This window comes from Patagioenas fasciata, chromosome 1 (genome assembly GCF_037038585.1).
Source record: "Patagioenas fasciata isolate bPatFas1 chromosome 1, bPatFas1.hap1, whole genome shotgun sequence".
NCBI classification, from domain to species: domain Eukaryota; kingdom Metazoa; phylum Chordata; class Aves; order Columbiformes; family Columbidae; genus Patagioenas; species Patagioenas fasciata.
Genome location: NC_092520.1, coordinates 121,803,205 through 122,091,562, shown reverse-complemented (window position 1 = coordinate 122,091,562; position 288,358 = coordinate 121,803,205). Strand labels below are relative to the sequence as shown.

Genomic DNA, 288,358 nt, shown 5'->3' with positions numbered 1-288,358 from the left:
CTGTGACATGTATGCGTACTATAGTTATATAAGTAGATCTTTAAACACCACTACCTCTTGAGTAAGTTTATCAACACCCAGCACATCGTTTGTTATAAGTTGAGTATCTTTAAACCAAAGTTCTTGGAATTTGTTTAATCAATCCATTGCGATATTTAAACGACAATGGAATACCTCAGGTTTATTGCAAAGTGCACTGTTTACGTTGATTGTTGTTGTTATTTATATGTTATGTATAAGTTGTTTTTTATCACATATCAAAAAAGGATTAGAACACACAGCTAATCAATCCTGGCTTGTCCAAAAAGAAAAAAAAAAAAAAAAGGAGGAATTGTGGAGAGTTACTGGCTGTGTGCTGTGAACAAGCCAGGGCTTGATGCGGCTGTGCTACACGGAAGGATTTCCCTGAGACACCAGAGACAAAAGGAAAGTAAACAGAAGCCGCTTTGCCCTCGACCCAGGCTGCAGGAGGGGCGTTGCCGCTGCGCATGAACAGTCTGTGAACAGTGCCCTGCAGCCAATCACCATAGTGGGGGGGATGAGTGACTGTGAGTGTAACCAATTGTAGCCTGCACTTGCCGCATGGCCTTTTGGTATAGAGTATATAAGGCTTGGAAAAACGTGGTCTCGGGGACATTGATATTCAGTGTTGTTTAAGAGTTCATTAAAGAGTACGGATGGTAAATTCACATTGAATTAGACTCCTTACTCTCGCCCGGCCCGCCCGTTCGATCAAAGAGCTTATGCCGGCGTCTGGATTCGTCGAATTTGCTACCGCCACACTTTCTTTTTAGGTACTGACCTAAGCTGCTATGACTACGCAAAACAAATTCAATGTCAATAATGATTGACGTGACTGCTAAAAAATTTACTATAGACACCAGTGAGACAAAGCACAGCTGTTTTTCATCATGCTTCACACTGTATAAAGACCAGTAGACTCACTGAAATTTTGACTTTTAAAGGCATTTTTAATAAGTATTAAGAAGCTAGTGGTAACCTTGAAACTACAAGATTTAATATCAAGTTAAAGCTGCCAGATACACTTTTTCCTTAAAATCCTTCTTTACAAGAGAACAGGTGGGATAAGGCACCTGTTTTGCTTTATTGTAGGGTTTTGTGTTTGTTTGGGTTTCTGTTTTTGTTTTGTTTTGGGGTTTTGTTTGTTTTGTGTGGTTTTTGTTTGTTTGTGTGTTTCGGGGTTCTTTGTTTGTTTGGGTGTTTTGCATTTTGGTTTAGTTTTGGTGTGTTTGTTTTCGTTTGTTTGTTTGGGGTTGTTTTGTTTTAGTTTTAGTTGGTTTATCTTCTACTGGACTTCCTCAATAACAATTCTACTTTTTTGAGTCTATGCAGGCTGTTAGTTTGACAGGACAGAACAAAGAGTTGATGACTTCCTGCAGTATATGCTTCTATCAGAGGATGAGTAAAATGTCTATTTTAGAATGCTTCTTTCTCTAGCAGTGATAGACGGTGGATGTTGAAATAACATATACTAAAATATTCAAGTAAATCATGAGGACTGCAAACTAGATAAGATGTTTGGAGACCATTAAAGCTTACAAGCAGAAAGTAGGTCAAAATACTGTCATAAAGTGAACTTATTTTTCCTTCATCAGAGGCTTGAAGTAGAACTCTAATATGAAATGAAACATGGAAATTGGTTATTTATATGTAAGTGAAGTTGTTAGTAAGAACAAGCGTGCTGCTCTAAACATTAGCTAAATCAAGAAAGTTTAAGCATTACTTTTCTAAATCTGATTTTGACCTAAAGTGTGGTTTCATCCTGGCATGGTTTAAGACTGCTTTTTCATGTGCCCCTGTGCGGTTTTCCTAGCTGTTCTCTAGTGAGGGAATGAATTTTTATGAACTTGATACAAATATATATATTTTTAAGATTATTTAGGTTTCACCCAATATAATCTAGTGGTTTGGCAGTTACACACCCTTTAACTGGAAGTGTGCCTACAAAAGGCGAACTAAAATCAACATTTAGATGGAGCTCTGCTTCTTTGGAACTTTCTGTTTTGCATGTTTGGATAAAATGTCTTTTGTTTGTTTTGTTTTTGTTGGGTGTTGAGCATGGTGACAAAAACTTATTCCAAAATAAAGAACTTCATTATAGCTTTTATCATAAAACATGTGGGTATATTAAAAAGAATTAAGAAGAACCAAATAATTTTCAAAATTACCACTTCCATAGGATTTTAAAAAAATGTTTGAATTTCTAACAGGAGCTAACAAATCAGAATCAAAACACCAGTTTAAAATGTATACTGCTTCCTATGTTCAGCTGTCTCAGACTTGTGTTCAAATTAAGGAACACTGGAAAAGAGCATTTTCCAGAATGTATTTTCCAGAAGAGGAATAGTGAGAAAAAACAGTAGTAGAAAAAAAGAGTATCTGATACATGTGGTAGCCAACCTCTGAAAGCAGTTACTAATATGTAGAAATGATGCAGAAGATACTATAAGTTTGGAGGAAATGAACTTCACTCTTCCTCATATTATCATAATAATGACTGTCTTATGGGAATAACATGTTTTGATCAGTTAGCTAGTATACAAACACAGGAAAAATAATTTAAACAAAGCAGACAGTCTTATCCTACATAAGAAAAAACTGTCTTTGTTCTCACTGTTTTGTGCTGCTATTTTCATAAATAACAAAACTGTGACTTGTTCTGGTTAAAACAGACATCTCCTATGGGAAAGATTTGTTGGATTTCTTAATTTTATATGTAAATTATTTCTTTTTTGTTACAAGAAAAACTGTATCTTTGTATTATTTCAATATTCTCCTGAGAGTTTGGAAACATGTTTTCAACAATGGGGATCTCTTGTATCATGGGAATACAATTTTTTTACAGTAACAAAAAATAAAATTTGATGAAGGATTTCCCTGTTTGACAGTCTGGCAGGTATTAATTATCAAAGGATTTTTGCTCAAAGGTGATAAGTCCATGGAATTCTAGTTTTTGAGAGGACTATTTAGTCTACTTTCTTGTAAATCCCATACAAAATCTATTAGAAGGTAATAAATAGAAGCAACACTAAAGGACTGAGAATGAAACACATTGATAAGCAACCAGCTGGTCTTAAAATAGACCACAGGTGGAATCTAAACCATGAACAAATAACCCCATTATCCATTGGAATTTATCTTGATTAACACCTGTCTCTCTGAGGACAGAATTTGACCAACAGCACTTGATTTTAAATCTCATCTTACATTATGTTTCTTGCTTCCTGGAACCAGATATGTCAATAATGTTGATGAGACTTTGCTGTCTGCTCAGAATTTCTATAAATTCAGTTATTTGTACTACTTCTACTCTTTGAAATGATAGACATAGAGTGGGTGCATATAAGATCTGGCTTGGAAAATAGAAAACCTCAGATAACTGTATGAAACAACCTTTTAAGTGGCAGATGAGAGAGCCACAATTCAATGCTTTTTTTTCCTGATGCCCTGACAAAGCTTCCTCCCTGCAGTCTTCTTTCTCTGTCGAGCAGATACTGCTCTTGCAGCTTGCAAAGCCCTTCCAGGGGCATTTAAAATCTACTGTCCCACTCCTGTGCTGTGTCGTGTTGGATCTTTATCACTGTAGGAAGGGAACCAGATGCATGCCACCCTCACCTGAGTGTGGTGTCAATAGGCTTGGGGTACTGACCAGCCCTCCTCTGCTCATAGCTGGAGCAGCATCTGTGGGGTTATTCTGAGTGCTATAGAAAGGTAAAGATAGCTGAAGGAGTTGCACAAATAATCTCAAGTTTGATTTCATGATGCTTCAAGATGCAGCTTATCTCTCCCAAGCAGAGGAGAAATAAGGGCAAGAGCCTGCCATCCATGCTACTAGTAGCTTATATAAAGATCCATCCCATTTATTTGATATTATTATATTTAAGCCCTAGATGCAACTTAAAGCAATTTTGCTCCTTGTTGCATCCATCTTTTTTAGAAATTCAAACCATTCAGTTTTTGAAGGGGCTGATATAATGTGAAAGGGCGAGCTGGATTCAGCAAACACAAGCCTTATAGATCAAATTACTGGTAGGTGTTCTGGAAAGGTAACAAAGAACGTGTGGATATTTTGGTGAGGATCAGGACAAAACTAGCCCAAGCTTTGATCTAAATTTAGGTTTATAACCTCTAGTTTGAAGCCCTCATACAATATATAATGCTTTCCACTATCTTAATATTATAAATATTCCCAATTTCAGTAAATATCATTTTCAAGACCATTGTATCTTACTGCAGAACAAAAGATAATGTAAGTGCTTGCTTACTTGCACATATAGCAACAATGGTTGCTATAGTCACATCTGAAGTAACTACTTTGGGATACAGTACACATGACAATTAAAACATAACATTCCACATTAGTTTTACATTTCTACTGTGAAATTGTCTGCTACTTTAGTGTCCTAAGATATTATTTATTTTCTTTGTTCTTGTAGGTTTGGTATGTTCTTTGCATAACTTTTGAATATATTCTTTAAACAGCAGCTACTTTCTGGCAGCTTATCTCAGAACAGTCTTTTTGATGTTAGAGTTAACAAAGAATCACATCTGTTACTAATGACCAAAGATACAACATTGTTTTAATATATTCAAGTAGCCTCTCTTAAAATCAAGACACAGCATATTTTCAATTCAGATGGTTTTCTATGATAACGTGGGCACATGTATCTTAACATGAAAATGAGAGAGGTTTGTACTGTAAAGAAGGGAATCTCAAAATTCATAGAAACTAATTTGTTGACTAAAAAAAAATGAACTTAACTGTATGGAAACTCAGTTCAGGTTTCAAATCATGAAAATAACAAATTGCATGCTTTTGAAGCTATCTTTCTAGACTAGCCTTAACTGAAACCATTTAAAAACATGGTGCTATGCAGAGTAGGATGCCTATGCTCAGGTTTGCTAGGGTAAATCTGTTAAGGTGAATTTTTTCTAAACTGAATGAAAGCCCTTCAAGAAAGGTTTATTTTTGTATATTAGTTTTAACTGTAGAAGTTGAAGCAGAAATCTTTAGACATGAAGATGCTTCAGTATTAGTGTGTGCTTTAACTCAAGTGTGTCAAACTCATTTTCACAGGGGGCCACATCAGCCTTGCCGTTGCCTTCAAAAGGCTGAATGTAGTTTTAGGAGTAGTTACGTTTATACTGTCTTAAAATGACGTTCAACCCTTTGAAGGCAACAGCAAAGCTGATGTGGCCCCCAATGACATCCCTGCTTTAACTGAAAGCATGTAGTGCAGTTAAGTAGGCAGATGGATGAATGCTTAAATCCAGGACCTTTCACTGCACTCACTGCTTTCCCTGTTTTTTAGTAGAATTTAACACCTTTCCAGTTATTTTTCTCTTTCATATGTTTCTTAGTTACTCAATTTTAAAAGGATGTGAGCTGACGTTAGGCAGGCTGAACACATCAATCAACTGGGTATAAATGGAGGACCTCAGTAAAAACAAAACTGAAAAAACCTAGAGCTTGTTTTATCTCATCCTTAAGATTTCTACAAAAGCTCTTTTCAGTTTTGGGTAACGTTAGCCATTACCACACCTCATGCTGAAGACTGTAGTTCATCTAACAGTGCTTCTTTGTTCTTATAAGAGCCTGGCTGAGCGTGTACCTCTTCTAAACAGAAGAGAAGATATCAGCATTCTTCTTTCTTTTTTGACTTTTAGTGCATGTTGAGGCTGGAACAATGATTTAAGATCTCAGGTGCAGTAAGCATTGAGATTCTTGCAGTTAGGTAAGTAAATGATATAGTAAAGCATGTGCACAGTTGGGTTCAGAGCTTAATGCCTGGGCTATTATGCCAGTAATGAATGTCTGAAGTAACATAACAGAAAGAGTTGAAATACAGTATTGCTTTGTAGTTGAGAGTCAGGAGGCTGCTTTTTTTCTGTTTTCTTTTTTTCTTTTTCTCTTTTTTTTTTAGTCAAGGAGTGTTGTCATTCTTCTCCAAGTTTCATAAAGCATTTAATGCTAAGGAATATAATCACAAGTAGCACTCACCTAAATAATATCTTGACTTTTCTGCCACATGTACAGGCAGGGAGCTAGGAGATTAAGTTATGTAAGCTTTCATTTCAAGGTCTGACTGCTTTGTTTGTATATTATTTTCAAAAATTATGAGTAATACATTTCTTAAGCCAGAACAATTGGAATGAGATTTCAGTAGCTTAAATCCTATAAATCGTAGCTGAATAAAATACAGTATGAAGCTGAGGTTCCTCATCAGAGAAGGGCTGAATAGCAAGAGCAGACCAAAAGTTCTGAGTCAGGGAGTTAAGCAAAGTAACTGATGACTATAGGTGATGAGTATAACAGCATGAAAAAAACCTGGAAAACAATTTTCTACTTAGCAAACAAGTTAATCTTCTTGCTGATCAATAAGCAGTAACTTATTATCTTGAAACAACTTGCAGGACTTTTTTACAGACAAAATGGCTAACAATTTTGGGGTTAACATGAAACTTGAAACAAAAACAACCATGACTTTAATGCAGCAGAAGGAGGTGTTTGTGTCACTGCTGTGATGATGGCAAAAAGAGGGAAGTAGTGAGGAAACAACTTACTAAAAAACAGTGCAAGGTTTGTGAGGTGGAATGATGTTGAAAGAATGGGAAGGTATTTTTAGCAACTTCTCTTTAGAGCAACTTGGGAAAAATTTACAATAACAAACACGACATGTCTGTGATGGGGGCAGAGGACATGCCCATGAGAACCAGGAGAGGTCTGGCTCCTAATGTTTCCCGTCTGCATGTGGCACAGTTTCTAGGAAACCAGTTGACATTAGGGTGAGGAGCTGGCCAGAGGCACAAGGGGAATGACCATATCAGCTATTTTGAGAGTTGTCATTTCAATAAAGACCATTTCATCTGGGACCTTTCTCAAGTTCAAGCAGTTACAGAACCTGTCCAGCCTGTCATTCTTCTCTGAAACAGTCCCCTGATAACTGCAAGTCCTTCTAAACTCTAAATTGTACTACAAAACATGCAGATGTAGTTCTGATGTATAAACATGTCTTACTTCTGAGTGCTGATGGACTGTTTTGGATACCAAGAGTATCACAAGGGGAGAAAATAATATTATTAGGTTTGATATGTCAAAGGAAAATCTAGATTTAAATGGCAGGCTCTTTCAAAGGTTTGGTCTGAATTAAGAAATCTTGTCTTACTTTAATTCCTTCCCTGTATTATAGAGGTGGTCCTTAATTTAAGTAGTTGATTTTTCTAAGCTGTGCAAGTAGGTGGATCAAAAAATCTTTATTCAGTATACTTGCAGAATATCTAGATCAAAGTAGTCCCATCCACTCAAGATTTTACTAATACTAATTAGGGATAATGATGAAACTTTTTACTGGACAATGGTTCTTTATATAGCTCTAAGTTATATCAAGAATTTGTATTTCAGTATTAAAAAAGGTATTTTTAAGCTTTTATTTTATAAAGCAATGTGGTTAGTGTTTTGAAATATTAAAAACCGATTAAGTAAATTTTTGATCCAGTTTTTTAAAAAGTCATGAAAGCAGAACATAGTAGACATTTCTTCAAGCTTTTTTCTTTCTTTAAAACACTGCCTATTAATTTGCGTAGCCTGTATTTAGTGATGCCAATGTAGTATTCTGAATAATATATTTTAATTTCAGCTTCTTCAGAAGCTGAAAGAGTTCCACTGTAAGGTCTTCAGCTATCTAAGAAATATGCTATAGGAAGCTGCAGCATGACCTTCTGTTTTCTACTGCATAGATATTTTGCCCTAATAAAAGTGTGTATGCTTCTGGAAGTGGACACGTCCTTCTATTCCTTTTTTTATATTTTCAGATATAGCATGTAAGTAATCCTTTTACATTCAGTATTCAATTAATATACTTTTATTTATCTATTTCAAGCTTGTTCTCATGGCTGTGTGTTCCTCATCACTGAACTGATCCACTATGACTCCTTTTCTTTATTGCTTAGTAAGTATTTTCATGCCTTCTAAGTCTCTGTCAGAATGAGGAAGTTACCGTATAGTATTTGGATTCACCTAGCAATAAATGCTAGTAGATAACAGTTACCTAACAAAGCAATAGTATAAAGCTTTATAAAAATAAAACCATTAAATTGATTGTATTATTTCTTCTCTAAATGAAGTCTTTTCAGGATTCAAATACAGCGTCCAGTAAGTCATGCTGTAAGAAGCCTTGACATCACTTTGCAACATCTGATGGTGAGCCAGGGAGAGACTTAATAGTGTGTTTAGGGTGCAAATACTTTTTGTTTTGTTTTTTAATTCCTAATGATGGCTGGAGGGGAGAGGTAGCACCATAACCATTCCCCACCGGTCAGTCTGTTTGATGTGTGAAGAAACATAACCATCCATATAAACAGCCCACTTAAAGTGCCTCTATTGTTTATCGCATCTCAAGGAATAGTGATGTTGCCTGAACTTTCTAGTCCCATATCACCTTTAAGAGAAATCAAGTAACCTCTTGGACAGGTGAAGGATTACAAAGAAGAGTGGTGTGATATTTTTTGGCTTTATAACTTTGAATTGCAAATTGTTTATACTCAGTAATGATCTGGAGAGAAGTTAAAAGTTGTCATGTTAGTCCAAGCCAAATTCACATGTACCAAGAAACAGGCAAGAACCTCTTTGAAATGTGCGTTTAATATACTTTTTAATACTAGGGGAAAAAAGTTTTGTTTTATTTCTTAGAGCATTAGGAAGGTATTGGATAGGAAGTGATATAGGAAAAATCTGTAAATAACCTTTTCAAGAAATAGAATGTTTCTAGTCGGCATACTTCGTGGAAAGTAAATCATGCCAATCAGATCACTATTATAGTTGTGCTTGTAAGACAAGACTTTTCTCATCTGACTCTTCAGTAAAGAGTAGAACATAGTATTGAAACAGTCCAAGTGACACAATTAAAAATGTTTGCATGATGAAATGCATACATGATTTTTAAGGATGGACTCATCCAGTTTGTGGTTTTATACTAGATCCTGCCATCATGGGTTCTTGAATGCTTCTGCTGAACATGTTTGCTCTTAGATTACTTAATGTTAGAAAAGCTTGTAAATGCTATACAAAGCTAGGGGATCAATAAATAATGGTGCAAACTTGTAGGTGAGACCAATACACAGAAACAGCTGCCATGGTATGACTGTGGATGTGGTTTTAGCTTCTTATAGCAGCTGCACTTACAATTAAAAAACAGAGAGTAACTGGAAGCAGCACCACCCACAACAGCACTGGTAGTCTCAGATTTCTGAAAGGACTGGCTCCCTGTTTTGTGCTACTGCTGAAAAGAAAGGGCAGCTCTCAGTTTTATAACCTTGGGAACATGAAAGAGTCAATTGTGTTAGCTGTACAGGTACAACAACATCAGGAGCCTGGAGAGAAAAAAAAAAAAAAATCCAACAACGCTAAACCTGCAAGGCATTAAAAAAAAAATAAAAGCTTGACATGCCTTTTACTGAGTTTAAGATCTATTATTTGAAAGGATTAAAAGGTGACCTTGTTCTAATCTAAATATTTTGAGGGGAAGAGTCTTTGGAGATTCTGCAGCTGAAAAGTGAACATAGACAAATTGATTCTAGAAATTAAAAATGTATTTAACAGTGAAAGTGGGTAACCATTGAAATATCTTGGCTATGGATACGCTCACTTTAACCTTGTTTGACCTTTGAAAAATTGTTGTCTTGAACATCTCTGAGCTGCAGGGTGGACTTAAAGACTTCAGGCAGAAATACCGAAGCTATTTAGTTTGTACCAAAGAGGTCGGACTCAGAGCTTTGCAATGTTATACCTTTTAGAATGTACGCATCTGAATTACAATATCTGGCTAGATTGCTTGACCCAGCCCACAGCTTATATGTGTCCCAATTATTTTTTTTCTGTACTCATCATTCAGACTAGAAAAGTTGACTTTGGCTGCTGCTCACCTGCACAAGTGTGTTAAGCTTCTTTCCAGTCAAGTGTTCATGTCTTTTGAGATTTTTATGGTTCAGAGAACTGCAAAGGATGTTAGGTTACTCAAATGAAAGTGCTTAAAGAAGTATTGCAATTAGTACCATTATGCAATAAAACATGGAATGCTAAATGAGTCTCTTAAATGTTTGTTTAAAGCTCATTAGGTAAAGCAAAATTCTATCATGACTGAAGACACTTCGAGTCACTGTATTTAAATAAACTTTGTAGAGCAAATAGTGCTGGTAACTGGCATGTTGTTCATAAACTTTCATACTGTCATGCTGCTTTGATGTATGCCATAAATAAAAAAACGATAGCTTGAGGAGTGCGCACAAAAAATGTTACTGATCCAAGGTAAAAATAGATTTAAACCTATTTAAGTCTGCTTACGGTGTCTCATACAACACCATGTCTGTAGCATTGCTAACCTATGGCAGTCTCTTATGCTTATGGATTTCACAAAACTTTCATACCCCCTGGATTGCATTTTCTGTAAAAAGCTTTATAGAAACTTGAATATACAAGCTGAATCCAGTTAATTTTTACTCTGTAATTAAGCCTAAATCTGATATAAAGACTGATTCTTTCTCTGCAACTTGGAACTAACCATCAAAATTACACTTAAAAAGTGATAACACAAGGCTATGAAAACTACGTATGCAGATGATTTAAATTGTCAGCTTTTGTTGCCTTCCCTTGAGAGTATCTGTTTAATCAGGCAAAAGTTTATGTCTGGGTGTGGGGAAAGTCTGTAATCAATCTAGTGTAACTTTGACACTAACCTAACAATATGCATGTTGGTGAGGCTGGCTTAAATAATTTTAATATTTTTCAGCATAGGTAAGAAAGCTGTCTTATGGAACCAGAGTACTAAATAGGTCTCAATCAAATGGTCGACTGTGAGACAGTCAAAAATCTTAGAAGAAAAGGGATATTTAATATGGACTGTAAATGAGTAGTTTTTGATAATCAAGTGGAGTTGGAGCAGCCATTTCTCTTAGAATATGTGTGATGGAGATGTCCCTCTCTAGGACATGGAATCATGAAAATGAGTTTCTATCCCCCCTTGTAGCCTTAAAAGCATTATAACACCATCAAAAAAAACAACAACAACAACAACAAAAAAAACCAAAACAAACAAACACCAAAACAAAGACAAACAAAAAAAAAACCATAACCACAAGCATACTGAGTCAGTGTTAAACTGTCCATCCCTTACAATTTTTCAGTTTTTCCTCTGTTTCTCACAGTTTGGTAGAATATAATCTTTAAAGCAATTATGTAGACACTGGTTGATCTTAAACTCATTTGCTTTAATTCTTGACAGATATTTTCTGACGGTAATCTTTTGCTACTAAACTCAGTTTGGTTTCTCATTGAAAACACTGAACCCAACTTCAGCTGAATAATCAGAGCAGCTTGGTAAAGAAAAAATTGAGTTTTTCACTGGTGATTGATACCATTAGCCTTAGTTCAGTAAGGAATAAGTTTATTTTTTAGAGCAACATAATTTGATCTAAGTTAGGTATATATTATGTAATTGTCATTATAACATGGTTCTAAAGAAAGCTGGAGAAGGTAGAAATTTGAATCTTAATAGAAAGCTCTTAGAAGGGAAGTTGACATGTCTAATAAGAAGCTTAAAGAGAAGGGCTTTTCAGAATATGTTCCCTTCTTGTCAGTGCGGAGTGTGCTCATTTGAATTTCTGGCTTCTACAATATATGGCCTTAATATCCTGGCAATTATTAGTGGATAATGACAAAACAAGTGAAAAAAATGTAAATAGGATCCTATGTATGTTTATAGCCTAAAACTGTAACTCGTTATTCTTCCCTTCCATTCTCTGTTGTTGTTAGCTGGCAAGATTTAGAGAGTGCTCCAGTTTTGTTTCAGAGGATGTAAGAAAATTAAACCTCCACCCACCCCTGCCCACCAACAGTCAGAATTCTTAAATTTGTAGTCTTGTTGCACTTGGACTTCGCTCACTTTTGTTAAGATCTGCTAACATAACTGAATTACCCAGTTTCATAGTATAAACATGCTTTTGAACTCTGTTTGCAAATAAGTTTAGAAGCAAATTGTACTTTTATTTGAGCACAAGACTTCATGTTTCCTCTGTGTAGCTCTTACAAGGCCAGTGTCAAAGTTGGAGGCTCCTCCAGTTTCTTGCTTAGAGCCTGGAGGGCAGCTCTTTAATTTTGGTGAGGTGCTGTACTAGATTCTGTGATAGAGTGAGTGCTGGATCACTTATTAAGAATAGTTTCCTTTAGGTTTTACTTGGAATACATTCTGAAATAGTAAATAAAACTTTGCAACTGTCTTATCATCCTTCTTGCCCTTGCTTAGGTCCTTGTTTCTGTTTCTACATGGCTGTCTTTTCCACCTCCACATGCATTTGTGAAAACACCTGATGAATTCATCTGTGCTAAAACTGATCAAGCAGGATCAGGGCTCAGATACAGACTTATTGTGCATTCACAAAATAGCTCTTCTGGCATAGAAGGGAGCGTATGGTGGAAGCTCATTCTGAAACGAGTAGAAATATTTAGGTTGAATGTGTGACTGCCTCTTCAAATAAATCTGCAGTCTCAAAGTGCTTATTAAACTAGAGACTAAAGTTGTGTTAGTCCTTCAGAGACATAAACCAGTCTAATTTGATAGCTACCCTGTGACTGCTTTTAGCATTTTTACTCAAACTGCATTTCGTATCTAAGAGTGAAGCACTCTAACATGGCGGGCTTTTTGTTATGTGTTGAGTGACTGAGCTTCTGTTCACTGTCACAATCTGCTAAATAAGACCAGGTTTATATGAGTTCAAAATTCTAGTTTTTGTTGAGGAAGAAGGTTCTGGTCATGTATTCTAGAGGTTAGTAATGATTTTTTTTAGAATGGGAAAAGTTATTTTTCTGGTTCAAATGTATTTTTAGTTCTTATTGTGTGGAAACATGACTATGGAAGGATTTTTTGCTGTTCTTCAGAGAAGACAATTGCTAGTATAGCACTGTGGATGTCTACACTTATACACCTATTCTTCTGTGGTCTGTACAGTATGAATTCACATAAGGCATCTTTCAAGTACATGAAATACGGTTTTGGTGTGAGATGTAACTAGCATAGTAATTAATGTGTCCCTGTAGAGCCATTTTCTCATTGTTCTTCCTCATGCTCAACCCTGGAAGGAATTCAATAAGCTGCTCATTTTTTCTTGGGTTACCTGAAAACCTTTTAATTGTTAGAGCACTTCAAAATGCGTATAAGTGTATGCTAGATTCCTGGAGTGATAACAGAAATTTGGCCCCTAATGCTGAAGCTTTCTTAACAAAGAACTTGGAAAAAGTTTGTTTTGAAGGTACTTAGCAAAATCCCCAGGCTTTTTTCAGTCTATGAAGGATAACATTAAAAAACACAAAACAAACAAACAAAACAAACAAACAAAAAAACCCCAAACAAAACAAACAAAAAACAACAACAACAACAAAACAGTACATAGTACTACATAGGCAATATTCAGTGCAAATGCTGCCACTTATTTACAAGAGCACTTTACATCAATGGTCATGATTTTTGGGAACAGGCAGCTGATGACAACCACAGCAGTGATGGCCTGAGATCTGTTGCGTTTTGAGGACAGAGGTGAGCCCCAAGAAAATACTGTAGGGCAGCACTGCAAGCAGGAGAGTCATGAGCTGGACTGGAGGATGTGGTTGTGTGGATACAGGCAGAGGTAGGCGCCAGCATCCCAGTACGGTGTCTGTGTCCCAGAGCTCTGTTCTCAGGATCCAAAACCCAAGACCGGTCCCATATTTTTGAACATAAAGGACTACTCTTTGAAATCCTTTGCAGTAATTTAAAACAAATTCATTCATTTTTTGAGTTGGAAAGAGAGCAACTAAGTGCATCACAAAAGCATAAAACTCCCACAATTTTTTGTTTGTTTGTTTGTTTTCTTGCTACTCACTCTGGGTGTGAAAGGGAGCAGGAGGACCATTATGAAAAATATAATAAGTCTATGTCAAATTCTACCTCCACTATCACCACAAATTTTATGAAACAAATGAATTGCTGAACTTAACATGCTGTCAGCTTTTCCTTCTCACAGTAATGGATATTCTCTTCTAGATGCAAATCCAATGACAGGATGATACATGTACTAGTTGGGACAAGTGAGAGCTCTGAGTTGTGGGGAAAAAAAGGTGTGGTTTTTTTTTTTTTGTTGGGTGGTAAAATAGCTTTTCAGTTTTTGATTAAAAGCTAGTAAGGAAACTGTGGATTTTGTTCTTGTTTCTAAGTAGAAATAGAAAAGCATGGAAGAGAGTAGTCTGAAAATATAAATAGTAAATATGCTGGAATCCCAACACAAAGTAAAATGACCACAGCCTTAGTAAAGTTGTAAGAGATCTGTCTTTACCTTTCAAGCTACCAGTAATTTTCCATTGAAAGAACAGTGTCGTAAAATCTTTTCAGATCTACCATTTCCTATCTTAGTGGGTTTTTTTTCCTTAATAATTTCAATATGGACAGTGTTGAATCACTTCAGCTGGCAGGCATGGCAATACCACAGGGCTTAGAAATGGAAAAAAGTAACAAAAGGATCTCAGCTCATTATTAGCTTTTATCAGCTATGATACAGAACAAAATGTCATTGGCTTCAGCTATGTTTGCACTCAGTCTGATATCACTACCCACAAGACATCTGCTGGGAGATTTAATTTTGTCATGCTGGTAAGTGTTTTTACCAGGGGAATGAGTTGAATGTGTGTAGTTAATGATAGGACACATCTGTTGTTGTGCTGTCAGAAACATCTATCTAGATGTAAATATTTTACATAAACTTAAAAAGACAAAGGCTAACTTGGTTTCTGCAGTTTGTAAGTACATCAGTGCAACAAAGGGTGAAACATCAGTCACATTTCTACAGATAGATTCGCTAGGGATGAGAAAATCTAGACTAGCTTACTACTCACATTGCAAACATGTTTCTGCTGTCCTGTCTTAATAAGAAAGATGTAATCTCCACAGGGGAAAAGAGATAAAAGGCCAGAGAGAGTAGAAGATAACCAGAAATGAAGAGCAACTTTGTATCTCCAACAGGTGAGTACATTATGTGCTGCAAATGATCCTGCTCATCAGATTAAAAATTGAATGGGTGTGTGAGGGTACTGGAAAATAGATACTGACTAAGGAAAAAGACTTTCAATGGGAGATTCATTGGAAAAAAAACATTTAATGGTAACACATTATTTCAACAAAGAAACAACCAAAAGTCCACCAGGAAGTGGCCTATGTTCCTAAGTGACCCCTTCCTGGTGTGGGTGGTTTTTTTTGTTTGTTTTGTTTTGTTTTGTTTTGTTTGGGTTTTTGTGTTTGTTTGTTTTTTGTTGTTTTGTTGGATTTTTTTTTTTTTGTTTTTTTAATACTTACAGATCAGAACATGCTATATCATTGTTAACTCTGTCTTGGCTTTATAACGTAAAATAATTTAAACTTTGGGCACTTGGATCTTTCGTGTACTCGAAAAAGCTTGAAAACTGAAATGATGGAAATAGGAAGAAAAGTTCCATACTCAAGTTAACTTCCCTATTTTCTTTCTGTTGTATCAAACAATTTTTTTTCCCTTTCCCACTTAAGTTGTATCCTGAAAATGCGAAACTTTGCTGCTAAAGTGTGAGTTTCAGGGGTATTATCTGCTTGTTCTGATCACTAGCAATTTGTCATCATCTTGTAAGGGCATCTGCATTGCTAAAATTTGAGTTCAAAGGCCATGTGCTTGGACCATCCAGACTAAATGAGTTATTTTTAGGCAAACCCTTTGTCAGCAGTCTAAAAGGAGATGTGCATCATGAGCTCCGGCAGGCTTTTGGGTGCATAACAGCTGTGCCAGCAGTGATTAAATCTCCCAGTAACATCACTGTGCTGCAGAAGAACACATTCTGGAAGGCACATTAAGTAGGAGGTTCTAGTATCCCTTCCTCTCCCTCCCAGATGAACCACTGCAGCTGATACTTGGCTCTTAGCACTGTCTTCTCCTACTGAATGTTGTTAAGGCAACTTACCTTCACAGTAAACCAGCACTTCCAAGTGGCATTTATTCCTTTTGATGGACTGTTGAAAGTTCTTTCTTTCTAAAAAAGCTATTTTATCTTGAAATAGCAAGTGTTAAGGAGGGCTTCAAAACCAAATCTAAGCTCAAGAGAGCTAGAGGCCTGAAAATCATGTGTATTCATGCTTTTGTGTCTTTCAAGTACGCACACAATGAAAGAGGGAACAAATAGAATTGTTGTACCGGTTCTCTAGACTGGTAAAGATACAACCTGAAATTATTTTTCTTACTTTCCTTTTATCAAACTAAAATTTACAGCTAAATTAAAGGTAGTTTCCCACATCATCTTACTTTCTAGCCAAATTTAGTAACTGATATTAGAACACTGCTTTTAAATACCTGCAATCATCATACTCCTCAAGACTGATCACTTAGTGTGGTGCTTTTCATTGTTATACAAGTCTTATTTCGTATAAAACCATGTTTTTTTTTTTTCTTCTCTTTGCTGTTAGCTGGAAAGACAAACATATACTGTCTGGTAGAGACAACACCAGGGTGCTGAAGAGCGTACATATGTTCCTGAAATCAACCTTATTTCTTTTGGTTTACTGCATGAAGATTTTTGATCCATGCCTTTCATTTGTGAACATCAAAAATGTCTGGTTTTGGCTTTACCTCCCCCTACACCCACCCCTTTCACTCTAATCCTAAGGTACCTTCATGGTTCCCTAGGGCATTACATTTGTAATTACTATTTTCATCCCAGTGACATATTCCCTATGCTCCCCCCCCCCATGTGGTATCATAGGCAAAAGATTTTTTTGTTTTTAATTTAATTAATTAATGATAGGGAAGAATAGCCATCATTGTTCTAAACTTCAAGTTTTACTTGGTTATTTATTATGCCTTTTCCTGTGGGGTTTGGATGGATTAGTGTTTGTACAAGTGACATGACAGGAAGGATCATTATTTCCATTGCTGCCCTCTGGGAGTTCACTAAATCTGATGTGAAGACTCTGATATTTTCAAGCTCAAGTATTTTGTTCTCTTATGGCAGATGCTTATTCTGTTTCTTTTTCAATTTTCACTTTTTTGCTTTTGCAAACGTCTTTCTGGCAGAGCCTGTAGAGGACACAAAGCCCATGTTGTTAGCAGTAACATTATTTTGCAGCATCCGAAAGCGTACTAATTTGGTCACAGAACCCAACCTGGTTCTTACAAGTCTGTTGAAGTTTTTCTAGTTTTAAAAGGGTGCAAGCTTACTTTCACAGCCTCTTAAACTTTCTGGGTTTTATCACAAAATAGTTATGGGGTGATATTTCTTTAGATGACCAGAACATGTTTTCCAGTGTTTGAAGGACAAGGGTTCATATACAACTGTGTGTAATGTATTCTATATTTCTTGTTATTTTTAAGCAGTAGTTTCATTTAGTAATGCCCTTTACTAAAATGAGAGTTGTAATCTCTGCTACACCACACTTCAAACAAGTAAAGCCCAATCAACCCTGTTATCTTGCTTGCCATTTCATTTTGGTCTGTATCACATGGAAAGTAAAGTATATGTCTGTCACAAAAATAGTTCTAACATTTGGTTTAATTTTTGAAAAATAGATTCCCCCCACAATCCCTATATTCTTCTGTTTCCTTCCCTATTACATAGCTGTACATGCGTTCAACTTAATTTTACTAGAAAATACAGAATTAAAAATAATGGCTGTTAATTTGAGTAACTTCCCACGTTGAAATATTTACTGTCTGGGGGAAACTGAAGTGTTCCTGCTGACTGTCATGACTGTCATATGCAGGCATGGACCACTAATAACCATGTGTTTCTTTTCTATTAACAGTAAACTGAAAACACCCTGTTGCTTTTGCATCTTTCTTGACAGTGGAGATGTGGTATGTGCTTCTTGGCTCTAATAAGCAGTCTTGCTGACCTTATGAAATACTTTGCTTTGCATAAAACTTACATCTGAAGTTAAATGCATCACAGATGAATTCTAATATTTTAAAATTTTGTAAAGCTTTATGTGAGTTGTGTTTTCTTTCATAATGATTATTAGTGGGCATCTGTTGTGTTGAGATCAAAGTGCACCTGATAGATACTATTTTATATGTATATATCAAGTCAATAAAATACACCCTATTAGTCAAAAACAGAAGGGGAAAAGGAGGAAAAAAAAAAAAAAAACCACAAAAAAACAAAACCAACCAAAAACCCCAATTAAACAAACAAACAAAAAAACCCAAACACACTAGTAATCCCAAACCCCACCTTCTAATCTTTTTGACACATTGCCACAGATTCTTGTGAAACTAATCATAAATTAACAATCTCATCACTGGGCAATGCCATCATTAACTCAAAAACTGCATCATTTCTTAAATTGAGCTTTCGTTTCAGAAATTCAAATTATTTCTTGTGGCTTCTTAAGCAATGTTATATTGCTACCTTGCCTTAGACAGCCCTGGTCAATCTGAATAAGTCACTCTATGTTCTTCACTTCTTGTTTATTCTGTCTAAAGAATCACTGTATCAACATTAGCATATATTAATACTACTTGTAATAGGTTGTAATATTATTTTGGTTGAAATAATGACACTTGTTAACAAGTTACAGTCCCCGGATAGACCGAGATTTCTATACTGACTTCTCTGTTTACAATATCATTGTTACTTAAAGTCCCAAGGAAGGAGATACTTAGCGTTAAGGGAGAGCTATCTTGCCATTTGAAATTTTTCTCCACTTAATCCTAAAGTGATTGATGAAAACATGTAAATTCATTCCTTCTGAAGGAAAAATGCTGATTTATTTGTCTGTTTAAAGTCAGTGAAGTGTGGTTGCTTTGGGAATCAACTGAGAAGTTTTTAAAATGTTGGCTGTGACTCTACACATGATTGCTGGTAACCTAGTTTCTTGTAATAACTGGACACTGCACCAGCTCAAGGTTCTCTTGTATCTTCTGTGAAAGTTGAAACATTTTCCTGCTTTTCAAGCTCACCAGCAGTATTTCATGACAGTTAAGACTCCCTCATGGCAATGTCAGGTGATATATTTTGGCTTCTAGTGTTACCTTGAAATAAGAGGGCTTAAGTAACATGGGTATCTTTTAAGAAAAGAAGCCCCGACAGGGAACACTTTCTAAGGCTATGTCACTTTCATGTAAAGTCAAAAGTTTTCCTCTGTGCTATAGCCTTCTTCATATCCACATCATTATATACCTACATGTTTGCTGTAATGTCCCTTGCTTTCTCCTAAAGCCCCTGCCAGGCCAAACTCCAATACACAGTGAGGATAAAGGAGTATGTCCTAGCTGAGATGCACTTTATGAAGATGTCCCAGAGAAGCTGCCACAAGATAGCTGCTATTTCAAAGATGGATGAGGAGGCCAGATGCTTGGGTCATCCTGCTATTGCTCACAGGAGGTGGCAGGCACTAAATTCATCTACAAGAAGCACTATTCGCTGCCATCTTTTTTGTCTAGTAAAATTTCTCCTAAGGTGTTAACTTGGCTCTAGGGTAGGGGTGTCAAACTCATTTTCACCGGGGGCCACGTCAGCCTCGCTGTTGCCTTCAAAGGGCTGAATGTAGTTTTAGAATAATTATATTTATACAGTCTTAAAATTACATTCATCCCTTTGAAGGCAACAGCGAGGCTGATGTGGCCCCCAGTGAAAGAGAGTTTCACAGCCCTGCTATAGATGATCTCTTCCTCTTCTTGGTACTGGCAGGATTCCTGACATGGCCTGGAGCAGTGTTGTTGGCTGCTGAATAAGGGCATGCCTCCCCTTTTGAACGATGATATAAAGCAGTACTCATGAAGTATTTCTGTAGAACTGATCTGGCAAATCAACATGGGAAGAGATTGTCTGGATTGAATAACATGTTTGTTCTAAAATTCTCTCTTTTTTAGATTCTCATTGCACCACCTGTAGTTTATCTTATGAATATGAATACAGGTATGATTTTTCTGCTGGAGGTCTTGTAAACAGCACACCAGTGCATCTTCTCTTGCCTGCTGAAAAGATCTTGCTGTGCTTTATCTGCAGTTTTTGTTAAATTCTCTTGACAACAGGCACTAGTTTTCAAGCAGACATTTGCTGCTGCTGCTTGTTGTCTCTGACTGAGGTGTGTGTTTCTGGCTGAGATCTGTACCCTGCTGGAAAAAATGGTAGAGGTTAGGTCAAATACCCAGGCTGGGCCAAACATTATCTTGCTGATTTATAGTAGCACTGAAAGCTAATGTTTGAGATATTATCTGTGATGTAATTGCTGTATAACAAACAAACAAACAAAAAACCAAAACAAACAAACAAAAAAACCCAACACAAATATAAATGTTTGCAAGGTGACCTAAAAGGAACGTTGTATCAGCTGCTGTGATCAAAACAAGAGACAAGTTTGGTAAGAAGCCTAGGACTTTGTAGTTTGAAGCAACCAGTATGTCTTGGAACAGAAAAAATACACTGACAGTTTAAACATTAGGTTATGTACTATTCTGGATGGATGTAGGACTTGGAACAACTTGGACTTAAGCTCTAATTGGTTCAGAGTGTAATTGTCCACCCAGACAATTAGTATTCTCTGCTTTAGCAGAATACTGTGAGCATTCAGCTTGTCGATCTACCCTCTAAGTTCTGGCCTTTCAGCACTCAGAAGATGCGATCTTTGTAATGCAGTGATGTTCTCAAAACAGCAATATTGTTCTGAAATGCAGCCAAGTTAATCCATCATCTACTCTTGGATGCAGCTGGGCTGACTGAGTAGTAAAATGAGACTGGTAAGTCGTGGGGCTCATGTGATTGTATAGGATGTATAGCCTATCTAGTAAGTCAAGATAATATGGTATCATCTCTCTCCATTATTGCTACATTCATCTTGTACAGATGCATCAGTATTGCACCAAGCTTTGACAGGCTTATGTAATTACTGATAGGGCAGTAAGGATGACTGCATAACCTAAAACTTACCAGCATCTATATAATGGATAATGACTAAATTGTACCTTTGATGTCTTCCTTCTGGTTATTTCAAACACAAAAAGTCTTGTGTGGTGACCAAAACTGAATTCCAGAAGCAAGGGAATGCACATTTAGGCAGACCCTGTTGTACTACGCAGACCTGTGGCTTGGCGGGGGCTTCCCCTGCCTGACACTGCCTCTGTGTCAGCTGCTGCTCAAGCAGTGCCTGCAACAACATCAACCACCAAGCAGTCAGCAAATAAACTTGGTCTGTGTCTGCTACAGTGAACTGTGATTCATTGTCTTTACTAGAAAACTTGGCAGACTGTTCCCTGGTATGATTTTGGCACTTAACAACTAGCACTGTCTTGAAAAAATTTGCTGTCACACCTCAGAATTGAACACAGGCAGGACCATTCTCAACAGGCTTTTAGTGAGATTTGGAGCCAAAGGGAATCTTCTAGCATAACTGTAGGCTCTTTTATGCCAGGTAGCATGTTTAATTTATGTCCCCGGGTATGTTTGATTTACTAATATAGGCAGATCCTTTTGTTCTTGTTCAATTTCTAACCCTTCCCTACTAAAAATAGAGACTTAAAGGTCAAAGTATTTTCAGACTACCTGAGAGTCCACTGAGAGATTACATTTATGTTTTTGACAAGTTGGATGATGGGTATGTAAAACTTTCCTGTCAGCTCTGACAGGAAAAGTCTTGAGCTGAGGACTGCACAGTCCCTGTAGGGTTCTGCTTTCTCTAGTCTTCTGAGCACATAGTTTATGTGCTCTTTCACTACACCAAGGTGCAAGAAATAACTGATTCTTGAGGGTGCTTGAGATGATATGACCAGAAACTGGAAAAATATGAATCTTTGGCTCTAATGTTAATTCTAGCTAAATTAACCTAGCTAATTCTAGCTAAGTTAACCTAGTTAAAATTCATTATGCTTTCAAAATCTTGTGGGAATAAGTGTGCTGTTAGCCTCTTTTTTGGCTTTGGAGATTCTGGAATTCCTGTAGTGTTGCCCTGTAGGAAACATCCCTGCTTTGTTGGATCTTGATTTCAGGAAGAGTTGGTTGGAAAACACAGGTGGATACTTGGAAGGTCAGATGAGGCTGCTAGTCTATCCATGGTCAGGTGCTGCTTGATAGTCTGAAGGCATGCATTCTGTCTGATCATGCATGGCTAAGCAAAGAATTATGGTTTTCTCCTCATCTAAAGGGGAGAGTCGAGAAGTGATTTTTCATTTATTTTTTTTATTAGCTTTGTGAAAATAGCAATCAGCAACTCAAAGCATCTTTAGACTGAAAGACATATTTCCACTGGGAATACTTCCATTTTCCCTCCTTTTGTTTGTGACATTTTCTGATATTTTGTTTGTCTCACAATTTATGAAACTTGTGAGGGTTTAGATTGAGTGCATAAATGCATTTCTTTGTGTAGGTGTTCTATTATTTTTGTTATGTTTTTTTATTAACCTGCTGACTGTCCACCTCTAAATTCAGAAATGACCCAACTTTATTTTTTACTTGTAAAGCTGCTATGTCACGTATCCCAACCAGTAGGCTATCCTTCACTAGAGCAATATGTGAAATTTGATAGGAGTTTGAGATAAAACTAAAGATGTTTTGAAGATGGCTTAATTGTATGTGGTCGATTAAGTGTATTTTAACTTGCAAGTGTAACCAGATCTGTGTTATCCAATTAAAAAAGACAATCCTGAGTCAAGCTTTAATTAACACACCTAGAGGTGTTTATGCTGCTTGTTTAAAACCTTGTTTTTTCCAGATAATTGCATGATACAGACAAGAGAGCTATGTAACGAAAATAAGCTTATTAAGATTTTGATAGGAATATGTTTATTTTCTGATTAAATTATTCAGCCAATTATGTGTCATGCTGTAAATGTATTTGTACAGTGTAAATAAGTCAGCATGCTCATAGTAAACATTTGCGGTGCCCCTGTACTGAAGCTGGGTTACATTTGCTGTGAAATTCTTTGCCACCATAGTTCAAGAGCTTTCACACTTCTATTGGATGATGTTTTTCTTTAATTGAACTGTATGAGCTTGTTCTCAGCTGGTATTTATGTTTTAGTTAGCTACGGCTACTATTGCAGACTTGAAGAGCAGGTTTGCTTGCTGAAAGCCTTATCTGCTTTTTCTTCTTGTATTACCTGATTTAATCAAATATATAACCGCTGTCTACAGAACCTGTTTTTCACAAGAAAAAAAAAAATCAACAATCCTATGCAGGTAGAAGCAGTCTCACCCCTGGAAATTCCAAAAGGTGGCCAGTGTTGTGCAGTTCAAGAGTTTCCTTTTCTTTCTTAAGTTGTTTACAAAATAATTCTGCCATTATGAAAATTTTTAATATTTGACATTGTGACACTCACAGAGCTGGTCTTGTAAATGGGTGAGAGTCCCATGAAGGAGACATCGGCCTCCCCATGTCTGAAAATGAGTAACACACATGTTTTTTGAACCCAGAAAAATGCCTGAAAGACAGTCATTTTGATCCTGCATGTAATGTGCAAATTGATAGACCTCCAGGAAGATAGCAGCCAAAGACTCACTAAATCATGATCTTCTCTATGACACAGTTGCCCTTTTCTTCCTCAGCTTCCCTGCTGTGGCTGCTGGTGGCACGAAGGTGTTTTGTCACTTGAGGGCAATAGTGTAGTGAGGGGTCAATATCCTGCCCCTTTTCACAACACAATCTCCTTAAGGTACTGGAGTGGTGATGGTTTTGTATCTTGGATGTAAACATACGGGTGTGCTGCAGAAAGGTAAAAAAAACATGAGCTTGTGAAGTCAAACCTGGTTTGGGGGTGGAGGGTAACACAAACAAAACCAAACCACTGTTTAGAAAAGACATTTGCTTAATGCAGCACATCAGTGAATGCACAGAGAGAGGGAGAGGCAGGCGATGCCCAGAAAGCATCGCAGACAACTGAGAATTCCCTAAGTGTTTCTCGAAGTGATACTTATCCCAAAATGATGGAGTTTTCATTAAAATCAACAAAGTGACAGCACTTGACTTTTGTATCATTTGTGTTGTGGTCTTATAAGTGGGCTGCTCCAAATCTACCCTGTATACTAAAAGATAAAATAAGTTTATCTCTTACTTGAGACTTCCACCTGTTGTCTTGCTTCTTCACTTTTAGGATAAACCCCATTTTTTTCCTTCCCTTGTCCTACAGAATATGGCATTCCTTCCTGATGTAACATTGTCTTTTCTGCCCAGTGTGTCACTGCTGAATTTGAACACAGTGTACATGCTTATTCAGAAATTCAGATAAAGTGTTTTTAAATAGGCAAATGTGCAGTGCTGGCCACGGATAAAAAAAATACCTCTCAAATCTAACTCTGCAAGTTGGTATAAAATATCCTTTTAATATTTTGTTCTCACTACTGTTGAGAATTTGCGATGGTATGCGTAAAATGCTATGTTTATGTAGTGTGCCTTTATTTGGATCTTAGAAACAGGACTTCTCTGCTGTAGATTTCTTAGACTTAATCCATTTGAAATAGACTCTGAATTTCTCACTGTGTTTCGTATATTTTCCTTTTCAAAGGATGCATTGCAGCCCTGTTATTTTAATTCCTGCTTAAAAAAACAAAACAAAACAAAAAAAAACGCAAAAAAACAAGAAACAAAAACATAAAATTCAAGCTTCTAAGGAATGATAAATAAGACATCCAACATCCAATGTATTCAGATTTTGCTATAACAGCTTATAAGTGACCCCTTCTTTGGTATACTCTTTTTCATTCAGATTATCACAGCTCTTGATAAACATGAAATCTGTAGTGAAGGTTATATTTCTCTCTGAGCAAACTCTTTGGAAGTCTTAAATATTGGGATGCAGTTTTATATGTTCTGAAGCTGTATGGATAATTTAGTAAAAATTATTTTAATAGAATTTTTCTATGGGTGATTGAAAGATCTTTATCCAGAATTTGAATGTTTTTTTCTTTTTTCATGTATGCATTTTTTTTTAATTAAATCTGATGAACTTCAGAAATGGCAGCTTTTCAAGGAACTAGCCTGAGGGTTTTAATACAAAATATAAAAGCAATAGTCAAAACTTTGCCTACTTATGTGAACTCATTGGAGTGCCCTATGTGTTATTTAACTATGTTGTGACTACAATGATTTACATCGGTCCAAATATTTATATAATGCACAACTGTGGAAGTATGTGGTGTTAAGTAGAGAATGACAAGAGAGGTGCTCATTTCTTTGAGCAGATGAGGTCTGCATGTTTTCAGGAAAACAGTTTTCAAGTTTTCAGGTTTTTAGGAAAACATGCACAGCACAATATCTCAAGGAAACATTTGTTCCTTCTCTTTTAATTCATGTATCTTATACATGTCAGCTGGTCTTCAGTATAGAGCAGAACCAAAAGCAGCTTTTGTAACTGCTATGTTAATTCTTCCTGTGAAGTGTAGCGAGCTTTCTCATCTTCAGACTAGTCCCAGACACCAGTCTGAAAGGGGAGCTAAATCAGTGTTGTAAACTGTGTAGCCATGGCCCCATCCATGGCTCTGGTAGGATGCCAGCATCACCAGGGTGCAGGACACAAGTCAGAGGCTGCAGGGAGTTCTTTTGTGAAGTGCTAAATTCACACCTGCTTTGAAAGTAGTTTCATTGTAGGGCAAACTTCTCCATTGCAGTGCCTTAAAGTCAGACAAATCAAAACATGTCTTAGAAATTAAAAAAAAAAAAAAGTGCATGTTTCGCATACTAGAGCCTTATGGTTTTAAAACTTCTTCTTTTGCTGCTGTGACCCCAAATTACACTGTTTAGGTAATTATTTCAGCTCTATAATAGACCAGAAAACAAATTCCAGTCCTGGCAAACGGAATACATTAAAATAAAAAAAACAAACACAAAAACAAAAACAAAAAAACACACCCTTTAAGTCAGAAGGGAACAGGAAGCACAAAGAGCAAAGCAAGCTATGTCCTATTGATAGGCCTTGTTTAGGGAGGATAGACCTTCCTTTCCAACACATTTTTTATTATTAGGACTTTGCTTTTGTTTTCTGCATTCCCAAATACAAGGCAAAACGTTGACAAGTAGCCTTAATGTGACTATTTCTATTAACTTGAATTTAAATGTCCATTTGAAAATACAACAATAAAACAGTGATGAATATCAATATTTATGTCAGAAAACTAAGAATTAGATGTCCAAGTGCAAGGTCCTGCACATGTTTTGAGGCAATTCGAAGCACAGGTACAGGCCAGGCAGAGAACAGATTGAGAGCAGCCCTGAGGACAAGGACTTGGGGGTGTTAATGGATGAGAAGCTCAACATGATCCAGCAATGTGCACTTGCAACCCAGAAAGTCAACTGTGTCCTGGGTTGCATCAAAAGAAGAGTGACCAGCAGGTCAAAGGAGGTGATTCTTCTCCTCTGTTCCACTTTGGGAGAGGGACTGCTTGCAGGGACATATAGTGACAGGGGTAATGGCTTTAAACTGAATGAGGGCAGATTTAGATCAGATATAAGGAAGAAATTCTTCACTATGAGGGTGGTGAGGCGCTGGAACAGGTTGCCCAGAGAAGCTGTAGGTGCCCCTTCCCTGGAAGCGTTCATGGCCAGGCTGTACTGGGCTTTGAGCAACCTGGTCTAGTGCAAAGTCTCCATGCCCCTGGCGGAGGGGTTGGAACTAAATGATCTTTAAGATCACTTCCAATTCAGCCAATTTTGTTTTGATATTCTATTATGATGTTGGGCATATGGAGATTGTAGTGTTACCTGGTGGTTCTTGTTCCCAAATATAAGCTTTACATTGAGGAGTGAACTCTCAACTGTGTGTTTCTGGGTTTTTAATGTAGTGTTTAATAGATAACCAGAAGTCTGTGGTTGAGTTCTGTTTTTACCTTCCAGACTCCTGGGCTAGAAATCAGGTTCTACCTGTTATGTGGGCAGGTAATGTTTGTTGTGGGCACTAATTGATTTGATGAACCTATCCTGGAAGATAGGAGGATCTTTTAGGAATTCTGTGACATCATTTTCAAGCAAAATTGATGAAAAGGAATGCACTGTTGTGGGATTTTTGCCATATTGGTAGACATTGTTAGTTTCAATGAAGTTGACTGGGAATTCAAAACAAAACTTGAACAGACCCAGAATAAGTTAGAATAAAATCAAAGACAATACTTGCATGATGCCCGGTGAGGAAAATCTGTAAACTTTTGTACAGTTCTCACCAACAGAGATCCTGTTCTCATGCTAATGTTGCCAATAATGAAGAAATGTGGGAACAAAAATAGAGTGAGTATACGTTATACAAGCAGAATTGTGCTGAGCCAGGCTGAATGATAGTGTTCTCTATGGGACATCAGCCAGCCCTTTAATGCTGACTGCTACTACAAAAACGCTTGCTAATCCTACTCCAGGAATTGTTTTTCTAAATCATGTTGGGACTTTGATTTCATTGTAATAGAGCAAGGGAAGGGAGGCTTAGGTCTGAGACTCGGGACAGACGGCTTGTCTCCTTGGAAGAAGGGCGCTTTGTAACGGTGCGTCACGCTGGAATCGGGGCTGACAAGAGCCCGCATGAGGACCAGCGCCTTCAGAGAGGCACCTTGCTCTCTAATTCCCGGGCTCTCTTCTTATCTGGTAAAGCTGTCTACTGCAGAACTGGGCAGCATTGATATTTGGAACTCTCTTGTATTAACTTCTGAAAGGTACTCTTGAAAGTTTTTTTTAGTTGCAACATAAAAAGGTGGCAGTTGTGTCACTGTTGCATGTGAGGAAAAAGGAAAAAGCAGCTAGTCTGGCCACCAATGCCTTGAATTTCAGGATATGGCAGTGCCATTTTACACTCGGAACAAGTTGCATCAGAAAAACAGCTATTGAATGCTGTAGATAGGAATATGCTACTTTCCTAAGCATTTAGATGGTAAGGAAATGTAGCTGAGGGCATTCATTCAGCATAACTTTTTTTTTCCCTAAAAATGCACACTGGACTGTGCTGTATTTTGCAGATCAGTAGGTAAATACTGAGAGGGTGAGAGAAAGAGTTTAATTTAGCACAAAATAAGAAACTCTATTTGTGATGCTTGTGTAGATGTATCAGAGCATCAGAGTGGGGATTTCACAAGAGCAGCAAAGGAAGAAAAACCCATGTTGTTCCCTGCTTGTTAGGAGACTAGATAATATTGCTGAAGACAACAGAAGAGTTTTGTAGTAATGTTAAGTGCATGTGGAAGTACTTAACTGTGGATGACTGCTGTAGGAAATGATGTCTCTGCTTAACAAAAGACAGAGTGGCTCAGCTCCTGGGTAGCTGGCAGGCTACCCAGGTAAAGGCATCTTGTGACAAAATCCTTTTCTCATTCATATTTTGCCCATTTTGGTGCTTTTTAATGCCAGATATAAGGGTAGGTTATCTTTTCCTAAATCCTGCAACAACAAAGCCCAAGTAAGTTGGGCAGTGATGAGAAAGGAATGGTTTCAATCAATTTCAGTGTCAGTATATGTTTATTTTAAAAATATTAATTCAGCTGAAAAATCCTTCCTAGTCATTATTTTTAAGGTAAATCTCCCTGGAAATATAATAATAGGCTTAAAAATACAAATTAATTGAAAATTATAGAATTTAAACCTCCTAGTTTATAATACATGTTCTGCTTTCACTTTTCATTAATATGTAGTGTTCCTATTGCTTCATTCTTGATCTACTGTGTAACTAAAAGTAATCAATGTAAGAGCATCTGTGAGAGTATACTTAAATACAAAATACAGATTTCAAAATAATAAAACTCCAGGGTTGTAAACTATTAAGAACTAATAATGGGGATGCTACCTCAATTCCTTCTCAGTGCAAGGATGTACACAAAAGCATTAAACAAAATTGTGAGCATAAACCAAACCTAAATACAGTTAACTCATGAATTTTAAAAGGTCCACATAATATTTTTGAATAATAGCGAGCTGCAGTTTTCATTCATTTTAATTATAGGTCATTTCTTAGACCTCTGTTCACTTCTCACCAACTATGAATCCTCAGATAGACTTTTATCTGACTTGGACATCTTTATCTTGTACGCAGGCATAGAATTGTACAGATATCTTCATTATTAATGAAATTCTGCTCTTGCTTTTAATTAAAAGTCTCTACAAAATCAACACTGAAGTGTTTGCCTGTTATGATTATAGGTAACTTAATAAACACTCATTTGCCTTGCTCATTAAGATAATCTAATGTTACTGCTCAGTGTTTTTATAATCTCAGTCTAAAGCCCACAGAACTTCTTCATGAATCAGATTAAAAAAATACTTTCTTATAAAGCTAAATGACCTTATACATCAATGTTTCCAGATAAGATCCAGCATAAGCTACTCCAAAGACAGAAAGCATCAATCTTAGGTGATTCATTTCCTCAGCTACTCCCAATGCAATTTAGTGAATACACAGTCTCTGCAATAAAAACTTTTCCCAAAAGGCTGAATATTTATACTAGCATGTACTTAATAAGTACAAAAATCGCATCATCTCTCACATAAGAGATGTGAAAGTTGCATTTGCAAAATGAAATAATTTTAACAGTATTCATTTTTTAAAATGAACCATTTCTCTCACAAGAACAATGTTTCACTTCAATGCAGAAATCACAAGGGAGCTTTCTCATTATGACATCAACTAGTACATATTTTACTGTCCTTCAGTTTTGTGGGAAATCCTTATTCTCAACTTCACTGCATGCACATTCACAAACACATTTAAGAATGCTGACTTTTATTTGCCCTAGCTGCAGGACAAAGAACTGTGGTTCACATGATAGAACTGGAAATCAGAAGTTATCATTTTTTGTTTGTTTCTGGCACTGATTGCCTCTGTTTCCCAGGTGAAAGGTGGGGAAAAGAGTTATTTAAATTCCAGGAAATAATTTTGGGAGTTTCAGTGCATTTTATTTTGGAAATCTGAACTCAAAAGTGATAGAACTGTGAAATCCCATGTGGTCATTCTTTTCAGATGACAAAAAGACAACCAAGGACAAATTAGAAAAATATTATGTCACTATTCCATTGGGGGAAAAAAACCCAACAACAACAACAACAAAAAAAAAAAAAAAAAAAAAAAAACCCAAAAAACCAAACCAAACCAGAACAAAAAAACCCACCAAAGCAAAACAACAAAGTATGCTGTCTAGAAGAATGTCCGTGGGTGGAACTCACAGCACCTTTCTCAGATTGAGGCTGAAGATGGGTCTTCTCGCAGAGGCGGCAGTGAGTGTGGCCACTGATGGGGACAGGTCAGAGGCAGCTGGACAAAGGTCAGATTTTCTTTGATCTGTATTTCAGGGTGTGCAGGATGAGCAGCTGTGGCAGAATACAAACCCCCCCCTCTCTCCCCTTCCCTTCCTTCGATATGGAAGGCGTAGACGCATCTCCCCCTCTCTCTGCTGCTTGAGCCCTCTGACCAGGGTCATTAAGAGAGAGAAGAAGGGCACGTGGAGGTGCCAAGGAGTGGCTGGGTGCCCACAGCCAGAGTGGGGGATGTCGAGAAGCTTCTGGAATGCCTACAGTCAGATCTGATCAAGCTATATAAAATGGGATTCTCATTGAGGCTCTGCCCCTTGTGTGGACCTCTTGGAGCATGAGCCAGAGGCTGCAGCCGAGAGCTTTCCTGGACAGGGGCGCCATTTTGCCTCATCTCCACGTGTAGGTGATTGCTTACTCTGTGCTTCAATATAAACATGTGTATTTTCTTAAATAATTCCTTGCAGGCCTCATGAGTGCTTACTCCGTGCTTCAGTATAAGCACGTGTATTTTCTTTGATAACTTCTTGCCAGATTCAGGCAAGTATACTTTTCCTGATCTCAGGGATGGCTCTGGCATTGTTTCTGATGTGCCACATGTATGCACACTGTGGATCTCCAGTGTTATTAGTTGCTACACCTCAATAATTACCTCAACTGATACCTGAACCTGTATTTAAGTCATTTTGGAGATCTAAAACCACATTTTCCACCGGTTAATCTGCTGCACTTTCTTTACCAAATAAAAGTTAGTTTTGAACCCTGTTGTCTGCCTAAACTAACTTCAGGGTCCCTCTGCGACAGCAGCCAAAAGTCATCTTGGGGTAGCAAGCAGAGTAGAATGAAAGGAGACAGACATGTTGAACAATTTAGAGACTAAAAAAGTAGTTGTTTAAAAAGAGAAATGCTGGTTTATTTATTTATTTTTTTTTCCTGTAGACCAGTATGTCTGAGCATATCCAATCACTTGCTATTGTGGGAATCAAATGCACAAAGTAGCAGTTGGTATTTACAAAACAGAGGGAAGACTTTGCTTCTGAGAAAAGGGTTATTAGCCACATTAGAAATCATGAACAAAAGCTCGCAAGCTTGAGCTATTAAGAAGACTTTCAAAACATGAACTAGTCAATAGCAGCAATTTTGACTTGAAATGCTAGTAAACATTTACATTGAAACATTTTGTTCCCTGTGTCAACTAAGACAAAAGTTATATCATGATAGACAACTGACTGAGTTAGAGAGCAGTAGAAACTCAAAGGCTTTGCAGTGACTTTACTGTGCAACAAAAAAAGTCTCCTAGATAGCTGGTGTCTTTCAACAGTCGAGAGTCGATGGTTGCCTCTGTCTTGTAAAGGACATAAAACAGATAAACCTCTCTTGTGTACAACAAACTAACAAAATCTGGTAAGTAGTGTTCTCTGTGAGAGCACCTTACTAAATCTGCGCTAAGTATGGGAAAAGATACCAAGAAATGCAGATGTTGGGTTATCTTGTGAGAGTTCTTGGGATTATCTTCTTTGACTGGCAGATTTCTTGTTCTCCAACAGCTTAGTGTTTAGATAGCAAACAGTAAATAGCATACCTATAAATAATAGTGTGCAGCCTTTGCCAACATATTACATGATGCTGAGCTGGTTTAAGATCAGACAAAAGATTTATGCCCTATTTAATGCTCAAAATAGAGACTGATACTCAGCTCCTTAGCACAGCTTTCCTATTCAATTTCATGTGCTCCCAAAGAATGCGTTGCTTGTACCATAATTGTATGGGTTTTTTTGAGAAGGTCATTTGCACTTAGGATCCTAAAATAGATCAGTTCTGCATGTCCTTCTCATAGAAAACCTCACAAACAAAATAGGTGAAATGGCTGAATTGGTGTTTTAAATATAAATTAGGGAATAGCAGAGCTAAATAAACTAAGATGGGAGAAGTCATCCATATTCTCCAACCAGTGCTGAATTGGCTGAGAAAATATTCTTTGCTTTAGGAAGCTGAAATTAAGTGTTTAGGAGGTGGCATGTCTCAAGGAGGGAGAAGAGGCTGCTCTGTGAGCAGATTAACTGATGAATTCAGGTCTTGTGCAGGTTTCTGCTCCTCATCCCTACAGCTGTTAGCCTTTTAATTGCCTTCTCAGCTGTCTCCCTCCCAGGGACAGGGTTTCCCTCCGTTGTGACTCTTCCAGCCCATCCCTCTGTCCTCTGGCTGCACAGAAAACAGCCCCAGATGTGGCTGCTTTGGACTTGTAGGTATGCGGTCTGTTGACTGTAGAAAAATTAACTGAGAAATTGCTGAGACTTGTGGCTTTTCATCCATTAAGACAGTAGTTTGCACCTCTCTTGTTCTTGAGGCTGCTTGTCATCATGTAGTGGGGGGGGCACTTTTGTGCCTTGGAAACTTCTACCACTCTCTTCTACATTGCATTGAAACAGCTCAATAACAGCAATGGTTCTGGATGGTTCCCTCAAGTTCAGTTTCCTTGGGTAGCCAGAGTGAAAATGTTTTTTTGCTTTCTGGAGTTTCATGAATACATTAAATGCATGACAATTAGTGCTTTCTGGCAAACAAAATGAAATAATCCAAGTTGCTACTACTCTCAGCTTTTGATGCCCACTTTCTAAGTTTTTTGCCTTATTTTTATTTTACTGGAATCTGGGTAGAACCCCTTTCCATGTGGAAGTGTTGGTTGGTTGTTGTTTTTTTCCCCCCAGGTAGTCAATATCATTACTGTAAAAAAAACTTTGTTTTTATAGTTCTATTGTTAGCTTACTTATGACAGGAGTAAAAATAGTCAATATTTAGTAGCCATAATTGCTATGAAGATACACCAACAGACAAATATATTGCAAAGCCTCATGTTAACGTGCTGGCTGGCAGTACTGAATACGTCTACTTTGCAGAATTATTGTCATCTTTAGCTGTTCAGAAGGAAAAAAATAACTGTTAGCAGAAGTAATTTTCAAGGACATAATAGTTAAGAGGAGGTGAGAGTCAGTTTATCGTAACACATTTCAACATATGCTATTTTTTAACATTATCTACTTCTAAGGCAAATTAATTCTCTGTAATACAGCTTTTTGTATTGAACATAGCTGTTTTGATGGTTATTTCCTGTGAAGATGATAATAAATTAGAACGCTGCTGAACACGCAGTTTAGGGCTTCCAGTACAGAAGCAGCTGTTAGCATCGAGTGGTTGCGTATACTCTGTCAGTGAGGGTTTATTGCTGCCCCGGGTGAGCCATTTTGGCATTCCAGGATATGCTCCGTCTTAATAGTTGCCCAATATTTAAACTGGGAGAACAACTTGGATTTCAGACCCCGAAAACTCTGACATTCCTTTCTTGCGCGGTCCCCCAGGACCATGTGGTGTCTTTAATTGTGAACAAGTAAACATTAGTCTGGTGGCTCCAGCAATTCAGGAGACGAAATGAGACAGAAGTTGTCTCTGCAGGTGGGTTAACAGCTGCTGCCAAGTGCCTTTCTATCTTACTATCTCAGAGCAAGCCTCAGAGACGAGGCTGAATAGTTTCCAGTGTCATATAAAGACTGGCAAGCAGCAGGAGAGATTTGTTCTGATTCTCATGAAGAAGATTGATGTAGCATTTGTTTCTGAAGACTTGAAATTGAGAGAGAAAATACACTCATTTTGGTTTTTTCTCCAGTTATTTAAAACCTTCATGTAGGCATGCAAACTCTAGCCTTTTTTTTTTTTTTTTTTAAGTGTAGTTGCATGCTGTAAGCAATTAACCCTCTAAATGCAACTACCTGTAATTTAGCTATCAATTAACTTTGTCATAGTGCCTCACAAACTGTTACAAATAAGAAGTGGGACAGTTTGTCTGGAACAAGTAGCTTGGAAATGTAATTACCTGTCTTATTTGCAGATGCATGTTTTTGACAGAAGCTTTAAGGATGAGAGAGAATGATATCATGTGGAAATAGCTCTCACAAAAATAAAGCCACTTTTCCCAGCACAATCTTATTTGAATATGAGGATTCTCCCACTCCCTCTCCTTTTTTGTCTGTAGATTTTACCATGCTGTCACTGCTGATGATATATCCTAAATATGAGATTGCCATAATTAGCAAAAGGAGAGTAAGAAGAGAAATTGTGATATATTGAGTAGGAGATAAAGGAGATTGATTTGGAAAAAAAACCTAACAAACTGTTGAGTATCTAGCTGAACTATCTTCACTCTTCAAATAGTTTCATGGCAAGCTGACTTTTCCAATTCCTTTTTGCCCATCTCAGTAATTGAAAAAGGCATGCATTTTCCCATCAGCTGTACATTGGAGGCTCATGCATCAGCAGCCCATTTCTGTGAGTGCAAACCTGTGACTGTAGAAAAAGGTTTGCTTTCTAAAAATCCATAGAAAGCAGATCAAATGTGTGTCATCTATGCAACTGAATCCCGAGCTGTAATGTAGTTGTGTTTTATGAGCTAATGAGGGTCACTGTGGGTCAGGACTTAAGTGGATCCTTCCAGGAAAAATAAAAGTGTAGCAGGAAGTACTCTTTAGTGCATCTATAAGTGGTGCTTGCCCTTTGACTCAGTGATACAATACAGCCTGGAAGATACTTACAGTAGTTTATGAAGTCTTCTGGGTTGGTGTCCAAACAGATTAATCGCATTTAGAGCGTGGAACAGCGTACAGCTGCAGTCTGGAGGGTCTGACATAACGCAATGACAGGGCATCAAGATATCTGGTACTTCTGATGGACCACAACACAAGCTGGACAAATAATTAAAAAGCCCAATCACTTTAAAATAAATGAAGTAACTAGGTTGCTGAATAGATTTTGTTTCATTTTATAATTGTAGCATTGGTGAATATATTTTTATACAATTAATAAGTAAATAGTAGAATATATTCTTCTAAGAAGTTGTAAAAGCTAGAAGAGTGAATGAATTGGAGAAGAATAAAGCAGCTTCGCAAAGAAATCCATTAGTGGAGGTAATCTGTTAGTTTGCCAAAACCTAGAGAGTACACAAAATCACAGAATGGTTGGGGTTACACCAGAAGGAGGATCACTCTGTGCATGCCTGACTTCCTGATCTGATTTTCCTTGGCACCAACTCTACACCTCAGCCTGAGACTGGATACTAAAGTCGGGGGATGTTTTCCTGATCACATATAGCCATTCTTGTAACAGTATGGGTATATAAGAGAAAGGCTGAGGAAAGGAAGATTTGATTTTTGCTAGTGCATAGCTTTTAATAAAATGAGGAATTAGCAATAGTAGGGAATTTGGGAACTGGCACTAGCACAAGGAAAGTGAAGAAAGCAGAGGGGCAAAGCCAAGTACAGCAGAGAAGACTATAAGGTCTGTCAATATAGTTCTATATCATCACAAATCCATTGATACCAGATAAAACCACACTCAATTAACTTTTCTCATAGAACAGATTGATTTCTTTTAAGCCTTAGTGAATGTCTAGTTTTTAAAGCCCGTTACTGAAGAGTTCAGTAATCCCATTTCAAAACCAGGATATCGTGCAAATGCACCCCATTATCAGGTGGCAAGGACCTGGACTAAGACTCAAGTCTCACCTTGTAAATGCCATTCAATCAAACATGAGCGGTACTCTGCATCTGAAGAAGCAAGACAACTAAGGAATATTATGTCTCATTCGTCCTTGAGAAACATACCCAGACCATTTCAAATTTCCCAGTCCTCTGAGAGAACTGCAGTATAGAGTACAAGACTTTGATCATGTTGCTATGTTTCTAGACCAAAAATATTGCATAGAAGCTGACAAAATCAGTTGAATGAAATTATAGTCCACAGAGATTTAATCTTTGGTTTTTATCCTTTGTGTGCTAGACATAAACTTTCTCTTGATGGATGCATTTTCAAACTTTTAATTTCAAAATTTATTTGTTGTTTTTGCATTCGGAAGTAAAGCATGCTGAAGTCAAAAACTGAGTGTGGTGAAGACACACTGAAATAAAATCCTTGATATTTAGGTTAGCCCAAGAAATTATGCATACATGCAATTGTGTGAAGAGTGCAAGGTCTGAACCATGTACTATCATCAAAAGCTCTGGAATAACTTAATACAATCTTTCTGCAATCTTTCAAAATAGTGTTTTTATCTTTGCTGAAGGTAATGAAAATTTTAGGACTTCTCCCTACCACCTTCAACATGTGAATGACTTAATGAAGAAGCTTCTGGTTTTCATACAAAATACAGTTTTAAGCCCCTCTCATAATCCCTCTGCTAGCCTTGAATTTTATCCATGGCAATATCTTCCTTCTCATCTCTTGCATCTCTTTATGGGTATTAACAAGAATAATTGCACTGAATTGATAAACACAAATAACCTGTGCATTAGTGAAGGTCTTTTGGTCTACACAGCAGACTTACATTTCCTCTGGTGGTATCGGGGGCACACAGAGAGCAGCAGAAGCACTGATCATGTATGTACGGAGCTCTAAGTGTAGAGTGAAATTTTACAGCAAATCAGCAGGAGCACTCCCCATGCAGTCAGTCTGAACTGCTGCGGCTGCAAGATGATACAGTTTATCTCTCGTATGACAGGACTGCGTTTCCTGGCAGTGATGTGCATAGGTGAGCCTGGCGTAACTGCCTGTTCTGTTTCTGCAAATAAACGCAGTGGTTAACAATATGGGCAGAGAGCTGTTTCTGTATACCTTCATTTTAAACACAAGTGCTGGGAAGCAATATTACCTCCAAGGAAAAAGCTTCTGGGGAGTCAATATATGGAAGAAGGATTCTGGTCGCTGAAGTGTTTCATGCTCAATTCTTGTTGCTTCTTCAGAAGATAAATTTAAACTTTACTTATGATCATATGTTGCTGCCCTTCCAGGCTTCCAAGTAGGGGAGTCCAGTAGCTACCAAGGTGAGGTTAAAAATAAAACTTTTGGTTTAAGAGAGGTTTTGTGTTAAATGAGGTATAAAAACTTCGCCAAAGAATCTCTTTCAAACAGAAAAGTTTCACTTAAGTGCTATTGAGAAAACAATGTTGAATAATTATGAGATTTATAGAGCATCGTGCTGTGGAAGGGGGCAGAAGTGAGGGAGATACCTAGCTATAGCTACTCTGCAGAGCTTTTAACATATTTTGTCAACTTACATGTGCACAAGTGTTGACCTGTACCAGTAGGTGAAATGTGCTGACACAGTCTAAATTTTCATAGTCACTCTCTATGTTTTGCTTTGGTTTTTATTTTTTTTTTTTTTGATAGTTCCTCCTTTTGCTATATAATGCTGATAGGAAAAAAAAAAAAGTGTATTTTGAGGAAAATAGCACAATGAACAAAGCACTGGGCAAGGCATGAGAAGAACTGTCTTCCTTTTTAATGCTGGCCACCAAGCTTTTGAATATTTGGTGCTTTACAGGAGAGCAGGCTATCAGGTACACCTGCATTTGTAAAGCTTTAGTGTTGTGTCACACCATGCCTTTCAGCAGCAGTATGTTTACAAAAGAGGCAGTCATCTCTGCCAGTAGTTTAGGAGGTAAAGTCTGTATTGAAAGAGTTAATGAAAATTTGATAACACCTTTGGTCTTATATTCAGATAACTACACTTTAATGGCAGGAGTGCAGGCATTTAATTATGCCCTGAAATGCTTGCATAATACTTGGGTCTCTTTTGAGGAAGTATACTATTTAAGATAAACAAGCTGTATTTTTAAATTCTCCGCCTGGGACAAGGCATATATATATATATATAATTAAGCTTAATAAATATGATTTTCTAACATATGTGTATGTTTGCCTATAGATGTACATACACTGTGTCAGAGGCTACGGAAAAGAGCAAAAGTTAGTTTAGTGCCATCATGTAGGATAGTTGTGCACGTGATTAATCTGTTAAAACTTGTGTGGTTTTTTCTAGCTCTTATTTTATTTTTTATGAAGAATCAAGATGTCTCAGCAACACAGAGAGTACTGTTTTCTGAATAAGTACTGAAGACCTGGAAAAAAAAAAAAAAGAATTTAAACAGAAGTGTTGCCACAGCAGAGCTAGCAGAAGTAGCTAAGAAGTGACACATATAAGATGTTAATTTTCTCAGTGGCAGCCAGATGATAGCAGGCCTATAATGGTATCTCTGGAGGGAAGTTAACAGCTGCCATCTTCTCTTGGTGGACAACCGTATTAAAGCTGATTCCTCAGGCGCTGCTAATTAGTATACGGAGAAGAACAAGGAGCAGAGGATGGTGGTGTTTGTCATTCTTGATGCACAGCAGACAGCACTTAAATCACAGTCTGATGGTGGAATCCCCAAAATCATTTTCTGTGTGTTTGTGTAATGCTGTAAGCTATCAAAACCGCAGTCTGAACTTGGTGCCTTTCACTACTTCTACTGGATATAAACCCAAAATTATTCATTTCTTTGCTGTTAACAGAACCAGTAAGATGTGTACAAAAACATCTTGAAGAAAAAGCTTTCAGATCTAATACTTATGCATTAAGAAAAAAAAAAATTGTATACACTAGAAAGACTTCTTATGTCCTCTGTTAAATTTATGTGTCCACTGGTATCACAAAGAATTACAACTGCAGCATGCATGCTCGATTGTGTATATTACAGTTCATTAACCAGCCCTCAGGCTGACTAATTGTGCCAGATGGTATAATTTCTTTGTATACTTGACTTGCTATGAGTGTTACTATCTTGATTCTGATATTTATTTGCAGTAAGTGGGGGAGAAAGGGTTTCTAATTCTCAGGTGCCTTCCCTGAAAAGACCAGTTGCAGATGGAAACAATTTAATGAGAGTTGTGATTCCAGATATATCGACAGGAATGTGTACAGTCAGCATTCATCAGGGGAGTTATCAAATAAAACAACAAACTTCAAAAAGCTTTTAATCAGCCTTTGAGCATACTAGTTTGGAGTTGTGGGAAAGGTTCATGATCATGTTTTCATGGCTTACTGGAGAAAGAATTAAAGTTTTAATAAGAATTCACTTTAATGATAAACCTCTAAAATACGTAATTGCATTTTATTTTGTGTTCACACGAAGATGATATACTCCTCATTACTTTTGCTCTCTCATCTAAGAAGTGTTGTTCCTTAGCCAAAGACTAGCCCTTGGGAAATTTGTCCCCTCCTGCCCACCCTGAGTTGATGTGTGTGTAAATCTAGCAGGGATGAATGTTAGGTTGCATTCTTCAAGGACTTAACAGAACATTCTGGTTTCCCTCCCAACTCATGGAGGAGAGGTGTTTTATTTATCTGGGTAATTTTTTATAACAGGTAAACAAGTCAAATCAATCCCATTCAAAATTTCACAGGGCAGTGAGTAGAACCGGTTAATCCAGCCTGAATTTAACTGAAGAGGAGACTTGCACAACCTCGTGGGGTACTGCTGTTGGAATTATCCCTCCAGTGATCTTCACTCAATTTAGGGGCTGTGATTTCAGAGGAAAAGAATGATTACTCAAAGGGTTCCTTCTGTAGGTACATTTTGTTCAGAAAAAAAATAATCGGATCCAGGGAAAAGCCCTTCAGTGGAAATAAGGCAATAATACTGGAACGTTGCTCTGTTTCTTCTAGCCTCCTTCACATCCATTTGACTTACAGAGCTTTATACCCTTTTTATGAAGAGGCTGCATTCGTATTACACAGAACATCCTTAACTGTGAAATTTGCAAAAATCCAATGTTTTATACTCTTAGCATTCCTCTGTAGGCTGTCTCTTCAACAGTGTGTTGCAGAGATAAAATATTAGTATGCAAGATTTTGAAGCTGAAGAGGTAGATAAATAATTTTAGAAGCAAAATGCCTCTGAAGACACTGCAAACACTTAGGATATGTATTCAACAATCATGTTGATAAGCATGTGAAAATGGAAGGTAAGAATCCTGAGCTGTAGCAGGATTAATATTTAACACACGCAAATAATCTTTGCCTGTGATACAAACAGAAATTAACAAACCACCCTACAACTACATTTTTTCCACAGAGAAGGGAAACAGGGTTACAAGACAAAGCCAGTCTAAAATAAAACCTAAACTCTTATTTTCCTTTCCATTCCCTAACATAACTACTCACATAGTCAGTAACTGCCAGAAGAATAGTTTTTACAAAAGGCATATCAAAAGGTAGATCTTACTGCAAACTACTTTAATTTTGCCATGGCACAGCACTTATCTTCTAGTTTTAGTGGCAATTAATTAAATCCCTTCTCTTGCGCATCTGAGTAAAAAGAGCACAATCTTAACAGCTTCTTGAAACGCATTACATCGGGGGGGTGGGGCAGGAGTGCAGCAGGCAAGGCTGAATAATTTATTTTAAAACTGTAGCTTGGAGTTGTGTACTTGGGAGGCCTGTGTGCCTGTTGCTAGGTTTGCCTTTCACTGCTATGGCAACTGCTGGGGAGCGGGGCCCAGCGGGAGACGGCTGCCGTGCCACCCCTCCAAAAGGACTCAGTGTCCTTGGGGTTAACAGGCCAAGGCTGATGGTTCTGCACCCAAGGGTTTGAGCAGAGTTGAGGTTTGAGATCCTGCAGCTTCAGACCTACCTGTCAGTTTTATTTCTGCTTTCCTTGGTGACAGAAACCAGCAACAGAGATTGAGTGGGCTCTTGCTGCTTTTTTAGTGGGGAAAACAAACAAACAAACAAAAATAAAAATAATTAAGAAAACAAACCAAAACCAAACAAACCCCACACACAGGTTATGAGAGCCGAGCAGGAGTTTTGAAACTTGTCAGGACTGTGTACAACCTCACCCATCAGCACCTTGAATTATCAAAAAATACGTCTGAATGGAGTTAATGGTATTTGCCTGAGATGGCTCAATAACTTCCAATATTTATTTGGAATATTAATTATCTGACTTTTTGGCCGGTTGAGGTGTTTACTTTTCTGAGTGTAATAGTTTTCTATGAAAAGCTGTGTTTTTGCAGACTGTCACTTGACAAGACTGTTGTCTGAGCCAGAGTGACTTCATGACTAAGCACGCAAGGGACAGGAAGCCTGTGTGCCCGACTGGGGGATGCACCCACTGCTCAAGGAGGTGCCCACCCTGCCGCTTTCTCTGGGCTTAGATGTTTGATTTGGGCATACTTTGATTTGGGTACCCTGCTCCCTTTTCTTGAGTTTGGGGTTGCACCTGAGCACATCCTGTCAGTAAACATTTATACCTATGCTGTTCCCAAAGGCAGTGGTGTTTTCCCCTTTCCATAAAAGTGTGGGCACGGTGGTGCCTGTGCTTACCTCTGCACAGCAGTATAGCCACGGAGGGGGCTTTTCTCTACCAACTGCTGGAGGGTTCAAAACACAGACCCTTTTCTGATGGTTTCCATCAGTCATCCCAAGGTGTAGACTGGCTGGAACGGGGCATGCTGCTGCTAGTGGACAGAACCCAAGGGAAAGGCAGGAAGATGTGCCAGGGGAGGTTTAGGTTGGACATTAGGAAAAGTTTCTTCACCCAGAGAGTGATGAAGCACTGGAACAGGCTTCCCAGGGAGGTGTCATGGCCCCAAGCCTCACAGTGTTCAAGATGAGACTGGACAATGCCCTCAGACACATGGTGTGAACTGTGGGATTGTCATATGCAGGGACAGGAATTGAACTCAATGATCCTTGTGGGTCCCTTCCAACTTGGCATTCTGTGATTCTATACGGGGTAGCGTGTGTTAAAGATCCTTCATAGTCATCCTGCCTAGAAGAGGTTTTTAATTTAGAGGCACTAGCTCTCAGATGAGGATGCCCATTTGCTTTGTTAAATGAAGAATGGTTGTTGCTTCTCGCTTTCCTTTTGTGTGTGATTTTTGGAGGGTGAGGAGCAGAGGAGATCTGTTTAATTTTGTTTTTTAAATAGATGTGTAACTGGGTTTTTCGAAGGGCCAGATACTGCAAGCACTGGCTTTTGTGTTTTTCTTCACTTTGAGGTAAATGTTTTTTTATTTATTTAAGTTATATGTTCCTATGTGGGAGAGCTTTCAAATGGCTGCTGCAGTAATCTGATTTAAAGCTTTCGAGTTACTCAGTGTTACTTATATTCATAGGTTAAAAAAACTCTTATTTGAACAGTAGAAGCGTTAAGTCATGAGGTTGATATTTTTAATACCTTTCTAGATAGTAGTTAGTAGTTGAACTTCATATTCTGAAACACTTGCAAAACAGGAGTGTCTTTTTGTTTTTGATGTTTGGTTTGGTTGTGTGTGTGTAGTTTTGCTTTGGTTTTTTGTTTGTTAGTTTGTTTTATTAACATCTTAAATTGTGGCGTGGTTACCCTCAAAACAGCTTTGATTTTATTTGATTAACTGGATTTGTTTACACATGACCATGACATTTGCAGACCTTTAATATACCCAGCAGGTAACTTACAAGGGATGAAGAGAATAAGTGCCTGCAACTATCACTTTGCATTAAAAAATAACATAAATCATTACTTTTGTACTTGAATATTCATTTTGGCTCTGGTTTTGGACAAATTAGCTGTGTAATGGCCTTGATTTCAGCCTTCTCCTTTCTTGTTTGCCTGCCTTGCTTTTCAAGACTGTTTAGTCATTGTCATAGTCATGACAGGCTACAGGCGTTACCTAAAAGAAAAGTTTTCCTCCCTTTGAGGCCGCTGGCTGTATGAGGAGCAGCACTGGGAGCACAGCACTGCTCCCCACCGCGGGCCCTGCAGAGAAGCTGTCAGTCCACCTAAAATTCTGGTTATTGGGCACTTCTTGACTCTAAGCAAATTAGTACAGCTGAGTTAGTGCTTGATTAAGGAGATGTGTTCTCGCCCCACTACACATCAGTCACTTGCAGGACTTTCCAATCCACTTTTGATATGTGGCCAGGTCAAACCGCGGGAAGCCAACAGCAGCATCGGGGTAACAGCTGCTGTATGCCGGGAGGAGTGTGAGGCCTCTGGGCTGCCCAGGCCCATTCGAGGCCCCAGCACCCAGAGGGACAGGCTGAAGTTGGGTGGCCCTGGTAGCACCACGGCCCCTTCAAACTGGGGGAAACCAGCGCTGGCAGCAGCAATGGCAGCGACAGCATTTGTAACAGCAGCTGTCGTGTGCTGAGGGGAGTGTGAGGCTTGTGAGGAGCCTGGAGGGATCCTGATGGGGTTTCTGGATGTCAATCGCCCTCAGACTGTGTGTGGGAAGGGACTATGCAGGAGCAAGAACAGACAGCTGCTGAAGGACACCAAGACACTGGGGGACTGCAGCTTCACTATCCAGTCTACCTACTACTGATCATAATCCCCCTGTAGGAAGCTCAGGCAATGGTGACCACCTGAGAGACAGCCATGTCTTCTGTCTCCCCTGTGGTGTTCGCACTCACTGGGACTGATGCTGCTACCCAGAGGGAGCTCCCAATGGACCATGCAGCTCTTGAGGTCTCCAGCTGTACGGTGTGCCCGAGGTTTTTACTGGTGTCTGAGGGCAGCTGCAAGAACGTCTGTGGGAGGTTCAGCCAGGTAGAAGAGCTGTTCCACTTGGTGGCTGAGCTTCAGGAGGAAGTGGATGGGTTTGAGGAGCACCTGGGAGTCCAAAGAAGGTGATTGACTGCCTAGTTGACATACTGTCCCACCTGGTACAGAAATGTCAGCTAGGCATAACCCATGATAAGGGGGTTCCTGCACCCTCTCCCTACCAAGCAGAATGCAGTGACTTGAAGGACAGAGGTTAATGGAGGTGAATCTCTGCTCAGGGCTGGGGACAACCTCCTCCTTGTCTGCCTTGCCTTCATAGGTGCCCTTACACAACAGACGTGAGGTTCTGGAGTTGGATAGACAGGGGACGTGATAAAGATGAATATGATACATTCGTGCTTGAGTGATCACCAAAGTCAAGGTAAGCCTATCCCTGGGTCTCAGGTTAAAGACATTACCAGGAGACTTCCTAGCCTGCTACATCCCTCAGATTTTATCTGCTATTGCTTTTTCATGTGGGTATTAATGCAGGTGAAATGAGAAGTCCAAAGGTGATCAAAAGAGACTTCAGGGCTTTGGTGAGTTTGGAAAAGGGATCAGAAGGGCAGGTAATATTCTCCTTCATCCTCCCAGTTTTAAGGAATGATATTGCAAGAAACAGGTAGACCCAGCCTGGCTCCTGAGGGATGGTGTACTAATGAGGGTTTTCATGCTGAACCACAATGTACTGAGTACACTGGAGCACATCTGAAATGTTATTACACAAATGTGCACAGTATGAGGAATAAACAAGAGGATCTAGTAACTTTGGCTCAGTCCCAGAGCTACAGCTTCGCTGTCATAAGTGAGACTTGGTAGGAAGAGTGGAGTGACTGGAGTGCTGCAATGGATGGGTTACGGGCTCTTTAGGAGGGATAGGCATGACAGGCAAGGTGGAGGGGTAATGTTACATATAAAAGAGGGGTTGACCTGTACAATGCTTGCAGTTAGGCATGAGATGGTTGGGAACTTCTGGATAATGACTAGCAGGAAAGCTAATAAGGCAGCACATGTTGTGGGAGTCCACTGTATATAGCCCAGACAGAATGGTGATGTAATGAAATTAATATCCTCTTATAAGAAGGTTATCCACCTAGTAGACTAAAGGAAGGTAGTGGATATTGGGTTTTTTGGATTTTAAGAAAGCTTTTGATACTGTTTCTCAGTATGCTTATGGATGAGCATTCAGCTGCATGCATACAATATGACAGATGAACAGTTTGCTGAAGAAGTTGGTCTCAAGGAGTTGTAGCAAATGGGATAACATCTGGCCAGTCAGTAGTGGGGTTCCCCAGGGCCCAGTTTTAGGGCTAGTTCTCTTCAATGTTTTTTTATCAGTGACCTAGACACAGGAGTTGAGTGCACACTAACTCCGTTTTCTGATGGTGCTGAATAATGAACTGTTGATTCTCTCAGGAGTCAAGATGCCTTATAGAGTGATCTTGGTAGACTGGAGCATTGAGCAATCACCAACCATATGAAATTTAACAAGGACAAATGCCAGATTCTGTACCTGGGGTGGTGTCATTCTGGATGTGCATATAGGTTGGGGGACAACAGGCTGGAGTGCAGCCCTGCAGAAAGGCATCTGAGACTTTTAATTGATGGTAAGCTCAATGTGAGTCAACAGTGTGCCCTGGTGGCCAAAAGGGCCAACCCTACCCTGGGGTGCATTAGGTGCTATATAGCTAAGTGGTCAAAAGAAGCAGTTTTTCCACTCTTGTCATCATTGGTGTGGCCTCACCTTGGAGTACTGTGTGCGGTTTTGGGTTCCATGGTGTGAGAGAGATATAAAACTGTTAGAATGTGTCCAAAGCAGGGCAACAAAGGTGGTGAAAGGAATAGAGGGCATGACTTATGAGAAGCAGTTGAAGGTACTAGGTTTGTTCAGTGCAAAGGAGAGTGAGACATGACCTTGTAGCTGTCTACAACTTCCTCATGAGGTGGAGCACAGAGGGAACTGCTCGTCTCTTTTCTCTGGTGTCTGGTGATAGGATCTGGGGAGGTTCAGATGGGATACTAGGAAAAAGTCCTTCACTGAGAGAGAGTGGTCAAGCACTGGAACAAGCTCCCCAGGAAAATGATCAAGGCCCTAAGTCTGTCAGTTTTCAAGAAGTGTTTAAACAATGCTTTTAAATATATGGTTGAATTTCTAAATTGTCCTATGTGTAGCGGGAATTTGACTTGATGATCCCTGTGGGTCCTTTCCAACTCAGGATATTCTATGCACTTGTTTCCTGCTTTTAGCTGAAAGAAGAAATTAGATATTAGGATGTTTATATAGTAGTGTAAATTGCATTTGCTTGTTTTTTCCACATGCCTATATTTGTGAAGCAAGGAAGCAGTGCTCCATATTCTTAATGTTTGTAATGGTTGGAAATGAAAGACCTGGAGAGAGAATATCCTCTTTCTAAGTTTCCTCACGATAGTTTTCAACGTGTTTGTTCTTTTCTTACCCTCTGTCACTGCTTAAAAGAATAAAATCTGTTAACAACAGGCATATGTGATCAACAGCTCCTCCTACTTCAAATCTGTCTTTAAGCTTCACTTTTTAGATGTCCATCCTACATTAACCTTCTGCTAGGGTTTATATCAAACCAAAAAAGTGGTAACCATGGTGCTATGCATATGTGTGTGTGTGTGAAATTGTAAACTTCTGCATTTGCTAGTCTGTTGATAGGGTATGGTTGAAATCTACTGGCAAAAGTACAAAAGTAGATTCTCTGAAAATTGAGGGACCAGTTACTTGAAGATATGCACAAATAATTGAACTTTCATCCATTTAGGAAATAAAGCCTCTTCGTTTAGCTGATGTTTTAGAATGAAGTGAGATCTTCAAATTCTGATAATTCAATGGGTTTACAATGTAAATCAAATGAAAAGATAGTTCTGAATGAAATCTGTGGCTTAACCAAAGAAACAAATGTACTCTAATTCAGTTCTTTCATTAATACACTGTTTAAATTCACCCCTCTTTTCCTTTAGGTAGGGGTTTAGGGAAGGTTTGGTTTACTTCACTACAGGAAGGTTAACAATGTTTTTTCTGATGCTGGCTTTTAAAATTCAGCTCAGATATGAGGATTTGGGGTTTTTGTGTTGTTGACTACAGACTGCTTCATTCATTCTGGTCCATTTTCAAGGCTGTGCCTCTCTGTCACATATGTCAAATATCTGTGTGTCTGGAGGGATCACTATCACCCTGAGGTTTGGGGTTTTTTTTGTTTATTTTAAGCAGAATATCTGAAAGGGAAAATGATGCTGAAAGCTAACAAAGAAAATGAAAGGTTCGAAAGAAGCAACATGCCCACAGGCCATTTCTGACTGATAGGAATTCAAGTGGCTGTGCTTTTTTTCCAAATGAGCGGCCAAACAAAGCTTTCCGTTTCACATTCTCCCCTGCCTCTCCACCTGTGCCACACAAAGACCTCTAGTCTCCATCCTCTGTCTGAATAAAACTTATTTCTAGGTCAGGCACACCTCACACTGAAAAGGGAGAGATTTGGCAGGGAGGAAAGAAGGTTCAGTGCTCTCTTACTTTTTCTCGCAGATATGATAAGGTTAATGCTGTAGGATCTGTTTACAACAGTCAGGTGTGAAAAATGATAACTATTTTGTATGTAAAGTAAATGCTACTCCTCACCTGGAAGTAATTTCAGAAGTGATTGAATATTCATGAGTTTTTCCTGATAATGGGATAAAAGCTTCTCTATTCTGGTTGTGTTCTTACATGTGTTATTCAGGAGAACAAGGCAGATATCTTGTAAGGTATTGAGCACTCAAACTTATTTTCTGCAGAGGTAGGAAAACCATGCTGTGTGAGCCGACAAACGAAGAATAAACATTGAACAGTTAGCAGACAACCCAAAATATGTGATCCCGGGGTTCAGCTCTGACAGCTGCATAAGACTGTCAGAGTAACTCACTGACATTTAAACTTTTTTTAAAAAAGGATGTAACTAGAAGTTTTTGCAATGTTAAAATTGATTTTTTTTATTATTATTTTTTAAAGTTTTGTACTAGACCCACATAGGAAAGAGAATGGAGAATTCCACATTGAATTGAATGAATTATCTTATTCCAGAGAGGTGTCCAGATAACAGGCAAGCTGCAAAGAAGGCTATGAGCCTCTGCCCTTCTTTTTCTTTCCTATATCTCCACTCTGTTTATTCTCTCCTCACCTCCACCACAACCTAGTGCTGCATTTCATGCCATCCAATAGCATTTAACTCTGATTCCCATTTCCCCTCAGTAATAGATCAGGGTTGCAATTCCTCTAATATATTTTGTAGCCAGATTTTTTTGTCAGGTTTAAAACTGACACACAAACAGTCCCCACAACAGGGAAGTTTAATTCATTTATTTAAGAAATCACACATGTAATAGCTGTTAAAAAAAAGTCATGCACTTTCCTGATTCATCAAGAAAGGGAGATAAGATTCCTGATTTTTGTGTCAAAGGCTGAGAGTCTACTTTTTCAAGAAAATAAAAGGTTGGCTTAATTCGTATTTGGTGTATGGGGTTAAGGGAGTGTAATGAAAGAAGCGAAATGTTGGTTTGGTAACTTTTTTTGTTTGTTTTGGAGTCTCTGTTGCATGCAACTAATACTCTACGACTCAAGTCTGTCTTTTTCTGTCTTTCAGGCTTAATAACAACAACAAAGCAGCTCTGATAATTCACCAAATGGTGAAGCATTATTTTAGAGGATTCTTTTATTCCAGTCTGGATCAAGCAAGGCTTTTTGTTGCAGCAATTTTTGATAGATAGCTGTAGTTATATTATTTCAGTCTGTAGAGGTACATCGATTATAGGATTCTTAATTGTTTGGCAAACTGTATGAAAGACAACTGTTGGAGATACAGTTTGCCTGAAAAATAGGGAGGATGATTGCATTTTGAAAAGGGAATAATGTATTTTGTGAAGCTTCTGAAGTACACAAGAGGGTTTTTCTGCACATATAGAAATTATACTTTAGGATAAGATGCTTTAAATGCATAGGGTTTGAGGCATACTTTTTTCAACAATGAGGACTAGGTGTAGTTGAGACCTATTTAAAATAAACAGTTCAGAACCATATCAGGGACTCACTTAATGCTGCGTTGGCATGAATAACAGTGCTATTTTCAAAGTACTCTTCCTGCCATCCACTCCATAACTCTGCTGGATGCTAGAGGCAGTTACAGTTGAATACTAACAGCAGTTACAGGCAGTGTGCTGTCCTGGCTTCCACATTTCAAGATAGATACAGGAGATTTAATTGCTGCTCTTGTACCTTGTCAAAATGACCAAGGGAATGGAGCAGTTTCCTTATCAAGGAGACTGAAAAGGTTGGGACTCTTTAGTGTGGAGCAGAGATGTCTGTGGAAGGATATGACTGAGGCTTATAAAATTAATGTAGGCAAGACATGAACTGTTATTCACTAAGCCTCACCACAGAAGAGCTAGGATATGGATTTAAATGTATTTGAAATAGATAGAGTGCTTTTATTATAGTGCATAGTGGACTTCTGGAGGTTGTGCAGGCAGACACAATATGAGCAGATGTAAAAAAGGGTGGACAAACTGTGATGGATGACTGGTCCATAAGCAGATTTAGGGTACACTTTTAGCATCCATAATCTAGTTCTTGCAGATGCTAGGGGAGCACAAGAGTAATGGGCTGCAGATAGTGTTGAGTGTCGGTTGTGCTACTTCTACTGGGCATGGTGCACCATGGCCCAGGCTCAGTAAGGTATTTCTTATGCTCTTAACATGAGTGAGAAATTTAATTTACTTAATTTGTAGTCTAGGCTTGGTCCCCAGCTTGCTTAGCTGAGCTGAAGCTGTGAGCAGCTGGTGTGTGGTTCGAAATCCCATGCCAAAGACTGACACTAGTTCTAGTGTAGGGTGCAGACAGAACGGGGAATCACAGCGGTGAGCACAGGCTACATGCCAATAAGGTACCTGGTGCTGTCCTGATGTAGTCAAAGCCAGCCTGCATGACAACTTTGTCTTCTGCCCTTTTACTGGACAGCAAAGGAAACCTTTGCCTTCTCAGCTGAGAGCAGTGCTGTTTGCAGTTCTCCTGCAGCCAAGGAAAGGATGAAGAGAGAGGCCTTGGACTCAGCTGAAAGGTAAAGCTGCTTTTGCCACCTCCCAGACAAGATTTTCTTTTGTTTCTTGGCTATCTGAGTGCACAGCTCAGATTTGCTTTCTTGTTGGTTTTCCTCAAATTGTGGGGAATAAAGCATGATGACAGAGGAGATCTTGGGCAAACACCTGCCTCACCTGATGATGATAAACACCAGTGACTGGAAGTCTCTGCTGCGACTGGTGTTTGCTTGTGTGAGTGCTTTAATCATGTGTTAAATTTGATTGCAGTTGTTGGTTTCAGTGGAGAATTTATTGCTGCCAAGCGTAGCTGTTTCTCAACAGACCTGACCTTGGCAAGTGTCCTAATTTGGAGACAGCGTGGGCAACATCAGTAGACTACCTCATCAAAAACACAATGTCTACCTAGCTACTTGAAAACTTTGAGGTGTCACACTGAAATATGTGCACAATTTATGAGGTTTAAGCAGTCTTAACATTTTTCTTGCTATTTTGGAAGACTGGATATCCGGTGTGAAATAAACCTGTGTGGAACTTAGCTGCCCACAGCATGCTTTCCAGTGTCAGGAGGCATCACTCTGTCTCCAGATCTGTCCTGAAGAAAGAAGTCAGAGTTGCTGTTAGTGTAGATGATCCTTAAAAGTCCTTCATCCTAGTATGCATCTACATGAACATACTATTTATTTATTTTGAAAATATTGAGGTGTTGACAAATAAATATTTATAAAGCCCAGTAGACTTTTTATTACCTGCTGTCATTGTGATTTGTTGACTTGAATATCACCTCCAAATATGATGTGAAAATAATCACCCTGAAGAGTATACCATGTAGGTTACTTAAGTCGAATAACATTATTTGTTCAGGAGCAAAAACATCAGCTAATATTGATGTAATAAAATATTTCTGTTAAAATTGGTTATGAGAAAAGCTTACTGTGGGGTCATGCAATTAAGGTGTAGAAATCAGTGCTGCTGGATCTTAAGTTAGACCTTGATAAAATAAAATAAGGACAACATGTTAATACGGCTAGAGAATATCAACAATGGTATCTAGGATAGTAAATTATGAAAATGTATGAATTTATGTGTGTACAAAATAGCTTGTTTATATATTAGGAAGAAGTTTGATGGGGTTTTTTTGTTGTTTGTTTGTTTGTTTTTTATTTTTCTGAGTAGCTTGTGCTGGTGGTCCCTCTTTTTTGCTAACTTTTTCTGAATCATCTAATTCTGAACTTTTACAAGCAGGAAACCAGTGTAAACAGCCGTTGACATTTCAGTTCTGTTTCTTCATTTTACCAGGCTTGCAGAGCATGCTTTTCCAGATATTGGGATGGTCCATCCACTATAATGCATGACTCGTGTTTTCTGGAAATGCAGGTGTTGTCCAAACAATATTGCACAGAGACAAGTCTCTTTCAGATACAAACACACTCAGCGCTGATCCATTTGTCAAGGGGGTGGGTGAATACAGCATGAAGAGAAACTCAGAAATTTGATACCTGATGGAAGGACTGGAGAGCCCTTTAAGTTGTTAGTACTGTAGAAATACGTTGCTATTCATTTTCAGTTCTGAAAGCACTCTTGTCTGCTACTGCTTGTATTTCGGGCAAGGCTTGGCCATTGTGTGTACTGTGTGCACATGTGCTTTCAGCAGTGACAAGTAAGAGTTGACCAAGGACAAGGATCTGTCCCTAGGCAGCATTGTTATACTCACAACTAAATTTAAAGACAAAAACAATTGTTTTATTAGCCTAAAGACACCTTTGTCTGTATGGATGAATTGTTTGTAACTGAAATGCAGTCTTCCAGTTCAGAATGATCTTGAGAACTGTATGCCATTTATGACACTTCATTTCAGAAATAAGGTGAAGTGAAAATAAACAAAACCACAGACAGTGGCTGAAAGATAGCACTGTGGATTTTACATTAGAGTATTAATCCTTATAGCAGGTTCTCCTTTCAGCTTTGGTTTCACATTTTAACCACGAGTGCTTCGGGGTTACTCAGCTGTCAGATACTGATACGCACAGTCCTAAGTAACTGTTTGTGCTGCTCCTGTATGATGGAGACTTCTGTTCTTTGCCAGCTAGACATCCGGCTGAAATGATTTTGAAATCCTCTTGGGGGTTTTTGAAGTAATATGAAACCTCTTTTCTCTCTAGTACTCAAGTTAGAAATTACTATTGGACTGCCAGAAATTAAGATTCTATTATAGCAAATGGAAGTGTTTTCCATTTTTTTTTATTGTCAGAGAAGACAGCTGTCCGCTTTTCACCAAGGACTGGCTTAACAAAGCAACCCACGTTTTCAGAGGCATTTGTAGTTGTAATTGACAAGTCTAGCTTTTGAGTCAGAAAGCCTAGATAGAGTAGTTTTGACAGTATTGTGTCCACATTTAAGAAAATTAAAGGAACAAGTCTGAGGAGTTTTGGAGATAGAACTCATGTAATCACATACCAAACACAAAGGTTCTACTGTGGAGTCCATATTTCAGGACTGAAGAGGTGTACAGCATTTATATAAAATTTTTATTATAATGTTTTGGCTTGTAACTTTATCATTTGAAGTGCTATGACAATATGGATAAGGAGAAAGGGAAGGACTTTTTCTTTGTCTCCAGTTTTGGGCCAGACATTGTTTTTTGCATATTTCAAACCATTTTTTTTTTTTTTTAAACAACTTGAGAATTGAATATTTGCTGATAACTGCAGCATTCACTTAGCATGGAAGTTCAGTCTGACAACTGTTCTATTCCTCATTTTCCATCTCTTCAGGTGCTGATATTGAGCCACAATATTTGGGATTGACAATAAGTATTTTTAAATTTAAGTGCCTCTGAAAAAGAACTTTACAGAAAACCTCTGAAAATTGGTGATCTTTGGAGGTATGCCATTAGGCATGCTGTCCTCATTTTCAAAGGTGGATATTTAGGAATCCTATTTGCAACATAAGGTTATTATCACAGCCTGAAATATTTCAATACAAAGGACGTATTGCTGGTGTGAGCAAAATTTGAAGAGGGTAATAAGTATGTCCCAGTTATGGCAGCATGTATGCCATCCAAGATCTGTTGGGAATCACATTATTTGCCAGCAGACTACCAATCTGTAGTTCCAAATATCCTACTTGACGTGAAAACTGGTAGGTGCAGTGCAATGAGAGTTGAAATAACTTTGAGGTTTACACACTTTGACCTTAGATTTAGGTTGTATATGCTAGATTCCTAAAATAACTTTAATATCTACATTAGACTAGTTATCAGGCTGTGTTCAGCCTCACAGCCCGCTGTGTTTCAACATGACTTGAATAAGCTTTTAGATCATGGCTTTAATCCTAGAGATTTTGAAGCAGCACCACAGTGTCTTTTAAAATACATGGGTATGAAGCAGCTGTTGAAAATAGAATACCATGGATGAATAGACGCCTCTGTTACAGATATAGGACTTGCTACCATTTTTCCTTGAAAACACATTTCTGCAATGCTCTTGCACAAGAAATCAGGTTTGATTACAAAGGATTTAAATAAACTGCCCTGTGAAGAGCATTAATTGGTCCAGAGTACCTGTAGATTAGCTTCCAATAATCTTCAATATATCCTTATCACCTGCTCTTAAGTGTAGGATTTTTGCATGTGAATGAGAGCCATATATATACAATTGGAGTACAAAACTGAAACTGATCTGGGGAAATTAGTTCAACTGATGCCTACATGGTTTGGATCTCTTGGGCTGAGCCTGCAAGCATGCAGGCTAAGGTCCACATTCCAATAAGATACACAGAGATCATGGTGTTAAAAAATGTGGAGTCTTCTTTGACAGAAAATAAAATAAAGGAACATGAATGTACAAGCATATGTATTTTGTTACAGGGTTCCTTCAAAATAGTTGCTGGTAAAACAGGATTTCCACTTAAGCAAATAATATTGTCTTTAGTCCTTTGTTAATTTAGCAAATCTCAGTTTCATCAAATTGGGGCTAAATCCTCAGGAATTCCTCTGACAACAGGTTCCTTCACAATCTGGAAGATTATCTAATTACAGTTTAAAGACACTTGCAGCATGGATGGATGACTAAAAATTGAAGGCTCTGAGACCATTAGGAAAGGATAAAGAAGGTGTGAGAAAGCACTCAACTTCCTCACAAGAGTAAAGAGGAGGCAATTATTCCTGTCCTTAAGGTTTATGGTGAGTGGAATGAAGGTCCCTGCTGTCAGTTTTGGACTGCTACTTCTTTTGTTATGTGCAGACCCCACCCACTTATCTGATGAAAAATTTGCATTGATTCTTATGGAGTCTTTAGATTTAGGTGTGTTAATAAAAAAGAGCCCTTAACTTAAAAGCTCAGTAGAGAATAACAGGTTGCTGTTGCTGCCGGACTGACTCAAGGGAGAGGTAGGTGGTTGCTGCTTCTGGGAACAAAAGCCTTTCCAGAGAGCATTTTACCTCGGAAGTCCCACCCGCGGCAGGTCCCATGCCCACCCCAGAGCGTTTGAGACTGCCTGCCGATCAAGCCCATCCTGCTGGCTCACCCTCAGGCAGAGCTGGGCAAACGTTACTGTTTAACCCTTGCAGCTTTGGGTCTGACCTGCTTCAGCCAGCACGGCTGTGAGTCGGTGGATTGCTTGGGCACAGACTGCGAGCTCTGCGTTATGCTGCATTGACAGTCTTAAATATTAAGTGAGTAATTCCCCCCTACCCCACCCCCCTCTGACATCCCTGTGTGTGAGTTTGCTCTCATCTCCCTTTCTGTTTCCAGGGACGATGAGCAAGTCGCAGCTTATGCTGTAGCTGTTTTAAAAGCCACTCGCGTGTGCTGGTTGCTCAACTGAGCCAGACACGCTTGGAAACAGAACTCAGAGCTGCAGTATTCCCCTAACTAGAGACAGTGATTTGGGTTTTGTACGCTCTGCACAGTAGCAAATTTTCTCAGAACTTGTAGGACATTACCTCTTGCCTGTTCTCTGTCAAATGAAGCTGAAATTTCTTAACGAGTTCAAAATTGTTGGAGAGATTAGATTAGGGGAGGCAGGGAGGAGAATAGATCAATAGTTCAATCTTCTAAGTAATCTTTCCTTGGGACCCAATCTTTAAATAACCTTTAGTATCTTCACCTCATCTTAGAGAAACTCATTCAAGTCTTCAGTCTTGCAACAAGTGGCAAAGGTGCACTTTGTGCTTTCATGCTGCATGTTGAAGGATTTCCTTAGTAGCATGAGAGTCCCGTGTTTCTCGAAGGAAACACCCGGTTCTGTTTCTAAACTTGAGAAAATGGGGTGGAGTAGAAGAGAGGCGGGGCAGTCTTAGCAAACTTGTGAAGCTAAGTAGCATTCTTGGACACAAAATTCATTACTTGAATGTTGAAATCTGAAAAATTCATGCTTATTTTGCCATAAATTCTTGGGTCCAGTCCAGTATTCAAACTCTTAAAGATTTGATTCTGTTTCTAATTCAAGTTAAATTCTTACAGAAATAAACTGGGTATCAACATGTATTCCCTTGGTAATTCCAAAGTGAAGTAATAAAGAAAAAAAAAAGGGAAAAAAAAAGAAAAAAAAAGTTTAATTCAGTTGAAATCGATACTTTCTGTGCTGGCAGGTACAAGTATACTTGCACTATACTCATTAAAGTTCATATCTTTTTCCTCAGTGATATCTTCCTATATTGCCCAAGGTCATGAGTTAACTTTGAAGTCAGCACTGAAAAAAGTTTTTAAGTAAATGACTCTCCTCTTTATTTGGGTGGTTGGCCTTTGATATATGTTTTCTTCCCATTGAACAGTTGTAAAAACTTCATCTGTTTTAGGAAACATAGTTAGTTAGTTTTGTCATTTCAACAGTATCTTTTAATCCAGCATTTACATATGTTTTAAACCATTTAAAATCATCCAGAAACATTTTTCCTGTTTCATCAGCTCCGGTTTAAAACAACAACAAAAAATAAATAATGAGGCTTTGTTTATTCAGAACAGAGATCCCTGTTTCTTCTGTTAGAGAGAAGAGTTAGACTAGACTTGCAACCATTCCGCAGTATTTGAAAATCAGACAGAAGTCCACTTGGAATGATGAAATAAATTCAGCATGAAACAAAAAAAGCTTGACTACCTGGCTAATAATTCAACAACACATTTTTGTTAGTTACCATTTAACATAACTAAGAAAAGAGTAATGTGGTATAAGATATAAACACAAAGAAGGCCAATCTTGGGAGAAAAGTCCAGATTGTTTGTATAACAACCCATTACATCATATTTGTTAAACGAAACCAAAGGGTTTGCTAACCAAATAATTCCTGTTTCTGTTTAAAGGGAATAAGTAGGGAAATATTTATTGGAAATATTTTCTCATACATTGTCCTCTGTTTAATTCATTTAACTCTTTCACAAACCAGTAGCTGCATATGTGTGGAAAGACTTAATGAGACACATAATATCACATCTTATAGAGAATTCACTGTCATGACTGTACAGTCTTGTACACCTGAACATTCGGCCTTGATCATGAAGACTTTGAAGTGGTATAAGAAAATACCTGAGAAATGTTTTCATTTGATACTTTTTGTGATGAAATCACTTCCTAGACATCGTATTCATTATGATAAACTCTTCATATTAAGCAGTGCTGTGCAAGCGAACCATGCAGCAGGTACTAGAAACATGCTGCAACAGGAAAAAACAGTTTGAAGATGGACCTAGCAGTAAGCCAGAGCCAGCTCGTAGAAATACAAACTAACAAAAAGCCTTCCCGTGAGGGCTTTGTGGCCAGGGATCAATGCTGCTTTGCACGCTGGGCTACTATGGCCAGGTTGAAACTCACGCTGGGCATCCTCGACTGTTATATCTACAAACAGAAGACTGGTGCTTTTCAAGTTGTGCTTCTTGTTCTTTGTGCCTCAGTAGTCCTCATGTGCATGCTGCTGATGCTGTGATGTGAAGGAGGTTAGAGAAAAGTCCCCCAGAAGGCAAGCTATAGCAGTGGTACACCAGGCATCCGTCACCTGCCATCAACATGGTCAGCATGCAGAAATGAACCTTTGAGACAATTTTGCAGGGATAGGAGATAATTTCTTGAGTGGGAGTTGTTGAGGAGAAGTTCACAAAGCCTTCTGAATGTTTGTAAATCATTCATATATTTCCCGGACAATCTTCCCGGATGTGTAAACCATCTATTTGTGGTCGCAATCTTGTGAGTTTGAGAAAAGACAGAACAGATCAAACCAGAATATCTCTAATTAATCTTGTTTAGTCTGAAGTAGGCAGGAGTGCATTTTAAGCAATAAAATATTGAAGTCAAAAGCTACCAAATAATGGTATTACACCACGGTAAACAATTAAAATAGATCTGATTATTTATATGCTGGTAAAAGTAGTGATCTCCCTGCAGAAACTTCCCAAAGAAAAATCACAGGACCTGACAGAGTAGCTGTTGGTCAGCTGTACTGAAGTGACCAAACTTCTTAATGTAAAACATTAAGGATCTATAAAAAGCACATTTTGTTACTGAGAGCACTTTTCTATCCTGGCATGCCAGCTATGAAATACTTGCTACCCACTTGACAGGGATGCTGGAACCTGACCCTGAGCACCAGCTTAACTTTGCATAGTTTGATAGAAGAATCAGATGATGTTTGGGTTTTGTCACCTGGTCTTGACTCAAACTAGCAAATTATTTTAAAATATCAACCTCATACACGTTCTCACTGTAAATACAAATTCTGTAAGATTCTTATCTGCATTAGACTGAGGTCTGCTGTAGTCATTGTTCACTTCAATGGGAATCAACTCATCCCTTAAATGGACATGGGGGTTACACTCACAGCAGGGTTGCAGATATAGGGCAGGTACTAGATACATTTCGCTTTGTCTTTCCTGTTCTTTGTTATGCTTACCTTTAGCAAAGTTCATGCTTTAAGCTAAATTTAGTAACAGAGCTGTTAGAAAAAGAAATTAATGTGTTGTCCAAGTAGTACAGAGTCAAACCCACTGTTTCTTAAATGCTCTTATAATTTTTCTGCTTGGTACCAAATGTTATACTTACTGGCAGAGGCTCTTGTGGAGACAGAAAAGCTAACCCTAGATGCTTAGAAAAAAAAAAGTATCAATGTAACTACCTCAATACAAATAACTTTTCTTAGCTTTAATTCTGTGTGCTTTACAGTTTAGAAGATTCTAATTTTCCACTTGGCAACTCTACTATCCTAATATCAAAAATCAGTCTCAAATACCAAATCAAACCTTTACTGATACCTGTTCAATTCCATTGTTACCTTTGTGGTTGTTACGTTTTTACCATTGTTATGAATCAGAAATTTAGTATCCAAAGTTGCAGATGCATATAGAGACCTAGAATATAAATGGCATCATATGTGGTGATTTTCTCCCACATGCAGACTAGGCAAGTGTAATTTAAGTCGTAAGAAGAGCATAGCTGTTAAGACTGGGATAATGTTGGTTTTTTATGAGGTAGAATATATGGCGAAAGGAGGTACCTTGGAACTACTGTGGTATTGTTGGAACAAGCAGAGAAGTTTTTGAGCATAGCCCTTAGCTGTGGCTGAAGGTCCCATATATGGGTTTGCTTTCTGGAGGCTGAAGAAAGTAATTACAGTATTACTATTGCTATGCAAAAGAGTTTTCCTAGCAAATAAGGAACTATAGGGCAGAAATAGCAATTAGTGACTTCTTCTACCACTCTATAATAGTTCTTAGTAATTAATATTGATATTTTTAATAGTTTTTCTGACTAACATCTGCTGTCATCATTGATGGGGCAAATAAAATGTAAGTGACCACCCCGCTCTAGAGTGTGCATGTATCAACATACATGCACATATTGGTCACTATTTCATTCTTTATGTATTCACAGTACGTCTTACTATATTGGATATCAGTGCTTAAAATACAAAGGTCATTAATATATTGAAATTATTTGAGAGATGGATATAAAAAGTTTCAGTTAACTGATGCTTCCATTTTTTTGGTCTTAAACTTAACTGCAAATGCCTCAGAGGGTGGATCAGCATTAGCTTGCAACAGTGAAGTGGGAAGTGACAACTGACTGGAACCCACAGAAGGAATATATTTGTAAACTGTGGGTTTTTAAAATGAAATTAAGTTGATATCTGAACAAAACTCCACACAACCCATATTCTGTAAAAGAGACATGGGATCTTTGATCAGAACAAGGGCAGAAAACAACAGTGAACAAGTATCTAGATGATGGCTGTGCAGCACTGTGTTTTAGAACAACATTAGAAATCTTGGTTGGAGATTGATCAGAGGTGGAGGAAGAAAAGCACTTTTGCAAAATGCAGAACCTTATGTGGAGAAGGATTATTAGCTACGTGACAGTTAAATAAAGCAACAGGCATGAGACTTGATGAGCTCCTGTGAGAGAAATCCCAAAGTGATGCAGCACCAGTACTTTCACTCAGCTCAATATAGCAAGAAGATTTTTAGATAGATCAGGAAGTTCTAGTTAGTAAGTGAACTATGCATCTTAGTAATATCTCTTCGGAGAAAGATGAGATCACGGATTGAACACCACTCAACATGTAAATGAGGGTACACGTGATAAAAACTGAATTACTAGGCTGCTGTTTTACCTGTTTAAAAAAAAGAATGCTGAAGGTTCATTTAAGAAACAGAGAAGTAGTATAGGGCATTTCCTCACAAGTTCTAAACCAGTGATATTTTGCAATGGAAAAAGGTAAAACCCTGAAGTGTGTTTAGCAATGGATTACCTCAACAAAATAATAAAAGACATTTGCATTTATCCTTTGCCTTTTAAAGGGGGAAATATTTTAATCTTTAGTCTCCGTTTCTGTGAGTTTTCCTGCCTTGAAGGACTTAACATTCATTTTTGTGCGGCTGACTCATAGCACAGTTCTGGTACAAAGAGAAATGCCCTGTTTTGAGTATTAAAGTGATGCATCACTCTTGACCCTTACCCTGTGCACAGAGCACACTGCATCTTAATCAAAACAGATTATCTTATTTATTCTAAGTTTTCAGGGAAAAAAAAAAAAGGGCAAAGAGATATGGGACTCAAGCAAAAAATCTCTTAGCAGCACAATGATTTCCAGCCACTCCCAAATTTGAAACTCAACACACTTATTCTCTGCTTCTTAAAATGTACTATAACTTTGGTGCTGAGAATTGCATCCAAAGTCCATTTTGCAACATTTTCTTAAGGCCCATTTTGCACAAATGCAAAGTAATTTTAAAATGTATTTTAAGATCATGGGTGTTTTGTGAAACCTGGTGGTGAATGGTGGCTTTTTTCCTGCAGACTTCAGATTGCCAACTAGAATGGAAGGAAATGTTAATCACAGAAGCCTGTGGATAGATCAAAACTTGAGAGTTAAATATAGCCTTGCATAGCCTTACTGCTTTTCCTTCTTTGCATGAGGGGAAGATATAAGTCTGTTACAATTTTGCCAATGGAGAGTCAGTCTGAATAGCTCTACTAGTGCAATTGAACAAGTACTTCAGACAGCTAATCTTACAGTGCTTTTTTAGGAATGTGAGTAAGGAACAACTCCAGCCCAGTGCAACTGGTGTTACGAATTGAAATCCTGGGCCTTTAAGAAGGACATAATTCATGAAAGCTTGAAAGCCCAGTATAATGGCAGCAGATGGGCAGATAATACAATTCCTGCCAATTACTTGTGCTACACCACGCTTGGAGAGATGCTCTGTTATGTAAGTGTCCCAAACTGGAGGGTTGAATAAATAAGAACAGATTTGTGCATGATGCTTTTAGCTCCTTTAAACAATAGACTTGAATTAAGATTGCTCTAGCAATTCCCTCTTCCCTTCCCTTTGCTTTTTTGTGCCAGACAGCATTAGCACTGTGTTTTTGTTTAATTTAGATTTAGTGCTTATATAGATCTAGAAACATTTTCTGACTCTGCCTGAAAAATGTACAAGTAAAATTACTGACAATGCAGGGAAAGTCAGCGCAGCATTGCCAGAACTTGCCAGGAGTGGTTATGGCTTGTGGAAACATTGATCTCTTCTAGTTGACTCTGGTTTGAGCAGAGGGTTGAACTTCATGACCTTCAGAGGTCCCTCTATGGTTGGTGGGTTTATTTGGTTGGTTTTTTGTGATTTTTTTTTTTGTTTGTTTGGTTTGGTTTGGTTTTTTTTTTTTTTTTTTGGGTCACAAAGTTTTGATCTGTCACTTTGATGTAAAGACAAGTCTATGCAATGGGCTTCCAGGCCAGATTTGGGTGTCCTACAATCCTGGAATTATGCAGAGGTAAAGTAAACAGTCCTCAGTTGCAGAACTAGTTATGGTTTCCAACACCAATGCACAAAATACAGTCAATACTTCTTCCATTTGGGGTCTTTGCTCCTCAGATCTATACATGAAAGTACCTGATGTGCTTTGCTATCTTCAGTTTTTTGGCCTCAGTTCATTGCTGTGACCACGTTCCTGTGGTTCACTTATGGTCTAGGTAGAGAAAGTTGTTCCTTTTCACTCATTATCTCTGGATGCTTCTAGCATTGTTGTTCCTCTGGAAATGGTTATTACTTTACAGAAGTGAAATGACAGGAAGGATATGTTGAAAAAACATTTCACATAACAGAACACTACAAATATTTTATGTATCTATGCTTTCTGAAATCCAAGATTTACTGGAGTATTTCCTAGGCTGTTCATTAGCGAGTAATGTGAAAACTGTGTTCAAATAAAATATGTGCATTGGCAGTGGAGGCCTTCTGATTTTTTAGGAGCTTCTTATCCTCTCACTTAAAACCTGTTTTGAATCAATTTCAAGTTTATAACACCTTCTGTGCAAAGTACTTAAAGGGTTTGGATCAAGACCTTAATATTTTATGAGAAATTTGTGTGTTGAAGAATTGACTAAAGAACAGTTTATTTATTATTTTCAAGTTAGGTTTTAACATTTTACTTCTATCTTATAGATGGTTAGTACAAAAACAAAAATAGCACCTTTTTTTTTTTTTTTTTTTCCAGATGCAGAGGTCAGGAAGAGTTAATGTTCCAGGTCTTAAGAGATGGGAGTTAGCTATATAAAAAACCCATAGTGTTATGTCCTTTATTCACATTGAGGGGCTTTAATTAGGTTTGGCATAGCAATGAAGTTGATCCTTTGATCTTGTGATTTCCGTATGGGTCTCAAAAGAGAGCTATTTTACAGAGTCCTGCAATCTCAGTCTCTGCCTGTTAGCTTTTAAATGTTTTGACCAATTTTAAATTTAGGTGATTCATGATGTAATATATCATTAAACTGGGTGGACAGGGAAGAGATGGGAAAAAAACATTAAATATGTTAATCTGAAAAACATACACTGCATCATTATCTCACAATATTAGATATCAAAAGGTTTAATGGAGCTGAACAGATTGAAAAATGACTTAACAGAAAACTAAGCTTTCGTATTTAGGTTTGGAGAAGAGAATCAAATTTCTGGAGCAAGAGGATATAAAGCTTTTAGTGAGAGAAACTGTAAAAACAAGTATGTTCAAATGATAAAATGGTGGAATTGAATGGTAGTATTCAAAGTTTTAATTGTACCTACTAATCTGCATTTTATTCCCTTTCTAATTTGATTTAAAAAAAAAAAAAAAACTGCTGGTGCTGAATCTCAATAAGGTTACAGTGTGCTTCCATCAAGTTTGGATAAATGCCTTGTACACAATATGGCTGCATTTGCATTTTATCAAATCTGGATGGTCAGTCACAGGATAATTTCTGTAGAATACACTGAGCCTCACAAAAATGTTGGGGTTGGAAGGCACCTCTGGAGGCCACCTGGTCCAACCCCTACCCTCAATCAGAGCCACCCAGAACCCGGGACCATGTCCAAATCTTGTACAAGATTTAGATCTATTCAGTTTTATATATGTATTAAAACCAAAATATTACCATGAGTTTTGATTGTTTACATTACTTCTGGCAAAGTTGTTGGTTAATTTTAGAAATTACCTCAAACAAATGTTAATAACTCTGTGTCTCACTCTTGTCCTAAGAAAAAAACTTATAGTGGCTTCAGACCTTTTAAAGAAATAATATAAAATCTACTTTTGTCTCTGTTTCTAGCTTCCACTTATAAATACAGCTGAAATATCACATAAAATTGCACAGATGCCTCTAATTTAAAAATAAAAGTTTAGGAAAAAATAGTGGTTTTAGACATCAAGCTATAAATCATAATTTAGTGAAGCAGGAGAGTGTTAATCATTGAGATCCAGTGACCTTTTTCTTCAGTGATGTAAAGTTTCTAGAGTACACTGAGGTACCAGAAGTTAAAACTTTGACTCCAAAGCTTTGAGGTTCTCTGATTTAGGAGTGATTAGGTTTTGGTGGGTTTTTTTGTTTGCTTGGTTTTTTTTTTGTTGGTTGTTTGGTTTTTTTTTAGTTGGAAGGAGTGTGAGCATGCAGAAATTATTCAGTTGCTGAAATAAAATGGTAAATAAAGCAGGCAAAGACCCTTTAAGGCATGTTCATTTGGGCAGGGGGTGGGGAGGATGTCAGTTATGTCTTGGGCTCCTCTTTGTTATTATCTCTTATGGTGCATTTACATTGTAAATGCTTTAAAGATGGGAGGCATATATGCACTTGTTAGTAGCAATTTGAATGCAATGAGCTGTGGGTGGTGACTTGAGCTTCTTGTTTCTGCTATCAAATCAAGAAAGAAACAAATACATAAAAAAATGAACTTTCACAGTTGACTGAAGAACAAGTACAGAGAAAGCAAAAGATAATCACAACATTCCTCTTAGGGACTTGTGCTGTCACTTTCCAAGTCCAGGCTGCTTCTCTAGCAAGCTCCATAAACTTTTTCTGTAGCTCTTTTGCCTCGTTTGAAATAATAAAACAAGCAGAAATTATTAGCAAGTGGACAAACGATAGCCTGACACTTTTTTTTTTTTTTTCCCCAATTCAAATTGCTCTAAAAGGCATGTTAATTCAGATCTGGAGAACACTCACATTTTTTAAGCATTACCAAAGCTGTTATCTTATTTTATAACTTTTTTTTTTTTTCTAAGGAGGGATGTAGAATCTGGCATGCCTTTGTGTTTTAGTAGTAGCGGAGTGTTACTTGTCAGTTTAATATGACAGCAAGTGTAAAGATGGTCTTTGTTGGCTGCTGGATTTGAAGCATGTTGGACCAAAACTTGGCTTTCCCAGAGCAGCTGAAGATGATTACTCACTTTTGAAAATATTTCTCTTTAATTCAATTTATTGATTTTCTTTGTATAGCAAAGCATGGAATTGAAACTTCATTCACACTTTACTTTTTTTTTTCCTTATGTCCAAAATGGGAATTTCTTTGACAAAGACAGAAGTCTCTTTTCCTTTTTTTTTAAAAATATGCCTATAAATGAAATGATGTCCTGCAGGTTTTCTCCAATAAACTTTCTACTGACAGCTGCAAGAGGATGTAGAGCAAATCTCATTGAATGAACTTCAGTGATACTGGTAATTCTGCAGCCACTTATTTATGAGATGTCATGGTCTGCAGGATGAAGAAATGGAAACCTTCCCAAAGCTGGAAGGATCAGCTTATTGAAGTACTGAATCCTCTGCTCTCCTTGTCCTTCCCTCAAATTTTCCCAGTTCTTCTATCTTGATAAAAGCCACGTTAATTTGCCTTGATAACGAAAGAGGCAGCCAGTTGTATATTTCGTAGATTCAGAAACAAAACAGAAGAAATTATGCGTCAGTGTTTTGAATTATTTTGCAAAAGCGATGTTTGCTGTAGTTGCACATATGACCACTTAGAGCAATACAAACCTTCAATCGCTTTTTTTTTTTTGTTCAGAATATCACTCAATCACAGGTATTATGCTTGAAACAGGAAATTGTTATTGCTTAGTGCAATAGTTTTTGTTTATTTCAGTCACAAACAAGCCATGATGAAGCTGTATTTTAAAGAACATGACCACTGAGAGTTAATGAGAGATCTAGTGAGAATACAATATTCCTGAATTTGTAATGCTTTTTTTGGATTTGTTTCATCTCTTAGGTTTCTTACATGTAATTAGAGGTTGGCTAGTAACTGCAGCAGATAGTGTGTAGCTCGGTAAGGAGGAACTGAATTAAATGCATCAGACTTTCTTCCAACTACTTGGATAGATATAAAAACCAGTTACTTCTGTCTATCGTCAAACAGGTGGCATTTGAACTTTCTTAATGGCTGAACTCCAGTAATCCTAATTTTTCATGGGAACTCATGTACTTACACAGCAGCTTTTTCTGAAGAGATTAGCTCTTGGCTTTGGAGTTGTACAAAATGAATCTAGTCCTACATTACATGTGCCAGCCATGATCTGTCCCTGAACTGTGCTGATAACATGCCTGTGGTTATGCCACTATGTATGAACCGACAGGCTCTTGGTTCAACTTTCATATATTGCAAGCATCTAACTGAGATTAGTTTCTAACAAACTCCAGGAATTGTTTATTTGCAGTCAACTTTCACAGTGTCTGTAGGGATGAAAAGCTTAACCAGACATTGATTAACTGATTACATCTATAAAGTCAGCATGACTGATGTGGCAACTTGCAGTGTGACTTTCTTTATACTAACCTACTAAAGACCAGATTGGATCCACAAACTTATAATTGTAGAAGTGACAGCATAGCTATATAAATTGCCTGCAGCTTCAGTAAGAGGTATGTTTGTCGACTGTTACCTTAAATGAACTCAGTGGTAGGCTTATCATGTAAAAACATGATGGCTACATGATTTTTTGATATTAAATTATCCACACCTAAAATTAGGCATGTGTGAAACAGGACTGGGTAAATAATAGTCTTGATAGTGATTGGTCACAGACAAAATTCAGTGTGTTGTGTTGTGTTGGGTTTTTTTTTATTTTAATGGGAATACTTTTTAATATATGTTGGTTTATTATATCTGTATTTAGGTTTTTCAGTTGTTGTGATGGAGTGAAATCTGTCTGTGTAACTTGCATCTAAAATCTCAGTTTCTCAGAAGAAAAAAAAAAATCCCAAAGAAATAGAACTGAAGTCCAAACTGTAAGAATTATCACTTCATGTATGTGCATGCACACATTGCTCAGAATGGTGACATCTAATCCCAGAGCTGATTTCTACTCAAAATCTATCTGTTCCCTCTGTGGCACATTAATCCAGACTAACACCCAAACTCGCAACCACCTGCTCATTCTCCTCCTCAATTCCCCCAGTCGTCAGTAGGATGCAGGGAAGAAAATAGGATGAGAAAGCTGAGGGAGGTTCCTCACCAGTTAGTGTTATGGGCAAAACAGACTCATCTTGGCAAAATAACTTTTTGGCAAGTAAAATAGATTTCAGTAGCGAGAAACAAAAAGGCAAGTGATAAAGCAACACCTTTCCACCCCCCTTTCCCAGGCTCAGCTTCTCTCTTTTGCTTCTGACTCCATTACCCTGACCCATGGGTGTTGGTTGGGAGGGAAAGGGAAATGTGTGGTTATGGTCATTTCATAACTGTTCCTTTGCTCCTTCCTACTCCCATTTCTCCTCTGTTCTGCTGTGGGATCTTCACAGGCTGCAGGGGAATCCCTGCTCCTTGCCTGGAGCTGCTACTTCTCCACTGGGCAGCCACTGGGCCCTCCTGCAGTCGCTGCTGTGCCCATACCTGGGAACCCACCTCCCATCCACCCACAAATGCCAGAGCATTTGTTTTATAAAACCTATATAGGCTTATAAAATGGGGAGAAACGGTTTGCCCAGTGTATTTTAGATTTGTAGGGGGGTATGTTATCATGTACCAGTTCAAGTAATGATCTTGTGTTTTGCTCAAGTTATATATTTTATCATGTCAGTATAACTTTCTGTAGTGGTAAATTTGGGATCACTGTGAACTGCTGATTCATCTAGCAAGGGAGCCATATAAATTTATCTCACTTCAAGACTTAGTTGTTTCACAAAGCTTAACCTTCTTAACTAAATCCTATTTAATATAGGTTTGCAGAGCCTAATATTAATCTTAAAAATAAGTCATAGCTTATCACTTGTGGAACAAAGACATCTTTTAGTAACTCAGAAACTGAATTGTGTAGACCTCAGGACAAAAAGTGTAACAGCTCTTTTTAAAGTCAGAAATACGACAGTTTTTCAGTAGCCACACTATACTTCCTTCCACAACCGTATTATATAATGGTTAACCTTGTTTTCAATAAATTAGTGGCTAAAGCTTGATACTCTTAGTGGGTGTCTTGAATGAAGTTGCATTGTATTTCTGTCCCGTCCAGAGCTGAAACAAAAGATTTTCACTATTAGTAGAACACACTTTATTCTGGTTATCTAAGGACAGTTAACATTTCAGAGGGAGCCCACACAACTTTTGTTGAAGGTGATCTTTTTGAAGAACTTCTAAAGGACAAACTATTTGAAGAGCCCCTGAAAGACATGAACTAATGTGCTGAGAACAGATTAGACAACGAAAGATGTGATAAAAAAAATAATTAATCACTAGGGTGTCTGTCTGCTGATACACAGATAGAGACATGATCATTGCCAGTTTAAGCCAAATACATTATCTCACAGATACGCAGAACTCTCTTTACAAAGTAATGCCACATGCTAAGGACTTTTTGCAAAGATGTTTAGATTACAAAAATCGTTACTACACTTAGTTTCTTTGACATCCTCACTTCTGCTGTGCCTCTATTTGGCGGCCTCATTAATTGTTCAGATGAAGAAGACTGACGCATGGATGCCCTACTAGGCTTCAGTACAGCAACTTTAGGTTTTGCAGACCCTGAGCCCACAGTGAATTGTTTTTTAAGTGTACGCTGCCACTGATGGGTGAAGCACATGAGTTTCTATTGTGGTAATGCAGGTAAGGGGATGATTGTCCACTTAGGGGTCCTTGAATTACATGAAAAGTGCTAAAGAAAAGGAAAGTCGAATGCACTGCAGTGATATAGGAATGCAAAATTCCTTAGGGAGTTTATAATTCAAACAATCAGAAGTGCTTAGGGGTCTACACATTGACAGATTAAAAAAAACTGCTGTAGTTGGCTCAGGGCCCCAGCTTGAAAGCTACAGCCACATCTTATACACTCTTCCTGCTAGTGGATGTGAGCTGGGGCTAAAATGAGACAGCCTGCAGCTGTGGGAGACAAGGAGCCAAATCTCTTTAGTGCCTGATGTTGAGATTGAGGACCAGATTATGCATCCAGTGGGACCACTCGGAAGAGCTGGATGGATGGAAGAGGAAGGAAAACAAATGTATATTAGAAAAATATTTTCGAGGCACAGTATATATTTAATCTTAACAACAAAGATTTTCAGTCACAGCTGGATCTTGACTCCTTTCCAGAGTTGCTGAACCACTTTGCCAGAGAAAGTTTCTGTAAATGTAACTTCTGTGTTAACATTAAAGGCACTTCCAAACTGCAACCGGAGAAATCATTCACTAGGTAACCACCTTTGTAACTCTTAGAATCGCTTGTAAGACACTGTAAGTTGATAGACCACCACTGAAATTACTGGAGTTGCTCTTTGTAGTAGAGTCTTATCAACATCAATCCAGATAGATAATGCAGAAGTTATTCATCTTTGATTTCTAGTGCCAGAACTTATACAGATAAGACCCCATGCAAACCTCTGTTTCTTACATCTCAATTTGTCTTAATTTATCCCCTGTATCCTACTGTGTTTGTATTGTCTTGTAAAAATACTTATGGTTCATAAATCCTTTGAGCAATTGGGAGTTAAATGCCCATGAAAACATACATTTGTCACTGGGCTTATAAAGTGGAAACTACAGATAGTGGTATGGGTGGCAGTAAAGAAACTAAAAACTTAAAGTGATTATTTTAGAGAGATTAGCATTTTTTTTTTCCTGTCTCAGCGGTCTCCATGATAAATGTTTTTCCTCATGTGTCAACCAAGACAGTGCTTTATTTTGCTTGTTAGTATATTCTTATTCTGTGGAGTATTTCATAATGCCAAAAGCTGTAATTCAGAATTTAGTGCTAACTATTAAAGAGCCACCTGAGCGACAGCAGAAGTCTGGTAAGCAAAGCATCCTTCTGGTCTTATGAAGTTAGTTTTTGTACAGTTTCGTGCTATTATTCCTCTGTAAGGATGTGTATAGATATCTGCTAGTGTGAAAAATCTCATTTGAAACAAGCAACTGTAGTGGCTAGAGCAACCCTCCAAAAAGAACTGGGCTTTCTACAAATAAATTGTGGCACACTTTTTCATTGCAGTGGTGAAAACTACAGCTCCTCTCACTTCTACAAATTCTTGAGAAAGTTTCCTCAATATTGCAAGTGTCTAAAATGGAAAAAGATGCCCAGCCTTGAATTCTCTTATTTTATATTCCATTTCTCAATATATGTAGGATCAGTCTGGCTCACAGATCATAGACCTATCATGGGAGCGAAGATTTTTTTTAGCATGAGAAAAATGTCCAGGTCCATATAATTTTAAATTAGATGAATTGTAAACAGTTTGTGTTGCATATTAGAGTTGTTATTCTAGAATATATTTTACTTGAGGTCTAGTGGAGATAGTTTTGCTTTCTTGGAGAGTGGTGTCCCTTTTTTTCCCCTGTATCTTTTTCTCTTCACATTTAACCAGCTTTAATATTTAATGTCTTTTAGAAATTCATAAGAAACACTTGCAGACAGATATATTTTCTTTGACTGGCTATGTCGTAAAAGAAATCTGTGAAAGTGCTTACCACTAATGCACAGCAAAAGAGAAGGCGGACCTGCCTATGAATTCGCTTCCCAGCTAGACTGTGGTAGCTTATTTCCCCTGTGTAGGAAAAATAATTATGGCTTCCCGGTGTGCAGAACTCAACAACACTTCGGCTTTCAGGTTTTTGTATGCTGCAAGTAGATCCACTACTTGTGATGTTACTCCTAAAACAGGCAGCAGGGATAATCTGTCTGTAGTCAAAGACATTAGGAACAGGAGATATGTGATTCTTGTGTATGCCTTTGAAAAGAACAAATTGAAGAAGTGTCTTCTTTGTGAGGCAAATAATAATTTGAATAAGTTGGGGTATTTTTACTGAAGAGTTTCATACCACCTTGATGTGGAAGCACATGCCCTAATTGTTGCATTGTGCTCAGGTTTTGTAGGATGCTACCCTGCTGTAGAAAGTATCGTGCCTGCTGGCATTTGTAACTTTATGTGTTACTGTCAATAATCATTCAGGTTTTAAACAAGCCAAATAGATATACGTTGTTTAGGTACCTTTTTAATTTTATCCTTTGACATAAATTAACGCGGCTGTAGTCAGCTTCTAATTGGACATTTATTCTGGTATTAGTTTTGCTTTTATCAAAAACATTTTTAGGTAGCAGTTTGCTTAGCTAATTTAGGTGTTTTAAACATACTGGATTTAATCATAAAACCCTCTTTATGTTTAAACATAAAATATCACCTGGCTGATGAAACACCACACTTGAAGATAACTCTAATATAATACCTTGCAAACACAGATGGTACATAAGAAACCTGGAAAAAAGGCGAATGGGGCCTGATCTTTTAAAAGTGAAAATGAGGAGCCACCAAATTATTAATCAGTCATAGCACTACTTTGATTTCTAGAAAGAATATGGTAGCAAATGACAAAACAAACTTCGGACATGAATAGGAGCCATTAGATGCTTGTCAGGAGATCTTGTTGGAGCAGCCGAGTCTATTCACAGGGTTGCTGAAGGGCCTTTGCCATAAAGCAGCAGCAGTGATAGGTGTCACTGGGTATAGCAAAGCTTACCATGTTTCACATAATGCTCTCATAAGCAAGGCTGGGGAAAGAGTGGTTAGAGGAATAATAATAACAATACCATGTAGTTGGATACAGCTTTTCAAAGAGTCTGTCCGTCTCCAGAGCACTTTTCAATGTCAAAATGTCCACATTGACAGAGTGGATTTCAACAAGAATCTTACCTGTACCTGTTCTACTAGGGACCTGAGTGACACAACAGTCAACATATTTATTTAAGTATTCAGACAGTACCATTCAAGGAAGGAATGGCAGCGTGTTAGAAGACAGCAGTCAGTGAAAATGATTCTTTGACAAATTGGAGAAAAAAAAATCTAAAAAGGATTTTTATTGACAAGACATTAAACTTTTCCACCAGCTTTTACCCCCTCTTTAGATTGCTGGTGGCAAACTTTTTGAAGTGTTTCTGTTTCACCTGTTTTTTTTTTCTTTGACACAAGTTGCAAGAAAGTAATTTACCTGAAACTGCTATTTTCCTTGCCAGGAACTTCATCAGAGTGTCATTCCATTGTCATTTCAGCAAGCCATTTTAATTTTTTTTCATTTATCTACTTTTTGTTGTTGTTCGTTCTTATTTCTTTCCAAGAAAGAAGAATAGTCTAATCCTTCCTGCCATCCCCAATATGCAAATTCCCTGGCAAAAGGGATGGGATCTGCTAGTACAAGTGCTTGAATCATAGCTCTTTACAGCTTGTTTTATGTGCCAGATTGACCTGACGAGGTATTTAAAGACTGATAGTAGCCAAATCCCATGTAGGGGACGTCTAAATTACTTGGGTTTTTTAACCAGCTAGCTGTGCTGGAAATTGTCAGTGGCTGAATGAATCCTCTACTGCGAAGTTTTTTGGCGCTTTAAGATGATACACAAATTTTGCTGCCAAATTACTTAGGCGGGCCAGTGTTTCCCTTTGGGTTTTGTTTTAAGCTTAGAGCACTACATAAGTAGATGCTTTGAGCATGCTGTGCTTGTGTTTTCTCTCTCATGACTCTCTCCCATTACCAGATCTCTTAAGTTTATGCAGGCTGCAGGCAAAGAGGAGCTGTCTGCCCAGCCAGTGATCTGAGTAACACAGTGGGCTGCAATGATTTAGCCCTTGTAATGTGTTCAGTTTAAGTCTGCAGATAGAAACTGCTGAGTACTCTAGCATCAAAACCAAGTGAAGCATGAGCGATGAGAAATGAAGCAGCCCTCTGCTTCCCACCTCTAAGCCCGAGTTCATATCAGACCACAGGTTTCTCAGAGCTCAGTTCCCTCAGGTTTTAAATGTAACTTTACTGTTTTCACTCTGGCTTTTTTTCCAGAACTAGTAAATCAGCTAGAAAAGGCAAAGCTGGAACTTCATTTACACTCAAATACTTTCCTGACCATTTATTGCTACTTAATTCAATCTATTTGTGATAACAGATGTTTACTGTCTTTATACTATTTGTCTCCATTAATCGCCATTTCTATTAAGGACAGGTTTTGGGGAATGAGAATTCACTGCCCATCAGGAGACACATACAGGGAGAGCATCTTTCTGATTTTGCTGGTGCTACTTGTATTTTGCAGATGGAGCCAAGGGCATAAGAGTTACCTACCCCTTGGTACCGACCCAGTGGTATCCTTGACCCTGTCTGTGGCAAGGGGAACATAGAAAATTAGCAGTTGTATTCATTCAAGATAGCTGCTGTTGCATGTCTACTCAGCAGAACTTCCAACTGCCTGAATTCTTCAGAAGTTTGTGCTGTTTTCAGAGAACTAATAAATTCTTACTGTAAGGACCACTTCTGTCAGACAGATCATAGTGATTGGAAAGGAACCTACATCTGGAAATTGCTCCACGTGCATGAGTTGCAGTTGCTTTGGCGGTATCTTTGGTTGACCCATGGGGCTCCCAGGATATCCAGTATGTCTTGGTGCTTGCCTGCCAGTTTGCAAGTTGACCAAGCAAATGCTGGGATGACAGAATTTTGTGTGAAGTTTCTTGGATCTAACGTACTGCTCATTTGTGTACAGGGATGAAAGCTGAGAAGGAAGCAGAAGACCTCTTTCTGTGACATTATTTAAAGTAGGTTTACCTAATATGCTTTCCAAGGTACTGTAGGGATCATCTCAAATGCATAACTGAAGTTATTTAGCTATTCATATCCTCTGCTATTTACAGTTCATCTATCTACCTTAAAGATTGAAACTTTTGCTCTTGAGCTGAGTTTTTAAGCTTGTAGACTTCCAGCACAAACATAGAAAATGAAAATTAGCCTGATATTTCTAAGGTTTGCTCAATAGGTCTGTTGTGGATATATTTGACCTAATTTAAGCACACTGAAAAATCTGTCAGGAGTCCTAAATTCATAATGATTTTCCTGTATTATAAGTTTAGTAAGGATTCTTTCTATGTGTAACACCATACTTTCTGATCCCTTGGATTTATTTGCACAAAGGAATTGACATAATAGAGTAAGATGTCTCAAGTAGTTCCTTTGATACATGGGTTGAAAGTATAGGTATTTGCATGACTTAAACATGGGCTTTCCTATGGGTATTTGTTTTGACTGAAAGACCCAGTAAATTTGAAGGCTTATATCATTTGAAAGCCTATTGTATTAGTATCGGTTCTAATTACACACATTTCAAGGCCTTTCATCATAAGTATTCTGTAGCTATAATTTTCTTCTTTTTTTGTGTTCTGTGCACTTCCACAAGTATGAGAATGAGATGAATATTTTTGATGTTGACCAAGTCATGTGTTTTCTTTATGTAAAGGTAATTATTACTGCTGTTATTTCTTTTTAATGAGGTAGAGCAGATAATCTGATTTTCATATTTTCTCTGCTGAGAAAATTCAATATTTATCATCTATGATTTTTTTGTTGTTTGTTTGTTTGTTTGGTAGATGAAGGTAGTCATGCTTTGTATGTGTGTAGTTTGGTGTAATTTTCTCAAATTTCCCTTCTCTTCTACATTCTCTAGTCTGGAGGTTAGAAAAGAAGTCAGAAATTTTAGTTTTAATGAACTTTGTAAACCCAGAAAACATACAAATTCCATTAGCACTGACAATTCTTCCTAAAGAGGTTAATTGGTGCTCTTAATTTCATCATGGAGGTGGCATGCTTATTATTCTACCCTAGCTGAAAAAGGAATAGCTCTGTTTTTTTTGGAGATTTTTTTGTTTAAAATGGAAAAAAAAAAAAAAATTAGGATCCTTCTGGATTGGTAACAAGTATTTCATTTACTCTTTGCCTGTTCCTGACTTTACAGTAAACTCTTCATTCCAGTGTGAAAATAATTTTTTGAACAGGCACACTTGCTGAAGTAATCTTAGGAGACAGTTTAAAAATCTTTTGTACTTGTAATATTCAGGGATGTGGGGAAAAAAGGGAAAGACTATGAAAACACCTCACTCTCAGAGAGAAGTTTTACCTACTCTTATAAAACCTTGTGAAGAACAATGAAATAATGAGATGTGAAGAACAACCTGAGGGGTTAGAAAGCAGAAGCCAAGCAAAAAAATGCTTGATGTTCTTATTTTTAAGTATACATTTATTTTATGAAGAACAGTACAACCACACAGCCTCAGTGGGTTTTTGGGGGATATGATTTCTCTGCCCCTGCCCCCCATGTTCATGGATTCTTTCATGAAAATGGAGCATTTAATTGAAGGCAGCTTGTGACAGGTCGGTTTTAGCTAGGCACATACATACAAATACACTATAACTAATTTCAATAAATTTAACCCTCTGTAGAAACTAAACATAGAAATGAAAAAAAAGGGACATGAGTTCTGAGCTTTAATAGATTAAGGTTTAATCTAGTTTTGGCTGGGAAGGGCTCTAGGACTGTGAAAGTCAATTAGTTGATCTCTTAAAACTTAACACATGAGTCTTGTAAGAGAAGACTGACCAATTAAATTTAAAAACTACATTTAAAGATGCTGCTTAAAAGGAACTTGCATCACAGAGGTAAAGCAGACAGCTGGTCTCTAAAAATCTATGCTAGAATTGGCTCTTAGCTTCCTTATAACTAACTAACTAACTAAATAAATAAAGGGGCGGGGGGTTAACTTGAAATAGTTTAGTTTAACAGAAAGTAAAATCTTAGTGAAGACACTGTAAAGAGTGGTAACTATATGACTAAAGAGGCTGAGAAAAGTTGTATGACTTTTGTGAAGCTCGACCTGCCACATTTAATGTCATAATGTCAAATTCTATTGCATTCAGAAGAGCTTCACAGAGGTTAATTAAAGTTAACTGAGAGAAGTTCCTCCTCCATCCTCCCTAAGCAAAGATAAGTGCTTGGTTTATAAAAAGAAGAAATGCTAGGGATCACTTGGACTACCCTGAAGATGCTCAGGAGGAACTTTGCAAGAGCAATCAGCAACACTAAGGATTTGAAACTCTTAAAGAAAACATTGCCTTTAAAACTGTACAAGAAGACAGTACCAAAAGGGCTTCAGAATTACCACTGTGCTTGCTATGAAAAAAACCCAAACTCATTGATCTGGGAGTTTAGTCATGTTCACTTTCCTGCTTGATATCAAGGGTTCTCTCACTGTAGTTGATGTCATGCTATTTCTTTTCGGTTTGGAAGTAATTGTTCATAATGGACAAATAGGTCCAAATAAGCACTTTTTTTTCACAAAAGATATCTAACTGTACATTAATACGGTGGGTGAACATTAAGAACAAGGCCTCTTTCCTAATGGGGGTGTATTATAGTTTCAGTGTTTGTAAAACTGCTGGAAGACAGACATGAACTACGTTTATTTCCTCTTGACTTGTTCTTTTCCTGAAACAATGTGGGTAAAGGACAACTGGCCTTCAATGAATTTATTATGTATTCACTTCATTCCCTAAGAGTGTCTGTATTTTTACTTTTTTAGTGCAAATTCTGCATTGTATAATGAGCGGCATGTTCAAATTCTTCTCAGAAGTTTAGCATGAGTCTTCTGAATTTCTGCAGAGTATCTAAAATCAGCTTTTACAAATCTAGGGTTTGAAGAAAGCAAAGAAATAATGCTCAAAATTAGTGTTTATCTGAGTAATTTCGTTTTAAGATAAATTAACAAACTCCCACTTGGTGACCATATGTTAATTAGTGGAAGAGGCCCACAAATATGGATGTCTTTGTATAGCTTTCCTGTACTAGAGAAAAACAGTATTTGGAATCAGCAAATTCACACTTTGAAAGCAGATAGGAAAAATCCATATTAGCTTAAATGGGGATGTTTTCTATCTTGTTTTTGTCTTTTTGAGTGCTTTCTAGGTTCTGATGTGGTTGATTTTTGGCCTATTTCTTTCATGTGATTTTAACTAATACATTGTGTTTAACTAGGCAATTCTATAATTTTTAAAGTGTTCTTCTGTAACCAAGTATTCAAGAGCCTAGACTACTTGAATATAGTGTTGAGTGCTACTTAATGATTTTTTATTTCTTGAGAAGTACATCAGGTGAATAGTCATACTGTAAAAATATTGAAACACTCCTGATAAACTTGAACTGATAAAGGAGTTGTATGTATTTTCCTGTAAATCTTGTATAGGCTGTTAACTTTCAGGAGACCCACAATGAAAATCAGATGAAAATAACATGGGAAAAACAAAAGTTTTTCTCTAATTTACAGTGCTTAATAAAAGAAATTACCATTGAATTTGATCCTAAAGATGTTTTTTTCTGCTGTTGTGATTGAGGTCTCTTGTGTTAATCAAAGTCAATATTCATTATCTCATATTTGTACTCTTTGTTATGTTATCGTCTATTTTTTTGTGAATATGTTGATGCAAAATATGTTTAATGGACAATTTGTCTAATATGGACAATTTTTGGTTTTCTAGGTGTTTGTTAGCTGTATGATGTTAAAAAGCAGCATACTAACTGAAGCTTCCCCAAAAAGTGCTTGATTCATAAAGTCTCACTGGAAAATGTATAAACATCCAAGGTATCTCCCGATTGACATGTCTGACTCTTGACCTATGTTCTCATTCTCAGGGGCCCATGGTATCGTTTGAAGCTATGTCTAGTAGGGGCAGTTTGGCTGAAGCTCAGAGAAAGAACTATGACACTTGCCTACTTCAAATTACTATTATTCATCTGCTTTCACTGTAAATTTACACAAGAGTTTTCCCTGAGTGTCCCTGCCTTTCTTGGTATGATATTGTGGAGGCAGGGAATACAGTCTAAAATATATTAGAACTCAGTATGGTCAGTGGATTACTTGCACTCTACTGTAATCCCATTTATCTGCTGAGAAATATATAAAGAAGCTATAGAAAAAAAATCTGTAGTATACACACTAGGAAAGGTCTTATGTTTAGGGAAGAGCAGAAGTTTGAGGATAAATGAGTCTTTTAAGCTGTGATTGCAGCTGTCTTATGTTTCAAAGTAGGCAGTTCCAAAGGCTTAGGAAAACAGATAAGCTTTAATGATGTCTTAACAAGCTAATAGGCACACACCAGCCTATGAATAGGAAACGAGTGGTAACAGCATCTCTCCAAAACGATCTGTCAGACATTTTTCTTAGTGTCAAATGTTGGAATTTATTCTGATGACAGATCTGTGGTGTCTTTATAGGACTCCATCCTGTGGAATACGTTATTGATACTTAATGTCCTAACTGGAAAACTCCTACAGACACATGTATGGGAGTAATATACCTTCCAATGTCTTTAACATAAAATAAATGGCGGTGCACTCTCATTCTTGCAAAGGGAAATGCTTTATTCTGAAAATAGAGACAAATGATGTTCTTATAACGGTTTGGGACATTGGTTACAGTACCGTGTTTACTACTGAAGGCTAAAAGGATATGGGTGTACTACCCGATTCATTATTAAACATATTGTGATATGGAGTGGGAAATTGTGTGTGGTCTGAGAAGTGAGGCCAAGCAGCTACATGTGATAACTACTTAAGAAATAAGAGTAATGGTGCCTTAACATACAATTTCTTGTAACACAATAATCAGAAGTGAAAAGTGTCATTATCTTCATTATATTCACTGATTTAGTTTATTCCCAAGGTCTGTGGAAAAGATTGCTAAAAGTAAAACATTGACTAGACGAGGATCATTGAGTGTTATGAATGACAATAAAAACAGAAATTAACAGGGCAATAGAGATACAAAGAAATAACTACATGCAGGCTGTGGGGAGACTGGGAAATAAGCAGTTGGAGAAACTATTATAGTAAATGTAACTTTCTCTAGGAAGCCCCAACTTTCAGTCTTGTTGCTCATCTCCAGAGTAGCAGCTTTGCCAGTTGGCTGCACTGATGCCCTTTTCCTTTTGGGAACCTTTAAAACTTGACTTGTCAATCTCCTTTGAAATGGTGTGGTGTTGAATATCAAAGGGAATAACCTTTTGCTACATTGGTCTCTGATCTGCCTTGCTATCGCATTCCCAATCTTTTCCCAGTTCTCTGCTCCTTTGACGATTGTTGGAAATCCTCTATTTTATGGTTTGCAGGGGGTCATATTACTTGTATAGCTGAGTTTGAAAAGCACCATCAAAATATTAGTGAATTGGATCATAAGGAAAACCTTTCTTTGACCAATACGTGAGAACGTCATATGAGGTCAGTAAAGCTGGTCCCATGCTGAAGCGTGACAACTAGTCACAGTGTGTTTAGTAAGAGTTTTGTATACAGGCAGTAAAACACCTTACTCTGAGTCTTGCAGAGGCCACTAAGCAGAATGAGTGTGTGTCAGCAAGTTTTGCTAAAGTTCTGATTATGCTGGCAAGGATTTAAAAAAATATAAAATCAAAACGCCCAAATAAATAAAAACTACCAAGAAAACAAAAAGCCCAACTTGACTTGAAATCCTGTCCAAATTTCTCATCTTTTTGATCAGATTATATAGGCATTGGGTGCCTGTATACTGCTGAGAATTGCTTGTAAATTCTTATCTCTGATGAATAAGGCCGTGCAACCAGGGTTTCAAGTGGTGTGGAAGCAGATTGGTATTCATCATTGCATGTTTTGCAGTTTATGGGGAGGAGACAGGGAGAGGAAGTACTGAAGATTCTGGCCTTTAACCGTTTACTATGGGCTCCTCGTAGTAGATCAATGTGTCATCTATAAATCTAAACCAGCATATAATGACAATATCAGCTGTCTAAATATTAGATCTGACTTTTCTTCAGGTACTGAGCTTCTGTAATAGCTGCTGTAGCTGATGAGTAAAAGCTCAGTATTTTGGACTTTGAAGCCAGTTTGCCCTATGTGTCCACCTTACATCTTAAAGCCTGGAAATACTGTCAGAGAACTGGATATGAAACTTGTATGTTCTGGCTCCAGTAGTCTACACATATTCTACGAGATGTTTAGAATGCAGTTACATTAGAATAGAATTGCAATCTGGTTTTGCTAGTAAATCAGTCAGGTTTTGTCATTTCTATATGTCTCTATTCAATAAATACAGTGTTCTTTGTTCATCAAGTGCTAACATTCCTGCTGAGGATGACACTGTAGAGCTACTAATGCACATTTGCAAAAATGCAATAGTTAATATACTCAAGTATGTTTGGTAGAAGAATGTTCTTTTTCTCAGAAGACAATACATGTCACTGCTGGTGAGTTTTCTAGTGAATCAGGGATGTGTGGAAAACTACAAGTTCACAGGAAAGTAAGGTCTTAAATACCACATGTTTTGGCTTTCCTGCACCTCTGAAATACCTACAGATTTCAGTCTCCAAGACAGCTGTTTGTGAGCTGCAGGTTCCAGGTAACTCTGTGTTCAGGGCTGCCTTAGGGCTCAGAAAACTCCTGGGTTAGATCTCCTGCCTGCCTGGGTTCCCCTTCAAATATGAGTTTCCCTGCTTGTTTGCAGGTGCTCTATTGTGGAAGTTGGAGTTGTATTAACTCCATGATCCAGCATTAGCTTGATGGAACACCCATCCTATGAGATAAAAGGATAAATAAATATCCTTGGACACAGCCAGAGCTGGAGTGGGTATGGCCTGGATCAGCCTGATGTAACATTGCAGGGGACACTTCTTTGAGCAGGCGACTGGACTACATGACCTCTGAAGGTCTTTTCCAACCCAATTTGTTCTCTAATCCTGTGATCCTGTCTTGGATCTAGATTTGCACCAGGAATCATGGGAGCACCAGCAATTCCATATTGAAGCTGGAGTCCTCAACAGGAATATGTGCTGGAGAACATAGGTCTAAAGCTTTGGCAGCTTGAAGCTCATAACTGAGGTTGTGGTCTCAATCATGGCAATCTCACTTAGTGTTATGTTGTCAGGCTTTGTGGAGTTAGACTCCTTATATTTCCTTGCACAGTTGCAATAGTTGGCATAATTTTGTGTTTTGAAGTAACTAATCAGAACAACTTTCTTTCCAGAATTAGAAAGTTTCCACAGACATAATTTCTCTTAAAAAAAAAAAAAAAAATCCATTGGAAATGGAACTAAATTCTTTTATTCTAAATGATTGTATTTCTTATCAAACTTATATCAATCCTGACAAAAGTTGGTGGATCTGTGATATTATAAAGTACTTTATATCTTACAAAGCCAGTCAGGCATCTACTGAAAGACCTACAGTAGATGTTCCTGTACTTTTACTACAGCCTTTGCTATGGTTGAGGCAAAGATTATAGAGGCTAGACAAAGATCTTGATCTTGTAATCACTTCATTTTTGAGTGCTCCTGTTGTCTGGGTGCTCCTCTTAAACTACTTGTGTGGGTTTTTTTCAAACTTTGTTTTTCCTTGTAGAAATTAGTTGAATAAATTATTCACCATTACTATGTAGATAATACTGGTTTTTTTTTCTCTTTAGTGAACTTGGAACTTGAGTATTGTTAGTATTCCAATTTGCAAAATGTCAGCTTCAAAGCTGGAATATTTCTAAAATGTGAAACTCAGGATTATTTATGTTACACAATACTAGAGGGGCATGTATCTGCCACAACATCAGGTTATAGTAACCAGATTACTACAATCATACTACTACTAGCCATCAGGTTTCTATAGCCTTATTTTAAGGCAGATAAAATATTTTTGGGTGTGGGGGAATAAAGAGAAAAAAAAAAAAGGCCTTGGAAAAATGTTTCTACATAAAAACATACTAGTAGTGCAGCATATGCTGTGAAGATCAGTGTGAGTGTTTGAAGCCTGTATTTTGTTTTCTTCTTGGAATGTTACTTAAAATTTGTCTGGATAAAGGATGAGAGGCGCAGATTTCCCATTGATATGTGTACTAACTAACTACAAATTAATGACAGAATGTCTCTCAGAATGCAACTGAACTTGTGCTAGGCAAATGCAGCTGAGTATAACTAATTCCTCCTTGATATTTTATTATTATTATTTCCCTTTCTTATTATCCATACTGTAGTACCAAAACCAATACGGAGATTAGCTTAAGCAATTGAAAGAGGATGTAGTGCTTTGTATAGCTGTGCTCCTCTGCTTGCCAGGTTCCTTTCCCTTGTTGCAGTTTTAGTTTCCAATCCCAGGAAACAGTTACAGACTGAGTAATTGTAAGCTCTCCTTGGCATTCCTTTTCATGTCTGTTTCCTGCAGTAAACCAGCTTTAATTCCATTCATTTATTCAATCTGACAGATGGGTAACATCTTCAGTATAATATGAGAACGGGTAAAACATCATTTTGCTGGAAGCCTTGCAATCTAGGTAATTTTATTTATTTCAGTATAATAAACATCTAATCCATGGTCAGACACTGCCTGGAGCCTCTTTTTATTTGCATTGTTAGAAAACATCTTATTCATACAGTTGCCACATGTCTCAGAACCTTGCAAGTCTTGAAAAAGACTGTGAGCCAGAAACAACTGCAAAATCAATTTTGCCAGAGATCCTGCCCATTTGGAAAGGTTGCCACTTATCTGAGCTCTTTACTTGAATTGGCACATGTAAGTAAATTCTGGTTTTGAGTTTTTAAGCTACCCATAAAAATAAATTAGTCAAAACAGTCATCATAGGAGATCAAGGTAACTGGCAAATTTAAAGTCTTCAAAGTTAAATATTCAATACTGGCAATTTAGGACATGTTGATGTTGGCAAAATTGTGTCTTTTCAGTGATAAATAATAAGACTTACAGTTCCTTAGCTTTTTCAGGCCTTACTGATACATGACCTTAACATTATCTGTCTTTTACAAAAGTTTTCAGATTAATCCCCTTGGAATGAGTAGGAATGAATGTACTTTCTGATGAATTTGGAATTGCTGTGTTGTTTTTATTCCCATGGTGACTCAGATTAACAAAAAGAATCACACAGACCTTGCTTACTTAACTGATTAAACAAAAACTGTGATCATCCCTTTGCTGTGACTCTTCAGTCAGTAGCTGTGCATCACCAACCTATTTTAGCCCATTTGGAGTGAAGACCAGAGACCTAGTCTGCCCAGCCTCAAAAAATCAAATTTCACCATCCTGGATTAAGCTTTACTTACTCTTTTGGTGAGATGGGCTGGCTACTGGCTGTCAGATGTGTTGACGATCAGATCACACCACTTGCCTGGTGGTCATCCTCCAAACTGTGACAGAATAGGGCAGTCACTGCCTGGGAGGGCTTCCTCTGCTGATACTGGGAGGGTGAAACCCTTTTTGGCCCAAGTTAATCCAGTTGCCTAGGAAAGTTGCCTCCCTCTGACTATAATGGGCAGTTATTCTACAATACATTATCCATCTCCTCCCATAATAACACCTGTGGCTGGTGAGTGTTTCAGGAGGGAACTGGGTGGTCTGAAGGTATTTTGAGCAGTACAAACCCATCTCCTTGCTGAATCATGTTTTTACTGAAGCTTTGAGATAGAAAAAGAGGGAGTAAGGGTGCATCTGTACAGATGTGTACTGGCCTTTCTGCATCTCTTACCTGAGTAAGCAAAATCTCCCACCTGGCCACCAGGTGGGGGCATTGCTAAGATATTGATTAAGTGGCAAACACATACCATAGTAAGTGGTTTGAATGTAAAAATCGCCTCCTCTGTTCTTTATCCGACATTTTTCTAAACAATGCACATACTATGACAGATAAAATGCCTAATCATCCATTGATTTGGTATAACAGGAATAACTCTTAAGAAAACACCCAAAAACTTGGTAAGATTTCAAAGGATTGCTGCAAGTATAAAGGCAGATTTTTTTTTTTAAGCTTTCTTGATGTCGTTTCTTGGTTTTGGTTCTTAGTTCCCACCATTGGACATAAAAGGCTGGATAGATGTTTTTTCCCCTTATCAGTTTTATTGCTAGTTTACCAGACATTGCTTTGGCAAGCATTACAAAAGCCTGGTTTTTGTTGCATATGAAAATACAGTGAAGGTTATGTTCTTCATTTGATAGCGACCATCCATTTTCATGAGAGGTTAAATTATCCCATTATGTTACATGAAGAAAAAGCACTTGATATCCTGTTTTGATTCTTTTCTTAATCTTCTAAGGCAGCTGCACAACTAGGAAAGTTCTCCATAAGTTAAAAAAACCACCACCACCACCAACAAAACAACAACAACAACAAAAAGAACAAATGGGGTTTCAAGTTATTTTTATTTAAAAGTTGGTTTAAATATATCATCAGGAATTGATTTTTGCCATGTATAGACCAGAAAAAAAAAAAAAGGATGCAAACCTGTAAAATCCATGGTACTTCATTGATGTAAATGTACATACTGTTCTACTAGACTGAAACTTTGAAGTCAGAAATGATGGATTCCTACATTAAGTAGAGGATTACTTACTGTGTTTTCAAAAGGTTTTTTTCCCTTTATTCAGCAAGACTTTTCTTATAAAATATTATATATGTGAAGATATAAAACTGCATGTTTATAAATAAGTGTAGATTAAATGAATTTCCTTAGTGTAGAAAAATTAAGGAATAAAAGCAAAAGAAAAGAAGAGCTCATTTGAGGAACTATGATGTTTCTTAGAAGTTGGGCAATCTTTAGGCTGACTTTAATTCATATCGTGTCTGTAATCTTTCTCGTGAGAGATAAGATAGAAAATGTCCTGTGGTTTGCTAACCCGATAAAGCAAACGGATTTGATGAGAAGCAGCAGAATGGAAACAGATAAGATCTGCTTTATGGGTCTCTCTGTAGCTCTTCAGTAAGGTAAAAGGAGTACTGAAAGGTGCCTTGAGAATTTTTAGAATTGTTGATTTTTTTAAAATTTTTTTTTTAAACGTCAAGTTCCCTTTTCTGTACTTTTGTAGGCAAAACATGAAATTACCATAGCAGTAATGATAGCAGTAATGTTACCTAGATCTTAGGCAGATACAAAGTTCTTACATATCACCTACTCATTTTATTGCTTTTCAAAAGAGATAAGTGTAATTATCCTTATTTACAGACGAGAAAACTGGAACAAAGGTAGGTCTATTTGCTAAGGTTCATTTTTGAAGGCTACAGATACCTCTTCCAGCTTATTTGAAAATAAACTTGTATTTCTTGTACTAAGCTACTATACATTCTCTTTCAGTGGGAAAAATATACAATAAAACTTCGTAAAAAGCGTGTTTTTATAGGGAGTGGGGATAAGCATGCAAAATCACTTTTCTACATAAAGACTCATAGTCTTTATTTGAAAACTTTCATTTCTTAAGAAACAAGTGGGAAACTGAAGGCACACTTTGGTCTTTATCAATTTGTCTTCCCACTTATTCAGAGTATATAAATTCACCCAGTCAGTCAAGCTGTATTTCTATAACTTGCTCGTATTCCCTTCTCAAGCAGGCTGTCTTTTGCCTTCGAATTTCTGTTGTCCTTTTAAATTTTAGCTAATTCTTCCTTTGTTTTTGATAAAGGGACACTGATATGTGGACTCTGACGTAGACAGTATATATGCATGTATGTGTATTGATAGATTATATGTTCTGTATATATTATCGGTGAAGGTGACCCAGTTGCTATATATATATATCTATTTCTGTTCTCACAAGTTTTTTTCTCATTGTATCATATCTTTTGGCCTAGATGTAGTATCAGTATATATAAGCTTGTGAAATGTGAAATTTGCTAAATCTAAGTCCTCAAAAATATTTCCTCAGTAACCTTTCTATATCTGATAATCCATTTTAAACAAGTGGATAAGGGACATTAAGCAAGGAGATATACATAGCAAATAATGCAAATAGTTATGCTGAGCTCTGTATAACAAAGTTATTAAGATGCAAATTTGTATTTGTTCATATTTCTACTTGTATATCTTATTTCTGCATTACTTTTTCTGTCCTTTCTACTTGATCTTACAGGAGGAAAGATAAAAATCCTTAACATGTAAGACTAAGGTTGCTGATGTGATCTGCAACTCATACCCGTGATATATAACCTGTTTATTCTAATATCAGATCTGGAGATAACATTAAGGCAGTGAGGGAGCTTGAGAATATACCTAAACGAAATACCAGATAAGTAACAAAGAAGACTAAGTGTCACAGACAGTCATGCCTTTCAGGCCAGAACCTCAGGACCTTCTGGGGCTACTCAGTGTTTCAGGTGTTGTGGTGTCCCTCAGGTTCAGCTGACTCGATATTTTTCCTGCCACCTCCAAAATCCAACAGCCTGAAATCTCTGCATCCTGCAACTTGCTTCGTTGTTTCCTGAACTGCAGATCTCTGCAGCAGTTAACTTAGTTTTAAAGAGACTTTTTTGTTTTCATTTGTCTCTCTTCCCTCTCATGGTTTCTAACCAGGGCAGCATCAGCCATCATCTACTACTGGCCTTTCTGGAGAAAGCAGTGGTGCTCAGCCTTGTCCTCTGACTCACTCATGTTTGCTGCACAGGTGCTTCCCTCACCTGCTGTGCTGTTGGGAGAGTGGATGATAAGGGAAAATGCAGGTCTGGAGACAAATGAGAGTGGTAAATCTAAAATGGAATTTGAGTACAATGAAGTACAGTGTGCTTCGAAGTATTTCTACCATTTTGGCTGACAAAGGGATCCAGCTAAAAATTATGTCTACAGAAGGGGTAGGAAAGTAAACTTGTAAAAACAGTCAGTCTTGCTAGAATTTTGAGTTTTATGTCCATGCTTTTTCTATCTGTTCCCAGGCATCAGTAAAAGAGTGACAGGTAATTTTTAGCTGGTATTTTCATTTATTCCTCCAAAATGTGTGCAAGCCGTTATTCCTTGGACAGAAGAGAATATGCTGTGGGCAACACTTTGCAGTGCCAGCTACTTCATCTCAAATGCAAAGAAGAGTTCCAGAGAGGTCTATAAATGCTTTTTTTAATTTCTCCTCATCTTAGAGGACCTTTACCTCTGAATTTTTAAAAATGTATTTATTCTCTTCCTGTGTTTTTCTAGATCCCCTTGTTCTGGAACTCATATTTTAGTTGTATTTTTGTCTCTCAGTTCTGCAAAATATTTGTGATCAGTCTGTGCAGCATAGATGATCTTGAAAAACCCCATTTCTAGAGCAGTATTGCTTGACTTTCCATGCATTTGTGTCTTGTGGATAAGTTTTCTGTTGCCTCAGAAGACATTTTCTGACTGAAGTATTTTCCTGAGCTTTTCAAGAAATATTTCTGGTACCATGGAAAAGTTGAGCTTGTGTTGTAGCCTGTGAAGTCACTTCCCACTGCTTAGGCACCAGTTTTGTGAAACACAGTAGGAGTATAATGGTTTATTACTCAGAATTGCTATTTGGTGAGTTTCAATGAAATTTAGTAATGAGGTTAAAAATGTCTTGGGAGAAAAACACAGAAGGCAGCCTGAGTGCCTAGGCATTAGTTTCTAAGAGGCCAGGCTAAAAAGCTTTGGCTTTTCTTAATTCTCACTTGCAGCTGGCTCTTGCAGTTTGCAATGTCTGGAGCAGTAATAAAAGAGTTTTTGCTCCTTCTCATTCCCACTCCCATAACCTCCACGTCCTGGGCAACTTCTGAATCCTCTTCTGTTCCTTTGAAAGGTCTTGCAGCATCTCAGGGTTCTAGCAGGTTGCTCTAACGATCTCCAGGACAGAGCTGAAGGACAACTGAATAAACGAGCCCTTTGACAGATCCTGAGGACCCCCTTGCAAATCACCTAAATGAAGCTGCAGCAGTCGATAACACTGCAGGAGCACATTTAATTAGCACACAAATTAAACTCAGCAAATGAAGTTCAAACCAAAACAAAGGTGGCCCAGGAGCTTAGGAAACCAGGAGAGAGGCCTTGGTTCCTGAGTCACTTAGTAGTTAAGGATTATGCATAAGAAACAGCATGGGATAGTGTTGTTCTGCTGGTGTGAACAACCCAGGCATTCATTGCAGGCAAAATTTGCACCCAAAGTGCAACAAAACTACTCCTGGCTACAGCATGTTACAAGATGAAGCAAGATGTAATGCAGGGGCTGAATGGGGTTGCTGGGAATCAGGGAAAAAAAACGGTTCCAGTTTTCTTTATCAATTATGGTAAGGTTTCATTTTAAAAGTAGTTCTGAAATTAGCTGAATGTATGTCTGAATTGTTTTGCTAAGACCCGGGAAGTGACTTTTTTGAAGCTGTCACGCAGATGCACAGATGCGGTACAAGAACATTTGGGAGCAGACAAAAAGGAAAAATAATAACCTTTTTTTTTCCCCCCATGGATGTTTCAGATTCCCAGAATAAGTATTTATGACACATGCAACGATTCCTGAAATCAAAGGCTCATTAGAGCTGCAGATGAAATCCACTAATTAAATGCTTAGTTTATTTTCAGTTTTTTAGTTTATTTTTAACAGTCTTTTTATGTTGATGTCCACAAACTGACTCGGTTAGGATCCCTATGTTGCCAGTGCTGTAGAGATCTGAAGCAGCCATCTTTCCCACAAAGAGCTGTACTATAAAACTTGTGTTTGCTGTTTAAGATATATTTTTTTTTATTGTCTAAGCTAAAGGATCTACTGACACTGGACACCACTGTTTTCACTTTTCATGTCTGTACTCTTTTCTCTCTGGAAAAGCTTTGCTTTTCTCTTTCTGTTACTAAGAGAAAAAAGCCCTGTTGCCAGGGAACAAGTGACCAGCACATACTGGTGTGTCCTCTGTCAGATGCCAAAGGCATCTCCTAAATGTTTGCATGAGTGTACAGGGGACAAGAATCACGCATGAGAGAAAGAAAAGGAGGAATTGGATGGCCTTGCTTGCTGGTATTCCAAACCATCCTTAAATAATTCACCTTTTATTCAGCAGCTCTAATTCCAACTCTTTGATTTACTACTTCCATTCTACTCCTCCCAGTTCGGACAAAGGGTGAAACACCAGGCTTAAAACTTAATTCTTTTACTTTACTCATTTAGAAGTCAAGTTTATTCTTCCATTTTAAAATCAGAATGATGCTAGTGTTACATGGTCAGGACACACAGAAAAACTTCAGAAAAATTGCAGCCCAGGGTTTGGTTGAGCCAGCTGTAGCTGCAGTTCCATGTAGAATCACAGAATCACAGAATGTTAGGGATTGGAAGGGACCTCGAAAGATCATCTAGTCCAATCCCCCTGCCGGAGCAGGAACACCTAGATGAGGCTACACAGAAGGTGTCCAGGCGGGTTTTTAATATCTCCAGAGAAGGAGACTCCACAAGCTCCCTGGGCAGCCTGTTCCAGTGCTCTGTCACCCTCACTGTGAAAAAGTTTCTTCTCATATTTAAGTGGAACCTCCTGTGTTCCAGTTTGCATCCATTGCCCCTTCTCTTATCATTGGTTGTCACTGAGAAGAGCCTGGCTCCATCCTCATGACACTCACCCTTTACATATTTATACACATCAATGAGGTCACTCCCCAGTCTCCTCCACACTAAAGAGACTCAACTCCTACAGCCTTTCCTCATAAGGTAGATGCTCCACTCCCTTAATCATCTTCTTTGCCCTGTGCTGGACCCTCTCCAGCAGTTCCCTGTCCTTCTTGAGCTGAGAGGCCCAGAACTGGACACAATATTCCAGATGTGGTCTCACCAGGGCAGAGTAAAGGGGAAGGAGAACCTCTCTCGACCTACTGGACCCATGAATTTAGGAATGTCCAGATTGCCTAATTGCTCCCTAACCCAGTCCTCATCAACCAAGCAAACTCCTCCAGTGTCCTGCCTTCGTCTGGGGCCTCAGGGGTACGGGGCTCCACAGGACAGCCTCCAGCAGTGTAGACAGAGACAAAGAAGGCATTCAGTAACTCTGCCTTCTATGTATCTTCTGTCACCAGGGAACCCACCTTCTTCATCAGTGGGCCTACATTTTCTCTGGTGTTAGTTTTATCTGCCATGTATTTGAAGAAGCTCTTTCTGTTTTCTTTGCAAGGTCTAATTTCAAGGAGACCTTAGCTTTCCTAGTTGCCTCTCTACATCCTCTGACAACAGCCTTATATTCTTCCCAAGTGGCCAGCCGTTCCTTCTATGAGTTTGTTACTCATAGATCTGCTATTGAAACTGTGAGTATCCATCCCATTGCTGAGGGCTACCATGGTCTCTATGGCCCTTGTATGTAGTTAGATGTCCTTAGCTCTGTGCCTGGCTTATCTCTATAGTGTGGAATTAAACCTTACGGTTTGCAACTCAAAGCCTTTTGGAACTAGATGGTTGGCAACACGTTAAGTGAAAATGTCCTGGGGGGGAAGAGGCGGTCTCTATGTGATCCTATAGTCAGACCTGCGTGTGATTGTCAGTTGTCAGCAGTATATTACCAGCATATGGAAATGACACCTCTGGAAAGCAGGATATTTCTCTTGTTCATTGCCATCTTGTCATTATGTGTCCTGTTTTAAGGTTGCTCTGGAATGGATTTTTGCACCTCCCACTGTCTGTGGATGTACTTGCACATGTTTCATCAGCACACCTAACAAAAACTTCAAATGTATCCATTACTGCGTTTCTGCTTAGTTGATCCTGAAATGGTTTATGGCTGCAAGTAACTTGGAGAGAGGTTGGAAATTAAATGTAGATAGATAACAGTTGATTCAAATAGTTTGTAAATGTTTAAGCTTTAAAACACTGAAGAAGTTGAAAGGAAATTGATAAATGTTATAACAGCATTATCACGCTGTTAGCATAAAAGTATACATTTGCTAGACTTTGGTATACTAGTGCTTTGCCGTAGCATAAATGGGTTACTGACCTAAATTAGTATTTCTGTTGTCCTAGAACAAAATAGAAGCAAAATAATAGATTCTGAAATAATGATGTACAGCTGTGTGTTAGTCACAACCTCTGCAAAGTGTCTGAATCGGGTCCTTGTACAGGAGAGTTGTATCCAGTGACTTCTACTGCAAGGAATGCCTCATCTCCCCTGGTCATCCATAGATCCCCATGAGCAGAAGAGGAGAACAGGGTTGTGTTCCTCCCAAGCTACTTAATGTCCAGCCTAAGCTGAGCATAGGTCAGGAAACAACCAGAGAAAGGACTTGTGTTTCTGTCTGCTGATTTCCAGCCACAAGCAGTTTTCCTTGTTCATTTTGTCTCTGAACCAGTTTTAAATGTGTTACTTATGTTTTAGTTTTCTGAGCATCAAGAACTGACTTTTTGGGGATTCTTTTTTTGTTTTGCTTCTCAGAGCTGCACAATGCAGCACCATGCCGGAGATCACTGTCTGTGGTTCAGTCATGATTGTTTGGCTCTGCAGAACAGGGCTGTGGAGAACTAGTTCCAGTTTGAAAGTAGTGATGGCATCTCAGCAGTGGGAAGCAGCTGGGCAGCCCACAGTGATGCTGACCAGCGTCACTTTTGTCTGTGCTAGTGTTAGGACTTCAGAGCCACAGCCCTTGGTTTAAGTCAACTTGGGAAACTTTTTCTGCTTGGAGAAATACGAACAGTAAAAGGCAAAGGTGCTTCTAATGATAAGAAATGCTGATGAACAAATCAAGAGGATTAAGGAGGTTTACTCACGCTCTTCTTTGTGTTGAGGCTTCTCTCTACTGGAGGCTTGTCATAAATCATAAAATTCACTGTCCTGTTTTTGAGTCTTGCAAAACTCAGCTGTGTTATCTCACTTATCTTTCTTGAGGATTAAGATTACAGCCAGGTATTCTCCCCTTTCATTTTAGAAAATAATACAGCTGGTAGAAAAATGTATTCTTCTTTATCTTGTCTTGTTAAAGCTACATACAAACATCTCACATTGTCCTCAGCTGATTAAGCTTATTGAACGGGTGATACTGAAAACAGGCTTTGTATAGGTAGGTTGTTATTCAAATTTTAAAGTATTTGTGATAAACTGAGGTGAGGTTTCTGTACTGTTGTTGCTTTGTGCAATGAAAAAAATTTGTGCAAAATTGTCCTGCAGGGAAGAGTTGCATACACACTGTATTTTAAAAGTGGTAGCTTCCCTCAGGACTCACACAGGGAAAACTGGAATTTGTTTTCATGAACCGTATTCTGGGGGATGCTTGACATCCTTTTACATTTGTGTAAAGCAAACAGAAGTAATGTGGATATGAAACAAGTTCATTTATAGTTTTACATGAATATTCATTGTGTTATTCACCCCTCAGTAGCATTTCACACAGAATCAGAGATTTGCAGCTAGGATAATTCTGATGACTGGTGAACAAGAAATTGTTTCCCACTTGTAAATCAGATTTGCCTGTTAAATAGTTTACTTGTTCTGCCAGGTTGTTGTTTCCTCTGAGCTGTTATTTAGCAGCATGTCACTATCATTGAAACACTAAAAATTGATTGAAATGAATTGTGCTTTGTTTGAGCTCTCTTTTAAAAAGCATTTTTCACAGAGATGCCCTTTATTTCTGTATTAATATAAAAGTTTATTTTGTTATGCCTACACAGACTTTATTAAGGTGATTGAAACTGGTAGTAATGTAGGGAAAAAGAAAGTAAAAAAAAGCCCTGGACACAGTATTTTTCTCATGCAAGCAACCAAACCTACTCTGTCTCAGCAATTTCATCGCTTGAGTATCACAGAAGATACTTACAGAAGATGCATTTAGGAGCTTCCCTCAACAAGCAAGCTCATTTTTATATGACCAAAATTGCTTCAATGATTTTTATTCTACAGCAAAATTGTTAGTGATAGAGTTATGAACGACCCACTGAAATAACATTCTGCAGTGAAGATTTTCACTACAGGGAGCTGTACCTTTTAATAGCAAAGAAGGGTACTTAAAAGCATTTTTTTCGGCACAGAAGAAGTTTTGCTTGCTCTGCGATCGTAATAGAGATGGTGTAAACTTTCATTATTAATAGTGACTGAATATATTAAAGCAAGTCTGCTAATGTTTTCCTGTGGAATATTAACCTTCTATGTGAAGAATACGTGGTAATACATTCTCTTACTGATATATTTCCTCATTAATATAACATATGGTCAGGTTTCTGGTGCAGGCTACTTCTTTATACATTCCCGAGTTAATATTTCTAAATATTCATTGTTCCTTCTGAAGTTAAATACTGTCTAGTGATTATTCAGTATTTTGCTGCTTCTCTTAGCATTACTGCTTGTTAAGTGACATTATTTGTTGATTAGTGGTGTTACTTTCTTAGTGAATGCCTCTTCAGATAGATTTTAAGTTGCAAATTTGAAGAGGCCAGAGGATGGGTAAAATTAAACAAGGTCTATTTCCTCCACAGGAGCTTGGGATTTCGTTATACTGAATCTTCTCAAATTTTCAATTTTCTTTTGATTTAGGAACAAGTCCAGATGAATCTGTATTGATATGTGGTGATTTTTACTTTTTTTTTTTTTCTTTTTCCTAGCCTTTGGAAAGAGAGCTTGATTTGTTGACTTTATTGGAAGTTAATTGTTGCTAATAGATTATTGAGGGACAACTTAACAAAATAAACAAACCAGGAAACCTATAACACTTTTAAGCTCTATATGAAAAAAACCTGTTCTTGATGAAGGTGAAGAAACCTTAGAAGTATTCTGGAAAGGGGTAGAAAAGAGTAAAAAATCACACTTTTCATCAAAGAGAATACTAATTTCCAGTCTTAAAAATATGATCATTTTGAGGTTAATAATTTTTATATTTTTTATTATATGTGGTTAGTATGAAATATGTTAATATTTGTTTACATTATCTCTGAAACACTCTGCATTTTATTATTTTTGAAAGTGATATAATTGACAGGTGGAAGTAGCAGCCAGACACAGGTCTTGTAAGCGTGCTGGTATACTTTCTGAGGACTATTGAAATGACAGATTTCAACATGCCTTGGCACACAACATACTATGGATGATTTGCTTTCCTAGGAACTGGATATAGTTGACCCAAGAACCTGTAAATATCAACATGCAGTTTTGCACAGTGTGTGCTATGAATGACTGACCTAAGCATACACAGTATGTAACCAACCCAGTCATCCATGCATGTCAGCAATATGTTCTTACAGTCAGTACTAGTGTCATATTTGATGCATTACGTGTCCTAAGATGTTGGTTCTCTTGTCAAAATTCCAGAGTCCATCTTAAGCCTCATGGCACTTGTGAAACTTTTTCCTTCTGCTAGTTCTGTGTGTTCATGAGCTAAGTTACTATTTCAGTTTGAGAAACATTGTGATCTTGGGACAAATCTTGGGATGTTGCTGGGCCAAGAGATTGCTGTGTTGTAACTGATGCCTTGCCTTCAGTCACTTCAGAGTTCCTTACAGATATAGTGATTCTGGCAGATTTATTTTTAACATGACATTAGGTTGTGCTATAGGATTTTTTTGTTCTTGTTAGGTTTTACCTCAGTTTACCCATTGTTACACTTTACCCTCAGCTGTTAACAGAAGCTGAATTGTTAATGCATTGAGTTTAACATCAGCACAACTCTTTAAATTGAGGTTTCAGATTTACCTTAGACTTTGACTCATTTGTTTTCTGTAGTGATAAGGCACCACTCGTTCTAGCACAGCTTTGGCTCTTTGCTCAGCGCAGATTCTGGTAGCGTGCTGTGCTGTGCTGTATTACGTGGTTACCAGCAACCAGATTATACCATTGGTTTCTGGTGAGGTCTGTGGGCAAGACATTTAGGTATATAATAGTAAAGCTATAGGGAGGTGCCTCAGTTTCTGCAATGCCAGCAGTCTTCTACTGACTCTGATTTCATGTCCAAGGTTTGCTGATCACAGCAGGGACATTTCTAAGCAGAATGAAGATGGGTTGCATGGGCTTAAGAGAGACTAGGATTTCCCTTTCATCACAGGGAGATAGGGAGGGATATTTGCAGAAACAGAGAAAATGAATGCAAGAAGAAAAGCTGGATCTTTGATGGTTTTTCAGGGTAAAGGGTGCCAAGTTACAACTGTTCCTTTTCCTTAGTTCACTTGGCCAACCAGTTTGTCCATTTTTCCTTTTCAGTTTAAATTTTAAATAAGTCAATAATAGACTTCAGCAAGAAATGAAAATAACTCAAAGAAATTACTATTGTCCTGCTACCCATCTCTGCAAAAGCTTCCATTTAAAATTCAGAGGTTGACTGCTGATCTCAAAAGTCTCTTGCATTAACTGGAGATGTCACTGTACAGGCAGCTCAGGTATTCACAGTGCTCCATTCATGTGACATACCTGCTTTAAAAGGTTTATCATAAACTGATGGATGTATAACCTGCTATGAGTGGGAAGAAGGAATGACACACAAGTAACACAAGGAGGAGATGAAGACAAATTTTTGTCACTCAGTTTCTCCTGTTACTTTGTTCGTCTGTTTAGAAATGCTGAAGCCAGTACACAGCACTTTGTGTATGAACTGAGGACTGGGTTTGGTAAGGGAAAATGACAGTGACTAAGAATATATAGACTTGATTTAGAATAAGACAAATATATTTGAATGCCTGCTCATTAGTGAATGTTGTGACTGTGTGCGTACAAGTGTGCTTGTGTATTCCCCAGCGGCCACTCTTCTTTGCCAACTTTATTACCTGTCTGTATTACTTGAGCCTATACAATCTAAGTCATACAGTTTAATCAGGGTTATTGTGTTTGTAAAGATAATGAAGGAGAGGTAGAGTTGGAGAAGTAAGAAAGCACAACAATAATTTCTTTTGGAGTATTTTCTGCTACATAAAAAAACCCCAAAACCTGGGACAAGAATGCCTGTCACTGATACATTGCAGGTAAAACTGTCCAATATGAGCTGCTTCATGTTGTAATCAAAAGGGTTCTAGCCACTATGTATCTAGTCAAATTTCTATCTGATCGCCCAAGGGTAGGTGTTCTCACTGTAATTTTATTACTAAATTTTTATGCCTAATAAAACCACCCAGATTTTAAAATTTTATTTGCCAGAATTATCCTCTTGGTTCCTGAAGGAAGTGTGTCTGGAATATATGATGGAGTAGCTGTATAAGTAAAAATAAATAAATGTTACAAAATAAAAATAAAATCACCTACTTCAGTTGATGATGTGTAAAACTTACCTCGTTGGAATGACTAGTCATGTTTCAATATTTCTCTTCTTGAATCTGTGCATTTCTGCATTTCTGCTTTTTTTTTTTTTTTTTTTTTTTTTTTTAGGAAAACTGTGCTAAACATTTGGTGAGAAACGGTCAGAAAATACAGTTTGTAACAAACATGGACTATTTTCATTTAAAGCACTGAGTTTGGGGCTGGGTAGTACCTTAATAGAGGACCAAAACAAACTGAAGTGTTTATAAATGACCTGTGAATCTTTGTAGGATGAGCATGTTGGAGAGTGGGATCCTAAATTTGGCTGCAATGACTAAGAGGTTAAATTTGGAGCTATGCTGTCCAATGCCCTATGAAACTGCTAAAAATCACTGTACGAGACAGAGTGGGAGAGCAGATTAGGTTACCAAGAGGGTTCCTTTAACAAACGAAGGACAAGAGAATGGTCCTAAAAGTAAGGAACCAACATGTTAATCTGCTTCAAGTTTTATGTCCCCTGGTCCAGTATATGCCAGCAATTTATATTCTACATGGCAGATAAATAAATTTGAAGACTGAAATGCAATGGTTTCTGTTCTTGGAAAGATGAATCCAGTCTCCAAAATTATTTCCAGGCTTCTATGCAGTGACTTTTACATTTGGGTTTTTGATATTACTGAATGATTAAGTGGGACCTGGATTATACTTGAAACTGAAAAGTCTGTGGATTAAATTATCTGGGGTTGGGCCAGTATTTCATTTAGTTGTATCTCTGTTCTTTCCTTGAACTTCAGTTGTTGAAGTAATGGAAGTTGACTGTGTAGGGCAAATGAAGATCACCATAATTGTGTGGAATTGGATTAAAATAAAACATAACATAATTTTTTTAGGCACTTGACCAATTCCAAACTATAGTCATCAAGTAAACAGGGAAGGGAGGAGGACTGAATTCCTAAATTTTTTATAGAGTTACCATGATACCCTGACAGATATGTTTTGGAGCACATGAGAAGAGGCACAGAAGCAAAACCATCACTGCACTGTTGAGTTTCCTCTGATGATTGGGAAACGGATTTAGCCAAAGCATGAGTTACTAATTGCACTGAGTGAAGACTTACATTCCTGTTCTATTTCCCTTCAATAGCTCTGACATCTTGTGAGAAGCAGGTAGGATCTGCTAAGCAGATATCAGCTACTATTTATCTTCTTAGAGCAAAGCTGCATTTGGATGGTTAGGAGAGGTGAGCAAACCTCAGTATCATCATCTCTATATACCTTAAGGTACCTGTTTGGGCAGATGATTTATGAGGTAATTGAAGGTCTTCCATTTTACATTTTAACTATTTTTAACTGAAGTTTCATTACCACTGCTATAGTAAGGTATGTATGCTGCTCTTTGGTGAGCTTGGCATTGAGTAATGCAGGCAAATCTGCCTTTGGTCTCTTGAAATCTCATAAAAATTTTGAGAGTAAGTTTTTTTAGAACTTGTTCTCCTCCCCAGAAGACAAAAGCTTTTTGTTTATCTAAAATGTTGTTTTTACTAAAAAAGAGTATGTTTCAGATACTAACTCAGGTATGTGTACTGAAGGTGTTATTGTTTTCTGAAATATTTTATTTCCTGTACTTCTGTGTTGAATAAAAGCTACTCAGGTACTTTAGGATTCACCAGCAATGAATCGGTGGTGTTTCCTTATGAATATTACCACTTTTCTTAGTTTTACAGAGAAAAGACTAATGATGAGTTTATGGATTAGTCAGAGCAACAAAATTCAGCACATCTTCCAAAGAAAACAGAAAGGGTGAGCAGGATCTTGAGAGCTGACCACTGGCACTGACCTGCTGTGCTTCAGTGCCCTTGAGTGAGACAAAGTCCAAGAGACCAAGGAGACATCGTCTCTGGAAACCAGGCTACATGGAGAGGTTAGCCTGGAAATTTGTAGGAAAATAGAGAGACAATGGGGGTGGAAATTTCTTACAGACATTGGGGAAACCTAGAGAGCTGGCAGGCATTGAATAATTAAGGTAGAATTCCAGGAAACATTAATTTATTATAATTTATTATAATATTAATTTATAAAAGTAACAGATGTTCTGAGTAATGTTAGATCAACCAGTTCTCTGAGGTTCTGCAAGGCAGAGAAATTTGTATTTCTGCTGCTTTTCCTTATCTAGATGTAACCCTGCGTTTTAGTTAATGCTTGTAGTTTTATCTACTATCTGACCAATAAAAGAGGGATTTGAAATTTCCTCACAGCACTCCAAACAAAGAGATATTTTCAGATATGATGAGTGGAAGAACTAATGTGTCAGAATGGATGGTGGCTCTCAGACTTCACAGGCTAAATATCTGCTTCCAGCCCTATCTTCATTATAAGAGCTGCAAATGTCTAAATGCAAAATAATATGTAAAGAAACTGATTATTTTTGCATAAATTACATAGATGTGAAATGTGTGAGCAATTTTATTTTTCCTTCATTATGTGTTATCTTTTTTTTGAGTTGGCACAGTTGAATATTGTCATTCATCACACGGTTACCCTACTGTTTGCTTTGATTATTCAGGCACTTGCACGGATATGTGGCAGAACATGAGTTTTAAACGGTTTCCTAAGTTACCATCTGCCAGCTGACACCTTAAGTAACTGTGTGCATTCCCATAGCTCAGCACAGTTGTAAACTGAAATATGTTATTTGCTTCAGTGAAAAAGTTAACAGCAAAAACCTTCACACTCAAAAAAACAACCAGACAAAGAATTCCTATGTTATTGTTTCCTACCTTGTGTTTTAAAATTTTATTAAGTACATGTTGTGTATGTATGAAGGTACAAGTGTGAGCAGGCATGGTGACCAAGCTAGTGGTTAGTGACTGTAAAATCAGTAGAATGTAATTGCTTGGTTGTCTCCATACACCTAAATTACAAGGATGTTGTCTAAATTATTGTTTGATATATTGATGTCAAGCATCTTAGGGTCTAATTCTCATATTTGGATACAGCAATAAGTGGTCATAGGGCTGTGGCATTAAGAATGTAAGTCATCAGAGCGGACATGTTTTCCAGCTGTGCTAATGGTTAAAAAAAAAAAACAAAACAAAAAAAAACACCAAACAAACCTGTTCTTATTTCATTATTTGTGTTCTTTTGTTATGACGAGTGCTCTGTTGGTGATAGACTTTTAATATCAGATGAGCTTTCAGCTGCCGCAGGGAGACAATCACCCCAGCACTGCACAAGGTAGGACTATTTGTGGCTATATATTCAGGTCTCCGTGCCTAATTTGCTTTGTGTAGATTTTTTTTTTTTTTTTTTTACACTGAAGATCTCACCATATAAAAAGAATTTAAAAATACCTGTCCCCTTTCTACTTCACAATCAAGGCCCCTCCATACCAGTTGGAAAACACAAGTGCAAAACAGAGTAAATAAACACGCAAGCAGTGCAAAATGGACAAGGGTACAATTGCGCACATCTTGTTTTGTTGTGTTTTCCTTTGTGAGGATTATTACAAGATTTCACTAATAGGACTTCCAGTAAATCTTATGTATTTTTTTTCCTAATTTAATTTCTGGGCTTTCTGATTATTGTTTAGTCTGTTTCTGATACTAGCTTCTGATTTTTTTCTTCATGTCATTAAAATGTTGCTCTAGATATTGTCAGGAAATAACTCATTCATACATTACTCTGTTGTGTGTATTTATTTTACATTGTGCAATTATTTAATTAAAAATAATTATAGGATACCGACCTACCAAAACAAACAGAGGAATGAAAATTTCACTTGAAAGTATGAAATGTTTGGATTCAGCTGCAGAAAAGACTTATTGACTGTAAAAAGAAATGGCTTTTGGGAATGATGCTTATCTGCATTAATACTATAAGTGCATTTCACTTAGAAAAACTCCCTAGAGGGTTGATGAGGTTTGTTTGTTTGCTTTTTACTATAAATCACGTTGAGCTCAAGGGTTCCCATTAAGCCAGTGTTATGAATACACCCTTCTGGTGGAATTACTAAAAAAGCTTTTCAGGTAATATTACAAACATAATTACAATCAAGTTATTAGTTCTTTAAACTAACCCATATGCTGGCAGAGTTTGAAGCTCTGCTTTTATTGTGTTCTTATTGTTTCTTGCATCATTTTGTGTTTGTGCATGCATTTTGAAAATGTTTTTTGATGTATCTAGAAAGGTTGACAGGGTCCACTAAGTTGAGGCAGCTAACAGCTGAGAGATGAGTGAGAATAGTTTTCTCATGATCTTTTTTTCTGAACTACGTAGTAGAGGCTTTTGGTCTGGAGGTGCCGTACCTTTGATTGTAGGGTGCTGGAGTTTCGGCTCATGGTTTTAAAAATACGAATGTGAAGTGAGTTAAAACTCAGTTTGCATGTTCAACTACTAACTAGTTCAGAATAAAACTCATAAAACCGACACCTGGGATAATTCTGTATGCATTTAATAAACAGGAACTATGTTCATTTGAGAAGCCAAATTTACAGAAAGTTCCTAGTGTTTAGCTGAAAATACTTGCCCTGAAGAAATTTGTTGTTCATGTGACAGAACTGCAAAAGTAAAATAAACCAGAACTGAATGAAGAGGTTGGAATTTTTCCAAGAAACTTACAAATGTACAAATGGAATATGCAATGAGAATTAAAGGATTACAAGAATGCATTAAATTCAGCTAGCAGGATAATTTAATAGATTTCTAGTTTAATGAAAGAATGGAATGCTCTCTTTCACCACTTCTATTAACATGACTAATCTTTATTCAGTCATATGATGCTGGGGCCTTTTCTGTTAATGAAATGTCTTTTATGGTACTACAGTGTTGGTAAGATATATTAGCCTGTGACAAAGAACTGAAAGCCTGAGATAAAATTGCAGAAGAGAAATACTAAAAGCAGTGCAAGACTGATGCAGTTTCCTCGGTTCTTCTCCTGCAAGTGTGCATTTCAATCTACACATGTGTATGCAAAGCTCTTGGTCTATTAGCATGAGTTAACTGTACAAATCTGTGAACAAAGCAAGACTAAATTCATCTGTTCTGGCAAGGAAATTTTGCTGTTATGTAGATGTAGCAATGTCACCCATAGAAATTGCTCTTCATGTGCAGAGGTTGGGCAATATGATGTGACATTTAGAGGAGGAGGTGGGCACATCTTAACAACAGCAATATTGGCAATGGACTGCAAGTCTGGGGAAACTGAAGAGACAAGCTGATGAATGGGGACACTTATGCCAAGCTCTTGAGAAATGATTTAAATAGGGATTTTTATCAACACCCTTAAATGCATGTACAAACCAAAGTATTTTAAACTAGAGTGTGTTAGATGAGTAGGAGTACTTATGCCTGTAATTCAGTGCTTTCTGTTTACTTTGGCATGAAAACAGGCAGTATTTCTAGCACTGAATGCCTCAGAGAGCCTTAGGCGCTCTCGTCTGCGTGACAAGTCTCAGCATTTGAGGTCAGTGTTCAAGGTCTGGCATTTTGGGCATGCCAAGTGTAGAGTCCGAGCGCTCCTCAGAGAACCATGCAACCACAGGCTAACCAGGGCTGAGAGCCAAGAAGATGCATCATGCTGTTTGTTTCCTGTTCAAGTAAGTTTAGCAGAGAGCCAGGGCTTTCGTGTTTCCCAAGAGCAGGGAGCTAAACTGCTTTTGAGTACCTCTCCCCCAGCCAGGGACTGGTACAGCCGGACAGTGAAAATAACTAATGAACACAACAGTTTCACAGCAACTGAGTTTGTGTTCTCCATCAGTGTAACAGCCAGGTCAATGGAGGAGTTTGCTTTAGTCGATGAGGACTGGGTTAAGGAGCAATTAAGTAGTCTGAACATCCATAAATCCATGGGTCCAGATGAGATGCACCCACGGGTGCTGAGGGAGCTGGCTGAAGTCATTGTTGGACCACTCTCCATCATCTTTGCCAAATCTTGGGAAATGGCAGAGATGCCTGAGGATTGGAGGAAAGCAAATGTCACTCCAGTCATCAAAAAGGGCAAGAAGGAGGACCCAGGTAATTATAGACCGGTCAGCTTCACCTCTGTCCCTGGAAAAGTAATGAAACGGCTTGTCCTTGGTGCCATCTCAAGGCATATCAAGGATAAGAGGGTTATTAGGGGCAGTCAGCGTGGCTTTACCAAGGGTCAGTCATGCTTGACCAACCTCATAGCCTTTTATGAGAATGTAACAAAGTGGATGGATGATAGCAGAGCAGTGGATGTGGTCTACCTTCACTTCAGCAAAGCGTTTGACACAGTCTCCCATAGCATCCTAGTTGCTAAGTTGAGGAGATGTGGTCTGGACAATAGAGTAGTGAGGTGGATTGCAAACTGGCTTAAGGAGAGAAGCCAGAGAGTGATAGTCAATGGTGCGGAGTCCAGTTGGAGGTCAGTATCTAGTGGAGTGCCTCAGGGGTCAGTATTTGGGCCAATGTTATTCAATATATTCATTAACGATTTGGACGAGGGAATTGAGTGTACTATCAGCAAGTTTGCTGATGACACTAAGCTGGGAGGAGTGGCTGACACGCCAGAAGGCTGTGCTGCCATCCAACGTGATCTGGACAGGCTGGAGAGTTGGGCGGGGAATAACCTGATGAAATTTAACAAGGGAAAGTGTAGAGTCTTGCATTTGGGCAAGAACAACCCCAGGTTCCAGTATAGGCTGGGGAATGACCTTTTAGAGAGCAGTGTAGGGGAAAGGGACCTGGGGATCCTGGTGGACAGCAGGATGACCATGAGCCAACACTGTGCCCTTGTGACTAGGAAAGCCGATGGCATCCCGGGGTGTATTAGAAGGGGGTGGTTAGTAGGTCGAGAGAGGTTCTCCTTCCCCTCTACTCTGCCCTGCTGAGACCCCATCTGGAATATTGTGTCCAGTTCTGGGCCCCTCAGTTCAAGAAGGACAGGGAACTGCTGGAGAGAGTCCAGGGCAGGGCAAAGAAAATGATTAAGGGATGAAAGGCTGAGGCAGTTGAGTCTCTTTAGTTTGGAGAAGAGGAGACTAAGGGGGGACCTTATTAATGTCTATAAGTATATAAAAGGTGAGTGCCATGAGGATGGAGCCAGGCTCTTCTCAGTGGCAAACAATGATAGGACAAGGGGCAATGGATGCAAACTGAAACACAAGAGGTTCCACTTAAATTTGAGAAGAAACTTCTTCTCAGTGAGGGTGACGGAGCACTGGAACAGGCTGCCCAGGGAGGTTGTGGAGTCTCCTTCTCTGGAGATGTTCAAAACCCGCCTGGACATGTTCCTGTGTGACCTCATCTAGGCGTTCCTGTTCTGGCAGGGGGATTGGACTAGATGATCTTCTGAGGTCCCTTCCAATCCCAAACATACTGTGATACTGTGAACAGATGTTAGTATTTTCCAGAGAACCTGTTGTTTTCAAATAGTTTGTGTGTCTTCTCCATTGGATATTCTGATAAGCTATGTAAAGAAAGCAAAAAAAATTAGCTCAAGAACAGGAAAATACACAATGCAGTTAAATCCATTTTAACGAATATGTTGGAAAATATGCTCTAAGTGGAATTTGAAAAGCGACTTTTGAATAATTGTGTCAATTAATGATTGAGACCAAGCACAACCCATTTTCTCCCAGCCACTATTCTCTACTGCTAGTATCAAGTGAAACACCAATTTCTACTGCTTCTAGAAATGACTGCAAGTTCCCCAGTTTTTAACCAAACTGTGTCACTAGAAAGCTTAGTTTGCAAAACAATGTTTTAGGCAGACAAGGAGTGTACAAAAATGAGCAAAAATAATTAAACTGGATTTTTTTAATGTCACTGTTTTTTTAAGTGTGATTTTTGCTTTGAAATGCTTCTCTGATTTATCTTAACATCAGCCCAAGTCAGCAAACAGAGTGGGAAGGGAAATATTATTTTGTTTCATAAAAGCATGAACTTTCCAGAACATTTTGAGTCTTGGCCAGGCAAGATACACCCAGATGTGGAACTTCCTTGGGAACCAGATTCCCCAGTTCACTTGCAAAAGCTAACCAGCAAGTAGCCAAGAACCTGGCTGTTTTCAGTGGGATCTTCCAGCAGCATGCAATGCAGAAACCAGCAGTCAAAACAGCTTCAACCTTTGACCGGCAGATTTTGGGGTCCTTTGTTCTGTGAGTGCCAGCCTGGCAGATGTTCGAGAGCTCTGACTTTCCCTTCTCTGGAAGCTGTAATAAATTATTAGGCAGATGCATGCAAATAATTTGGTAAGATTAACCTGTCTCTAAGATATCATTAATGGGATCAATAAACAGTTTACCACTACATAGATTTATTTTTCTTCTCTGATAGGACCTGAAAACAAATGAAAAGAATATGTTGGATTGCTGCAGCAGAGTAAGCAACTGTGGGACACCGGGCTTGCTGGCTCCTGACAAAATTGCAGTGAGTCGCTGAAATTCTGGGGTTTAATGGCAGTGCTCTCTGCCAGTCCCAGAATGTAACGACAGCCTGTAGCTCTAAAAGGTGAGGTATAAAAGTGATTTTAAAATAGAAAGCTTAGGAGACACCTGCCAGTGACAAGTGGAAAGGTCTTTAAGTGACATTAAGCCTGTTTAAAGGAAAAAGTGAATAAGAAAATCAGTGATATGTGATAATGCTTACATACACTTGATTTTTTAAAATAAATTACTATATAAGTAATTGATTCCCAACAATAACTGTGGTGCTGGTTTTGGAGCAAATAAAATTACATACAGAAGGCTGGAGCAAATAAAGTAAATGTGATTACTGTCTGAAGTCCTCTTCAGAGGCTTTTTATTTGGTAATAGTTTAAGCAAAAGCTAAAGTGGTTTTCTAGCAGAAAATGCAATATTTCTGACCTAACAGTAAGAAATATAACCATTACCAGTCATCCAAAAAATAGTACTAACAGAGGTATTAGACTACTGAAGAATTGTTCTGGGAGGTTTTTCTCTTGAAAGTGCACTTGAATATAATATTTTATATGGTATCTTTCATTTAGAATGTCCAAACAGTTCTCTGAAGCTGATAAAAAAATTGGAAGCATGGAATGGAGGTGTCCTGCTTTCAGATGGCAGAAGGAAACTAATGGAGGGAGCTACCAGAAATGATGATGGGATGGTTTAAACACAACCAGAGGAAAAGCATGATGTAACAAATTGCATTGGACTGACTGCTGATGCATACTGGTGGATGCTGGCATGGAGGAATCTAGCAATTCGAGGGCCACCTTTGAGGGATTCTGTCTCCTCCTCCTAGGACTCCTGCCTCCAATTCTTTTGTCATTGCTTTAGGAGAAACCAAACTGTATCACTAGAAAGAGACTTATTTGGTGCTGTTCCTGGAGCTTCAATAAAATCAAGAGCACTAAAGATTGAGTATTTCTGAAATGAATAAGGTGTCGTTTCAGTAAACAGTAAAGGGAATTTATGTAGAGCTTACATTTACAAATCTACACAAGAGGGATCTTGCATCTAAAACACTGCCTCAATTGTTTCTCCTAGTAAAGAAGAAATTTTCTCAGAAATTTGAAGGAAGGAATTTTAGCAGAGCCATCAAAATTGAAATACACAACAAAAGCTATTTTTGGTATTTCAAAACTTTGTATTTCTTCTGTAAGTAGAGCTCTGAGGGGTTGAGAACTGGGATAAAACACAAGTATGTAAACTGTCTACTAAAATCACCCCATTCACTTGCTCAAATATGGCTGCAAATAGGGTGAGATTTGACTGTGACTTCAAGAATGCAGCACGACCTAGCAAGAGAATGATATGCTTTTATTCCTTCTTTACATCCATTGTTTTTCTCTCATAGCTGTGGTTTTCTTCCCATGAATTTTATCCAGCATCTTATAGGGCTACCATTTTTATTTTGCCAGAAACATATTTTTAAGAAATACAGCATCAGACTCTCTGCCAGAGCCATGAAAGCTTGTCTGTCATGGCTTTGAATTACTATGTTAACAGGACAAGGGCCAGGGAAATATATCCTGACAGCTCTAACACTGCATACTAAGAAATAACACATGATAAGGAAAATTCATGGTAGTAGCACATCAGCTAGTATAAATGTGACTAGCAGTTTTTATTTGTATGTGCTTTCTGGTTTTGAGCCATGGAAATTATGTAGAGGGTAAAGGAAAGTAAAAACCTGAACAGCTGCCTATTGAAACTCATTGCTTGAAATTATGAAATTTGTAGATAGGTTTCATCCTGTGATTTTACTGTTCATCATTGTGACATCTGCTGAAAGCTCTCATGGTAGATATTTCCAACAAGTTTCTCAAAGAGCATCAATGATCCATTGTTTGTCCTTGTTCTTAGGGCTTTTATTTTGTTGCTTGTGTGTGGTGATTTTGTGGGCTTGTTACCAAAGTCCTGGGGCCAAACTGATCCCTAATGTATCTTCTGCAAAGCCAGCTGAGGGTTGGAGGACTGATGGTAGCTAATTGCTAACATTAGGAACAACTTTTAGCTAGAGTCATATTGAGTTGAGTTCAAGCAGAACTACTGGATGTCAATGTGTTCGAAATACTTTAGTTTAGAAACACACTTAGGTACACTTCTCTCTATCTTGCACTACTAAAAAGATCGCATTTGTAAAGGCTGTATTCTAGATTTTTATACAGTTTTTGAATTTTCTGTAGTTTTGTTTGATCCCTACTCATTTATTATTCAATATTAACATTCAGAGTTTGTTGTCAATCATACTTTGTTGTCGACTAGTTCCATGTAAATTTCTCTGAATCCTACCTTTTTGCCTGATTTGCATGAATAAATCAAATAAGAGGAATGGGTTTTAATGGATCAAGGATATTTTTGCCTAGTTTATTGTCTTTGCAGTCTGCATGCTAATTTGTTAGTTCAGAGTCAAATGCATGCAAATGTGATGGCTTATTTAGGACTGGATACTTTAAGGAATATCTGATTTGAGGATGAACAATCAAGCTGTTTGTACCACGAATGGTCTTGACAGACTCAAGGTACATTAGGAATTAAGTGAAGACAAGCCATGCTGGTAGGGTAAGAAGTGACACATGTAATAACTAATCCAACAAAAGTCCTCCAAGGATTAGAGAAAATTACATTGTTCAGAAATCACATATTTTTAGACTCCTCTTAGAGTCTCTAAAGTCTTATATGTGTAAATTAGGGTGTTCCCATGTTACTAGGGATATGAGCTTGATTTCTTCCAATTTATACTTGCTAAAGAGCTTTAGAACTCAGCTTTGTATACCCCTCAATGTACAGCAATGATGATACGTCAATACTGCTGCTGTGCAAACAACTATGTTTTTTGTCACCTGAAAAAAATGGTTTATTTTGGTGGAGAGGGAAACCCCACAAATATGTTTGGTTAGTAACCAACTGCTTTGAGAGATTCATTCATTTTTCTCCTGGACAGCTGGATATCTAGCACTTTGTTTCTTATTCACTGCTCCCACTGTTGTTTCATTTTACCATGAATTCTGTTCTATTTTCTCTCCAGTCCATGATGACTGTTCTCTACATGTTTGTATATTTATTTGTACTAATTTCCTGTCAGTGCAATATTAACGTTAATCTAATCCTTCAACATTTATAGGAAGCTGAGGTACTGTGTGCTAGTTTTACTGAGAAGGATTTACTCCAGTCCACTGATACCTTGACTGTGTGTGTGAGCAGAGCTTTGTGTCTTCATTTCATGAAGTCACATGTCACAATCATTGAAAAATCTGTAACATGAGAAAGAACATTGGGTTTGTAAATTTAAACTCAAATTGCCTGTATCGAAAATGCAATGCAACTGATGCCAACCTTCTCTAACTGGCCTCTATTTATAAATAATTCCTGAGCTATTATATGTCACTTGGAGCATACAAGCCATTTTGTCATTCCATGGTACTCTAGGCCAATTTTTGCAGGGTTTAAGAGTTAATGTGATTTTTTTTTTTTTTCCTGTACCTTTTGATTTTGATGAGATTCTTTCAGGCAGTTCTTTGCATGTCTTTGTGTGTCATTTCATATGTTGCCTTACAGTATTGTTTCCTGCTTGCATCACAATAATTTCCCAGTATTCTGTAGTCTGTTTAAATTTAAGAACTGGTCTTGCGGAGCTTTTTATTCCTTATCTTGAATTCAGGTCAGGGTCACAACTCTTCCTCTCCCTTATCCCATCTGAAGGACAGCTATTTGGCCTTGAAGATAAGCTTGTCTAGGACAGGTGTTATGTTTTGTCAGAAGGTAAGACTCAGAATCAATAGAAAAGGGAAGGTTACAGTGAAGGAAATTCAAAATATAAGGTCCTCAGCAGGAAGAACATATGAGTTCCATGTGATTGTCCAAAGGATAAGAAAATTATCAGAGCACCCAAAGACCAATGTTTTGGAAATCTGTTAACTGTTAGTGTTTTTATCCAAGTGTTTTGTTGCTTGTTAATCAAACCTAGTATGTCTTCCTGGTCATAGTATGGTGATGTAGTAAAGCTTATATGACTAAAAAAATACCCTTTTTGTTCTCAAGGTGACTAAATGGATAGGAGAGCAATTTGCAACAGTAGATATAAATCCATAATTTCAAATGTTTGAATTTAACTACAACAAATTGTTATATCATTTGTCTTTTAGTACTTGAAATTTAACCTTGTATCTGATTTGCTGAATTTACTTTGACTGATTTGAGCCAAATTGCCTTAAATTCTTCTGACCAATCAAAATGAAAAGGCAAGGAAAAAAAAGCAGAAATTATGCAATCCAACCCTACCTAGTAGATCCCTGTCATTCAGCCAGTAATAAGGATCAACTGCTGATAGACACTTTCTCAGCTTACATTTGTCTGGAAGTGGTGCCTTAAAACTGTCCTTTCAAACTTAGTGTAGTTCTGTCATTTGCCCTTGCACTTTATTCCCATGGCTGAAAAATGTCCAGTTTTACAGGGCTCATTTGACAGAGAGGAATCAAGTCTCTCCCACTATGCATTAAAATTTTTGATAGGCAGAAAGGGTCTGATGTTTTTTTCTTCTCGAGATAACCTACTGCTAGTTTTGAATAAGGTCAGAGTAGCTCTGTCAGTGCGAAGACTACTGCTCTCCTTTTATTTTTTACGACCAATTTTTCCTCTGAGCAGTGACAAGTTTAGCTGCTTTGTGGCAGAACTGATGGACAAATCACCATTAAGAACTGGATTCTCTCCTGCTCCAGTGGAAATTTAAGCATCAGTTGAACAGTGCTATAATGGGTGTGATTTCTCTATGCAAGTACTTGAATTGACTTCAGCAGCAAGTGTCATGGCTCAACAGCCAATAAGAGCTTTCTGCATGTTTAAACAAAAAATAAAAATAAAAAAAAATGGAGCCAAGGCAGATGGTTTAATCTTGATGGATTTTCATGGCATTTAGCTTGTGCTTTTCTTCCGGAGTTGCATATGAAAGTTTGAGGTATTTATTTCTCCCTGTCCTATCCCACTCCATTTATTCACCTAGTTTTTTTCACAATCTAACTGGGATTACTACTTGTTAAAAGCATGCTTAATTGTAATTGTTAGTAGCTTAGTTTATTTTTAGTCAACAGCAATGAGTTTTTACTGATTGCATAAGTACTTTAAACCCTGCAAAACCTACTACCTGCTGTGCATAAGATGAAATGCTTTGCATTTCTGAAACCTGAAGAATATCAGTTTACTGGTACCAGTTTAAAGCATTTCTTGGGTTTGGGTTATTTAATATTACTTGTTTCTATATTATGAAGTAATGACCTTGTTTACAGGAACATCAGGAGTAGAAGTAAATTTAAGTTTGAACTTCCAAGGTGGTGTTTAGTGCTTCAGAAATTGTGCTAGTAATCTTTACTTTTTCACCCCTCTGGAAAGAGATGTTATTGCTTTTGCCAAGCTAACTAAACTTATTTAGCTTTGAAAGAAATTCACCCTTTTCAGCTTTCATTGCTCTCCAATGTTCCTTGAATGATTGCCTTGAGCAATGAATATATAGACTGAACGTTATTAAAAGCCAGCTTATCAGCTGAGGTATTTTATTCTGTGGCAGACAAGACAAATCCCATGTCTGTTTGGAAACTTGGCATTTATATTGTGTAATAAATACTTCTGGAATGGCTGAATTAGACTTTGAGTTTAATTTGGTTTAAATGAGAAAGAAGTCCTTCAGTGTGGATAAGTAAAAATTAAATCATTTATTGTCCACATTTCTCTGACAGATTTTCTGAAATAGGCTATACTTGAAAACAGAAAATCTGTAAAGAGACGTTCTGTGCTGTTATTTCATTCCTGTAGGCTTTCTTTTATATACAGTTGAATAACATTTCATATGCTGACTGTGGGATGAAATTTCATGTCCTGATACAGACGGGGGCAAGTATTCTTGTAATTCCTATGTGTAAACCAGGATTGCTTGACAACTGTAATTTCTCTTAAGAGTTTTTGATGTGATACACTACTTCTTTTGAGATGTAATCTCTGGAGACACAAGTAGCATATTGGCTTAGAGACCCTCATCAGACAGTAGTATAGCAAGGAATGGATGCTTATTTAAGGAGATCATTATTTCCAGAAAGAGAACTAAAATTCTTCTTGAAGGTAAGAAAGAGAACTATTTAGTCTGCTCACAATGAGCAGACAGAATGAATAGTGTTCTAGCAGAACTGTGTTTTGTAAATGTGTTAATGCAATTATTAACATGGTGTCTGTGTACCTAATAAGATTAGATATATCTGTCATCTTTGTGAGGCATTTGACTCTTTGCTGCAGTGGTTTTTGTATTTATTTTCCTTTTTGTTATTCTTTTATGAATGAGTAATGTAGTTTTGTATAGGTAGAAATAAAAGTGATTCTTATCTCAATAAATTTCTTAATAATAGTGGCATGCAATTGCTTTTGTTTGTCACCATAAGAGAAAAGAGCATTCATTGCTCTGAATAAAATTGGAAGCTTAATTAGCCTTGCCAACAAAAAAGGAATATTTTTTTCAAAATCATGGTGCTATTTCCCAACAGGAATGACACTAATGCTAATGTTGGAAAGTATTGCCCTAGTGACATTCATATTTCCTCTTGGAATATTGTGTAAACACAAAAGCCAGCCAATTAGATATTAATAATCAAGCAATATTTTGAGGAGTCTTCTTGAGCAACATTTAGATGTTCATCTTATGAAAATAATTATTTTTCTTTGAAGCACCTACCTAGAAAATAACATGGAAGTATAAGAAGTGGGAAAAAAATGCTCTCAAAGCAAACTTCAGAATCTCAGTGACAAGAACTTATTTTCTTTCTAAGCATCCCTGTAGGATTTTTCCTAAATCATAACTTTGATTTTCGTTCAGGTTTCACTTTTGGCCTTTCTTCTACTTGATTAGCAGGGTAAGATGAAATTGATTTATTTAAAATAAACAAACAAAAATGGATCTGGACAAGAATGATCAGGTCTTTCTTCAGTTTTACGAGCGAAGGCCCTTAAGGCAATACTGACTATACTCATTACTCAGAATGAAGGTGGCTTCTGCTTTCTGCAGTGGTACAAAATGAAGACTTGGGATGACAATGATGATCTTATTTCACAGATTTTAACGTGTCAGTAGAAATTATGTCCTGTTTTACCTTCTAGTATTTTTTTTTTTCAATCTATACATTACATGTTCCATTGGAGTACAAGAAGTGAGGTAATAGGTATGTTCATTGAACACTCAGTCTCTCTCAAATGTAAGGAAATTTGCACTTGTTAGTGAAAGAATCACCTGCATTTACCATTACAATATCTATCACATGCCAGTCTTTCAAATGCCAGGAATACCAAAGTATTTTCTAGTTCCCCTACACTAATGCTAGTTTACAACATTCCTGTTTATTCATTAGTATTTACTCTCTAGATCTCACGCAAAACCTGCTAGGTCATGACTTTCATGGAGAAACTATACACAGAGCAATATACTGTGCTTTTCTATTTAGTTTTATTCATTTTAAACAAGCAAGGTAGGTCTTTGAATACTTCATTCCTTAAATATACATTCTTTTGGTTTTTTTTTTAAAGTTTAGTAAGTTGCACTGCTGCATTTTAACCTCAGCATATGTTGCTATATGAATTGAAACTATCATTAAGACTTCATGGAAAAATCAAGCTTGGAAAGAAGAGTACATTCACAAGGAGCAAAACTCTTCATCTTTAAAATCTATTGTCTTAGATACTGATTGTATGTGACATGAAAGATATATGCAAGTAGAAATGTGTATCATTTGTATGTTAATTGTAGTAAAGCTGGAAAATTATCTCAACATGCAATTCACTAGCAAATTGATCAAAATTAACCCACCAACCTGTTTCTATAATTAACTCTTACATTCATTATGAGCATAATGCATTTGTACATAATTTCTAGTGCTTTAACGAAACCGACAAACCAAGAGCGCTTGTCGGGTTGTTGGGAGAACCCACCACGCATTATTACACGAGGTGCTGTGTTAAAGCACTTTAAAAGTAGCTATTGTTGAGACAGATGTTTTCTATAGGTAGGAAATAAATGTCTGATCACTCCATGAAGATTTGGGGCCTGGGGATTAATACTAAAGAGCAACAGTAATGTTTGATCTTGCTGTGGTACTTGACATGGTTAAACAGAAATCTAGAGTTAAACCTGTGGTAAACAGCTGTGAATTTTATCTGCTTAGAATTTCTTCCCTGATGTCTGTACATGGAAATTAGTTTGGGAAATTATATCTTTTCCTGCTCAGGTTCATGCTTAACTGAGAGGATTAAAATGTCAGGTGTATATAAAGTTGTCCTGACCCTGTAGCTGGAGCCTAATCTTTTCTCTGTTTTGTTTTCTGGCTCATTTGTTCCAAAAGAATGTGAAATTTATGTGGGAAAAATAGGTTGCTGAAAACTTGAGTATGAGGAGCTTAAGAGAAGATTGCAGAACTTAAATTCAACTTTTCATCCCGTGGAGAACTATATTGGAAACAAGTTAGGATATTCTGATAATTCAATTATCCGTCATCATTTGAACAAATGAACACCTGCCTGCGTAAGCAGCCTTATTCAGCATTCCTAGCTAATGCTTGCATCCTCTTGGTTTCACCTGGAGAAAGCATACAGAATAGGTGAGACACACCAGGAGAAAGGGAAAGGGTCCATCACCTGCCTGGCATGCTGATGGCTACAGAGAAGGATTCCCCATTTAGTTTCTCCTGCCATCCCTGTTAAGACTCTGGCTATGCTGGGGCTCATAAATGATAAACATCTTTTCTGCTTTCCAAATATGACTAATGTTAAGCTTTCCAGAATTTAAGTTTACCTAGCAAGTACTTTAGGAGCTACACTGCATTTTAAGGAGAGTGATAGGGTGGGAAAGAAAAGCCTGGACACTTGGCATTGCCCCCTTTCACTACCTGGGGAGAGGAGACAACAATGTAGTCTAATCTAAAGGCAGAAAGCAGCTCAGTGCTAGTGGGGAGATGCTGCCCTTTCGTTACAACTATTGCATACGTACATGTTCAAGTATCCTTCAAGTGGCTTTGCAGTGTCTCTTACTCAAGGGCATGGCTATCTTCCATAAGTAATTTTAGAGACAGTTTTATGGGACTGCGGTTTTAGTTAATTGACTACAAGCTACTTTCAAAACCATTAACTTGTATATGTGTATCTGTATATTTCATTCTGTAGGAGCTCTCCAGTTCAATTGTTTCTGACTTAAACATTTTTGTCTTTTATTGGAGTCTCAATAAGGATAATGCTGTTTGGAAAGGGTTAGTCTTCTGTTGTACTTGTGCATGTATTATTCAATAAGAGTGTTCTCAATGTCTTTTAGAAGATAGCAAACATACAAAGTACTTCGCAGTCATCAAGCAAGCTTGTCAAGAGACATCTGACTGCAAGTCCTTTCCTGTGGTGTCTGAGGGTTGCTTGGTGGCTGTCTTTTCTCTTTCTTAGTCTAGTCCTATTGGTTATCATTTTGCGGCTGTGCAAGCCAAATATTCCTGACTCCATCAAGCCAGCCAGAGTGATTAATAGCCATTTATAGCAACTAACTTCAGATACTGTAAAATGGGTTTTTTTGTGTGCTGTAGATAGCACAACTACTTGCTACCTTCAGATTCAGGAAGGCCTCAAGCTGCATGGAGTCAGACTAGACTCTGACTGTCCTGGTGCTGTGGATTTTTAAATTGCAGGAATTTTACTTTAGGCTCATCTTTGCACTGCAGTCATTCATTCTAAATAGACAGCACTTCTGTTAAATATGCAAAAGGAACCTTTGTGGATGGAGGTTTGTTAAAGACTGAAAATTATCCTAAAAGTCAGGGTTTTTATCTGCTAAAATTCTGTATTAGTATGTAGACACCTTCTGTTGGAGAGGGAATCTTTCATTCCTAAATAACCACTGGCAAGCTAATGAAACTAAGGTATGGAGACATTCTGCTTTTTCAATTCTGAGCTCACAAGAATGCTATCCTACTGAGTTATTCATTCATATTTAACCCTTTCATATGTGCCACAGATTTTATTGCGTGAAACTGGGATCTTGTGTGAATGTGGATTTATTGAAGTAGCAGATAAAGCTGAAAATTATTTTTGGCTCTAGGTCTCTAAGAATTTAACCTGTTTATTGAGGAAGATTGTTCTTATAATAGAATGTTTCATTTGTTGTCATTAAACCATATCTAAATCATGGAAAGAGAAGAAATTTTCCTGTAGTTTGATTTGATAGGGGAAACCATGCAGTGAAAGTTTATAACAACAATAAAACAAAAGCTAGTGAGTTACTTTGCACAAAAGTCATTAAAATAAAATGAAAAATTAATTGAACCGTGAATTCCAGATTGGTGTTTTGATGAATCTGAGATCCAATGCAAAAAGTGAAATCTGTGTATTAGAAGAACTTATGCCATGGTTGCTGCTAGCTAAGCCAGTATAAGAGAGATGATTAGCATTAGAACAAACTGTGCAATAAAGAACTTATAACACCACATTAAATATTATCACAATTGTTTAAGAACTGGGATCAAAATAGTTTATGCATGGTAGAAAATTGATGCATTTAAAGGCACTCCTAGATTTGGAAAAAGATTGAACTTTCATATGATGTTTTACCTGGAGAATGATTACACTTGGTTGTTGGTGTTTGCCTTGCTGTTGTGATGCAGTGGAACCATTTTCTAGGCCTATAGTGAATCTACACTAGTGTAGATGGTAAGAGTGATGAGGATGAGGGAAAGATTTGTCATACAGAAATGGGAATTCAACATGATATGTTGACATTTTTAGCATAGAAAGTTATGAAACTTCATAGGGAAACGTTTAGGGGAATTGTTTAATGTGTGCACACAGTTTCTAGCATTTGTTGCCAAGGGCAAGGGCAATCTTTGCCTGATGGGCAAAGAGTGTCCTTCTTCCTGGACCTGGCACAAATCTGCTGAGTGACCTTGGTTTAAAATCACTTTGTATTTCCATATCTATTCTACCTTCCTTTGTCTTAGCCTCTATTCACTAGTCCATCTAAATGTACAATACAGTTGTTTGACGTGTTGCTTTCCAGTTTGTTCGGATAACACATAAGGGAACATTTACATGATTCCATATTAAATTGCTATCCCTCTAATATAGGAAGAAACATGAGTTTTAGTATGAGAACACTTTCTTAAAACTGATGTATATTTTTATTCAGTTATTCCCAGCTTAGAAGTTTCAGGAAGTTACGTATGAGGAAGAAAATTCCTGCATGATTGTGTATTTCTGAAACACTGGAACTATGGAAAAGTTTTAGAAAATCCCATATCTGATAAAATACACAGAAATCACTAGCAGTAACAAAAAGTCCTTTCTCCTTCCTGCAAAAGCTGCCTCATCACCCTAATTAGGTCATCCGAGCAGCAATGAGACACAGAGCCTAGGAATATGGAATCTCTGGAAATGTTTGGCTCCAGAATGAGTTGTGATCGAGAGATACCATCTTAGCAGAGTCAATAACATTGAAGCTTCAGCAGAGACATCTGTGGCAGCTCTCCCCTGAATATCCTGGCACACTTGCAAAACACCAGCTGAAATACTGCTGTGGCAGATAAAGAAGCTGTTTGTATGCCATTATTAAGGTCTAATTGCTAAACACACACCCACAGTACAGTTCTCACCAGACTTTGCTGTAACCTCAAACCAGAGTTCCAGAGCTAGTAAAGAGGAAAAGGAAAGAGGTGATTGAACTGACTGGAGGTTCTTTCTAGAAGTCATTCTTGGAAAAATAACTCAAGCAACATACCTGGATTTGGTATGTGCAAACTGCCAATATCCAAAATGAAAGAAGCCAAACCATTTTAATAGTGATTGATTGCTTCACTTGACTTATGAATTGTCTAAAAGAAACCTTGCAAGTTACTACTGAGACTTACATATTTTTTTTTCTAACCAAAAAAATAATACAACAGAGGTTTAGAGGCTAAAATACCTACTGAAGGTCAGATGGGAAGTCCCTGTGTCTTACTAAATAGTGAATACCAGTAGAACATAAAGTTCCCAAAGGGCTTTGTGAACCTCATTAAATCTTTATAACACCAGCAAGAGTAACAGCACAAAGGTCAGCCAAGATTTTATATTCATTCTTATACATGAACCAAAAGAAGATGTCATCTATGTCAATAAAGTGAAATGAATTAATAACCAAAGAATAACTTGATACGTTCGATTTACAATGTGCTTGGGTATCCTGTTGCTAACAGGGAGTTTTATGGTACCCAGCTAACAGCAGGGTCTTAAAAGCATTTAAATGTACAGAGTGAACATAGTTACAGTTTGAGTTTAAAGGTTTTTTAAAACAAACAAACAAAACCAAACAAACAAAAAAACCATACCCCCACCCCCCAAAAAAATCAAACCAAACAAAACCCAAGCAAATATAACCAACCAAAAACCAAAACAAAACAAGAACAAAAAAAAAACCAAACCCAAACAATGGATACTTGGATACTTGGATCTCTTGTACTCTGGACTCCGTGTTTGACTTAGGAGTTTGGGGCTGGAAAGGGACTGTCCCAAAGTAGAAACCATCATGTATATTTTTTATGGGGGCAGTTGCAAAGCATCCTTCTAAAACAGCTGGTTCTACATGAAGTGGAGACAAGTGAATGGGAATAGGGGGTGAGTTTTGACACCAGGAGTTTGATCTAGCTTGTAGCTTTTGTTCCATGCATGGGTACTGGAATGTGGAGTCTCCTGCACTACTCCATCTGATTGCAGTTGACACTGCCTTTGTGGAAGAAGCAGTAGAGATGTAGCATTTTTGTGCACCAGATGAATTTCCCTCCCTTTCCCTGAACTGTAGCTTCTTCTCTTCTCCCACCCAAGAAAACCATAACAACTCTCAGCATGTTTCTCTCAAGGCCAAATATTTCTGCTCTTCACACTATGTCAAACTGTCTTTCTCTGTCAATGATCTGAGTTCCTTCCAGCCTGACATCTCCCTTGGCTACAGGTATAACCTTTTCCAAAGAGCAAATACTGTGCCAAAGCCTTTCTGCACAACAAGTTCCAGTTTCTGAATGCCTTGCGGCCACTGCCATGCAGTGAACACAGTGAAACTCAGCACAGATTTCCTAGAGAGGTGGTAGAAGTCCCATCCCTGGAGACATTCCAGGCCAGGCTGGACAAGGCTCTGAAAAACCTGATCTAGTTGAAGATGTCCCTGCTCGTGGCAGGGGGTTGGACTAGATGACCTTTGGAGCTCCCTTCCAACCCAAACTATTATATGATTCTATTGGATGTTGAAAAATTGACCTGTAATTAGTTTCTAAGATCCCAAAGTTACTTGTCAGTACATGTAGGTGAAATATATAAGCTCTTATCAGATATTTTAAGACCATTATTAGTCTTCAAATTAAAGTCGTTAAGAAAAATCAAGCAAAGTGATGTCTCTGTGAGGAGAAGATGCATTAGTCTGCAAAGTGTGTAGCAGCATCTGTATGTTAACAAGAATTCGGTAGAGCTGAACTGTACTAGCGTTACCTCGCTCCTCAAGAGGTTTTCTTGGTGCCTGCTGAGCTCCACAGAGTTCAGCACAGACTGCTGCTGATTTCTGAAGTCCTTACTTGAGAGCTGAGCTGAGGCTGCATACACCATGGTAGAGGTGTAAGCTTACACTCAGAGGAGATGGTATCAGTGTACACAGGTCATCTTTTTGGAACTTAAAGATGCTCTGTAAGGCAAATGCAATCAAAGCTGCATGGAATATAGCCGGCTCTGGGAAAATAATGTTGTGATGTGTACTTGCAGTGGGACACCGTTTCCACAGCTGTGGTGTATCTGGTTTCATGGCTGCCACATCTTTACTCTCTCGCATTTTTTCTTTCTTATGTGATATCCCCTTTAGGCTTCTTCAAAATATTCAACAAATTCTGAAACAACACAAACACCTCGGTTTAGGAAAAACATGGAAAACTTCAGGGTCTTTTTTGTAGGGAAATCAAGCTTTCCTGAGAAGTCTGTGTGCATGAGAACTATTTAATATTCTTTTTAACATACAATAGGGTATATTTTGTTGGTTTGTGAGGAATGAGGTCGCAAGTGCTTTATTTCTTATTGGTTTTCATTTCTTTCTTAAGTCTCTGAATCTTTCCCTCTGGAAAAAAATAGGCATGTGTCTTCTGCTAAAAATGAGCCTGGCAGCATACAAGACATCCAAGTAGGTGAGAGATGGGAGAACATCACTAGGCAGTACCATGTGCTATTGTTATGTCAAAGCTTGAGTAGGGTGGAGTGAGTGCTTGTATTCACAGGATGTTTACATATCACCTTTTTTAAGCTTTTCCTTTCCACTGAAAGGCTTTTGTATAATTTTTCTATTCCAGAGATTATTCTGTGGCAAAGAGCAGTGTTAAATTTTAACTAACTTTTTTTCAGCTTTTCACTTTACGTAGTGACTTAAATGCCCAGGTAAAACATGCAAGCTAGTAAAAGAGGCATCTGAATTTCTCAGTAAGCCCAAATATTCACGTTAGAACATGAGTTTTGTTTTTAATTTTCAACTTAACCATTGAGTGTGAGCCAATGTTATTCAATAAGGTATTGAGTTTGGGTTTTTTTTCCTTTTTTTTTTTTTTTTTTTGAGCAAGAGAATGAGTCACATGCATTAAAGCTTCACCAGTAGAGCATTGCTTTATGGTCATGAATATAGCAATATCAAGTATACTTAAGATGAAATTAATATTTCTACCTATACATTCCTGTTTTGGTCATGCGCTGTGGTAAGGGAAAAATATTTCTGGGGGAAATAAATTGCATTTTGTCCTCACTGGACACATCATAAGACACTTTTTATTCTTGGTACTTTATTTTTTTCAGACTTTCATTTCTGTGCCTGGATACACATGTAATGAGAGTAGGGGGTATGGCATCTTGGTAGGACTGTTTTTTTATCCAGAAAATCGTCAGGACCAGACAATACAAGTCGTGACACTGTTTTCAATTTAATTTTATTAAATCATCTGAAATGCAGTGTTTAACTGCCTTGTGTTTGAGAGTTTGTTTTGGTTTTTTTTTTTTAATTATCCTCTGCATTGTACATAAAGAGGTCAAAATAATATATTTTTTTTTAAAAAGGGAGTTTAAATTTGACTGTCAGGTAGCCATGACTTAAAGATACTTAGTCCCAGAACCTTTTAATGAAATGTTTTTTCAAGTTATTGTCAGTTACCCTTAAGCTAATTGTTTTTTGAGGTATCCAGCTTGAAACTTAAAGCTAATGAAATGAACTGGCTGTGAAATGGCATCTGTTGGCAATAAAAGAGACTCAAACTTCTCTTACCTGCATCACTAATGTCTATGTAGATGTCACCATTAGGATGTCCACTACTGCAGAGGAAAGGCAAGGACTTCATCGTGCACCACTCAGAAGTAGCGTGAAAATCAAACGTACACATTTTGGTCTGTCTCTAACATGAATGAGGCAGTTGAGCCTTTGCCACTTTCTTAACACAGGCATCAGATCTACACTTTCCACTAGAGGAGCTTTTAAATGCCTTTTTTTTCTGTGCTTACACGTAAAGTCTACAAGAGAAGAGAGACAAACAATGAATTCTGTGATCACAGCGATAAAAATCTGTAGCCAGATTTCACATCTTTGGTTAATACCTTCTCAACATTCTTCTTGATGCCTCAAATATTCCCTGGATAAGTGCCTCTTTGGTTGAAATGCTAAGATTTTTGGTGCAACAAGACAGCCGAAAATATACATGAGAATGGGAAAACAACACAAAGCCCTGCCTTCATTTTAAGTTTCAATCAGTTCAGCACTAAACATGTTCTCTACTTTAAGCCTCATTAATTTCTCTGAAGATATAATTGGATTTTTCATCTATTCACTAAAAATTAATCTTCCCTGGCTCGTTGATAGTTTCTCCATGACCACAGAAATTCCATGACGTTATCCATATATGTGACTCCCACGATTCACTATACTGTCCCTTTCACTGGAGCTGCGACCTGGCCAAAGAAGCCAGCTCTAAAAAAGAACTGGAAAGAATCCTTTCTCTAATTCTTATGTTTCATTATACCAAAATGTCATGTAGTGATCAAGAGACAAAAACCAAAAATTTTTATAAGAGATTACTTACCTGAAGTACTTTGATTCTGGTTTAACTAAGTAGAAAGAGACCCTTTGATAGAAGAGCTTTCTAGGAAAATTTTAAGTGTTTTCTTACATGAAATTTTCCATTTTTTAGAAAATTATCTTATCTTGGCAAAGGGGGAAGAAAAACTTCTTTTGAAGACCAAAGAGCTCTAATTGTGTCTTTAGTTCTTAATTATTTTAAATGCTTTAGTTAATTCAACTTATTAAGTATTGTGTTGAAAGAACAAAATAGAAGCATCTGCAATTCTTTCTCAAGCTAATTATGGGCTCAGTTTTCTACACATGAAATGACATAATGGCAAAACTTAAAGCATACTGTGCCATATTAAGGAGAAGACAGTATTATGGCATGCTGCCATCCCATGTCCACAGCTGTCAAAATTCTTGATGCAGTCAGTGTTCATCAAGCTACGTCCCTGTACCTTGCATCAATGTCCTCTTAGGTACTATTAGTATGTAGAAATGGGGAGGAAAAATCCGTATTTATTGTTTTCTATAAGGGTCTATTAATCAACCATTTGCTGAATGCTCAGTGTTGTGGCTCTTGTCTTGAGAATCAATTGCAGGCTTCAGATGCTGTGAACTGGGTATTTTCTTTCAGGTACAAAGTGTCCACATCGGTAGTGAGCTTAATACGCTCAACAGCTTAGAAATTAATCTAAGAAAACACTACATCAAAAACATGGACCTTCAAGTGATCTTAACTGAAATGAAAGCAGGTAATGTCTCCCGTTTAATGCGTGTTGTGCCTTCAATTAAAGCAGATGTATAAACAGTTTGTGACCTTGGCTGATATAGCAGCAAGAATAACTGCAAGAGAGGAAAGAATTAATAAAGCCAAGGACAATCTAAACTGCTTTTCAGCAGGCAGTGCTGACAGCAACAGAAAAAAAACATTCCCTCCTGGACAAAATCGATGATCTTGAAAATCATCAAAGAAGATCTAATCTTAAGTCCTTTTGGTATACCTACAATTGGGAGACTGCTGATGCACTGGGGTTTCTGCCCAAAACTCTTCACTCGACAACCTGGTTATTCACCCTGTGCATAAACATTCCGTGGAAAAAGCCAGGCTACATAAGACGTCATATTTTCCGACCTTGTTTTCTTAAACAAAAGGATGAAAAAAAATATGTGTTTTTACTTATCCTTTCCCTATAGTTAGTGCAGTTTTGTTCTGCCCCCCACCTCTGCAAGAATTCAGCTGAGTTAATTTGGACTAGATGGCCTTTGAAGGTCCCTTCCAACCCAAGCTATTCTATGATAATTTGAGGATAGATAAAAATATGCTGGGATGGAAAAAACAAAATCCAGAAAGCTAGATTTTTGTTTGCACTTTGTTTGCATAGTGGTTTTGATAGGCTGGATTTAAAGAACAAATCAATAATTTACATTTTGCACTGCTAAAGATGAAGAATTTTTTTTTCATTTAGAAACAGGTGGTAATTATACAAGAACAGAATAAACAGTTTCAAAAGGTAGGTGTCTGAAGACTGTAAATAATTTTTATAAATATCCCTCAGAGGGCGTGTTATTACTCTCATATTTTCCAATAACGTTAGCCAGATTGCTTTATTTTAAATGATAATAGTGTTTAAGAATTTGATATTTACACTTAAAAATACTGCACATCTGTTCTCAAACTTTAACTGCTTACATTTAAGGAAAAAACATTTTAAGTTCTATGATTTCAACTTAGGTTTCTTTCATATCAAAGCCAGGTTTCAAACACCTGTATTCTGAGAGTTACAGTATTCAGTCTGGTGTTTCAACTTGAATGTGAAGGCTACAACCTCTTTGACAGAGAAATGGTTATTGCAGTATGAGTACGTAAATAATGAAGAAAGGAAGATAAGAAAAGAAGCTCCTTCTAACATCTTCCATGGCCATAATCACATTGTACTGATATTCTATTTGTCACTTTTCCCCCCCCCCCCACTTTACACCTTCAGGAATTAATGAGTAAATTTTAGAGAAGGTTAAGCTTCAGGCTGACAAAGGTACCCTCTAGAACTGACGGAGAAAACATGATCCTCTTAATGTGTTTTTATGTGATTTATTTTTTTTTCTCTTCTTTAGGAAAAAAGACCAAAAAAAAGTTCTTTTTGTGATGTTTAACACAATAAAATATAAAAATCTACTCAACCTCTTTCTCCCTTCATGATAAAGATGTCCCTGTATTAACTCCTGTCATCTGACTGTAGAAGACCTCAATGTGTCCCCCTTGGCATGCACTGACAGGCATCTTTGTATCATAGAAAAAGAGGAATAATTGGCAATCCTTTGATGATACTTGATTTTTCCTAATGGAATAGTTGTAGAATTCTTCAAGATATCATTAGTAATTGTCAGTATGGGAACTGTTGCTGCCTGAAAAGCCCAGGAGCATTCAGAGATGTAATGGCAGCATGGGCAGCCCTTTTAGCACATCTTTCTCATGCCAAGAACACTGCTGAATTAGCTGGAAAGGCATAGGGACGTTTTCTCTTTTCTTTTCTTTTTTTTTCTTTTTTTTTTTTTTTTTTTAGCATAAGCAATTGTTGTAATGAAATCTCAAACTGTGAAAAATTGCCATTGAAGTTAATCGAAATATCTTACAGCAGTAAGACCTGAAGGATTTGACTTGGGACCAATTTACGGTTTCAATCCATCTGCACGAGACGACCTTGTAGTTTTGTAAAGGTTGTCTTTATAATCCAAATTGGCTGCTGCATTTTAAAAACACAGAAATAACTTTTCAAGCAGGTTGTAGATAGATATCCAGGGTATCTTATCAACAAATTTGTATTACAAAACATTTTGTTTAATTATAAAATTAAAGACTAAGGAGGGCAGAGATTTGACATATATTCAAAGCCATTTTTTCTGTATATAGTCACAGTGACCTAGGGTAAAGAGCCGTCTTCTTGGGACACCAAGGATAATTCTCAATCAAGTAGGAGGCATTTTTGCAAAGTAAACTTTCTTTGGCTTTGATTGAAAACAAGAGTAATTTACATGATACTTCTCAAATCCATGTTCACATGGTGATGTGAGCATATAGTTGAACTTATATTTTATTTATGAATTGCAGGATAGTAAAATTTCTTTGGTGCAGATGCTGTTCTCATTTAGAATGTAATTTCTAAGTGGTAATATTTATTGCTTTCGAACAGTGTAAATGCTCTGCACATAAAAGAAGCACTGATAATCTTGAAATGACATTTAGTGACAATTTGAGTCATGAAAAGACAAGTATTTGAGGCCAACTATTAGACTAATAAAAGAAATATCATTGTGACTAATTGGAACTTAACATCTAGTAGAATTTGGTGATATTGCAATGCGTACATATTTTGTATGGAAACATTTCATATTTTATTTTCTACACTGTAAGCATGAGTGTAGCTGAAAGGAAGTTAGCAAGGGTATTTTAGTGAGACGTGGGACTTCCTCCAGGAATGAGAGTACCTTGGGAGCAATGGGAGCTGAATGGAGTGTCAGCTCTTTCGTGCATCTGTTTGTCAGTCAGAAAAAAAGCCATGACCATATGATGAGGAGTATGATGAGTACTTACCCTGAGGCAATGAGTAAAGTAGCTTTCTTTTCAATGTCAGAATAAGTATTGAAAATTTTCTTAAAAAAAAGAAAAGAGAAGAGGTATGGATTTTCTTTTCTTATTACCTAATCCATCTAATACACGATACAGCAGCTTGAGATTTTAAGATGAAAAACATTATTCAGAGAGATTTTTGCACTAAACATCCATCTTCAGCTCTGCCATGTATGTGTAATGTAGCTTTTGAGCGATGACTGAAGACCGTAAACAGTGGACAGTGTCATCAGAGAGTGCAAAACTGGAGAAACTGAAAGCTGTGTCTTTGTTACATGTAAGTCAATATACATTTAAGCAGCATTGCTGTTACTGCCTGAGAGTCAATATGAAAGTATTACTGGAGTCTGGACATGACAAGTGATGTTCTTCAGCATTGAGCTCAAAAACTTTATGTGTGAATAGAGATGAAAGAAGGAAAAAAGGAAACGCTGCTGTTCATCAGAAACTAGAGAGCACATAAAACTGTCAGTGGTAGGAAAGAAAAAAATTACCTTTTGCCTTCCTTTTCAGTTATTGCTGCTTAAGAGCCAGCGGATTAAATATGATCAACAGTTCGTGGCAAAGCTGGTGGAGTTGTATTATTGACACCACCTGATATTGGTAGCTGGGACTGGACTGTGCACTTCACATGCTAAAATTCTTGGCTTGTACGGAATCATTCCTACGGGTCTGCATTGCTGACCATTTTAAAAGCCTTTTTCTAGTGAGATCTCAACTGCACAATCCATTTATTCTTGATATAAGACCATACGTGTCTAAGAGAATATTATTTTTTTTCAGTTCATCTTATCTCACTATATCAACTGAATTCAGAGATGTTTAAGAGTCATTGAATATAAAAAAGAGCAGTAGATGTTAGGGAAAAGAATGCACTGGTGTGGGGAGTTGACCCTGGCTGGGTGCCCGGTGCTCACCAAACCGCTCTATCACTCCCCATCTTCAGCTGAACAGGGGAGAGAAAAAACATGATGAAAGGCTCATGACTGAGATAAGGATAGGGGCATCACTCACTAATTACTATCACAGGCAAAACTATTTATTACTAATCAAATCAAAGTAGGATAATAAGAAATAAAAGCCTAAAGCTTAAAACACAACCTAAATCTTAAAGCACTTTCTTCCCACCCCTCCCTTCTTCATGGGCTCAACTTCATTCCTGATTCCTCTACCTCCTCCCCCAGAGCAGCGCAAGGGTATGGGGGATGGGGTTTGCAGTCAGGTCACCACACATCTTTATTTCTCCTTCCTCCTCTTACTGCTATTCCCCTGCTCCAGTGTGGGGTCCCTCTCATGGGAGATAATCCTTCATAAACATCTCCCACATGGGTCCTTCCCATGGGCTGTAGTTCTTCACAAACTGCTCTGACGTGGTTCCCTTCCACAAGGTGACTTCAGGAACAGACTGCTCCAGCCTGGGTCTCCCACAGGGTCACAATTCCTGCCAACAAACTTGCTCCAGCCTGGGATCCTCTCTCCGTGGGTCCACAAGTTCTGCCAGGAGTCTGTTCCAGCGTGAACTTTCCACAGGGTCACAGCCTCCTTTGGGCATCCACCTGCTCTGGCATGGGGTCCTCCCCATGCTGCAGTTTGGTATCTGCTCCACCATGGACCTGCATGTGCTGCAGGGAGGCAGCCGACTTCACCATGGTCTGCACAACAGGCTGCAGGGCAATCTCTGCTCCGATGCCTGGAGTACCTCCTCCCTCTCCTTCTTCACTGACCTTGGTGTCTGCAGAATCATTTCTCTCACATATTCTCACGCCTATCTCCTGAGTGCTGTTGTGCAACAGTTTTTTTTTGCTCTGCTTAAACATTATCCCAGAGGTGCTACCACTGTTGTTGATGAGCTCAGCTCCTGTCAATGGCAGTTCTGTCTTAGGACCAGGTGGCTCTGACTCTGCCAGACGTGAGGGAAGATCCTAACAGCTTCTCACAGAAGTCACCCCTGTAGCCCCTCCGCAACCAAAATCTTGCTATGCAAACCCAACACAAGTGGTGAAAGCTAATGCAGCAGTGCAAATGAACTTTACCTTCAGCAATACAACTGGACAGAACTGATCATCAACAGCTGCAATTGTCAGCCAAGTGCTGAAACTGATTCCTTTTTGACAGAAAACAAAAAGAGGATGGATGAGAAAGACTTTTTAATGAGCCGTCTGTTTCAAATACACTACCCCAATAAGACCTGAAAACTGTTCAACCATTGTCTGTGTAGTTGTGTAACGTCTAACACATGAGAGTTTCTGATGAACAGTTATCCACATGACAATAAGCACTGATGTTCAGAGGTCTTCGCAAAACTTAATAAACATACACAAAGTTGTACATTCTCCTGTGCACAATTGTTCTTGCTGTTTAAAATGGCAAGAAAATACAGGACCAGCTCACGGTATTAAGGAAGCTTATTTTGTCACTTTGTAAGCAAAGCTGCTTCTGCGAAGGAATACAACTTCAGCTGATGAGCCTGTCAGTCCATATCTTACCTGAAGTTCTCAGAGATTTGTAGCTTAACTCAAAAGTGAATTTTCTAATGACAAGCACTGTGCAAATTCTAGTGGGTTTTAGAACATTATTGTTCTTAAAAATCTTCCTACTATATAAAAAAACTGATAAATCAGAATAGGGGGGCGGGGGGGAACAAACAACCAACCAACAACACTAACAACAACAACAAACACTAACAACAACAACAAACACTAACAACAACAACAACAAAAATAAAACCACCACCGAGTTTTTTCCTGAACTCATAATGTTGAAATACTCATTAGGGACAACACACACATTCTTGCAAGACTCCCAGCATGGCAGTTCACTGACCTGGCCAACAACCTGTACTTGAAACGATAATCCCATTCACTTTACAATTCTTGTCTCAGTGAAAGTCATAACTTGGTATTTCACAGAAACATGTTTGTTAGGACTAACACATGCCTTAAACTTTAAAGGAAGTCAGGGCTTGACATTCATTAAAAAGGAAAGTTAGGACTTGAGCACTGAGTTTCTGCAATAGATTCTGTTCCAAGGATTATAAACACAGTGATTAGGCATTTTTCATATGATTAAAGCTTTATATTGCCAGGGATTAATTGCCTTCCATTAGACTCCACAGACAAAAGACCTAGCTTTGGACCATAATTTGGAACAAAATGGTTGATTTCATGTGACTCATTACACACAGAAGCAAAAAAAGAGAGATGTCTCAGGAAAGGAATCTGCACTGTAGATCTGCTATCACATAAAAGAGACAGCAGTGTGTAGCCACAGTATAAAAAGCTCTGAACTTTGACATCTGACTCTGATGTTATAAAGTCCCATTCACTTTATTGATTGCTGTACAATGCTAGTCACACTCGAGAACACTTTCCTGCTGGTGTCAGGTGTTTCTGTCTAGTTGTTCCTTTGTTTTTTCTTTATTTTCCAATGATCAAAATGGCAAGTGCCTTGGTATTTAGCTTTATGTTATCTGTCATAGGTAAACATCATTTGATTGCTTCAGTCATTAATGAGGAAAAACTAGTAAGATGGAAAAAATGCTAAGGAAACCAAACACAAGTTGCAGTGAACCCCCTCAAAGGGGTATGATGCAGACTGTGTTTTGATTGAGTTGTTTTTCCCTTCCTTCTGTTATTGCTATGAACCTCTTATGTCTGACTTGAAAAATATCATACCGAATTTGCTTTTTGTTGACATGACTAACACATTGTGACACACAAGCAAGGTTTATTACACTTAGAAATAACTGTTTTGTTTGAAGGGAGCTCAGAACTTTCACATTTCAGCCATGCTTGTGAACGCATACGGAGTGAATTCCTTTATGGCAGCAACAGGCATTAAGCTTGGCAGCAGAGGGTGTGTAGTCAGAGATGTCACCATTTGCACACTTTTGTAGTTCGTGAACGTAACATGCGTTTGTCATCTCATTAACACCATTACTTTGCTAAGCTGGAATTTTGTGGTTTTTTCATAGACCTTGGCTTAATACAGAATTAACTCTCTTTCTATATTAACGATCATCATATGACTGAGAACATATTCTGATCCCCTATTTCTCTTTTCTTCTTTGATTTACTTTGACATTTCTGTTGACCTTGCATAAAATAACCAGCCTGTCTGTTTGCTCTAGTCTTGCAGTCTGAGAGGTTAAGAGAAGAAATGAATACATGAATAAGAGATATGGATTAAAAAGTACTCTTATCCACCTAGTAAGAGTTGAAATGAGTGTTTTACATTCTTTATTTGAAAGGCTTGATTACTACCATACTCCCTGACAATTACTGTGTTGCAGGTTTGGCGTTTCTATAACACTAGCATGGTACTCAGTACACGAACACTGCACCGAAATAGCTCTTCTTGTTGTCACGGAAAAGGTAGAAACATTGATTTGGTTCTGTCTGATAATTTCTGTGGTCTGTCTTATGTGATTACTGCCTCTTAGGTAGTCTCTGCCCAGCTCTGCAGAGAGAGTCATGATTGTCAGAGGCAAATATGCATTGCAAGAACTGGGGGAAAACTTCCCCTTGGTTCCTGTTGTGTTTAAGGATGATAGTAGGATGATATCACCTCTAAGTTTCTCACTCATAATCTCTGCCCTCACTTATGCATGTAGCTTTGGAAAAAGGGCTGAACATAGACAAAGGAAACACAACTTGTGACTACCCTTGGATTTTCAGTCTGGAAATATACTCTCTATTTTTGTCATCTTTGGTTGCATATACACCAACAGAGACTACCTGGGCTCACTCTTCTGTGACCAACCAAGATGTTCCTCAGAGCCATCAAGCATTCTTACAGCCTGCTAAATAAGTTAGGTTTCCAACTTCTTTATTAGTTAGAGCAGAAGCCCTGATTTAAGACCAACTGATTTGTGAGATACTGCCTAGACCTGGTGTTTGACTCACTGTTATTGAATGAAAAGCCATGGACAAACTGTACATTAAAGACCGAGTTCTAAATCTAAGTTCACCTTAGGAGGAAATCGCATTTTGTTATGTAAATAGCATCAAGATTACCCTGATGTAATGCCCAGGGAAACTTAGGAAAGTTCACTTTATCTGCACTGGCAAAAGTTTTGCAATAATAGCGATTCTCGCTATAAAACTGATCCTAAGCAAATAGATATTTGCATATTAATCTGGATTGTACTTTTCATGAATAGCAAAAGATAATATTTTTAAAGTTCATCACATTCTGCTTTATGCCAATGAAAACTAATCTTAGTATTTCTTGCCAAATGTACTACCCAAGGAAAACGAAGAAATGTTTCTTATTTGTCTTTTGTTTACTGTATTATTCATTTTTTATTTGGTTTGACTAGATATGTCTTAAAGTATGTGATATTTATGGTCACAGCAAATCTTCTTCTGAAGTAGTTGATTGTCTGGCCACATATATAGGTTTTTAAAGAAATGTGCCCTTTTGTAAACCTAATGCCCTTTACCATGGACAATTAATCTATTAACATTTGCTAATAGCTTAGCTGATATTTCAGTCTAGTGTTTAGACACTGTGTATATGGCCTTTTGGGTTCCTCTAGTGTTCTGTGTTGTTTTTCACATTTCTCAGCCTGAATTAATGCAATGCTCATCTAACTCTTAACAGTTTTGTAACAGTTAACACCAAAGTTACTAATACCATAAGTGCTTAATACTTCATGCCCAAAATTTGCTGTTGAGCATTCGATAAGTGTAAGGCATTAATGAAAAGCATTCTTCTAAATAAATAAGCAAATTGTATTTTCTATTGTGATACTTAAACAATTCACCTGCTTGGAACTAATGATGGAAAATAATATGGCTTTAATCATTTAGATGGAAAGATATCTGCTTTAATGACAATCTGCACTAGGACATTTACCTTGTCTTTAGACTGTTCCAACTGACTTGCATGTGAGCTATCAGAGTTCTGCCTAGGGAGAAAACAACAACAACAAAACCCCACCACTTTCTAAAAAATATTTGGAAACTTATTTCAAAACAGCATCATAGCACTGTTTTGTGACCAAAACCCCATTCATCTCAATAAGTTAATACAAAAGCTTAAGTCAGCACAGCATTTTATAGACGAAATTTTGTTTATTGGAACCAAATTTTCTCTCTAAATATTTTATGAAACACAGACTAAAAGATGGTAGGTGTTCATATTGTGAACAGCCCACTGAAAGAAAAATAATCTATGGTACCTATTAAGTCTGTTGTGGAATCAAATAAAACTGGTTAGAGATAATTGTATGCAGCAGAAAAGACCTTATTCACCCAGAGACTTAGAAAACTAGTCATCAGAAAGTAAAGAGAGATTCACGCTCCTTAATTAACTGTATTGCTGTGACACAGTTAGCAAAGTTTTCTGACAGTCTGGAGCTGTATCACTTACTTTCCTGCAGAAACCAATCTGCAATGTGTACTGGGTTCCCTAAACATTCCATAGAAAAAAAAATGTTAGTTTCTATGATTTTGTGTAAATTGGTCAAAGCGTTCAATTTGTCAAACACTGGGTACTTTTGGAAGCAATTTTCTTGTAGATCAGAGGAGATTTTCTTGTTTCCTAGGGTACTTGCATTTTTTATACAGTTTTTAGCTAGCCAAATGGATCATTCCCCTGAGCCAGGAAACAGAAGAGTTGCACCTCCTTGAGAATCAAAAACAGGAGCTGGAGGGCTGGATATGCTTCTGATCTTGCTGATTATTCTGAAAGCTCTGAAAAGACCTGATGTGAACTAGACAATGAGTGTCAGTAACATTTTAGCCCCAATTAACTACTACTGGAGTTGCAGAAAGGCAAATAAAAGCCAGCCTCTGCTTTTAACTGACAAGGAGCTGTCAGTCACTGGAACTCTGCTGAGAGAGCTCTGTGAGGTCCATCTCAGGCTCTTGGCAGCCCCCAGGACCTGGATGCAGCAGGAGGCCCAGTGTGCATGGCTGCGTGATACCAGCAGCCCCACCGGCTGCAACCCTGCATTCTTTTCCTGTATCTCCCTGGAGCCTGTGAAAGTGCAGTGCCTGACCCTTGTAAAGACAGCTTTCTGTGAGAGAAGGAAAAGTGAAATTAGCAGAGGCCGTGGCTGAAATCTATAGAGCTGTTTTGCAGCCATAAACTGAGATGTTACTTGACTGTTCTCTCAACCGTGTATCCACATACTGAGGAAAAATAAAATGCCTTTTTTCTGAATCTTGGAGCTGATGTCTGATTTTGCACACAGGCAATAACTAACCTGATGGGCCACGTGGAACCCTGATGATACTTCCAGATGCCACAAGCTAGGGCCCAAAATATTGGGAAAAGATTGGTGTGTTACAGCTGTGCTCGGGTACCAGTGGTGGAAGCTGTCTGTATCGTGAGGGTGCAGCTGGCCAGTTTCAGGGGTGCTGGCTGTGCTGCCCAGGCAGATGGGCTAGAGGTTGCAGTCTATGAGGAAGGTCTGGTAAAAAAATGTTCCTGACAACAACAGGCTGATAAAGATGTGTTACAGAGCCTCAATCTGAAGCACTTTTCCTTCATGAATGTTCATAACATTCCTGTTGTAAGTTCTACATTAAATACCTTCTACTTGTATTATTTTGCTGTCTAGCGTGCACGAGATAGTAGTGTCTTCCCCACACTGGTTATATAGTCTCAGTGTAGTGACCTTCTTGTTCACATCCTAAATCCTCACAGTGCTAAACTGGATTGAAAAGGACTGAAAAGTAGGTATCAGGCTCCTAACTGTTATTTTCCAAATACATGGTGCACATCTTGCTTAATAGGCAGCAGCAGACTGTTATTGATCGAGAATAGCATATTTTTCCCCTAGATGCTAGATGGGAATTACATTGTCTGTGTTTGGAGAAAGAACAATTCATAACAGCTCAGTTTCGTTGGTGTTATCTTTGGGGGCAGCCAAAAGATGGGGACACAGAGCTAGACACAATTTCTGTGCTTGTGGTGTGAACTTGTGTTAGTTTTCTGACTCTTTAATTTTGGATATGTAGCCATTAATGACTGTAGAAAAATGAAAGAGTGGGAAATAGGTTTCCCTTGCTAATTTTTGGGTTAGGATCCATTAGCTTTTGGTAATAATAAATCAGAAAAGTATTTTAAAGAGTAGTCCGAGATCTGAACTACTGGTTATTTCTTTTACAATTCCAGGAAAGTCTCTTAACTAGTTTTCCCCTAGCTGAAAGAGGATACTCCTGTGAAATGTCAGTATGGTGTTTCATTTCTCATTCTTTCTCTCCCTCAAGAGTGAAATGTCTACAGTTTCTCATTTATTGAATAAGTCTTCATTAAGCTGTAATGAAAAAGCTCTGAAATAGTTTGTTAGTTTTTCATTTATTCTTTAAGTTAAAGAGCATTTTAAATGGTCTCAACCTTATTTAAGGACCTGCAAACTGTAAACGAATAACTCTTTTCAAGAATCAACTGTATACTAATGGGTGGGCATATCTTAACTTATTAGTTTAAAAATGAGTTTCATGAAGATATACACAAGAAGTCCATCTGAGATCTGTTATGTGCTCCAGTTCATAAAAATGGGCTTGGAAAAAGTGAATTGTCCTTTAAGGCACTGTGTAACTAGCCAAGTCATATTTTGTTGGCATTCTAGTGCTAGGAAAATGCTGTAAACACTCCATACTACTAACTTGCTGAAGTTAAAGTGACTCCAAAGATTTGGATGGATGAATGAAATATGAATGCTAAAGTTAAGCAGATGCTTAGGTAAATAGTGACCTAATTATGCTAGATACTGTTCTGTTCTTAAGCAAACTGTTTTCAGCTTCACAAGCTAAACAGTGAAAGGGATGAGTTGCCTTTTTATCAGTCTAGTGTTTACTAGGCTGTGGGCAAGTGTTTACTTTCTGTGGGCAAGTCTAGATCATATACAGTTAAGCATGTTGTTAGTGCTTTGCCAAATCCAGGCTTTAATGAAAAAAACATTACGTCCTTGGGAACCCTCAGGGAAACCTGAGAAGTCAATAGAAGATACCGGACCTAAGGTGTCGTGGTGTGTTCCTTTAAAAACGTTTGGATAAATCTCATCGCATGGTCTGTTTCATTACAGAAACCTTAAAAAAAAATCCCCTTAAATTATTATTCCTTTAGTTTAGTAGCTTTTCTCAAAAACAGAGTCAGTTCTTAAACCTCATAATTTATTATCCAATCTATAGAAAGTCTATTTTATATTCCTTTCTTTTTTAATATTGGATTACAATCACTGCTTAGTAGTAAAATAAAAGCACACTGGTTTTGTTCAGTTTTCAGTCATATGATGTTCCTCTCCTGATCAGGAAAGTAAACAAAATGAATTCTTGAAAGATCATTTTAAAACCTGATTCCCTTATACTGAATGCTTTGTGAGTGCATGCTGTTTTTCAGTTTGCTGCACTGTCTAGCCTTTCCTGTAGCCGAGAAGTTCTCCGGTCTCTAAAGGGCGAAGAATTCCCTTTTTGAGGCTAAATTCAGCACTGTAGTATGGGATATTTTCTCTTACGGGAGAAAGTTTTTAAAGATCTAAGACCATATAGGGAACTTTGATGGCTCTATGTGACCATGGACTTCATTGTATGTGCTGTAATTCCAGGAAGAATGAAACAGAGGGCAGGTCCCTAATGTGATAGGTTTTAATTATTTACAAAGCTGAGTGTTTTTTAATGGGGCTGAGGTACATCTGTTCAACATCATTTCCTGTCTCTTCCCTTCAAAACTCCACAAATAATGGGGATATATCATTGTTCAGCACTAATACTCCTTATTCCAGCTCTTAAACCCTGTTGATGTTTATTGGAAGATTTGATGGATATTCAGACTTTACACCTTCTAATTTCTTCTCTTTTTTTCTTATAGACACTTTTGTTGACTGATTGGAAATTTGCGATTCTTTTACACAACTATGTTAACAGGGTTGAAAAGTAAAATCATACTTAATCACCTAGTAATGATGCATAACTTGGAAAATGAAGAACACATCTGTTGTATATTTAATTTTGGCTTCAGTGGAATGTATAATTCCAGTCGAACTTTCAGACCTAATTTGCAAAGGGTATGCTCTGCTTTTCAGGGCTTTAAAACCAAAAAAACAATGTTCCCCTCTTTCTCAACTGCATAGGAATCCCTCTTACTTTTTCTTTTTCTTTTTCTTTTTCTTTTTCTTTTTCTTTTTCTTTTTCTTTTTCTTTTTCTTTTTCTTTTTCTTTTTCTTTTTCTTTTTCTTTTTCTTTTTCTTTTTCTTTTTCTTTTTCGTAGTAGGATTTAGCTGGTTCTTTGGAGTATTATTTATGTATGGATGTCGAATACCACCTTTGCTTACAAGAAAACATACCATAGGACTGTGTATGGTGTGTTTCACCAGTTCTCGACAAACATGAATCTATGCAAATATCTATAGAGAAAAATTATTTAAAAAAGAAAAGAAAAAGAAAGAAAAGGGCAAAGTGATGTTTAACGTATATTTCCATGTGGAAATCAGCATGTTCCTAATGATGCTGTGCCTGGACTGTATACTTGTTGGCCTTGTATTTCATGCATTTCATGATATACAACATTGTTTTTTCACGGCTCAATTTAATGATACTTGGTGAAGGCAATTACAGTTACATGTTTACATTTTTAGGGAACTATAAAAGTGGGCAAAACACAAATGTTTCACCTGAATGTTAATGTTCCAAACAGTAGGGAATGTAGAGCAGCCTTGACAAGATATCTGTGCTGCTAATGTGAGATGAGCATTATAGGTCCGTGAAAATAAATATATAAATAATTCTCAGCAGAGCAAAACACATTAATAATTGAAAACAAATACTAGACCATAACTCAGGAGGTGTCACCATATGCAGCTAGTGTGACTCATGCAACAAGCACGCCTTATTTTTCTTGCTCTGAGTGTCGTTTAGAATTGTCTGCTGTTTCAAGCATAGCCTCACTTTTGTAAATGTCCTAGCTACCTCTGTTCAAGTCCAGCAATAGAAAATACACCTCATTTCTTGGAATAGACACAACGCAAGTATGAATCTCCTTTCATAGAAGTCACTAACCAAATAATATAATTCCATATCTGGGAAGAGAATAAACAGAGCCCAGAGCAAGCAAGCTTATCTTTACAGCCAAGTTGGAGGTAGTGGGTTGCTCAACAGGCTATTATTTTGTACTAGAAGATTTGAGAAGCAGAAATGAAAGGCAGCTGACTTTCTCTCTTTCAAGACCATCATTTGGATAAGGAAATGTGCTCCTTGTGCAAATGCTAATGCCTGCATGCTTGAATTCAATACCTGGTTGACAAGTACAATGCTTTCAAGATGGTATCATTCCCTTGTGTATTCCCTACTTGCTAATTTAGTATTGGTATATGGGAAAAAAAAAATCTACATACAACACGTAATTGTTATTTTGACTAGGTGTAAACCGATAAAGTTGATTTTCCAGCAGTGTCTATGCAGTACTTTCAAACACATGCTTAGATGCCTTTTGGGAGATACAACAAGCCCCTGGTCTAAAATATTATTTCTTTTGAGGTGTTTTGCTGAAAAGGGGACTGAGCTTCTATGAAGCAGAAAGAGTAACTGAATGAAGAACACTTTGCTAAACTAAAGAGATTGTATCAGTCTTCTAATTATTGTGGACAAAGCCAATTAACTTTCTCACTCTGGACATATATTTATGCAGATTGTAAGAGGAGGGGAAAGGAATCCTTTCTCTGCAATGAACTCATCAGTTCAGGAAAGCTCTCAGTGGCAGATTAATCTGGGAAAATTAGAAGTCAGACTTGGCTCTATACTTTAATGGAAATATAATCAGCAATACATCTTTGTGAAATGTGCACTGCCATCATACAATACGCACTTGGAGGTGAGGTAAGGGCTGGAGGCAATAGTCCAAAATCATTAACATCTCCCAGGTGAATATAATAGGATGATAAATGCTCACTGGGAATGGATTCATTTCAGCTTTCAAATGGTTTTGAAAGTAAAACAGAAAGTCTGTCATTTTATATCAATTTAGTCAGGTTTATATTTTAATTCAGTAATGAAAGACTTCACGTCCATCCATCCAGAGTGTTTTTGCAATATCTGAGTTGGATGGTGATATTATTTTTGTTAGTGCAATTCTACCAAGGAAGGAGGTGGAAGGATAGGAATTATCTTGATCTATGTAGTAAAGCTGAAGGTGTGTTTGTTTTGTTTTTTTTTTTCTATAGCACAGTATCAATTGATTGAGTTTCTTTACTGAAATTGTAGGTACCTACACTGTCCATATTTTCTGTTCTGTGATACAGTGAACACATTATCCTTGGCTGAGAAAAATGTTGGACCTGTAGGAAAAGCAGACTCAATTGCCTGCAGGTAACCTGCCTTTAATTAAAGGAGCTGGGGAAGGAATCAGCTCTCCCTTCAGGAATTCTCTACCACCATTTCCTATTAAGCTTATGAAAGATATCTTAGAGACAATATCTTTTGGAAAGCCTTTAATTCATTTAGGTACTAATCGCGTGTAGAAGTAATGGAAAATAAATCTTCCCTTTTTTAGAATGCTAGATGAGTCGAAGTGTAGTATTAAGATCTCCTTTGTGTCTGTGAAGGACCAAACCAGCCTCTTCCTTCCTACCTTTCCCCATATTGGGATATCTAGATTTATAATGCAAATCTTAGTGGTTTTTGGTGCATGTGATGAAAGCATTGAATTAATCACCCCAGGAGCATAAAACCAGTGTGAGGTGTACTAATTTGACAAGAGAATATAATAAGAATTGTAGGATAACCAGCAAGTACAGGAGTCCCTGATGCAATTAGTTGCCTTTGCAAGTGATTTAAAACATAGAAGTTTGAGAAAGGCATTTTTGCTTCTATGCTCTAGAGTTATAAAAGCTCTTTCAAATTCTCCTATATTAAAAGAAATAAACTCTGAAGAAGAAATAGCTTAATATATCCAAAACTTTAAGAGCATTTGACAGTTCTATGCTGATTTTCCCATAATGGCAATTTGCAGCTGTTGCTTTGTGAGGTTGGAGATGAGAGCTGGGACAACTGTGCTGAGTGTCAGGCTAGAGAAAACAGTGAGAACTGAAGTTAAAACTCCCCAGGTAGGTTTCAGGTCTGTTAGTCTAGACCTTGGTATGGGAATATGAAAGAAAGTTCTCTTCCAAGCAGAGCCACTCTGCTCTGTGTCTCTCTGGCTTCATGGACTGGAGAGGAAAACACAGTCACAGAAATCTATCTGGAGATGGAGAACATCTTACACTTTGCAATGGTAATTAATTTTCTGTCTGTTCTGGTTTTCATAGTGACTTTTAAACCTGAAGATAAGAGATTAACCCCACAAGCCAGTCCTTTCAGTTGGAAGGATGTTTAGGGTACTGTTGATCCTCTGGATTGCTGAAACCTGTCATCAGAAGTGCTTTTGTGATCCTAAGGATTTAACCAGACAAGATACCAGGGACTGCTGTCTGCTTGTCCTACAGAGTTTAGGCTGAATTTGAATTCCCCAAACTTCAAACCTCCAAGAACTTGAATTAGAGACTCTTCATTTCTTCTTCACTGGTGTTTGTTTCTTCATTTCTGAGCAGTATTTGAGCTTTAAAAGACTGAGGGATTCAAGTGGCTGGGGGGGGGGGAGGTGGGTGTTGTGTTTGTTTTCGTTTTCTTTTTGGTTGGTTGGGGCTCTGGTTTGCTTTGGTTTGTTGTTTGTTTTTTTTAATGTAAATGTTGTTATTGGTGCTATTAAACATCTAAGTAAACATTCAAAGACCTGTGTCTTCAGATGTATTGCTGAATTGTTGCTTAGGATAAGGAAGACCTTGGCTGAATTCCATACACACATTGCTATCAGTTTTTTAATATTAACGATGAATTAACTATCACTTGCCTTTGTGTTTCAACAAAACTCTCTGTTTTACTTAATAGACTTAAGTGTCATTCTTTAAATTATAAGACAGGGAAAAGAGAAAATCATCTCTCAGATTAGGAGGAGAAAAGATGTGTTTCTTGCTCCAAATTCATGTTTCAGACTTCTGCAGCTCTCCTGGAAACATGGGCAGCAGTCTGAAATAGGAAGACAGCAACTCAAGAAGAAACAAAATTTTGCCTTGATGACTCCCTCAAGGATTGTTTAAGCTATAAGTCAGGGTAAAGAACTTTGATTTAAATGCAGATTACTGTATCTCCCTCCTTTTGTTGCATGTTTCTTCTCTGAGGTTCCTCTGTGTTTCAGTATCTGTAAGTGGGCTGCATTTCTTAGTAAAACTGTAGATAAAGACAAAAATATAAGTGTAAGAGAGATGGTGATAATTTTATGGTAAGGACCGTAGTTGAGAATGAAAACGTGGAGTGCTGGAGTTCATTTCACCAACTGCAGGGTACCTTCAGTTAGTTAATGATGAAAATGCTTTTAACTGTCAGGATGAGGCTGTAAATCAGCTAAACCTTCATGGTTTTGATCTAATAGACTTTGTCAGTAATTCAGCTGTTCCACAAAAAAGATGGTCTTTTTGTAAGGCTCAAATTTGTCCTCCTTCAGCGGCTGGATGCAGCTTACCTGGCAATGGCGATGTGATATGAGGGGCCAGTGTGATGATGCAGAACAAATGAGTCCATCAGACTGTTTTGTTTCATTTTTATCAAAGGATAGTCACTTTAAATGTGCTCAGTTACCCATTATGTGGCCTAAAATACCGAAGTCATGTAATCAAAATATTATCTTAATTATACTAATTACAGACCCTTACACTGGGAGAAATCTCAGGGTGTTTCTAATGTGAGCAGCTAATTAAGGTCTAGTAGAATAATGACAGCATAATTGCTTATGTTTGTGTGGAGGTGTCAATTTAGAAACAAACTTGTATGTAATCTGCTATAGGATGGTACAAGTAGGCATATTCCTAAGTGCACTTAAGATAAAAGTGTATGGTGGGGTTTTTTGGTGGTTTTGTTTGGAGTTTTTTGTGGATTTTTTTGTTTGGTTTTCTTTGTTTGTTAGTTTTTTGAGTTTTCAGGTGATTGTTGGTTGGTTGGTTGGTTTGGTTTGTTTTTAATCTTCATTCAGCAGGTGAAGTATATTTAACTTATGGTTCTTTGTTGAGAGCTGCAATAAACTGTCCTTTTAGATTTATATGGTTACTTGCTTTGTAAAATAGCGTAAATAAATTAATTTTGCAGCTAGGTGAATGCTATTTGTCACTTGCAAAGTTACTTTACAGCTAAACTTTTGGCTAAAGAGCCCATTTTGAAACCTGGGGGTAGTAGTCAGTGAAGATAGACCTTTGCTGACTTGTGGTCACTGGTTTCACTTGTGAAGGGGATTGAGTTACACGCTTCAGGCCTTTTGAGAATAAAGTTTCTTCATGGTTTTTTACACTATTTGGGACGTGAAAACATAAGAGATTCAATATAAACCTTACAGGAAAGGACATACCAATAGGAGTACATGACAATGAGATAGGGACTTGGGTTTTACTCAGACCTCCAGCTTAGGCTTCAAACATTGATTGGGTGAAGTTGCCTAAATTTTGGGAGGAGCTGCTGCGTCATTGTCTGTTGGGATCGCTTGTGACATCATGACCAAGGATCCTGTTCTTCCTCAGTTAAAGGCAGAATGAATTCAGAATTTTGGCTCACAGGCAATGTCAAAAAGTTTCACTTCAGTTTGAAGGATGAGAATCTTGATTTTTCTTTTAATTTAATTCCTGTTTAGTTTTAAACTGCTTCCCAAATGTCAATTTGATAAGGAGAGGAACACAGAGAGTTTTGGTTAAAATAAGTCATTCAAGACCTGGCAGTTTCTGACTGCAATGGTCAATGGTCCCTGTTAATCACAGTGACAAGACATGCAGTTGCTGGAAACCCAGATGCCAGGAACCACTGGGCACTAGAAGCACTCACAGGCTTCAGTTCCCTAGACCAACCATTCTGGCTCAGCCTGGGCCCCAGCCCTGCTCCAAGTGGAACCAGGGGCCACGGCCCTGCTGCCTTGTCTCGGCTCCCTGGGCATCACTTCAGGGCCCTTGTGGGTTGTGCTTAAGCAGGGGAGGCCATGCCCAACTGAAACCCCATGGTGGCACAGTCCTGCTCCTCCTGGCCTGCACCCTTACAGCACTTTCCAGCTGCCCGGGCCACAAGGCCTGGCCCAGGAGCTGCAAAACATGTATTGAAAATACCTGGCTACTTATAGCTTAGGGAGGGCATGACAGAGCCAGGTCCAGCACTGACCAAACTTGGAGGGAACCTCTACTAAAAGGAGCAGCATTGTTTTGGGGCAAAAGTTTACCTTGTGGCCTCAGCTGCTTAATAACGCTTGATCTAAAAAAAAAAAAAAAAAAATAATAATAATAAGGAAGGAATTAAAAAGCTTTAAAGTCTGTGCTTTGAAATGATCTGTTTTCTGGGGAAGCTTAATAAGACACAGCCAAAGGCCTCTCCTGTTGCAGACTGAGAATTCTGCCTATCCTGTTCTGCTTTCTTCTTGTCTCTGGGGAGAGATTCTGCCAATTTCCATGATAGAGTTATTTAACAAAATCACTTTGATCATTGGAAACTGATGTTTAGCATTATACTGTCTTATCTGTGCAGTTCTCACAGATTAGTGCAAACCTTCACAATGTCTTAAGTAGCATTCGGGTGCTGTAAATGTAGATGAAAATCAGCTATTGAAATGAGGTATCGATCTCCAGACCGCTGAGCATTGGTTAAGATGACTGGGTTACCCTTTTAAGGGATGTAACCCTGAAAATTATTGATTATTTTGCCAGATGAATACTGGTATTTTGTTTGTGTAGGGATGGAGCCAGGAACTAGAGTGGTTTTGATTATTTTTTTAGTTATATTTCAAGGAGGTCTATGTTCTGTTTGTTACACTTGGAGCCCATGTTTATTGTGTACAGCTGATGTTGATCTACAAGGAGACCTGCTTTGCAGAATGGATCTGAGTGAAATGATCGAGCTCTTAAATCTTTGTTAATAACCACTGTGGGATCCTGTGGAGTTGTATGTGAGTTTGTGTGTTTTATAAACGAGACCCCCTCATTTGTCATTGTGAGAGACTGCCTTCCAGTCATAATTTCTGAAGTGATTTTAGCAGACACCATATGTTTTGGAATAAACATTCACTGTGAAGCCCAGCTGGGCACACAAACTTGCAGGCCAGCAGTAGTAGATGATTATTCAATTCAATGTCTATTTGATGACTCAGGATATACATAATGCTGGGCTCTGTCACAGGTGGGAAAGTGGGGGGTGGGAGGGAGTGCATCATAAGGAGCTCTGTCCAGCTGCCCTCCCCTCAACTCAGGTTACTCTGACCAATGCTACATCTTCCAGGAATAGTATCATTTTCTTCCCCTGCTTTTTGAGTGGCTTCTGTTGTATTTCTGGCCTTGCAGTTGAAACACACCTACTCACACCCTACTATCAGTGAGAGTAACCTTCCTTTTGAAAGGCTGAGAGCCTATTTTCAGGCTCAGTTTCATATCTCTTAGACATAGACTTATTGAGAGTCAAGTCTTTCACACTAAGAACAATTCAAAGCTCAGTCCTTAACTTCAACTTAATCCTTAACACCATCCTCCTTCTTCGTCATTATCTCCTTGTGTGATGTCTCTCACTTCTTCCTACAACACCTTTCATTACTCTCAAAGATCAGAACTGTCTTAAGGAAAAACTGTAATAATTTTTCTACAATTTCTTAGACCAATTAGTAATAAGAACACAAGCTGTGTGCTGGATACATTCAAGCTTGATTAGATTTCAAACATGAGAGTATTTTAGAATAGCAGCTGGAGGAAACAATAGAAGCTACAGAGGTAGAGGAACAAATTGTTCTGATAAGATACTTAAAACTAGGATAAGAGTGCCTATGAATGTAAATGCAAACAAAGCCCTGCAGCCTTCTTTTACAAAGACTTTTACATCAAGTCTTTTTTTTTTTTTTTGAGATTGCATCTTTCAACTATTCTCAGTCTCTCTATTTATATACAAATCAATCAAAACTGTTCTTCTCAAGTGTGGTTCTTAACTCTCTACATAGTGAGGATTTTATTTTAGGACTTCACGGTTCTTAGTATTCATAGAGACAGTTTTCTCTCCTCCAGTGTCTTTCTAGATGAGAAAGCAGAAGTGTAAAAATATCTGTGGATAGGACTTTAGCTGTGAAGGACCTCAAATTGACTTGGACACTGGGCTTAACTCCAGTCTTTCATTACATGATGCAAGTTCTCTTGGTAGTGTGAAGGTTTCATTGACATTGCATCCTTTGTTGTAACTGGCATATTCAGTTTTCACTTATGTACTCAGCTTTTCATGCTAGAAATGCAATAGGACATTTTGGAAGTACACAGTGCTAACCTCTTCGCTTTACCGACATTGCATTTTTTTCGTGACTGAAATGAACATCAGGAATGTGAAGAGCAAAGTCATCAGTTGACAGTGTTTATGCAATCATATAACTTCTTTAACCATATATGTACATTCCTTTGCTATGACTTGGTGTGTCCTCGTGGTACCAGATGGTATGCCTGTGTCTTGGACTGGCAACAGGTGTTCTTGGGGAACAGGTCATCAGGAAGGAATTTACGAGAATTGTTCATACAGGCACAGCCTAATTACTGAAGGACTGAAAAAGAGATTTGTGATCTGAGCGAGATGCTTTGCAGGCTGGATTCAGAACATTTCTCCAGGAGCACGTGTTCTGTAGAACAAATGGGAAGCTTTTTCAAAGAGTCATGTAGGAAACCGTAGTGGCCAAATGGGCCTCCATCTAAGGTCTGTTGATTTCATTCTGTAGAGTGCTTCTGAAAAAGCAAAACAGATAGGAACACTTTTAGTTGGCATTGCTGACCATCTGATACCTGGGTTCACAGTGCAGTAAATAAGCATTTAAATACCGAGCATGTAAAAGTAGTTAGGACATCGCTGTGTTTATTTCACTTACCATGAGCCTTTCTCACTTAAAAACATTTCAGCAAGAGGCTCAGCACTACTAGCAATATACTTTAATACTATGACTTTCTGGAAAGTTTTTCTAAAATATTCTAATTTTGTAATTATGACAACTGAAATTAGTCATCCAATTTAATTTGCTCTCTTTTAAGTAGCTGGAGATTTATTAGCTCTTCGCCCTTATACTTGTCTAATTTAAAAGTTACAGATAGCTGAATATTTCTGTGTTTATGGTCCCTAATAGCTGAGTAATGTCAGTTCTCACATACTGTAAAATTTTAATAAAGTACTTTAGAACAATGTTTGTTACTAAGTGTAGGATGGATCTGGCTATTACTATCAATATTATATTACTTTTGCCAAGAGCATTAAAGTCAAAGTCAACAGCCATGAAAAGAACACAGGGAAAGGACTAACAGCATGGAATGATTGCGGACAAATTATGTCAAACCAATCTAATTTTCTTCTTGAGTCCCTTCTAGGGTAACAGGCCTTGTGGTTAGAGAAGAGATGGTAGGTGTCACATACTCTGATTTTGTTAAGACTTTTTACATTGTCCTATATGACAGTCTCATAAGCACACTTGGGAAACATAATGTAGAAGAAATTAATGAGGAGGATGCAAGGCTGTTTTGAAAATTGTATTTAGAGCACTATCAGTATCAATTGTCAAAATGAAAGAAAGAACTGACTGGGATTCTGCACGGACCTGTCTAGGCTCTAATATAGCTCAAAGTATATATTAATGACCTGGATGATGGAATAGCATGTGTGATTATTAGATTTGAAGCTGGGATGGACTACAAGAATGTCAGAAGACAAGGTTAGAATTGAAAATGATTTCTACAAAATGGAGAAACTGGCTATGATAAATAAGATGCTATTCATGAGAGAGGAATTTCTTTGTAGAAAAAGGAATGATCAACTGCACAGCATGATCGGGTGGGAGGGGACTGTCACAAGCTGAAAGGCAATGAGCAGTTTTATGTTAATGTGGAAAAGGTGAACGTCTCTACCTGTCTACTGGTGCTTACCGAGAGTTGCATGTTTTCTGTTCAGCACTGGTAGGGTCCTGAAGTGCAGCAAGATTTCTGTTAGACATTAGGAAAAACACTTTTTCCATGTAGATATTGTGCAGTAAAACAGATTGTTTGCACAAGTTATGGCAGTCAGTAAGAGGTTTGGTAAGTAGGAAGCACAAGTGGCCGGAGTGTTGATGGTGCTGCTGACAGGCTGGGACGATGGACTTAATGAGAATCCTGTCAGAAGTTACTTGCTTTTAAAGCTGTGTACAGTCCTCCTTTCTTGCTCATTTTTTTGCATGTCTAAGGAAAAACTGAAAAAATCAATGACTGGATCAGGAGCAAGGCTCATCACACAGCCCATTAATCACAAGCTGGAAGAAACATGCCACCATTGCCCCAGCTGTATGTTCTCCCACAGCCTGCTGGTCATGGTGCTTCCCAAGACTGGAATAAAAAAAAATATCTAAAACTATGTAGAAAATACCATATGCAGACAGTTCATAAATTTCATGGCGACTGCAGGACAGTCACAAAAAAATTACCAAAGAAATTCCCTAAAATTAATTCAGCAATGTTGCAAATGCTTGTTAATGCAGTGAAAACATAGTTGGAGATCCAAACATTTAAACATGAATTCATGATTCATGACAAATTAGGAAGGAGATCTATAGTGGATAGGTATCTGATGGAACAGGGATTTTCTCTCCCTAATTATAAATTAAATATTAATATTACTGGAACATCTAATGTGTTTAAACGAAAAGTTTATGCTCTCTGATTTCAGTTGTTTACTTTCAAGTTGTCTTTGTTTGAAGAGCTATATAAACTACTGCTGTGGTGATGCTGAGAGATAATATACCCCTCTTACCTCCCAAATGAAAAGACAAAGAAAGATCTCCTTCTTTCTCAAACTCAGAATATGTCCCAGTCTTAAGTGCAAACCACTACATTAGTTTGACTGTGTTCACACGTGAGTTGGTGGCCAGGAGTGGATTGGTTTTTAACTCTCTCCCAGAACACAAAAAACTCTCTGTGGCTGTAGGCATGGTACAATCGAGGGTGTTTTTGTGAAATGATAACTACCAAAAGCAGAAAGAAAAACAAGCAGTGCACTTGACAAGATGAAGGTCTAGTATAGCAGAATCATTAAAGGTGAGAATAACGAGCAGAGTATCTTTAGTCCCATAGTTGAGTGTTTTGATAGTTATAGGAAAGGATAAAAAAATAGTGGCTTTTTTGTTGTTGTTTTGGCAATAGGTAGATTACTTTAGGATTTTTAGGATCACTGCGTTCATTTAAGAGAGAAATAAGAACATTTTCAGTATGTTTTTAAGACAGTTCTGAGAAGTCTCAAGAAAAGCATGAAGAAATCAAACTTGGAGAAACTTCATGGATGTATTTACTTATCAAGAAAGTTAAGCATCCTTCTGATGTTCAGCACAGGTCCCTTGGCCCCCCTCTGGTAAAGGGTGTGGAGGACAGTGCCAAGCTTTGCCAGAGCACTGGGAATATTACTAGTGCCAAGGCACTGACAGGGAGATGGAGATAGTGGTCCCAGGTAAATCTGCACCATAAATATAACCCTGTTGGCTTTTGGGGGTTCAATAAAACTACCAGAAGAGAGATTTTCCTGTGGCTTCTGATGACTGAATCTCTGTTTTGAATATATATAAAATAATTAAAACTGTTTTCTCCAAAGAGTATGTCTTTACCTTTAATCCTGTCTCATATTAAATATATTTTTATAATAAATGGTGAATACTTTGGAAACAAAATGTTTTATTTTCAATGCCATCTGATGGACCTGCCTCTGTCTGGCATATAATGCAGTTATTTTTATATGTGATTAATGAATACCAGCCATTCCCTTGAATAAGTGTGACCCAGATATATGGAAGACTGTCATGTCATAATTGCTTGACCCTGAAATTAGCACAAGCAGATGGGCCTGAACAGACAGTGAGTCTGACACGAGGTAGAAGAAGAGGACACTAATGCAGTCGGTAGAATGTAGTATGTGAGAAACTATTTTCTTTATTGGAATAATTTACTTCTCTTTCCAGCCCATTTCACTCCCTTTTAGTATCTTGTTGGTTGTCTGATGTAAGGGGTTGCAGGTTAGTGGTTTAAAACCTGTAACCTGGTAAGCTCAGCTGCTAAGGTTCTAAGATAAATTACTGCCTAGTATTGAGAACGTAGAAAAAATGTCACTTAATTGTAAGCTGAAATATAAACTTAAATATGGTTGACTTGCTGCATCATTATGGATTGACTGTTAAATACCCATAGTCCTGAGTACTCAGTGAAGGGGATAATATTCACTTTTAATTTTGGACTTCAAATAAATTTTAACTTGTCCCTGTTTCAAAGATATCTTCTGTATAGGTTGCATTACCTTCAACCAACCTAGACAAAACCAACAAATTCCAGCATTGTGTGCAAAGTAATTTGGTACCATATGTCATCTGCAGTTTATTTACCATATAAAGAAGAATGAGTTGATTCAGGATTTGCAGGGGAGGGGGAGTTCTGTAATAGTCTGGCTTTGTAGAGACTGTAACTTGATTCTGAATGGTTGCTTGACTGCTTCATATTTACACCTTTTCCTGACACTTCCTCCAGGAGGTGTGTCACATAGGATAAAAAGTAGTCTGTTGTTGGCAAAGATAGTCTGACCTCATTACTGGCTTGGACAGGTGAATTCTTTAATCCCAGCTTTAAAGCCTCAGGAAACCCTGGACTTTTTCCAAGATCAGTTGGGATTAGTCGAACCCTTTGATGTTATTTTAGATGTCTGTGGAGACACCAGTTGAAGAGAGTGAGTGAATGCTGACTGGCTATATTCTTGGGTTTCTTAGGCGAGACATCTGTGAGAACTATTTGTGTGGGAGAGATTGGACCAAAAAAGAAAACTGTTTCATGCTAATTGCAATTTCCAGTTGTAAAACTGGAGGTGAGCTGCCACTGACAGGCTCTTAAACTAATTAACCAAACAGTCCAGTACCCCATGCTGTGTAGTGTTACACAACTGTGCAGAAACAACTCTGCTGAGGATTTAACCCGACCCCGAACTTCTAACTGGCTCTGCTGAAGTTAAACAGGCTGTTTGAAGTGTCACAAAGATCTGCAGTCCTCCTGTCTGATGCACTACATGCTTGACTCTAATTAACAGTAATCAAATAAGGAAAACCCTAATCAGTATTCAACTGCTATTACCCTCAGCTTAGCAGAGAGAGAACATAATTTCAGAAGAGAAATAAACATGTGGTATTGTGTGGAACTACAATAAATCTTTTTAAGTGGCTATGTGAAAAAATTGTATTATTGTAACATGTCATTGAACTGTTACCTAAGGCCTTAGGGGATAAAAAGAGGAGACTGGACAGGAAAGAAAACCCATATTATCCAAATTCAGTGTTTGTCTCCATTGAGTCTTCTTGTTGGAATGTAGCTGTGACAGCATTTTATATGTCTTCACTTTGGACATATAAAGTGTCAGTTGTCCTTAATAAAGGGAAAATCTTATTTTCTGAACTGTATTTTATAAAGAAGTGTCCTCGTCTTCCTTAAAATGCCACTATACATAGCTCATTCTGGTTCATAGGTACTCATGGTCTCGTGAATAGGGAGTTAGGAGGAGGACTCCCACAGATTTCAGTACATACCATATCATGATTTGATCTATGTGCTTCACTTGTCACTTTCATGGGATCCTAAGGAACCTTTTAAAACTTTGTGGGATGGTAGGAATGTCAACCAGACCACATTCATCACTAGATATTAATTTTGAGCTGTGAGTCTCTGTATCTTGACACTACGCTGTTTCTTGATGAATGAAGAGTGCCCAGAAAAGGGAAGATACTCGGGAGAGGTCTGTGGTCACCTCAGTTACCTGGAAGCTTCCTGTGGTCTGGAAGATAAAGATGCTTTTAGGAAATAACTATCTTCTTTGAATGACCTGATCAGATGAGTTTTCTGACCTACCTGTGCATCCAAAGGAGATGGCCTTTGGCTGTCAGTTAGCTGTTCATCCCTTTCACACCATTCTGGATGATTTTTACTGTATCTGAACAACTGTTTTGCACAAAGTCTTTTGAATCCACTTTCAAAAAGACATTGCATGTGCTTAGCTTCAAGTTTTCTTTCCCCTTTCCTTGTGTTCCCAAGGACACAAATGGATGTTCTGTGACTAAAGACCTTTATTTTCTCTTAAGTACCACGGGTTTGTGCATAACTGTAAGCAATTTCTCTCCTGACTGTGCCATTTCCCTTGGTGATGTTTAAAGGAACATTTTTTAATTCTATTTTTAAACTGTTAGAAATAGCTCTCCAGAGCTTCCACTGCTGAATACTAATAACTTTTTATATTAGCATAAAAGGATAGTTTTATCAAAGATCAGAGTTTTAGGGGAAAACGATAGTATTTGCATCTCAAGAGGCAAGGGGAAGCCATTCATAGGTTTATGGAGGTCTTTGTCCTTTCCTTCATTTTCTGTAGTTTTGTTAATACTAAATTGAATTAAATGTACTAAAGGAGCTGTGGCAAGTGTTTGCTACTGTGCATACCAGCTTTATCAGAGAGTGTTACAGAATGATGTTTTTTCCCAGATGCATGTAATTTTAACACCTGCTCATCCCAAAACTTAGATTGCTTTCTCCTAGGACTACTTATAACTAAAGCTGCTGTTGTTGACTTTGGTATTTTTACACTAGCCCATACGGCTGCAAGAAAATGCAGAGATGTACATAAGAGAACAGAGGGCAAAGAATTGTCTGGAAAACACAGACTGCTGTTCAATGTGTCTGGAAATGGTGTAGCAGCAGGCAGAGTTCAATTAAAACGTCTTGTTTTTGTGTAGGAAAAGGATTTGCAACCACTGACTTGCTTCTCAAAATCAGCTGTCTTGTTTACCTCAAGCACAGAGCTCATTGAATACAACCTGAGCTGATTCTGTTAGACCAATATGTATCCTTCATCAATAAAAGCTAAGTAGTCTTGTCACACAGGGATGCTGAAAGTTGTACCTGCTGTGACCTTATTCTGCACCACATTGCACAAGTGCCGCAAGTCTCCAGCTAAACCAAAGTAGGATTGAGCAGGAAGAAAATTCATCTCCTATTGTTCACTCCAGCCATTGTTTTCAGGAAATGCTAGCTCTTCAGATCACACTGCAAAAAAAAGTCTTTGCTTTTTCCATTAGGATTTGAAGGTTTCTTGTAGAAACATGTTTTGTATAGTGAGCTACAGAAGTCAGAGGAATGAGTTGAAGCTGCTAATATCCTAAGAGTGTTTGAAGAAACACATTTATTTTACAGGCACATCACAGGCTGGATGTTACTGGACACTAGGTATTTTCAGGAATCTGTGGGATCCAAACACATTCATTTTTGTTCCTCCTCCTTCACACCACTCCATATTTTAAGTTTCTGGAGATAAGTGAAAGTTAGACCACAGTTGCAGCAGTATTATTGGCTTTTTTCATTTCTCCTCCTGCAACCCAGGTGCCCAAAGTCAATGCATTCCTGTTCCCCACCTGCAAGATTTCACTGTGATCTAAAATGAATCTGATCTGAGATGTGGTTACAAGGAGGAGTTAGGAGGCTCTTGTGCCTGCCATCTGCCCATCATTGGTGGAATTACTGCCTGGCAGCAGAATGGAAGATTAGTGTCCCCTCATCTGTTGAGCTCATATCCTGGTTGAAATAGATGGTATTTGAAGTTAACAGCACCCAGCTATGAAATGTGTTGGCACAGCAGTGAGCACACTGCAGGTATTGCCACATTAGCTGGTAGCATTGTGTTGGGTGGGGATGGGGCAAGCAACTGGATACAGTGACTTCTGGTGCCACCACTGAGAAGCTGTCAAAAATCATGAGCTAGCACACCGTGCTTCTGATCTGTGAATCCTTTTACTTGAACAAAAAGTGTTCACTTTCTACTATATCCCACCACAAATTTTTAGGAAGCAGCATGAGGTTCTAGGCTGGAGAGAGCTCAGGTGTGAGAAATACTGCACTATATCTTTTTCTCTATCTGTTTTTATATTTTTCCCCATTATGCTAGGGTAATACATTCCCTCAGTGTAGAACCACGCAATTAAAGTTTGTGCAGACCTTTCAAAGCTGAAAAGTTGAAGTAGGTATGTAAATATCATATATTTCTGTTGTACCAATTCACAAATAAAATTTGTTATTAAAATTTTAGTTTTAGTTTTTTTTTTTTTAATGGGGTTTTAAGTGCCTTGTTCTGGAAAGCACTTAAACAATATTATATCAACAGATGTTATGGTGCAATATTACATCTCTTATACTATTTTAATAAATTAAATCCAAGGCTTTTTTCTTCTATTACGCCTTAGCTTTTCCTGCTTTTTCTGTAAGTGTTTGTTTCCATGGTTTCTCATATTTATTGATCAAGACGAGAAAAGGCCTGCTGCCAACACCTTTTAACATTAAAAATAACAAAGCTTAAGCATATTCCTTAGAAGTACCCATTCTATCCTTTCTCTGTTTTTTCTTTGTCTTTATTTTCTTTATAGCCCAGTACTTTTGGTACCCTATGAAACATTTAATTGATCTTTTAGAACCTGGAAAACATGGAACTTTTTCTTTCCCCAATGGAGAAAGAATACATTTTTGTTTTGTTTTCATTCTGAAATTTTTGTATTTCTGCAGCTTTTGGTCACTAATGATTGTACATTTGTGGTTCTTTATCGCTATATGTTATGGTCAGTGATAACATTAATTGCTTCCCTCATCAGTATTTTAGCATGACTTCATGAATAATAATACTAAATTCAATGGCTGCCACGATAATCTAATTTGAACTGTATAAATTCTCTGTTCTTAGTTATAGTCTGATCATGCTAGCCTCACTTCATATTGCCACAATTTTAGGATAATAGTCTCTCTAGTCTTTATCTTCTGGTAATGCAGAGAGAGAAAGAGGCACCTTCGGAAGGTAAGTTAACCTTTCTGAAGTTTTGAACAGTCTCCTGGGAATACCTCTCTTGGCCATATAACAAGCCTGAAATATCTGCACCTGAGAACCTCGGGTGCTTAAAGTTGAGCCAGTTCAGGCACCTTGGGCCACTTGTTCCTTAGGTCTGTGGGAGTCCTTCCTGTGGTTCCTCCTTCTTCTGGTTCCGTAGTTGGGGCCATCTGATTCTTACTGTGTGTTTTATGCATCTCTGAGTCACTGACTTTACATTAATGTGGGTTGATCAGAGACTTTATCAGAGTAGCTGCAGTATTTTGGAGCAGACTTCCATATTTTAAGTCTGATAAAGACCAGGCTAAAATAAACTTGCTGTGCAGCTCTTCCCCAAATGTTTCCACACTTCATGTTGTTTTTCTAGGAGAGTATGGTGAGGGGTCCCTGGCAAATTACTACAGAAAACAACATGTTCCAGTGTGATAAGGTTATCGTGCATGCAGTACACTTAAACTTCTATCTTTTTTTTTTTTTTTATTCTGGAGAGACTACCTTTGAGAATAAGGATGTTGTTTCAGTCTCTGTTTTCTGCTAGGACTTGCCACAAGCGTAACAATACTGTGTATGATGGACTGTCTCTTATTCCATAGAGGATGAGTAAACTTACTCATGTGTTTCACATGGGTACTGAATTGTTCAAAAATGAAATTGCAATACAGAGTTTAAAAGATTCCACGTCAACAGGTGTCTATATATTTAACCAGTTCTTTTGCATTGGTCTTAAACACATTCCAGAGTTCCAGTTCAGAAGTTAGATTGGGTTTTGATAAACTAACTTGAGATTTCTCTTAATAACACTTTTGTTTGATCTGATGTAAACATGTTGTAGCTGGATAAATTCTAGTAAGGCCATGTTTTGATTTTTTTAAAAAAAAGTTTAGATTCTTTGGTAATTTCACTGATTTATTTCTCATTCAAGATTCTTTATCCACAGTAATATCTGATCTCTTAAGAACCTGACAGGGAATTTTCAGTGGAGGATAAATTCCTACCTCCAACATCATAAGGGAGATTATTTTTGTTAGCAGCACTCTTTAACACTGCTGAAAGACATCAAAATATCTGCACTTCAGAATTAAGATCTAATTTTATCAGCTTATTAGATATTGTACATGCAATAATGCTTTCAGATTTTTGAAAAGTCACTGTATTTTTATTGTGAATTACCATGCACATTGACAGACTTGATCTTCAGGGTTAGATATTGAGGTATTAGGTAGGAGAATAAGTGTCTTAGTGAGATTATGTACTCTTAAAATGGTAATACTTCCATGGTAAAATGAGAAGACTCCGAATAATTCAGTTTGTTCAGCAACATTCGTGAAAGAGTAATATATGCAGGCACACTGTCACACAGCTGACTTAAGAGAGCAAAATATTTAGCTCAGTGTTAAAACATTCACAGATCAGAAGAGTATTGGTTCAAAGAGCATCAAGCATGTAGACACATAGGTATACTTATGTCGCCTAACAACTCTCAAATGATTTCATAGTTGTGTCTGATTTCCAGCTTGGTTTGTGGAATAAGGTACCCAAGATGCCATATGAATGTCCTCAGCTCTTATGTTTCCAGAGCCACAGCAACAGGACTGAACACAGGGATTCAAAATAGAAACGCTGTTTTCTCCATAAAAGAGGAACCCCACAGAAGGGGATTGATGCCATTCTTGCATTTAAACCTGCAGAGAAGGGATGTTTAATAGCATCTAGTACACTTGTAGCTGACTTCAGCTAATGGCTGTCTGGGCTTTAAGTTTTCTAAAACACTGAAACCCAAAATCCTCCAAATAAAATATACTGTACGTCAATAGCAGTTCAAGCTACATCTTGATACGAGTTCCAAATGTAAAACTCTTCTTGTAGGATCATTTGTGTAGCAGTAGTCAAAGGTGTACCTCTAAAAGATTAAATTTACACAACACCAGGTTCATCTTTCCCAGAGTATGATCGCTGTTTCCATTTCAGTTGACCTACAGGTCAGAGAGCACAGGTGAAATGGCCACTTTTTGTGCTAGATAGGTCCCCTGTAGGCTGGGAAAGGGGAGGTTCTGTCAGGGAATATATGTCCCTGAACTTTCTACTGGCACAGAATGGAAATTTGAGAGAGGAGGATTCCGACTGTAAATTTGCCATATGTTAAGTCGTATACAGGTAATTGTGGGTAATATTTAGGCCTAAGGCAAGACTCTTAGACTTGCAAGCAGCTCCAAGACTTCAGTAGCCTTTGTTGGAGCATGTGAACCAATTTCGAAATCACTCATTTCTGGACCAAAGGATAGTTCCACAAAAACAGTGCTAATAAAGTGGATATAGCTAAACTGACCTAACACTTATAGTGATGGAATCACATTTCCTTACCTCACATTTCTGTTAAACTCTGGTCTGGTTGAAATGTTACATCTTCTGCTTAGGTTTATCAAGTTTAATGCAGTTTTGTTGAGCTCGAGTTGTTTTCTGCAATGGGGCTTTCTTCCTTTTGTCTTTCGATTAATATCAGGTGTTTATGAAAACTTAAAGCAGTTAATTCTGTTCGGGCAATAAGATAGTTAAGTGGCAGTAATACTTACCAGTTGATTTCCTAAACACAGCTAGACATAATACTACATAATACTACCATGGACCTTAGAATGTTCTTTTCATCTAGATACAGGGAGCGGGAGGCATCATGTTTGTGTTTACCTAGTTCTGTGTCTCTCCTTGGCTGATAACAACTTCTTCTTTGACACTACTAATAGCTAATTTTCCAGTCTCTGGGATTTTTGCTTTGAACTAGATTGCTGCTTGAGAGCCAGGAGGCTGAATTTGGTTGGGTACAATTGACTTAAACAGGCAGACAATTCACTTCTTTTTATGGCTTTGCAGCTGCTCTGGGTTCACCTTCCCCAGGCTGTGCAACAGGTGGCCGTGCACAGCTGAGCTCTTGGGGGGCTGCATTATCCCCACCCTGCTATGACACTGCATGTATTTAGAGCTCCAGAGCATCCTGCAGGCCTACAGAGCCTGGGGTTTGCTCTCAAGGAGTATCTGCTTATCATTATGTGAGTTTTTTATAAACAAGAGGCTCTGAAACAACTTTAAACAACTTTTCACATCTGCCTATGGTTGTTTGGGGGTCTTTTTGTTTCCTGGGTTGGGGAAGAAAAGTCATGGGATGACAGACCTGGGATGTCTGCAATCCAGCATATCTTTTCCCACTTTGTAAAGCATTTGGCTGGTTTCTTGGTGTGTTCTCAACATTAAACTATCTTCTACCTAAGCTGCAGTGCTGCAGTGCCATCAGACTGCCTGTCGTACAGCCTGCTTCTGACTGCTACCTGTAAGTTCTCTTATGCATTATGTATATTTTGTGTTTGTTTCAAGTCCTTCATCAACTTTATTATTTAAAACAAACAAACAAACAAGTTTCCCTGACACCTGTGACACTAAATCTTTGTTTCTCTGTTAGCCTCAGGTCCTGCAACTATCTCCCTGTGTTGATTAGAACCTGAAAGACTTTCTGATTTTTTTTTCTCTGCCTCATAAAACATGATTGATTACAGGAGACTGTGGCATGCAGAAATAGCTGGAAAAGTTTAAGTGCTGGTTTTGGAACCAAATCTAAAGCCTAACACAGAATGCTGAGAGTCAGCAGGATTTTCCAGATTTGCAAACTATAGGATTACCAGAAGGAACAAAAAGTCTAATATCTGCATGAAAGCAATAGCAGAGATGTTGCAGACTGTAAGCACAGTATTCAGAGTTACTTTAAAGGAGTCAGGAGTACATAAAACGTGTAGACTCTCCAAAGAATAGGTATGCACCAGATGATTGGTGCTACATTAGTATTAGTTGTTCCCCTGCCATTTGAAAATCACTTCATTCCTTGAATATTGTGTTGCTTAACTACTGTGTAACAGGTGTTAAATACGTCTTGGTGAAAAAGTACACATTCTCCAAGATTATCAGATCCCTGCTTACTTTTTTTACAGGAAGTGCATTAATTTTTAAAAGTTGGTTTAGGCTTTTAAGAACTGTGGCACTTAGTTATAAAGATGCCACATACGGTTACCAAGACGCCACTTTTCATACTTGCTCCTTAGCTCTGTTAAACTCATGCTAGGATTGCACTGTGTGTATGTATATGCAATTAATATGATTGCAGAAGGGGCATAATTTTTCATCAGCTTTTGTATCAGTTCACCTCAAGACAAATTACGTGTTTAAATGCAGATCTTGTAGTCCTGCAATCCCTGTGAACACAATGACATGACTTACAAATGCTAACATGTAGAAATTATTTATGCAACAGTATGTATTTATGTGATGGCCTGATTTTAATAAAGTAGGGTAGAATTCTAAAATTTTAAAAAATAAATTAGCAACAGAGACTGAAAAACATCAAGAATACTTGATGTGAATAGCATTTGCATACCAATATACTGTATCTTTGATAAATCCTTCTTCTGCTTATTTCAAAAATCTTGATAGTGAATGTCAGTATTTTGTGCAACTGATATATAAGAGAATTTATTCTACGTTACCATAGAAAAAAGGTGATCTTCCATGATGGACATGCCGTATCTAGTTTCCAGTGGAAGATCACAATGATCTAAAGCAGGGATGTCAAACTCATTTTCACCCGGGGCCACATCAGTCTCGCCGTCGCTTTCAAAGGGCTGAATGTAATTTTAGGACTGTATAAATGTAATTACTCCTACATTTACACAGTCCTAAAATTACATTCAGCCCCTTGAAGGCAACAGCGAGACTGATGTGGCCCCAGGTGAAAATGAGTTTGACACCCCTGATCTTAGGTCAATGACATAAGTGAACTGTGAAGGTAGAGGTGATAAAATATATGATGAGTGTAAACTCTTTTGGAAACAACATACAAGCTATCAAGTGTACATGCCACTCATGAAATCAAAAGAGGTAGCAGTGAACTCCAAAACCAAATACATGTTGGGAACAATTTTTATTACTTCAACTAGGAAGACAGTGAGATTGATTGAAAGAGAGTAGTATCTCAAACCTGTAAAGTACAAAGTTGTTGGGAAAGGAGATAAAGTGGTTATCTATATGGGAAGGACAGGGCTATGATTTTAAATGCCCGGTAGAGTTATGATTTATTACTCAGGAATGAAAAATCAGAAAATTGAGCTATTGTTTTGCGTTCCCTCACTGGCAAGTGGACATTTCTGCCGGTAGGACTTTGTTCTGGTTTGAAGTGGTTGTTCAGATTAATCTGTGTAGATACTAGAAGGATGCCTGGGACAGTGGATGAAATGTTGTGTTCCCAGAAATGCAGAGGTTGGATGTTGATGGTTCTGTTGCAGGGAGATTTTAGTATGTCACTACTGGAGAAATGACAAGTCTTGCAATTGCTCAGGATTGCTCTGGATTCATTTAATGTATTTGGAGTTCTCCTTTCAGGGTAGAATCTATCTCCTTATGCAGTAGGGATAGGAAGGCATCTGAAGACTAGAATAGTTGGTTCTAGGAGGACTTATTTCAAGAAAACATATGTTCCAACCAGTTGGTGATTTCTCTCTGTAGGCACTAGCTCTGAATGACTTGAAGCAAACTCCGGAGCAGTACCAGAGGCTCTTACTAAAGTTCTCGCACTAAAGTTCGGGTGTTTCTTTCAAAATCTGACCTAATTCTTTGAATTAGTGCCCTGCTGTATAAACACTCTCTTGGTTGCAGTGGGGGTATATTGTCAGAGTCTGAGGGATTATTTACGCAAAAGGGCTGTTTTTTGGGGCGTGTTTTAGATGGTTACTGTTTTTTTACGGGAATAGATATGCTTACCTTTGGTGGGTTTATTACTTTAGTGTATATTGTTGCTTCTAAGCAAACATTTTGGGTTGGTTGGGAGTGTTGATGTGCTTGATGGTAGGAAGGGCATATGGAGGGATTAGGAAGGGCTGGATGAATGGGCTGAGGCCAATTGCATGAGGTTCAGCAAGGCCAAGTGCTGGGTCCTGCACTTGGGTCACAACAACCCCAGGCAGCACTACAGGCTCAGGGAAGAGTGGCTGGAAAGCTGCCTGGCAGAAAAGGACCTGGAGGTGTTGATTGACAGCTGGCTGAACATGAGCCAGCAGTGTGCTCAGATGGCCAAAAAGGCCGACAGCATCCTGGCTTGTATCAGGAATAGTGTGGCCAACAGGACTAGGGAAGTGATCATCCCCCTGTACTGGTGAGGCCCCACCTTGAATTCTGTGTTCTGTTAGGGACTCCTCACTATAAGGAAAACATCGAGATGCTGGAGAAAGATTAGAGAAGGGCAACAAAGCTTGTGGGGGTCTGGAGAACAAATCTGATGAGGAGCATCTAGGGGAACTGGGGCTATTTAGCCTGGAGAAAAGGAGTCTGAGGGGAGACCTTATCACTGTCTACAACTACTTGAAAGGAGGTTGTAGTGTGGAGGGTGTTGGTCTCTTCTCCCAAGTAACAAGTGATAGGACAAGAGAAAATGGCCTCAGGTTGTGCCAGGGGAGGTTTAGATTGGATATTAGGAAAAAAATTATTCATAGAAATGGTTGTCAGGCATTGAAACAGGCTGCCCAGGGAAGTGGTGGAGTCACAGTCACTGGAGGTGTTTCAAAGGCATATAGATGAGGTTCTTAGGGAGATGGTTTTAGTGACAGTGTTATGTTAATCATTGGACTCAAGGATCTTGAGGATGTCTTCCAACCAAAATGATTTTATGATTCTGCAATTTTGGTGGCTGATCATGAGAAATTGATGGAGATATGGAAGTATTCTAGATTTGTTCAATGAGAAGATTAATTTCCAAATTTGTGGGAGAAATCAGTGTTAGAAGCCAAGTTTCTTATGAAGATAATCAGAATGGCATCTGAATGTCTTGTATTTACCACGGTAAAGATGCAAAAAATATTCTTCAAATAAGGTGACAGAAATGTTGCTATATTTTGGGGTTTTTTTTGATGTTCATTGCTTTGTCTTAGCATATCCAGTTCCATTTTTTTCATAGCAAGTGCCAGTGACAGCTCATTGGAATGGTCCTCTCTAGGGCACAGGATGCAGTAATTTTGTGATCAATGAATTTTCTTTCTTTTTAAGAACTTGTCTGTGTACCAGTTTGCATTCAGATTGTGACTGACAGTGATGGTGGATGACAGTTAGAGATTAGCAAATATTGTGAGATGTTATTAGTTTCTCTTACTTTTTAAATCTTGTGCCCATAGCAGAACTTTCTGACAAAAGAGTGAGTACTTAACATGATCATAGCGTTTAGTATAATAGCTCGAAAGTATGTATCAGCTTGTTCGTATCCAGCTGAAAAGCTCATATAATACGTAACTCAAAAGTATTACAAAAGCATGTTTGAAAATCTCTAAATTACTTTTTTTTTTTCCTACCACCTGTATTAAAATACATATCCATTAAAGGTAGTCATACCATGAAGAATAGTTACTGGAACAAGCAGACAATCAGAACACAGCATTCAGTTCCATTCATCTTCAGTTATGAGCTGCAAGAGAAATAGATGCAAAGAGGGAAGAGAATGTATGTAGGCAGAGATAAAGCCAAGTATAATCACACTTAACGCTAAAAAAGCTCTGTTTGACTTATTCACAAAATGCCACCTGTGAAAAACAGTCTCTGCTTGGGTTTCTAACTCCTCTGACATTTGATTAAAGCTGGAATTAAGCAGCCCTCATTAGAACTTCAGGAGAATGAATTATACTTAAAAAATGTATAGCATGTGTACCTGATATGAATGCCAGCACTGCACACCCTATTATTATCATCCAATTATGTTGATGAATAGCAACTTAAACTATAATTTCATAGAGCTATATATTTCTAGTTTTATGTTTACTGTGGTGGAAAACCGAGGTAGTCATGTGACAAAAGCAGCTTAGTACCAAATCTCTGACACACCACAAAGGCAGCAGTGACTCTGGGATCCAGTAAGAACAGGAGAAACAGAGGAAGGGAAGAGGAAACAGAAAAGCATCAAGGCAACTTGTTTTGGAGACTTTCTGTGACTTCAGTGCTCTGATTAAAGCTGTTTGTGGTGTGGCAAGCACTCAGGATGGATAAATTCTGACAAAACTACTGCACAGCTGGAAATACTTGGCACTGAGATGGATTTTTGTGTGTTTGCCAGGGAGCATTGATTTAGGTTTTGCCTTTATAATATATTTTTATGCAGAGTTTCAATTTAAAATCAAGAGGAAAATAAGATTATATTGAATTTGATTGACTCCCGTCATGTTCTGAGTGCTCATTTCTATCTTGAACAACAGAACAAATGCTCACAAAATATCAAGAGCCTGTATCAAGGCATTCACAACCCTTTCAGGTTTCTGTAGGATCATCACATTTTTGTCAGTAGCATCCCATACTCATTTAGCAAGCATTTTCAGGTGTGTTGACAAGAGGACCAGACTTTCCAACTGAAGCTATCACTGCAGGATTTCCTCTGCAGTTATCGGAAAAAAATCCAGAGTGCCTTTCCTTTGTAAATGTCAGTGGTGAATATATCTTGAAAATTAATTGGCTGAGAAGTGAATGGCATATTGCAGGAAAAAAGTAGCTGGCTGCTCAGAGGATGAGGGGACTTCCTGATGCATTTTTTTTTAATGCATTATCAGTAACTTAAATAAATTAGAATCTTTGGCAGACAGATCTGTTGGAAGCAAAATCTGGACTACAGAGTACGTGATGGTGAACAGCATCCCTGTTTTGTGGATTTCATTTAAATCTTGAGCTTTTTTTTGTTATTATTCATTAAAAAAATATTTCCTGGGCTTGTTGAACAAGTGTGTGCTGATGAAATTATGTGTTTCAGCTGAACTACTAAATGACAAACCCTAGCCTATCCTATGTGTGGTACTTATTGGAAGCTTGCAGGTTGTGTATTGACTGGAATGTAATTTGACTGAATACTGCCTTCTCCTATATAGTCATAAACAGGAGTTCAGTGGTTGAAAATCTGAGGGCACATGAGAGGGAAAGGTGTTGTCCCTTGATACTCTGTAGATCAATGCTACCATTGCTTTAATAGAAGGATTGCAATTAAGCCTAGTAACCCATCGATTCATGAATAAAAATTAAAAACTGCAAAAGGAGAGCATAATAAAATGAGTTTAATTTTTTTAAGACTCATTATAGAAAGAGTATTTTTCAAGGAGTTTAAACAATTTTTATTGTTGTAGGATTTTTTTTCATAACAAAAGTTAGATTATTTTAATATAAGTTGCTAATATTAAGCACTACAATACTCTTATTTCCTTTAATGATGTTCTATAAAGCATTCTGAACAATGTGGAGAAAATGAGACCATGTTTGAGTTGCAAATGAATCCCTTTTGATAATTGTTCAGCTGTAGAGGTAGGATGTCTCACAGGATACTTTAGAATTGAGACTGAATGAACTAATAATATTCTTCTCGCTAAACTGGGAAGAACAGGCCTGTTGTTTTAACACTAACTCCCTGATTTCTGTCTAAAAAGTAATAAAGTATACTTCATGCTGCCCTTCCATCTTAATGGGTTTCTTCTTTAGAGATTTATGCCCAAAAGGTATTATAATGTATCTTTGTACTCTAAAAGAAGTAGTTACAGTACTTGTATGCAGGAACACATGGAGAGAAAGATAAATTTTGTGATTTTTTTTAGCAGTAATTGTGAAGCACAGGACAATCACAGAACCACAGAACAGTTAGGGCTGCAAGGGACTTCTGGAGATGATCTAGTCCAACCCACCCACAATGCTATAATCAGGCCTCAGATTAGATCGTTAACTGTGATTCAAAGGCCTCTGGATCCTGTTGGATTTTATGAAATCTTATTGGGTTTCAGAGTTGACTTTTGACATAAGCACTGCCAGTGACTCAGTGCCAGTTTTCGTCTTGAATATGAGTGCTAAGTACATTTGCATTTAGTTTCAGCTAAGTGCATCCGGGTCTCACATCCCATTGAAAAATAAGGCTCTAGATCTGATGGGTGCAGACACAGCTTAGAGACACCAAACCTGAAGCTATGAGTAAAAGAAATCAAGCAGCTAAACAGGAAATAAATAATTTTTTTCTTTTTTTCTTTGAGTGCAATTTTTTTAGACCACTTGCTGCTATTGTGAAGGTTTTTAGTAACTCCAAGTAATTCTCAGTTTTAACTGCTCATTTATTTCTGATTACAGATCACAATCACATAAAATTGGAGTGGTTTAACATCTTGGATCAATCACTGTTGGCAACCCTCTTAAAAAAATGTTAGAATAAAGCATCAGATGGAGCTGTGTGGGATTAAATGACACAGTTGCTGAAACAATTGTGATTCTACAGTTCCAAATAATTTGGCAGAATGGTTGTGTTTTACTGCCTTTCGCTAATATAAGATTTAACTTTTCCATTACTCTCCTGCCATCAGAAGAAGCAGCCTCTTCTCTGCCCCGTGTAGTTATCTGCCATAGGGGTTGGTGAGAACAGTGTGAGCCTGGGTGTGTGATACTTTGGTTTTGCAAATGTTTTGGACTTTCTCCGCTGGAGGTAAATCCCACCAGCCCTCACTGTAACTTTAAAGTGTGTGTTTATCCATGGCATTTCAAAACTCAGTGAAAATCCTTTACATTGTTATTCTTTTGAAGGTCATTGTCCTTACCCATGTGCTCATAATTGACATGGAGATTTGGGATTTGGGGAAGGGATGAAAGGCATTGCTCTAGAATACCAGGATTTTTATGTATTTACTTATTTACTGCTGCTGCTGGGAGCTGAAATGCTCCTCTCTACCCTCAAAATTAACATGTGGTAGGTGTGTCCTTCCTTGTAATTTTTAATAACTTTCCCCAAGTTTTTGCACAGCTTGTGCACAGGAAGAAATGCAAAGCTCACTGTTACAACTAAGAGTTTGTTCTTTGCAGTTGCTTGCTTTCTCTTTCTATATGAAGTTCTATTTTCTCTCCTTAACTGGCATAGTGGCTTTGAATGCCCTTGGAGGTGGTACTACGTGTATTCTTTCAAGTCTGCAACTAGCAAAAGCCACTTTTAATTTAGTACCCAACCTAGTGGAGCCGGCAGGCACCCCCCAGCTAATTTCAAATGAAGAATAAAGATGTAGGAAAGGGGACATCAAAAGGAGACACTGTTGCAAGGCAACCAAGGAACAAAGAAGTGATAGTGACCCATCTATTAAAAGATTCAAAGTGAGGAAGAAAGAGCTGCAGAAAAGTAGTTTTGGGTTTCAAAGCTCTTGCATAATTAAGACCTTCCTGGAGAATTACCTTCTTCTTGCAGTTTGATAATATTTTCTGAAATCTGTATATGAAAATACTTGCCCAGGAGGCAAGCAAGACACCAAGCATGATCTTCACTAGTCAGAAATTCTTATTCATTACACTCCCGGAGGTCTCAGAGTTACCTGCTAGTTTTAGATTGTTATTTGGAGGACTTTTACTTTATCTGAAACTGTGAAAACCTTTGTCATAAATTAAAATGACAAATAAGGTCTCTACAAAAGTATAGTGAAGGTTATAATTATATTCTTATCTTTTACTAGGGAGATATTTACAAATTTTGTGGTTTAAGTGACCTGCTATGTTTGCCCCTTTTAAAAATAGTTACTTTACAGTACATCTTTAAGTGTTGTTTGTTTGTTTTTTAACAGCAAACCTCTGTCTCTGTAATTGTCTGTGCCTGTGAACACTTCCTACTAATGCCATGGTCTTTGGCTGAAAGGTCTGCAACCTCCTGTCCTATCAAATGAACAAAATATTTATTATTATCAACATGATTCTCCAATTAGCTTTTAATTAAACATTGCATTGCTTTTCACTCTGTAGTGTTTAAGCCAGCGCGGAGGACTCTTTCTGTTCTTCAAAATTTGTCTGTTGTCCTTTGAGGCTGCTCATCCTACCTCAGATTCTTCTCTAGCAGCCAGTGTTTTCGGCATGCCTTTAAGCTACCTCTTTACCCTGTCTAGGTATCCTGGATCCACTGACTTCCTTTGCTTAATATTTATTACAGTTAACAGAATTAAATAGAAACTGAAAGCCCTTGGCTAAAGCTTGTCCACTGCTTTTATTTCTAGTTTGTTTTGTTGTTTTGGTTTGGTTTGGTTTTTTTCATTGCACCTCCACCTAACTCTATTTGAAATAAAGCTGACCTTTTCTAACAACATTGTTACAGGGACATGTTTTCACTGGTAGAAGTGCATTCTGCCTAAACATCCTATCTGCTACCCAAGCAATAACATGGTCCTAAACTGCCTAAACTGCCAGCAATGGGTTCTGAATTTATAGGAAAATAGTTGTCCTGTTTTCACACTGTACCACTTGGACTGAGTACAGGCTGTTCAATTGCAATGTATTAAAACACATAGAAACAAAGCTGTGCGTCTCAGGCTTGCTAGTTGTCACGGTGTAGGCAGCAGCAAATTACTCGGTGGTTAAAAGATTGGTGGTAAGAAGCAGTAATGGAAGTGAAACACACTTTTCATAATAAGTATTCCATAGCAAAAAAAAAAAAAAAAAAAAAAATTTTGACCTTGACTTGAGTTCAAGAGAAACAACATGAGGAAAGTGTTTTGGCAACTTCTCTGTCACTGGCTGTTTTGATTTGCAGAGTGACATAGCTACCTAGAGAAGAAATGTTGAGGAAAAGCAAGTACACAACCTAAGGGAAAGGGGCTGAGTTGTTGGTTTTAGTTTTTATTTCTACTTGTGATAAATGCAGACATGTAAATGCCATCAGGATATTAGTGTAGGGCAGGCAGTTAACACGGGACTCATGCACAGTGCAAAAATGGTTGAAACTGGTGGCTAAAATAGTTGCTTGATGTCACCATCAAGCTTCTGATATGTCTATTCTGATGTGAAAGATGACACATAAGTGCGTTTTGTGTGTGTCTGTAAACGGGAATTTCACAGAGAATACTTTGTAATTTGGATCCCAATTTGACCTCTGCTACTTAAATAACATAAAACATTATATGGGCTTTTGCAAAGAATACCCTCATGAGTTTATTTGTCTCAGTTCTTACTGGAAGAGTTTACATGCTTAAATCTTGTCAGCGTATCTGGTGTGGGTTTTCCTCTCCCAGTATATTGACTTAGTTTAACAAAAGATATTGTCTCTATATTTTGTCTCTTTCAACTCACAGGCTACCACAGGTCTGACAATGTTACTTCACCACCAGGTGGATCTAACCATTGACCAAGATACAAATTTTCTGTTCAAACTACTGTATTTCTAATGGGTATTTCTTGTGACTTAAGAAAAACAAACAAACAAACAAAAACCTACAAAAACTTTGTATAAACTTGTTCAGTTGCCTACATGTTTTTGTGAAAGTATTCCAAGGGAATTGTGTGTTAGCACTATTTGGTAAATCCTACGTGCTGTAAATTCCAACTTTCTTGCAGGTACAGCTATGATGAAAAGAAAATGTTATGACATTTTATGCAGCTCTTCAAAACAGGAGAGAGAGAAAAAACTGAAGAGTCATGATTTAAGAAAAAGAGAGTGACTGAGCATAAGTGCATTGAATTTGTTACTGTGGCTTTTAAATGTGTATAGTGTTTTTTTTGAGTAGTTTTTTTAATTTATTTGTTCATTTGTTTTTGTTGTTGGTTTTGGGATTTTTTTTTAAGTTCCTTTGCCTTGAAGTGAGCAGCCACAGCAGATGTCAAATTACCTGATTTGAAACTGTTGTGTGCTACTCAGGGAAAAGGTTTCTCAGCAGCCACAGGTGTAGCTCATCTGTTGGTTCCAGATTCCATGAACTGTAATACTTGGGGTGTAGAAAGCAGCTCTCCGGCCTGCATTCAAACTGTAGGCTTTCTGCTGGGACTGACAGCTGAAAAATGTTAGATGCTCTAAGAAGTGGGCTGAGGCCGCCAGTTCTTCCCATGTGCTGCTGCCAGAAGTTAATGACTTTTAGTCACTACTGATCTGAGCTTGTTTTATAATGAGGAAGTAGTGATGAGCTACCTATCTCATTAATCACAGAGCTATGAAAAACCTTTTTTAGTTCTCTTAAAATTATTCCATGCCTTCAGCAGAAGCATTTTACTGCTTCCAGGAGGCTGAAGTATGTTTACTAAGTGGACTCCTGTTCAGTGTGGGTTGTTTTTTCTAATGTTATACTATGCAACATAGCACAGGTGAGGAAATATTCTCTTTGCTCAGTGATTTGGGTGAGTAATTGCATGTCTTTTCATTTCTTAGTTTTAGAAAGGAAGCTAAAATGATTTTCAATTAAAATTAAAAACAAAGGGGTGGTACGCAGTAGTAGACTCCAACCTTCAAGTGTGATCCTGAAAAGTAAATCACTGAGGAAGTCCAGCTTTCTCCAGACTGATCACCCAAATGCAAGGGCAGCATGACCTGAACTCAGCTTGCCCAATGCAGTGTGACAGATGCAGTCTGGTCCAATCTTCTGTTAATAAATAGCGGGACTCTTGGCATCACGCATCCAACATGCAGCTGGATAAACACACAATGCAGTGGGTGAGCAATTGGCTGATGGGCTGGGCTCTAAGGGTTCTATTAAATGGGGTTATATCGTGCTGGTGACTGGTCACTAGCAGGTTCCACAGGGATCCATCTTAGGGCCAGCACTTCAATGTCTTTATAAATGACTTGGACTCAGGACTTGACAGAATAATAAGTTTGCTGATGACACAAAATTGGGAGGAGCTGTTGACACTCTCGAGGGCAGAAAGGCCCTGCAGAGGGATCTGGACAAATTGAAGAACAGGGCAATTGCCAACCACGTGAAGTTTAACAAGGACAAGTGCTGGACTTTTCACCTGGGGCACTGCAACTCTGGCTGTACATATAGACTTGGGGACGAGATGCTGGAGATCAGCTCTGCTGAGGGGGATCTGGGGGTTCTGATTAATGGCAAGTTGCACATGAGTCAACAGTGTGCCCTGGCAGCCTGTGTCCTGGGTGCATCCAGTACGGCATTGCCAGCCGGGCAGGGAGATGATTGTCCCGCTCTGCTCTGCACTGGTGCGGCCTCACCTGGAGCACTGTGTGCAGCTCTGGGCAACATAGGATAAAAAGGATATAAAGCTACTGGAGAGAGTCCAGAAGAGGGACATGAAGTTGGTGAAGGGTTTAAAGAAGAAGCCGTGTGAGGAGCAGCTAAAGTCAGTCAGCCTGGAAGAGACTGAAAGGAGACCACATCATGGTCCACAGCTTCCTCACAAGGGGGAATGGAGGGGCAGGTGCTGATCTCTCTGGTGACCAATGACAGAACCCAGGGGAATGGCAAGAAGATGTGCCAGGGGAGGTTTAAGTTGGACATTAGGAAAAGGTTCTTCACCCAGAGGGTGGTGGAGCACTGGAACAGGCTCCCCAAGCAGACAGTCATAGACTCAAGCCTGACAGTATTCAAGAAGCATTTGGACAACATCCTCAGACACAGGTGTGAATTGTGGGGTTGTCATTTGCAGGGACAGAAGTTGGATTTGATGATCCTTGTGGGTCCCTTACAAATCCAAGACATTCTGTGATTATTTGATATGGGATAGACAGCAGAAGGTTGTAGTTGCAGGTCACAGATATGCTTCAAAAGGCATGAAACTTGAAAACCTGCAAGCCATAGACAGAAAAGTCTGTAACAGGTTACAGAAACTCAGCCATAGCAAAGCCAAAAACCAAACTGCTTCTTGCAAGGACCAGATCTAGTTTCAGCTGATTTTCAGCTGTGTTTCTAGAGTCATTCCTACTCTTTTCCCACCTTATTTTTGCTTTCAGTTTGGATGTAATACAAGTGCTTTCCTTCCCATGTAGGAACCACTGATCCAAGCTACTTGTTTACTCTCAGAAGCAGTCCCAGAACTCCATTTCCACTGCGGCTGCGGGGTGGGAGTGGGAGCTGGATGAGTGCACTACACCCTTTCGCATCAGTTTGGTTTGTGCTGATAGGCCAGGGCTCTCATATGTATTCCTCCTCTTTTACAAAGTCTAGCATAAGTTTAGTCTTGAATACAAAATGAATGGCTAGCGAGAACACTTCAGGACAACAGTTTTAATCTCTATATGAATCCATGGTGTTACTTAATTAACACATGCTTGCAAACTTCGCTTTGCAAAGGAGGCAGAGAAACGATGCAAATTGTGCAACTGTGTATCACCAGCAACTGAAACCCATACCCTGTATCAATTATATGATTTTCCCTCCTTCCCCTCTGGGTTCTGCCAACCTTTTTTTTTAATTGCTTTCTCATCCAGCTAATTGATGCTGATTTAAACATTGTGTTAGTAGCTGAACTTCATGGCTCCCAGCCTGACTTTTTTAGCTGGTTCTTGACTTCTGTAATAAGAGGGTCAAAACACAGTTCACTGGAGACAAGTTAGTTTCCTACAACTGTTATGATTAGCTGGCATTACTGAACATTTTAGACAATCTCTCCTTCGCCACATGCTCTCACATGCTTGCTTTCTTGCTCGCACTTGCCCTTACTGTAGCTCATCCTGTAGCTCTCGCATGCACTCATGTATGCTCTCGTGCTCATTCACGCTCTTTCTGATTTGCTCTTGCTTGCTTTTTCTTATCACTCTCTCCCTCTCATTCTTTCTCACTCACTCTCACTCTTTCTCATGCTCTTTCACACAGCACCTTGTGTGCATGGTCTCCTTCTCTCCAGTTCCCTATTACACTGCCAAAGCGAGGTTCATGAATTCCAGCTGCCTAGAAAATCCTTAAAAATATCTTTTCACTTCATAAGCTTTTAGAGATGCATAGTCATACTGACTCTGTAGGCTCATCTTCTCATACGTTCAACTGCCATGTACATATTGTTATTGCAACATGTGTTTTGGAAAAGTGAGAAACATTTAACTGGATCGTAGACCGACTTGTATTTTAGATTATAAACACTTATATTTTATTCTGTAATTACTCTCCTGGAAATCTTATTATTCCTTGTTACTTCTGTGAACTGAAGCTCAATGTGAACTGTGCATGTGATTTTCGGCTTTAAGTAGCATTATTCAATTTTTCATCAGTTTCAGCTGTATGACATCTGTAAAGTTACAGATCTACTTTTTGAAGGTTTTATGGGGGTTTTAATTTCCAAAATTAATTTTCTTAATTTATTGTAGGAAAATTGTGCAATTATCTGATTATTTGTCCCCCTTTTTTCCCCCTCCAGCATTCAAAATGAAGGGAGATCAAAGGCTGAAGTTTCCCCCTTCATTTTGTCAGAAAACTCTCCCCTTCAATATCAAGACATTCTTATTTAAAAATAGTCAAACAGCTAGAATTCATTCATGTAGATATGGTTAGTTCAATTTACTTTATAAAACAGGGAGCATCTGATTTAGTTTTTTCAGTAGAATATGTTTTGGATGTGAAACTGTGTGTTGTATTCTCAGAGACATGATACAAGTGACTTCTTACACATCTTCGTTGTTCAGGGAATACTCAGGACACACACTCAGATCCCACCCAGTAAAACATTTGACCTTGAAGTGTCACATGAAGATAAACCACTTCTATTAATATATAGTCATTATTATTTTTATACCTGTTATTGTTTACTTAGTATGTACAGATTTCCAATGCAAGCAACACAGAAAGAAAGGGGGAGATTAAGGGCTTGCATCCTATAAAGAGAAAACTTATTCAGCTGAGGTTAACAGTGTACTCAACCTCAAGTTGTTAAATTAATCTTAAATATTCATTTATAAATGTCACTATTATAAGTTAATACTTGAAAGTCACAAATTGTAGTCCTTGTCTAAGATACAGTTATAGTCTATGCATATGTTTAATTCTAAAGTCTTAGCAACAGAGATTTTGGCTGATTTTTGTGCATTATGGCTGAATCACTAGTAGGAATGAAGGCTGTGTCATTTGCAATAAATATTGGAAAATAATTTTTTGTGATGGGCAAGCTAATAGAAACTTGCAAAAAGGTGAACGTATTGTGTCTTTTGTCTTTTTTTTTATTTTCCCACAAAATAGGTAGGCTAAATGGATTTTATATTTTGCAGGTGAGTGCATAACACTTCCTTTGAAACTATCACAAACTGAAAACGCCCCACTGTTCTGCATGGCTTACTGGATTCCCAAGTGCACCAGCTTTGCTCCTGTAGAGCTGCAGGAGCCCAGGATATGTACTTCAGCAGGATACACTGGGTCGCAGTGAGAAATAGATAGGATGAGGTATTCTAAGCATGACTGACTTGAGACAGGTTGGTGTTGTTTCCATAGCCTTATATACAATTGCATACAAGGTCAAATTCCTTTCTTTTCTTTCTTGCAAACGTTGTCTTCAGAATATGTCTATTGAGATTCCATTTAGCCAAAACATGTTTGATAAAACCATTTTGACCAGCCTTAATGATTAAATGTGGCTATTAACATAAAAGAGATTCAATAATTACATGCTATAGCACTTTATATGCAATTACCTTCCAGTGACACTTGTCTTTTAGCCCAGGAATGCATGGCAGATGTCAGCAGACTTGCTCTTGTGGGCTATTTTAATAATTTGAAAAAAATCATATCATTACCTTCCTGATACATGTGCACAGCTTTAGAAGAAGCACAAAAAAAAAAAAAGTGATATGTATTTTGGGAAGGAGAAGGATAGTATAATAATCGGTCTTTCTGTTGATTTATTTTATAGGGTTTTTTTTCTAAATTATAACAGTTACATGTTATCAGTATGTTGTCCGTTAAGCAATATTGTAACACTCTGTAATGATTCACCTAGTGGAATTATTTTACTGAACTCTAACTTCCAATTCTATAAATGATTTGAAGCTGCTCCCTCTCCCTCTCCCTCTCCCTCTCCCTCTCCCTCTCCCTCTCCCTCTCCCTCTCCCTCTCCCTCTCCCTCTCCCTCTCCCTCTCCCTCTCCCTCTCCCTCTCCCTCTCCCTCTCCCTCTCCCTCTCCCTCTCCCTCTCCCTCTCCCTCTCCCTCTCCCTCTCCCTCTCCCTCTCCCTCTCCCTCTCCCTGCAATTCTTTGCTACTGTGGTAAACACAAGTGGGTACCTAAAAAATGTTACAAACATAAAAGCTAAATTGTCTCAACATCAGACATTCGAGGGTAGATTTCTGACTAAAAGGAGTGCAGACTGTTTTGCCAGCCCTAAAGGGATAATTTAATGAATGCATTAGTTTCTGGTATCGTTTCTTTATTATTGCAAGCAAGCAGGTTTTTTTTTAATTACTTGATTGGAGCCAAGGCAAATTTTCCCAACCATTAAATGAGGCTAAAATACATTTTTCCTTTATTATGAAAGCAATGAAATCCTGTACTTTCTCATGTGATCGACCTTAAGAAAAAAAAAAAAAAATCCCAAAACCCTTTCTGCCACATGAAGAGGAATTTCCTACTGTCATCTGGGGGAAAAACAAAACAATCTTTGGGATTAATTTTTAATATCACTCTGTTGTATTTGTCAGCCATTATGGTTTGCCTTGTCTAAAATGTATGTGAAACCCTCTTGTTTTTAGAGAATAAGAAATCTTAAATGACCACATTTCTCTAGGCTCCAACAACTGCCTTTTTTACCTCCCTACCAGACTTTGCTGCTGCAGAAGCACCTCCATAGTATATAGCAATAGTCTAGCACAGTAATGAGTCTGCACCCTAAACAAGGGATCCCTGTGGATGTCTGTTTGTCTTTTAGTTTCAGTGTAATCTTTACTCTAAGCAAATGTAGAATTCACCTGTAATAATGTGGTGTGTATTTAAGATACTACAAATATCAGTGAACAACCTTTAATAGGACATAACAATTCTAAGGATGTGTTGGTAAAGGTTTCCCAGAAGAGCCTGTATTTCAACTAGAAAAGGGCAAACCTGCCAACTTATTTTGAGATTAGAAGCACAATCAGTGGGAATGTTCCACCAACTGCACAAAAAGATATTGAAGATAATACTTTATCTTCAGATGAAACATTGCCCTTTCTCCAAAGTAATATCTAATTATTAACGCTTGCCCAAGAATAGCTGTGCTGCTTTCATGCTTCTCACCTTTTTAATACCTGCATCTTTAGACTTGGACTTTAGGATCAGGAACATCTAGCATAACCTTTAGAGTTTAATTTTTGGTATAAATTAGGTAAAGAAAAATGTTTTTTTTAACCATTAACATCAAGCTAACAGGTCACTGATGGCAGTGACTAATGATCTTCAAAATATAACTCCATGATGAAAAAACAATTGCTGAGACACTAGTGACATCAAATCAAAAAGTTATTAACACACATTGTGTTATCACAGTAAAAATAGCGTGACCAAGTCTTTGTTCAGGGAGAAGAAGATTTAGGAAGTTAGGAGAGATACATTGCAAAAGTTTGGCTTTCTCACTGCAGATGGGGAGTATGGATAAAGCAATCACATGTGTCAAGGGAAAGAATGAACACAAGAACCCATCATAAATGACCTTTAGGAGAGCTTTATCTTCACTTGGTACTGATGTTTTCCTTTGGTACCTTTAATTGTGTAATGGAACTTGGATGAACAAAGCACTGAAATTTACAGCAGTTATACAAAATAAGAGAAGAACACAGGCAGCTAATTTCTATGTTCCTGCTGAACTATATGCCTCAGCAACTATGAACAGGTGGTGCTTTCAGACATGTGAAGAGGTACACATACCCCTGTAAGCCCAACAGTCAGAAAGACCTGAATTTTGGGAGGTCGTGTCCGTATTTTTTGCTTATGGGAAATCTGTTATTTCTGCTCTTAAGCAGGGGTAGGAGACCTATAATTGCTTTTTCTTAGCAGAATTGTCATGAGGTGTTCAGGTCTTTCAAAGCATTAAATAGGTGCTGTGTTTCTAAAAAGTTAAAAATTGGCAAACCTTGAAAATTAGTAAATGGATAAACCCAAATTAAAACATACATTTGATTTCAGTGTTTCTGTCCTATCTTTACTAGTACTGTACATTTTTACCTTTATTATATTTAGTATTACATAAACATATGTATTGAAAGCTACTTAATGAAGTGTCCTGCTTCTGAGTTGTTTAAGCTACAGATGTGCAAGACTCCATATGTTAGCTTAAGGCTCAGGTTTGCTGTATTTTCAAGCAGGAGACTCTGTTCTGCATAGCAGAAGGAAAAGGAGACTTTTTTCTTTTCCTATTAAAAGTCATATTGTTTTTTCAGAAAATGTGCTCAGTATTTCTCCTTTAGTCATATTAGCCTTTGAGGAGAGAAAAGCAATGAGCCTCCTTCAATTGTATAGTGGCTCTTCATCCTTTTTCAGTATGTTATGTCATCTCCTACAGAACTCAGGGGCAGGATTGACAAGATTACTGTAACCAGTCATCTTGTTTAGGCATAGCCAATGCCAAACTCTTCATGTTAACAGGCTGTAAGGGTTAGTAGCTAGATACTAGTAGAAACAGAATTTAATAGAACCTGATTCTTCTGGAGTTTGTGATCTCCAAAAGCTGCCGAACTGATGAAATATGCATTAGATAAGTGGACAGGGAGATTGACTGAAAAGTAGCTAAACTGCCAGGCTCAGGAGGTTGTAACAGCAGCAAGAAGTCCAGCTGGAGACCAGTCCCTAGTGATGTACCCCAGGGTCAATACTGGGCCCGATACTGTTATTCTTGACCTAGACAACAAGGTAGAGTGCACCCTCAGCAAGTTTGCAGAACATGCGAAACTGGGGGGAGTGATTGACACATCAAATGGCTCTGCTGCTATTCAGATGGACCTTGACAGACTGGAGAAATAGGTCAACAAGGATCTCATTAAGTTCAACAAAAACATGTGCAAATTGCTGCACCTGGTGAAGAATAACCCTGTGCACCAGTACAGGTGTGGCCAGCAGAATTTCTGAAAAGCAGCTTTGCAGAAAAAGCCTTGGTCATCCTGGTGGACAAAAAAATTGAACATGAGCCAATAATGCACCCTGGTGGCCAAAAAGGCTGTATTAGGAAGACCATTGTCAGCAGGTCAAGGGGGGTGGTCCTTGTGCTCTACTCATTCCTGGTGAGACCGCATCTAGAGTGCTATGTACAGATCTGTCCTCTCTGATGCAAGAAGAGACATGGGCATACTGGAGCTAAGGTCACAAAGATGTTTAAGGGAGTGCATATGGGGACATACAGCAAGTGGCTGAGAGAGCCGGGATTTCTAGCCTTGAAGAGGAGGCTCAGCATAAGAAAAAAGATTGCTATGGGGGGAGTCAAAACACTGGGACACACTGCCTGAAGAGGTTGTAGAGTCTCCATCCTTTGAGTTATTCAAAATCCAACTGAACACAATTCTGCACAACCTGCTGTAGTTCACCCTGCTTGAGCTGAAGGGTTTGGACTAGCCAATCACCAGAGATCCCTTCTCAGATAATCTGTGACTCTGTAAACTTGGTATAGTCCATGACTCCTTGTTACGGTGCTAAATAGAAACCATTACAGCCTTTTCATAGAGTATGAGGCCAGTGGGTATTCGACCTGAAATAAAGGCAGACACATTCTGCTTTTGACTAGACTGATCCAAGCAAATAGGAGCAGAACTGCAGGTTTATTGTGCCAGGCCTGTTTTCTAGCTGCTTCCACAATATTGACTCACTTAAATGGAGATAAAAATTAAGTTTCAAGTGTTGAACATATCCAATTAAGAGAGATTGCTGAGTAACTCTTTTGCAAGGCTCCTAATCTGTAAGTGTTTTTCTGATCGATAGCTACTTCTGTTCAATATAACCCCAAGGTGATTGTATATTGTCAGCTGAGAGTGAGACATGGAGCTCTTGAAAACCTGGAAAAATTCATGTCTTTAGGAAAAAAATTGATTTTTTTCATTACACCCTAGAGTAGCATGAAATTCAGCACTCCTCATTCTCTCCACTTTTTGTTATGCTCATCTCTTAGCTGCACAAAGTTTCCAAAATATTCTTTTTCCCTTCTCATGTCATAATTCAAGGGTCATTCCCTGAAAGAGGACAAAGACAGGACATCAGCTGATACGTAAATGCTTACGCACCCTCCACAAATCCTTTGGTTGTGTGCCACTTCAGTTATTAACTCAGACCAAGCCAAGAAGTGACATAGCTAGAGAATTGCCAGCAGTCCTGTAAGTGAATGGTGACATGGTGGCAAAATTCAACCCTGTACATTACAATGTATTTATGCTGTAGTAAATTTTAGCCTGCATGTCATGAAAAGGAAAGACTCCTTGAACGTATCTGTAATGTGTAGTGGTCTGATTAATTAATATTACTACACAGAAAATGGCATCTGCTGTGACGGACATTAGAAGAACTGTAACAGGATTGATGGATGCTTGTGCTGCCGTCTACCCCAGACAGTGCATGCTGGGAACATTAACATCCTGTTTCCCTTGTCAAAGCTCAAAATGAGTGGAAACAATTTAATTTTTCTCTGTGCAAATTGAGTAAGTAAGTGACAGTTGTTAATTTCACACCACTTTTCTGCCAAGTCTCTCTCTAGGTGGGGCAGAAAATTGTTGCACGTGGTGAATCTCTTGCTTAACACTGCTGTCTAGGGACAAGAGTCACTGCTTCAGATGATGCTCCTGACTTGCATGGGATTGCTTTTGTTTGACTTCAGAACTGCATCAGAAGCAGCTGGTTCTCCTCTATGACCCTAATCAGAGACATACTTGTCACTCAGCCACCAGGGACAGTAAAGATTGTTCAGCACACTGTTCCAAAAGGAGACACTGTCACAATGGGTCCTCTGAAATCTCTGTGCCTGTAAGACACAGACAGATAATCAAACAGAGGAAAAAATATCAAGGAAATGGCCAAATCCGCAGATGCTTGGGAGAAGAGGTGGATAAATGTCAGGCTTCCAAATGTCTCTTCTCTTATATCTTTCAGTTATTGAAGTGAAGTATCTCTTCAAATGGTAGCATAGAGAAAGGAATAAACATTCAAATGACAACAATATATTGCAACCTGCAAGGCAGGGGCATCTGTTGCAGGAATGCAGTGGATTTTTGCCGTGCAAGACATAATGGATTTTTGCATTCCAAAACTGTAATGCTATATATTAAATTTGTTTATTTGCAATGTGGTTTTCCCCAAATGCATCAGTACTTCAAGGGCACATACTAAAAACCAGATGGATTTACAGATGGAACAAGGCCGTTATGGATTTGATATCATCTTTTTGTTGTGTGAGAGAAAGCAGGAAATATTACTCTGATAAGTAAAATTGCCAATTAATATCTAAGCACTTACACATGGCAATCACTAGGAAAAAGCAACTATCTTATTCTTCTGCAGGGATTCCACAGAGAAAATATAACACACAGAAGAATTTCTACCAATCCATCCACATAGCATTGGAGACCTGAAATCTTCAACAGAAGACTGCCTAACTCTCTCCATCAGCGAGCTTACACTAAAATACAATGGCATCACATTTAAAACCAATTTGATCCCATTGGTCAGATGGAGTTCGAGAGATCAATGGATTTTTTTTATTATTATTAGAGTAGTAGTACTCTGCATCTGACATTTACCAAATGGTGTGCCCTCTGCCTTGTGAGCACCATTCCATCAGTCCTTGCAGGGCAGCAAAGCTGTATTACAAGGTGCTGTTTCTGACAGGATAAATGAAACCCAAACCCCCAACAAAAGCACACTGTGCAAGTTTAAATGAAATATTGAAACACAATGTTTCTGAATCAGTTTACTTCTCTGAAGTCTGTGACTGAAATATTTTTCTGCAACTTGGACACGTCAAGATTTACTACTGCGTGTGAACAATATTAGGAATCTAACAGAATTAATAGTTTAGGAACAGACTGTACTCCTGTTTTCTCTCTACATGTATGTGCATCTAAGACTCTTGTTATGGGACAAAAGCCTTTTTCCTTTTCATGGTTGGTGAGATTTATACAGTTGGCAGGCATTCCAAGTTTTAGTTGTGAGTAGCTGGATGTTAACCCAAACACTTGCTCTTTCTGCACAAATTAAATAAGCAATAGGGGGGGGAAACAAAAGGGCAAACCCAGCTTCCTTGGTTATATAAACAAATTAAGTGACTACTGCTGCCCATCAAGTTTTTTACTGCAATAGGGACTCCCTTCTCCTGATGAGATGTTGATGCCAAGCCTGCTACATGATGTCCTTACCATCAAATCAGCTTTCTGTGCTAATTAAAGCTGTTGGAGGGCTCTGTTGGCATCTCTTGTGCAGCCTGGTTGCAGCCTTGGACATAGGCATAAATATGTGATTGTGTCAGTGTAAATTCTCAGTAGCATTTATTTTGATACCTGGAACGTGGAAGAATAGGGCTTAATATTTTCAGCTTCTTTCTGACGATTTAATTAAAATCAATAACTACCGTTACCATGATAATGGATGGTCTTTCCCAGCAAGATATATTGGCCTCTTCAGAAAAAATAGAGAGTGAAAGGAAAGGAGTTGTAAGATCATGAATTTTCTTACCTGCTGGATATGATGTCAGGATCTTTCAGAAACTATTTTTTTTGCATTTGTTATTGAAACAAAAGGTGAATGGATAGATAGGAGTGCATAGTATTTAAAAATGCAAAACTGTTTGGTCAGGAGTTGTCTACTTTTTAATACAGTCTCAGAGCTGAATGGAGAGATCCCATTCTGAGCATTGACCCTGACTTTTGCAATGCCATATTTCCAACCTGAAGGGATTTTCAGACTAAATGGAAAACACATAGAGAACTCAGTCATTCCTTAACCTCCATTTTGACAAATAGACATTGTCTTCAATGCTTCCCACCATATCTCTCATATTTATTTAAAAATTAACCTATTTCAAAACATGCATTTGAACTAGTGATCTCACTTACTTGGGCATAAATGGAATGAATATGTAAGATATCATTTATTATGTTTGTGCTACCCCTGGCAAATGCAGAAACTCTTACTGCCTGCGGAACTGTTTAATGTGCAGAAGACACCACTGATATAACATGTGTGAGAAATTAATACCAAATGTATCCTTTAAATAAAGCAAGCTATTCTATTAGGTTGTGTCTTTCAGAATGATAAAATGCAGTTTGGCAGTGTCAGAAATGATTTCCCTTTTCTTCTCTTACATGACTCCTTTTTAGTAGACCAATCTTTATTTCACTTTTCCATGGAACTCAACTCATCAGAGTAACTTTTATGGCCACTTTCTTTAAGGCAGAATAACTTTCATGAGTGAAGATTACTTGCTTTAGGATTTGGGGCTATGTTATGGGGGAATGGACTAAAACCATAAAGTATTAAGTGGGTCTCAGAAGTGTACTAGTTCGCATTCATAGAACAATGTAGGTTTCCTGTGGGACTGGAAAAGAGAACACTGAAATTCCCAATAAAGCTGCCACAAAGCAACACCTGGTTTCCAGCTTAAATAAGGATACAGAAGCCAGAGAGCATAAGTTAGACACCAATTAAGAAAATACAGCTAACTTTGTATGAAGTTGATTTAAACTTTATATTAACCACATAAAGGAAGTTACTAATTAATTAAAAAGTGAGTTGTTATCATGCCCTTTGGACCACTCAGGGAGGAAGGGCTCATGATTCTCTTTGTGTTCATACTGCCATGTCTATCTTAATTATTTTTTTTTTTTTGATAGGCAGGTCAGCTTTTGAGGTTTGTATTATTGACAAAATAATAAACACAGGGAGGGTGAAAATAGGGGGATGGAGGCTGAAAAGGTGAGGGGAAGAACTAGAGCTATCTGTAAACCTTGTTGACACCTTTATCTGCAAGTATATAAAATAAGTCAAGGGCAGGTCACTGTACCAAAATGGCCAGTGCATGCTAGTTGTTTCTGCTCAGACTGTCCTCTGTACTGCCTGAAATGAAACTGCATGTGTTAATTACTTTTTGTTGCTAAGACAGCAATGCTTAAAGTAATGTTACTGATTCTCACTGGGCATGATGTAAGTGGATGAGATGGACAATTCAGCCCTTTCTCAGAAATAACGAGAGTACGTAAAAAAACCTTTAATCAAATATGACAGTAAAATACTAGAGCTGCCCATGGATCTATGTCCGCATTCATAAATCACAAAGGTTTTTATAATCAAGTGTTATAGCAGGAGGCATTTCATTTGTTAGGACGCAGGTTAGTGAGATCTTAGAGAAACAGTAAGGTGCCTGGTGTTAACATGCAGCATGCTACAATTACTAAAAGGTGAATCAAAAGCATTTCTTTTCTATAGTATTTCTGTGTTTTTATGTATTTTATCTTCTGCTTGACTAGGTCTTGTGTCAATAAATCAAAGAAAAGAGGTAGAAAGTCTCTAACTGAAAACACAGTGAGAAGAAAGGATCTTTCAAGACAAGAAAATGCACTGGGAATATTTCTTGGACTGTATTTGATTAGATTTACTATAGTGTCTCTTGGAATTAACTGTTGTCTCAGAAAGGAGGAAAAGTAACTTCTTGCTAGTGATCATCTCCTAAAACAATGGAGATAAGAGTTGAGCAAAGCAATAATTCTGGGATTTGTTCTAGTTGTTGCTTGAAAACATGCAACTGCATTTTAAAAATAATATGTAGTTTTGAAAAAAATTATTTTTACTTTATTTGAACTGATCTAGCACAAAATGGTTTAGCTAAATCATGTTTCACTGGATATACCTGATTATTATAAGTAGAAGTGCTTGTAAAAAACATCTTGCCATAATATTGTAGATCTTGATCCTTGTGCTCATTCTGAACTTCTGTCCCTGTGATTTTAGTTGGGTTCTGGTTGCAAGTTAGGCACCATTTTGACTTTTGTGTTTTATATGACTTTGTGATTGAGGTCATGAGACTGATTCAAACTGTGATTTTAGCTTAGGAGCTCCACGGTATGCTAGAGCCCCAACTCTCTGATCACTCATGCAGCAGAATTCATTGTCTTTCTCCAGTCTGAAGTCATCCAGCCATCTCCTCTTGTACTATAAAAACTGAGAATTTGAACTTTTATAGCTGCCTTCAGCACAACCATCTGAGACCTCTCTACATAGTTTTTGCAGTGTACTTGTGAGGTCAGTGCAAAAACAGACAAGGGGAAACTGGAATTAAGGGAATTACTCAGGTATTTGCTGTTTGAAAATGGGGAAACTGAAGAGTGGCTTGGCACTTTCCTGACTCTGTCCAGTCTCATCCAACACTTAAAATTCTGTTGATATGTTATACCTACATTGATCTTCAGGTGCTGTTTTAAGAAGCTACCCCCCTCAGTCTGGCAGGGAGAGGGGTGGGGGGAGTCACTGGATAGGATTAGCACTTCATGCCATGTTAGAGTATTTTCTGGCTAGTATGGTGATTTACATTTTATCCATCCAATATGTTAGTTATTATTGAATCATCTGTATTCTCGCGAACAGAATGTGAAGAACAATGGAGATTATTTCATGCCCCAGAGTGTCTATACACACAATAAACTCCCAAGAGAGGTGTCCTGAATGTTGATGTTGGCATTTTTCAATGGCTTTCTGGGCATTATTCTTTTCAGTTTGTTAGTTTGCAAAGTCTTTCCCGAATAGATCTCTGTGTCATATAGACCTTCCCTGACTGGGTCCATTCTCACTTTTTCTATATAGTGCTCCTGTAAAGAAAGGCACAAGGTGTATGGTGATAAAGGATGGACCAAATGCCCACCCCACCTGGAAGTGACGTGAACTAGATAGCTTCCCCCCCCCACACCTCGAAGGTCCCCATGAAGTGGATTAGACTAACAGCAGTATATAATTAAATAAGATCTTGTTTTGTTGACCCTAGTACCAGCATGTTTTATAAGAAACAGCAAGGACAACTCAAGATCCAGTGTTTTCTAAATTCCTAGTTCTAGCTGAAAAGGTTTAGCCTCAAACTAAGAGTTCTTATGGATCTTTCTCAAATCAGCAATAACTATAATGCTTTCACAGGATGTTTCTGAGTGTTTCTAGTTATGGAGGTTCAACAGAGACTCCTTGGATACAGCAATTTTGGAAGGATTGTGACTCCACCTTCTGAATGAACAGCTTTAATTTGCCATACCTGGCTTTCCCAGCCCTCAGCTGCTTTGTAAATCATGGCAGTTGATAGCATATTGCATTCCCAGAAGACAATTAGACAAGCTTTCTTTTCTTTCCCTTTATCTCTCATTCCATCTTTACTTGTCTCTTTTTCACGTTAATTTTAATGTAAAACTTTTTTTTTTTAATGTTACGTAGTGTCTGCAGCTCAGTGTATTAGCAATACCCTGCAATCTGGGGCAGACAAGTTATATATCAGTAATTTAATAAGTCATACATAAAACAAAACAGCATAGATTTATTTTGTTTTAAAATTGAGTAGGGTCAGCTGTATGAGTAATGTATCTGCCAGCTATTGTCATTGTCCTGTCTGGGCAAGATCATTTATCTTGGTTAGTAAACAACTTACAAGGCAAAGAAGGTGGATGGCTTAAGGGAGTGTTATTAGGACACAGAATCTCTGATGTCTGACATCTTGCCTAAATCCAGGCCAAATTAATTACTAGAAATCTACCACCAGTAGACTGTTAGGGGTTGCAGTTAAATATACAACTGTTATTAGAGAGGTAACAGTGGAACAGGCAGTTCTCACAGCTGGGAGGTCTACACAGTTAAATCAATCAAATTCAAGATGTCTGCAGAGAAAAAAATAAATGTGCAAGCTTGTAAATTCTGATAAACACCAATGTTTGAGGTGCATACATTCAGTTGTAGAGTCTTAAAATTTAAGGGCCAGTGACTGGAAACCTTAGGCATAGTTGGTGATCCTGAAACTCTTTTTTCTTCTTTTAGTCCTAAATTCTTTTGTATTTGGAATGCTCTGTATTCTCTGGTGTGAAACTATATGGTTTCTTGTTATGCAAAGCAGTTCAAACAAGCTACAAAAGTGAAAACTAATGAACAGGTAGTTTAATTTTCCAGTCACATAGTTTCTTGTGCCCTCAGTTCAGCAGTCCTACAATGATAAATAGCATAGACATTTGGAAATGAAGTAGTTTAAATATGGATACACATATAATCTGCCTGACAAACAAACAAACAAACAAACAAACAAACAAAACACCCATCCAACCAAACAAATAAACCAACCAAACAAAACACACACACACAAACAAAACAAAACAAAACAAAACCACACTCCACAAAACACCATCAACCAAAAAACAGCAGGAGCTTGCAAAGCATTTCTGAGGCCATTAAAAATGACCATATTTCCCACTAGAACTCATTACTGTAAGAGCACTCCTGTGCACTTCAAGGACCCCAGTTATATTTGAGGAGGATCTCAAGAGTAGCTGCTTCCTCTCTTTCTGAAAGGAGCATTGCTTTGCTCTTTTTCTGAAGGCAGCACATACTTTAAAGGATGTGGTTAAAGGAGAAAAATACATATATTTTTTGTTATAGAATATACCCCTTTCTGTGTCAATACCTGCAAAGTTACTTGTCACATTAGCTGTAGATCTTGGATGATTCTATTGTGAAGAACTTTGAAACACACGAATCATGGGTATTAATAACAGTAAACTCCTATTAGGGTCATGTATACTACTTGGTATTCACACTGCAATAAATCTCTATAGTCCTATTGTCCCTTTTTTCATTCAAGTAGTATATTTCCAATGTAATTCTCTCTTTTCCTCCAAAGGATTGCTTCACAATGCACTAAATTTTGCTAGTAACCTAATTTTTAGAAGCCTTAATTTTCTTGTATAAATAAGCAGCCAGATTATTTTTTTTCTTTCTTCTGTGAAACTACTGGTGATGGGAATCTGTATTTCTCAGATGAAAATAAGCACCTGAAAGGTGCTGAATCAGGCCTCAAGCCTGGTCTATAGAAATGTTCTTAAGTTTCGCAAATAGAAAATGCAGTGAGCTATAATGCTTCTGCTTTCTTACTATTCATTCTTTGTAATGTACAACAAAATGCATGGTAAAAACTTAATGAAATAGAGGTCAATAAAAAGTCCAGCAAACCAGTTAGAGGTTTTCCTAGGAAGCTGTCAAAGCAAGGAGTACAAAATCTAGTATGGGTGGATGATACCTGCTAGCTGTTTTACTAAAGCTGCAGATTTCTCATGAGTAGCAATTTCTTTTTCTCAGTGTGTGAGGTGTCAGAGTGAGGGAGTCTTCCTTGGAAGGTCTAGGTATGGGAATGTCTGAAGGCTTCTGTTGGAAAACAAACAGTTGGAGATGTACTACTTGGACATTTGGAAATGCAGCAGCTGAATAACTGTTTTGGCTCTGTGAATTTGACAATAGAGTGTTGCTTATACCTTTTCTTAGACTTCCAGAGGTTCCCTCTCTCACATGCTATAGAAAAGGATAAGAAATGACACTGATCTGAGGTCAGCTTGGTTGGTCATTTCATATTACTGCCAGGATCAGTGTTTTTGAAAGAAGCGTGGGGCACTTGACCATCTTAAGAACTGTGCTGTTACTTGGCCCAGCAAAGCAGTAGAGCAGGGCAATCAAGTCTCTACATGAAGGGACTGGACACAAATGAGCATCAAAATTATTTGTTTGGTTTATATTATACAAGACTAAGGAATTAGGTAAAAATGATTTGGCAAGTAACTTCCCCTATTAGAAAAAAACAAAGACAAGCAGACTTTTCACAAACAGGAGAGAAAAGGGAATTTAAAATACAGTTTGGAACTTCTTTTTCATGTGTTGCATGTTGTCTAACATATTTTCCTTAGATACGTAAGCAGACCATTTCTGATGCAACATTGAAGATGAAAGGCCAAAGATCAATTCTGCTGTAATAATATTTTAAATTTTTTTTATTATAAGGTAAGGATGTTTATGAAAGCAGGAAATTATTCAAAGGTTGTAAGTGTCACTGCAGTATAGTTTTGTCACGTTACTACCACTAATAATACTTTCTACTTCATTACTGGATGAGGATCTATGTTACCCATATGATCTGTTATTTTAAGAGGAAGAAATAGAGGCCTCGGTTCTTTTAATAATTCCTACTTTTTCAGTATTTCTCATTCTGATACCCTGAGTTCTTTGTAAGAAAACCAAATTCTTGTGAAAGGACTGAAATAAGATGTTTCTGTTTCAGTGGCTGATAGCATCTGTTAGTAGTTATGTAATCAGTGATAATGCTGGAAATTTGTGAAACACACTTCTAAAACAACAGGGAAAGTAATAAAATTTCCTAAGCAAGAATTTATCTGCAAATTAAGAGGCAACTTTAGATGTTATTATAGAGTTAAAATAAACATATAAAAGTTTAAAGCCACTAGATGAAAAAGATGTTGCATGAATGAAGGAAAAAAAAATGTGGGAGTGTGTTTTTGTTACCTATTATCTCAAAATAAAATATTGACCTTTTCTTCTTTCCTGGTGAGCAGTCACTCAAGGAGATTAAGTCAAACTTGTCCACATTTTGACCTTGTTTCACGTTTAAAATATTTGAGCCAAAGGGTCAAAATTCACTAGTTATATGTTATGTTTCTCTGTTGTTTTTGTGTTTTGTTTTGTTGTGGGGTTTTCTTGTTTGTTTGGTTGGTTGGGTTGTTTTTTGTGGTGGTGTGTATGGTGGGTTTGTTTGTGTTTTTTTTTTAACTGTGAAAAACAGTTGTTGGGAAGAGCTAGCGAGAGTTTATCAGTTGTCTGACTACTTTTCTCTCAGGTTGAGAACTTAAACTGCTCACTGAAATAAGCGTGACTTAGCATTTTATTAGTTCTTAATAAAATATTGCAACAGAAGAAGAAAAAGAAAAGGAAAAAGGAAAAGAACCCAACTAGTTCTGACATAGGTAATTTTACTATCTGTTAGTACCTTACTGAAATGAGCACTGCAGTAAAAAAAAAAAAAGGGTCTTAATCTCCATTTGAATGCTGTAATTTTGTAATCCTCACACATTCAGAAAGAAACTAGCAAGGTACCGTATACTTTGAATTATTCTGCAGGTGAGACTAAAGTCTGAGCTAGAGTTAATTAATATTTAGTGAAAAAAACTGGATGATAACTTCAAAGCCAAATGTAAAGCTTATCTCTTACAGTTCTCATGAATTACTATTTTCCAGCCCACCAGAATCCTGTTATAATACAGACCTAATAGAGGGCTCCTGATGAGCAGGAACCAGGCAATTTATTTACTAAGAAGGTTCAGATTTTTCAGGATTTCTGTGCACAAAATACGTTTTAATAAGAAGTGCTATGACAACAGTTATGGCTTTTTAAACTAGAAACCTTTCTTCTACTTTTGTGTTATAAATTGTTAAACTTGAAAACAAAGGACTCTTTAGTGAATCAGAAGAACAGCTGGGTTGGGCCAGGTCCGGTCTGGCCTGATCTGGTCTGGTGGAAAAAATAACGTAGTACTACCTTTGCACTAAAGGACACGTAGAGGAGTTCAGCTGAGGAAAATATGCTAAAGGTAGCAGCTTGCTGGAGATGGAGAGGCTGCCAGAAGATATGAGAGTATTCAGGGCTTTTTTTAACCAATCAGCAGGCTCGAAGGAACACAACATTTGTTCCAAAGAAGGGATCCCTGTTTCTTTGTTTAATTACATGGGACTGTCCCTGTTCTCTGCACTTACCTAAAATTAGCCAGCTTGAGAGAGCGGTTCACTGCAGCAATTGCTGTATTTGTTTGCCTGACCTAGAAAACAGGGAAACAATCAAACTGTTTTACTCCATTCCTGATCAAAACAAAACCAACTATCACTCCAAACCCACAACCTAGAAGGTCTGATCACCCTCAGATTAAGGAAGCGTTAGACAAAAAAGTGGACAATTTTCTTGTAATGAGTTGTGAAACAACAAACTTTTTGTCAAATACCTGTAGATATGTACAGCAGTGAAAGACTTCACAAGGATATTCTGTGGATGCCACTGTGGGTTCAAGAAGGACAGTCAAAGGCTAGAGTGGCTTTGGGGAGATCATGACCATCTCCCTGACACAGTGAGCCCTGAATGGAAGACCAGTCTTCACGCAGGTGTTGATCCAGAAGGGGAGAAAGGTACAACTGCTCCCAAACCTTGAGTTCTTTGGGCTTGCACATATTTGGTTTTTTCTGCCACTTGAAAGGCATCCAGATCTACAGAGGTTTCTTAGCTCGACTAGAGTTGAATTTCATTGCACTCATACAGGTGAGTTAGAAAATATCCTCCTGCAATTGACATCTCTGAGCATTCTTAGTTTTTATTCCTTGAAAATGCAACTTTGGATACAGAAGTCAGCTGTGGAGCAAGACAGCATGGTCTTGAGAGGTGAAAAAGGTACTTCACATACTATGTTTATGGGGAAGATTTCTGTAGAAGTGGTTTAAGGGTTTATAATTGCTAGCTTTCTCCCTCATCTTCTGGTCAATTTTCATCCATCAGGAAAACTAGAAAAGTTTGAGCTGTTGATGGTTCTTGCTTGATTCTAGGAACAATATGACTTACTAAGGTATTTAGTTTTGTTTCTCAGTGACTTTTTTTTTTTTTTTTTTTGTAATTACCAGCACTTTTTTGGGGGGTGCAGAAAAAGGAGACTCAGTACAATTTTGATAATAATAAACTAAGTTCTGCTATGTAAGCATTAGCTGGAGTAAAACTAGTAGCTTGATGTTTCCCTTTGTATGCAGGTAACCTCAGCACCAGGCTCAACAGTGTCTTTCACAAGCTTGCTCCACCATGGTTCTGTTTGTACAAAGCATTTAAACAGAGTCCAGAGTAGAATATAAAAGAGGTTTTTAAGAAGGCTGTTGAAGATAATAAAATGATTTGATTTCTTAATTAAAATAATAGCTTCCTGCTCCACTTGCTGTAGCCTTCCACTCTGTGGGTTACTTCTGTGAAGGCATCTTCTGTTCTGCAAAGACAAAAATCACACATACGCCATGTGGAGAATACAACAATTATGCTATTAATACAAAGAGAACTGGGCTGGAACTAACACACTGTTGGGTGGAGATTTTGTATTCACTGTCTCTGGTGTTGTCACACAATGAGTTTGTGCTGGCCAAAGAGCTTCCAGTCAGATGTGGAAGAGTAAAATGCTGTGGCTTCTTGGAATGGAATGATCTGCAGTTTTACTGAGCTGCCATTTCCTCCTCTCTGTTTTTGTATTTTGTCACATGCTTACCTTTTTTCTGAATCTTTCATCTTGCTTCTAACTTTAAAACTGTTACTATAGCTTCAGTTTGTTCCTTTTATTTTTGTGTTCTTTCCTTACTTATACTTTCTTCTCTGCCTTGGTAGCCTTCCATCTCTCTTGCCTTCAGAGAATAGCTATGGTTTCATTATTAAGTTATTTCATTAAAACTGGCCCCGAGTCACATGTTTCCCACTGCCTTCCATTGTGTATTTAAGAAAAATGGTGTTAGAAGTCCTACATATACTCATTATGGATATATAAACAGTGATGAAACTTAACAAAAACTTCTGATTTTCTAAATTATGTTTGGCAGCTGTGATATCAATGGACTTTTGCCTATCTTTTTTACATCGTGACTGAAAATTCAGTCAAAATTTAGCACTAATAGGCTCTGTAGAGCTTTTAAATTGTTTAATAGTTTTGTCATCAGACAGAATTAATTTCTTATTTCAAAGACTTCTGGATTCAACAGCTTTGGTTGACATAGCAAATGAAGTGTTTCAGTGCCGTGGGTAAAAGTGGTCATTCTGCTCTCCAGGTGTGGTGTTGCTGGGTCATGGAAGCATGTGCATTATAGTTTTCAGTTGTGAAATGCATTGTTTCAATACCTTTCAATTTTCCCCCTCTCTCTTTTGTTTTGTCTTATTTGTTGGTTTGGTTTGGTTTGGGTTTTTTTGTGTGTGTGTGACTTTTTTTTTTTGTTATAAAGTGTGCGAATACGATGCCACAGTCAAAAAAAGTTTGTCAGGTTTACCAGAAAAAATGAAAAAATTTCCTTCCCAATTAGTTTTTACCAAAGACTGTGCCTTCTAACTCAAGGAAGAAAAAAATGCCAAAACTTTTGCTAATGTGACATGTGGCCTGTGTTTTAATATTAAAAAGCAAAAAGTTGTTACAGGATTCTAGAACCCTGAGATCAATTTAGAGGAAGAAGGACTACTTTCAGTGCTGCCTTTTCAGGCCCTAAATTTCACAGATTATGAGTGTGAATAGCTGGAAGCAATGTTCTCTTTTCTTGGTTTTAAATTCCACTGCTGTTCTTTTCACAGCGTCATTCTTGCACTTCTGAAAAGGGAAAAAAGGAGGCCTGGCTGTCACAGGAAAACTTTGTAATGCCTCACAAAGGAAACCTACCTACTTCTCTCATTCTTAGGATAAATTATTTGGGGGCTTTAAACGTATTTTTGGCATACTGTTCTCTTCTATTTGTACCTTTGTGGCTGTTTTCCTTCTAATGTGATTTTTCTGATAATATCATAAAAGCTTTTCGAAACACAGCACAAACCCTTCAACTACTGGCTGTTTACTGACTAATTTACTGTTCACAGCATGAGAAACAGGACTCTGGTATGTACCACCTTGCTGAGGAGTGTGGTGAGTGGGAGTTTATTTTCCCTGAATGCTGTGCACAAGGAAACAGAGGAAAATTTCTGTGTTAATTCCAGGAACTTTTTGGAAGTGTTCTGCTCGTCAGTCTGCACCTCCTTCTGAATACCATTTAAGAGCATCCCAAAACATCTCTTACCTTAAAAAAGGGACGTTTTTAACTTTGTCCATTACCCTCATATTGTTCCTCAGTCTGGAAGTCTTGTAAATCATACCGCTAAGGACAAGAGATTAGCAGTATGATGGGTTTTTCGGGGTGTTCATGAACAGAGAGAGGTGCTTTAATTTTTTGTTAAACAAAAGAATGAATGTGATTCATCAGCAAATCTTCCCAAATTGCTCTTTGTTTTGCTGGTGGTTCATATGCAAAATAGTTGTAATGTAGAGTTAATCCTACGGGCATGCTGTTATTCACCTTTGTCAGCTCTGTATTCTCTATTCATTTAACTTTGCCCCCCAGTCCATTTTAATGTGTGTGTCATCATAGTCTACACTATGATCTTTCCCACATGGAAGAATTTAAGTAACCAGTGTTGTTAAAACACTGGTTTGACTCCCCAGCAAGCCTGAACAAAAACCATGTTGATCCGATTGTATCAAATTCTTTTTGTGCTGTACCACAAAATGTCTATAATTTTCTGTATTAAAGTTTTCATACTCTTACTAAATTAATCTGGACTTCATGATGAGAAATGGATGTTATGTTGCAGGCTTTATATATTCAGAAATATCTGTGGTTTGGTGCTTTGTCTTCATTTGCTATCTCATCCTTTTTTTCCTTCAGAGCAGACACATGAATATATACTTTTCTAATCTAGCAGTTTACCATGCTTGAGTTTCTCAGCTTGTTTCTTATCTTCTTCTTGTAAAAAGATGAATCTTTGTGAAACCTTGGCTTCCTGCTAGGAGTTGTTTACAACTAATGTCTTCCCTAGTCGTCTTTTCCTTTTGATGTGTATTGGAAGGGGACTCTATTTTTATCTTTAAGACCACTTTCCTGTCCTCCACAGTTTCTCAGGGGATTATTTCTCTTTTTCACCATCACAACATGACAGTTTTAAATATTTATTTCATGACAGTTCTTTACCCAAACTTTTCTCAAAATATAAGAACATTACTTTTAAATACTCTCCAAATTGCTATTCAAACTGCAAAATGCAGTATGTCTCCCTTCTGATCACTTTCTGATTGTTTTTCCTCATTTTACTATCTTCTAGGGAGGAGTTCTGTTGGTTGTCTAAGTTTGAAAGAATGTGTTTTCCTGACCAGCCACCATTTTTGTTCTTAGACCTTGATAAGATTCAGGTGCTATCTGTGCAAATAAAGAAGCCCTGGCCCTGCCAAAGTCAGATCTCTGAGATCTGGTGTTTGAACCATTACATGCAGCCTTATGGAAGAAATATATCAGGGGTGTAGCTCAGGATAAAGTGTGTATTTTGTATCTAGGCATTAATCACCAGTGATTATGGCTGGTGATTGCTTCATACCACAATTATAGAAACCCCACATGTCCTATTTCATCTGTGTACTTATCTTTCTATTCTGTTGGGTGTATTTCATAGTCTAAACAGTAGGGTGTACTAAATTGTTAAATCTGTTGTGCTTTTCCTTCCTTTCCTAGTAGTCTTATAAAATACGAATATCTTTCTCTCTTTCCTTTTATATCTAGATGGTAGTTATGGGGCAACTGAGATAACCAGGGCAAAAAAATAACATCATTGGTTCATTAATTGGAATAGAAATCTTGGTGCAAACTGCTTGCAATAACCTCTTCCAATCTCCTTTCCCTAGCAAGATCTCCAATAACTCCTATGATACTAATGGTGTCTTAATTTGATGCTTTGAGTTATTCAAGGGAAAAGAAAATAAACTAATTTTTGTAAAGAATTCAGTGTCCTCTTCTGAAGTATTGCAAAGCAAAATAATGGGATACCATAACAAACCATTTGTCTAAATGTCCTTAACATCTCCCTGTAACATCAGTTATCTGAAATGATCATTGTTAGTGATGGCCCTTGTAAGTCTTAAAGGATTATTTGTGCTGTTTATCTTGAAAGTGTTAGATTAAGATGCCAGACCAAGTGGGATTCTGGAGAGAGCACAATTTAGGTTCTTCCAGAAAAGAGTTCTGCCAGAAAGTAGTAGGATTGGTTCCTGCTTACCTGATAATAAAAGAAGCCCAGAGGAATTAACCTTATTTTGATGCCTAAATCAGAAATCTTAATCTAAGGCAATATTCCTCATTTTGTCTTAATTTCCTCCTCTTTCCCCTTTCCCATCATTATATGCTTAATTCATCTTATGTCAAATTTCTGGATCATATATAGTGGCTTGTTAATTCAAGCATAGCTGGAAGCTTCTACTGGTTATTTTTGGACCATCTGGAACATGAACTTGAATCTTCACAGGCTGTATTTTAAAAGGGCTGATGGCCTCATTTTCCAAAGTTTAATTTGACAGCAGAGTGGTTTTATGTGTTATATTAATTAAAGCGGAGTCTATTTATCATCAGTCAACAATATTGTTTATGCTAAGTACTACAACTATTAAATGCATTAGGTTGTCCATACGGTGGTCATTCTGTCATTATCTCTCTTTTCAAATATACCTTTTACTGGAGAACATGTTGCTTCTGCTCAGAGCATGCTAATCAGGAGTGTAACTCTGTAATGTAACCAGGAACTCAGTCCACAGAACTCCAATTAATATGGTGGTTTAGTTCAGCAGAACAGAAAACAAAATAAGGATGTTGTTATCTGACCAGAATTGCTAAAAAACTTTCTTTTTAAATTTAACCAAAAAGTAGGTGGTGTTCTTGCTGTTCCAAAGCAATAAAAACATGCTCAGCACATTCATGTTCACTTATCATGGCAAATCCACTGCTATTCAGAGAGCAAAGCACCTGCTTTGTATCGCTATGCTACTCAAAATAATCATTTGTAAGAGATTCATGTGGGCTATTCTTTAGTCTCTTTTGTGGTAGGAGGAATATTGTTTTTAAGGTGTATTTATATTTTGGTAGTTGGAAACTTCCCACAAACATATTAAGTCCTATTTTGGCATCAATCCTGCAGAAATGCTGAAGCATGGACTTGAACTGAGCTTCCCAGTATTACAAAATGAGTGGTGTTGGGAAGAGCCTTAACAATGACTAGTGATGACAGCAGCTGTGAAGGTTCCATAGGTGAGCCAACATATACATTTTGCAATCACTGTAATGTCCTAGAATCAAACACCTGCTTTACTTTAAAGAACTTTTAGTCCAGAACATTGGCTTCTCTCAACTAAATCACAGTGAAGAAGGGAGTTGCAGACTATATTCACTCTGTCTTGCATCTGTTTTTTTGCTCTTTTTTTCCCAAGTGCATACTTATTGTTCAGTTCTTTTTCAGATAATTTTAATATCCTCCTGAAAACTTATGTTTTGTCCCTATATTTTTTTCCCCTTCAGGTTTTTACACACATGGTGGAATCTTACAGTTGTACCCATTGCAAAATTTTAAGTTGCTTTTTTACATTTATGGGAAATAAATATGAGCTCTAGGGAAACGTATGTTAAAAAGAAGTAATTTATTATTAAGATTTTTTTGTACTTTTCCCATTTTCATTGTGTTATCAGAACTTGCTCTTCACTGACTGTTTCTAAACATCATGAGATATTCAGCCAAGACTTGGCCACTGAAGCCAGGAACAAAATTCTCACCCACAGTACTGGTCTCCCAATTTTTCCTTGTGAATTTGGTGATGGAGAAGAGATATCAAAAGGGAGAAGGGAACAAATATATGAATCCTCCCTTCTTCTTGAAAGATCCTGGTTTTTAATAGGTCTTATGAGCTCTGCAGCAGGCTTCAACTCTGTCTGTCTGCCTGCATTCAGGAAAATACATGAATACCTGAAGCAAAAATGGAATATGTAGTACTGAGCCTTGCAAAGACTTATGGGTAAAGTGGAGTTTCTCAAGAAAGTCTTACCTTTTTAATTAAACTTCTGTGTTTTCCTAAAGGTGACCAGCAGTAGGGAACTTCTACCAGGCTTCAGTGCGTCCAAGCACACCGTGATTTGTAACGAGTGCTGTGATGTTTGTAGCTAAGTGTCTCTTCAGAGTCTCTCACAGAAAATTTTTAGTTACTTGTACTCAGAAGATCAAAATGTTTGAGGGAGTAAGTTACTGACAAAATCACAGAATCACAGAATGTTAGGGATTAGAAAGGACCTCAAAAGATCATCTAGTCTAATCCCCCTGCCGGAGCATGAACACCTAGATGAGGTTACACAGGAACGTGTCCAGGTGTGTTTTGAATGTCTCCAGAGTAGGAGACTCCACAACCTCCCTGGGCAGCCTGTTCCAGTGTTCTGTCACTCTTACTGAGAAGAAGTTTCTTCTCATATTTAAGTGGAACCTCCTGTGTTCCAGTTTGAACCCATTACCCTTGGTCCTATCATTGGTTGTCACTGAGAAGAGCCTGGCTCCATCCTTGTGACACTCACCCTTTATATATCTGTAAACATGAATGAGTTCACCCCTCAGTCTCCTCTTCTCCAAGCTAAAGAGACCCAGCTCCCTCAGCCTTTCCTCATAAGGGAGATGTTCCACTCCCTTAATCATCTTTGTTGCCCTGCACTGGACTCTCTCCAGCAGTTGCCTGTCCTTCTTGACCTGAGGGGCCCAGAACTGGACACAATATTCCAGGTGTGGTCTCATCAGGGCAGAGTAGAGGGGGAGGAGAACCTCTCTCGACCTACTAACCACCCCCCTTCTAATACACCCCAGGATGCCATTGGCTTCTTGGCCACAAGGGCCCAGTGCTGGCTCATGGTCATCCTGCTGTCCACCAGGACCCCCAGGTCCCTTTCCCCTACACTGCTCTCTAATAGATCATTCCCCAACTTATGAAATGGTAATTGTGATGTTAATTCGATAGCAATTTCTGAACATGTTTTTGTTTAAGAAATCTGTACCAAAGCACTTTGAGAAAATGAAAGCTGCATCAGGCTAGCACTTGTCTCAGGCTACGTTCTTGAACCCCCATCTGGAAACTTATTTTCAGGCAGTTTTCCCAGCCCTGACTCTCAAATATTTTCAGGCAATGAGGTACAAAGACTTACATACGCAGCTCCTGTGGAAGAGGAGAGCTGATAGCCCTGTCTGAAGTTAGACATGCTATAAATGGGCAAACTCCTCCAGAGAGTTCTGCCAGTCTACCTTTCACATGAACTCTCTGATGCCTTTGGTAGTCTTTCAGAAACAAATATACCACATTTTGCATATGCTGGGCCATTTGCACCATCTGCAGCACAAAATTTTGTTAAGTGGAAGGAGGATGGACACTTGGATAATTGATGTTAGTCCTTTATTCAGAGCGGGAACAGTTACTGAAGCAGAAAACTCTGAAAATGAGGATCTTGGCATTTAAGTAAACTGAAACAGTCACAACTGATACTGTGTCCTAAGCCTTAGCAACTCTTCGTTAAATGCATGTACAAGATGTAGATTTTGTAGACGATTCCTATAGAGTAGTGATGTTTGTCTGTTTAGACACTGCAAGTATCAATGTAAGGAGATATGCCATGCTGAGACAAGAAATAAATATATGAAGTAAAGTATGTGCTGTATTGTCTCAGCTGCTTGATGTTGGAACAAATGGCTCACCTTTGCGTCTTTGCAAACTGAAGATTAGTTTTCCAACTCTTCTATCTTAAGGTGTTTATTTTTGGATCTTGACAAATGCAGTCCCTAGGGTTTGAGTGTGGTGGTGGTGAAATAACTGACTACAACGGTTACCATCATGGCAGAGTAACAAGTAGTGCAGTCTGGAAGCCATGATTTTCCTAAACCTTTTTAAGTAAAATTCTTTAAGTGTGAAATTCTGTACACACACACACAAAGGGTGCAGACATAACAGTTTCATAGCACTTCTATGTTATACTCTAAACCTCTACCTCATAACATAAAGCATTGCTTCACAGATCCTGTTGTGGTCCAGGCAATATAAGGAAGTCTCAGCCAACTAGTCATATTGCTCAAAATACTTTAGGGTTTACAAAGAGTGTCTGAATGAACACTGCAGACTCAATTAAGGCCAAAACGTCTGACCTTGCTCCTAGTAAGGAGCACCAGCCCTCTACAGTGCTAGTACACATCTCATTTTACAGTGAGCCTAGTAGTGAAAACTGGACAATTTCCATGTGCTATGCATTTCATAAATTACATCAAAATGTAAACTGAATTAGGCCACAACCCACACAAGTTATGCTGTGTTACATTCACTGAACTCTGATGCTCACTGTGAAGATGATAACTTATTTGTGGGTTTTATATTGGTCATAAGTTGCTAGAGAAACTTGCCAAATTGAGCTCAAGTAGAAAGCTATATTTCTGTGACAGATTTTGTTGTTGTTTGTTTGTTTTTTATATTGTAAAAAAAACTTTAGAAATACCTAATACTTTCTTGAACTACGTCGTTACTATGATACTAGTGGTATATTGCCTGGAGAGCACAATTACCACTTTTTCAAGGTATTAAAAAAAAGCACTGCATCCACTAAAGTGTCCAGACTCATAGTCTTTCCTCTTAGCATGATTTTTTATATTTTCTTTCAGACATGAGCAAAGCAACAGCCATTGCATAAGGTCTTCCAGAGTTCAGCAGGCCCGTGACACCAGAGTGGAGCAGAAGGATCTGGTGCCCAGGCTGATGGCATGAAGGTGAGGTCTCAGGGCTTGGCCATGCACCGCACAGACCTGTAAGTGGTTGTCCATTAGCATGGAGAAGAACAGGTTTCAGCTGCGGCTGTGGTGACCTAGCAACAGAAAGTAAAATGTATGCAATTTTGAAATGCCATGACTTCTGTTTGCACTCCATCTGAATTCAAGACAGAAGTACAAATATATATATAGACAGATGTAATTGTACATTTGCCTGTACATATATACGTATTTATCATTCATTAATATAAATGTGTAAACACACATACACACATATATATGCATCACCAGAATGTATAGATATATTAGGATCAGAACAGACTAATTCAAGTTTTCATCCACACTACTATGGAGGAAAGAAACAGAACTGAACTCAGAAACAGGTGAAGAGTCCTTGTTTAAATTAATGATTCTGAAATGATGGCAGGTTGCTGCATTGTAGTGCTAGTCTAAGAGCCTCTGTAAAATACCTTTTCATCAAATATCATAAGATGATATTAGTTTCTTTAAAATATCCTCTAATGAATTCTGATTCTTTCTGTACTGAAACCCAAGTTCATTTACAGATAGTTCCGACATATTCCATCCTATACAATGGAAAGGAAAAAGCTGAAATTCAGCTGGCTGGCTTCTCGCTAGTTTGCTAATCTGTCTATAATTTTGGGTGTTCAGTTTGTGGGAGAGATTGGATAATTAAAATATACTCCATTAGCTCAAACACATAGGCATTGTCTCCCTGCATTCTAGGAAAAAAGTTTTATGAGTTTTGACTTTTGGGTGGAGCTCCTGCTTTTGCAGAGGAGGAATTCAGAAGCAACAGCAGAAGAACAATGTGAACATTTAAATATGGTTATAAACTGTTGTTTACCCATTGCAATGTATTTTTAAGTGTCCCCTCACTTTACTGTGTTTTTAGTTGCACTTGTATTCTGTATTATGTGACTTTTCACGGGTCCCTATTTGATAAGGGCTTAAGAAAATGAGAGGGGGCACTCTGCCTTTGTGTTTATATCATTAACATTTTAATTGATCTCTTTCTTGTGATTCTAATAATATTTGAAAAGCTGTCTTGTACAATTTTTAGCATGCAGACTTCAATACTTCCTTTAGCAGGTGTTTCTCATAAGACAAAGTTGGAAAGCCTGCCCCTATTATCTCCTAATATCAATCAGTCTGTGGTCCAAACAACAGCCAATAATAGGTTATATGCATTGTTTCCACCCTGCGAGGTTTTATAAGGTCTGATTAAAAAGATATGGACCCATACAGAAGAAGGTGAAAGAAATTTGTTCTGGAACATTTCTTGTTTCAGAGGGTAAGAATGCTTATCCTTGTAACTTGTTAACACCTTGTGAAAGTGTTAGCCAAGTAGGGCTAACTGATCTGAGAAAGTGTGAAATGTTTGAACTGCCTTGGCACTTTTTCCCACCGAGCTATTTCTTATATATTTCCTGTTTTGTTTAAATGCAGAATTTTAACAAGGGAGAGAGGAGGAATTTATTTTCTCCTTGATGTCCTACTCTGTTTGCTCCTGCCCTCAGTCCCTTCAATGTCTCTAGACTGTAAAGGGCAGTAAAGTTCTTTCAACACAGTCCTGTAAGTTTTTTGTTTGTTTGTTGGATGGTTTTGTTTGTTTTGTTTTGTTTTGTTGGGTTTTTTTTAATATATACCTTAATGGCCAGTTCAGTAATATGACTTCTTAATGATCACTGGGCACCTCATCAACAGAGGTGTGTGGGAACACTGATGGTGTCAGAAAGCTTCCGTATCCAAAGCAGAAAGAAAACCAGGGTATTTAAAAGGTTTATTTGAGGAGATGGAAGCTATACCAGAAGACTTATCAGTTTGGTGGCTGGGTCACTCACCTAGGATGTGGAGAATAGGTTGTCGTTAGGCACTGGGGCTTACCTCATCCCAGGTGAGTACCATGATGCTGAATGATGGTCTTCCTCCCTGTGTCCAGGACTTCCAGACCTGAGTGATTTTCTCAAGAAAACTTTCTTGTAGAAAGCTGTTTGTTGCCACATGTGTTCAGGATTGAAAGAATGGTATTAAAAATAGTATCTTTCCCTCCCCCATTTTTCATTTAAAAAGAAAAAAAAAAAAAAAAGGAAATAAACTAGAGGTTGAGTATTTTGACCCATCTTGGCATACTAAATGCTTGGTATATCACACAGCTTAGAGGAGACTGAAGTCAATCCTTCAGAGAATTAAAATCAAATAATTTGGGGTATCTTGGGCCAGTGGATATCACTGGATGCATCTTTGCCCTGCACAGGGCAGGAAGGAGAAGCCCATTCACCACTCTGCCGTACTTGGGCTGCTTGGTACAGCTGGGTACCCACCAGGGTAATCACACTGTTCTGGTGGCCTCCAGCACTATCTGCTCCCTCATGGGGCATCTCTAACATCTCACTAGATGTTGCTCACTAGAGAGAGACCCAGAACCATTAGTTGTGTGAAAACATATGAGCCTGGGCACTACTCAGGCATCAGGGCAGAATGGAGAAAAACATGCTGAAGTGTTTTGAGAACTCCCAGTTCTCATAAATATTCCCCTGGATAGAAATGACTTGTTACACTCTTTTGTAATATTCAAAGCAGGTAAAAGTAAGTATTTATAGCACCGCAGAACCACTGCTAACACTTCTTTGCCCTGTCTCAAAATTTATAGCAACGTATTTTTCTAACTGCAGCAATTTGCCACCAAGTTTTACAGGAATGTCAAGTATAAAGCAGATATTAAAAAGAGGGGGATAAATCAATCTCTGATGATTACAAAGTATTATGGTCACTGTATAAAAGCATACATTCATATGTGACACTTAAATTAGAAATGTATAGCAAATTATGCAGGGAGGAGAAATGTCTGAATCCAAATGGCAGTGCAGATTGGGGGAGCTTCTTCCATTCAGTTACTTGGTCTAAAAAGGCTTTGTAATTCTGAGGGCAGTTGCTATTTACTAGCACATCGTAACTATAATTACATCCATTGTTTGCCAGGAGCGAAATGCTAAGGTAAACTCCTGTCTAGTCTGTTGGGGCAAAGCAGTGCTTTGCATTTTCCCTTGTGGAGCTACAGTGAGGTCGTTTCTGACAGCTGCCCAGGCTACCTTCCCAAACTTCACCCAGTCTCTCTTCATGTCCCCTGGTAGTTGGTGGGGAAGAAGCATACCAGCTTGTTTGCACATGGATGCGTGTGTTTAGCTCAGTGCTGCTCTGAACATACATTTGCTGCCTTTGAACCAGAGATCTGTCTTTCGGGGACAGTCTGAGCTCTTGCTGCTGCCACAGATGGGTTTGCTGCCGTGTGTCACTTAATGTGGCTGTGACTATTTGCCCAGTGGCTTGGCAGAATCACAATGGTATCATTAATCTCCGTGGCCTCTTCTGCTTGTCTGTGCCTGTCAATAGTGCTTTGACTTTTTTCCTTTGCTGCAGGTCACAAAGATATTTCAGTGTTGTACCTACCTCTCTGAATAGTTGTAGGTGAATTTCTGGTGCACAATGCCTTGGTCATTCGTACCTCTCACAGGGGCTTAATTCTCATTAAAAGGAATCAAAGGAAATGCCATGTACAAAATACATCATAAAGAATAGGCAAGTTAAAATATATAGCTAATGACAGCGAATCAAATAAACTTAAATACCATCTCCCTGATGCTGTGAGGAGAATTTTTTCCTCCCTTTTTTTTTTCCAGAGTTTCCTTACCAGTGATGTATTGCGATTTGACATTTAAAATTTTGGCTTATTCTACTTTTGGCAGTGAGAGATTAGTCAGACTGTGTGATGTCCTCTTCACAAAAACAAATTACGCTTAGGAAATGGGGAGTGTGGTGTATACATGTGCATAAACACCCAAAGACATTCCAAATCTGCTGCTACCTTAACAGGAAAATACAACTCTCTCATCTGTGTTTGTCATCCTCTTCTGTAAACTGGTCTGGGAAGCTCAGTCTCTTATGACTACATCCGTATTTATATGTGTCTGTCCTTAATAAGAGATGCTTTACAAAGGTATTTGTTTTAAGTTCATAGGCTTTACTCTTGACTTGGTGAGCCAGCATCTGATTCGGATTTATTGAAGCAGATGTTAAGCAGAGAGAAGAGACTGGCATGTCTGTAGTGGTTCCATAACTGAATTATTGTTAAAACCCCAGCACTGGCACATCTCTAATTTAATACACATTTCAGCAGTGACCATGGTAATAAAAACTGAAACACCTCTTTCTCCTTCCATTAAAGTCAGAATGGGGAAAAAAAGAGATCTGTATCAATATGAACACAGAGGTGTTCCTAACCAACATGAAAGTATCCTTTTATCTAAGAAAAAAAGACTAATCTTGTTTTAACAAGCTATCTATTGCAAGCAGCATTCTTTTTAAGACAATGTGATGCTATGACATAATTCTTCATGCACTCAAATGGTTAATTGCAGAGCTGCCTTTGCAAAGGACTGCACCTCATTTCTAAACTCACAAGAGAGACAAAAGATAAAAGTGAAATTTAGGAAATTAATAGAAACAGGATTAAAAATGTGAGTTCCAGGCTGCAAAACCTATCTGGGTTTCGAAGACAGATATATATAGGGCCACCCTGCACTTCAGTGAGCCATGACAGGGCCCTGACCAACAGCTGGCTGTTTCAGCATGGGCACCTGGGGACCAGAGTGGGTAGATGGCATCAGGGGATGGTGCACGGAAAAGTTTCTCAACATGGACTCTGCCTCAGGTAGGGGCTAGCTCTACTCCACATCTGAAGCCCAAATAATCCAAGAGGCAATGGTTAGCAACCTGCTACACCACTTGGACACCCACAAGTCTATGAGACCAGATGAGATACATCCAAGGGTGCTGAGAGGAGCTGGTGGAGGTGATCACTAAGCCACTTTCCATTATCTGTCAGCAATCCTCGCTAGCTGGGGAGGTCCCAGTTGGCTGGAAGTTGGCAAATGTGATGCCCATCTACAAGAAGGGCCAGAAGAAGCATCTGGAGAACTACAGACCTGTCAGTCTGATCTCAGTGCTGGGGCAGGTCATGGAGAGGATCATCCCAAGTAACATCACATGGCACATACAAGAGAACCAAGGGATCAGGCCCAGTAAACATGGGTTTATGAAAGGCTGATCTCCTTCTACGATAAGGTGACCCACCTAGTAGATGAGGGAAAAGCTGTGAGTGTTGTATACTTCAGTAAAGCCTTTGACACCATATGCTGCAGCATTCTCCTGGAGAAGCTGGCAGCTCATGGCCTTGATGGGTGTACTCTGTGGTGGATAAAGAACTGACTGGAGGGCCAGGTACAAAGAGTTGTGGTGAATGCAGCCAAATCCAGTTGGCAGCAGGTCACAAGTAGTGTTCCCCAGGACTCAGTATTGGGGCAAGTTTAATCTCTTTATCGATTATCTGAATGAGGGAATTGGGGGCACCCTTAGTAAGTTTGCAGATGACATAAAACTGGGTGGGAGTGTTGATCTACTGTATGGTAGAAAGGCCATACAGATCTGGATCAGCTGGATCATTTGCCTCAAGGCCAATTGTATGAGGTTTAACAAGGCCAAGTGCTGGGTCCTGCAGTTGGGTCACAACAACCCCAGGCAGCGCTACAGGCTCGGGGAAGAGTGGCTGGAAAGCTGCCTGGCAGAAAAGGACCTGGAGGTGTTGATTTCTCTCTATAGGCACTAGTTCTGAATGACATGAAGCAAACTCAGGAGCAGTACCAGAGGCTCTTACTAAAGTTCTCGCACTAAAGTTCGGGTGTTTCTTTCAAAATCTGACCTAATTCTTTGAATTAGTGGCCTGCTGTGTAAACACTCTCTTGATTGCAGTGGGGGTATATTGTCAGAGTCTGAGGGATTATTTATGCAAAAGGGCTGTTTTTTGGGGGATGTTTCAGATGGTTACTGTTTTTTACGGGAATAGATATGCTTACCTTTGGTGGGTTTATTATTTTAGTGTATATTGTTGCTTCTAAGCAAACATTTTGGGTTGGGTGGGAGTGTTGATGTGCTTGATGGCAGGAAGGGCATATGGAGGGATTAGGAAAGGCTGGATGAATGGATCCTGCACTTGGGTCACAACAACCCCAGGCAGCGCTACAGGCTTGGGGAAGAGTGACTGGAAAGCTGTCTGGCAGAGGGATCTGGGGGTGTTGGTTGACAGCTGACTGAACATGAGCCAGCACTGTGCCCAGGTGGCCAAAAAGGCCGACAGCATCCTGGCTTGTATCAGGAATAGTGTGTCCAGCAGGACTGGAGAAGTGACTGTGCCCCTGTACTCAGCACTGGTGAGGTCCCACCTTGAATCCTGTGTTCAGTTTTGGGCCCCTCATCATAAGGACGCTGAGGTACTGGAGAGAGTGCACAGGAGGGTGATGAAGCTGATGAGGGGTCTGGAGCACAAGTCTGATGAGGAGCAGCTGAGGGAACTGGGGCTGTTCAGCCTGGAGAAAAGGAGGCTGAGGGGAGACGTTATTGTTGTCTACAACTACCTGAAAGGAGGTTGTAGCATGGAGGGTGTTCGTCTCTTCTCCCAAGTAACAAGTGATAAGATGAGAGGAAATAACCTCAAGTTGTAACAGGGGAGGTTTAGATTGGATATTAGGAAAAATTTCTTCATGGAAAGGTCTGCCAGGCATTAGAACAGGCTGCCCAGGGAAGTGGCGGAGTCACCATCCCTGGAGGTGTTTAAAAGGTGTTTATACAAGGTTCTTAGGGAGATGGTGTAGTGCCAGATTTAGATTATGGTTGGATTAAATGATCCTGAGGATCTCTTCCAACTGAAATGATTCTATGATTCTATGATTTCTGAGATTGGATTGCCTTTCCCAAAGCTGCAGTGCAGGAGTAAAAAGGGCTGATGCCACCTCACAGCAATACTCTTTTTAAATGGGTCTCTGACTGTTTTGGCTGCTTGAGAGACAGGCACTTTTGTTTAGCTTACAGGTACCTCCTGAAACAAGGCGCTTGTTTTGGGTTGAGTTGACATTAACAGAAGACAGGCTTGAAATCAGTGGGAGTTAGAGGTTCTTTGTAAGCCTGCAGAAGCTAAAAGTACTTTCTGAGCTGTGCTGAGAACATTTACTTTCTTTCCTAGTGAGTAACAAAATGGGGATTATACTACTATGTTTATAGTAGAACAGTTCAGCAGGGGGTCAAACATCTGCTCTATAGAGCAGTCCATCACCAGGAGTGTATCTAATTAATCCTGTTGTGCTGTGAAGGTGCATCAATTCTACCAAGTTTTTTAGGAATTCATTCACCTGTTTCAAAAATTATGTCCTATTAACTTACTGTAGCAAGACTTGATAAAACAATAGGGTTTAAAACAAATGTTATTCTCAGGACATATATATTCATGAATTTGTTACAGCGGCGTCTAGTTTTAGGATTAGTGTAGCTTCAGATTATTCTGCAGGATGGAAAGTCAGAATTTTGCTGAGCTCTAATTATACATGTAGAGTAATGATCATACAATTATCCATTTATAAATACCTTAATTGATCACTCGACACATAATAACGCTTAGATTTAATGTTTTATGTAGTATGAAAAAGCTCTCTCAATATAGGTATACATACCTCAAGAGGATTAATTTAATTACTTTGGGAAACAAAAGTAAATTTAAACTTGTGTGTAATTAAATTACCATCTACAACGGTAAATTATTTTAGCTGCTCTATAAAGAATGTAGGCATAGTTTATCTGCTTTTCATTGGGAAACGGCATTAAATAAGCACAGTAAAATCTTATAATGAGGTCCTTTTCCATTAACAATAAAAATAATCCATTGAAACTTGTTATGTTTAAAGCGATTTACCATAGTAGGAGTATCTGAACAAGTCAGAATTACAAATAAGCATAACTATCCAAGCAAAGAATGACAGCATGGCTAGAGAGGCATTTATTGTTATTCCTTTTCTCCTGAACACATCTCTAAAGGAAATAATCACAAATTTGGGAGATTTTTTTTTATCAGCTTGTCACTGATAAACTTCAGATTTGTTGACAAAATGATTGATTGTGTACCATGTTCATCTGGGACACTAAAGAAACATGTTGTCCATAATGTCTTTTAAAAATTCTAAGTAATCCTGCCAATTTAGAGACCCAAACAGTTAAAAGATGTCTTTTTTCCAAGGAAGATAAAAGGAGGGAAATGTCTATGGTGACTTGCATACACTAAATCTAATTTCAAAAAGAAAAAAAAAAAAGCAAAAAAGCCCGCACACTGCTCTGTCCTGCTCTGTTATGGTACAGGATGAAGTCTCTCTCCAAATTTCTTTGACACTTTCTGGAGGGCGAGAGTATAAACGTGTTGATGTTTTGATGAGTCCCTTCCTGTAGATAGGCTATATTCTCGTCATATTTTCTGCCATTAGTTAGAAGAGTCAGAAAATGCTAACACTTTTGATATATGACTGTCCAGTTTGCAGTTTGACTGGACACAGAAATTTTAGGTCTGTTTTTTCTATTTAGCTTGAAGTTAACTTACACATCTGTTTAATTTACAAAAGGGATGTTTTCCTTCCAGAAAGAGTATGGTTTATGTAAGTGGATAACTTATGGAAAGGTTTTGTCAGAAAACACTTTAATAGGAGATTATAACTAGGTCTAAGGATCCAGAGAAGAATTAGTCATGTCCAGAACTAGGAAGTATTTGATGTGAATATTTTTTTGTCTGTCCTTGCTGGTTTACTATTTCTTATTTTGGTCAAAGATCCAAGAAATTTCAGTGCTTAAAAGGAAGATTGAAAGTGTGTAGTTCCGAAGTTTTATCACAACTGTCCCATCAGGTTGTCTTTTTAAATTTACCCTCTTTAGAAACTAACTTTAATACATTTTTATAAGCACTTATAATGAAAAAAAAAAAATATTTCTAGTCTTCAGAGTTACAGACAGAAACTTTAAAATATGACTGAAGAATATCATTAAAGTTAAAATTCAGAACAAGATAGAATCTAATTAAAGGCAGTTTTGTAGTTTGGAGATTTAAAACATACATTTTGTAATTCTACATTGCAAAGTGGCTTTTGTCAAGTTAAAAATTATCCTATCAAACAAGAAAAGGAAAACAAAAAGGTAAAATTTACTTGCTGAACCTTCATACAAGTGTGCTCCTTCTGCTGCTAGAATTTTTTTTTTAAGGTTTTGAGGATTGTTATGTTTTGGTTGTCTTGGTTGATTGGTTTGGCTTTTTGTTGTTGTTGTTTGTTCATTTAGATTTTTGTTTTTTTTTTTTTTTGTTTGGGGGGGGGGGGGTGCCTTCCCTCCCCTCCCCCCCGACCCATGAAAATAATAGATATAGAATAAATTTTCAATATTGGAAAGAAACATTTCACGACACCTCTGGTGTCTTGTCATTCTGATAGAAAACTCTTTCATCTACAGAGACCTCCAGTTATTGTGGGAAAGGTTTCTACCTGTATTCTTGAAATTTAAATAGTGAATAAATAATTTTTATGTTTTTTATGGGAAAGGAGTTTAATTTCTTTAAAAACTTTTAATCCTATAACCCACTATGTTATACTAAAGCTGTCAAAAATTTAAATATATGTGAGCTTGCCTTTTTTACACATGAAACAGTGAATTTTCAGAGGAGTCTGGCTTTTTCATATTTTCAAATTCAAAAAGCAAAGCTGGCACAAATGACAAACACATGCTAGGACAAAAATAATAGAACTATTGCTAAAACAACTCAGGTTTTTCATCACAGAAAAATACCATTTTGGTATACTGTAGTAACATTTGTTGTGTGATAATATTTTTATGTGCATGTTGTGAGATGAATTTAGTTACCTTTGCAGAGACCAGCAAGACTGTGAGCACAAGAGATGTCAGTAACATTTGACTTGAATCAAAATGGCTTTTATTTTGGATTTACATTTCTGTAGAAATTTCTGTGTTCACCCCTTGTTCTAATATCTGAGAATATCCAAACAGTGTATATATTTTCACAATAACCTTCTGAGGTGGGACAATAGTATCATTTTGACTGAAGAAGGGCGACAGGCAAATGGAAAGATTTAAGTGCTTGATTTAAGGGCTTCATCAAGATTGATGTTGCTCTTACTTATAAGGGATTGCTGGTCCAGATAAAAATATTGATTAGACTGAGTAAAACTGTGCACTTGACAGATCTTGACCTTGGATGAACCTTCTCACAAGGACCTGCCTGTGTAGCTGAAGTACTGGTACGTGACTGGAAGGAGCTGTGGTCAGCTGTGGATAGGCATGTAGAGTTTCAGGTGACGTAGCCGTCACAAGGAAATTCTTCAGCCTTATTAGCTACTTTATAAACTTTGACTTATTGGTGTTGATATAGCAATGTGTTAATGCATCAAAATATGTAGTTTGTGACCTGGGACTTGATGCTACATCAATGGCAAAAAAATGCAGTTACCTCCTTGTTGGTATATAGGCTAAATCAATGTTTTTGTCTAGCAGCTTCCTTACTGACTTCTTTGGTGGCTATGAGCAAGTCACCTATCAGGAAAATGCAATGTCCCTCACTTGAAATTTTCAAAGTAATGTCCATCTAGAGATGGTAGACAACAAGCATTCTCAGAGATTAAATCTGGTTTGTGGCATGAACTCCCTTAGGAGTAAGCTTCATTTCTTCAGATTTAGTGTCTCTCCTTCAACATAAAAATGCAACAGCAAGGACCTTTTCATAGAAAATCCTTACAATTCTTCCCCTGGTAAGAGAAGGGAAAAAAGTGACAAAGTAGATATGACAGGTGTTCTTTTGATGTGTTACTAATGAGTAGTAAAAATCTCATAAAGAATAGGGTTTTTTTTCCTAAGATTCCCCAAACTGGCATTGTTCTGCTAGTCTTGATGATGAAGTGCTGTTTAATCCTTTCACTTGCACCCTGCCCCATCCCTCAAAATATCTTCTTTTAAAGTCAAAGCTTCCTTTTTTCCCAGTACAGTATGAAAAGCATTTTCACCTTCAAGTTATACGTATGTGGCTTAGAATGTCTGTCCACTTAGCTGTCAAAATTCTGATCCCATGTTTCACTGGCAAGTACCCCAGCAAATCCACTTGAGTAATTAAAATTTAAAAAATGAGTCCAGTACTCACAGGGACAGGGCTATTTTTTCCTCTGTTTGACACAGCATGTAACTTTGTGTTCACTCCAGGTTGACAATGAGCAGTTAGATAATTTCTCCTTTCATCCTGTATCACAATGAAGTGTGTTGTCTAGGAAGCCACAGTGAAAGGGCTGCCAAGCTAATGAAAAGAGCTGTGCTTTCAAGAATGTCCTCATGCTAAAACAGGAAGAAGCTGAGACTTTTCAGTTTGTTGTGAGAAATCGGAGGCAACAGCCTAGTGGAAAAAACATCACCTGAGAGTGAGAAGTTGAAGAAGAGTTAAGTCCTAGCTCTGTACTGCTTAGAGTCAGGACTTGGATAGTGTCACCCAATTAATAAATGAATGTCCTTACTATGGGGCCATTGGCTGAGGACAACATACAGTGCCTCTTTCATTCCTGCCTATGCTCTTGCTTTCTTTCAATGCAAAATTCCATCCAGAAACATCATAAACCTTTTTTTAGACTGAAGTTTTCTTTAAAAGATTCCAGTGAAAGGTCATTTCAATTATTCTTCACTTTTTGTAAAAGGAATGTCCTAGTACATGGCCTCTCTCACAAACAAAACGGTTTTATTTTCTCCTTGAAGGACTAGAATTCAGTGTGTGGCTTTTTCTTTTCCCTGGTTAGCCTGATGTGCAGTTTTTAATGTGTCCATTATTTAACTGATCTTGAACTGGCTAGAGAATGATTTGTTCATACACAGGTGTCCATGGAGGCTGACTAGTGTAGCTGTGATCAGACACTCTTATATGTTATATCAGTGATACACTGGGGACCACAGTGTTTCCCTTCTACACTGCAAAGTAAGTCATGCAAGAGGATGGAGACAGCCTAATCTTTTAATAATAGTCCTCCTAGGCTGTGTTACAGACAAATGCGATTAAGTATGAGGTTCTTCTGATGAACATGAAGTCTAATCTGATCAGAGACCAAAGTCTCTTCTCTGTGCTGATCCTTGGGTGTTCCATGGCAGAGCAAGAAGCTTCATGTCTCCAGGATGTGCTGAGGCCTCCTCCTGACAGTATTATGTCAAAACAGTGACTGCACTGCTGAGTAGCATGTTTTTTTACAGTCTTGATAGTTTTATCCTTTTAATGTGTTGCTTACTTCTTACCACTTTTTCAGTTCAGATTTCCAGCTCGACTGGACTGGGTATAACTTCACTTAAACCAGGGTAAATGCGCTAACAGACATTTCCTAAAGCTATTTCCTGACATGATAAAGTCAAATACCAATGTCAGAATCTATTAATAATATTTTTCTCACTTCAACAATAGCTTGATTAGTGTTACCGGCAATGCAAACAGTCTGAGTTGGATTTGAACTTCTAAGGAGCAAGATGAAAAGCAGAAATTTATTTTTCAAATAAAGGTGTTTAGTATTGTCAGAAGTCCCCTTTTTCCTTTCAGCCATGCTTTAAAAAAATATTTTCTGACTTTTCCTCCCTTAGTTGTATCACAGGAAAATAATCTCTATATTTGCTTCATGTTCATAAATGCTTGTACGTACGCATGCTACCAATTACTGCTTAAAGCACATTTAAAGTATATCTGCCCGTAAATGTCATACTACCCAGAACTGACAGCCTGCTGTAAATTCTGGCCCACCTATCAGTCTGACGGGGACTTGTGACTCCAAGAGCACAGTAAGAGCAGGCGAAGTGTTGTAGCTTGTGCACTGGCAGCATGAGCGGGAGCAGCACAGGACTTGAGCGAGCAGGCGGCTCTGTCCCAGGGAGAGGCAATGCAGAGGAAGGAGTGGCAGGAGGACTGCCAGCAGCAGGCTTGGAAGCAGAATATAGAAACGTTTGTACCCACCATCCCTGCTTCTGTCTCCTGCCATCCTTTTCCCCATCCGCCCAAGCCGAAATTGCCATAACCCACTTTCCAGGCAGACAGTTACTTTCTCCAGCTGGCTAGTCATTTCAGAAGAGCTTCGTTGTGTGAATATAAAGCAAAAGTTATTAAAACTCTTCCTTCTTTTGGCTTCCCTCTCTTGCTGCCTCCCAGCTCTTTTTCTAAAGCTTGGCATACAATTAAACCCTAAAATTTTAACACATTTTCCCTAGCCATATCATGCTCCCTTTCTTACACCTCTCATTTCTCCTATGGTGCTGTACTCAGCATGCAAATAAGTAGTTTTTCTGAGAGCTTTTTCTTTTAAAAGCCTAAATTGTCTCCACCAGTTTATCAGGTCATGTCTTGAATAGCACCAGTCTTCATGATTCACAGATGTTCAGTTCTAAGAAGGAAATAGTATTGATAGTATAGAGCAATCACTGTGTTTTTCAAATATTTATCTATGGTATGCATTGTAAGATCTATGTGCTCTATGTGTCTCTATCTGCTTACAGATGCAAGTCTCTTCTCTTGCTGCTTCCCTAATTGTTTGTATTTCATTAACATCTAGAAGCCTCAGCAATGGTCCAGGAACCTTTGCTTACATGTACTCACAACAAAAAGGTACCCCTTTGAGGAAGTAAACACAGCATAGTGGAAAGCTTGATATACTTGTTATCATTTTGCTTTTCCAGATACACATTAAAGGGAGTATGAATGTTAGCCATTGGAAATATGTACAGGAATTTCTCATCTCATGAGACCTACAGTCTAATTTTTATCAGTTGATGCCGATGGAATGTGCTTGTTTAGATGATGCAGACTGGATTCCTTTTTCCCTTGATGAGAAATATTACTGACGTAGCAGCTGTCGTACAGTAGTTTACAGCGAAATACATGCAGAAAGTTACAACATACTAGCTAGATTATTTCAGTTCAAGCACTGCAGCATACAGGCTTTTCGCTGAAGACAGGTTATTCTTATTATTTAAAATAAAATTATACACACATTCATATACACACATGCATATGTGTATACATTTTTGTATATATGTATATATGTATGCGTAAAAATAGTCTAAAAGCAAGAACAGTCACTAGAATTCTATTTACAAAGTAGAATAAAGCTCTACATGTAAATCAACTTGACCTTATAGGTGGTATGTGAAGTAGTCCAGCACCTTAGTAAATTAGGAGCAAGAGTGAAGAAAACGTAAGGAAATCAGACATTAATGCCCTGAAATTTAAACAATACTAATAATACTAATAATAATATTCATCATAATAATAATATTCATAAACTTGGGAGGGAAAGCATTGACCCTTAGGGCAGCATCAACAATTTTATAACATGTTTAGAAGGGGATATCTCAGTGACAGAGCATCACAAGTAGCTGGCAATATTGTTGCCCTCCAGAAGAATAAATCAATGACAGAATATATAGTGTGGCAGGAAAAGCCACAGACAGGCACATTTCATCCTGTGATGCAAGCTCATTCATAGTTTTCATAAAATAAGAGGGGCTTAGGGTAGGAGTAATAAGTGAAACATACTGCTGCTGCGCAAGTGCCTTAAATACTTGTTATAATCAATCCCAAAGCAATCACAGAAACATATGTGTTTTGGGACAATAACGCTGGAAGGTACACTGAAGATGGACTGTTTGCTCTCTTCAGAGGTATACTTAAGAGATTTTTGCTTGTTTTCTAAGTCTGATGTAAATAAGCTATATTGGCTTATCAAAAGAGGAGTGAGATTTGCCCTTAAAATAAGACACACACACACACACACACACACAAAATATTTTCCTAAAATGCAGAGTTAACTTGAGGACTTTATCTTCTGTTTGCTAGAGGCTGAGGAAATCAGATACTCAGTGTTTAATCAAAACTCAGGCACAGGATGTTAAGTTGGCACATCTGTTTTGAAATTAAACTAGACACACAATCATCTATCTTTTTGTTTATCCTTTGTTGATTTCTAGACACTTCCGTATGAATTTCTAATCAGACTCATGCAGATGATGAATATGTAAATGTCAGTTGTCTTGTAGATGTGATTATGGCCTGAAGAGGTAACAACATCCACTACACAGAAACAGGTAATATCTGTTATTAGACCCTCTGGCACAAAAAAACCTCACACCAGTTTTTGGCACATCAGAAGAAGAAAAGCAGTATAACTAAACCCAAAACGAGGCGAAGAACACCTGTGCTTAAACTGTGTTTTGCTGGAAATTTTGGCTTATCAGATCTGCTGAAGAACAGATCTGCTGGAGTGTGGGAGCTTGTTTCTCCCAGCTGGTCCCATCAATGCACACTGCGTCTGGTTCACCAAGCCTGTCTCCCTAGCTATAAATATTTAAAGGGCAAAGATATTTTCTCTGACATTTTATTAATAATCACATAGCACTTGTATATTGTTCTCAAGACACTAGAAAAACCTGAATTCTCTCAGCTGTCAGCAGTGGCTACATTTAAGGTGGGAAAATTCAGACAGAAGGGAAAAAGTGTGTTACAACAGGCTCAATAAACTGAATATCATTGATTCTTCATTCCAGTCTATCCTTAGTTTATTGCACATAGCCCAAGTCAGTAACAGTGAAGAACCAGTTTTCTAAAAATAGTTATGTAGCCAGAAATACCAGTACACAAAATATAGTTGGACTTGAAGTGTTCTAAAGAGTCTTGTTACATCTATAGAATGAGATCTTGATCATCTTCTAGTGTGTATAGGAAATTGAGAATCCTAACAAAAGCAGTCTTCGGCAAGCTTCTTTTATATAGTCAACATCCCTCAAATCAGTAATGGCAAAACTTACTCAGAAGAAGAAAAGCAAAATTCTAGTATCTGTGTTCAGCTAATTAAAGCTCTTTTTTGCCCCCATGATTTCAAATTATTTAATATATTTCTTATTTTAATGGAATATAGCTTATAAATTGTGCTAACATTTGTCTATCTTTTGTGTCTGCTGGTTACCGATATCTATCAGAAGGATTTCCATTAACTCTCTCAGCCTACCAAGAAATGCTTTAAAAGCAAACCTTTTATATCAAATTTTTTTCCTAATTTCTTCAGAAAACAGTATTTCTTGTTTAATACAAGTTTAAGGTGTATATTATCTAAGTTTTTACGCTATGTCTTGATATTATAAAGTGCCTGAATACTCTTTTTTTTTCCCTCCAGTTTGTCCTATAAGGTGCAAATTACTATCTACCTAATTAATGGCTTATGCCCATTCACCATATTGTTTATCCTCTGCATTATAATGACCGACAAGTTGCAAACTGGAGGAGCTTGAAATGGTTTTAGAGGACTGGCTGAAACAGCATTTCATGCTGGCTACTGTTATGCCCTGCAAATACCTGCCTGAGAAAACAAGACTATTGCTAAAGAAACTAAGGATAATTCCTCCAGGTATAACTTTCCAGGCTGCTGTGTTAAAGTGTGAAGAGCTCATCCAGAAAAATCCTTTTGCAGTATGTCTGTGACAGGGGATGGTCTTAACTGACGAAGTACCTGCTGCTAGTCACTGCTGCTCTTTCAAATCCCAGCTGGGAAATGAATTGAGTGGGGTTCAACCTCAGTAATGGATTACTGTTTCAGGGTAATAACAATATCAAACAAATCATAATCTGTACTGATGTCTAACATAATCTTTGGGGTACCTTTCTGCACAGTGTTGCTTGGAACTTTGGTTTATCATTTTTTCTTGGCCCATGATTCTGCTGCAGTCAAAATCATTGCAAGTTCATGAGCAACTTTCTATTATTTGGGCATTGGAGTGTTCAAAGTGTGGGATCTACCTTGTTCTTTCATCTAGTTTCCTATTGGAGGACTAAGAAGTTTGAAAAGCAGTAACTCAGCAAAGCTGCTGAAGTACATTGACCTGGCTAGGGACACACTCAAGGAGATGATCTTTTGAGGAAGCAGGTACACGTTATTTTTACTGTGGTGAAAGATCTCATCTGATCTACCAGGAGAAAGTGGGGATAAGTCACCAAGATGGGCTAGATGCTTTCTTTTTATGCCAGTTATTTCTGCTTGAGTGTCTTCATATGTCACTTGACATCTGTCACTTCATTTCTATTAAAAATATTGTTCAAATATAAATGTTACTGGGGTTGGTGTAGAACTTGCACTGAGCCATGAGGACACTGGTAAAAGTGCTTTGAAACTGCCAGGAGATGCTCAGTGAATACAGTAAAGAACAAATTAAACTAAGGAATGGTTCTCATTTGAGAGACAAGGCTGGAGAATACAAGACAGCAAACAGCATAATTGAGTAGAATATTCCTGACCAGCCCTGCTCATTAACTTGGCACCATGTATTTCCTTACACCTCACAGTACAATAGTACTCTTGTCAGATACTGTATTTCACATTAATATAGGAATGAAAATAATCTTACATAAAAGTCAGGAACTAGTTTTTAGATCTATTTCAGTCATCTGAAACAGATGACAATAAAGAAGTGAACAGTCTCAGTAGCACAGGAAGGCTCCCTGAAGCCCATAACCAGGTCACAGCACAAACGTTAGCTGGGTATTCTGTAATTTGTAACTATAAGCTCTCCAAACATTTTATTAAACTTTGAGACAGCTATTCATTAAGCACAGCTTTTGACCATCTTCAAGTGAGTTATATGTGTTTATCACAAGTTGTGTGCTTTCAAGTCAAGTTATATGACCTTTTTTTAATCCATTTTATCTTTGAAGAAATGATACTGGATCAGAGCAGGTAGATAACAGCAGATCAGCAATCATTTCTCTCATTTTTACAATAAGTTTAGATGAACTGGGCATGTACTCAGGGATGAAAGAGACCATGCTAACCACTGTGAGTTTGACAAAAGGATGAAAACCTTCTTAAAAAACAGAATAACCAGTTTCTTAAAACATACTGTGTGTCTCTTAATATAGAAATATTTGTATTACTAAGATATGTAAATAATTAAACAAGCACTTCCTGTATGCTATTAAAAACAACACCACCACCACCATAAAGGATAAGGTCAACTGCTTCAAACAGATGAGTCTTGACATTGTAATTGCCATGCCATTGAATAGTTCTAACATCCTGGAGAGCAATGCAGCTTCTGTATATCATGCTTCTGGTTGTACATGTACATTAGCTTTTCACCAAATTTTATTTCCTCCTGAATTCCTCAAATACAGCTTTCTGCCACCATCACTTCTAAATGTGATCATCTTCATCTATTCAAATCCACTCACTTTTCTTCCTCCCTCAAAGAAAAGCCTAAAAAGCCTGTTATTTTTATTTTAAGCCATCTTGCCAAAAGGGAAAGTCAGTCATTAAAAATATCATAAGTACGTTTTAAGGATTTAAAAAAAAAAAAAGTGATTAATGGTCCCACTTATTCTAAATGTTCAGAGGTCCTAATGCTTCTATTTTTACCCCTTCTGTTTGCCTTGAATGAGTGTTTCTTTCTTAAGTATGATTTTACATACTAGATAGCACTAATATCCCATCATGTCTAATACCCTGTCTCTCACATTAATCTGTGCTTAGTGCTTCAGAGAAAAGTGAATAGTCTCTGGTTCCTTTGAGAGCCTGAGATATACTCTGAGGAAACGTGTATGTGGCTCCTGCTGTCTAGTCCTCAGCCTGCTACCTGAAAAATCAGTCATGATTGCTCTTACCTTAGTAAGAGTGATATTCATTAAAGTTACTGATGATCATCCAGCGTCTTGTAAAACCAGAACTAGCGGGATGAAAGAAATGATGTGCAAACTGAAATTTAGAGGATGAAGATGTAAAATTCCTTCATGTTTCAAATTCTCATTGAATAGAAGCTTGGGTTCGGGGAGTTTGCCGACTTTGTACTTTGTATTATTTGTAGGTGCTCTCAGATGCTGCAAATCTGGAATACGTTTTCCTTAGCTTGCGAAGAATTGCCTACATGTCCTTTGTGAATGGCATTTTCTAATAACTAAATTTAATCTGAACTGTATTCAAAAATTCACGACTACAGATAAGGTAGTTACAGATTGAGGACTGTTAAGAGTATTTATTATCTCTTTTGGAAAGCACTAACCCTCAAATTCATAAATGCTATCATACATACATACATAGAGTTTTAGGGGTATTTGAATCTCAGAATTTGTTGTAGGGTGATTTTCACAGACATGCCAACACTACATGGAGGGTTTTTGAGTTTTGTTTTGTTTGGGCTTTTGTTTATGTTTATTTTGGTCTTTAATAGTAGAATAATATAAAGAACTTTCATTCTGAAATTATCTGGTAAAAGGTAGCATTATTCCAGCAAAATACATGGTTAATATAAACAATTGTTTTTGTTAGCTTTTGTTGCCCAGTGAAATTTTTCATATATAAACAGCTAAATACATTTCCTAAAAGCTTCATCTAATAGCTTTTAAGTTAGGGTACCCCAGTAGAACAGAGTTAAGAAAGAAATACAACCACTATCTTCTTTGTACCTACTAATAAATACACAGATGGCTTCAAGTCCACAACTGATTACTCAGTGTGCTTTGCAAAGAAGATGAAATTATATGAATTCCTTTATTTTAGATGAACATTGTTTCAGTATGACACTGTTACTTCAGATCAATGACAGATCGGTGATAATGCCGATACTCTGCACTGAAAACTAACACCTGCTTTTAGTATTGATTTTCATTGAATGTGTAGCTGGGTGGTGGGTTAGTAATAGGTTTTTGGAGAGACTTCTAATGCTATAATGTTATCAACAGCTACACAAACTCCCAGAGATATTTGACATCAAATAAAAATTTATGGTGTGTATTTATAGCTAACACCAGAGTTAAATGGATTTCGGAATGGGTTCATGTAGTCATGCTAGCCTGTTGTTGAGGTTATCAGCATAGCAGGTGTGCTAGTTTGCTTGTTATTAGGTGTGAGCAATAGTTATAACCTCTAGTTAAAGACAAGACCAATTTGTTCCTGCTCATAAACCACGATGGTGAGGCTCAGGCCATCCACTAGATTTCATGTCCTCTTCCTCCATGTATTAATAATGGTTTCTTTGAGTCAAGCAGATACGTTGTTTCTCAAGTCTCATATAGGAAAACGTGGATCCGAAAATCAAAGCTTCTTGCTACAAGACATTTTCTAGTTATTGGCAGACTGTCCTTTAAAGATACAGCACATTTGTTGCATGCGTGGTGTCACGTTCAAACAAAGTATTGCTTATGTATTTTCTTCCACATGATGGGATCCATACTGAGGAAAACATTTCACTCTCTAAACACAGTTGCTTTTTTCCCCCCTCAAATTCAGACACAGTGCTTAAACCTGTCTTATCTGAGAGCGACAAGATTGAAGGTGCACTGTTCTTTCCTGCTTTTCCTGTTTGTTAGCCTCAGTCAGCCAACAAACCTGTGCTGGTGTCCTGGTACCTAATTCTTCTACATCATTCAGTCAGCCTAGATGCTCAAAGACTTTTCTTTCATAGTTACAGAGGTCTCAGAAAGGCACAGAGTGTGTCCCAGCATATGCAAGTGGCTTGAAGTAATTGGTATTAATGTAAACTTCCTGCTAGTTAACTCCAGAGATAGTGCTTTTCGACCAAAGCTAAAGGAGTATCACGCCAGCATGCTTGTCCTGCATTTGCCTGTAAGTACATGGAATATTCAGGCTGTAGATTTCTTTCATTATACTTCTATTTAATTTAATGACTTTTTTTTTTCTCTCCCCATTTGTTTGATCAAATTCCACAAAACCTGCATCACATCTATTGGTTATTCATTTCCCATTGAGCATGTATGATTGTAACCTTCCATTTTTGCAAGTGCATGGTGCAAACACATGCATAAAGCCAAAAAAATTTTGGGTAAGAACACCTGAGTAAAAACAATGCTGATGAGAGATGACTGCAGCGAAATGCTGACGCAGGAGACGTTGATATTACAAGCTTCGGCAAGTGCATTGTGCTTTGCAAACTGTGATATGCTGACCTATGGGTCATGCAGACAAAAAGCTCAACTGCTCATTTCAATCAAAGTAATGGGAATAGGCATGTTACAAATAAAAGGATGCAGTCAAGCTGCCTTTCTAGCACAATCTGCATGTCAATAGAATGGGTTTACCTTCTACAGACTACCAATGCAACCTTCAGAAAGTCATTACTTTCTATTGATATGTATATTTTAGAAATAGTTCATCATAGTATTAGGAATTACTTGGATGGTGATAAGATGAGAATTATACATGTTGAGATTTCTTTACCTGGGTACTCCTAGTAATGGGATAGAGTAGTTAGCTCTTGATTTCTTTTTTCCTTCAGAAAAGTATGGAATGTAGTCTAGAATAGGCAATTACTTCATGGTTAAGACTTCCTTCTTGGAGGTATGAGATAAAGATTTATTATCTTGAGCTACTCAAATACCTGGAGGTGGGAAAATTGGTTCAACTGCCTACTCTAAGCACTGGCTGTTCATTTGAGCCCCGATCTCTCCTCCTCTACATCCCTCTGAATTTACCTGCGGTATCTGAAATCATGATAACAGGTTTTCTGGAACTGATAGGTGGCCACTACATTTTGTGAGAAGAAGCTTATTTTTTTTCCCCCTTTTTCTCTGAAAAACTCCTGGCCACATTTAACAGTTATATGTGAATATGAAACCTGATCTTTATGCAGCACAGTGCTTGCACTAAGATTGTGTTCATTTATATCACTAAAAAGAGACAGAACAGCTTACACAAAAATAGAATAAAATATATTAAATCAACTAAAATGTGAATTCATGGCCATCATATTAAATAGTGACAGTCTATGCTTTGTTTTGTCTAGTGTCTTTCAGTACCTGTGGAAAATACTAGAAAGTAAAGGTGCAAAATCTTAATTCATTGGTTACAAAGCATGCTACTACATGTTGATATAGGAATACTGTGTGTAACTGATGTGATGGTGGGCTTTGTAATGCTAAAAGGTATTTGACACAAACTGAAGTGTTTCTACAGAGGTTGTTCAATATCTTTAAGGAAAATGTGGGTGTTTTTTAGTCAATCACTGCAATTAAAATACGTTATTTGCTAATGCCTTAGTGTAATATTAAGTAGTACATCTGTACGGAACCATAAAGGGAAGTGTTTGATGTAGCTACTTACTTTATGTTCTGTAACCACTTACGGCACAAGAATGCTATTGCAAAAGAGATTTTATTTATGAAGTAACACTTATTTGTGAAGTATGGTAGATGGATTTGGTTGCTACAGCTAGTGAATGGAAATATAATTTATCTGGCACATATCTAGGAATGGCACCTCATTTTTAGCAGTGTAGTGTTCAAATATTTAATAGACACTTTGGAAATGGGGACAGTGCAGTGCATATGTACAGTGTTACCTGTCATGGCTTACCTTTGATATCTTCTTTTTGGGGCTTCTAAATATTAATTGTATGCACATCTCAGTAGAGGATAATAAATATTTTGTTAACTTTGCTGTGAAAGAGAAATCTGTGTGGGCATCTGGTAACAGGAGTAATTTAAGAAACCAAATTGCTACCAAAATGAACAAACCAGACACATGTATATGAGTCTGTTATTATACTATTAGGGGAAGGGTTTTCCATGCTATCCAGTAGGTAATTCTGTATTTAAGGTTGTCCCCTTGCTTATGGATTTCTCTCTTCCCTTATGATAAACATAAATTGCAAATAGGTACGTGTATATGGAAATAGTATTATGCAAGAGTACATAATGATTGTTGTAAACATTTTCCTCCTCTTTGGTGTTTCTTCTCATCTCCCTGCTTGCTCTAGCTGGCATTTCTAGTTTGGGAGCCACAGCTATTCAACGTATTCCCGCTAAACTATTTGAAGCATTTCTATGTATAAAGACTTCAGGGTCAAGACTTTCCTAAATGAATCTGATTGGGCTGAATCAGTGCTACTTCTGATCCAGACTAAGCAGCATAAAAGACTTCCAACTGTTATTAATTCAAACTCCGTGGCCTTCAGGATCAGGCACAGTGTTTAATATATGTTTTACAGCAGTACTTGTGTAAAGCTATTAATTGAAACTATTTGTAGGATCTATGCAAAGTAAGACTTGGTACTGAGGATGAATAGCTTCACTGTACTAGGTCATTATGATCCCAAGTAATTTTGTTGGTTGGTACTTTTCATTTTATACCTGAAATCAAATAAAAATGATGAATTGCAGAAAAATGAAAAAAGTGTAGTTGGCACAGTAGGTTATTACACTCTGTGATTGGAGGTAATGAATTGCAGCAGGAATTAAAGACGAAGGTATACCAGTTAAACTGAATTTCATTTGCCTAAGTGGTGAAATAGATGTTTCTGTCAGGCCATAATTGTCTCAGGTTATCCAAAGATAATACGGAATCCACAGCCTGTGCATCTTTAGACTAATAGTGTTCAAATGGGTTAACCCCACAGGTTTGATTCATAACAAGTGTTAGGTCATCAATCCCTAACATTCTGTGATTCTGTGATCAGTGTGAGTAACTGCAAAATAAAACCACAACTAAAATCACCCCTCCCACGCCCCACCCGCTATACAGCCTTTTGGAAATCGATGCTTACGTATAGTCTACCTCCAAAGACTCATCGGGCAAAATAACTGCTATTCAGAACACAGAAATGTGCTAAAGACCAATGCTCTGCATCGCTTAGTATTCTCAGAGCATCAAGAACAGGAGTTAGTAAACTGGCAGGTATTTGATGTGGTCAGTGTTCAGATCAAACTGGATGCTGCAGTAAAAGGAATGTGTATCCTCTTCCTGCTCCCTTGCCCCCTCTCTTTTTCAGTAAATGCATTCAGGTTTAAGTCCACACTTTGTGAAATCCCTGATACATATAGCTGGTGCAGGAGTAGAACCAGTTTGATATTTCATAACTTGTGAAATGTTGTACCATTCAGTGATACAGCTGTATCTGAAATGATTGGTTTGCATCTTTTCAGTGTTTTACCACATTCTTGTCAACATGTGTTTATAAGGAAAAAAAAAATAAATAAAGAATTCCAGAAGCACATAAGGTAATCCAATTATTTAAAAAATTAGTCACAAAAAGAATTGATTTTTATTTTGTGCCGAGGGAGGTAAATTGTGCTTCCTGCATTAATGTTTGGCATTTGCTACATAGATTTCTTAAGTATGCAGGATGCTTTATTCATACTGACCAGCATACTTTCTCCTAGCAATTATATTCATCTGCAATCTGACAAAGATTTGAGAATGATCTTGTAGGTTGAAATTTTTTGTCTTGTAGCTGTCTAGACAGGCTAAGGAAATAAGGCCGTGAGGTTCTCAGCAAGGAGTCTGTTATCTAGCTTTTGTTTAGATTGCAAGTCCTTTACTTTTCAATTTTCAATCCATTAAAAACAAAAAAGTCCCACATTCTGAATAAAATCATTATAGGAGCTGTAAAAGTTTGAATTCACAGTACGAAAGAGAATGTTGCCCATGCAGGGATTCTTGAATGCTAATAAGCTTGGCACATCAACTTGCTGCAGCTCCTTACAAGCCCTGTAATTCAGAAAGTTCACCTTCAAGTTTGCATATAATTTTACCATTCATTGTACATGTAACATTTCTTGTTAATACTGGCATTCTTTTGCAGACTAAGAATAAGACTGTCACGTTTGAGTAGCAGCCTTGTCAACACATTATTTTCTGCTGATAATTTTTTTTTGTCCCTAGGTCACTTTTCTTCCCCCTAACTTTAATTACCATGATATAATCTCATTTTATTTTCTTTCTTCTGTAACTCCCACTATTGTTGACAGGCATTTCTTTTCTAGTTAAACACACTACTTACTGTGCTTTTTTTGTATTTCACCCTAGCTTTGGACTAATCTTTCTTTCACAGCTCTTGTAATACTACGGATATGTTGTTTCTTTTTTCTTTTATTTCAACATGCAGACTGTATTTCTGCTTCATCTTTTCACTTTTACTAGAGCTTCTATGCACCTTGCTTGCTTTTCAAATGCTTTCTTGTCCTAACCTTGCACTACTATTGCTACTACCTACTGTCCCCTCATCTCCTGTGGTAGAATCCTGAATGTTTCACATCAATTACTGTGAAGCTGAAGGTTTACACAGGCTTTGAGATTGTCTATTTAGGCAGTTGTCAGTAGAAAAGAATGGAAGGAAAATACACAGAAGATGCAGTAAAGGGTTAAAATTAAGCAGTAAAACATTTTTGTACTTCTTTCATTATATTTTTCTACTGGATGAGAAATCTGTATATTATTTGGGAAAAATAAACAAGGAAATTTGTGAACCGGTTTCCCTATGAATTTAAAGGGAAGTCTTGTGGCTAATATTTCTAGGAGTCCCAAACGAATAACCTTTACTTTTCCTTCATCCTTTCTCATGCATTTTAATTGTGTGTGTGTGAAGAGGTATAAAATACAACATGCTGAGCAAACAAATGTGTCAAATACTTAGACAATGAAATATTAATTTAAGTGGTATTTGAAAACAACTCGTGAGGCTAAGATTTGTATATCTTAGTCTCAGACTTGGAAATGAGTATGCATCTAAGTAAGGTATAATGTAATGCACAAAATAATGTTTCCTGAGTGTTAAAGAAAAGATTGGAAAGCCAATACTTGGGGTTTAGCCTCTGTGGAAAAGTAAATGAGATTTCTATAACACAGTTTTATTTTGTGTTGATATATTTAAACCCTTCCCTCCTCTGCCTCCCTTGCCCCTGTCTGTTAGGCTGTCTTGCATGTAAATGGTAAAATTTTCACAACACCTTCAATAACAGTCTTAAATTTTGAAAAATGTGTATATCTCCCTGCAAACATAGTCTGAGATATAAGCATAGAAAAAGAACTTGAAGCAAAATGAGTTCACCTGACTAACTTCTGTCTGGAAAGCTTTTCATCTCTATTTGCTCTTCTTCACAAGACAACTGGGTACAGGGAGGGAAGATAAACACCCCTGTCTTCACTTCTCAGCAAAATATCTCAACCGTGACCAAGAGGGATTGCCTATAGGCATGAAAGATGTAGCACAAAACATCTATTATATCTTTGTCACTGCTACAATCGCCTCTTAGGGCAAATTTATAGTTTGCAACTTTTAATGAAGATGACTTTTCAGGTTAGAACTGGGCTGAGACCATTTTGCCTTATTAAATCCACTGGACAGGCATCAGTTAGAAGGTATTATAACAATATTCAGTGGTTAATTTGAACTTCCAACAATATTGAACTGCATAATCTAATGTTTTGTAACTCTACACCCATTGTCATGAGATTTAAGAACCTTAACATGTAAGAGCCATATTCCTCAACCAGCATCAACCTTGGTACTAAGCTGCCTCAGCCCCCACTAGCTAAGCAGTCTCTCTGCTTTGGATACTTCCAAGAGTGAACTTCCTCCTCTCTCCAGAATTGGGGTTTATAGTCTGACTGTAGCTATAACATACATAGAAGACAGTGAAGCTATGGCCATGGAAAAGCCATATGCATCAGGAAAAATACTTCCAAAAGACATAGGATGTCAATAATACCTTTCTGCCCGGCTATGATGAAGACTATATCTGGGATATAGTGTACAGTCCTAGCATTTTCCACTCATGGCAGGTGAACCATAAAACAGAAGAGATGGAGAGAAGATTTGGGAGAAGTCTCTCTCTTTGAAAGGAGATCGAAAGTTCCTCTCTTTATATCACTTGATGCAGGAGAAAAGGGAAGGAGTGAGAAGAAAAAAAGAAAAAAAAAAGAGAGCTAAGTGAAAGGACTATGTACAAGAAACACAGATTTTTCAATGGCTCCGAGTACTTTTGGGTTGGAGAGCAGAAGATGATGTAAGCTTCAGGTGTGCCTTTCAGGGGCAATGGGGGATTTTTTTAAAAAAGAAACTCTATGCAAAATGAAATTGGACACATTTATGAGCAGAATTGTATTACTTCCTTGTTTAGAATATAGCAGGAGAACAAATTTACTAACCTGGAAGTCCCGTATCAGTCCTATATTTTTAAACTGTACACCACTAATATAGTCATCAAAAATAAAAATCCTATTTGGACAAAGCCTTCAAGGTGTATTTAATTACTTCTGTCAAAATCACTGGGAAGATAAAAAAATAATTCCTAGTCTGCCCAGAAATTCATATAGTAGAAATGTGTGTTTGATTATAGAGTATTATGCTATTGTAGATGGATAGTATTGAGCAGCCAGAAGCGCAACTCACTTGCTAGGGTGGTGTATCTGACACGGTTCAGATGTGAACACCTCAATTGTCACTGGGAAGAAAGCTTGTGGGAATGCAGATGTACATCCTTGTCTGCAGAAGACAGAGAAGAATCATGTGCATGTATTTGATGTAATGGGAACAGCAAACATGTCTGAAATATTCTCAGCAAGGTAGTGCTCCAGGTGCTTATTAAAAAGGAGGATAAAGAAACAGATCTGTCTTTACAATAGCTGCCCATCGCTAGAGGTGAAGCTGTTGGAAGGATGTTGGTGGGAAAGAGCGTGGTGCTGGGCAGGTGTCAGAAGGGACAGCTGGATCCTGGGAGAGAGAGCAAAGCTACTTAGTTCAGCTTGTCTGCTGTAAGATCAGAGTTCTTTTAAAGCCTAATTTCTAGGTTAATACTTATTTTTGGAAGAGTTGCTTTCAGTAGCTTTGTGGGATGGACAATGGATTTTTTTATCTGTTTGCTGCTTCCAGTGTTCTGTTCCTGAATACTCTTGGGCCACATTGCATTTCACCTGTAATTTAACACCATCCTGGCTACTTAGCTATTTTAAGGAAAGCACCACATAAAAAAGAAATAAGTATTCAGATTGCAGTAGCAGCATTGGGGTTGTTCCCTAGTTCCTTTCACACTCTATAAAACATCAAAAAAGTGAGGTGATCATATTGTGCTGATAGCATGACATGTCAAGAGAGTGATAAATAACTATGTTTCAGGCAGATGATTGGGTGAAGGATAGCGATATGAAAATTAAGACACAGAGAAATGGATTTGTGCTTTAACTGAAGAAAATTACAACATTGATTTGCTCTTTAGCTAAATATACCATCTTCTCATTTATTCGTTTTAAACAGGAAGAAGCAACTCAGTTGTCACATCAGATGATGAAATTAAGATTTTTATTCCCTGCCTGAATTTTCCATCTGGTAAAAATGTAAGTATGTTGTGATAATGAATATATTCTTGCTAAAAGGTCTCTGACACCTCTCTATGGGAACCCTCTGTCAGATAAAGTTCAAATTTTGATAATTTAGCTGAGTAAATCTTTTGGGCAGAAGAAAAAAACCAAAAAACATAAGTTGACATTCTTCCTTATATAAACACTACTTCACAATTTCTGCAGTTATTTTGAGGACTGGTTATGATAAAGTCAGTGGAACCACCAGGTTGTCATCAGCACCATGAAGTAGAGTTTGAAGCTGGTTCCTAATGGTGGTGAGACTGCACCTGGAACACCGTGCCCAGTTTGGGGGTCCCCAGCACAAGAGAAAGGCTGAGGTCCTGGACAGAGCCCAGCAGTGGCCACCGTGCTGGTGAGGGTAGGACACGAGGTGCGTGAGGAGATGCTGCAAGAGCTGGGCTGCTTCGGCCTGGAGAGGGGAAGGCTGGAGGACGGGAGACTTTGTTGCTGCCTGCTGGGAGGGCATAGGGGAGACAGAGCCAGATTGTCTTCAGAGGAGCATGGTGACAGGATGAGGGAATGAATGCAACCTGCAATGCAGGAAATTCCCATTTGGAATTGGGGAAGATAAACGTTCATAAAGAATTGGAGTAGGTTGCTCAGAGAACCTGAAGAATCTCCACCACTGGAGATACTTGAATCTTGACTGGGTAAGGCCCTTAGCAGCCTGATTTAATTCTGACGCTGGATCTGAGATCTTCAAAGTAGGTCCTGCTCTGAGCAGGGGATTAGACTAAATAACCTTCAAAGGCCCTTTCCGTCATAAACTATTCTGTCTTCCAGTGAAAACTGCTAATTCAGACAAGGAGACATTTTCTCCTATTTGCAAATGGGTAAGCTGAGACAACAATTAAATAGGCTGGCTAAGGCAATAAAGTTATTTACTGGCATCAGATTTCAGTAAATATTTACTTTCAGCCTTTCTTGTTCCTTGTTTGAAATATACTTTTATATATTCTCATAGAATCTGTGTTCAACTTAACTTACTGGCACATCTTTTTTTTAGCAGACTACTCTCATAGAGTTACTAAGCAATACCAAGTATACAGCTACTTCAGTGTTCTTCAGCATTTAATTTTATGTAAAAAAAAAAAAAAATAGCCCTTGAATATTTTCATTTATCACAATGACCAGGTGACCATGCCAGGAAGGCAAGATAGTTTCATTGTATATGCGAATGTACAAGGTTATCCATTGTCTTTAAACAGACAAAAGAATGACATGTAAGTATGCATTCATTGATTCCAGCTGACATCTATTTTTTACAATTTATTATTTTTCAATTAAATGGAGGGGAAAAGTTAAACTGATCTTATATATACATACATACACATATATATAATATACACACCAGACTGATTCGTTTTAAAAAACTGCAACATATAGGAACTGGAAAACGTTGACTTTACAGAGCTACTGGAGGAATTTGCATTTACTGCTGCTCAGCCAGGCTATGTGCTGACACAACTTTCCTTTTGTGTCGATCAGCTTCTGAGAGACAGGTGCCACAGTCTGCTTTGTAGGTCCTGTTCAATGCCTTCAACTGCTTTACGAGTGTATGGAGATCATTCACTCCAATTCAGTAAAATACTAGGTTAGAGTCTTCATGTTTCTATTTAAAGGCTTCCTAAAGCCCTTAGTAACTGTAACTGATAGGCATGTTACCCAAATGTCAACAGATAATCACATTTCTCTGAGTCTTGAAGCTTTTGTTTTACTCCATAGCTAACGTAGCAGTGGTAAATATTTCAGAATTTAAAACTATAACAGTATATTTGCAAGTCTTAAACTCCCTGAAGTCTGTAAAACTCAGGACTGGGGGCTCTACATTTGAAGTCAGTCAGTATCTGTCTCCCCCTGCTTCTATTTTTAATTGGAAATTATGACTCAAAGCAAAGGTGAAAGATTCAATTTGTAGTCCATTTGCTAGAAAGAAGCTCGTGCTATTTATGACATTAAATTTTTTCTTAAAAACACAAGAAAAGTCTTCTGCTAAGTGCTTGTCTATAGCACAGCTGTAAATTCTTGTTTATCTGCTGTGCCACAGATTGTGTGTCTGCGTTTCTCGTTTTGTTGTGATTACTAAAGAACATCTATTTCTTTATTTTTGAGAGCTCTACAGTGCTGGCATTATCAAGAGAAGACACACAGCGCAGCCTTGCATAAATAATGGCACTGGGCCAAGTAGAGCTGAAGTGGTTGCCAGCACAACTCCATTGAAGTCTAAGGAATTGCACTGTGGGTGAGTTTGGCCATTGGCTTAGGTTACATAGGACTTTAACATGACAATATTCAGTAATGCATCAGCTGTTTAAGGTAGTCAAGTCTGGTTTTGCTTTTTGGTTGAATACTGTATTTGAGCTATTTCTGATAATGGTTGCTGAACTTCTGCTCAGTGAAGTGAATGGAGTTTTTGTTAGTGGACTACTTTTGCACTTTCTGTTTAGATGAAATGGCATGAAAATAGTACTGGAGTCTAGTGGATTCCTGGGAAGAACCACTGTGCTGTATATTTTGCGGGGTTTGTGTTCTGCCCTTGTACTTAATGTATTGCGTTTTAAGTGGTAAGATCGTGCCTGTTGCCTGAATGCAAACATTCTTTTGTACCATCATTAGAAATCTGCAAACAGCACTGGTTTTTAATGGTGCCTGGTTTGTTTCATCTTGTTGGCTGTTATACGGATCCACTTGTAGTAATTAGCCTCCTAAATAAAGAACAAATGAGTAAAGAATTTATTAATTATATGTTGTGCAAGGAGGGAATAAACTGTGCTAAACATTTAGTAGTAGGGCACGTTAGTAAGTTTATAATAGATCTAATTCATATACTAAAAAGTCAGTGTAAGCCAAAAGAGATCTAGATGTTAAATTTGAGGGATATGAAAGAATGGTAACCTAATCCAGACCTCAGATTCGTATTACTAAGCACTGCTGAGTAAGTGTCTCAGCACTAAATATAGGTGCCTGTCACTTGAAATTCATTAGTATTCAGGCATGTGTTTGATCAATCATTGCTAGCGCATGATTGTATCACATATTCTTCATTAGTAGGTATTTTTCTTTAAGTCAGACGTGAGGGTCACATAGTGAAGTGAGAAATTTTGGCATACAGTTAAAGCAAGTGGCCACCCAAATATGTCTTGGGACTTGAAGAAGATAATTGCTCACAAAAAAAAAAAAAAAAAAAAAAAGCAGCTTTGAGCATACATGAACGATCCCAATGATGGTTTGTTGTTCTTTTTTTTAATATCAGATTTTTTTAATGCAAATATTTCCAGGCTTTCTCAAGGGAGTGGAGAAGGCTGAACTCAATTATGTTGTTGAGTAAAAACAAATTGTAGAAAACACTGTGTGAAGAGACAATTAGAAAGCAATCCAGTGCACTGTTCAAGATTGTGCAACTTTGTGCGATATTTTACATTTCATAAAATAACTTTGCCTTCCGACTTGGTTGGAAAAAACCCTGTTGTTGGAAATAAGGTGGCATTTCAAACAATAATTCTGTTTACAAGTTTGCTAAGATACACTAAAAAATTGTGTTTTAGTGCCTGTAAATTTTAAATACAACATTTTCGCTTATCATTAGGTGACAGTTATATATTATCTTGAAGAAGAATATCTACACCTTAAGTGGAGAAATAGCTAGTTCTTGTAGTCTAGCTAATCCAGTGATTTTTGGCTCCCAGTCATTTGAGATCAATAGATAACTCTAGAAGAAATGTGTCTAATTATAGCACTGGAGAATTTGAGGGAAAGGTTCGAAGAAAAAGGTTTATCTCTTTCACATAACCGACAAAAAAAAAAAATTAAATCCAGAACTACATTTTTTTTAAAAGGATGCTATTAAATAAGAAATAATTGGTTTTTGTTTTAATAATATAATTTTCTCAAACTTATGCTATGAATATGCTAGATAGATATTTTGGGGAAACAACAACAACAAAACAAGCCCAAAACCTGCATCTCCTTTTATGCTTTTATGTAAAGAGGAGTAAAAAAGTAATTAAATAAATGTGTTATTCCAACCACACAGATAAGGAAAGGACTAAGGATTAGTCCTGGGGAAAATGACATCCCTGTATCTGTTCATTTCCATTAATCAATTGACTTCACACTGAATACTTAAATGCTAAAAAAAAATCCACATGGCAGCCCCCACTGTTATTCTGTTGTACAGGCTATATATTGTATTGGCGTGAGCTCCTACAGTCTCATACCTGTGTATGGCTTTATTCAGCTTTCTTGTAAGCCATAGCCTGGAGCTAATATTTGCTCTTATGTACCATTAGCTGCTGTTAGCCAAACAAATTAGATTGCTGGAGAAACACAACAGGATCTCTAATTGTCTCTTCCTTAGAGGTATGTTTCACTGTAAGCAGTTGGTATGTATAAAGCATTAGAGTGTGTAGAGCACATTTGGCTCCCAGATCTTCAGAGATTTTTTATGATTGTGTGCTAGGGACAGCAGAGACTTGTTTTAACCACAGTGGCCATAGCCTTGGCTCTCTTGTGGATAAAAATCAATGCTGGATAGATGACTAAGCAGAAGCGAACCATGTTCTGCACTGAAAATTTTTAATGATGTTTACCAAGGTAATTAATTTCTGAGTAATATAAATGTTTCACTGGAAAATCAGCCCTGCCTTTATTAATGGGCAAATTACAGAAAAAAAAAAACATATGAGCTGTATATAAACTGTCCGTGACAAACTGTAGTAGGTAAGATCTCCAAAATGAGGAACACCCCAGAGAAACTAGGTGGTCCGTTTTTTGATTGAAGATACTATTGAAAATCTACAAAGCTAAATACACATTTCACAGTTTGTTGCCTCTTGAATACATTCAACTGAGTTCATTTTGTGTGCCAAGTACTTGTTCAGAATACACTGAGCATAACATCTACTTTTTCTGCCAAAATGGCCTCTGTCAAGCCTCCCTCCTGCATTTAGCCGGCTACAAAAGCTGTTCCTTGCTAGTGAATTCCAGTACCATCACTGTTTTCCCTGAATTATTATAGTAAGAGCACTCTTTTCATTGCTTTCTAATGTGAATGTTCAGTTCCTCAGTTTTCCAGAGGGGACAATGAGATGGTTGCTGCCTTGGCAAACAGAAGACTTGGAGAAGATGCATAGGCTAATACTTTGCTTACCTTCTATTGCCTCTCTTCTTTAATATACTCAGTTTCATGTCAAACAATTCATTAAAGCATGTCATTAAAATCTTTTTAGGGAAGAGGGGAGATTCATTCTGTTTGTGTTACATGTGCTGCCTCAGAGCAGTTTCCCTCTTTGGGCTAGCCTGCACCTGCCTGTCTGTCATCTCCCTGGACAGTCAGGAATTATACTTGCAAATAGAATTGTCAACTTTTGTAGGGATTTGAACACAGTGACATGCATGCTAATTCTCTTGTTGCTTCTCAGCCTCAGGCTAAACAACTAATTTTTCTTCAGTCATTTCAGAGGAACATTCTATACAGGGCATAAAACTGGATTGGGTCACTCAGGGTTAAAACACTGAACACCTTTATTAATAACTTGTCAGAGTGAGGTTACAGTGTGCAACAGGAAACATATTTTGGGGGTTCTACTATAAATGAGAAAATTATGTAACTCAGATAAGCCCTGTAAAACAAAGGCTCAGACTAGATCAGGGCCCTACAATTATATTAACTCCTTCATTGCAAATATGAGTCAAATGTACGTTTCAGCAGCTGTGAGCAATCTGAAATCATATGCTTATCCTTGCCAAAACTGTATTTCTAAGGTCCCTTCTTATTTAGGTGCCTAGCTACAAAACCAAAACAACAACGCACCAGCTTTCAAGTCAAAAGTGGTTCCCATTAGTCAATTTTAAAAAAAATATGAAGTCTTGGCCTACATTCCTAATACGTGCAACGTGACAGTTTATTACAAGAAGTTTCTACTACTAAAGTTTCTACTCCCTCAGCTCTGTACATTTCAGTTTAATTCTTCCTGGTGAACTGTGGAACTTGAGGCTGAGCCTTTCTCCAGCACGTATGTATGTATGAACACGTGTGTGTGGGCAGGAGAAGTCTCTTTCTGTGAGGCACTGTGATGCAGTTCCTTTACAGAAATAGACAGCAGAGGTTTGGCTCTGCCACAGAGCGTTACCATCTTGAAGATGAAAGCAGCTACCCTAGACACGGAGCTATTGTGCTTGGGTGGGTGGCTGAATGCACCCATACCGGCTCTGGCGAGCCCAAGGAGAACATGATGGTGCGCTTGCACAGTGCCACTGAGCTCAGGGTGCTCTACTGAAGAAACCAACTCGTTCTCACCTCCACCAGACATTCCTGTTTCTTCCCTTGTTCTGACATTAATGGTGACCTGGCCCTTCGGAAGATAGCTCAAGGACTTAAAGCAGCAGCAGATTAACCCTGAGGAAAAAGAAATTAAATAGTCTTCTACTTAATACGCATTTGAGTGACTACAAGAAAAATAAAACATCCCATCTCAAGGGGAGGTTGCCATTAAATCTCCCCAGTTGTATTGTAAAAACTGGTTATCAAGTAATTTGAGATACACTTATGGAGGTTATGACTTGCAGACTCAAATTTATTGGGTTCACAGTCTGTAAGCATTTTAAATAAAACATTAATAGAGGCACAATGGCCATTGCTTTGGCTGCTAGTAGTTGCCTAGTCTGGCTTTTCAAGTCTGGGTGAGGCAAGTCAGACAGATTTAGTTTATCAGCAGCATATAGATGTCTGGCCATGTTATAACTGGTTGTCACTTTTCTGCATCTTCTCTCCTGCTTTTCAATGATTTTAAATTTCTCAAATTATTTTCCTTAGCCTTTGTCCCTTGTCATTGGGCAGGAGGCACACTGTCACACTTTAGTGATGACTTTTAGAGCATCTTTTCAGTAATAAGGTTTGGTTAGAACAGCCCTGTAATGCTTCTGAGCAAAAGCCCTACATCTTGACAGCTTTGTACTTCTGTTATGGCTTAGACATGGTTTAATGGTGAAGCTGTAATGAACCAGATTACAGATTATGGAGGAATGGTACACATTAGTTTATAGTGTATGAAAGTGGTGTTACAGAAGGAGAATATTAGGCTCCAAGTTTACCTGGATTTTCCCCAGCTGCATTATTTGGACTAATAGGATGTTACCTCACCATTGAAACTCTCCACAGATTTTGCAAACATCTGCTTGAGAACCTTTTCAAGAGCTGATGAACTGGTAAACAGAGACCTTGTTTATGGTGACTCAGGAAAATTTATTGAGGTGTAGATTTAGAGAGTAGTTCTGCTTCAAGGAATGTCTTTTGTCTTCACATTTCAAATCAAGAAAAACCTTTCCACAAATAAAACAAGTCAACATCTGATTTCACATTAATTGTAATTTAACCTATTCTGTGAAAATACAGGGTGTTTCAAAAAGATGGTAGACTCAATTTGAAATAACTTTGCTTTGACACTAGGTCCATCTTTTTGAAACGTCCTGTATTATCACAGGCATTCAATTAAAATGAGGAAGGAGAGGATATTGCATGCTCAGGCATCCAGCTTTGCACATACAAAACATGGGATTCATGCCAGTTGAACTGTCTAGAAGATTGCAGCCCTCCCCAAGCATCAGAGCTGCTTACCACCCTGGAATAGAAGAGAAGTTGACCCTTTTTTTTTTTTTTTTTAAGGTGCATTCCAAGAGGATTTTCAGTCTTCTTCAGAAAAACCTCAATGAGATAATTAGAGAATAACAGGAATGAAAACAGCATGAGAAGCTCATTGTTGTTTACCTTCAACAACAAAACCAGTTAAGCCACTAAAAATCTAACCAGACAGTCACAAAGATCTTAAGTCTTTCCCACACTGGGAATACAGTTGTACTAGCTCAACCTTTGATAGAACAACACTGTTGCTGCCTCAGCTCCACTGTCTGCCCCAACCACCATGGGCAGAGATGTTGTCTGAGCTGTTTTACCCATGCATTTTGAAACACTGATTCTGGTCTCAGCCACGGACACGACATGTGGGTCTTGCATCACACAAGTGGTAGGCATAGCACACCAGTTTCCTCATCTGTAGCTTCCTTTGTACTCTCTCGGGATTTCATTCCATTTTCTGCTGGCTGCAAGAAGCTCACGGTTTCACTTGTGCATGATATCAGCAGTCTGGAAGAGGTTCTTTCCTACCTTTATTTTATGTGTATTTGGAGTATTCATTATTAATATACTCATCTAATGCATACACACATATTTATATCTACACACACATTCACACAGAAGACACATGCAAGTTATTAGCAGGTACGAAATCTTTATCCTTTTTTTCTTTTTTTCAAATGTTTTTCTTTCTCCTTTATATATATATATATATGTGTGTGTGTAAACATTAATTTACACTGGAAATTATATCAATGTAATGTTCATTGCCAGGGCACCTGACATGAGGTTTTGGTTGGACATGGAAACTATTGCCCTATATTATCTTCTTCTTTTCATTGTATTTCCACCTCCCAGAGTTAGCTGGTTTCAAGAAACTCTGGTTGTCACCGTCTTCTGCGATGCAACTTTATTTTACAGCAGGTATTATTAATGTGTTCATCAGTATTGTCAGCTCTGTCTTTGGATTTCAGAGCTTACTACTAGCTGATTAAAATGCCTGTACATTAATACAGATATGCTCATGTTACAGTGTCTTCTCTCTTTTATCTTATTTGTTTCTTCAGGTGTTTCCTTCTGCCACATATTGCCCTTTCCCTTAGAGAGTACAAAGGTGTGTGTGTGTCAAAGAACAAGGAGCACATAATGAGTCATGCTCCATCACAAAGAAGAAAAGGCAGCCACTGTTCTTGCATGTCTTGTACACTTATTCTTTGACAAGTCATGAGATTTTCCTGATGTCATTACTTGTTCCTTGCAGTGGAGATGTCTACTGGCTGCTTAATGAGGTTTTGAATGACAGTCAACATCTCTGCATCCAAAAGCAACAGATGTAAGTATTTACAGTATTTGAATCAATATTAAGTAGATCTGGAAGTAACTTGGGGTGGGGGGAGGTGTTATCTCTCTCATACCCACAGACATATTTAATCTCATTTTATCTGGGGACCTAGAATTATGTTTATGCTTAGATCGTTATATTCTTCCCTGCAAAGCACTTATTTCACCTGTCTTAAGAAAAGGTACCTGAGGATGGCTTGTTGTGGCTTGTCTTTGTAAGTCAGCCAGCGGTGACTTTTGAGCATGGGAAATGTCATGGTGTGTTTTACTCTGAAAGCCAGGCACAGATAATGGAAACACTTGGAGATCTTGCTGTTCACTAGAGCAAGAGTGAGCCTGTGACAAAATTAAACATTTTATTTTTCCCTCCTCTCCCTTTCTTTTCATTCTTTCCTCACCCCTCAATGAATTTGTCCACAAGAAGAAACAGTAACCTGAACTGCAAATTTCACATCAGTTACCAAATATGTGCCAATGCTGGTGTCTGTCTTGCTTGAGATAAAGTTCTGCAGACCGAAATCAGATTTCTCTAAATCATATTAACTCTGTCACCCCCCAGCAGTGACAATAAATGAGAGCAAATAAGAAACTCAATAATTCTTTTTCACCCACTGATTCCCAGTTCAGGTAGTTAGGTATTGTAAACTTTACTGAAAACAAGATATTTTATCAGGATTGTCTGTCTTTCAGCCACTGACTAATATGCCTTCTTCATTGTTAAAGGGGAGGGAACTGATAAGATGATCACACGTTGATGGATTCCCTTATATCTAGCCCCAAAAAGCAGATTTTCTAGTGTGCCTGTACCTGTGCTCTAGACTGAACAGAAAAGGGTCAAACAGGTCATTGTCATCTTGGGGCCAAAGCTAGTGTTTGCAGAAAGCTCAGGTAATTTGGGCATGATTGCTGTGGTGCTGGAATGTTAAGATGGGTCTCCACAGAAAAAGATTTTCCCAGAGCAGCCAGAAATCCGCTGTTATGTGGTCATTTTGACCTGGTAACTCTGCTGGGCTTTCAGACGATTTTAAGAATGATGCTTATTCAGTATTTAAATAACATTTTTTGTATTGTATGGAGGATAAAGCTTTTCATTACAAGAAAATTGAACAGGAGCAAAAAAGAAACTACATCATTCAACCTTTTCTGAGCATGGGATTTTTAAAGGGTAAACAAGTGAATTTTAAATAGACAAAGAGCACTCTCCTGAAACAGTAACAGGTACCTTAGAAAACAGAGGTGCTAAAGTCAGGAGAGAGTGAAGAGCCCCTTATGCTCAGAAAGCAGATGATTTACCAATGGAATAGAATATGGCAGGTTATCCTTCTGAATAAAAACTGATTTTTCCTGGAAAAACGGGTGAATATGGAAAATACAGAAATAAACCCCTTGTATCTTAGCAACATAGTTTCCCAGGGTCAAATGTCCCCCTGCATGAACCTTTGCATGTGCTTATGAAACAGTATTTTTCTTTGATGGGGTGCAAATGAACGCAGCAGCTCAGTTGTTAATATGTCAGGGCTTTATAATATGTTTTATGTGCTTCTCAATATGATTATGTATTTTGTGTCTCTATATATGTGCCTATATGTGTAAGTATCAAAATCTTATTGTCTTCCTTGTGGTCAATATCAGCTGGAGTTTTCTCATTTGCTTTAAAGAGGAGAAGGCAAATTCTTATTTGTTATGGGGAAGAGCTTCTTTGCATGAGGTGAGACTTTATGCTACACTCAGTACTCCTGTGAAGGAAGAAGTGTCCCCGAATCATATATAGTCAGATGAAATTGAAAGCAACTCACTTTGTAAGATACCAGTCCTTTCTGCATCCTACAACAGATCTTGATGTCTTTTCTGCTCTAATATCATGTTAGTAAAGGACACAGCAGGTCAAATTGGAAGAAATTCACCATTTAAATCTGAAAAGAGCCTTCAGTTACAATGGGTCAATGCTTCATAATACAAGATGAAGCATTTTTGTAACAAACCCGAAGAGGATTTATCATTTCTTTGTAATTCAAACCAGAACAAGCCCAAGAACAAAGCATGGAAGAGGGAATAAACGAACACACGTGAGGGAAAAAAGAAGCATCAGGAAAGCAACAGAGGATACAGGGGCAAAATAGAGAGTGTTGCACAGAAAAATAAGTATGCCTCTCTGCAATAAATGCATCAGAAATACCTGAAAAAAAAAAAAGGCGCACAGCTCACCTTTAATGAGAATGGCTGCAGCAGGGGAGCTGTGCATGATAAAGCATGATGGGATGTGTAGAGAAGATCCAAAGACTCAAGAGGTTACTACATATTCTTAAGCCTTCTATTATTTTTCTTATTGGCATGGCATTGTCAGAATTTTGATCTCAAATGTCCCATTTTCCCCATTATTTACGTGTTTCACCTGGAGACAGTTTTGTTTTACTATTTGTAAAAGGTTTTTGTAGTGTGGCTTTTCTTAGTACTAGCTCAATCTCATTATTCTGGTAAGGACATTAAGAACATCCTCAGCTTTTGGGAGCACCGTGTGACTCTTTCTGAGGAACAGGGCGCTGGAGGCTGAAGGAAGTTATATACTAAACCCTGCAATACATCGGGGAGGAGGAAATAGTCCTGTGTGCCTTATTCCCTTCATGCAGGTCTGCCAGAGCCAGGCAGGCAAGCTGGAGGGATTCGCTGACCTTTTCTGTGCCTCATTTTCTCTATCAGTTAAATACTTCCCTTAAGGCAAAAATTATTTTGAAACCCTCAGGTAGTAAATGTAATGTATTCACATGCTGAACATAATTGAAGGCCATAGTCACCACCATTGTAAAAAACCACACCCCTAGATGACCCTTTTTCAAAATGCATGTTAATTGTCTCTAGATTCACCCAGCAAGGGGCTGTTAGAGTGGTATTTTCCAGAAGTTGGTCCAATCTGTTGATAAAAGCCTGAGATCCTGAGTGCTTCCTGCAAGATGCTTCCTGTGGACACTTAATGCTGATGTTAGGGGCAAGATGTTTAAAAATGCATGGCAGGTGGTTCACAGTGATGATGCAAGAGGATTTATCCTCCAAGAGACAACATTTTATTCCTGTTCTTTTGCTTTTGACTTTTGTCATATTGAGCAAGACAGCAAAAGCTAGGGCAGAATGAAATATGATGTCTCTCCCATGAGCATTTCAAAACATACTTGAAAAGTTTTTTGTTTTGAAAATGAATTATTCAGTTTTGCAGTGTAAAAGGGAGGGATTTTTTCATTTGGATTGGAAATGGGAAACATTAATTTAATTTTTTTTTGCTCTTCGGTGCTGGCTTTTTAGTTACTTGAAAAAATGAACTGGGAAGTAGTTGCAGTCTTCCTAGAATCTACTGAATTATAATGTGCAAATATATACATGTGTGTAAATATACACGTATAAATTTATATAAGTGTTTATATATAGGGATTTGAATATATGTAGATGTAAGAATTTGCTTGAAAACAACTAACAATATCCCTAAGTCCCGCTTCTCTCTTCTGAGAGATTCCGAAGTGTTAGAAGGGGCCTGGATTTATCAGCTGTGATAACCATGCCATGCCTTGCCTGTGTATCAGTGTCTCCTGTGACCTTTGATTAAGAATGTTATAAGAGTTCAGGTGGTAAGAAAAGATGTGAGAAGTCAAGTGGATAAATTGGAGAGGGCTCCTGAACACCATGGCATGTTAATACTCTCCCAAATATCAAAAGACAGTAACTATAAAGCAGAACTGTGCAAACAGTCTTTCTGGTGGTATGATTCTGTTTCAGCTTAAATTTTCAGCTGAGAGTAACAATTTTCCTTCTGAGCTCTTCGGTTACAAGGAACAATTGCCCTCTCTGGAGGCTGAACTTTCCACCTCACCTTAAAAGCTGTCGGTGCTTTAACAGATCATGCCAAAAAGTCCTCTCTTTCTGACACTTAGCATAGAGTCCAAAGTGCAAATAACTTCTTTGCCATTTGAACTACTTCATTACTCATTATTAAGACTGAAAAAACTATTGATCCCTCTGCAGTATGGATTTCCATGGTCCCTTCACTGTATTTTCCCATGCGATGGGTGCAGTCACTCTGATTCACAGGCACAGAGCTGAGGCACTGTGTGGAGTCACAAGTTTCCACTTACTTCAGGTACCAAATTTGAGACACTTTGAAAATTAGTTCTCAGAGTGCTTGACGGATGTGCAGTGCCAGAGCAGATCCAGCTTTAATGTCAGCAGGTCTCTAACATCCAAGACAGTTTTATATATCAAACCTGAGGTGTTCAGACAATGTTTTACCTCAAATTTAATAAATGTTGATGAAAGCTTTAGGCAACTCATCTCCATCACAGAGAAATTCATGTTAGCAGAACCATGGTGCTGTAATAAAACAGGATAAGCCATGATGCTGGTCCTTCTGTCATCCTGGAGCACACTCAAACCAACACATTATTCAGGGGAGACATCCTACTCCCAGTGTAATGCCATGTGGAGCAATCTGAGCCTGATTCACCTGTTTGTTGACAACTGCATCTTCCAATTCAGAAACAGACTGAACAATGTTTCGACAACTAGGTAATTCCACATAAGATTCTGAAAAACAACAGGCAAATGCCAGTTTACAGTGACTTATTAAAATGCAATATATGACTTCACAGTAAAATAGAAAATCACAATGTGGATTAAGCAAGAGGAAAAAAACACTGAGTTTTAGGACTGAAAGGTGTTAAAGAAGTAAAGTCTGCTTGTAATTAACATGACTCTTTTATATTAAAACACAAATGATCAAAACAAATGGAAATTTTACACTCAAAAGAATTGGGAAACTGATCTCTGTGAGAAGAAAAAAACCCAACTGCCTCAGTTTTTAGCACAAATGGCATATAAATAACAACATCAAGAAGAGCTGTGTAGCCTTTGCAGTTCAAATACACAGCATAATAATAGTAAATGGGTTAGGGGCTGCAACTGGATCAGAGAAATGTGAAAAAGGCATGCGTTTCTCACAAATTTTATTTTTTTACTCATGGTCTCAGGTTGTTTCACATCCCTTTGATATTCCCTGTGAAATTCAGTCTTTCTCAGGTCAAGAACTGGACTTTCCAAATTTCAGAGAGGAACCTGAATCTACTGAAATCTTTAGAACATGAGTTCACTATGAAAGGAACTTCCTAGGCATAATAATTGCCACTGGGTGATCACACTGGGAATAGCCAACAACTAATTAAATCCCTGAAGATAACATGCAGTAGTCTCTGACAGCCAGTTGACAGAGACTGATTTCCCCTGTCTCTGAATGTCAGAGGAGCGGTTTTGACCTCACCTAGAGCCAAGGGAAGCTGCGTGCTGCCAAAACACTTGCAGCACTGGGAAAGGTGGGTTTCTGCAGGTGTGTGCTACCACCCTGTGCCAGGGTTTGGTGTCCCCCCAGCAGCACCTGTGGCCAAAGCTTAGCAGCTGAGCACCATGGAGCTGGTGGGAGATGGGGAGCAGGGCTCTGTGCTTGGGTGGCTGAGGAGCCAGAGCTATTGGGGGTGAGGGACAGTGAAGACATTTTCATGGTTTGGCCCATCAGCATCAGGAGAGTGAAAAAGGGGAACAGAATGGAAAAAGTATCTGGCCCAAGCTTTTTGTGGCTATGATATGTACAAATGTTGAAACACATGTTTAAATAAAAACTTAATGTTTTTGAAAACTTTGGGATTTTTTTCCAACACATTGTTAATGCTTAAGCTGTTTTCTGATTTGGGCTAGCCAGGTTATTAAACTTCCGTTTTCTAATTCTGAAGAAGATAAATTCCTTAACTGACCTATGGGGAGAGGCAGAGGGAGGTGGGGTTGTTTAGTCTGGAGAAGAGGAGGCTTAGAGGTGACCTCATCACTCTCTATAACTACCTGAAGGGAAGCTGTAGCCAGGTGAGGATTGGTCTCTTCTCCCAGGCAGTCAGCAGTAGGACAAGGGGGCATGGGCTTAAAATCTGCCAGTGGAAATTTAGGCTGGATATTAGGAAGAAATTCTTTACAGAGAGAGTGGTCAGGCATTGGAATGGCCTGCCCAGGGAGGTGGTGGACTCACCGTCCCTGGAGGTTTTTAAACTGAGATTGGACATAGCACTTAGTGCCATGATCTAGTAAATGGACTGGAGCTGGACCAAGGGTTGGGCTTGATGATCTCTGAGGTCTTTTCCAACCCAGCTGATTCTGTGATTACAAAAGTGTACCCTGGAAACAAACTGTCAGGCTATGTCCACACATATAAGGCAATAATTTAAGGTGCTAGTTTTATGTTCCCTTAGCACTTTGAAGCATTAAAACCTGCAATAATACAAAGAGTTATTAACGGAAAAAAATAGTCGGTACTCAGTTTCATAGACTACCTAAGTTTGCAAGCCTGTATGTACCTTGTGTGCGATGTCTCTTCATCTGAGTCTAGCATGAGAAGTTTTGGATGCTGCACCTGGCCAGTCCCAAGCATCCAGAGGAAGCTGAAGTATTTATAGGTTCCTAATTTGGTGGAAACTAGTAAAACAGAGAAGAGTTTGGTAGTTTTTATAAGTGGTGACCACACATAGAGTTTAATAATTCTCAGCCTCCCAGAAAAATGATTTATCATCACCAGATAAATTAGGAATTCAGAATTCCTAAAGTCTCATCTCTTTGTATACATTTTTAATTTATTTTGGATTTCTACTTTGCTACTTATACTTCTCTAGCTGTGACACTCTCCTTGGCTGCTTCTTCCCCAGCAGACTTGCAACTGCTTTGGGGGGTCTGAAGGAAAGCTTTATGATTTTAGCTAGCCAAGTCTTTGTCTTCATTCACTGGTGTGTTTCCCTGGGATACCAGTCTGTCTTAAGACTTTCAGGAAGTGAAGAAATTAAGGGCCATTGTCCTCTTGCTCCCATTTTTGTCCCCATGCATGACCACGTGTGGCTGTAGGCTTCGAAGTGCCATACTCCACAGCTAGTATTGTTTTCACAGGCTGTCATGGTCTGTGCTTCTTCTGACTGCCCATAGATTCTTTTGAAAGTGAAAACTAGTCTGTTCCAAAGCAAATTAATGATATTCTGAAAAATAAGATTGACCTGTCTGGAGTTGAAATTAAACAGTAGGAAGGCCAGGATAAAAGGAGTGGAAAGATTAGGAAGAGGTCTAAAGATGAACCCATTAATGGGACCAGGGGCCCATTAATCTCAGTGGAGCTGCAGGTCAAGGCAGGATTGCTGCCTTTTGGCTAGCTTAAGAATTATGTTAAAAAGCTTATTTGAAAGCAATGCCTTGTGTAAGCCTGGAGACTAAGGGCCACACTGGGGAGAGTGGATTCTAATAACAAAAGAAATTTTTTCAGACATATCATTGAGAAGAAGAGAGAGATACTTTAAAGCAGGCACTGAGAAGGCCTAAAGTATTTTTTTTTGCATGGGGTTTTGTTAATTTTGGTAGATATTTCTGAAAGAAAAAGGCCAAGAGGACAAAGAGACAAGGGAAATAGCTGGCCAGATTGGTTAACAGAGGGAGGAGGAGCAGAATGTGAAGAGCAGTCAGCAGCGAGAGGCAGGTTGGGAGTAGAAGGGACAGGGAGCAGCTCACCTGCAGGGCCAGCAGCACCTGGAGCTGTGCCATGCTGCCCAGATAATCCTGCCAGCTCATCCAGGGAGGAGGGCATCACTGTGGCATTCAGTCACGGGGGGGAAGACAAGCAACCTCCCCTTGGCTCAGCAGTTGTTTCACCAGAAATAATTTTGAAAACTACGTACTGCATACTGCAACTTGGTCATATGTGTAATTTTCATCAGTTTCTGGGTGAGGTTGAGGCTACTGTTTCATAGTCAACCCTTTCCATTCATACCTAGTCCTTAACACTGCGGTTAATTCCTGCCAGAATATCTTCACTTGTGTCCTAAAAACAGTTGGCAAGTTTAAGCTTACATAGCAAGTTAACAGAAGTGCTGGACCCCACGGCTCTGTACTGTCACTCTTCCTTGCAATACTTAGAAATTTAGCAGGTTATACTAGAAATATCTCATTGAGCCTTCACCCAAAGCCTCTGAAGACATCCTGCAGTGAGTCTTGCTGAGTGGGTAAGGATCTGAGCTGGTGGTGTTTTTTCATTTTGAACTAGTTTTTAGTTTTCTTCTGGCAATCATATTTGTCCTGCTGGGTAAACTGAGGCATAAATCTGGGAAAACCTTTCACACAAGAGGTCATTTTCTCCCTGTTAGAAAAGATTAGTTGAGAGTATGTCATGTTTTCCCAGCAGGTACTGCCAGAGGACAATGCCTGCATCTTCACAGGAGGCACAAAACACTGTGTTAGACCACAGCTACTTGAAAAGGGAAAATTATCACAAAGCGCCTTTTTAGATGCTGCCTTGGTACTTGCTGGAAAACAAGGAACAACCACGTCCTGCAGAGCTGACATTTCAGGGGGATATTTTGTTTATCAGTTTGGGGTTTTTTTTATTGTCAGAAAATGTCTTTCTCTGCCTTGGTGATGGGTTATCTTCCTACCCACCAACTGGCAGGGCACCTGCTCCTTGCCCTGCCCACCTGCCTCTGCCCTCCCATGCTGGCAGCTCACATTCTCAGAAATATTTGGATATCTAGCTTGAGGTATCTTTTAAAGTGGCCTGCAGTTTAGGATACTCTTGGAAAGGCAGACCTTTTCAGTTTGGCAGACTCCACTCAACTACAGGACACCAATACCATCTGGGAGGGAATTGTCACCCCTCACCTCCACCACCTTGTTTCAAGTTCCACCACTCAAAACATTTTCACCCTTTAGTCTTGTTTCTCCGTATTTCAATATGCAGCAGTGCCCCTTAAGCAATGTATCATCTAGGCAGAAATTTCTTTCCTGGGCTGTATTTAGGGGATAATAACTTGACTTGGGAGGACCCTCTTATTTCTTTGTTGCCTGAAATAAAGTGGTGAATCTGAAGCACTCTGCAGTGCCAGTTATGCTTCACTTCAAAAGTAAGAGGAATTTTAGAGTAAAAAGAAACAGGTAGGTAACATCTACAGTAAGCATGCATCCTCTCTGTCCACTTCAGCCCATGCTACTGTTACCTCCACTTCCCTGAGTCATTTTCTGCCTATCATTAATGCAAAAGCTGCCTGCTCTGCAAATGTGACAACTGCTGCCATGCTAAACACAGAAAATGTGTGGGACTAATAAGACCTTGTTTTCCTGCCATCTCAACAACATGTAGAGGTACTGAGTTCATGGCCATTCATTTTTGAGCACCAAGTGAGTCTGGACATGTGGCCACACACCTTCTGACACGTGTCTCGGAAGCATCTGTATGGTCCTTGAAATACCAGAGAAAGAGGCTGCAGAACAAATAGTAAGGCGAGTTTAATTATCTCGCACAGTACTGCTGCAATGTTAATGCTTTCTCTTGCAGAGTTGGTATTCTGATTTCAGCAGTAGCTAAAGATGTATTTTTGCTTGTTTCATTTATTTTATGCTTTTATGTTTCATTTATGTTTATGTTTTTACTTTATTTTATTTCACATTGGGAAATACCGCAATGCTTACAAGACTGAATGGCTAATAAATAAGCATCATAAAGATTAAGTGAAAAATATTGGTCTCTTCTGCAGTTTTATTTGTTTTTTATTAGTAATGCTAGCTGAAGTGCAGTCATTAAGATATATGGGTGCATATGTTGAATATAAACCAGGTGTGTGGGATAGAACAGTGGAAAGCACTTGGCATTTGTCCAATTTTTTGCATTAATGTGAATGGCAAAGCTTTTGACTTCCATGGGAGCAGAGTTTGGCTGTGGTTAGGTGCTTTTTTAATCCTTTAAAAGAAAATTGAACCAATTTCATGCTGGTTGTTCTTGAGTGCATCAAAATGGCTAGTCTTTAGGGCCTTTTCAGTCCATGACCTTCTTGCTGTGAACACCAATTTCTGCCAGGCATTTATGTGCCTGCCTGTCTGTTAGGAACTGCTTTAAAATCACCAATGTATTAACTGAGACTTGAGAAGAATCTTCATTACTTTACAGAACCTTTCACTTATTAAGTGTCTTGCTGTACAGAAAAACAACACTCTTATTCTGAATAGCTCGCAGCCTAAGCAGACGTGATGGCAGCAAGTGGAGATGACAAAGTAAAATGCCGAAGTTCAGTGACAAAGGAGGGAAGTGGGATCGCAGTGATTTACTAAGACAATTGGTGAAAATGTTCGCCTGTCAGATTAGGCTTCATATTTAATGAAAAAAACCTATGGCTGCATACACGATTGTTGTCCATCATGGACTGCTTTTTGGGAGATTAATGAGACAAAATCATGGCAGCAAGGAACAGCTGAGGAGGGAGGGATGAGGAGGATAAATGCAAGCATGTTTGCAGGAAAGGTAAGCTGAGCATCATTGGCAGAGGGAAGCAAAATTGGGACAGTGAATGGAAGCAAGAAAAGGGTCAGTCACATAGAACTGCCGGGTGAAAAGACTGGCACTGCAAAACCTCATGTACTGAACGTGGCCAGACTGACTGTGACCCAGTAATCTTCACTGTAGTTATTTCCACTATGGTAGTATTTGTTGTCTGGTTTTATGATTCTCCAAAGTGGCTGTTGCTGTCACCAGACAGATAACACAGGCGAGGTCAGAAAATATTCTGTGGGAAGCTCTGCTTGTGGTTATTGCTTTTGCTGCAGCAAATGAGCACTTCCTAAAATTCCTTTTCTGGTACCCAGGTATTGATGTGACCCAATGATGTCTGACCTCTCTTTACCCTCCGTGATTATGTCACTGATATCACTGATGTGTTTTCTCTAAATATCACCCCACTAGGGGCTGCAGTTGAGAAGCCAAAGGTGTCTGAGTGGGCACTTGTCAACCACAAAATTCATTCCCCTAGCCTCAGAAAAGCATAAATTAGAAAACGCAGTGCATGGCTAATGTCTCCCATGCCTTGCCTGAATGTTAAGAGCTAGTCATTTAGGGAGCTGTGAGTAGTTTCACATTTGCCTGCTCTCTCTTTAGCTGGTACAGTCTTTTCTGCTAGAGTGCACATTTCATCTTTTAACATGCATATTCCCATGACACTCTTCTTAAGCAGAAAAAAAAAAAAAAAAAAAAAAGGACCTGTTACCATTACACACATGGGAAATGAATGTACACAAAAGTCCCAGCAGTTTGCCCGAATCCACATAGGAAACCTGCAATCGAGTATTACATTGAAAACACACCACTGTAAGTGCACTGGCCAGATGTGGAAGGCAGTTTAATTTAAAGAGGTCTGTGTAAAGTTTCTTCTTGCAAGCTACCTGTTGTTTGCTACTGGACTCAGCACAGGTGCTTGTAAAGCTGGATAGGCCAGAATAGCAGAATTAATTATTTTGCTCATTCAGATTAGCTCAGGCACTAATGTTAGCTCTTCTTGGGTTTTTTTTCTACATAACAGTGTAATGATGGTTATGGGAAAAAAAGACTTAAAGCTTGTTATGTGTTGCAGCAGAGCACTTCATGCACTCATCTGCCTGAAAGTGTTGGGTTTGCATCACAATTTACAACTAAAGTCTCCAGTCTCCTATTAAAAGCTGGCAGTATGGAATCTGATGTCTTACATTTGCTGATCTGGCATCTAAAAATCTTCAATTTGAACAAAAAGGAGGTAAAAGGCACAATTTGTGACGAACATTGTGACAGAACTATTTTTTTACTTTCTGCTTTATTATTCTTTTAGGCTTTTTGTCTTTTTTTAGATCCCTCTGCCACTAAATTTTCTCAAGATACTCATTTTGTGAACAGTTGTTCTATTAAATACATAATTAGATTCAATGAGATGCAATAGAACTTTGAACAATATTTCTGCTTTCTTTGTAGCTCTAAACTGTATGTGTTGAGGTGTTTTAAGTACCTATCATGGCTGACTCAGTGGCTCAAGACAATATTAAATCAGCAGGTATTCCTTCTCCATAGCTGAGGCAGGTGGAAAGTCCTCAGGTATGACACTGAAGCCCAAATTACCTTAAACCTTACAGTGAACTTCAGAACAAAGGCTAATCTGTTTTATTAAAGAAACATAGGAGGGTATGGAGACTATTAGTGTGGATATTTGACCAGAGAGGAAGACAAGCTTTAGAACTTTTAAACTATTCTTAAACAGACTGTATGTTTGTAGGTATTTTGGAGGGTGGAAAGGATGTGGCTTGATCAACCAAAAGTTTTATTGCAATAATATTTAATACTTTCAGTTTAATTTCCACCACTTACATTTTCTTTTCATTTTTGCCTTGTCAGTCTCTTAATTGGTTTTCACTTAAGGACTGGAAAATTTGGTATATATACTTTTAATTTAAAAAATGTGCGCAGACTTTGGAAATATGGTCCCTTGACTACAAATGTTTCATTTTGATGAAATCTATTTATCAAAAACTTCCTGACCAGCTCTCCGTCCCTCTCATTCCCATACACATTTAGCTAGACCCAAACACATTTTTGAGACAATGGATTTTCCTTGCTACTTCTTTTAATGTTGATGTCTTTCAGCAAAATAAGCTCCAACAGAGGAGCAGAAACTGTAGAGCGAGACTGGGAATTTCTTTAGTTGGTCAGATGTGATGACAGTGTCTCTCTCCAACTCAGGGGAGCATCTTGTAGAAGTGACTTGAATGTGCTTGTTTATTCTGAATTCAATAAAGCACCCAGCCAAGCATTACACACTATGCAGGAACAGTCCAAACACTATCAGAATAACCATCTTGAATGTAAAGGGAGATACTGAGCCAGACCATAATGTACAGCTGCCCATAACCAGATTTAGCAAAGTGGTACCTTCTCTACTCACACCACAGCAACCTTAGGCTTGGGAAGAGCTATTATTTTACTGAAAGCATATCAGGACTGCATAAAATCAGTCTGAAAAAATATGCTCTTATCAGAATAAAGACTGCTATTATAAATTAAATTTTAATAGGGCCCTCATTTTTTCAAGCAAACCAGATCTAGCTTTTACCCTTTTATTATAGCAGTAACTCCAATTATGAGAGCTGTAATAATTAAAGGCATTTCAGTGGCCCAAATAATACTCATGTAGTAGATTATCTAGACCTTTTGTTAATGAATTGGGAGCAAAATAACTTCCTAAGATATTTCTCCTCTCATCTCCCTCCCAATATGAACCAGCTTTTCTCTCAATCAACGTAGTGTTTATTAAGTGTTTATTACCTTGTATGCCCACACATCCTGGAAAAGTAAGGTCAATATCCATCTTCAGGTGAGGAGAGGAAACAATAGGCGAGTTGTGACTATGTGAGGTCTTGCCTTCCAAACAGCTTGTACTATTTCACCCTCGATTGAACTGGAGTTTGTGTAGAAAATTGACGCAGTGTAAGTTGCTCACTAAGGTACCTGTTATTAGATAAATGGAGAACTCTGTAACGACCTGCAGAGATGAGGCTGGGTGTGCTTGATGTTGTGCCTAGAAAAACTTGATGAAGAGTAGAAGTATGACATTATTTTGTTTCTGGGCAAGGAGTTGCACATGATGGAGGAAAAGCTTTCATTTCCCATTTGGGGTTGGGGCCTGATTGTGGCTGATTACTAGTTATTTTTTGAAATTAAAATCTTCACTTTTTTCTTTGGGTTTTCATGTTCAATTTCTTTCTTAGCTTTGTTCAAAGCTTGGTTCTAAGGCTTACACAAGGCATTGTTTTTCTACTCTATTCTCTTTCCTTGGATGTAGTCTTTCAGTACTACCATATGACTATTCAGACCATCTTTTCATGATGACCAAATAGTGTCATGTCATCTTAGGCTTTCTTATGCTATTCTTTCCCAAAATCATGCTGATGTCTCACATCTTCTCTTCTTGGCTTGTAATAAACTGTCATACTTTCGGAGGGGAATCACCAGAAAAGTGTCTCAGCAAACCATGCTGCCAACTCAGTAGCTGATGTGCTTGACACAAATATATCTTCAGTTACCAAAACTGACAGGAATTGTGTGAGTGCTCAAGTAGTGGGCAAAGAATTTCAGGAAAAGCTTGAGCAATTCTGTTTTACTCTTTAAAGATTTGCTTCTGTTGTGATTTTCCCTGCAGTGGTAGTAAAAGTGAAATCTTTGCCAGAGAAAGGCCTCTCATCTGTCAGGTCTTGGAGTATGTAACACTAGAAGTAGAAGATCAAGAATTCCTCAGATAAAGCTGTCTCATAGATCCCCGTGTCCTGTCTGTGTAGGTAACTTGTCAGGTTTCCGCAGCAGGCAATACTCTTTAAAGATTCATCATTCACTTATGCAGAGGTATGCTTAAAATAAAAACCTACCAAGCATCTTTCAGCTATTTAGTAGGTTGACTATGACACAGTTAATGGCAAAAATATTCGGCACTTTAATAGGCTTCAAAGACTCAAGAGGGAAATGGATTTAATTCTTCCCAAGCCATATTGATTCTTACATTACACTCAGTTTGGATTGATCTATTTGGTATGAAGTCTTGGCACTAAAGACAATTTAAAAATGTCAGAGAACTGCTGAAAAAAAGAGTGAGAAAATGCACATAAAGAAAACTGTCATCAGTATTGAAAAACATTGCCTTTCTTTTTTATATTAGCTAGTGTTTGTTTGGTTTTTATACAAATTGGTTATCTGTATTTGTTTGGGAAAGCATGTTGCATGAGCCTGCTAGAACTGCAGCACACCAGTGGGGAAAAATTCCCAGTTACCACCACCAAGCAAGGATTTTGTGGCAGCTGCTGAAAGATCACTTAAATCCAGATGCAGAGAATGTGACTTACTCCCTTTATTAGAGAAATAAACCCTCCATATGTTCCACTCATGACCTATAGCAATCTGACAGGCTGGAAGTCTGCTAGAGAGGGCTACAGTAGTTTCTTTTTAAAGGTTGTCTCTTTGGCAACACTGGGTTTACACTGCCAAGTTACTGGGATTTGCAGGCTGCAGAGGCTGCCTTGATATTTCTCTGTGACTCTTTAGGACAAAAGGATTTGTTTTACTCATTTCCAAAGGCTATTCTTCTCTCCTTTTCTTTCCCAACACACGCGCACTCACGACGTGTGATGGTATTTTACAGGCCTACGTGAATAGAGTTGATTGATATTAACCTCCTGACATTTCCAAAATGATCATCAAATATGCGTGTGCATCTGCTTGCAAGAGTGGCTAAGTGTGACTTTGGCCTTTATTCTGAGACCTGTCTTTCAACTTCTTTGAATTAGGAGTGGGATACACACCATATAAGGAATAAAAGAGAAATTCCTTCACAAAGCAGTGCCTGACGACCTGTGCAAGTGAAACAGGTAGTGAACATGAACAGCCTGCGAAGAATGCAGAGCAATGAGAGAACCAAAGGTAATTTCCCCAGGGGGTTGTAAATGGGTCTAAGAAGGACATTTGAAGGCTTGTTGTGTAACTACTTAAAAAACAAAAGCAAGGAGAAAAAAGAACAAAAGAGAAGTAAAAGGGGTAGGAAAAACATTAGGAACGGAGTGTAGTACATGCAACAGTTGCTTCAGGTGCAGACATCAGCAGGCAAACCAAAGGCACTATCCAGATCATCTGCAGCTGGATGAAGGAAATGAAAGGGTGGGTGTGCAAATATGCAGACTGAAGGATAGATGAGCATCTCATACTTCAAAGGACCATTTTAGACCACAGAGAACTGTTCTCAGCATCAGGCTCAGGTGATTTGTGTGCTAATTACATGAAGTTCTTAGTTGAAAAAATAGTAAGTTGAATGCACAAGCTTTTTGTCTTTTAAAGACATCAACAGCAAATTGGCATACAGCCAACGGTCAGTTTTGGAAAGGTGGGTACAAGTAGCATGAGAGAGTAGCTCTTGCATAGCACAGCCTCCTCTTTTCATGACTTCAGTCTGAGTTTGCAGCAGTCGTTTCCAGAAGAGCTGCTACTGCCCAGCAGACCCTGGTGTTGGTATTTAATCATTTGGCTAGGCAATTGTTTACAGCAGAATCTATCAGCAATACAGGATTAGGAAAATAAAGTGATGAAAGGCGAGGGAAAAAACAAGTCTTAATTTCACAGTCTGTCAAGATTCTCTGGTTCCTCTTCTTTGCTCAGACCATATGGTAATGAGATTATTTTATTATCCCAGTAAAACTGTTTAAAATGGGAAGGCCTGGAAAAAACAAACAAACAAACAAAAAAAACCCCATAAAACTACCTTTGTGTTTCTGGAAAGGGAGATGAGATTTATTTGTTAACAAGTTAATCTTTTTTATTTCTATTGCATTTTTCCCATCAGAACTATCAGACTTGCTTCTAAACCCAAATGTATTTAAAGGAAAATCCTCCCGATAAAAGTTACAATGGTGATTTTCATGTCTCTTCATTAGGATTTATTATTTTCATTTCACATTCAGCAGCTGAGGAGGCTTGAAGACTGGAGCTGGTCTCCTTCAGCAGCTGCAGGGACAGCAAGGGGAGGCAGCGGTGTCTGTGCTCCCTCTAGTGAGCTCAGTCCGAGGAGACTGGGCTTGCTTTGGCTGGTGCCTCCAGACACCTCTCAGTGCTTCACCCAAAGTATTTCCTTTCCGCAGGTGAAATTCCACGAGTCCTGCTGTTCAGCCTGGGGAGCCCAGCACACTGTCATCAGTGGTTACAGAGGCTGAGTTGCTGCTGGAGAAGGGGACTGCGAAGAGGTCTTCTAGTTTGGCCACTCATATTCTGGGCAAGTCAGTTGTGCTCTGACTTTTTCTAAGCTTGTATACAGTGTTTCTGAAAATCCTTTTTAGTTTACCCATACAGGTCTTTCAACCTTCTTTCAACGAATGCCAAGTTTAAAATAAGGAGCAGAGCACTGACTGACTTAATGCCTGTGAAGCACCTTAAGATGCTCAGGTAGAAGGAACTCTTGGTGGAAAATTCTCCTCTGGAAGAAACTAGTCAATGGTGGAGCACACTGCCAGCACACTGTAACTGTGATCTGATGGCAAATTGCTCATGTGTAACCTACAGCTCTACTCATTTGATCATACTAACTCTATGGTAATATTTACTTAATATATTAAAATTGAAGGAGGAGGAAAGAGAGAATAGAGTGCAAAATCTAGGTTTTAGTGTGTATTTCTATATTTGAGGGATGTAGAGATAAGCATATCCTCTTAAAGAGAGCCTAGGATATAAATATCACATACCACGTAAGAATTCAAATGAGAAGTAATAAAACTTGCATGCTGTATTTCAGACATGGTTCTCTTTCATCGTGATTAGTAGGAAGGGTGCAAATGATAAGAGGAAATAAGTGTTATTTTTTTCCCAGTCTATCCTTCAGCCTTAAAAACATGAAATGTAAAAGTAGAGGATCTAATTAGTTAAGAGCTGTGTGTGACTATTCACGCAGATAGCAATAGCAGGGCCTGGGTTTGCAACAGAAGGGTAAGGATTCTGCAGAAATCATTTCTATCTCGTCTTGGACAGAAAGGTACATTCTGGTTGTTCTCATAGCAAATGTCAGTCTTGAAGAGGATAGTGTGAGAAGTGCAGGCATAAGAGGAAAATGAGTGAAATGTTTGTTTGGAATGTCTTACGAGAGCCCCTGGGAAATATGGATTTGGATAATCAAATTATGAGTTAAGTCAGGGAAGCAGAACATGACTTTTATTTAAAACATATCAGTGACGAAGCTGTTCTGTAATGTACACAAGTCATTAAACCCCTAATGCATCTTGAGCTCTAAGCTGGAGTCAAACCAATAGATAGCACTACCTTCCCTTTTGCCTTCTGAAAAGGGCAAAAATTATGTAGCCTGCAAGGGAAACAACAGTCTTGGCAGCTCTGCATCAGCATACTCAATTTTCATTCCAGCTGTGGTGAATGGAAAAGATGTTGACCTCTAGGCACAAACCATCCATTCATCACGACACAATGGAAATATCCAAAGGTATGCTAACATGCAACTTTTAGCTACTCAGAAAAACAAAAACAAACAAACAAACAAACAAACAAAAAAAAACCTATGAATTTTCATGTATCTTCATGTTTTTAACATAGAACTTTGGAACCAGCTTGTGATTTGTGTAAATATATATTCATACCTTATTCAAAGTCTATAGAGCACTTTGGTTATGGGTGTATTTTCTAATCTTGTTACTGGAAAGCAGACAGAACCTTTAATTGTTTTTGGATGTTGGAGATTATGAAATTGTTGTGATTACTGGATTGATTTTATGTTAACAGAAAAACACATCAAGTTCCATTAGTAATCAACACCCATTGTTTCTTTACACAAATTCTGCTACCACGTATGGCTCTATACAAAATCAAGCATTTAGTAAACCTTCAAGTCGTCTGTACCATTCTTAGTCAGAAATCTTCTTCAAACAAGGAAAGTGTAAAAAGAAAGCCAAAAAGCTTATGAGTCAAAACTTTTTCCTAATTTCAGTAGACATTGCATTCATCTACTAAATAACTTTACTCTGAAAAAACTTTCTTTTTCCTGCTCCAGTTTTACAGGCATAAAGTTTCATAAAACAAGGTTGAAACTCATTAACTGTTCCTCTCTCAGAAATCTGTACTAAAAGGCAAAAGATACGTATGAATGTAATTAAAGCAGAATATAAAGACTTCAGACAGCTGACAGTACTGCGGTAAAAGAAACTAGGCTTATCCATGGAAACCAAATGTTCTCCAGAAGAACTCTCTCCTTCCCCACCCCCTTTTGGCCATACAGGGACTAATTGTGGTGTCAGCTGCCGCTGGAATGTGAGGCATGTATCTGGTGTATCAAAAGAATAGCAACTGCTGTCAGCAGCATTCCTATTCTCCGGCCACGATTGATGGCACAGGGAGCAGTTTACACAATCTTTGTCCTGCTTACAAGGCGAAGGCAGGGGGGTGGGGGTGGAGGGTGGAACATTTATCTTTTTTTAAAACAGCTTTCTTTCAAATACACACACACACACACACACATATATATATGTATATCAAGTACACTTTTTGGAAGAAATACAGCATTAATGTTTGCCCACTGGTGGCTACATTCTCTAGGCATCCTAAAAACCACAGACATTTGGGGTTGCAGCTGTGCCATTTCTCTTTTATTAAGGGTAGATAGAATTTTCTTTTCGGTAATGGTGTGAAAGTTCTGGTCCACTAAATGGAAGATGACTAGCATGTTTGCTGTAGGTACATTTTCTCTGCTCCCTTATCTGAAATGCCACTCTTTGAAGTGTAGTAAGCTAAGCATTAGTCCAGTATTTTATCTCAATTCTCATATCAAAGCTTGCATTAACTTGTAAGAGAGTTGCATGTGGGGAGGGTAACCAAAATTGGGCCCTATAGCTCCAACCCCTCTGCAAATCAAGACAGTGGTATAAATTGACTTCTAGAGTTCAGATACTCTATTTAGAGCATGTAATAAATAGAAAAGAAAGTTCGCCATTGTGGAATATAGAGCTCCTGTTATTTGCCTCTCTGTTACACACAAGGTATGCATGAATGGAAATGAAACAAAGTTAGTGACTACATTAGGCATAAAAATGAGTCCCTGTTATTCTGCATGGTTCATTTTGACATGCTGTGATTTAAAAATAAAATGAAATGTGTAATTTTTCTTATTCAGTATGCTTACAAACCTGAATTTTAGTGCCTTGTGCAGATAGCTCAACAGGAGAGAGCATTCTTATTACCTTTCCACCAGTCTAAATCTGGTTCAAGAAGACAGAAGAAGCAATCAAAAACTTAAATTTTTATGAAGATGTGATATTAATTTTTATGAAGATTTTTTTTTAACTGCCAAGTCTTATTCAACTATATGTACAAGTGAATGCACTCAGAGCTGCAGATGAGACAACTGAGTACAAATATAAATCCTTCCAGAAAAGCCTGTAAGAACATACCTTTTATTTGTCTTTCCCCATCACTGAATCAGATCACTGAAGATATCTATTCCTACAGGTAATTCAAGAGCCTCAACAGTCATTCAGACAATTGAATTGCTAAGAACTGGAAGTTAAGAAAGTAGTTTAGACTTCAGTTTTGCTTGCATATATGCAACATGTGATGGAGTTAATTCTGAGGAGATGGTTCCATGGTAGACAAGACTCCAGGAGTCTTGTCCTACTTCTGTTGGAGCTTGCTTTGTGGGGCCTGCCTGCATTTCCTCTGAGGGACAAAAATATTTGTGTCATGATGGGATAGTAATTTTTACACAGACATATTTTGACAACTAATATGTGTAGAATATTGAGCTTACAGGCAAAAGTTGCTCTGCCAGTTTCAAAATGACAGCCGTGGGATTCAGCATCTTGAATTTCAAAAGGTGACCATAGTTAATGTTCCATTAAACTGGTACAAGATTTTTTTTCAATCTAATGATTTTTTTCAGTGTTCCTTCTTAGTTTCTAACGGTATTAATCAGAATAGCATGCTTTTTTTTCTTAAGACAGACCTGCTTTTTCACCAGTTGCTGTCTGAGCTGAAGATACACAAGCACACACATACCCATATGTCACGTGGAGCCACAAGTCTGTAAAAAAAAAACAAAAACCACAAACAAAACAAAAAACACTACACAGAACATAAAACAAGAACATGACCACCAAATTGTAAAGTCTTGTTGCTTAGATTGCTGTAAAGATTGATGCTTAGATGACAGGTGCAGGTTACATTCATAGCAGTCAAACAAAGCAGATAAATAAATACATTCTGGCCATTAAGTTTTGCTTAATAATTGGCACTATCATGGGGCTACTTAATGAAATTTAAAGTAATAACAGTTGACTCATTTTATTACTTTAATAAGAAAAAAGCATCCAGTGATTGGAGAGCCTAGTAAAAACCTTGAAAAGAAATAATTAAATATAGTGATGAAATTAAGTACACTTTAAGGACTGCTACAGTGTCTTGTATTCCATAACTGTTATGGTTTTTAGCACAGGTTTTCAATTTCTGGAACACAGACATAATCTTTATAACCTACCCATAACCTTGAATAAGATGTTTAGAAAAGGTTATTTGAGACTAAGCTGATGTTATTTCTTTGTCAATTATTTTATTTAAGGTATGTGGTATGAATCATTTGATCCGGACATAACAATATGTAGAGGCTGATATTTTCATTAGTCTCCCATTCACACCACGTTGCATCAGAATGCAGTATGAGGGAAAACAGTTCTCAAGTTTTCACTTTCTCAGGTTTGTATCAAAATATTGAGGTATGTGCTCAACAAATGATCATGATATTTTTGAAGTTTCTTGATGTAGATAGTAAAAGTAAAAATGAAATTCATAAGCCTAAGTTAATTTTTAAAATGGATTTCATCATCCAGAGCAACAGTGAAATAATGTCTGAGATACTGTGTGCAGGTCATCCAGGCCCAAGGAAGCTGAAAACTAATTAGTGCAGGAGAGGAGAGACTTACTGAAAAAAGTTCAGTGGAAACCTATTCTCATTTTGAAAGAAAAATTAAAAAGCTCGGCTCGTTCATCTAGCAAAATGATGGCTGCAAGATGATAAGATGTTGCCTGGAATACATGGAGCAGAGCAGGAGAAGAACCATTTAACCCAAAGGACAGTGTTGTTATGAGGATAATTGGAATAAATTGTCCATGAATAAATTTGGGATGAAAATTCAGCAAATTTCTAGAGAGCTGCAGAGCAGTGGGGTCACAAATCTTTGACCTTAACTTGATCAGTGCAGCAGGGAATTTTGATGAGGCTGCGTGAGATGAAAAGAGCCGGGGATTCCTTTACTCCTGTGCTGCTGTAAACAGGATGAAAACCAGCTGGGGATTTATTGCAAATTCAAGGATTTTTAATTCGGTTTGCTTTCCTGACTTCAAACTTCGTTAAGGAGGCCATTTGACTTCTCTAAACAGGAGATTTAGTGGAGTGGAGCTAAGTCACATCACTCTCGATGGTTTCATTGTTGGTGGTTCCTGGTTGCCTCCTGCCAGCCGAGCCAGTGGTGTCTGTGGGAACTGGTCAGGAGCTCTTCTCTCCCCCAGACTGTTGCCTTAATAATTCAGTCATGCTGTCTTCCTTTAATTGTTCACTTTTCTATTGAGAAAACCTTAAGCTAAATCTCAAATTGAATTGCCTTGAATGTTAGATTGTAGTTTTGTTACAGTTTGAATATGTGCTGTCATCTTGGCTGGAAGGAACAACGTCTTTGGCTGCCTTAACACAGGTTGGCAAATGGTTTCTTCTGTTGATACGCGTTTCTCTATGCGCAGCTATGAGCATGAGTTCCTGGTAAAGGTGGCAAAGTCACTTTAAGTATTTTCTTACCTCTTCTATTTTAATACTCAGAAAAGCTTTTCCTGCTTTCTATTTCTCTTCTGCCTGCCCTCTCCACTCCCTTTTCCTTGATGGAGTGAAAGAAACAGCAATGGAAGAGGTTTATCCGTTTTTCTTTTTTTGTTTTGGTCTTGGGTTTGTTTGTTTGTTTGTTTGTTTGTTTGTTTTTTACCCTGGTAACTTCAGTAGTGTCACTGAGAGTGCAGCACCTCAGACAGTTGGGCTGGTGTGGTGGAGCTGGACCAAGCGGTGGGGGAACTTCTTGACCCAGCTTTGCTGCCAGAGTAGATTTTGTGTAACTATACCATTAACGTAGTGTTTATGCCCATGTTGTACAAGACTTATTAGAGAGCTGGCAGGTAATAAAGCAAGTTGCTTAAAAGTTTAGGGATTGGGCATGTTGCCCAAGCCCAGAGATAGGGCTATGCTGGGAACTTGTTAGAAGGACAGAATCTACCACTAATGGGTATATCCATCTACTAAAAAGGAGCTGTGAATGTTTATGCATTTTTGGTTTATTCCTGTAGCTCATATGAAGGATCCATAGGTACAACTCAGCGATATCCAAGATTGATGAAATGGGTGTGACTGTAACTGTTAATTTTCACTGGCATTTGCAGCCCTCTGGGAGCAACCCGGGAGCAGTAGATTGCTGGCAGGCAAGGCAGCTGTCTTGTTCCTGGCTTTTCTCACATACTGGTGACGGCCTGGATAGAACCACTCAGATTTGGCTCTGAAAATTGAGAGTCTTTCAACAGGTTTGCACTTGATGTTATTGGAAGACCCCAGTGGAAGACAGACCTCAGACCAGTTTAACATTACTTTCCTCCATAGATAAAGTGACAATTGATCAGATTTATTTTCACAGCAGTTCAGCTGTGATTTGGCAGCACTTTTAGGCCATTGGATACAGCAGGCCTTGAGCACAGTGTCTATAGATGTTCTCTGGTGCAGTACAGCTCCTGGAGTGGTGGTTTCATGGCAGCAGACGCTGACCCACATTAGTGCTGGCATGACTCTGTCCTCTCCCCACCCCTCAGCCAGCACCCTTGCCAGTGCTGGTAATTCAGGGAGATGAGTTGGCCAAAAACTAACTTTAAACAAAAATTATTGATTTTCAGATGTATCAGTTCCGTTAGCCTGCTCACTGTGTGGCTTGGGCTAACTTAAACTCTTTAAAACATTCCAAATGATTCAACCAGGCTGGTGTCCTTGCAGCTCTCCTTTGTGAGCTCTCTAACAGTGCTGGCTGAGGTAGAGCTGCTGTGTCCTGGATTTGTTTGTTTATGAGCCAGGCTGAAGCTCTGTTTGATTCTGAGGTCTAAAAAATATTTACAGTGAGTTTCATTCTGTTCACTGGGAGTTTCAAGCAAGTACAGTAACTTCTCAGTCTCCAAAAATTTCACCTTGTGATTTCATTTCACCAGAAGAAATTGTAACTGCTATGCTGCTATTGCAGTCATCACTCCTGGGCATGCACTTTGCAAGATAATAGCTCTGTCTGAAACCAGACCATGCACAACCTCACAAGAAGCTGCTCTACTCTTCTGATTGGTTAAGTTACATTTGGATCTCAAGTGAGAAAGGAAGATTTAATGGGCCACCACATGGCTCAGAAGATACTGTTGGGGCACCTGTAGGCACTGATTTCCCTGATCTGCCCACTTCAAGACCACCACCTGGCATGCCCTTTCCTGGGAAAGAGATGCAATTTTGGCTCAGCCAGACCACCAGACCTGCTGTGAGCACCACCATGATGGTGTCCTGGTCCTGAGCTCCCTGGGTGTCACCTTGGGACCCTTGACAAACCCTGACACTGCCCCTGTTCTGCAGCACTGCACCTCAGTGCTGCACCTGGGTGAATCTCACCGTGACAGTAAAGATTTCTGACAGCCCTCCCTAAAAAGAAATATTTAAAAAAATATATCAGGAAGACCCTTTTCCTTTTGTTTTATGCTGCTCTGATGTTGGGGAGGACTAGATATAATAAGAACCATTTCAAAGTGATCCCTGAAGTCTGAAAAAATAATATACATCTGTTTGTTGCAATCACTCCTGTAGCAGGGTTTTTTGCCTGTAAAATACTGTTTCCATTTTTTGTGGGGTTTTGTGTTGTTGTTTTGTTTTGTTTTTTGTTTTTTATTTAAGAACACATATATTCTAGCCACGTCTAATTAAAAATGACAGCTAGAAAGTATTGCATGTTTTTATTCGTGATATGCATAGATTGAGCCATTCATAAAGGATCGCCTAGACTGAATTTTTGTAAAGCTGCTCAAAATGCAGGGCATGTTTCCCTTTGTTTTTTGTAATCAAATTTCAATAAATCTCCAATTGTGCAGTGCATGGTAAATTTGTATTCCAGCTTCTGTAAAGGTTAAAAAGTAATCAGTCCCTTGTTTTGGGATAGAATTAATCAAGGAGACAGTTCACCATTTTACAGGAGGAACACCACTTTGAGGAAAAACCTTTTCTTCTATCTTTTTGTATTATCGGGGTTTCAGCTTACTTTGGGAGAAAGATGGACAGGGAAGCAGGAGGGAAGGGGGTTATACGAGTCGCAGCACAGTGGTTCCAGGTCAGAAGTGGAAATTAGAAACCCCACTGCCATAGCTCCAGTTCATCTGTTGCTTCAGTCTCAGGTCTTGTAAAAAATAAAGACAAAACCAAACTAGATACCTCTTTTTTTCCTTCTGTCTGAATGATCAACTTAATTGATGTGGACTGAGAGCAAACTGCTGGTTAGAACAGCTTCATCACCTCTCTTGAGCTTTTGTGAGGGTTAATTAGTTAATGGTTACAAAAAAAAAAAAAAAGGCTTTGAAGATGAAAACAACTAGAAGTATTATTTATTATTGTAAAAGATCTTAAAAGAGCTCCTACAGGTTATGTCAGGGAGGGAGGGCAAGGAGCAACAGGAAAGTGCTCCGCTGTGGCTGCGGATGCAAGGGCCGCAGGGCTGTGCAGGAATGAGCAGGGGGCCGCTGAGGGAACAGGCCACCCCGCTGTCACACTGAACCTGCCAGAGATTTTAGACAGCAGACACAAGACTGCCTAGGTCTGTTTAAAAATAAAATCCTATTTCATCTCAGCTAAGCCGTGCCTATGTTGTACTCACTTGTCACTTAATACTAGTGTTCTGTTTTTTCTTCTTAACACCGTATTTTAAGCAAACAAAACTAAATGCTGACTTAAAGGTGGAAGACACATGAATACATCTGTGGCAACTGCCATCAGACACACTGTTGACTTCCTTTTTACTTTGCTCCTGATGATGGATGAGGCAAAGTGAGCAGTAATGTGTTCAGATGACTCACCTTCCAGGGAGTCACGATGTACTGAGGGACCTCAGGCTAGGTGGTGTTTCAATGATATCCCATGAGCTACGACTTGGCTTCCTAATGCATTGTTTTGAAGATTTTAATAGAAGTGTAAATACACAGGGCCCATTACAAGCAGTGACCTTCTGCAAAACAAGTGCCATGGTACTACTGAGGGGAGGATTAGGGGATGTGCATGGAAAAGGAACATGGAAGAAGTGCTATATCACAAGGGTTAGGGTAAGAGAAACAGGAAGCAGAATCCTCCTTGCAGAGGGTTTTCCTCAAATGATTGAGAAATGGAGTGCAGAAAAGTAATAAGAGCAAGTGTCCAGACATGTGAAGAGTTGACCAGTCCTATCCCCATGTTTACTTCCTATAGAAAACAGGAGCAGACCTATCTCCAAGAAAGAGTCAGGGTGGAACCAGTTTGTTCTTTTGGCCTAAGAGTAGTTTCTGCACCTGTTAGTAATTTTTTTCCATTTAGAGATACACTGAAGTTAATAACAGTTGTCATTAATACCTGGGAATTCATATCTGAGTTACAGGTGAAGAGACAACAAATGTATTTCATAAAGAGCCTGCCTATGATGGCTGGTGAGAAATTACTGGGTTCGGTATTAAAACTGGATGGTAACCAGTGGTCAGGATCTAGTTACGTTCAGTCTGAGCAAGGAAAAATGATTTTAACAGCAGTATAAATACTTGGTGCTACCAAGGCAATCCTCCAAGAACCACAGGGAAACTATGAACAGAATTCACACAAAAGAAAAAGTCAGAAAGCAAGCATAAATAAAAATAAGATTTGTTTTAGATGAGTGGTCCAAAAATGCAGTATTCCACCATCAAGAAATAAAGCAGCTTTGTGGGAAAACCTGTCTTGGGGAGGGAATTAAATAATAAAAAACACAGTGTAAAAATATGGAGAAGGAAATAAGTAGTAGACATTATTGATCTGAAGTTCCGGAACACAGAAAAGTGATGAAGAATTTCATGTCTTGCAAGACAGAGAACAGAAAGAAGTTTGTTGTGTACATAAGTCTATTAGGAACTTTGGTAATTGTACATGCATATCCTAAGGAGAGGGAAACAATAAAAATACTTGTACAGAAAAAGCAGATTTATTCAATGAATGTTTCTGTTTTCTGTTTGGAAAATATCAGATGGATATTGCCTAAGGATGAAAATGTATTTTCTAAGTCATTAGTAGCTCTTAATGGTACTTAATAATCTGCAGGCTCACATAGGCTGCTGCCAGGTATCCTAAAGGCATTGGCTGAGAAGCAATTTTCTCTCTCAGATGTAATTTATGTTTAAAATTTGGATTATTGAGATCTCTAGAAGGGGTATTTTAAAGCTCTGAAAGTATTTCAAAAGGACGAGAGATGAGAGCCCTGGGAGGGTGTAATACAGGGGCCTTGAAAGCCAGAGCATAATTGTGTCTTTGATGACCAGGATGGCCATATGATTTTCTCATACATTGCCACTTCTTCTCTCTTCAGCCATATAAAGTAGGTAGATATACAGAAGTAAGGACAGTTTATAGGAACCTGGCTTAAACCAGAGATAAAGGAATAAGTGGGACCACTCGGACCATGAAGCCTTGTCCCTACACATGGACGCTTGGTGAGATGTCACAAGCTCATTCTGGTGTGTGGGAAGAGAGCAGGACTTACAGGGAGCTTCAGCAGTGTCCTACTTCAACACGACAGGAGAGATTTCAATCAGTGAAAGTGCCTGGATGGTTCCTAGGAAGTGCATCATATGTAACACTACAAAAGAGGGCAAAAAGAGACAGCTAAAACTGTCTCTGCCAGTCTTGCCACGGGAGCAGGAAACATCCTTCATATTTTCAATGGAAAACATGTTACTCGAGTAAAATACTGAATAACTGACAGATTTTGAAAAATACAATTTAATGAGGAGTAATCAGTGAAGGAAGATACTCTGAGAGGGAGGCTATACAGAGGTCAACACTGAATTCACTACTACTTAACATATTCAGCAGAGAATGTTAAATTCCTGCTCCTAACATTTATGAGTGTATTGGAGAGGTACTCTGACACAGACTGCCAAAGAGACAGTCCTTCTGAGAGATCAGGTATACTCAGCAACAGAGTCCATTTAAATGAAATGCTTTTTAATATGAGAAGCAACCAAATGATGTGTCTAGAAACATAAAACAACATAAACAGAATGGGGGTAAAAGAAAGCAGTGACTCTGAAAAAGAGATTAGAGTGGGTATTTGACCAGTGCGAGGGTCCCTACAATGGCAGGAAAATCAGTGTGCACCTTGAACACATGGGAAAAAGAATGTGTGGAAGCAACAAGATCATTTTCTGTGTTAGTAAAATAGTCAGAACCTGAAAATCATTTCCATTTCATACTTTCTAAAAGGATATTAAAAATTGTAGAGTATGAGGAAGAAGGCAATACTAATTTCTGAAGGGGAAGAGAAAAAGCTCTATTATGAAACAGTTGCAGGTCAAGTTGTTCTTTATGCTAGAGCAGACTGAGAACTGACTTGATCAGTATATAAATGCTCCACGTGAAGAACAAATGGATACAAAAGAGCTCCTTAATTTAGCAGAGAAAAACACAAGAACTAATAGCTGGAAACTCTAATGAGACAAGCTCAAATTAAGTATTAGGCAGGCTCTTATATTATTATATCTATTTAGTTGTTAACTGCTGGGGATGTGAACAAATCAAAAAGTCAAGGATGGGACATCTTAATGCTAAGAGCAGCCGTAATTTGGGATGACAGTTTTAGCCAACTGTGAGCTAGTCTGCTTAATATGGGTGAAATACAAATACAGACTACAGTCAAAGTTTATTTCTGTCCAAAAGTTTGTTTTAAGAATTGTGTTATATTTAAAATAAAGTAAGCAGTGTAAAAATATTTTACTCCTTTGGCAATGTCCTGAAGCACATTACCTGCATCTCTTTTTCAAGTGCACAGCTAATTCTATTTACAGATTATTCTCATCTGATTGTGTTTGGGGTTTTGGGTTTTTTGTTTGTTTGTTTGTTTTTTCTTTTTCTTCTTAACATTAATTTAACTTATATCAGGTTTTCTTATGGCCACATGTAGTACACTGACCACCCTCTGAGCCAAACTCCTCCTACTTCAGTAACATATGGAAGACAATCACAGTCCATTTCCTTTTGTGATTGTTTTTTACAAGGTAATGAAAATAAGCCAAATGTGAGAGATGCTAGAAAAAAGGAAAGGTGTTAGTTTTTCTGTAACAAATGAGAAAATAAATTCAGAATCTTGTTCCTCAGTGTCTGAGAGAGAGATGTGAAAGTGCTAAGGAATCCAGAGCTGCATGAAAGCAGCTTCACTTCTCTGTTTCTAAAAAGCAGCATAAACATCAGTTCTTCTATGTAAAAAACTTAAAGGACTGCATACTTAGTTATTGTTGGGTAACTGTACAACTTTTGTCCCCACAGGTAAAATCATCCAACAGTGGATGAGAGTTGCATCTGGTCTTAGCAATGGGAAAAATTTAAAGCCTGGTAAAATATTACGAAATAAAGTTCAGTCACTCAACCATCTTGCTCTTCTTTAAGTTCTGAAGACTGCAATACCTTAATTATTTCTCTGTCTTTACATTAGTAGCCCCAGTTCTCCATCATTCTGACTTGAACAATCTCTGTGCTTGCTTTTTTTGCCTCGATTCTACCTAGAGTTTACACACCTGTTTGGAGAGCTTCAGATCTCCAGTAGTTAAATATCCTGTAACTTCTCTTCAGCTGTCACATTTCAGGTCATTCCAAAAGACACACATCACGTGCTACATAAAAATTTTGTTTAGCTTGTTAGTTATTTAATTGTATCTTAATGGTGTGCCAGATGCTCTCCAGTCAGAGAAATGCTTTGTTGCACTCTCCCATCTGTATGTGATTCCTTCCTTTTAAATCTGCTTTCTGCAGCAGACTTCCTCAGACAGATTAAATTGCTTCATGGCCCTGAAGAACTCATGATTCAACATCCACTTTTGTCCAGTTTACACAGCTTAATTGCTGCTTTACACAAGGCTCCCAGCTTCAGCCCAAAGGACATGCTGTAGGGTGAGTAATGTGACACATGGGTTGGGACACTGAGAACAGGTTTGCTACGTGGAGATCCTTGGAGGCACCTAGAAGCTTTGGGGAAAATGAATGAAACACGCTCTTTCAAGGGAGAGCCAGCTTTCAGGTACATGGGCAAGACCAGCTGTCATAGATACTCATTTCACTGAACACTTCTTTGCACTTGGCAGCATTGCCGTTGCAATAAGCTAGATATGCTGTTTGTGAAGTATCCTTTTCCTTCAGTCATTAACTAATGTTGTGGTTTTCTCTCCGTATGCTTTCCCAGACAGAGAGAAAAATCTTGTCTTTGTAGATTGATCTACTTAAGGAAAGGTTTTGCTGCTTCTGCTTAGTAAGATTCAGATCTCTTCTAGGTTGCTGGCTTAAGCTCATTTCTTCTGTGTAAATTTCTGGTAGAGTGAGTGAGGAAAAGGCATGGGAGATAGAAAGGATAGTTTAGCCAGCTGTTCAACAACCTCTGAAGTAATATGAGGTCTTAACCCCACAGGTGTCCATGTCACATACTCCCCATCATTATTTATAACCTTTTTGGCTTTACAAGCAAAGGGGACAGACATGTGCATGGAGACGAAGCCAGCTATTTTCCCATGCCTAGATGTGGTACTCCAGTTGATGGGCAGAGATATCGGTAAAGAATATTTTGAAAGCTGTGCACAGGGAGCTGGTACTCTCATGCCCACACATTTCACCTGATTTTTAAAGGGAATGTGGGAAAAAGATTTTCAGACTACAGATTGGTTACGGCAGAGCCTTTCATGAGAACTGTAACCGATTCTGAAAATCCTCCTTTCCAGAAGCCTTCAGACTTTTTTTTTTTTTCATTATACAGGCCAAAAAATTATTGTAAAAAGAGTTCATATTTAGGATTTCACTTTACCTTTTAAAGCTAAAGCAATGCCAGACTGTATGTGAAAGTAATTTCATTAATTTTATTCAGTAGATTATTTTGTTAGATACCCCTTTATATCTCCATCAAGTTTTGTGAACTGTAAACTTAAATAGTAAGCTGGTGAGGTAGTACCTTTTTAAATTGCAAAAAAATTCACATTGTTTGCCATACCCAGTATGAGTCCACCTACTGTGTGTAGCTGAATAAAGATGCCATTTTCAACTGGATGACTCTTTAAGCTGATTGCATCTCTTTCACATGGAAATTTCATCTACATTTGCCAATGCATTTAGCTATTTACAGGACTCATGGCTGATGGAAAACACCATCACCTGTGTAACCAGAATCAGGAAATATAACATTGGTACATAGGATATGTATTTTTTTGATAGCTATTACCTTTATTTTTTCTCTACATCAGTGTTGTTCCTTGACTTCTTTGGCCTCTATTTCAAAGAAGGATGCTATAACTAAAATCAGGGTGGACATCTCAGCTACTCCAGACTCATAGAGTCTTCAAAAGGTGAAGGAAGTCAGTTCCTCGAGGTGTAAATCCAAGGAATGCTATTCCAGGAAGGCCAATAGAGGCTGAACTCTGTCAGAAGGCCAGGTAAGGCTTGTGTGGTGGCTTGACAAGTCTCATGGGTAGCAGTCCCCATCTGGGGCTGTGATGTGTTATGACCAAAAGGAAATTTCTGAAAGGACGATGGGAATAAAAAGGCACTCATCTCTAATAAAAAGGCTTTCAAGCCCTCCTCTCACTCCCTCCTCAGATGAAGGTATGCACATCAAGGAGAATTGATAGTGAGTTTTGAATGATTCTGCATTAAATTTTACTTCCCTGTTTCTCACAACTAGCTCCTAGTCGAATGGTCTACAGAAAAAAAGTGCATTATGGAAACCAGCTATAATGGAGGTTGGTAACACATGGCTTAGATAAAAATGATACTTGCTCCAGATTAGCCCATGTGAAAAAATGTTCCTTTTCCAGGTAAGAAAGTCACCTTGCTTGGTGGAAATGGAGTCCTTTTATTTTGTTCTCACAAGCTATCTAAGTCTTGCTTGGAGAGGACAGACTGTACCCTAATGATGGAGACACCCACTACAGTCTTCCTTAACAATGACACTCCTGCCTTTCCCCCAGGCTGCAAGATCACAGATGGCCATGATGCTGTTCTAGTGAGTGTTTTGCTGTGCTGGCTGGGGTCTACGGAGCTTGGAGGGGTGAGAGAAGTTGTAGGCGTGAGGAGGGATCTGTCTACTTGCCTTCACAGAAGGTGGAAGCTGGGTAATCTTCCTTCTTGTGCCCTTCAAGTATGGGACTTACTTGCAGGTGGCAGTTTCCTTCAAGAGCTCAGCTGGGTCTACCAAACAGCGGCTGTGCTGTGCCAGCACAAAGCCAGCAAGCTTTACTGGTGGGCTCTTCATAGTGAGGCAGAAAGGAAAAGTGAGAAGAACTCGGTGCATCTGGAGCATCCCTTCCTCCCCTCTCCTGGAAGAGAAGGGCTGTGCAGTGATAACACCCAAGTGTTAGCAGAGTGGAAGCAAAGGTAAAGCATGTAGGACAAATACTGCTGTCACCGTCATTGCAGAAATCACAGTAATGTAGCACAGGGATGACTAAGTGCAGCATTATCACTGTTCTCCTCCACTGTCCATTGTGTGTCTGTATATCAAAGCACTGGGAACATCCCGATTAGCATTTTGGTTTGGATCAGGAGTTCACTTTAAGGTGAATGCCTTTATGATCCTGGCCTGCCAGGCTTTGCTTCCCCAGGCTAAGTGGTGTGACAGCACATGAGCTGAACTCCAGTCAGCCAAAACTTAATTGGAAGATGCACTCCAGTAACTAGTGGGTGGCTAGACCACAGAAGCAAACTAGAGCAAATTAAAATCTCACCAAAACATGTGTAATCTGAATTTTGAGTCCTTAACACCAGCCATTTTCCTCTTCATGTCCTCTCCTATTAGGCTGCTCTACTTGTGGCAGTCAGGAGCATATATTAGAAATTTACTGTGCTTGCCCAGTTTTCCTCTGGGACTTGATCCACTGTTTACTGACCAGCTTTCTGTTGTTTCTGACTTGCCTTTTCCCTCCTCTTTGTCTTCCACTCACTACTTTGGCTAAGGCAGTCCAGTCAGGATAGGAATTTAAAAATTTCTGATCATTGTGTGGCTGTGTGTAAGTGAAAGTTGAGTCTTATGAAAAGGCCATTCAGTGAAAATAATCAATTTCTTCTCTACAGTTAATGTGATTTGCTCTGTCCTTGCAAAATCTGTGCATACTTTCTGACTTGATACACCTTGTATTTTATGCATCAGTGTGCAATGATTATTTGGTTATAACAATTCAGCTGCGGATCATCTCCATCAATCTCCATAATAATTTTCTACTATATTTCAACAAATGACATGAGAAATAAAAGTGTTACTCTTGTATTAGCTCTGTACAGAGGTCCTTTTAAAGTTCTAAATTACATGATGCAGTCTAATAACTATTAACTACCTACAAATGCACGTTGAGGAATGAGTATGTAAAAGCAGAATTCACTTGTTTCAGCTCACAAGATTTTTGAAACAGAAGGAAAAGAGTTGTTATGTGAAGGTGTGGAAAACCAGTCTGTTGAAGGATTAGGAAAAATTACTTAATTAAATTTTCCATAGAGACTTTTTTTAGTCTTTACCTACTCTGTTATAAAATTTACTATAGGAGTGAGAAATGGCTACAGTCCAGGCAACACAGATATAGCGTGAACACGAAGAGACGGGCTTCCTCTGAAGAGATCACTATGTTATAGTCACAATTATATTATTCTCTAAATCCACCTCAAAAGTGGGTGGTATCAATAAAACATTCCTATCTCAAGCAGAAGACTCATTTGTATTACCCAGCAAAATTAATGAAAACTAAAATTTCACATTTTGATGGTCTTGACATAGCTTCCTCATTCATTTCCTCTGTTAGATATTTCTTGGGTAACTTGCAATGTTCACTGGGGAATGACTTAAACATTTTACACATGATGTTAAATAATTTTCTTCTGATGCTACCAGGGAGCATTAGGATCTTCCAGACTCTGAAACATGGAAGCTATTGATGCTCCATGAATTTGGAGATCCTATCTTTGGCAGTGTACTAATTATACTGGTGCCAAAATGTTGTGTCTAATGTTGAAGTCATTAAAAAGCACATTCCTAAATAACAAGTTGCCCGTTGAAAGGAAATGCCTATCAAACTCAGGAAAGTCATCCATTACTCTGTGATCTTCAAGAAAGTGATTGATAAATATTTTCAACTTCACATTGCATTGGTTAATGAACTCACATTTGATTGCTCCTCATTAAGTTTTGTAGGAGTGTGGCAGCTGATTAGGCTCTTGCTTTCCTCGCATGGTTACAAATACATACCCAAATTGAAGGTTTATAGAGGGCTAAACTTGGCCTCTTGCCACTTTTAATTTCTCACATTTTGTTTAAAAAAGTCAGTATGTTTTCCTCACGTCATACAACAGTGAGGATAATAAGTAGATGAAATTATTTTCTCGTCACAGTGAATAAGGAACTTGTTTCTAATACGGCATGTAAAATTAACTCAGAAGGCTTTTGGGAGGTTTGAGCATCATGGAGGTTTTAGTTAGAATCAAAGCTAAGGTAGACTTCTTTCTTCCTAGCCCATTACATCTCTGAAGGAAGTTCCATGAAGATGGTATTCAGGATGGTTACTTTAAAAACAAGAAAAAGGGCATACCAGGAAGTCTGGGTTTGAAGCCTTACACCAGAGGTGTCAGGAGGACCTTTAGTGTCAGACCTGTGTTCCTGGGCAGATACTGGTGTTGCAAGGGCTTCTATAGCAATTTGTGGGTAAGGGCCTCATGCCTGTTTGGTTTTGGTGGTGGCAAACAATGGGAAAATACAGAGAAGGGAGATAATCTAGGTAGAGCATGTCTGGGAAACAGATCTTCTGTGCACCTTGTTGGTGGGAACTGAGCCTGTTTTCCTGATGGTCCTTCACCTTGGCTTGAGGCTGCGTCATCACAGGACCGAAAGCAGTGTAAGGGAAGATCTAATATCCCAGGTAACCTATTGTGCTGGATTTAGCTCCAGGCTATGTGTGCTACTGCCCTGTCACTCTACCCTGAGCCTAAACGAGTAGCAATAGGAACATGCTGTAGCTTGTGACCGGCTCATGGAAACGACGCAGGTTTGAGTTTGAGCTGCAGATAAGGACAACTGAAATCATGACAGTGAGCTCCAATCTGCTATAACTGAAAAGCAGACACAGTTCCAGAAGGATGGGGCAGGAGCAGGCTTAGCTATTGCTGCGGCTGACTTTGAGAGGCTTCACCGGGGGGAGCCTTAAGTGCCTATTCGTGAGCAGAATAGAAGCATTTTAGTAACAAGCCTTCAAAAATATTTCTTGCAATTTCTCATGTTTCATCCCCTGAAAGGATTCTGTGCTCATCCACATGCATCTGCTTTCCAAAGGCTTTCTCCATTTAATGACTATGTTTCGCTTCATTCAAAGATTAATAACAGCACAATTATTAATTGCAAATTTATAGCCTTTTGCCAAGGTGGGAAGAGTGTAACTTCTCATAAACGTTAGCTCCAGATGAAATGCCATGCTCAAGGTCTCAGCTGTGAAGCTGTGCTTTTAATTAATTTTCAGATTTTCCATTTGTTCTGAGAGATATCACAAGAATCTGCAAACACTCATTTAATCTCCATGGGCTGAATCCTGCTTTCATCCTCTCGGTGACTGCAGTGATGGTTTGTTTGTGTGATGACTACATACTTGTGACCATGGGCCCAACAGCGTCAAAAGCTTTTGAAGGTATTGGGGGCCCTTTCCACAAAATCCAAGGTCAGAGGGACTCACCACTTCACCAGAGAATTTCACTGCACGCTCCCTGCCTAAGAAGCTGCAGTAAGGAATATGGTTTAGAAAAAAATGCCATCTAGAAGAGTTCATGCTGAGAGCGTCCTTCAGCCAGTATAATTAGCTATTCCAATATTTATCTTCTTGCTAGAAATTGCTACAGAATAAAAATCTGTCTACTGTCAGATCATTTTTGCACATTGATCAACATTTTTTGAATCTATCTTCAGTAAATTGAGATTATACGAGTTTTGGAAGCAGCCTGTTGCAAGGTTTTCTTTTCAAGTCCCAGGACTTTCTTTTTCTTGGCAGTACTCCCATCTGTTGGAACTGTTCCAGTTTTCCATAGTTTATTACCATAAAAATAATTTATAAACATTAATGAATTGGAGAACCCTTCAGCTAAGCAATTTTTAGGCTTTGTGGGGGTGCAGGTAAGTTAACCAGACTTGTTGATTATTTATGCCCATGTTTAATCTTGGCAGATATGGCCTTTTAATTTTCTTTTTTATTGTATTTTTTCTTATTAGATAGAATACATGCATTCTTGTTTTATAATTCTCATTATAAAATGTAAATGTCTACTGAACATTTTAACTCTTCTCTAGTGTTATTTGTGATTCCTCTCTGCATCTTGAAATGTATTTAATCCTTGGTCAGGCACTCCTTGTTCTTATTAAAAATTCCATCTTATTGTCCTTCATTATTTTGCCTGTTGAGATTTCATTGACTTTTTAAATTGCTGTACAAGTTGCTCACACCTCTTGACTACTTCTTCAATTATTCCTTCATTTCTTTAAATATGCATTTCCTTTGTATTTATGTAACCAAGTGTCCTTTTCAGTATATATATTTTTTTATTTTATTTTATTTTATTTTATTTTATTTTATTTTATTTTATTTTATTTTATTTTATTTTATTTTATTTTATTTTATTTTATTTTATTTTTTACTGACAATGCACTTCTCCTTCCCCCACTTCCTCCCATATAAAGTGATGGACTTTGGAGGTTTCCGGTAGTGTATGAGTAATTCCAAGTTTATAGCGCTCAGAAATTTTTAGTAGTTTTGTTAGCAACCATTTTAAGTTGAGAAAGAAATGTTTTTTAAAATTTATCCCTAGAATATATGCTATAGTTGATTTTGCATTCCGAGTGCACAGTGTATATGTGCACTGACTGTGATTTACATTCATGGGTGAAGACCAATTTTAGTTAATGCTTATTTCTTTTTTGTCCATTAAGGTGAAATTCAGTTTTGAGTCATCTTACATTAAACAAAATAGGACTTTCAGTAAGAAATGTGTATGTTCCTTATTTTTTTCTGTTTTCAAACTCAAAAATTTAATTCTAGCTTTTTGAGATGTGCAGCAAAAATACTTCATCTTTGAATCAGCCATGACTTGTTCATTCTGCACATTGCAACTGGAATTTTAAGGAATAGTTTGTTTAGTTTTCTGGTGGGGTTTTCTCCTCTGGGATAAAGCTTACCCATCTCTTAATTTTATTTTAATCAGTTACAACTTTAATCCTTGAACATTTAAAATTGTTAATCTGATTCAAATTAAGTAGATAAGTACTAAATATGGTGGGCCCCAGCTTGCAAATTTGTGTTGGAAAATTGAGATGCCATGTGCCAACTTAGTAATATGCATTGTTGATTTATTTTTAAGTGTGTGGTCTCTGTGGAAATACAGTATTTTAATGATAATGGTTTCTCTGACATGTTTATAAATTGTATCAAGCTATGAAAAATGCAACAATGAAAGGGATGTTGCCTGGGACATACAAAGTCAGGCAAATTCCAGCTCAGTTCTCTCTGCATTCTAGCATGAGAAATCAATGTGTCAAATCTTTATATAACCCCTAGACAAGCATGAAAAATATTTCTTTTTACATATTCACAGATGAGGCTCATCACAATTGGTATTCCCCTAAAATTAAATAATGGAAAAAAGTAAGGGCAACATGCTTGAAAATTAATTTATATGTGTTGATATTGTAGTCATACTCCCATATTGCTGGAGAAAAGGTCCCTTTAGCCTGACCCCAGTCTGATACAGAGGTCTGTATCTCACAGATGCCTCTGTGGTGCTGGTCTCAGCTGCCTTCAGCACAACACAGCTCTCTAAGCCTTGGCAGCAGGCAGAAGTTAAGGACAGCCTGGAACTTAGTACTTCTCTGCCTTCTTTTGTGTGTAACTGCTTCCAGCCTAACCACTTTCTTTGCTGAAATTGTCTTGCTTTGCATGTTTAAGCATTTCAGAATGAAGCCTAACAGGCACAAGGGCCCCCTATTTTCTTCAAAACAATAGATTTGAATAAATGAGGGTTGCAAACAAACCCATCAGGGTGTCAGCAGTGCCAGATGAATTTGGGCATCCCAGAAGCTGGAATGTGTTTCCTTGACACGTTTCAAAAACCAGGGGAAGGCTCATAGCATGACATGCCCAAGGGCAGCTGAGGAGGGTGAGAAGTTGCATAGCTTAGTCCCTGGCACACAAGAGAGCATGGCAACTGCAAAATTGACCTCCTCATTGTGGCAAGGAGTGAAAAGTAATGAATGTCCTGTAACAGGTAAAAGACCAAGACCCTTCCCTCTCATTCTGTAGCATGTGCAAATCATTCATTTTAATCTTCCCATCATTCCAGCAGCTTTTAGTTAATTCTAATCAGGTTTTTCCTCATGTGTCAATGTTGCTAGGCCTTTTTGCTTATTGCCTTTCCTCAAACCTGCGTATACCTATGTGTGTATATATGTAAATATATTAATATATTATAGAGAGAGATATATGTGTAAATGTGTATGTATATACATATTATAAAAATGTGTTCCTTTGTGCTTGAAGTTATGGCATATGTAATGTTGTGGGTCTGACATGTTTTGTGTAGCTGGACTGGTGCTGCTATATCTTTATCTTTTACTTTTCTGAATGAAGTTAAACAATTGTTTCTGGGACTAGACAGCCCTCTGTCCTTTATAGTCCCCAAACCAGTCCTGTCTACTTATTACCTCCCTAGATTTGTGTCAGTTGTTTGTATGTGTTATATAAAGGCTTATAAGCTGTGGCAAAATTGGGCACAAATTCTGCTTTCCTTCTTCTCATTGCAGTCAGATCCTGACAGACTTCTGACATATCGAGGTGTACATGAGGTCATTTTGCCCTGCATCATGCCAGGTAAATTAAGTAATGTTTATTTGCGCTTTAGGGAAGGGTGGCAATATCTGTCCAGGATTTTTACACAGTTTGCAGGGTCAAAGACAAGGTTGAAATAAAAGCACAGTATGGGTATCCCTTGGTTATTCTCTCAGTCCTAGAAAAACTCCTGCTCTTCAAGAGGGAAAATAGGTTTAAAAGACAGTGCTAGGTTGTCTGCCTCTGAGAACAGATAATGATCTATGCATTAAAGCTTCCGCCCCTGGATCACAAACACAGCCTTTGGATTACTTTTGGATACAAATCACGTAGAAGTCAACAAAAGAAGCTGAGTAATTGTACAAAATTCATTTATTAAAGAGAATCTGTGTTCATTGATCCCCCCTCCCCCCCCCCAAAAAAATAGTCTTTTTATTTATCATCACTGCTTTGTTCTGCTGTTTTACTTCTGTCACTCACGGTGCTATTTCCCCTCTCTTTGGTCACTGCAGATCAGAGCTCCCACCTGTCTTAACCTTGGGACTTCTGTGTGGAGATTGAAGTATCTTGTCGTTTTTTTTTTTTTTGGTGTCTGGCTCACTCTGTGAAAGAACAGAGCTTAGGTCTTGTACTGAATCTGCTAACTGGCAAGTCAGGTTCCGGAAGAGGGTCTTAGAAACGGAGTCTTAACCTGCATCCCTGCATTTAAAATATCAGTACGTGACTGTGATCATGAAAAAAGCTGCATAGATTCCTGTTGCTGGAGGCTTCATCCTTGGGCAAACTGACAGAGTGGAGAGAAAAAAAGGATCAAAAAGGTTGGGAGAAGCAAACTTCAAGATCTTAGTGCTTTTACAGATGTGATCCAAGGTCCTATTCTTGCAGTCTCGGAAGTAGACAAGACCTTGATGACTTGTTTAGGTTTTATATTGCACCCTGTTCTGGAAGTGCACAGCTCTTTTATTGAAGATGAGTGACACTAGGAAGGGTTAACAGCATGTGCTGATGTTAGCTGAATCTCTTCCCTTTAGGAGAGTGAGGTTGGGAGGGGTGTGTCAGTTGTAGCAGCTTGATGTTAAAACTCAGTTGTGTGCCTGTGTGATCACTTTAATTTCCAAGCTTGGTTTGGCACAGACTCCTGCATTCCATCTGTGCTAGGGAGGCAGTGAATACCAGCAAGAGGGGAAGCAAAATTCTGGACATGGAAATCTGCTCAGCCACCACATTTGCCTGACTCTGTGCATTGGAGCCTCTGATGTAAGAGCGGTGGACCACTTTCCAGAGATGTTCCTCCTCTCTCTACTGCATGTGCTCTTCATGGTCACCCACCAAGCCAGGAGTTGGAGAAGTAGGTGATACGCAATACATTCAGCTGAGTCTGATCACTCACCACTGAGGGAGTATTTTTTCTCAGAGCTGTCAGCAGAAAGCAAGAGTGTTACATTCAGTTAACAGGAGGTAGGCTTGTAGTCTCAATTATCCAAAATTTTTGGTGGAGCTGTGCCAAAATTGTGCATCTCAGTTTGCACAGGCAGGACCAGCCTTCCTATCACTGCTACCCTGTGATTTTGACTCTCATTTTTCTTTAAACTTTGGGTTCATTTTAGGCCATCATCTGCAAGGAAGACGACAGTTGCATCAATATCTGTCATTCAAGTGTGAGAAGTTGAATAGTTTGTTGATGGCAGCAGGGTTGTTTTCTATTTTTCAACAATGTGAAAGAAAAGTCAAATCAATCATGCATCTCACTCCTACACTACTAATGGATGGACAGACAAGAGCTTTATTCAGCTGACATCTAGTATGCTAAGTAGAAAGATTATTCCCCTCAGTTCGCTTCCTTTGTGTAATGAATGATAAGTAGATGAATCAGTGAGGTAAAATGTGTGACAGATAACAAATTAGTTACAAACTTTGTAATTTTGAGTAGGTGTCCTGACACGGGGGAGTAACCATGTTCTGGTGTCCAGACACTTCTGATGGTGCCCAGACTTGCAGTCACTTCTGACTGTACATTGATGTTTAAATAAGTTGTAATTCCAAGTGGTTTCCGAGATGTTCCTAGGATTGTAGGATCTTTTCAAGGCCCAAAAATCCTTGGATGAAGTTTCTCAATGAGCTTTAAAACTAAATTTAACATATTTCATTTTTTCAAGAAACAAGAATTCTAATATTTTCAGTTAACTCCTGAATTCTCAAATGCTGCTTTTGCTTGTGGGGAGCTGCTCTCATGTGGCACAGGGGACATGCGAGCATCATGTAAACCAGCCTCTTAGTCACTGTAACACTGAGGTAACAGTGGAGGCAAGTCTTTGCTTTATTGCAAACTAATATTGTGCTCATTTTAATAAAGCAGCCCACCTTTTATTTACACTATGAGTGGTGGCAAGGAAAGGTAGTGATTTTTTCTTTCTTGTCAGTCCATGAGCCCATGATGTTCTGTGATATGGATTCATAGCTGTGGATTAGCAAAGCCCCATTTATTTGTTTGTTTGTAAACAGCACCTTCTCAAAGCACTAGCAGATTGATTTTGATGAGTGCTAGATCTTCTCTCTCACTTTCTTGTTCTCTTATACTATTCTCTGATAGGATGGTCAACAACTCTGGCAATTAGTCCCCCACTGACTCTCTTTAGGTATATGTAAAATAATAATAAAAAGCATAATAATTTAATTTTTAAAATCACTTTATATACAGAATCTCTTTTTTTTTTTTTTTAATTAACCTGAAAAAGAATCTAATAATAGCTTGTAGCCAAAGGATGTATTTTTTTACTTTAGGTTTGGGATTTCAAATGAATCTCTTCTTAAAAAAAAAAGAATTAAAAAAAAAAGTGTCTATCAGTAACTGCTGTATTTTAAAAATAAATATTTTCCTGATAGCAAAACAAAGTGCTAAAGACTTTTAAGTTTTCAGTTGGTCTGTGTTGGTCAGGTAATATTAAAGCTGCCTTCCTGTATTTGTCAGATTTAATTTAGCACGGCCATTGTTTCTGATATTCACTTTCTGTGAATAACTCCTGACAAAAACCAAGACAGCAAAAATAATGCTTGCAGCAAAGGCTGGACTTAGAGCATCTAACAAATTTAAATAGGTGTCTTCTACTGGTAGCTCTAATGCTTTGAATTCTCAAATTGTTATCAAAACTGGCTCAAAGCTGTATTTTATCACAACTGTGTCACAATACATTATGAGATATTTATATTATTTTTCATGTGGTAAATTGGAACTGTCCTATGTATGAAAGGATACTGTCCATCAAAATAAAATTTATGGAATTATTATATCTTATTCTGTTATTTTCTGTTTGTATTTTTTTATAAATCTTCACTTGTTTTGAAGGATCAAAAATACAATGAAAGTTCATGAGGGCTCTAGTGAAGTTATTACTGCAGTTAACGACGTTCTATGGAATGATTTTTTTAATTACTGATTAGCTAAAAGAAAAAATGTACTAAGAGGAAAAATAGGTACCAGTGTTTAAAAAAAAAAAAATGTGCAGAGCTTACAAGCTGATTATTTTTGTGGTGCCACTGGACCTCTGAATTTATTTTTAACATCTTACTGTCATTCTTGTTCATATTAGGTCACTAAGGAGGGTAATGTCTAGCCTAACAAGCTGGTCCTACTGGCAAAGTATCTGGGAGCAGTGATCCTTCACATCATGGCTGGTTTTCTTTGTCATTGAGAAAGGGTGGGATTCTTAGTTTGTTGTCCATGTCTTGAGCACCTTGTCCTCAGCCAGTATTGACTTAGAATATTTGAGATAGGCTTTGGATTTTCGCTGAGTCAAACCAAGGGGGAGCCTGAAGATCTTCCTCACGTACAGGTTTCTTAAGTTAGATTGAATTTCCTAAACATCAAGTGCCTTTTAGGCTGCCCCATGGCTTCCAAGACAAACACAAGGTATTGGCTGTGAGACAGAGCCTAGAGAAGACCCTTGCTTTCCTGAATCAGCAGGTGGAGCAGCCACAGAGTACACTATCTATACACTATGTTTAGAAGAGAGCTCTCATTTTGGTCCAAGTGCAGTCTGTTGGACAGTGCTAGCACTTTTTTACTTTAATATGAAGCTGCCCAGGTACAGCAAATTGTTACCAGAATCTTCTGGTGTTTGTTTTTGTTTGCTTGTTTGGTTTTGGTTGTTTGATTGGTGTTTTGTTTTGTTTTGATTGGTGGTTTTTTTTGGGTGTTGTTTCTTTTTTTTTTTGGGGGGGGGGGCGTGGGGAGCAAAGAGAAAAAAAAAATGTTCAGACATAGTCCATTGTGACTACTCCTCACATGGATTATTTATGATTCCACAACTACATGTTGATCCACTTTGCTGTTTAGTTGAATAGGGCCTTATCATGTCTCATATTTTATTTAACTTCGTGTGCTTTACTTACTGTGTTTTCTTAACCTTCCAACTTCAGAAATATTTATAAATATGTGGTTGAGGCCAAAACAGATGTGCACATTGAGATGTCATCTTTTATTTAATCAGCTGGCATAATTTGGAAAGGAAGGCAAATTTTCAGGCACGCCAGTATTCCTCAGCTCTGAAAAAGAATTAGACTTCAGAGCTAAATACAAAATTTAAGCAATTGCTCAGGCATATACCAGCTAAACTAGCTCTGAAAGAAAAGGTAGTATGTGTAGAGTAGACAAAGTTGATAAGGTAGTTATCTCTCTGAGGGAAAGATGAAAGGGGAGAGGGGAGAGGGGAGAGGGAAGGGAAAGGGAAAGGGAAAGGGAGAGAGAAATTTATAGAATGGAACATGGAAAGAGTAGTGGAGGGGAAAGTATATTGTGCCATGAAATCAATATCTCTATCGAATCCCTGTTTTTTAGTGACCAGCAGTTTAAAATGCTAGCTCCAGGCTTGTCTTTGGAAGGTATTTTAGAGATCTTTAAAGATCAGGAGTAAGAGATCAGAGGTGGCATGGCTGTGAAAACTGTTCTTTGTATAAAATGGGGATATTATGTTTGTGTCAAGAGTCTATCACAGAGCTGAATCTCAGAAATATTTCATTCACAGTTCTAGTCTTTTGAGGGTGCCATGCCGAGTCCCACAGGATAAACTTTTGAGATTGGAAAGGATCTCTTAGGTCAGATGTATGTTTGCTTTTGTCTGTGCTACAGCAGATAGTGTAATGTATCTTGTTAAATGGGATTTACTCTTGCTAAGCCTATTGACATTTCCCTTTCATCTGCGAGATAGCTGTACCTAAGTGCTGCTGCTGTTGTGTTCAGATCCTGAAGTCTATACTTAGTTTTTATTGACTCATCTCTGAAATTCCTGTATGATGTTTTTAAAACTTGGGTCAATCTACTGCAGTGTGACAGTATATGGTAAGTGAGCAGGAGAGTCCTAGAGCACATGCTGCTGCCCCAGATGTGAAATGCCCTGGTGTGCTCTCACTGCTTTGATATGAAGAAGGACTTCTCCTGAAATCATCTTGCAGGTGCAGACATACATGACAAACCTGGTGTTTTCTCATTCTGCTGGGCTCCCTGCTCACTGTGTGTCTGTTTCCTTGCCTCCTACTAATCTCGACTCCTTAAACCTGGAGAAATGCCATTAAATGGGACCTTCTTGCTGCTCAGGTGAGCCATGGGCTCTTCTCATTTCCAGAAGCCCCATTGCTATGGTGGCAGCTCTGTTGTCACCACAGCTTTTCTGACCCCATGCATACAATGAACTGTGGGATAAACTGAGACGCAGCACCCTATGCCTGTGACATCAGATGAATGACCTCAAGCTTATGACATTATGGATGGTGACAGTTAGTGGAAAATCTGGATACTTTTCCTCACCAGCACTCCTTCAGGAGTGAACTGTCAGGAAGGTTGAATGACAATTCCCTTATTTTTTCTTTTCCTCTCCCTAGGAATCATCTTGGCCTGTACTGTTATTCATGAAGGTATGTTCACCTCAGACTAACATCTTCACTTTGACAGCAGCTGGCACAGGGTGTTTCAGAGGGATGCATAAAACTCTTAGGGTAGGTATTTCAGTGTGGTTATGTCACTGCCACATGGGACAGGTGCTGTACTGAGACAACAACCAAGAAGCAGTGGTAGGGCATCTCCCCAAGCAATGGTGAAACCAGACAACTGAAGTAATTAAAAGATTGTTTTACTACTCTGGTGACCCCTAGAGAGTCTACTGCCTTTTTCACATTAAATAAGGCACAATTAAGTCTGACATATTGCCTTTCTTTAGAGCTCCTACCTGAGCTGATGACAGGGAACAAATTAATCTCAGTTGGCTCCAGTTTAATTAAACCATCTCAAAGGTGTTGAGTTACTTTGGATATTCTGATTTTGTTATTTTTATTCATTGTGAAAGTATAATATTCTTGGTCTACCTTTTGCCAGAAATAAGATTATTTAGTCAAAGTTTATATTCCTAAATAAGAGATTGTGACACTTTAATTGAACAGTATTACTGCATATAGATGATATAACTGAGGTTGGTAGAAATGCTTCCACACTAGTTTTGCAAACATGTTCAATCAGTATCTTGCTGTTCTGTTCCTCAGAAAACTGAGCTTCTGATAAGAAAGCTACACGTGGAGCATTTCTTGTTCCTTTATTCCAGACTTTTTGTGAGCATACCTGATTATTCTTCCATTACTACATAACTACTGCTATAACCTATTCTTTAATAAGTTAGATTGAAAGTAGAAAATTGTTTTATTGAAATATTTTGTACAATTTTGAAAGGATGAAAACCTTAATAATGGACTAATCACTTTGGCACACTCACACAGATTAATAATTCAACAGTGCATTAATTATGTCTGTGTTAAAATAATTTCTTTTCTTTCATGTAGCAGAAAAGGCATACTCTGGCCAACTTGGTACCTTTATATTTACTCATGTCTTGGTATTTATATGGTTATTATAGTGTGTGTGGTTACTATACTGCCTTATGTGGTTACTGTAGTGCCTTTGAGTTCCTTGAAATCAATAGTGCATGTTACTTTGACAAAACTCAAGTGTTTTTTGTTTCCATTTTGTAGGCTGAAAAGTGAAAAATTACAAACCTGTATTTCTGAGGTGGCCCAGCCCCTGCCCGTGTGCTCTTACTGGATCTACCAGTCTTTATCTGTGGATTTGGACCACTCTTGATGCTACAGGATAAACAAGTTGAAACAGTTTTTTATTTTTCTTCTCCCTATTTACATGTTGGACACAAATAGCAGGTGTCCTCGCTGTGTGTATCGGGAAAATTGCTCATTGTTCAATGTAGTGGCAGAACTTTACCAGCTTTGTAGGCTCCTCTCACCAGGATGATGAAGGTGCAGAGAGCACTGCTATATGCCAGGGGTTGTCCCTGTACCTCAGTTTTGGAGAGGTACATGAGCAGTTTTCTTCATTCTGCTTGCAGAGTTTTCCCAGGGGCTGCTGAAACTGCCTTTCCTCACTCAGAGCTGGAGCTACACAAGGGCTATCACTCTGAAGATCATTTCAGTTTGTTTTGTTTCAGTTTTCTTAAATCATAGTATTTCACAGCTAAATTTGGTTTGGAAGTGCAAAAAAAGGTGAGGCTGAATTATTAAAACTTAAGTCCAAACTTGTTTGAATAGAAAGAGTTTCACTGTGTATTAAAGTTCTAAGGTATATGTTGTTTACCCTGTTTTCCTAAAACATTATTTGACCTCAGTAACAAAACTCGAAAACCTTATTTCTAAACACAAAATTACCAACCATTGCACTTTATTCAAAATAATGATTTTAAAGTTGTTGGTTTGGTTTGGTTTGGTTTGGTTGGTTGGTTGGTTGGTTGGTTGGTTTTGTTTTGTTTCTTGTTGTTGGGGAGGGGGGTAATATTATTTTTTATTTTTCTCTCCCCACTTATCCTGTTTGGAAATATTCTTTGGAATTTGATTAAATTCATGCAAGGTTTTGGTCTGCTCAAAACTGCATAATTCGAAAGGTTTTATTTGCCCGAAATACTTCATTCAGCTCAAATTGCATGACTCTGGATATTTTTTTCTTTGTCCCAGTCTAAACCAAATAAGTAAATTACTTTGCCTCTTTTGGTACTAGTGATGGAAAAAGTGACAGTAATAATGCATACCTCTGCAACGGGAGGGACCGATTTCTACAGCCAGTGTACCACCTTTTTCTGAAGTTGACATCTGAATGCAGGTGATCTCTAGATCCATCTATACTGTTTATTTCAAGCTGTTCAGTAGACTCTTCGCAGTCCTGTGTTTTCTATTTTCTTATTGTCCCATCACAGTATCTTAATAAATCCTCTCTCCCTGCACAAAACCAGATGCTGCTACCAACCTAAAAATTTTCTTCTGGCTTGCTTTTCTTTTTTTTTTTCTTCCTGAATTTGACAGGTTTTCATCTCCAGTAGGAGGCAAGTATTTAATGAGGGCAGCGTCGATATTTATTTTTCTGCGCTTTCCTACCTCTGTCCTGTGTTCTGATTTTCTGTTACAAAAATTAAGTCACTTTCACAATTTCTTTGTAATGTATTCTGTCCAACCCTTGTTCTCCAGCATTTCTAGGAATTCATGCTGCCTTCCTAATTGACCTGTCATTTACAGACTGTATCTGTAACTCTTGGGGTGGATACTTTTGGTAACCATTCTGAATTCTGATGAACAAAGAAGAACATTTCAAATCTGCAATGCTTTGGAGACAATAAGCTGTCTGCAAGCAAGAAGCAATCATTATTATTATTCAGACTGGTTACTAAACTGTTCTCACTCACCAAACATACATAGGGAACAATATATTTCAAGTGTGAATTTAATTTGGTCAGCTCAGTCTCCTACATCAATGCTAGATCTAAATTAATCTTTTCACATAGGCAGCTACAACTTGACATAAATTAAAATTGTATTAGTCAAGGGCAAGATGCCTGCCTCATTGCTTAATTAGTTTTATAAATATAAGTTTGATAAATATTTATTTTTACAAAAGACAATGATATTGAGGATCTTAGTCATTTTTCACTCCTATGAAGTCATAATCCAACTTTATCTCTCATGAGAACTGCTGTCTTTTTTCCTTCCTCCATCTCACGCATACTTACTTTTTCAACTCAAGGCTTATAAGGAGATCATTCTAAATTACTATGGACTTTAAAAGCAGATATGCATGTGGGTGTAATTGCTTCTGAGAAGCCGAGATGATGCTGTTTACTAACAACACTTGTGTCATTTCTACTTGGTACTCATCTGCGACAAATTTTCTGCCAAACATGTTGTTTTTATCTTCACGTTGGCTATAGCATCCATGGCTATAGTATGTCTTGCCTGACCAAAGTTTTTGATAGTAGAGCTGAAAGAGTTAACATGTTAGGTTCCAGTCCTAGTGGATTTACTAAAAGCAAAGCTGGATGAAGAATCAACATCATTTCCCTGACATTCCTTCTTTATAGTTATTGTACATGATCTGTTAATAACAGCTTTTGGTAGAGCTATACTAGAATACTCACTACTTGTCCTTCTCTCTACCCTCAACAAGAATATGGTAATATTTGTGCAAAGAGCAAACTGCACAAGTTCAAAGGAGGCCTAGCTTGTTTGCTGGTTTGGCTGAAAATGAGTTAATTTTCTTCACACAGTTAAAAACCTTTGTTTTTCATAGCTAGCACGATCACTATTTGGACTTAGTTTGAGAACAAGGAGATAACACCCCGGGACATAGTTAATGTTTTTAATTGCTCTAGTCTGAGAGCCAAGGACATTCAGAGCACTCTGCCCACAGGTGTGAGGCATTGAGAAAGGGGGGAAGAGATGGGGCAGAGCTTGACTGATATCCAGACTGATCGATAAGAGTGTTCCATCCCATCAGTGCCATGCTTCATATTTAAGGAGAGTAAGGATTTAGGATCTTCCATTCTCCTCACTTTCAGAGACCTGTTTGGGGGAGTTCTGTTTGGGACTATCGTTGGTTTGACCTTTTGCCATCCTGTCAGTTTGCAGAGGCCTCTGGGCCTTTTTCTCTCTTTTCTCTCCAGGATCAGCTGTTCGGGACCAGGTGCTGCTTCCTGGGACTAGCTTCTTGGTGTGGACAGAATTCATGAGGAATTACATCAAGTACCTCTTATTTTATATTCTACTTATATTGTATTATATATATATTTATTAGTAGTGTATTAGTATTTTATTATTTTATCAAACTGTGTTTATCTCAATCCAAGTTTCTCCCTTCCCTTTCAATTGTCTCCCTTATTTAGGGAGTGGGGGGAGTGAGAGAGCGGCTATCGTGGTTTTATTGTTAGCTCAGGATAAACCATGACAGCTTGTTACCCTTTGGAGGCTTTCAGGAAACTGTTTGCTTGCTAGCATTTGAGTATTCTTATTTAAAGGATCATCACAATGCTGTGAGGAGTGCCTTGCTGTCAAACAAGTATGCAGGAGTCACCCTTAACTCAGGTCAAGCTCAGATGGATGCAAATAGGAGTTTGTTTACAATGTCCAGAACAGGCAGCATCATGTAAAATATTGAGAAGATGCACATGGAGTAAAAAGGAAGCTGTTCTGTTTATCTGTTCGCACTAAAACAGAACAAAAAAACTTCCCCTTTTACATTAGCCAGCCTGTTCACACCACATCTTTGGCTCAAATTCTCTGTAAGGCCATCATTTTCCTGTGTGCTCATGAATACCAGTGAATGCAGGACCTTCCAAATCAATTGCATTAGAGTTTGTATCTAGTTCCCTGGAGTCTCTTGGGTTTCCATTTACATTCAAATCTGCCCCTCCTTTCCTTCCCATTAAGTATACACTAACCTAATAAAGAAATAACCTACCCCATTTTTCCAGGAAATGACTAGTGAACATCTACCCCCTTTGGAAAGATAAATATAATTTTCAACAGATCAGGTGCTATCTCCTAAACATGACTGTCTTTATTAAACTCATTAAGGGCATAATACCTTCCCCTGGCTCCCCCACTCTCACAGCCTCTCAGCAAGTACATTTCTCTGTGAAATGTCTCAGGCCATTGAACATTGCATTTTATCATCACTATGAAATGGACAGACATACTTGAGGCAAACAATACCCTTTAAATGAGCACATGCCTTCCATTACTGGTTGTTGATTTAGAACAGATACTCTGTTAATCAGACATTTTAGAATGACAGTCAATGGGTTTCAGGCAGACAAGCAACGGAGGGAAACCATAACTGAGGCTTTTGTGCAGAAGGAGTTGTAACACCAAAAGACAACTGTTGAGAGAGCTTTGGTGGTCTTAAATTGTTGTGTCTTCCTTTCATTAGGACGTGAGCCACCATACAGAATTGGAGCATTGCAGAAACCTTGTCAGATTTACACAGTTGTAGAGACTGTTAATACGATGCCCCATCTGATAGCTGAGGCAGAAATGCCTGAGACTTCATGGTGCCCTTCACTCCACAAAAGTGGGGTCATATTGACTCGCAAAAACATAAATAAAAATAAAAAGGTCATTTCTGCAAAGCATGCTCTTGAAAAGTCAACCAAGTAAAACACCAGTCACATCTTCATGCTAAACTCTGAAAGATTTCCAGGTTCTCCTTTGTGTGAATTGAAGTCTTGGTTCTGACTGTGACTCTGCTCGTGTCTGTTTGTAGAAAAATGCTTCTAGCAGAACATGATTTCACTGTAATTCCTAAATCAAAACAAACTGGGAAATAACACTGCTGTTTGTGTCACAGCATGTGTGAGTGCATGACATTATTTTGTATGCTGGCACTTGCAATGGATCAGACTACAGAACAATTACCTTTACTATAAAACTGTGCCTTCTTTTATAGTGTCTTCAGTTCTAATGAAGATCAACTGTGACAAAGCTACATGAAGTAATGAAAGTACTAGAAAGAAAGGGCTTTTTGAAAACAAAAAGCTTTTTAAAAACTCACAAAAGGACTGGGGGAGCCATGAGTGAATTTTCTACCCTAGCATTCTGGCATTCATCTGTGGAACCTTCTGCTATCAGCAGGGAATGAAAAATTGCAGTTGACATCTACACCTGGCATTTGTCTCCATTAATGGTTAATGCAGGGACTGTTCTCTTGGCTTAGTCTTCACCTGTCAGCTACTCTTTAGGAGAAAAGAGAGCAAGGAGAAATCAAATAGATTTAGGCTTCCTTATTTTAAACCGGGTTTCTAGTGAAATCTATAGGTAAGGGTCAAATCCACATCCTCAAGGAAACAATTACATTGTGGCTCTGATTGTCTCATCTCCTTCAGATCTGCTATTCCATACACTCATCAGTTATGGAAAATATCTGCCTGTCTTTTCAAATCAGGAGCTAGAAATCAATTTTTAAATTTGACCCCTCCTTCAAAGATTATGGAAAGCCTGTGGCATAGGTGTATTTTGAAATATAGAAGGTGTGTTTTTTTTGAAGTACAAAATACAACTCTATGCCTTTGAGATGGAAGTAAAATGCTGTTGATAGCCAGAGCCTGAAGAGCGCCTGTGTTTGCTATGGGAACAGCAGCTCCTTGGTGGAGACTTGATGAAGCAGTAAACCTGGAAAGGCGATTCCCTCTTGTTTCGCCCTCAGTTGAACATCCCACAGCCTACTGGCAGTGGGCCTGGTGTGGATATAATTGATCTCAGATTCCTCGTCTCCTCCTAACCCAGAGATGCTCTATTACACCCTCAGGGATCGCCTGTGATATACTCATGTTCAGAGCTTTGTTCTGAAAGCTGGTGTCTCTTTCATTGAGGATGAATGAATGCAACTTAAGAAGGCTAAGCAAAAGCATCACGCTGGCTAGCTTTTAAACACGTTAATGTTAGAGGTTATCCATATAATCATTTTGGCATGCTGGGTGCACAAACTTTGTGTCTACTTATTGTAGCTCCCAGGAGTACTCCTCAGCTTCTAGATTTGAATGCACACTATGGCAGTAATGCAACTCTGTAGTTTTTTGGGCAATCATCCACCCATGCAATGGAAACCTGAGCCCAGTTCTTCCAAGGAAGCTGGGGCATGCTGTAGTCCTCTTCCATGGCTGAAACTTATGATTGTCCAATGAAAGATGATAGTTTGCTTTGCCACTGGGGCAACTTAAAATATTTTTGAAAGACAGCACAGAATCCAATAAAACAAATAACAAGACTAAAGTCTGGGCCAACACTATTGCTGAATAGAAAGGTCAGAGAGTAGCTATAGCAACAGAGGAAGGAGGAGTTTGCTGGATTTTTTTAACAAGTGCAAGCACATGAACCTTAGAAAGCTCATGTAGCTGTAACTGTGAGAAAGTCTAACCTTTCAGGCTTACATGCATTTGCTGTGCTTGCACTTCAAGCTGACCAAAGCTGAGTGCCTGCATTACTGTCATCACAGGACCAAGCTTTTAAGACCTGTTGAGGAGCCACACATATATCAGCCCAGCCCATGGACTGCTTTAAGCGGGTCATGCAGCTCTCGATTTAATTTTGTCTACCCAACACTATGGAGGACATGCGGATCAAGCTTGCATCTGCCCGCAAGGTGCTGTGTAGGCATGCCCTGACTGAATTTACTCTGGGGAAATATTTCCCTCTTGTTTTGCTGTCATTAGCAGTGCTCTGAAGATCAGAGTGATCTGAAGTGGAACAGCAGCTGCTATTTGTTACCGTGCCATCTCTCACCCTGCACCAGGCAAGTCTGTCCTGCTCTGTAATAACTAAACAACGCATTTGCACTAGCGTTCCTGCCCCTAGTAATGCTGAAATAGTTGTTTTGTAGGAGTTTTCTTAGCGCACACAAGACCGGGGGAAGGGATTAGAAACAGCCACAAACAAGGCATAGATGAAAACACGTACAGCTAGAAGCCAATCAGTTGTTTGACCTCAGGTTCATATTTCTGTAAACATGTATCTTGGCAACGTATCATTCAGTTTCTCAATGGGACGCAATGCAAGCCCTTTCTCATTTATCTCAGCTGTCTTGTTTTGTTAAGTTACAAATGACTGTTGTTAATTCTGTGTTTAATTGCGCTTAGCATAATTTATTTGCTATCCAGTGATTTTAACTGTTGGACATAACAAAATATGGTTGTTTTCTCTTCTGCTTCCTTCTGTTTCTCATTTCTGGATGCTGAAAGCAGCTGGACCTGTTCCATGCGAATGGAAATTATTATGGGTATGTGCAACAAATTCATTAATCTCAAGAAGGTGTTTTGTGTGGAGCTATTCCTGGAGTATTCTTCATGAATTGTCTTTTTTCTGCCCCTCCAAAATTACTTCCTTTAAATTTTCCATCAAAACCCTGTTTTCTGTGAACCTTCCTCCTTTCTGTTACTAATAGAGATTGGAATCAAAATGCATTTCAACTATAACTGGCAATAATTACGTGTTTCTTAAACCAACATGCCTGTCCCAGATGTTCTGGAGGAAAGGAAAGCCCTGAGTCTTTCAAGCACAATGAGAGCACTGGGACTGTTTCATACAATGGGAGCCCAAAAGAAAGCAATTTTGTTCCACGTCATTGCCCTTTACTTTTTAAATACATTTATTCTGGGTTCCAAACACAGAGCAGTCAGGACCTCTGTGTTTAATTTTGTGAAATTTAATAGCCTAAAAAAAAAAAAAAAAAAAAAATAATAATCTGTGTTTCTTCTGCTATGCTCACTTTTATTTTCTTCTTGGTTTTGCTTTTTAATCCCTGTGGGCAATTTCTCAGTCCTTTAAACAGACAATCAGTAAATTTTGTTCTATTGGTGTCTAAAGGTACTGTTTCCCCTTAAAGTCACTCTCTTGCAAGGGACAACCTGTTCAAATCTTATTTTTGAGAGCTCCCAAAGTGCTTGAGCATGAATCCACATGTAAAACCAAGCCCAAACCAGTGTGCTGAAGTCAGACAGTGACTCTGCAGTGTGCTGTGATGGCTTTCAAAGAGGATAGCAACCACACAGCCAGCATGGCAATGCGTATACATATTTCACTACATACACATTGGTGTCTGTATTTCAAAAGATTGGTTATCCATGTCCTCTCAAGCCTGAGCAAGGGGACTTTTGTGGATAACCCTATGGTACAGTTAATGAACTTCCCAAGATACACAGATGAAAATTGCTCCTCTGTCTCAAAATCAAAACTGATAAAGCTTGTATTATTTCCTTTTAAACACGGCTGGATTTGATTATATCATAGAATATTTCCAGCTTATCTATATTCGATTTGTGTTCCTGCTATTTCTTATTTACCGCAAATACACCCTATGTGAAAAATGAGGCCAGCATTTGATCAGCGCTTAATGGAAGCCTTTGAGAATCTCTCAGCTATTGTTCACTGTTATCTGCCAGCAGAATAATGATGAAGTAGAAGGGAGTGCATGCATTATATCCAATGTGATTAGTTGCTGAGAATGTAGAAGAACACAGCCAGCAGGTAAAATATACTTCTGGGTAAATACGTAAAGAGCACAAAGCTAGTCTGAAATACAAAACCCATACAATATCAGCAGTTTCTTCAGTGGTATATGGTGTTTTTATGTATGCATAGTACTAATTTTACCTTGGGGAAGAATTGCAGTGAGATTGCTTGAAGATGGAGTGTTGGGAGAAGTAATGTAAGGAAGTTTGGGACAGTAAGTTATTATTGAATTTTTCCATCAACTAGATTTTGCAAAGGTACACTTCAGGCAATAATCAGAATTATGAGAGCTGAATGATGGTAGAAATTCAAGAATGTATTTATCTTATAATGCTCTGTAGATTTATCTACACCACCAAAAAATGTAGCCAACTAAAATGAAGTCATTTAAGAGCTGAGTTATATCTGCTACACAGCATCAAAGTGAGATTCTGTGCTTTATCTGAATTCTGATTTCTTGCCCATTTCCTATGAAGGGCTTGATAGTGGAGCACAGAGGCTTCTGTTCACTTTTGTGAACAGGCTTCAGATCTACACAGTGAACCTCATTAGATTGGCACTGCTTTCACATACATGCCTTGGAACCGGATTTCATGATCCATTCCAGGTCCATATGAGCCAAAAAACCACGAAATAATCCACTACCTGCACATGCAGTCTTCTGTTTCCCAGAGGATACTTGTATTTGCAAATTGTCACTATAGCTAGGGCTGGTCAGGAATTCTCAATTAATTTTTTAATCATTATAAATTGCTGTAAAAGTTGTTTTTAAAACCTTGATTTTTTTTTTTTTTTTCGCAATACTCCACTATTAGTGCTATTGATAAAGAACTGCCAATCCATAATGGAATTTTCAGTTGAAGAAGAGACAGACACAACTGCAGATATAGCCTGGGAAATCAGTAAACTTTAACTAAGATTGATAGGCAGAGGCTTCACTCTATGCTCTATGTATTAATAATGATTGGCCAAGGTACTTGCATGCAGACTATTCTGAGCTGTGGGTACACATAATGCTAAACCCTTTAAATGTCCCATCTTAGGATCATATGATTTAAGAAGCTTCCACAGCCTAAAAACATTTGAGGATGAAAAAATTCTTCTCGGGAACAAAACTTCAGCTACTCATTCCTGACCTAAAATTCTACCACTGTTTACAGTATGTCACTGCAACATTATTTTAAATTGGAAAGCTTGTTTAAGAATTGAGGAGTTTTTCTATTGTCATGGTCATTAATATACCTCTATTTTGGAACTGTGGAACTAGTTTACTCCACACCTTCAAAAACACGTGCACAAAATTCAAGAGTTGTGCTCTCAATATTTTGTATTTTTCTGGTGCCTCTTATGAGCAGGACTCACTGCAAAATCATAAATAAGTTCATAGGAACATCCAAGTTCTTCATTCAACTTATTGTATTTCCAACCTAATGCAAAAAGCAGATCTGACTCATGGAGAACATGGTTTTGTTGACATTCATTTCTAAATCAAACTTGAGGATGGCAAACCACATGTGCGTACAGGTTCACATCAGGAACTAGGGCAACAGTCTATCTTATAGATGGTGTCTGGCAAAATATTATTTTTTAAATATCCTCTCTGCTTAACTGTGATAACTTTGGTTAGGTAATATATTGCAAGTGAGGGAAAAAAAATAGCTACTTCAGTAGAGACACACATTAATTTAATTGCTGTTATTGTATATTTCTGTATCAGAGAAGTCAAATCTGCATAATTTTTCTAGTCTTGCAGCTTTTTTAATACACTTTCCAGTTCTCTAGCATTTACCAAGGTGAAAATCTCAGTGGTTTTCTGTTATAGTCTCCCACCAAGGAAGAAGATTTAAGATCAGCAAGGTCAGCAGTTTGTTCTTGCTGGCATCAAGATTATATTTTCTTCCCCACTCCCTGTGTATCCTAATGCCTCTTTCTGTTCCCTGCCACAATTCTGCTCATAAACCATCCAAGCAAAATTAAAGCTTCCAGGCTTTCTAGCAATAGGAGTCTCCTAGGCAAAGGTGACTATGTATCAAAACAGTGCTTGTGTTACCAGTAAAATTCTTCCTGTCTGATCATGGAGACTTTTGCAAAAATTTGGTTATGGCAGGGTTTTGCACTAAATGTGATGCAGGATGAGAAGGCCATTTTGCCTGTAAAAAAGGGTAAGTAACTGCTTGTGTGAAATAAGCAAACTTTAGTCTGATTCTTCACTGAGTTCAGACTTTATGACTTGAGAGTGTAGAACTTCATACCATCCTAATTAGGATGCCAGGGGAAATAAATTATTTAGACCTTTGTTTAGTATTCTGTAAAAGTGGTAAGTCCTATAGGAGCATCAGCTAGACCCATGAACCCCTCCAGGGAAGAGCTAAGGAAGTATGACAATAATTTCACGTGTATAAATCCTGGACAAGAATACTTATATCTAATGAAAATGCTACTGTTGTGATAGGCACTGTTTTAATTTGGTTCCAGTTGCAGATGGTATTTCCTGTGTTTGTCCTTCTTGTGGGTGTCTTCTGTAGAGTTTCAAGTGGATCATTAATGCAGCATAGAGATGTGCATTAGCTATATTATTAAAATTTAGCATGGCATTAGCTTTCAATAAGGAGTAACAAGTTGAAGGCAAAGCCATAAAAAAAAGGTGTGGGGGGAGGGTACTTCTGTGAGGAGCTCTACCATACAAAGCATTGAAATTTATCTCAATATTATTTGATTAGAGCCTTTTAATTATTATGGCAGATAAGCAGGACTGGCCATTATCTTTGCAGAACATTTGTATTAATAACGTCAAGCGATTTGCAATGATAGCTACAGAATATTCTGTCCCCGTTAAGAGCTTAGATTAAGCTGATATGCAAAAGTCAGTCTTCTGTAGGACAGAAGATTCCCTATTCTCTTCCACTGGCCTCTCAAACCACAGGCATTTTTCTCAAGTGAATCATAGTCTTCCCTGTAGCAATATCACCAGTGGAAACAAAATCCCTCCCTAAGTACGTTAGTAATAACAAATTCCGAATGAATGCATGGTAGCCAGAAAGTTGGTCTTTTTTTTCTTTTGAAAGCAATCCTGCTGTTTACAGAATGCAAGACAAGATCATTTTGTAATCCCAAACTATGCTTTCAATTACTTACTAGGTACTTTTTGTTTTTCTTGTTGAGATACGTAATATAAACCCCAGCAATTTATTTTAAAGTTCAACTTTGATACTTTGCTTCTTAGTGGGATATTTGTAGCTATAATAAGGGGTGGAAAAAGAAGAAAGAGTTCACATACCATGTATTCCAACTTATCTATCGTCTTAAAAAAAATTAAAATGTCAAGTACCAACACTGGATTTGAATTAGATTTGAATTAGTAGCAGCAGTGTTCTTGTAATGCTACAGAACTCATCAAAGCCTTTTGTGTGCTGTTCCTGGTTTGAGGTGACATCCAGATTTAAATATTGGAGGCAAGAGTGATTTTTTTTTTTTAACAAATAAAGTAACATCATAATTATTTATGGATATCTTGTATCCTGCATATAGTTTATTTGGGACATCCTGTCTCTGTGATCAGAACACATAACAAAGCAATGAAGAAATTCAGAGATTGTAGGAGTGCCACAAGAAATAATACCCCATTCAGCTTGTAATGAGATTTTTAAAGAACTGCCGAGAAGATTTCAAATATCTATATTGGCTGCAAACAAGTTTTTGTCCTTGAATTATCTTGACTTCATTCAATTTGAGACAGTTCAGTGTTTGCATCATAACTTCACAGTAGTCGGAATCAGACAGAAAAGGGTCATTAAGATCCATTGCACTCTCTCTTCTTTGCCGGTCAAGGCAGTATTGTTCCTTAAATTATATTTTCCTGTTGTTTGCCTGGCTTGGATAAAGATTTATTAGGCTGACGTTGTAAAAGGAATAGCTACAGGAAACGAGCCACACAGCATGAAGATGAGAAGGCTTTCTATTTCAGAAGCTGATCGATTTGGGTCTTGATATTCATGCCAATATATGGCAGGAGTGTCTTAAAAGTACGTGAGGGTGACTCCTACCAAATAAGTGTAGAATTGTTAATAAGGATGTCCATTTGTGTCTTTCATGCATGAAAATGTAAGTACCTCATGAGGCAATCAAGTTTATGACCTGAAGAAGCTGCAATTTTGCAGTCTGAGGAATGAACAATCTATCGGGATGCAGATACAAAAGCGAGAGGACACTAGGTTGAACTGTTAGGTCCACCTGTTTGTGTTCTTTTTCTTTGAACTCTGAGTCTTAGATCGTATTCAGACGCTTGAAAAGAAAACCTAAGAAATATTTATCCTAATTTTAAAGGCAGAATAGGTTGTAGTTTTTTACAGGGCAACTTGAAAGATTTACTTCTTTGTCTGCTGAATAAAAGGGAAGTGCTTTATCTGAGGGAGATGTTAGGAATTGCATAGCCAGCAATAGAATGCTGGAAAATAGGATTTATGCAACTGAAGATGCAATTATTCGCTAATAATAGTGCAATTATTAACAACAAAAAAAATATGAGATACTTGTAGTAGCTGGATTTGAAATACTAGAAACACACTGCACACTGTTCTCCAAACTTTAAAAGCCAGAGCTCCTTCAATGAAATGTTAACTATT

General features: G+C 38.2%; 2 long non-coding RNA genes across 5 annotated transcripts; both read left to right on the top strand.

Moving 5' to 3' along the window:
• The first annotated feature begins 54,323 nt into the window (after nucleotides 1-54,323).
• LOC139828910 (uncharacterized) lies at nucleotides 54,324-268,467 on the top strand. 4 transcript variants are annotated; one of them, XR_011740973.1, is made up of 12 exons: nucleotides 54,324-54,410; nucleotides 167,707-167,907; nucleotides 192,728-192,832; nucleotides 220,814-220,893; nucleotides 223,033-223,162; nucleotides 228,584-228,702; nucleotides 229,812-229,883; nucleotides 245,057-245,189; nucleotides 246,398-247,740; nucleotides 250,861-261,020; nucleotides 261,269-261,698; nucleotides 268,400-268,467. It is a non-coding gene; the product is annotated as an uncharacterized lncRNA (long non-coding RNA). The 4 variants fall into 4 exon arrangements; XR_011740972.1 differs by having other exon boundaries at nucleotides 228,584-228,941; XR_011740974.1 differs by lacking the exon at nucleotides 167,707-167,907 and having other exon boundaries at nucleotides 228,584-228,941.
• Nucleotides 268,468-274,309: 5,842 nt separating this feature from the next.
• LOC139827029 (uncharacterized) lies at nucleotides 274,310-278,478 on the top strand. The gene is made up of 4 exons (XR_011737209.1): nucleotides 274,310-274,412; nucleotides 275,436-275,957; nucleotides 276,466-276,567; nucleotides 278,399-278,478. It is a non-coding gene; the product is annotated as an uncharacterized lncRNA (long non-coding RNA).
• The last annotated feature ends 9,880 nt before the right edge of the window (nucleotides 278,479-288,358 follow it).